Source organism: Syzygium oleosum, unplaced genomic scaffold, assembly GCF_021117445.2.
Source record: "Syzygium oleosum isolate NSW1041296 unplaced genomic scaffold, Sole_v2.1 Sole_v2.10, whole genome shotgun sequence".
Lineage (NCBI taxonomy): Eukaryota > Viridiplantae > Streptophyta > Magnoliopsida > Myrtales > Myrtaceae > Syzygium > Syzygium oleosum.
In genome coordinates this window covers 11,539,225-11,804,774 of record NW_026607494.1, presented here as the reverse complement: position 1 = coordinate 11,804,774, position 265,550 = coordinate 11,539,225, and the positions used below count along the sequence as shown (strand labels likewise).

Below are 265,550 nucleotides of genomic sequence, written 5' to 3'. Positions count from 1 at the left end.
ATCCTACCACTTCATATCACGGATGATAAGAATGAAAAATGAAATGAGAGGGAGTAATGAACGACACATTGCAGAGATTGTGCCGAACAAATTGAATTGCACAGTTCATAGGAGTTGGTGAGGTTGGTAAAGAGGGGGAAAGAGGGGGGCTCTCTTTGGGTGGGCGGTCCAAAGTAATTGCAGCCTCCGCAATATATATACCCAAAAGTGACTTACAAAATGGAAGTATCAAAAAATTGTTGTGACAAACTTTAGCCGGGGCATTTGGATAAGTGGGGTCGTAGTCGACACCGATAACGGTTTGCCACACTGGCTAGTATCAAACGCAGTTATCAGTTACCGAACCGAACCGAACCATTAAGGGTGCATTCTTGAACCGAACCAAATTTCGCTTGAACCGATTATGAACCGAACCGAAAAATCAGTTCGGTTCGGTTTCTTTTTTTTTTTGCTTTTTATTCACGGCTCGGTTTCTTCTGTTCCCAGAGCTTGGCCGAGCCGGCGATTCCAAACACGATGTGCCAGGAGCTCCGTCCTTTGCTCCGATTCTGCGAGGGCCGTGCTGTTGCAGAGCTCAATCTATCAATTAGAGCTGGAAAATTTCTCACAGAAGAGAGAGAGAGGAGGAACGAGAGGGTTTCTTCTTCAGGAGTTCAAGAATGGCACCGATTTTGCAGAGCTCAACCTTGGGTCGAGAAATAGTAGAAATTCCCTTCCTTTTCCTTCTCCCCTTTCGTGGGTTTCATGTTTCACTTTCGTTGAAGTTCTGTTGCTGCTTGATCAAAATACCATATGTGTTTTTTTTTCTTTCGGTCTCTTGTAATCACCAATCAAACGAAGCAAGTGAAGGACGTGGCTCACCAGGACGAGGTGATAAAGATGAGCAAGCAAAAGAAAATGGAGGATTCGAGTGACAGCCGAGGAAGAAGAGAGTTTTAGAAATAGAAATAGAGTGAGAAGGAGACGATAAAAGAGATGCGTTAGAGAGAGAAATGACGGTCCATTCTGATTTTAGTTTTAGCCCTTTTAGCTTTAGGGTAAACGAAAGGTTATTTTCAGTTCGGTTCGGAGTTCGGTTCGATCCAAACCGAATCGAAATAAACCGAATTGAAAAAAAATAATGGTTAGCTGTGATTATCCGAACCGAAAACCGAACTGAATCGAAATGCACAAAATTTTCGGTTCGATTCGTATCTCGGTTCGGTTCTGACACCCATACTATTTGCTAATATATTCGAGGTATGGGGTGAGATCCAGTTTAAAGTAGGTAAAGCCGAAACGGCGACATGAGATATTTTTCAAAAACGAATACCGAGCTACAGAACAACAATAGTTGCAATTGCCATTGCGGCGAGGACGACAACCGCTTGGCCTTCATCCTCGAGCCATTAACTTGGTCATGGTCTCGAGCATCGAGTCAAGGGGAGGAAGGGAGGGAGTCCCACTGCCGAGTGAAAATGACAGCTCGAACTAGTATCTTAAATTCTATCTAGATTTATTGATTACGAATAGGATAAGTATCCGGTTTTTTTTTTATCCAGATTACCAAACGTAACCTATGCGCTACGTGGTTAGCGATCAATAGGTCGGTCAAAATGACAACACCATGTAATTTCTCCTATAGAGTTTGTTGAGAATTAAATGAGGCGAAAAGGGCTTGTGCCGCCACAATTACTACTGCTACCGTACCACGAGTTTCGTTTCCATTTTCTTTTTCCTTTTCTTTTTTTTAATAAATTCTGTTTTTTCTTTTTTTTTCTTAAAGGGAGCAGCAGTGCAATTGGGGGGGGGGGAGGAGGAATATATGCCGGGCAACTGCAAGGTTGTGCAGAGAGGTGAGGCTGCTTTCGAAGCACGTGAAAAAGGGATGGCAGTGTCGTAAATTGGCGCGTCCAGAGAGGGTAGTTCCGGGCTTGGCCCAGGGTTAAAGTCCAAAAAAAAATAAAAACGAAAGGGAGAGTTCGCACGTGCGGCCGCTAAATCTGCTTCGTGAGCTCTCTCGACCGATCCAGGCTTCGCTGCTGCCGCTGCTACAAATGTTTCCCGCTAAAACGACTCCCCGATTTCAAATGTCGCTGCGTTTTGCTCTCCTTTTTTCTTACGAGAGAATCCCCCATCCCCCTAATTTTTGTAGGGTTTTTCTTGTTTTAATTTCTTTGGGCTGATTTGTGATGGAAAAGAAAATACTTTGCACATATCTTTTTTTGGACGGAAATTATAGAAGACCTTACACCACATGCAAGGTCATACAAAGCAGATGGGTTGGTTAAATGGCTATATACTTTGTTTGAAACCGACGAATCCCTTATTCAAATCACATCTCTCTTTCAGATTAACCCTGACGGTGACGCCCACTACATTGTAAATGGAACCTCAACCTTGTTCGATATTCCCGGACAAGACTTATTTCGTATATCCAAGAAGATCAGTTGAGTTAAAAGGCCAAGCAAGATTACTCATTTATATGTATATATAATCCGAACAGATTTTCAGTTTCTTTCTTGCATCCATTGCGAAACCCAAGCAACATAACCGCGCTTAGCTACAACAAAACCCAACTATACATATGTTGAATTGAACCTTTGCCAAACTTATGTAAGCTCGACTCGATTTTGATTGCAACCCGTCAGATTTAACACATCTTTTAGACCCAAAACGGTGATAATGTGAGCTCCCTCCCTCCACTCTTTTGATTTGATCAGCTATTAAAAGAACCCAAGAATGGATAAATGTTGGGGGGACGGGGCGAGGGGAGTGGGTATAAGGGGGAAACAAACGAACCGTTATCTAACCAAATGTGGTCATTGACCCTAGATTCCAAGCAACATAATCTGCCCTTCAATGTTATACTCACGTCATTGTTAAGTATAGCAATTTTCATCATCTACTGAAAAGGGAAACTACTAAGGTTTCGAGATTCCATAAAGTGCCAAAGTTTCATTCCGGGAAAAGAAAAAAGGTCGTCTCAACTCAAGCAAGTGGGGAATAAACATGTTGGCAGAGAAAGTGAAAGTCACAGTCCATTCTGTAAAAATGACCTGGAATTTGGAATGACTTGGGATGGCTCCCAAAGCCCACCGTCCAAAAGACTGATTTTTCAGGGTCAGTTTGTTACCGAAGAATCTTTTCCATGAAGATGATGGTGAATACACCAGTTCCTGTAGATGATTCATATCATAAAGCAATACTAGCTCAGACTCGAGTGAATCTAAAATCGTGACATGTTATGAATGAAAAGGCGTTGTTTGGTCTGTCATCTGGATAGATGATCATGGGAGCGTACATTGACACCCACATTATTACCGCTATAGATGGTATTGCCTCACATATCTATAAACTATTCAATAACTTCTAATTATAAACAGTAGGTCCCGGCAATCTTCCCGCATTTGAAAGGTGTCCACCCTTACAAGGATTAGAGCTATAACGATGTTGGGATTTTGGCATCCAAATCCCATAGAATTGAATGAGAAGTGTGTGGATGAAAGTGTCCAACATAGGATAGAAGAGGTGATGGGAGATGGTTTATTTTGAGGAGCCTCTTAAATGGGTTTAGGCCCCAAGGGGTACCCCACTTTTGTGGAAGAGAGAGGACCTACGCCACCGTCTGTTCAGCTCGGCTCCATTCTTTATCAATTTTTTATTTTTTCCGAATAGACACGTTTTGTTAGAAATTAATTAATTTATTTAGTTTTTGGACAAACAAACATGTCTGTTCGTGAGGTTCGGTTCGCCCGAACGAAAACCGTTTCGGTTCGAGTGAGCCTTCGCGACTGTTCACGAACCGAACGGGAACCGCAAGCGAGTCTTCATTACTCGCAACTCTTCATTTTCGCCATTTATATAACCGAACAGTTTAGTTCGGTCGTGTGACCCTTCGTGGCACTTATATTCCCGCGAGACATTTTCCCGACGCACTCTAGACATTTTCATTTTTTCTCATTCTTCATCATTGTCATTTTGTGCGATTATTCTGCGAAGTTACGTTCGAAGATTTCCTTTGAAGAAGTACCGCTTCATAGGAAAGGCGATCCATTCTATCCTAGGAGGCAATTGTTCAACAACCTTTAGGTACCGGTAGAGGGGACAAATTGTCTTAAGGACACAACGTCAATTCGTTGGGCTCGGATCAATCGTCAAATTCGGATCACTCATTTCAGGTTTGTCGAACAACTTTACTTTATTTTGCACATACAAACACACGTATGCTTACAACAGTTTGTGCAAAATGGAAACTCAAAATCTACTTGATGGCTAAACTATAGCGACTTACTGGAAAATTCTTGGGCCGAAAAACAAAGAACAAAACTTAATGGAAGATTCTCCTTGAACATTGCCAAAGCATTCTTGTCATCTCATCTGTTGACATAGTACTGACGGGGTACACCTTTCATTTTCTGGCGAATATCTCTAAAGAGCGCAAATTCAAGATCATCCAGGTGGGCTGTCAACTTCTGCCACTTTCGTATCCAAAGTCATTGTTGGAACAGCATTCACTCAACACATTAAATAGAAACCGTGAGTATCCTCTACCTCCACCTTGATGAGTAACCAGTTAGCTTGTACTTTGGAGGTGAAGCCTTGGCTGCAAGATTAACCATGAAAACATGAACCCTTTTGCAAAGTCCATTTAGCATCATTGATTGAGCTTCCCGCCTCATCAGCAAACCTCGAGTTCAAGATATATGATTAGTTGTCCCTTTTTCTACCTGGCAAGTTGGGATTTAGAGACATCTCTATTTCTTCGAGTGACCTTCCTTTTGTTTCTACTATGAAATAATAAGCAAATATCGCAGATAACAAGGAAACGCCACCGAAGCCACCATAGACTGAATTAACCCCATAAGTCTCAGTAAGTTCAAGGAAGAAGAGACCAACCAAGAAGTTGCAAACCTATCGGAAACCAAAGTTGTGCCATCAGATAAAGCAGGAGAATGAAGGCATGCAAGAATGGTGAATGAAGAATCAGAACTTTAATTATTCCCTTTTCAGGGAAATCACAAGATGCATACCCAATGAACAGAAAAGCTGAATCCCATGATCTTCCCACGCATTCTTGTGCTGCTTAGTTCTGGTATGATGATACCGGTTACAGGCCCAGCACCAATGGCAAAAGCAAATATGTACCTGAGTCAAAGTGGAAGATCCGCTGGCTTCACACATGAATTGCATACAAGACAGTGCCCAACAGGATTTTGACATAAAGGCATTAATATTTCATTGTTGCATTGGAGGAGAACCATATACTTACATAAGGGTCCCTAGAATTGATAGAGAGTGGCTGAGATCTTCATCTAGCGGAAAACTGACAGCATAGACTACCAGAAACATCGCCGCTGCCTGTTTAATGATTTACAAGCCAATGTCAATACACCTGATGCGTCCTAAACTCATTTACATAACTCAGGAGAGTTAAAATGCAAGTATTAGAACAAGTGAAACTTATGTGTTCCTGTACGACAAAAAAAATAAAATCCTATTCCACTCCTTTCTCACCATTCCTATGTAGCTTCCAACTAAAAGTCTTTTTCTCCCCTGCTTGTCCATCATGTACAGTGCACAGAGAGCACCTGTAAAAATTGGGTAAGCATTTTACCACATTAAGAGTTGCATTAACAGGCCCATGAAAAGTAAAAGTAGATATCAGGTTCAAAACCTGCAAAATTCGTCAATCCAACTAACAAACTTGCTAAAGCGCCACTTGTGATACCAACATCTTGGAAAGTCAAGGATGAGAAGTAAAGAACTCCATTTATGCCAGCAAATTGTTGTAGTACGAAAAGGGCACCTCCAATACATGCAACTGCAACCAAAAGATGAGAGCAGTTTCAATGACATAATCATCTGGAATTTCTGCTGCCAACCTTACTTCCCCCCGAATCATATATCCACATCTTGTTTTGCACCTGAGACTGATCGAAAAACTGAAAATTCTCCACATGATCTCGCAAGTTTATGCTCTTAACAACCATAATTCAATAAAAAAGAAAAAAACAAACTTTCACATGTGAGACAAGAATATTGGAAAAGCTCATTAAATATAATGGAAATCACATCTACTAGTTTGAAAAATTCCGTAAGATCGATTTGAACGCAGACAAACACAGAATTCCTACTTAATAACAACCCGTTCATTTCCGGGAGGAGTAACTAATTATGGCTTGGGATTCCCATAATCCTCAAGCCACCTTCTAAGATATGCCAACAATCTGATATTAGGTGTTTTAAATAGTCCTCATGTGCCAAAACAAATAACTGTAAGTTTCACATCACTTTCAGATAACACTACCAATAAAGATATCCAGAGTCGTTTAAATCCAAAAGGCACCTTGACACAACCTCTTAAATGTGGCTCCTCAAGGAGTTCCAACCATTTGCTGTCTACTTCACTTCCATCACTCTTAATAACAGACTGAAATTCTTCAATTGCTTTATCAACCTCAGATGCACCCCATAGATTAGAAATAACTTCTCTAGCATCGCCCACTTTCCCCACCTATGCACATATTTGAATACAAATGTTGTGAGAAAAAAATCAAACATCACACAAATATACGGATCAGAACAAAACCGGCATCTTACTTTGCAAAGCCAACGGGGGCTATCAACAGCAAACTGCATACCAAGTGTAATTATAAAACCAGGGACACTGGCAATATACAGCATTGTCCTCCACCTGAGCATATGAATTTCAGAAGAGTAACATTTATCAGTAACTATCCACTGAGATCAAAACCCCTGTATTATCTTTAAAGATGGATGACAGCAATACGACAGAAGAGGACAAGATGGCTATCTGTTAATTCACCATTTAACATTTTCAATAAATCATTAACGTTTCCAAATATGACTTTTTTCCTCATTCACTGTGCCAAGCCCCTCCTCCCATTTCATGATGCATCAAATGTAACAGAAAGAGAAATGTGAAAACAAGTAAAAAGCTGTGGAATCTATTATGGGTTCGAGATCCAAAAAATCACAAATGCCAATCACATCACCCCACCCCCCCCAAAAAAAAATGAAGAAAAGAAGAAGAAGAAGAAGAACAGATACCAATGCGGATCATCTGCCGATGGAATTCCCAGACACAATGAAGCAATGATTCCAAGGCAGGTACCTATTTGACACATTGTTCCAAGGGAACCCCTATATTTCGTAGGAGCAACCTACAAAACGAGCATTTACTTTCAGGAAAAGAATGATGCTACAACACGACAATGCACAGATTTGATAATATATGGAATGGGAGACTGTTCTTTCATGTGTCGATCAAAATGCACAAGAAAAGGAAATTAGCATTCTCCTAGAAGCTTGACCTGAAAGGCAGCATTGACTCCAGTTAACTAACTCCTTAACACAAAGTTTTCTCACTAAGATGAAGAAAATTGCCATCCAGGTAAATCAAAGTCCAGTCCTCACAGGACAAATAAAATTGCAAGAATACCCGTATAGTGAAACCAGTGGAAACTTTAAGCACATTATGTGCCCTAAAACTCACTGAAAAAATCTTATTATCTGCACTCCACTACAACTCTGACCAATCATTTTACCAGCCAGAACTTCTGAGAATTAACACTGCAAATTTGAGATTGTTTCTAAGCTTAAAATTATGCTTCGGTCACAACTCCTATTAAAAACAAATAAGCAAATTATCTATTCCATTCAATACGAAGGACAAAAAGGTACCTCTGAAATATAAATTGGAACAAGAACAGTATTCACGCCAATACCGAGGCCTACCAAAAATCTCCCCAAAAGTATTTCATCCAATGAGTTGGCATGTGCACTGTAACAAAAGCTGCAGAGTCAGATCCTCACAAATGAATGAAACCCCTTGGTCGGGTTTCCTCTTCCTTCTACTTTTTTTTTATGTATGTGTGCGTTACTTGCGAGGGAGGGGCATCTATGCCTAGTATGATGAGTAATATCATACAAGGTGTCCAACAACACTTCTACTTAAGTTGAGAATCATTTCTGTGAGTGAAGTGGGTCAGAAAACTGGAGGAAGCTTTATCTATGGTTTGCCCAAAAGAATAGTTGATCATTGGCATCTACCAAAACTGCTAACCAGTGGTTATTACATTAAAGAAATGAAGATACGATGCATCACTGTACAACTGGAATGTACACAATCGGCAGCTTGTGGTCAGCATATTTTGGAACAGTCCATGACGAGTAAACGATAACATGATGCAAACATGAGAAACAATGAAAGATTTGAAGCAGCTGTTTATAGAGATATTATTCCTCAACCTCTACCTCCAACTAGAGTACTTTTTGCAATAAAAACAGGTAAAAGTATTAACAACGAGATTCAGTAGTTGCATCATGAAACGACAATATCAAAGTTCCTCTTCAAGAGTGAGTAGATTGAGAAAGCCAGACTGAGCCTCTCTAACACGTTGCCTTACAGTAATAAATTAATAACTGCCGAACCAAATAGTTAATTGAATTTGTCATTGCTGAAATCAATTCTTATGAGATTTCATCTGGTTAACAAAAATACATTACTGTTGGTATTTGCAAAGTTGTTCAACACTGCATAATTTTTTTTTCTGAAAGTGAGAACCAAAGCCTGCCTAACAATGTGAGGCCAGATTATAAGACAGATATGTAACTATTATCTGGTTGAAGGAGTATGCTGAAATTTTTCTCAGCATATCATTTCAGCTGATGGAGCACTCATTTATTGTCATAGCTACAGGAGTACACTAAAGGATTACCTCACGATTGCACCAAGAATGAGTGGTACCGTATCTATTTGGAATGTGCGCCGACAACCGAGCCTATCTACCAGTGAACCACAGCTTATACTTCCGATAAAAGCACCGGCTATAAATATGCTTACTACAAGTCCCTCAAGGATTGAGTTGCCTTCAAAACCAAGCTCCTTTGCGATGGAGACTACGGGTCCATTCATTACGCTGCAGAGAAGACACTGAAACATTGTGAAGATGGAACACCAAATAGATGATCATAACGGTATTAACCATTAAGAAGAGTTCAGCGTACAGATGCTATAATTGCTCGATTGAGGATTCTCTAGACAGCACCTATAACCATTCTCAACATCAAAACTACAAAAAATGTAGGCGTCTCAAATAGTCATTTCATTATTGCTTGTGCTGAAAGACATCATGCATTCCCTATATAATCTCAAAATATCAGCATGATTAGACAACTGTAATTTATATGGACAACCCCGCCAAGCATCCCTCAAAATAACTCACCAACATACTGACAAAGAAATAGCCGCGGGGGGATTCAGTCCTCAAAGATTAAAGTGACCACCTTCCTTTGCACTTACATATAAGGAAGTTCATCGCTTGACTTCAAGTTTCAGCTTTCACAGCTGAATCTCCAAATGAATATAGTTCATTCTCCTCACTGCGTCAACTCCAATTTTAACAGCAAACTGGCTCCCTAATGCCTGATCTTAAGCTGGGGATCAGGCTTTCTATTGAGTAACTAAATTTTCCGCGTGCGATTGCAGTGGAACCATAAATTAGCCTCAGTTGCATATCTGCTCATGTTCCACAAATGCAGTTTGCATTTCAGCAGCAATTTCCATGCATTGTCACAGTAAAGCCAGAGCTTGCTAAAATAAAAACAACAAATTAAACATATATAGCATCACGATGAAAATGAGATGTTAACACTGCCAAGCTTGTCACTAGTAGAACCAGAATAGGCAGGTCTCAGAAAAGTTCTTCTTAAGCCTTTGTTCTCAGTGATGACAGTCAAAATCAAATGAGTATACTAGATTATCAACCCCACAGAATATAAATTTAAACAGAAAGCAACAACAAAACAGACTTTCCAAATGAACCTCTTCCCGCAAATCTGACATTACAAGACTGCTTAAACCATAAGACTTCTGAAGTAATCAACTATGTCCAGTACACAACATGATTTTAGGATCATGTTCCCAAATTCCTTTTGCTCATTGCCTCAGACAAATAAGAGGAAGACAGAACAACAGAGACTCACCCAATGTGGTAACCGAACAGGAAATTGGACATGGAAGCAATCAGCACGTGAGGAAAAGCGGGAAGCCATCCCAAATCGAGGCCTCCGCCGCTATCGCCGCTCGAAGACGGCGAATCCTCACTCCCTGCTTCAGGCGGAACATCTGAACTACTTAACAAAAAAAAAGGAGAAACGGGTAAACAGCAACGTTCACTAGAAGTAGTATATCGAGCACAGGGACCTGGTTCGTTCGTTCTCAACTCCGGCAGTTGCTTGTTCGCCGCCGGAGGCACCTTGAACTGCCTCCGGCGGAGCCGGAGGTCGAGGCTGAAGGAGCGATCGTCGCGGAGACGAGAGGAGCGGATTCTCCGGTGAGGAAGAGACGGAGGCGCGAACGGAACCGCGCGGCCGGAGGGGTGGTTCAGAAGAGTCGCGGCTGCAGCTGCGGCCATCGGAGCGGAGGAGAGAGAGAGAGAGAGAGCGGGAGATTGCCGTAGATGAAACTGCGAGAGCGAAATAGGGACAGGAATCTCGCGATGAAAATGATCATGATCTCTGATCATCGGCGGCTAGCGAACTGCGGAAACGCCGGGGCACTTGCCACGTCGGGTCGGGGGACCCGTTTCCCCGGCCCGGTTGACGAATCCGATCCGGATAGGACCGTACTTTTTAGATTGAGATGACGTCGCATATACTTTTGACACAATGATCGATATGATCAATAATCTCTAGACTTTTAGTATATATTTAATATAATTTTTAAATTATATTAAAATATTTAATATCGTCATTTTATTCTTTCAAGTTCAAAGATAATATTGAATATTTTCATATAATTTATGAATTATATTGAATATGTATAAAAAATTTAGAGACTGCATCGAACAAATTCAAAATTTGAAAATCGCACTGAATAAATTAAAAGTTCGAGGATTATTGGGTCAAAATTTATAGACCATTTGTGCCATTTTCCACTTTTGATTTAACACGACATTACGCGATATAGCAACTGCCTCAATTTCTTTGTTCAGCAACAAAGATTCACTCTCAATTAGCATCATTTTCCTATATCTTACTATGTATGTGTTATATTTACTTTATGGATACTCGAACGAACAAAGACTAAATATTCTATCATCTAACAATACGTTAGATAACAACTGAAAATACGAGAGGTTCCGTAATCATCATGCAAACATTCTAGCAATATCCAGTCAACTAACTTTAGTTGGCGTTCTCGACATGGATATTTGTACCGTCGAAGGAGTTTTGTGAAGGAGATGACTTCCAAGTCGAACTGAAAAATATTTATCACTCAAATGCGAGGCAAAATAAAAAATAATATATTTAACGCGGTGGATAAAGTTAATGGAAATAACATATGAGTTGTTCCTTGACAAAATAAAGAGTGCAATACATCGCCATTCAATTAAAACAAAAAAAAATCATGACAAAAAAATTGAAAAAAAAAAAAAAAAACAGTCAAATCTGTGGAGCGACTTCGGATAAGTGTGGGGCCTGCCTACTTCCCAGATCATCGATAGCTGTCATTTTGACTGGCGAAAGTTTGGGCCCGTGTTAACAATCAATTGCACTCCACGGCCCAATACCAAGTCGGCCCAAAATCGTTGCCGCTTTCCTTTCAACTCTACAGAGAAAAATAGAGCAAAAGCCCAAAAATGTAAAAAAAAAAAAAATTCAAAGAAGGAAAAAAAAAACCTATTTTGAAGAGAACAAGGGTCCCGAGGTACTAGAAAAATTCTTGGATGCACCGAGCGCAGCGTAGTGAGCCGAAAGCACTGCAGCTTCGAGATCCCGCGAGCCCGGGTATGGTGCCCACCCGATCTAACTCCAAGAAGTTCGATTGCAACCGCGCCGATTACACAATAGGTCCATCGTAAGTACGTCGTGTATCGCTTTCACGTATCGATAACAATTATTACCTTGTGATTTCTGTTTCTTTTCTTTGCTTTCCTCCTTAAAATTTCGAGGAGTCCATATAATAATTACTTGCTACAAGAACATGGGCCCTCGCGAGCTCAATTATTACGGCCGATTCTTGTCTGCTGGGAAGAATCTCTATGGGGGGGTACGGAGCATTTGGTCCATGTCCAAAGGGGCTGGCCACTTCAATCGAAAGCAGCTGGTTTCGTGTCTCGCCAAAGTCATTTCGAATTCAAATGCAGCGATGCAAAACTTCGCTTTCAATCACGACAATTGTCTCCCTTCGGAATCTTTACTGTCATATTTTACATATTTTACCCACAAAAGGAAAATAAAATAAAGAAAATAAAATCCAGCAACGCAGATGGAAGATGAAATGGCTTATATTGACAAATTGCCACCAAATCAAAACGCAAATCCGTGTAATTTTCCGAAGAGTCGGTCTAGCATACATACTAAGGCCCCTTTCTTTTATAACGATCCACATTATGCTTTACCGAGATATAAGAGACCCATGATCTCAAAGTATAGTTATGGCTATAAATGAAGGCTTCGCATCGTTTTCCATGATATTATAGTTTTGAGTCATGCTCGAGCGAAATTATGGTCGGTTTTTGACTATCAAACGCGGGGAGACTTCACGAATTCAAACGTACCAACACGACCGCGTTGACGGGCTCTTATCTTTACAGGTGAATTGTGTAGTCGAGACCGAACGTGGGAAAATAGTAATGCTTCGAAGCAAAGCAGTGGCCGTGCTCATCGCCCACCCTCTTCACCCAAAAAAGAAAATCGCAGAACGCGAACTTCACCCCGTTCCTATGCCCATGGAGCGGATGGGACTTCGCATGTGAAAAGACAACGGTAATTGGACCGGAGGAAAAGAAACGGTTCGAATCGGTCCGTGTACTCTTTTACTCGGCTCAGAGATTCCACAGTCGAACCGGAGTGTCGGCCAGGAAACACGCCAGCTCCACCGCAACTTCGGGGTCGAGCATTGTCGAGGGAAAAAAAACCAATCGCGTCGACACGTCAGCCCCATTTCGGGCCTGGCTCATGATCTGCCCCCCCCCGCAGATCGAAGTTTAGGTGAGGGTCTCACGAGCGCGGGAAGCGTGCTCGGACACGTGGAAGTACCAGGTGGCACCGACAGAATTGCCTCGCGCCCACAACCGCTCGAGCTCCAGGACACTCTGCGCTGCGCCGCGCCGCACCGCACCGGCGTGATTTGAGCCTGCTTTTGCTTCAAGAGGAGATTTGAGCACTTGAACGATGATGATGGCCCCCCCCGCAGCGGCGACTCACCGTACACGTAAGCAGAGTTGCAATGCTTAACTACCCGTGATGGATTGGCCAGTTTGATCAACAACGGAAGTCAGATTATTTACACCCAGTCAATTTTCATTTCGTCGGACCAAAAAAATAAAGTTTCATTTCGAGTGAGATCATCGCTCCGTCCGTCACCGTATGGTGGGTGAAGTTACTTTATTTCCGGGATTTTATAAGGAGGACATTCTTTGCGTAGATCTGAATTGACCGGGATCAAGTCGATCTCCACAAGAAAAAATTCCCTGTATTAAGTACATCTTTATGAAGGATAAAACGGGCCATATTCCGAATACTAATCAGACTTAAAAAGCCTGTGTATAAGCAGCGGGAATTCTTCTATCTGATTTGTTTGATAGAAACTTTGATATCCCCGAATTGACTCGTTCGAGTCATCGTCCGTTTTGATCGGTCCTATACCGAACCTTACCGTTTTGTTCGTTGGCATATAGGTAGGTACTTTCACCCATCCTAATAATGCTCTGGCTAGAGCATGGTTAATTTTGGAATTCCAAAGCAAAGTATGTTGTTACGTCAAAAAGGCGTCTTTGTAAGTTAATTTTAATTTTCACATAGATATCTCATGCACGCTTTCCCTATGCAATTTTATTCATTCCTGTCCCTTCGTCATCCTAAAAGTTTGCCCGAAGCCGCTCCTTGTCTGAGTCTTCTAGCTTCCGCTCCGGCGACCACTCCTGACCCTCATCGGACCGGGTCTTGCGGAAACACCACAACAAGTTGTCGTAGTCGACAATGCACGATTTTTCCTTATTTGGTGTGCAATGCGATTTATTCATGTTTTATTCGCCATCCTAAAAGCTTGCCCAGAATCGCTCTTTGTCTGAGCCCTTTGATCCCAACGATCATTCCTTGCTCTCGTCGGACTGGGTGGTTACGGAAATGCAGCTACAAGTTGTCGTAGCCTACAACAAGGCAATGACGAGACCAAGCGTTTATCACGGCCGAACTTGATGGACGGCCGATTTCTTACCGGAGTCAACGGTCGGAGCCCTCCAAAACTCCACCCGTTCTTCCTTCTCAACGACCGTTACGGGCCCACTCAAATGTCCTCATTCCGCACCAAAACAAGACAAACGGCAATAAAGAAACATCCCCAGAATTTACGCTCCGCAAAGGGCAGAGAGTGAAACGGGCAAAATGCAAGAAAAAAAAAAAGGGGGGAAAAAATCAGCACATGATCAACTGTGACTGTTCACTGTTCTGTCTCTCTAAAGCTCTCGTTTTGATTTCAAAGCCATACGTTTTCAAACAACCCAACAAAGAGAGAGAGAGAGAGAGAGCTAACAACCTCGTTCGCTCTCTCTCCCACTTTCCCTTTACTCTTCCCCCTTCTCTCTCCCTGCGTCAGAGAGAGAGAAGAGAAGGGCAATGGAAGCTCACCGACATCCGCAACAATGTCGGCATTGCGTCCACCATCTCCTCCTCCTCCTCATCCTCTGCGCCTCCGCGTCCGGCGCCTTCGACTACTCCGACGCCCTCGCCAAGAGCCTCCTCTACTTCGAGTCCCAGCGCTCCGGCCGCCTCCCCCACGGCCAGCGGGTCGCGTGGCGCGACCACTCCGGCCTCACCGACGGCCTCGAGCAAGGAGTGAGTGGCACCCTCTCTCCCGACCCCCGCGTCGTAATGCCGCGAGCCCGCAGCGTTAAACCCCGAGTTCCGGGTCCAATGCGTTTGCGTTTTTTCGCCTGGTTCCTTTTTTCGCAGGTGGACCTGGTGGGAGGGTACTACGACGCCGGCGACCACGTGAAGTTCGGGCTCCCGATGGCGTTCACGGTGACGATGCTGTCGTGGAGCGTCGTCGAGTACCGCGACGAGATCGACGCCGCCGGCGAGCTGGAGCACGCGATGGAAGCGATCAAGTGGGGCACGGACTATTTCGTCAAGGCGCACACGAGCCCCAACGTCCTATGGGCCGAGGTCAGTCAACTGAAATCACTAATTAATTCTAATCAATATTTGGCTATTAATTAATTAATCAGGGGGAATGTTTTGGGGGGTCAAAATGCTTTAAAAATTCGATGTCAACTTAATCAATTTCGAGCGTACTTGTCGTGTTTGGTACGATTACGCAGGTAGGGGACGGGGATACGGACCATTACTGTTGGCAGCGGCCGGAGGACATGACGACGTCCCGGCAAGCGTACAGGGTGGACGAGAGCAGCCCCGGGTCGGATCTCGCCGGGGAGACGGCGGCGGCGATGGCGGCGGCGTCCATCGTGTTCCGGAGGTCAAACCCGCATTACGCCCACCTCCTGCTGCACCACGCCCAACAGGTAGAATAGCAAAATTTTTTTTGGCAAAAGTTAATGTTTAGTCCCCCACGCAATTGGCGCGTCCCTCGGTTTAACAATTGATTGGCAGCGAAGCGCGCATTCATAGGCGGCAGAAGTCTAGGTATGGTGGTCGTCTCATGATGCGTCTAATGTCAAAGATTGTCGGTACGAAGCTCACTGCATGAAACTAGTGCCCGTCGCATTCGAATGATGTCGTGCTGATTTCGCTTTGACCGAGCTGCACATAAATGGTCTCAAGTTAGGCGGATGACTTAGATACTCAATGATGTTGTCCTTTTTACTTTCCAATCTATCTTTGGGGCCATGCAAGACCGACGGTCCAAATAATTTTCATATGAGACGACTTTAGCCCGAGATCCGAAATTATAACCCTCGGCTCGATGTCGAATTAGACTCGATGGTGATTTCGGGTTTTACGTTCGTTTGGGCAGCTGTTCGAGTTCGGGGACAGGTACAGAGGGAAGTACGATGGGAGCGTCGGGGTGGTGAAGAGCTACTACGCGTCGGTGAGCGGGTACAAGGATGAGCTGTTGTGGGCTGCGCTGTGGCTGCACAGGGCCACCGACGGGGAGGATTATCTCAAGTACGCGACCGACAAGGCGGGGTGCTTCGGTGGGATCGGCTGGGCCATGTCCGAGTTCAGCTGGGACGTCAAGTATGCCGGTCTCCAATTACTCGCTTCCCAGGTAAAAGGACTCCCTCAAACTTTTGCTTGGCCCCTTCTTCTTTCCCGTCACTTTCGCCTAAACGCAAAGAGAGAGCGAAAGGAGCATAAATTGACAAAGGCAGAGCTTGATTTCCCCGTAATTAAAAGAGGTACTTGAGCTTTAAATGGAGATGGGTTTGGTCCCTGTCACATTGTGGGTTCATGCACTGGTGAGCCAGTAGATATGTTGGAAAGTTCGAAAGTAATTGAAACTTTTAAACTATATAATTATTGACGGATGAATTCACGTGCTCTTTTTTTTTTTTTTAAGGAAAATGACACCGATGGTCTTTGAACTTTGATCGGATAAGCAAGCAATGTTATCCCTAAATTTTTAATTTGTTCAATATGGTCTCTGAACTTTGGATACGTGCTCAAACTAATCCTTGAACTATATGAAAATATTCAATAGTGTCCTTCAACTTAAATAAATGGAATGATAACATTGGATATTTTCATATAATCTAGGGACTAGTTTGAATATTTACCAAAAATTCAAGACCACATTGAATAGATTAAAAGTTCAGGGATGACATTACACATTGGGCTAAAATTCAGAGATCATATTGAACAAATTAAAAGTTTAGGGACCACATTGCATATTAGATCGAAGTTCAGAGACCATTTGTGTCATTATTTCTTTTTTTAATAATTTTTTAAAATTTGAATAAAAAATTCTAAAAAAATTGTCACCTCTAAACTTTTTGATATTCTTTCCATTATGTGAAACTCCAATTCAAACTAATAAATTTGGCCCCACGCACTATTCTAGTTTTAGCAATCGAATCGGGATACAACTCGCGCTAGGATTTTTATCAATCAATTGTCGCAAGCGGGTCGGGGCCGACAAAAAGAAAGAAAAAAACAATTCGCCCGGGTAATATATAGTGAGTGAGTGCACATTTCTATAAGAGCTTTGATTTGAAATTCTTTCCCCCTAGCAAATCTTCTTAGGATCATGCTTTTCCCCGTGCTTTCAAAGACGAAATCATGCACCGCTAGTGCTCCAAAGCAGCTTTCGCTTTTCCGAAAGCTTTTCCTAGATGGAGTGAAGCCCTAGTTAAGGCATAAATCAGGGACGGGGGAGGCTTTGCTCATAAAGGAAGAGGAACAGATGTCTATTCTCATCTCTCTTCTGTTCGGAGCATAAGATCACGTGCCCCGGAGTGGGCCAATTTGCCATTACGGAGTGAAGCTCATGTCGTCCACTGAGCAAAATCGCAAAGATTCACGGTACACGAGAAGCTGTCGAGCTTCGCGAGTCATTAAATCGAGCGAGCTGAAAATCATGGCTCGTCTGATTGGTCTGTCGGGGGGGTTTCTGAGTGGGACTCGACCTGTGCGAGTTTCTGCGAGCGAGGTGTGTGCGACTGACCCACTCGCCAAACCGCTCACGTTTCTCTCATTTATTGAGTCGGTCCACGTGTATTCTTGCCACGATACTGTGTCGTGGAGATGCAATGTGAAAAGGAAGTGAAAAAGATTGCTTAGCCCGCAAAAGGACGTCGTAGGAGAAAGACAGCGGCGCTTTCATCTCCGTTAATCCTGGGAAATTTGCGGGCTTAGATGTTGTCGAGTGATAGGAGAAGACAACTTTTTCGTGTCGTGTTCAATGAGGACGACTAGGCTAGCGCATGGCGGGACTGGGTCGAAACGACATTATTTGCTTTGAATAATTGGGCTCGCCATTATTTTTTGGTTCGGAAGCTTCGGACTTCGGCTGGCTTCATAATGCATGAGAAGAGCAAAGCGAAGGCGCCAGTTGAATGCATCTCTTATTAGCATCTCCAATTTGCAATTGGGTAGTCCGAGGCTAGCTAGTCTCCTTTTGCGGGCATCCGGGCGATTCCGAGGGATCGAGGGCATTAGCATCGCCTACATGCAGGGAATGTCTTGTATCGACCGAGATCCGTTGGATGATGCGGGTCCTTGTCGAACTCACTAGACGAGTGATCGAGATTCATCCGTTATTCAGATCTAGATATGAATTTTCGTAAGTATAAGGCGCATATTGTGTGCACGGTAGTCTTGGTGATCCGACCTATCACATTGGTGTAGCTGGTCAGCCAATACTTGCTATTTTGGACCTGCGGCTATTTAAGGCTGGAGGTCCTCCATATCCCATCTAGGATCTTGAATAGGCTGCTTTCTACTGCATGGATCACATGGAATCACGTGCCGGAACCACAATCATGCATGCAGATAATACATTCATTTTGATTCGAACTCTTTGCGTTATTGCAGCTCCTAATGGAAGGCAAACACAAGGACCGAGCTCACATTCTCGAGCGGTACCGCTCGAAAGCCGAGCACTACCTCTGCTCGTGCCTCGACAAGAACAACGGCTCGAACGTCGAGCGGACCCCGGCGGGTTTGCTCTACGTCCGGCAGTGGAACAACATGCAGTACGTCTCGTCCGCCGCGTTCCTCCTCACGGTTTACTCGGACATCCTCAGCGGCGCGAACCGAAAGCTCCACTGCCCTCAAGGGACCCTCGCTCCCGAGGAGATCCTCAGTTTCGCCAAGGCCCAGGTCGACTACATCTTGGGCTCGAACCCGCTCAACATGAGCTACCTGGTGGGCTTTGGCCCGAAGTACCCGACAAGGGTCCACCACAGAGGGGCCTCGATCGTGTCCTATAGGGAGAGCAAGGGGTTCATCGGGTGCACCCAGGGGTACGACAACTGGTACAGCAGCCCCGGCCCGAACCCAAACGTGCTCGTCGGGGCACTCGTCGGAGGGCCCGATTGCCAGGACAATTTCAGGGACGAGAGGGGGAACTACATGCAGACCGAGGCGTGCACTTACAATACCGCCCCGCTGGTTGGAGTTTTCGCAAGGCTGTTGAGATTGCAGGAACGAGAGGCCGATCCAAGTGGGAAAGTATCTCTGCTTGCTTCATATAAGAAGAAGTGATACATATAGCTTCTGAAGAATTAAGAGAGTATCTGGTTTCTCTGCAGTGCTCTGTTCTTTTTGTGTGGCTCGGGACGAAGGTCTTCAAGCCCGTCAAGCCCATATAGTAATCAGCCTGGGCTTAAATGTCAAAGGGTCTTCTTTTGCTTTTGAACCAAAATCTTGAAAGTCAAGCATGCATGCATGCATGCATACGGACTAGGCCTCATCTTATACAAGGGGATCGGTTCTAGGGTGGATCCGAACCGACCGTGTGAGCCACGATTTCAGGCGGGTTTCCAATTCTACTCAGGAACTGACTTTGGGGTAACCATCCAAATTTTTGTAATAATAAAGAGTTGCACCAATTCGATACAAAACATTCCTTGGTCACATTGAAGACTATGCTTCCAATCTTGATGCTTGCAAAAGTATTTTTTTTTTTTCCCTTCAAGGGCATTTAAAATGGGTTCAACTCAGTTCCAGCCTTGAAACTGGGAACCAGACCGGTTCTGTTTAGAACAAAACTTGCAACCGAATCGATTTGGTTGGTTCCATTCAGTTTCCGGGTTGAAACGAAGTTGGTGCTCACAATTTATACAGTGTAGTAAATTTTTCATTTGCCAATAACTCAAAATGTCACTTTCTTATTCTAGAAAGAAAAGCCTGCCACTTTCAAATTATTCTTTGCATTATCTCCCACATTTTTTTTGACTAGAATAATCTGCAGAAAACGAGACAATATATTTTCGCATCACATGAATTTACCACTTAAAGAGCACCTTCCTTTCCGAATATCATGTATGTAGTAATAAGTACACTAGAAGTGCTATAATTTATGTACGACGCTCACTTGAGTGCCATTATTTTTTTTCGCTAACTTAAGTGCCACAAAATTTAAAAATTGATTAATTAAGTGCCATTAGCGATTTGCCTAGTTGGAAAATCCAACATGGCATTAATTTATAATATATCATTTGACGTGGCGTGTCGGCAAACTGAAGTCAGCAATGTAGAAGGTAAACGACGTTTGCTTACTCATCTAATTGAAGAACCCTAGCCTTACTTCAAAAAAAAAATGGGGGCAAAATTCAATTTTGATCTTCGAGAACCCTGACTGAACCCAAACCCTAATTCTTGGGCAAATCATCTCATCAAATCCGCAACGGGGAGCAGAAACAGGAGAATCAGCTCACGATTTTATCAACAAAGCCAAGATGAAAGCCAATATTTTTGCTATTATGAGCTGCGAAGTCCAACAAGAACAACTTGGACGAGAAGGGTTCAAGCCGCCGGCGAAAGAGAATGATGCACAGAGCGAGCAAGAGCTCACTTAACAGACAGAGAGTGAATGTGTGAGTAGAGGAGAAGACAAAGCCCTAATAGAAAGAGAGAGCGCTCAATTTTCTTTGTCCTACGATTTTTCGGAGACGGAGCATTGAGAGAGAGAGGGAAAGAGAGAGGAAAAACCGCGGTCGTTTGAGATGAGGGAAACATTGAAGACATTGTCGTTTATGTGGGGGAAGCATTTAGAGAGAGAGAGAAACGACGACGTTTATTTGTACTACCGCATGTTGGACTTTAATTAATTTTTAAAAATTCCATATTAGAATGGAAAATTAAGTAAAATCCACGTATGACGATTTATCGAAAATAGCACTCAAGTGAACGATTTTACACCGATGTGACACTTAAATTAGCAAACAAAAAGTAACGACGCTCAAGTGAGCACCGTATACGAATCATGACACTTCCAGTATTCTTATTCCCATGTGTACTAGAATTAGTTAGAATAAGTACTTTCTTTAGTCAACAAAAATCCAAAACATATGGTTCAATAAAGAAACCCTAGGTAAACTCATAATAGTTCTCTCTAGCGAATTGACATATAACCGAGAATCCTCTTCTGACACACAAAAAAGAAAAATACTGAGAATCCTCCTTTTCACGAAAGTGATTATCTTTTCCCCAAATGGAGTATAAAGTTTCCGATTCTTTCCTCATGACATCAATACTATTCAAAGCCTTGCTTAGGGAGAATTACCAAAAAAATCTTAAATAATATTATAATTGTGTCAATTTAGTCCTAAATATTTTTTTGGTCAATTGAGTCCTAAATCTTTTGGTTTTGTACCAATTCAATTCATCCGGTCAATTTTGACCAGAAACTGATGACGTGTACATTTTTAATAATAATTTAATATTTTTTGAATTTACTTTTTATTTACTTTTATTGTTCTTCCTTTATTTTTTTTTCCCAAACTCCCAACTGTGGGCTTGCGAAGGCATGGTGGCCCTCATTAGATCTAGCCAATCGAGGCACGCAAGGGCGCTGCGACCCTCGCCGGCCTCACTGGGTGTTAGTCAAGTGGTCACATGGTAGCTCGATCATATTGAAGACTATCCTTTCAATCTTAATGGTTGCAAAAGTAATTTTTTTTCCCCTTCAAAAGAGGCTTTAAAACCGGTTCAACTCGGCTCCAGCCTTGAAACTGGGAACCAAATCGGTTCTGTTTAGAACAAAACCTGCAACCGAATCGACTCCATTCAATTTCCGAGTTGAAACAAAATCGGTGCTCACCCCTAATTTATACAGCGTAGCACATTTTTCATCTCCCAATAACTCAAAATGTCGTTTTCTTATTCCAGAGAGAAAAGCCTGCCACTTTCAAACTGTTGTCCGCGGTATCTCCCACTTTTTTTTTTGACGAGAACATAATCTCCATCCAGAAAACGAGGCAATATATTTTCGCATCACATGGATTTTACCACTTAAAAGAGCATCTTCCTTTCCGAATGACATGTATGCTAGAATTAGTTGAGAATCAAGACTTTCTTTAGTCAACAAAAATCCAAAACATATGGTTCAATGGAAAACCCCCAGGCAAACCCATGATAGTTCTCACTAGCGAATCGACATATACAATTGAGAATCCCCTTTCTCACGAAAGTGGTTATCTTTTCCCTAGATGGAGTATAAAGTTTATGATTCTTTCCCCCATGACATCAATACTATTCAAAGCCTTGCTTGCACAACAGCCTCGTGTACCTCGTATAGGCGAGATTGTTTGATCAGCCCTAAACCTAGCTATTATACCTATATCAATTCAGTCTTGAACTTTTCAATATCGCAAATTTAGTCCTAAAATTTTGCATGCAATTTCAACGTAGTCCTTCCGACCAATTCTCACGACGTGGTGGTGTGCAGCGTAGGACGGTCGACGATGAAAAATTGATCGGAAGGATTACATTGGAATTTCGCGCCAAAGTTGAGGACCAAATTGACAAAATCGAAAAATTTAGGACTGAATTTACATTTGTACGATATGTTTAGCACTGACCGGGTAAGTTTTCCGTCCTGTATGTATTTGTCCTCTCGTGCACCTAACTATTTAAAATTCTCGATTCCGATTTTTCTTACGGTCTCTTTCAATTAATCATTCTACATTTGAACACGCATGAACTTTTTCTTATCCCACGTTCGACCCGGTTGTCTTGAACATCATTTGCTTGTGGCAAGTGAGGAACCCTGTGGACACGTTTCATAACCTAATTCCAAATAGACTAAGCATCTAAGCCGATAAATCCTTAACAAGCCTTCCGCTTAGTCCATGATTCAAGCTGGATGGCCAACAAGAAAACCTTGGGAGCCTTGCCTCATTCGAAAAGACAATGCAAAACCATGACATCCACGTTGACAGCAAAGCTTGGGAATTGCCGCCATGCCGCTCCCCGAAACTGAAAAACCAATCCATCCTATTAAATTAGACCAGTCAAACGGGTGAGTCGGATCGGGTCGAAATTGATCCGATCCAAATTGACCCATTTTTATGCAATACAAGTTTGGTGACCCATACTTGACCCAATCCATATCTAATACGTATTCGACCTTACTCATATTGCTAAAATACTTTTTTGCTTAATTAAATCTGTGAAAATTCATACCCAAACTGAGGTGAAAGCATGAAGTGAGCGATGGTAATATCGTGAGAGAGTGAAGCTATCATAGAGGTGGGTTGGATTTATGTAAATTGTGAACTCATTTAACATTCATATTAAATTCATTTACGATCCATAGAGTTGGGTCCAAACTCATTTATGACTTATTTACTGAATATAACTAACAATTATAACAACTCAGCCTATTAAATATGAGTTAATAAATGGTTTCGTGACCCAGTTTGACATGTTTACTTGTAATGCATCGTATCATATGCATTTTCTCCATGATTTTTACACAAAACACAGCTACGCACATGAACACGGCTCGTGCGTAGAAATCTCTACAAGACGAGAGAAAATAAGAAAGAAAACGACGTACGTCACGACAGAAAAGTTGCTCGGCGCCTAACAAAAAATACCAAATCGAAACCAAGGTGAACAATTTTGGTTCTGTCTAGCAAGGAAAAAGAACGAAGGGGACACCTTTGTGTTGCATCAACAGCCCTAGAAGCATCGGATCCCCAGCTGATCTTTTAGTGAAAAAAGCAAGGACCTTTTCTTTCTTCAATTCAATTGAAAAGCCCCTTCGCCAATGAAGCCGTTCCGCATATGATCAATACACGTTCGGGTCCAACAGCGTTGCGATTCATTGGAATTTTGCTTTCAGAAAAGGAGCCAAAAAAAGAGGACAGTTAGGTCCAAAATTCGTGCATCTTCCCTTCTCTCCGGAGGATACAACTTGTCTTTTGGATGCACCCGTGGCTCCATTGGGATTTGGAACAACCTACGGAAGAACAAGAAGTAAACCAATATCATCTCCGATTCGTTCATCGTTTGGCATTCTTTTGATTCTTCGGCTTTATCGAAACACGCCTTTTTTTGAGAATGCCACACCCTTAGGTCTTCGGGGATGTGAACGAAAAATAAATGAAGCCGAGACGTACTTTGCAATCATGCCGACACAAAGCACCTTGTAAGGCTCCAAGGCTCCGTTTGTTACTAGAAAACGAATGATTTAGAAAATATTTTCTAAAAAATGATCTCTTATATTACTTACAAAAATGAATGAACGAAAAATATTTTCACCGTTCACGAAAATATTCAGACATAAATTATTGTCGAAGATATTTTTCATTGGCTAATTATTTCAAGCGATTCGAGTGATTCTTTGAAGGAAAATATTTTCCAAACTATTCATTTTCCACGAAATAAACGAAACCTAAATAAGAGGATTGATGATACCGCGTTTCTATTTCTTCTAACCCTCTTCCAATTAATCATCTGATATCAGTCCCCTGTCTGCCGTTGACCAATCCTTTCACTTTAGCTCGAACATGAGAGGAGTTTAGGGTTTTACTTTGCTTAAATCGGAGATGATCCTCACGCACGTTCTAGCTCATCCAGTCGATGATTAATTTGATTCTTCGGTTGGAAAAATTCGTAGCACGTTGGAAATACTCGCGCTTTCGACTTGATCATTGCATGAAAAACGAGAGTTATAAGACATAAATCTTTGGTCGGTTTCTAGAAGTTAAAGCTCTTAGAATAATCAATTCCGCACATTTTTCCTATATCCTTTTCCAGACGTGTTTCTCAAGCATTTTCAACTTTAGTTCGAAGTTGAAACCCAAAGTCAACTGAAACAACAAAATGGCAACAGTTGAAAGAGACAACACAGCATGAGAACAACATTAGGAGTTGTCTGCCGCTTCTGATTAACCTTTGGCATCCCTGATCCGGAAGATATTTAGAAATCTTTTAGGAATATTTAGGATATTTTCTCTGATTTTCTTTATCTTTTTAGATTATGCATATCAGATTTGATTTCATTTGATTTTCTCTATCTAAGCCTATAAATAGGCTTTCTATGTACTCCTTTCAATATATCGAAATATATACAATTTCTCACATTTCTTTCTTCCGCAATTCTTATATTTAACTCCTGAAAAACACGACAATTCCCTGAAAAGCACTTAGTTCGTGTTAGATTTTGATGCGACCATTATTAATTGTTTCAAAAGCTTAATTTGTTACATGAAGACGCGATTTAATATTTAAATATTTTATCACTTCCCCTCACGCTTAGTATGATATCTTTCCTTAGTACTAACGTGGACATAATTAACTGGTGAGGCAAATGTGATCTTGAAAGATTTGAACTCGCGACTTCTCGTGATAGAATGTCCAATCCAAAAATCTGAACCGTTAGATATAAATGTGATTTAATATTTAAATATTTTATCAATTGACATATTCTCATCGACAGTTCAATGATTTCAATTTTTTGGACACCTTTAGACGACACGTTCTAGATCGTCCCTCAATAATATTCTGGCACCGACGTTGAATCCCACGGAAAGAGGGCTGGCCGAAGATGACCAAGACAGACCGAAAGCAGCACAGCATGATGGTCCGTGAGTTGATGTGATTACCAGGGGCAAGTCGATCCAAAATGAGCCAAAGATTCCCATGTCGTCTCTCCTGTCGGCAAGGCGTCCATTCTCCCAAGTTGCACATTCACGTTTTCCCTCCTCCTTTCTTACGACCCCGTTTCCCGTTTTGGCAGAATGGCACAACCGTTTTGCGTTTTAGAAGGTCCATCGTCAACAGGTCAGTGCAGAAATGTCGAGCATTTGAAAGCTCAAGCGCACGATGAGCAGTCACAACAAGGAGGTGGTCATCCGACTCATCTCCTAGGACAATTCTACCTAAAACGATAAGGCTTGCTGGCCAACCGAGCAATCATTCGAGCAAGAACGTCATTTCCTTACCTAAATGACTGGTAGGCTTAAAAGTTGCGTGACTGTGAGCGAGTTCTGCCGAAGTCCCTAGCTCCATACGTGAAGATCCACCCTCTCTCGCTTTCTTCGTCCTCAAACCGGGGTCATTTCCTAATCCATGGCTGCGCTTATCTTGAAGAGTTTGATGAGCTGACAAGTTGATCGAGACTTAACCTTTTGAGAATAATGCGATGTCAATCTCGGTTTTTATCTTCGGTATAATCTCGAGACCCACGGGCAAAGAATTGGTTTTTCACGAGCCTATTAGCTTGACGACGAATGTTATGCCTTTGATCAGGTTGAAATGGTTCATGTAACACGGTTCGTAAATACCACTTGCAAAAGACATCGAAGCCCGACTCCGGCTTATGACCAGAAGTTTTATGAATCAAGGGATTGAGTTTCATCAAACACCCTTGCCAGCTCTACCAAGAGTTTCAAATCCGAATAGAGAAACCTCAATCATGTAACGACCCACATCATAAGGTCCCACCCCAAATGAAGGCATTACCCTTTCCACAAGAGTAGTCCTACACGACAGAAGCAAAGGCCATCCAAGCTCTGAACACCTCACTTTTCTCTGACAGGTGTTATGAATCAGAAGAAGACAGAAGCTTATTTTGGGATCGAAGGGAGTCACTTTCCCAACGTCCTGAACACATACTGATACAGTGCTCCAAAGCTGCAAGCAACGATGGCCACCCTACACAAGATATTGATAATATCCAAAGCCATCTTTATTTTCTTTTGGCTCAAATGATCCAAGAACTGTAGAACACACTCATTCACCACATTGGACACCTCGGCAAATTTCGGACCACTGAATATGCTTAGGTGGCCCACTTTTTCCAAGTTTCTCTCTCCGGAGTCCTGCGTCTCTATAACTTTGCCACGGTTCCAGAGCCCCATCACCTCCTCTTTTATAACCTCATTCCCCAAGCAAACTTTGATCAACTCTCCCTCTCTCTCTCTCTCTCTCTCTCTCTCTCTCTCTCTCTCTCTCTCAAGCATGGTAATGCTGCCTCCTCAACACTTCAGATTAAACTTACTCATCAGTCATCACGCTGCAAGTGTTTCTCATTTGTTTCCCTCCCTTTTCCTCTATTTAAGGTTTTGGTTGCGAGCAAAGGGGGTGGTGCCGATGAAGGGGAAGTAGTCAATTTTCGAGGGAAGCTGGCGGACAAGACGAAGACCGGAGGATGGCTCGCTGCCGGTCTAATCTTAGGTAATTAGTTTATTGTCACGGCTCTCCATAGCCCCGTCTAATTGTGTAAAAGCTTTCTAATACTATATGTACCTAAAGATAGGTGGTCTTGAGTAGTCAAACATTTATACTCAGCCTTCTTGACCATCTAAAAATCCAAAAAATTTGAAGACTGGCACCAATATTCCATGGATGCAGGAATAGAACTAGCGTTCTCGACCATCTAAAAATCCAAAAAAATTGAAGACCAGTACTAATGTTCCATGAATGTGTTTGGTGAATGCAGGAACAGAACTTTCAGAAAGAATTTGTGTAATGGGAATAGCAATGAACTTGGTTACATACTTGGTCGGTGATTTGCATCTACCTTCGGCGGCATCCGCCAACATAGTCACCAACTTCTTGGGCACTCTCAACCTTCTTGGTCTTCTTGGTGGCTTCTTGGCTGATGCTAAGCTGGGACGCTACTTGACAGTTTCCATATTTGCCTCCATAACTGCCGTGGTAAGTACTAAGAGCCAACTCATTCAGCTCCATATCTGAGCAAGCTCTTGTGACATATCCACATGCTAAGGCTGTCCATGGTGGTCCTCCCTTTTACACTGTACTATTTTCCCCGAAAAGAGAAAAAAGATTGGCAGGCTTTCTAGGAACCCGTCAGCATGCAGACACGCGTTAGATTGTACTTCCTTGTTTCACCTCCTTGGCCGCACGAGGGCCATATCATTAAAGAAAAAAGATGGACACGCAATCTCTCGATCATCTACCTTGAGTCTTTGAGATTAAGCGTTAGAAGGATTAACTTAGGCTTATCACATCCAGCTTTGCCGCTTAAGCTACTATACTTGTGAAGTTCAGAGTAAAAAAAGAGATTATGCGCTGAGATTTTACAGAAAATGTTGAGAGAAAGAAGCAGCAAAAAGAACTTGTAAAGAAAAATTTCTGAATCAACTAGAGTGTCCGATTGTGTTACATGATCAAAGATAAGAGCCTGCTCTTTGTCCCAGGATCAGCCTGTTCTGTGTCCCTAAAGATAGCTAACCGAAGCAGACTGGTCAAGAATAAACTAAAAATTAGAAACACCAAGTTCTTTCAATCTCTTCTAATGGCCTGTGCTAGATGAATTTCGTGATACCGGCGCAGAAATTTAACGGCAACTTGAATAAATTCAAGAGGAATCTCAACGGACTAGACATGTTTGCCTCAGAATCATTACCCTATCTCCGAGAATAGAGTATGTAACACTACTTTAAACAATTGATGAGGCTTTCTATTGCCTTTTCGCAGGGTGTGACTATGTTAACTCTGGCCACCTCCATAAGTGGCATGAGACCGCCTTCATGCAGTGACTACAGACAGCAACATCATCAGTGCATTGAGGCTAGTGGCAAGCAACTTGCTCTGCTCTATGCTGCGCTCTACACTATTGCGCTGGGCGGCGGCGGCATAAAGTCTAATGTCTCTGGTTTTGGGTCTGATCAGTTTGATGTCTCAGATCCCAAGGAAGAGAAGGCCATGATCTTTTTCTTCAACAGATTCTATTTCGGAATCAGCATTGGATCATTATTTGCCGTAATAGTGCTTGTGTACATACAAGACAATGTCGGAAGAGGATGGGGATACGGTATATCAGCAGGGACAATGGTAATTGCAGTCACCATATTGCTAAGCGGGACACCGTTTTATCGGTTCAGGAAGCCACAAGGAAGCCCTTTAACTGTCATTTGGAGGGTGTTTTTGTTGGCTTGGAAGAGAAGGACTTACACTTATCCTTCTCACCCAAGCCTTCTAAATCAGTTCCAGAATGCCAAGGTCCCACACACAGAGAAATTCAGGTACTTAATATTATAGAGCATCGACAGAATTCACGCATTTAACAATACTATAGAGACTTTTTCTTCCTATTCAATAAGCTAATAAGTAATAGTACATCACATGTCCAATGAATTCAGAGCTTGAGGTCAAAATTATCAGAGTACAAAAAATCATCTATGTGTTTGAGACATAATGTGTTCATAAAATCAATAGTATATCAAAAGAGGTTCATGTTTAGAATATAGGGAATCAATTCAAGAAGGGGATGAAAAAAGCAACAGCATGTGTTGCCAGCAGATTTTGCTTTTGTGCTATGAAGTATAGTGCACTTCTCAGTGTCACCGAGATGTTATAGCTCTGCTGCTCTATAAGCAGTAGTGTCTCAAATTTTTCAAAGAGATGATGGAACTTGTCATTAAAATTTTCCAATGTCCTTTAGGTGCCTTGATAAGGCGGCGATCCTAGATGAGAATGCTGGTACTAAGGAAAGCATGAACAACCCGTGGATAGTTTCTAATGTGACAGAAGTCGAAGAGGTAAAGCTAGTACTGAAGCTAATGCCAATATGGTCCACCTGCATCCTTTTCTGGACAATCTATTCCCAGATGACTACCTTCACAATTGAGCAAGCTACGATTATGCACAGAAATATTGGTTCTTTTGTCATCCCTTCTGGAACTTACTCTGCATTCCTCTTCATAACGATTCTCCTCTTTACTTCTCTCAATGAGAGGTTTTTTGTCCCCATGGCTCGAAGGCTCACCCGCACAACGCAAGGAATCACAAGTCTGCAGAGAATTGGGATGGGACTTATTCTGTCAATAGTTGCAATGGCAGCGGCAGCTATCATTGAAAAGGAGAGGAGGAACATCGCCGTTCAAGAAAGCAAAAAGATTAGTGCTTTTTGGTTAGTCCCACAGTTCTTCTTTGTGGGTGCCGGGGAAGCTTTTGTCTATGTCGGCCAACTCGAGTTTTTCATTAGAGAAGCACCAGACAGGATGAAGTCCATGAGCACAGGGCTTTTCTTAAGTGCCATTTCGATGGGATTCTTCCTGAGCAGCTTGTTGGTGTCTCTTGTAGACAAAGTAACAAATAATGGCTGGCTCAAAAGCGATTTGAATCAAGGGAAGTTAAACAACTTCTACTGGATGCTCGCAGTCTTAGCAGTGCTAAATTTCCTGGTTTTTCTGGTCTTCTCGACGAGGCACCAGTACAAAGTCCAGAATTATGCCAGAGACGATGACAACGACGATGAAGAGGAACTCAAGACTTCAAATGAGATGAAAGCCGACAGGAAGGAAAATGGGCTAATTGCTGAAGAGAAAGGAGAACTTCAGTTTGTGTGATCTTAGGGGCTCACAGGAATCGTTTTGCCCATTATACTTCACTTTCTTGAACTTGGAGGAATATCAAGAATTAGAGGGTTTAATCTGCTTGTCTTAGTAGAAGCATAGCTCAGGTCATCATGTAAAGATTATGCATCAGGAAATGTCCTGTAAATACCGCCTATCTCGGTTTTCAAGCATTTAAAATTAACAAACTTTGCTGCGGCGTGGATCTCTTGAATTTGATCGCATCAATAGCCAAAGATCTAAAGTTTTACACTAGAACACAAATTTCGGTCGATATCTTGAATCTCCATGACAGTGCTTCCGTTCTCTCATAGGAATGCTAGTCAAGCTTTGTATAAGAAAGTCACCGATTAGTGCACCAAAAGCCACATCAGAAGTGTGGAGCTAGAAGAAAGTCACAAAGCTTTGTATATATCTGTATTTTATCTATTTTGCTAATTATATCAGTTAGATACACATAGCTATATGTTCATAGAAGTTCATATACCGATTTCGATTTTTGCATATAAGGGATAGACGAGCCACAGTATTGCGATCCCCGCGAATTTGATTGCTCTAATCTTTTTCTCTTTGCCGTAGTTTGAAAGTCTTTAAATGCTGTACACTTTCTGGGAAAATCATGCAGCAGAGGAGACTTGAATGCATGAAGAAGGGTCATCCTTCAGCAGTTGCAGTTTGGCATAACTCTGAAATTGTCCCCTTTTAGCTTGGTTTTCTTCTTGGTGCCTCAAAACCGTTGCTCCACCCTGGCGTTCCATTTGTTGGAAAACGAACGAAAAAGAGAATTTGTGTGCCGACAAATCCATAAAAATGTCGGTACGAAAAGAGACCGCTAAATTGCTTATCCGACCATTCATTATTAAGTTACCAAATATCAAATTACCGACGTTTATTTGATTGTTCACAAAAAAGCCAACGGCTAAGATCAATCACAACGCGTTTGTTGAAACTACCAAGTTTATATTGAATAAATTACCCAACTTTTCAAATTACCGACTCTTCTCTTCTCGAAGCCGCTCACTAATTTTCATTTGACCGGTTTTTAGGTACGGACTTTTTTTAATAACTTGTCCGGTTCGTTGGGACCCACCGTTGATGGGAAACTTAACGGCATCATTTTGACAAGACGGGAGGGCGTGAAGGGTCATACCAATAAAGGCAGGCAATCCCCAAGCTGTAAAGCCAAAAAAAAAGTTTCTTGGAGAAATTTTATAATTGAATCACTTGCGCGATTGGTCAAATAAAAGTGCAAAAGCATCATGAGAATAAAGATATTTCTCACAAAAAAAACCAACTTTTTAAATTCCAAGAAAAGATCTAACCGAGGCAACGTTAGCTTCAACTAACAATCCTAGGAGCACAACTTGGCGTGCTCCCCCCAATCGAAACGTCCCTTTCCTTAAAGTCAATGCCGCAAATAGAATTTTCTAACACAACGCCAAGACATTTCAACGCTAAAACCAACACCAACACCCCCCCAAACCTTCTTGATCTTTGCTTCTTGAATACGCTTGTGCTCTGCATGTTTGTCTGATCTCTGCTGCAGGCGGTATCATGTCCTCGGCCGCCTCGTCCAATGGCCGCGCCGCCCCCGAAGAGGCGGTGCTCGGCCGCTGCGCCGCCCTGTACGGAGAAGTTCAGAGGAGCCGCCTCCACCGCTCCCTCCCACTCCCTTCCGTCCTCGGAAGATCCTTCCACGTCGTCGATGGCCCCCCGAGTTCCGCCGCTGGAGACCCAGGTGTGTGTACATGAATTGTGTACGTGTATGTGCGTGTATGCATCGTGCATGCTTGTGTATGACTGCTGAGAGTACTCTGTTTATGAACGAAATTTATGTTCATCGGACATATATTAGTAGAGTTTACTGGAGAGTGGTGGATGTGTTCGATCGAAAGGAGAAATCGAATATTCTTTTGGTAGACTCGTTACGTGGATGATGCGGCGATCGCATCGCATAAAATGATATGGCTAATTTTGATACCGGTTCTTCAAATGCGATCAGCTTGTTTCTAGCAGACTGGTGTAGATAAACATTTCTCGTTTGCAAGTGATCGCATGTAGCGTGCCTTAACAAGAAATATATCTCTATGCCTATGTCTGTGACAATACATAAAACGGTACACATTTGCTCGGATCAAAAGTACAAGAGCAAGACACCTCGAGAAAAGATGAAAAATTTCTTGGCAAGTTGTGTAAAGCTCGATCTTTTAGTATGCACAGGTTAATATAGTTGCAGTAAGAGGTATGATCAATTATTTCTGTAGCTAGTGGTGTGAAAGAGAATGAATTGTTTCTGTAGCAAGTTCCCTTAGTCGTCTTAATACACTCCATCAATCATAGCTTAAAGCCTGATCAGAGGCGTGCTGTCAGAAAATGCAAAGGCACTGTATGGTTTTTGGAACTGTGCTTGTCAAACCAGTTACTACATTGACTACAGTAGTGGATGCTTGCTCTCACTGCAGATGAGATAGCAAAACTTTTCCCTAATCTATTCGGGCAGCCATCGGCGAAGCTTGTGCCATCCCCTTCATCCACAGGTGCGACAAAGGATCAAAAAGCCTTGAAGATTGGAGTGGTTCTCTCCGGAGGACAGGCTCCGGGTGGACACAATGTGATTTCTGGAATTTTCGGTACAACTCATCCGGCAAAGCTTTTACTTTCATCTCGAAATTACTTGGATTGGTAATGATTGTGCTCTGCTTTTCTTTTCCTTTTTCGGGTCACTTAGATTACTTGCAGGAGCACACTAGTGGAAGTAAATTGTATGGATTCCGAGGCGGTCCAGCCGGGATTATGAAGTGCAAATATGTCGAGTTGTCGAGTGAATTTATTTATCCTTACAGAAACCAGGTAAAATGACATCTTTATCATTTTTTTTCCAAGTTGTTGATCGGGCAATGTGTACCAGACTATTAGCTCCAGGGTAAAAGCTGACAGAATTTGATCTCTCTGGACAGGGTGGCTTTGACATGCTTTGTAGTGGTAGAGACAAGATTGAGACTCCGGAGCAGGTTTTTTGCTAATTCCGCTCATTGATTTACCATATACAAACATATGAAAGTTAAGTGACCATAGATTGCCGACTTTTCTTTCGGATCTAGAGTAGTTAACTGGGAACTGCATTGGACTTTTGACTTTTCAGATTAAGCAAGCTGAAGAAACAGCGAAGAAGCTTGATTTGGATGGACTTTTGGTCATTGGAGGGGACGATTCCAACACAAACGCGTGCCTCCTTGCCGAGAACTTCAGGTAGGACTAGGATTCTGATTAATCTGTATGCAGTGACTATTGGGTCCGTAAACTTTGGATTTGAAGAGATTGTTCTGTAGCATAATCATTTTTCTCTTCCTTATCACAATCATGTGAGGACCCTTCAAAATTTTGTATCTTCATTTTTGTCAGAGAGAAAAACATGAAAACAAGAGTTATCGGATGCCCGAAGACCATAGATGGTGATCTGAAATGCAAGGAGGTTCCCACAAGTTTTGGATTTGACACAGCATGCAAGGTGATTATACTTGAATGACATTTTTGTCAGTACCATTTGTCATCTTTGCGTGACCAAACATATTCACATTAGTTGGAAATCCCATAGCAAATTAGAGTTTACATCTGGTCCTCGCTACTTTCTTCTCTAATTCATGCACAGTTGCAATAGGTACTATGACTGATGAGTTGTCCTCGTTTTGGCAGCGCAGATATATGCAGAACTTATAGGGAATGTGATGGTAGATTGTCGCTCGAGCGGGAAATACTACCACTGTAAGTAGCCTACTCATTTCAAATTCAGTACCACATGTCATAAAGGATTTGTATTGTCAAAGTTCGCAGTCGTACCAAATGATGAAATTGTAAGGCTTAGGGACATTGCAAGGTTATAATTGCCAACGGGGAGCTCATCACTCTGATGACCGTATAGTCCATTTTTACAGCTAGAGACTAGAGAGGAACCTGCCTTTAATTTGGAAGCAGTGAATGTTGATACAGAATTTGTATGTTCCTTTACATTGGCATATGTATGTGCTCTCTGCAGTTGTGAGGTTAATGGGCCGTGCGGCGTCTCACATTACGTTGGAGTGTGCTTTGCAGACTCATCCAAACATCACCATTGTCGGGGAAGAGGTACCTCTTTATTCGGTTAATTCCAAGCGGCACTGAACTGGGTAACTGTACTTGGGTAGGGTTTAAATTTTGGTGCACTAATCTTGATCATTTCACATAAGCATGAGCAATTTTGGAACATAGTGCATTAGCATGTATAACTGCTTTAACACTGCATAGGCAATATCTTTTGTTGGATAGAAGCATTATAAAGAGTGTAGGTAAAACTGGCGATCCATATTCGCCTCCTTGTCACGATGCTTCTATTGAAAATGAACATCTTTCTGTATTTTGTATTTTTCACGAACCGTGACCTAGTACTTTGGTCAATTTTTCCGTAATAAATGGCCAATATTTCACTGATCTAGTAGTTCTAATTTTCAGGTGGCTGCCAAGAAGCTGACACTGAAGAACGTCACGGATTATATTACCGATATAATCTGCAAACGCTCTGAGATTGGTTACAACTACGGAGTCGTACTTATACCAGAAGGCCTAATAGATTTTATTCCTGAAGTATGCTTCCAATCTATGTCCGCTTAAGGCGCCGCACTTTCTCTTTCTTTGCTCGTGTCTGTATCCCATATCATCGTGTGACCTTTATTAGGTGAATCTTCAGTCCACCTTATTGTCATCACCATATAACAGTTTGTTTGTTTCTGGTTAATTTCCAGGTTCAACAGCTTATTTCAGAGCTTAATGAGATACTAGCTCATGACGTCGTCGATGAACGGGGGATATGGAAAAAGAAACTCCAATGCCAATCTAAGGAACTTTTCGAGCTTTTACCCCAGGAAATTCAGAAACAATTGCTGCTGGAAAGAGATCCACATGGAAATGTTCAGGTGATCATTTTATTGCCATTGGATGCTTGCTCCCTGACAGTTAACACGATCAACGTTTACCTGACAATTTCGTGTCTCTACATATCCTTTGATTCGCATTTAGGTTGCAAAAATAGAGACAGAAAGGATGCTTATTGAGATGGTGGAAACTGAACTAGAGAAAAGGAGAAAGGAGGGTTCCTATGGTGGGAAATTCATTGGGCAGTCCCACTTTTTCGGGTAACCAGACATACTTCCTCAATTCATTCAAGCTCCGGTCTTTACCTTCAAACGTCATTTTGTTCAGTACATTTTGTGATTTACACAAACTTGAATGCGATAGTTGGTCTTAACTCTCTAGCTACGAGGGAAGATGCGGTTTGCCGACTGATTTCGACGCCAACTACTGTTATGCTCTGGGTCATGCTGCTGGAGCCCTCCTGCATTCAGGGAAGACGGGATTGATATGCTCGGTTCGTATTTCTGTGCCTGCTATTAATATCTAGTTTTTGAGTCTACTTATTCCCCAATCATAAGCATGAATACTTTTGAAGAACTGCACTAATGAGTCATCTACTCAAACTAAAATTGCAGGTGGCCAACTTGAGCGCTCCAGTCGATGAGTGGACAGTTGGTGGAACAGCATTGACCTCTCTAATGGGCGTAGAGCGAAGACACGGTATACGTTTGCTACATTCTCTCTGTCGAGCTTCAATATTCCGGGAAATCAATGTGCTAAGCAGGGACAGCACAGATTAGAGCACAAGCTTACGACATTAGATTGAACATATCAGAAACTTCTAGGGTATGGTTTGCTGCGCAATTATGATCTAAGCACTATTTGTCTTCCAGGGAAGTTCAAGCCTGTCATTAAGAAGGCATTGGTGGAGCTTGAAGGTAAAGCCGCTAGCGGTTTCAATTTTAACAGTTCACTTTTTCAGCGAATGTCTAGTAATCTGCAGTACGCGGCTACAAAACATTAATGCAATCGTCCTGCTACGAAATGCAGGCGCGCCATTTAAGAAATTCGCGTCCTTGCGTGATGGGTGGGCCTTGAAGAATCGATATGTCAATCCGGGTACGTTGAAATGTGGCCATCCAAATTATATGTAGCCAGACTCGTTGAGGGACTGCAGATATGAATGGCGAATCGATTTCTCTTTGGTCTCACTTGAGTAAACTGTGAATTTTGTGGAATTCATGCCATCTCAGAACCAATAAACGTAACCTTAGCAGGTCGAAAATAGAATCTTTTCGCCACACAACTCGAAACTTTCAGTCCCCTCACCTGTAAAACTGTCTTCCTTTCTTCTTTTTTCCACAATCCAGGTCCTATCCAATTCGTTGGACCAACAGCAAAAGCTGTGAATCACACATTGATGCTGGAGCTTGGAATGGAGAACTAGGAGGGGTCACTGATTTTTGGCTAACACGGACCGACTCCAGTGGCCAAGTAATAACAACTCAAAGAGGAAGCAAGCCTACCCCATTTTCACCTACTTCATAAGAGACCTCTCCAGATGGAGAAGCCAGAGGAATTGTTTAAGAGTGACATTGAACTCATGCACAATACTCCATTTTCAATTTTCCACCACAGGGTTGTGCTTGATCCTTCATATGTACAATGCTGAATCGAGGCTGACAAACAGCGATGTGCGAGTTATATCGATGTTTTTATACAAACTCTTCGTTATATTATTGGACAGAAAACGACGATCTCGTCGTTTCTCGCCCAAGAGTAAACTCTAGTATGTAAATGTTCCATAGTTATCGAACGGGTCTCGAAATTATTCAACGTACATTGCATTAATTAGCTTTCATGAAAGATGGTCTTGACTTTGTTATGTTGCATCCCCATTAATCAACTTTTTTTTTAAAGCCTGGCTTTGACTTTCGGCACCGTCCAGAAGTATCGCCATATGGTTCTTCTCCCTCTTCTTTAACCCCGACGGAGACGCATTGAAGAAGCATCGCTGCCTAGTCAGGCTCTTCTGCAGGTCGTCAAAAGATACGGAAATGGTTGGTGATCGATGACGTGGCACCCACCCTGTGTTCAAGAAAAGAAGAAAGAAACTCTCTCTCTCTGAGCTGAAGCTCACTTTCTTCTTCGTCTTCTTCTTCTTCTTCTTCAGTGGCTGGCTAGGGTTTCTGGGTTTCCTTTCTCCGCCCTAAAACCTCGCCGCCTGAATCCCGCAGCTTCGTCGGCGTCTTCTCCGGCGCGTTCCGTCGCCGAAAGTCCCTTCCTTTCCTGCGAAATTCGCGACTTCCCGCGCCAAGCTCGAGTTTTTCCTTTTGTTGGCCGAGCTCGTTCATGGCCAAGACGAAACCCGGAAGGAAGGACCTCGACTCGTACACCATCAAGGGCACCCACAAAGTCGTCCGACGTAAGGCATCTCCTTCTCTGTCGCCCTCGCTATTGCTTGTCTTCCCTCCTCTTTAATTGCTTCTTACGAGGAACAGATTGCGCAAATTCATTGCGAATGTAAGACCCTTTGTCTTGATTTGAGTCGGTCTGGTAGCTTTAGTGTGTCCCAGATAGCTATGCGGTATGCTCCGTCTCTGTTGAGGTGGCCATGGTTTGGGTGAGGGGAAAAGTTGAGTTTTTGTTTGCTTTTGTCGCCGTTTCCGCAGCTGGTGATAGCGTGCTGATGCGCCCGTCGGAGTCCGATAAGCCCCCTTATGTGGCGCGGGTGGAGAAAATCGAAGCCGATCATCGGAACAATGTTAAGGTTCACGTGCGGTGGTATTATCGACCGGAGGAGTCGGCGGGAGGGCGCAGGCAGTTCCACGGGGCGAAGGAGCTCTTTCTTTCCGATCACTATGATGTGCAGAGCGCGCACACCATAGAAGGGAAGTGCGTCGTGCACACGTTCAAGAACTACACGAAGCTCGAGAATGTTGAGGCTGAGGATTACTTCTATAGGTTCGAGTACAAGGCCGCAACTGGTGGGTTCACGCCAGACGGGGTGGCCGTGTAAGTTCTGTTATTTGATTGGATCATGTCAACTCTCGATGGGATTAGTGCTTCTTGGAGATGTCTCTTCTTACTTCTTGGTGTTTTTTATGCTTTTGTACTCGGCATTACTGGGGTTCCAATTTGAATGGTTGTTCTCGGTTTCTCATATTTCAGGTATTGCAAGTGCGAAATGCCTTATAATCCCGATGACCTAATGGTTCAATGTGAGGAATGCAAGGACTGGTAAAATCTGAAGCAGCTGCTATTCTCTTTAATGGAATTCATAAGTTGTTGCAATCCATGCTGATGGAAGTTTATTTGGGTTTGACCAGATATGAGTCTGTCATTCATATTTCAAAATTATCGGAACTACATATACATTGAGTTGCATGCTATTAGTTTCCAAAGCACATTAGCACATTTTAATATGCTGGTTGTTCCTATCCTTTCGTATGGTCCTTCTTTCCTTGAGGGTCAATCCTTTGTCCTCACTGTGTTTGTTTGGAAGAATTTGATCCCCCCTCTTTCTGTTGGTCGAAAATTGATCCACTTTTATGGTTATCTTTTATTGCAGGTTTCATCCTTCGTGTATGGGGATGACAATTGAAGATGCAAAGACGTTGGATCGGTTCTTGTGTTCTGACTGCTCACCTGATGATCATGCCAACCGATCCTTAAATCACTTTCCTGTATCACCATCTATTGAAACTAAGGTCTCCCCCTCCCCCTTCCCCTTCTCGCGTCATGCACAGGCAAGTGCACGTGAGAATGATGTATGATGAATTTTGATGCCATTTCAAGTGCCATGTGACTATTCATGCTTACAGATTTAGGAATTTTCAGCATTGTGCATAGTTCCTCATCCATGAATTAGGCATGCAATTCTCATCAGGATAATGTCTGATTCCCATAAACTGAGATATTTGCACTCATAAAAGAAGATAATGTTGACTCTTAATAGAGGACGCGTAATTCTGGTACTTCAAACTATCGGATGGAAGTACTGAACTAGTTTATGCTGAAATCTCTCAACCCTCTTGTAATGTTGGAAGCCTTCAGAATTCCCTGTATTTCCCATCTTGACTGTTCAAACCATGAGCTTTGAAAATTGGCTAACTTACAATTACATTCTCAAATATAGGTTACCGTTTCCAAAGTCGCTTATGTTCTTTAGTATGGTCGTGCTAGTTTCACAATGACACATATGATGGACTTATAAACTTATATATTAAGATCGTGAATCATGATGAGATTTATCAATGCATCGACAGTGATGCGAGTCCTTGTTGCAAGCTGAGCTACTTTCTGGGGTTTTTTCTTATGCTAAATGATTCTGCAATTAGCGTTACCAGGAACCTTTTTTCCTTTTCACTTGGTCGTTTTTTGTATGATGTTGCCCTTGTTGTGTCGGTAAGATATATTTCTTTTCCCCTTTTATTTACATCTTGTTCGTTTAATTATGGCAGGTGGAGCCTAAGCGACGGAAGAGATGACAAATTGACCACGTTGTGAACGGTTAATGGACACCTAGTTTCTTGTCAACAAGCTTCAGTGGTGTTTGTTATGAAACTGTACAGTGCAGAGAAGAAGACCGTGCTCGCACAAAGTTGAGCCTTTTCATGGTGTCAGATATCTCCGTGTGTGCTAGACTTAGGATGTGTCCGTTTCATGTTTTGCCTCTACGTGTGGCCTGAAAAACGGGTTCATCCTTCTTTAGAGCCAATATGTATTTATGCTGAAGTCGGATGACTCTTGATTATCTTATGTTAGATTCAGTTTGTTTTTCCTGGGCCAAAGAGTCAGTTGTATTCGCTGTGCTCATTTAGGTTTCTTTTGCTCGAACAAGGTTATAACGGGGCGAAAGGGGAATAGTGATAGTTATCATAAGAAGTTTGCCTGGAGGCGATTGATACTGGTCTGATGGTGGTCAACGGTTATCTCGATAGATAAGAAGCACTCAAAACTCCCCTGCTTTTCGTCTCTTTAATCGGGGATGGTCCTCTTATATTTTGTACTTCTGAAGTCGCTTTGCCTGCCCAGACACTTACAGGAAAGCTAACAAGCTACTTCACTTGACTAGCAGCAATTACTCGCCACCCATGACCTATTTCCCTTTGACTTTGAAGCATTCTCTTACTATAATTTGCTCTGTTCTTGTTTCTCAGAAGGGCATGTCTGAAACTTGATCGTGTTTTTCCTCTTTAGCAGCTCTGCGATAGTAATTGACGAGCCATGGAATTTCTGATGTGTGTGATCTATTTTACTTGCATGAGTAGCAAAATCTGATGAAAATGAAAAAGATTGGGTTCTTCATGTTTTATGCTGATCAATGCCTGCATGCTGGAGCAACAGATAGATGTGTCAACTCCGAACCGTTATGTTACGTTTTGAACCTCCCAAAAATTATCAGGCGCATAATTACGCATCCCCTTTTCTGATGTGGTATAAAATCTCCAAAGCTCTTATCACTATAAGAACCAGCACCCTGAATTAGAATAACATGGGTGTGCACAATAAGCCAACTGGTAACAAACGTTTTAGACCTTATTCGCTCAAAAACCCAAGCACTAACTAAAACTGATCCTTCAACCAAAAAAAAAAAAAAAAACTAAAACCGATCCATCATGCCATAGGACTTCCGAGTTGCAACCTACCAAGAACAGACAGTAAATTGAAAGCAGTCGTGCCGGATAGAAGGACCAGTTTGTCAGTAGAAGCCATGAGATAGCACTAATCATCACCATATGCTCGGAAACTATACCGCTCTTGGTACGGTCCATTGAAGTAGAGGTCAGCCTCAAACCACTTTGGATAACGAACGAGGTCACCCGCCAAGAATTGCATGTAATGTTGGCTCCCCTCGGGCACGACCCTGACTTCCCCTTCCTCCACGTACACCAGCTGATCCACTTGCCAGTCCCAAGGCAAGCGGCACTTGCCTGTTTTCCACACTGACCATCTCGAAACGCCGAGCTCCTTGAGCCGCTCCTTCGACACTTTCCTCTCCACCCTCACATTGTACAGTTCCTCCAGAGGTTTCTCTATCCGCATTGCCCTTATCCCACGACCTCTCCTGAGGGCCTGACAACATTTCTCGCGGTCTCTGGTGCTTGCTCTCTGAAAGGAAGAGCCGAAAGCCGAAGTCATGGTGATGCTCGCCATTTGTATATATGGAAAATCTCTCCTTATGAAGCTCACCTGACAGAAAGTGAGGTCATGTAGATGTAATATTGATAAATGACATAAAGCAAAGCTTGTAAATGTAGCTTCTTATCCAGCAATGGTGTATGGTACACAAGTTCAGGCACAAAATCCGCAAACAACCACAAAAGAACAATACAAAACTCTGTGCTGTTCATCAAAGTTATCAGAAACCGGAACGCCCCAGATGAAGCATTCCATCACGATGTTCGCATTTCGCATTTCATTCTCATGTTTCGATGGCATCAGATTTAAGCCCCATATCTATCCGGAAACTTCGGCGCATTCCTCTTAACTTCCGCGAAAATCAGCTGTCACATAAATTCATCAAACACGAGAGAATCGCGTCAACAAGGAATCACGAGCTCGGCCAGATTACCTCAGATTGGACACAAAAAGGGCGAGAGAGATTCACCGCCAGATTCAAGCAGACATTTTCACAAACAACTGGAAGGCATCCCAAGTTCTCGCCACTTTACCAAAAAAACAGCTCAAGAAACGATCTTTACAGTCACCAGACATGAGCTTCTTCTCTATTCAACACATTTCAAAGCCTAAGAAGACAAAAATCAATCAATCCCATGTTCTTGATTTTTTTCCTTTTACCTGTCTGAACAATCTTCAAAGGAGATCCTGAGCCTGGCTTCAATTTGGCCGGAGCTAAGCTTAAGGTGCGAAAAACCCTGGACGAAGCAAGAGAGGGTTTACGACATTTCCTTATCCAAATCCAATCATCCTCACTCCGCAATAAACCAGATTTGGGCCGAACTCACATCTCATGGGCCGTTTCATTGTCGGCCCAAATCTCACTTCTGGCTTGCAAATGCTAATTTTGAGCCGAGGATCCTCAAAACTTTCAATTTAGGTAGGGAGTCCTTTTAACTTGTATGAGTTGTGTCGATCAAATCATTTAGTCATAAACTCGATTAGTTACGCTAACCTGACGTTTGATGTGACGATTCTTACATGAAGACCGAAAGCAAATAGAAATTTATAAAGACCGGGTTTGACGGAATAAATCGCTTTATGCTTATGTTGCAAGCTGACGTTGTACCACTGATCCATCTGGCTATCTGTGAATTGTGTATTGATTTTCAATCGGCTTTACCTTTGAACCTCAAAAGAAAATCTCATGTCAAATTGATTAACTTCTTTGCGTGTATGTCATGTGGTCATGAGATATGACCGCAACGCAAAATAAATTCCCGTTAAATTGTGATTGCCTAAGGGTGCGTTTGGGAAGTGAGTCCCAAAGTGTTTTGGTCCTTAGGCAAACTGTTACAGTGCTTGGAAAACAGTCACCAAGGGTCGACGAATGACAATAGGGATGATCAGTTCCCGAATGAGTTGGTCTCTGACCTAGAACTGGGAACCAGCCTAAAGTATAGCTATCTCCAATTAAATTTCCTTTTCTTCTTTAAGTGATTTATTGATTTGTTTAGAAAAATTCAAAAAAAAAAAAGATATCTCGCATGCTTCTTTCTTTGATTCGTCGTGGAACTTTGCAAAAACATTTCCCTAGGCAAGTGTGCAGAGAGGGAACTGAAACACGCTTTAGGGAAATGTTTTTGTGGGTGTGCATTTTGCTTTTGTTATTAAAACACCCTCACCTCTTTCTTTACTCTCTCTCATCTGCATCGAGCACTTAATGTTTCCTCCATTGACTAGCCTCTTTCATATCTCTCTCTCTCTCTCTCTCTCTCTCTCTCTCTCTCTCTCTCAGTTTCCACACAATGAGCTCTACTTTCGTCTAGCTTCGCTGTGGTGGTGGCTGCACGAGAGAGGGGGAAAAAGTATCAAAAAAATCATAAACTTATTACATTAGTACAAATTCAGTTCTAAACTTTTCGATTGGACCAATTTAGTCATAAATCTTTTTCACATTGATACCAATTCAGTCCATCCGACCAATTTAGGCCGAAAATTGCTGATGTGGACACCGACCGTCCTACGTGGCACGACCAGGGCTGACGTTGGCATTTTAAAATAACTTTTCGAATTTTTTATTTTTTTCTTCTCTTTCTATTTTTATTTCCTTTTTTTCTTCTTTCCTTCCTCTTCCCTCCGCTAGTCGCCAATCTCCACGGTGACCAATGGAAGCCGCTGGCGATCGGTGGGGGCGAGGGCCGGGATGCCCTTGTCGGCCATATGGGGGCCCGGCCCTCGCCATATTCGGCAAGGGGATCCTCACCCAGCCCTCGGCAGAGGCCGAGAGCCCCTCGCCGTCACCAGAGGCCGGCCAGGGGCCTCACTGGCCTCTGGCGACGGTGAGGGTGTTTGGGCGAGGGGGCCCTCGTCCAGCGCACATCAAAGGCTTGCGAAGGCCGGCGAGGGGTGGCCTCATCCAGCCCTTACAGGCCCTCGCCAAGGGCCGGCCTCCCCTGTGGTCGGCGAGGGCGTCCCCGCCCTCGCCCTCGTTGGCCTATGCCGGTCACCGTGGAGACTAGTGACTGACGAAGGGAAGAGGAAGGAAAGAAAAAAAGAAAAGAAAGAAAAGAGAAAATAAAAAGAAAAGGGAAAATAAAAGAAAAAATTAATAAAAAATTGAAAAATTATTTAAAAAAATATCCACGTCAGTATCGGTCGTGCCACGTAGGACGGTCAGCGTCAACGTTAGCGATTTCCGGCCTAAATTGGCCAGACGGACTGAATTGGTATCAATGTGAAAAAGTTTATGACTAAATTGATACAAATGTAATAGGTTTATGACTTTTTTAATATTTTTCCCGGAGAGAGGGAGGTGAGAGACTAAGGTCTAAATATGAGAGAGAGAGAGAGAGAGAGAGAGAGAGAGCCCTACTATTACTTTCGGGTTGCCTCTAGGCCAATTCCTTCGGCTCGGTCCGCAGGTTTGATTCTGCATAAGAAATAGGGAACTAGACAGGTCATTTCCAGTTCATGTGGAAACCATTCAGAACCAGCTTGTTCGATCCATTTCCCTATTCAACCCCCAACATTGCGGGTTGGTTAGGCCAAATTTGGAGATTCGATGCAAGAATTGGAGAATCAAGTGTCACCGACAATCGTGCGATGCCGGCCGACAATCGCATGATGCTCGTGCTCAATTTCAGGCCCTAATTGATGGAGTTAAGTGAGCCCTAGTCAAGTGTAGCCAAATTCGAGACTTGAGGCTCATTGTCCTCAACATATGTGACATGCTTGAGGTCGCACGACCTTGGCAGCCGATTGCCTGGGGTCCCGCGACTTCGGTGACGCTTGGCCTAGGGTTGCATGACCTCCGTGATGGCCGTGGGCGGGCCTTCCCACTTAGCTTGCGTTAAGTCACTGTCGTAATTTTTGCTTTTTCTTTCTTTTCAAAACAAAGTCCTTCATGTAATAGTGTCTACCAAACACTATTTGCATTTCATGAAAGCCCTTAGCCTAAATGTATTTGCATTTCATCAAAACCCCTTAACCCAAAGTCCTTTAAATATATACAAAGACATTTTTCAAAACTATCCTAAATGCACCCTAAGTGTAGCTATCCAATTACCTTTGGAAGTAGGGACGAACGGTTCTAAAATGTGTTAGTCTCCTGCCTAGAACGTGGAACGGACCCTATATGTCCTAGTTTGAAAAAAGTGGGACCGAGAATAGAATTGGCTGGTTCCCAATGTTCTCGGTTCCACTAGGGAATCGGCCACTTTTTTTTTTTCAAGTTAAAATTTAAAAGTTTATTATAAAGTATAAATCATCCATTTTCCAAACAAGAATATTGATCTTGACCAAATGATTATCGAAGCGTTTATTCATAGTGCATAACATAGTTTAAATCTTGACGAATGCAAGACTGTTTTATTCCTAACAAAATGGTGTGGAACCGGTTCTTTCCTTGTAGAATTGGCGGTTCCGGCCTTGAAAAGGGAACCGAGCCGGCTCTCCCTTGAACCGGCTCGAAAACGGAATCGGAGCTGATGTCGACCCCTCATTGGAAGGTCACCACGTGAGTGACCTTAAGCACGCGTGACAAGTATTGGCCGTGGAATTGATGACACCGGGACGTACTTTCAACTACGAAATCATTGGTTCAACTCCGTTGAACTACTACATGCGCACGCACTTGCGGGTGTTTGTGGGCTTTACATGTACGTTCACTTTGATGCACCACCATGTAATGGTCCTAGGAAGTGGTTGCGTCTGAAATCCGTTTAACATTAAGTCATATCTAACCAAACCGCATTCTAGAACTTGGGCATGCTCACCTCGAGTTTGTTCTTCTCACAAAAATAAAGTACGTATCTCAATACCCAGTGACATCGTGATTGATGCAACGTGCCACATAATTCATAATATAATTCTATACGATATTTTCTTTGAATGTTATACTGTCCTCTTCGTCGTTGTTTTCTCTACCATTATGGCAAGAGAAGGGCTTCAAGCTTGGGACGTAGGTTTGCTTCATAACGAGCCTCCTAATTTTGAGAAGGATACAAATCTATTTTTTAGCTTACACTTAAGGGAAAGATACTTTTATGTGATCATATGAGCTCCCAATTAGGTGTCACGCTAACTAAACATGTTATAGTTGAATTAACAAAATTGTATACTAAAGTTTCGAGCTTAATTTTCCATCACAATAAGTTAATCGCGTCATAATTTTATTTGTTAAGAGCATTAAAGAATTTCCTATATTAGGACATCGATCACATATTTAAGCTTAATGTCTTGCATGTGTTTTATGCCTCGCAATGATGAAGTACTATGATTTACTCGTTTTCGAGCTGATTAAAACCCAAAGGAGACCTTAGTATAAAGCAACAAGTTTGCCACTCATTAATAAAATCTTTTTTTTTTAATTTTCCAATGTCTGAAAAATGACTGCTGACTACATAATTGATTAGTGATTCGAAATATGACTTGTAACTGAAAAAAGAAAAGAAAAGAAAAAGATAAGAGAAACGCCTTTCACCGCCATTGGGTCTCTTCTTTCATTTTCCAGGCATTTACTTAGTGGGGGATCTCTTGAGCTAATCGGACCCAATCAGAGGCAAACATACATTCTCAATAATGAAACTTATTAATTGCATGGCGATGGGTAGTTGCATGAATTCAAAGTGTATTTACACGAAGTTGCAGGCATTCACTCTGCCCTCCTCGTCCTCTTCCCAGCTAACATCGCTGCAAACTTAGCCTAATAAAAGCAATGATGATAGCGACATCTCACGATAATACACCGCAAACGATGATGTCAATATATCTCCCAATGAAACAAGAAAGGAAGACGAAAAGAAAAAAGGAGCACCCTAGATTTTCTCAGCAAACTAGCATGTAGAAAAGTGAGTTTTGGCAGCTTCAGTGCATCTCGAGATGGTGAGTTCTTTCACTTCCGGATCTTGGATGCCCAAGAGTTGTCTATCTTGAACTAGGGTTCCTCGCCAGTAGCAAAAATCTTAAGTAATTCAAACAGTGATGAACTATGCTTCAAATAATAGATACAGATACAGATAAATCTCTTCACCGCTTTCTGTACAGAAATCTCTATAATTGAATGTAACAGGTGTCTATCTCAAGATCTGTGTAGCCAGTTCAGAGGATAAGGACACAAACCACAAACTGGGGTTCTCTCTGTAAAACCCCAAGTGTAAATTAATGTATACATATAGACAGTGGTATATGGAAGAGACCTCTTGGCTTTGAAGCTTTGGAAGCTATCTCTTGTTGTGAAGAGGGTTCGGTCCGGTCGGCACCTTCCGCTTCTCCGAACTCAAATCCGGGCTCGCTTGGCCTGCGAACGGAGAGACCGCACCTGCTTCGAGAGGACGAAGATCGTGAACAGGTAGTCGGTTCGAGGTAGAAGGAGCCGAGGACGACGATGAGAGGCTCGCCATCCTTGTCGCCGTCGACGTCGACCACCGGGCAGAGAAAACGAGATCCGGAGCACAGAAAAGTAGGAGGAGAGTGAAGAGAAGACAGAGGCTAAAGCGATTCATATCTGCAGACTCGCGCACAGATCAGAAAAGAATTATGCGGTGTCTGTGCGTTGGACAGAGATTGACAAGGCTTTGCTTTTAGGCTTGTTTTGGTTTTTTAGCTCGGTTTATATACGACAGCTGAAATTGACCGTGTTCGGTATTGCCCGCGTCTATCTACCAACTTTGGTCTAAAGGTGTACACGTACAAGTCTAGAAGCTCATGACAAATGTGAAGAAACGAAGACCACGTCGCACGGGGCATCTAGTCGATTATTCTATGTATAAACATGATTGACCGAATCAATTGTGATAAAAAAGTTGCGTTCGCAGCGGTATTTTGTAAGCAGGGTTTGCTGAATAAATCTTATTTTTCATCCTTGCGCTAGGGTTTTTGGGTTGGCTGATTAGACCCATTATGTAACTGATTAGACCATGCTTTGGTCATGATAAAACCCAATAAATTCAGTCTTTTTGTAGATTAAATACATGACTATTCCTCTCGAAATGATGGCGGCAAGCCGTGCATTGATAGGTCATAAAAGTCAAGGACTGAAATATAATAGTGACGACGGGGAATGACCGAGTTCGATCGGCCTGATGTGAAAACTCGGGAGGGGAAGTTGATGATGGGTTTTTACAGCTGGGCCGACTTTAGTTTAAATTAATATTGTTGGAAATATAATGTACCTAATCAAAGTTGAACTATACAAACATAAAAATTCTGGGGAGAAGATAAAAAACAGCTAGGCTAAGGAAAGAGCATGGTACGTGCTTCTCTTTTTCCCAAACAAAGCGGGTCAAAAGCAAGATAGGGCACACAAAGTCTACCGTATTGATCATAAGAAGTATAGGCTCGACCATGTAAGTCCAAATTCGCACCTGCATAAATTATTCGTCTTTGACCGAATCAGAAAGATGGATTTTGTCTAATTCATCGTTTCAAAATATAGTCGAGACACGAGGTGATTGATGGTAGCGCCACTAAAGTTGAAAGCGGGCTAATCAATTGATGAGCACATTAATCGAGCCATTATACTGTCGATTTGGGTAAAATAAATTGCATTTTAAGTCCATGCATTTAGGAGTAAGTTCTAATCGAGCCCTTATACTATAAATTTGAGGGACGATAGAGAGACCGAATCTCCATTCGAACGTCCAAGAATCGACAGAAATGCTAAGGAGACGCAACTTCGGTTTCCATTGACACGGCCCTCCATGTGAAACTTCTACTTTAATTTGACAGATCTTCTTGGACTAAAAATTCTTCACCTTTTTTCTTAGAACATGATTATTTTGACAAACCTTTGCGAGCTGTGATGGTACTACGGAGAAGAAGCTACCATGGAGGGTGAAAACAGGCAATGGGCAAGAAAAGTAAGGTTTAAATAATCACAAGCTAGCTGTCTAATCAGATGAAAAAAAACAAAGGCCTCATCGATCCCCAGGCGACCATAAAAAAATTTATTCAATAAATCCGTTTTCCGACCCACCAAAAAAAGAAAAAGATTTACAGGGGTCAGCCGTTGACTTTTCGTGCTCGTACGGAATGCTTAGAGCCAACCAAGGTGATGATTTTCCGTTTTCGTCTTTTTATATTAGCTGCTTTTATTTGCTTTTTTTTATGTTACGTGGAATCAGAAAAGGTGAACTTCAACTCGAGGGGTCATCTCACGTGCTGCACTGTTTATAATTCTTTTGCCCCACTCCCACGTTATGTAATTAAGAATTTATTATTTTATTTGTACCTAACATCTAATTTGATAGATGCGATGGAATTTAGAAAAGTGATTAATACCACGAAAAATCTGAAAATTATTACACCCATGATAAATTTACTCTAAATTAATTTTTTGATTACTAAAATCCCGAAACTGATTTATCTGTGATAAATTTACCTTTCGTTAGTTTCCGTTAAAATTTATTGTCAATTTGCTGAGTTGGATGACACATGACAATTGACAGCTGTATCGATTTAGGGCTTTACCTTTTGTTTGTCACAGGTATACGGTTTGAGATTTTTCGTAATATTAATCAATTAACGGAGGATAAATTTGTCACATATATATCAGTTTTCGGGTTTTTGGTGGTCAAAAAATTCATTTGGGGTAAATTTGCCAAATGTGTACCAGTTTAGGGTTTTTTGTGATAAAAAAAATTAGTTTGGGTAAATTTGTCATAAGTGTACCAGTTTGAAGTTTTGCATGGTATTAACCCTTTAGAAAACTAATTATGTATATTATTTATGAAAATCCTCCACTTAATGATGTGCTATCTCAATGGAAATCACAAGATGAAATGGATCAAAACATATTGGAGCATAATTACAACCCCACCTATTTTTTTTATTTAATTTACAGAAGTCTTGTAAAGCACGATCAACGCACGATCACGACATACGGAAGGTAAGTGGGGTTTGACCATTGGGGTCAGTGATTTGCCACGACAAGATCCTCAAAATTCTTCAATGTGACATCAACGTCGATATTCTTTTGCCCCTTTTGTGTCGCCCGCCATGCTAGCAGATTCACATTCAAATCGATCTTTCCCCTCTTTTCTCTTCCTAGTGTAGCCATCCCTTCATTTCACACGCACGACGTGAATTCCCGTTGGGCATAATGACAGACTTTGAAATCGGTTAACAACGATTCCGACTTTAATCTCGCATTTCGATGATAGGAGGATGGCTAGGAGCAAGAGTTTGCAATTTAGAGAAATTAAACTATAATTGAAATGAGAAGAGCTGACTTATTCAATATATATTGCTCGAATTGGATCCTTTTGATTTAAAAATTCGAAAATGGACTACACTTACGAAGTTGTTCCAATTTATTAATTGGCAGATCCTGGGCCCGATAAATGAATCGATACTTTTTACTCGAGTTACATCACATACTGTTTACACTACAACCCAAGAAAAAATGAGGGTTTTAGTCAAAGAGAACAAAGGATGTTGAGCGAGTACCTTCATTCTTATATAATAAAAAGGGTGGGTGTAAGAATCCATACCTGATTATGTTCTTCAAGTCGCATGTTACTTAAGAGACATTTTTCAAAACTCGGATGGTCTAACGAGATTTTTCGCGATGAAACAATATAGGAAATTTCATTAAATAGAAGTGAGGCAACTTTCGTTGCACTGTGATTGGCCATCACGAACCGATTCATCATGTAACAAGGCATGTGGCATCTCGATAGTAGTAGATACTGCTCAGTCAAGATTTGATTTTTTTCTTTTTAATCTTTTGGAATCCTTGTATTAAATTTTGTTGTGGGTTTAAAAGGTGATCACGGGTCTCACAATCTTGGTGGTAATCCTTATTGTCTGCGATGTGAGTCTTTAGTGGAAACAACTTTACATGTTTTGTGGAATTGTCCAGTTTTTTGGAACATATGGGTTGACCTCATCCACAACATTGTCTTGAAGAGTTTTTCTCAATGAACTTATCTGAATGGTTGAAATCCAACACGGGAGAGGCAACTCCCACTATGATTGGAGTACTAGTTTTGATGAGTATATGGGATTTTTGGCTATGGCGAAACAAGTCACTTTTTCAAGAAAGTTTTGTTGTTCCTTCCAACCCTATACAAATAATCCAATCACACACAAAGGAAATCATAGCTTCGCCCACGATCAACTTATCTAAATGTGGATCACGTTTAGAGGTAATCATGGACTTGCAGGAGTCGGAGAAGGATTACTCCAAAATGAATGGGGTGACTGGTTTGGTAGTTTTACCTCATTTCTTATACTATGTTTGTCTTCACAAGCAGAGAACTATGGGCGCTATGGTTGGGACTTACCATTGCAAATCAACAAGGTTTTCATAAGCTCATCATTGAGATGGATTAACAAATCATCACCGAACTTATTAACCAAAAGAGTATAGAAGATAACACTAGATCGACACTACTTAAAGATATCAAGAGACTCATGGACTCTCATTTTGAGTTCAAAATACATCATATTTTTCTGGAAGGCAATAAGCCTGTTGATAGACTTGCCAATATTAATGTAGCGAAGCAATTGGGTTCTACGTTCTACTTGGAGCCTCTCAGAGAATCATCTCACGTTTTGTTTAGTAATAAAGTTGGGATTGAAGACTTTGGACTTTAATTTACTTAGTTTGTACCTTGTGTTAACCCGAAAAAAAGAAAAAAAGAAAAGAAAAGAAAAGAAAAGGTGAGGGTCGGATGGGCTCAACCAAGTCTCCCCTCATTTTGGGCGGATTCAGTTACCCTCCAAGACCCGATTGAGGGCCATGGGTATGGCAAGCTCCATACAAATACAAATAGGCCCGATAACATCTAATCGGACTTAGATCTAATCGTGGACTAGGAAGCCCCGTAATCATCCGAAGCAATGGGGGCACCAAGATAAAATCGGATGGCTTGGGACTAATTAAGACATCTAATTTCAAAGCTCAACCCGACTCGATTGAGCCAAAGCAAGGTTTAATCAGCCCAAGACACAGCGGGCATGTTTGGATGTACTTTTTACTTTTTTGTTTATTCATGCTTAATCTAAATTTTGTGACAAAAAATTCCTCGTATCCGGAGCTTCCGAAACTTTCACAATATAAAAATTTAAGAAAATGACACAAAGAGTTCCTGAACTTTAACTCAATATGCAATTTAGTCCCTGAACTTTTAATTTGTTTAATGTAATCCATGAACTTTCAATTTGTTCAATGTGATCCATAAACTTTTGGTACATATTAAATATAGTCATTAATTCAAGTGCATGGACTATATTGTACATTTTAATATAGTTTATGGACTAAATTGAACATATATCAAAAATTCTGGACCACATTGAATAAATTAAAAGTTCATGGACCACATTAAACATTAGGCTAAAGTTCAGGGACTACATTAAACAAATTAAAAGTTCAAGGATCAAATTGCACATTGAACCAAAGTTCAGGGACTGTTTGTGTCATTGTCCCTATAAATATTGGCACGTAAATTTACACATAATATTTTATATAAATTTACACATGCTTAATCGAAATACGCAGATCAGTATTCGTACGGGTGAAGATCCTCTGCTCTGAATTCGTTTTCAAGTTTCCCGAAAATCTCTTTTCATCCAGATATGAAGTCTAAAAATTTGATCCAGCCCAAAACATACTGAGCGGGTTTGGATAGATTTTTTTTTAAAATTTTTTTTTACATAATCTAAAATTCATCCGCAACACCCGAAACTTCGCAACATATAAATATTGACACGTCAATTACAAAAAGAAACAAACAGAGAAGAGAGAAGAAAGATCTTGCAATTCCTCTGTGCTTCTTTATTATATATGAAATGGTTGTTGTCGCGTGTGAAGTTGACATGAAACTTTCTGACGAAGAAGACGACGACCCTTTCCGTGTTAGAAAAAGACGTAACGTAGTTATCACAGTCAATCACGGGCGAACAATCCGGCCGGTCAACTTGAAAAATATGATCTCCCTCCACATTTCAAAGCCAAAAAGACAATCGTATAGAAAGTGCACCGTCTTCCTTAAAAGATAGTCCGATATGTTTTTTCGTTTTTCGGGTCTTACTCATTTTCTTCTATGTATATGTATATGTATATGTATATGTATATGCGTGGTGCTCTCGGGGATTGAATTCCTAACCTGCTACTTTCCGGCCCACCCCCCACCCCCAATCTCCTTACCGGGGGCTGCATGCCTATTGGCAGGTAATCCCGTATTGAATGGCGGTCCTTTCTCTCTTTTGGGAAGTCTCTTTACACGACTGGACTTTTTCATTTCCATGTGGAATTGGACCTTCGATGGAAAAAAAAGACATTCGCGAAAATTACGCTATACATCTCTTTGAATCAATATTGCGCAGCACGACCTACGTGGTATATCTCTTCTACATGAAAATCGTAGATTAAGCTCCTCCCTTGTTTCTTTCTTCTTCTCTCTTTTTTTTCCTCTTTTCCCTATTCTCCAAATAGTCCTCAATTTAAGAATGAATGAACATTGCCCACTTGCTCCGACCCCAAAAAAAAAAAAAGAGAACATTGCCCACTTGCCAGTATTAGTACATCTAAATGGCATCACATGCATGAACATTGCCATCCAACCGTTTGTCAGCATAAGGGAGTTGGCATCATTTATTGCTTCTTCGCTATAAACTAAACCGCGTAATCGTCAATAAGAATCACGAATCAGTCAAAGAACTATACACGAGTAAAGATAGCTAATCGATCCCACGACCCATCCACAGCTACGTGGAAAGTAATTAACGTAGTCTAATCACCAGCAAAAAAACGCCCGCAAGTTTGAATTTGGCCAGACAGAAACGTTCGAAAGAAGATCAATACCGAAAGTACTAAAACCGACTTAAAATAATATTTACTGTCCGAAAGAACATGATTTGGGAAACACGTTTTTCTTTTCATAATTCATGTTACGAATTAGATAGTCTCATTACTTTTGAAGGGCTGATTCAAAAAAAAAAGCACAAACTTTACCTTGAGTGATAATTCAGGCTCAAATTTTTTTTTTGCCTCGATAAAAAGCACCAACTTTTACTTTAGTCCCATGATGTGAAATTTTCAAATTGTTCGGATCAGATTTGAGATTTAAGTGAAAGTTGATAATTTTTTATGAGACAAAATAAAGTTCGGAGCCATAATTGTTGCTCAATTCTGACCGAAACATTTGAAATTAGGCCTACTTTTGAAAGAATTAAAGAGTTGCTTGCGTTTCTGAAAGATTTGACTTTTAACTATTGCTTAATATCAATCGCGTTGCTCGAGCACTTCGAATTTTATAGATCTGATTTTTTCAGAATCATCCACAACACTCAAATATCGACACGTAAATTCACAATTATATATTTATAATTTCGGGAACTTTTTGCTTTTACTTAAACGTAAACGAACAGGATTAGGGGAAGTTCTAGGAAATTATCCCCGAGTTAAAAAAAAATAAATCGCAAGAACAGACTTTTTCTTTGGCCCGGTCAAGGTTAGTTGCTAAGACGTGAGATTTAATAACATAATAACCAGAGGAAAAAAAAATAAAAGTTTAGGATATTTACCAATAACGAACTAATAAAGTGCAAAAAAAATTCAAGCATTAAAAAAAACGCCGACGTGGTTAAATCAACCGATCACGGTTTCCTCGTAAAAACACGACTTTTCCCAAAAAAGTCAACTTTCGTGCTCTCTACTCTTTATATATGTTCGCAACAAATTCCGGGAAAGCTCGCACGCCAACGATCCCCTTCGTATAACCTGCACGCGTCGGCGCAGTCCCTTTCCACCGTTTCGAATTCCGGAGTTTGTTGATGAATCGATCTCGCTCGCCCGCCATGGAAGAACAAGAAGAAGTAGAATCGCTTTCTGATCACGAGGAGGAGGAGGAAGCGCTTGTCGGTGAATTGGGAGAGCTCGACATAGGCCGGAGAGAAGGCGATCCCGAACCCGAGTCGGCCCACGTCGAGAGCCGACCGAGCCTGGACGAGGTGGAGGGGATCTTGCGGTACGAGTTCGGCGACAAGAGGCTGCTCGAGGAAGCCCTCACCCATTATTCGTTCGCCGACAAGACGTTCTGCTACGAGAGGCTGGAGTACGTCGGCGACTCGGTGCTCAATCTCCTGTTCGCCAAGGAGCAGTACTTCCGGTACCCGGACTTGCCGCCCGGGTCGCTGACCCGGCTCCGGGCCGCCAACGTGGACACCGAGAAGCTCGCGCGCGTCGCGATCAAGCACGGGTTACATCGCTATCTGCGTCATAGGAAGCCTGTTTTCGAGGAACAAGTAAGTTGCACATCTTTCGATCTTTTCCGAACTGTGTTCCTTCAGATCATTCCTAATCATGATGATTAATGTTATGGGGATTACGAAATATCCTAAAAAGGGAGAATAATCAGCATAATTAGGCAATAAAATCCCGTAATCTCGACCGAATCTCAAACGAATTTTTTCCTATTAGGCACATCACCGGGTTTCCGTTCTCTATTGATTGTATTAAATAGCTGAAAACGTGGTCAACGAACTTGACGAGAAGCCAAGTCAATGCTTAATGCGCAGTTTAATCTATGTGAAATCTGTGTATGGATAGATGACTCATCCTTTTCTTGTTTTCCACGTATGTTTCTTCTGTCGATATGTTGAATCAAAATCATATTTGTCAATATAATTCTACGGATGTGTCCCAGATTCAAGAATTCAAAAGAGCGATTCTAGATTATCCCATAGCACGCGAGTGGTGTAATTGACGTGCCCAAGGCTCTAACCTTTTGTTTTACGCGTATATATGTTTCCTTTTGTTGATATGTTGAATCAAAACCATATGTCAATTAAATTCTATGGATGTGTCCCAGATTCAAGAATTCAAAAGAGCGATTCTAGATTATCCAGTGCATTCAAGTGGGCTAATCGACGTGCCCAAGGCTCTAGCCGATATTGTTGAATCAACCATCGGTGCCGTCTTCGTTGATTGCAATTTCTCACTGGACACTGTGTGGAAGGTATGAATGCAAATTCTAATCTCGTATCACACTTTCATGCTCTCATTCTCAAGCTTTGTCGAAAAAACTTCGCTCAATTTACTTGCTTCTAATATCTTGAGCTTATGATAACAATCGGAATTAGTGTACATAAGAATTCGTACCAGAAATTGATCATGGCTGTGGGCGGGTTAGGCCCGAATGTTTTTACGCGAGTGGGGCGGGCCGGGCTTGTGCTATTCTATAGCTTTTCTAAAGTAGTGTTTGTCGGTCTTATTTTACTTATTTAATTTTAGACTTATACATGATTATTTGCTTCTTTATACTTTTTACTGATCTACTATTTTTCAACTTTATATAAATAAGTTCGAAATATCTACATTTGGCCTGTGTGGGCGGGATTTGCATGCCCGTGTTTTCTATGGACGGGTCATTACTTTTGAGCTTAGGTCTGGTAAGACCATATAAAGTTGGAACTGAATTGGTTTGATTGGGCTTGCTTAGGCCCACCCAATCTTTTCTCGTCTATTATAAAAAATGCTCATGCTATTTCCACCCGCTTATTAACTCCTAACATCCCCCATCACATTGAATTGACTACATTATCCTTTACAAGTCTCACTCTTAATTTAAGATGATTCATACCTTTTTTGTCTTCTTTTTCTTTTGTTTCAATTTGACTAGAGACAAAACTACCCATGATCCTCTCAAATGACATATATTAAGGTTAAATGTGGTTCCTACTATTGATTTAAGATTATTTCTTGCCTTTTTTCCTTTTCTTTCTCCATTTGGAACAAAATTGGTGTCCCTCTTTTTTTAAAATAGTTTATTTAGTGGATAGCTTACTAATAATTATGTTCATGAGTTATATATTCTCTTTTTTTGCACTAGGAAACTATTTAAAAAAAAAAATTTAAGCACAAGTAAGAGTAACAAAAACCATCTATCAGTTTGAGTAGACATTTCATTTAGTTATAACTTTGATTTGTGTCATTGCGTTGTAGTTTGCGTATTTTGACTGCTTTACTTTCATTTTACTAAGTGAATCTAATAGTCCAATTTTTAATTATTTTTGATGCCATCATTGCATGATATTTAATAGATACCTTCAGAAAAAATTAAAAATATGACAAAGTTAAGTACATCAAAAACTCTAGACATCCATTATTATCATGGAAATGTAAAAAAATATGCTCCCTAAAACAGCTAATTATACGTGGTATAATTTGATAAGATTATGGCAATTATAATGGCATTAGAAGACAACCCATTCAAACCATTTGCAAACACATTTTTTTTTGTCAATTCTAAATGCATCATAATTTTCATAGAACTATCAATGAAAATAAAATTATGCTCAAAATACAAATGTACTAAAAAATAACAAGTTGCATGTGCAACTTAACAAAAGATATTATCTCTTCAACTGCTTGGGTCCCCTAGAAAAGGTTACTCTCTCTAAAAAAAATATTTTACTTGATTAGACAATAATTTTTTATAATTACATCGATAAGAGAGTCATTATTCACTTGAAATAATATATATCAAATAATAATTTTCAATGTTATAGTGCAAGAAGCTCCAATGAACTTGTTGACATGATTGATTGATGTTCTCCGTTCGCAGTTTCATCAACAATAAATATATTTAAGCAATTTGGGTCCTCGTCAATATTATCTTCCATAGTGACTACACTACAAAAACAATACAATGATGATAAGTAAATTGTGTAATTCATTCATCAACCACAATATTCAATATTTGAGTAAATTCTTGTAAATTTGTATCGAAAATCGAAGTCAAAAAATTGACCATTATGACGATTAATAATTGGCAGAATAAGTTTAAAAGCAAACAAACATGAAGGACGTTAAAATGTAATGGTTGTGGAAGAAGAGGCTAGAGTGAAAATAAAGTTGTTCGAAAGGAACGTGAGTAGTTTTGTCTTTTAATAAATTTGAAACAAAAGAAAAAGAAAAAAAAAGGTAACAAAAAAATCTTATATCAAGAGTGGAACCCTTAAGAAATATTGTAGTCAAATCAACATGATAAGGGAAAGTAATGAACTAATAAGGGGATGTAAATAGTGCAAGCTTATAAAAAAAATTAAAATTCAATTTTCTTTTTGTTAATCCATGTTTTCTGTGATTTAAGATTTGCTACTTGTGAAGCCCAAGAAAATGTTGCTAAGCAATTTGATGTTGTCTGCATATGTGGTAGGTATTTAAAAGCTTGTTGGAGCCAATAATTAGTCCTTCAGCGCTCAAACTGCATCCAGTCACCGAGCTATACGAATTGTGCCAGAAGAAGAGCTTGAAGTTGAGATTTGTGGATTTGTGGAGTGAAAGCTCAAGTTTCATTGTATTCGTGAACGATCAGCTTGTGGGAAGAGGCACGTACAAAGCCAAGAAGGACATTGCGCTCAATAGAGCAGCCAAAGATGCTGTAGAGAACATTGGAAGATTCCTTGGCGAGGGAGAAAAAACCTATGAAGATGATAGTGATTTGAAAAAACTAAAAAGATGTAATGAATTGTGATGATAAAAGCAATCTATTTGAACTCGATAGATCTCATTTTATTTCTTTTCGCGACCATAAAACATGCAATGGGTGAACGGCCAGGATCTTCCTTATTTACATAAAATATTGTCTCGAATACCCTTTCGCCCTGTGTGCTAGGTAGAGGTGGCAGAATGGGTCTAGAACCATATTTAATGGTGTATGTTATAAATGGGTTGTCTCAAGTTTTAAAAACAGCTTCAGTTGATCATAAATGGTTTTTTTTAAGGGTCATAAATAGGTTGATATATAACCCATTTCAAACTCATATGAAAAATAGAAATCTTTTCACCCGTATCTAGTAGTAAATAAAACACCGTGGAGTTGGAGATGTCAAGATAGTATTTATAATCTTTATAATTTTTTTTTGTTTTAATTTTTTTATGAAGTCCGGCAAGGGTCTAGGCCCTCGCTGACAGTGGGCGAGGGTTGCGGCCCTTGCCCAGACGGCCATTGTGCGAGGGCCGCGACCCTCACCTGCTGTTGGCGCCTCACCTGCTGTTGGCGAGGGCTTCACAGCCCTCACTAGATCTGGGCGACCCCTCGCTAGACTTAAAAGAAAAAAAAAAGAAAAAGAAAAAGAAAAAGAAAAGGATATAAAAATTTAGAAATACTTTTTAAAACTATAAGAAATTGTCCACTGGATTGTATTGCATGGTAGTACTCTAGTAATATAATTTTTTTAAAAATTTATAAGAAGCAAATTTTCCTAGATTTGGTTAAATATGGAAGTGTTTTAGCAATATAAGTTGGGTTAAGTATATGTCACTAAATTTATACTGCATGTTAATGGGTTAAAACAGTCTAAACGGGTCAATTTGAGTTGGACCGTTATCGACCTGACCCGTCCCGATCCACCCGTTTAACGGATCTAGTGCTAGGGATGGTGAGCTAACCATTACCTGTTGTCACCTATAGGCTAGCCGCTATGGGTATTTAGGGACTGTTTTGAGTTAGTTGAATTTATTTAACATTTGACTACGACAAGTTAGGGGTATGCAAAAGAACCGGGATCCGCACGGACCGCCCGGGACTGCCCGGAATGGGACCGGAACCAGTTCGGTTCCCGGTTCCAATTTTTTGGAATCGGTGGGTACCGGTCCGGTTCCCGGTTCCCGGTGTGGAACCGCCCACCCGCCCACCCGGACTGAACCGGTAATATAATAATAATATATTTATTTTTTAATTTTTAATTAAAAAATATGACCAAAAAAATAAAAAAATAAAAAGAAAATAGGAGAGTTGTTGTTTTGTTTGCTTGCTGACTATTGTGAACTTGTGGCAAATTCCCACGTGTGATACATAATATAGACTACGGATGTATTTGATGTGAAGCTTGTGAAGTTGTGAACTTTGTGATGAATCTTGTTGTGATGTGTAATTGAACTTTGTGGGAAATCATGTTGTCATTGTTTCTGAGGGTTTTAGGCTCATTCAATTTGTTAGCTTAAATGAGAGCCTCTTGACTCTTGAGGCTTGAGCAGGTTTTGTAGAAGTTTGGAAAGTTATAGAGGGTAGTTCTGCATCAGACCATTTTAGATGGAAGTGCATGACTTCTGCATCAGACTAGTGAAACCAAATGCCAAAGTAGGGGTGTTCTGTGTACACTGAAGATACATCACACATGTGCATTAAGGTAAGTCAAAGTAGCATGTGGTGAACACAACCCACCAATGGGTAAGAATTAGACTAGTCCATTTTTTGATTTGTCCAAGAAAACTTAGTGGGACTGGTTCCATGGACCCACCCGGGAACCGGACCGGACCGGCGGTTCGGTTCTCGGGTGAGTCCATAGAACCAACGGGCTGTTCTCGGTTCCAATTTTTTGGAACCGATCCTTAGCTGGCGGTCCATGGTTCCGGGGTGGGAACCGCTCACCCGGACCATGCTCACCCCTACGACAAGTTATAGACTAGCTTTTATTCCTCGGAGTATATACTATAAATCAGGCATAATAACTAAGAACCTTGTGTCATCTCCAAGGAAAAGATGCATGTGACAGGAGAAACGAACTAGAATATCTGTTAGCTTGTAATTTAATCGGATTCAACACAGATAGTTACAAAAAATGGAAATGCAAACAATCTCAAATGAACTAGAAAGGACCCTTTTACAATACATTGTCTTCCAAACTTCCAACCCTAATAAACCATCAAATCTAGATTGGATTGCATTGAACTTGCACCAATTACCCTTAATCAGGTTGTGTACTTGACCATGATGTAAAAGGTTTTTTTTGGATATATAACATAGATTAGATATATGCAAAATTTAAAAGGGCCTAATGAACTGGGCATGACATACTAGAGCAGATGTTATACTTGAAACCTCAAATCAATCAACATAGCAGGAAGCCTACCAGCTCTATTGTAAACTACTAGATATATGATGTGCGAAGATAATAGGGGTTCGCCACAATTTGTTAATTTCTTCAACTGACTGGAATTCCATAGCTATGGAAATTCAAATACATATCTGTACCGGTTCATTTCATGCCTAACTTCCTAGAGTAAGCTCCTTTGTGCTCAATTGGACTCTAGTTGAATGGGATAATTGTTCAAAAAGTCCTAATCGTATTTTACGATGACCAATTTAGTCATAAATCTCTCAAATGTGCCAATTTAATCCTAAACTTTTTGACGATTTGCCAATTTAGTCCTAAACCATTCAATTGTGTCAATTTAATCATAAATATTTTGAAAATTTACCAATATAGTTCAAAACCTATTATTTATATAATTGGTCAAAAGGATTATATTAGCAAATCGTAAAAAAGTTTATGATTAAATTGGTAAATCGTCAAAATGTTTAAGACTAAATGAATACCGTACAATTGGTTTTTGACTTTTTGGACAAGTTTTCCCTGCAACCTACAAGATGGATGGTGGTGTGGGTATAACTGTCTAGCAACTAAAAATAATGCATCTCGACCAACCAAATCAATAATGAAAAATCAAGGAAAGCATGGAAAACAAAGGGGAAATCAAAATATCACATGCATATTTTCGTGAAAAGATATTACATAGCCCAAACTGGAATCCCATTGTTCCATTTCGCCAAGTTATGAGATTTACGCTGCAAAAATCCAATAATACCGGCGCATCTTATTAGGCATAGCTCACACAATGCACGTTTAAAACATAATTTGGTTCCTTGAATAGGGAGGGTGGACCAGCATAGTGAGCCACATATTGCCGAGTTAGGAAGGTTCGCAAATGGGACTTGTAGAGATTGTAACACGATAACTCTTAAACTGTGGCCATGAGTAATTTTAGAGACTCAAACGTCAAAATTTTAGCCTTTCTCTTTACATACATTTTCCTCAATGCGAGAACAATACAATTGTCCTAATCTCTCGGCAAGGGAAAAATAACTGCTTGCGACAACTCTGGTTAATTTTTCGACCAAACTACCATGTTCAGTCTATGAACTATATTTATTTTTATTGCAATTGTCCTTTTGTTTTATTTTCCTTTGAAAATATGCGAAACATTTGAATATGCCAACTTATACATGTATGTACAAATTTGCGTGTATCCGTAGGATCGAAAAGCACAAGTTTGATGAGAAAGAGATATAAGTTGTGTTAGAGAGTCCCACATCAAAAAATTGATTTCACTTTGTCTCCCGCTTGAAGCTCTCTGTTTTCTTATGAGAGAACGCCGCGGTTGTGCCAACAGGCTAGGCCGTCACCCGCCGCCCTATTCTTTCATTTCTCTCCCCTTTATCTTCTCATCTCTTAGACCAATGCATTGCCACCTTTGCAACATATGCTCATCAATTCCTTTGGCTCTCGAACCTATTCTCTCAGCTCACGATTGTCTCGCACGACTAATGCCATCCGCTTCTGTTTCTCTCACCCATGCCGTCGCCTCCAACTCCGTTAGCACAAGGTGTAATCACAACATGAGCATGCGCTTTGCACGACATGACAACGAGCTTTATGAATGTCATCAACTAATTTCATAATCAGTATTCTTTCACCTACGTACTCTAATCCTGAAATAGTACTAATCAGTTGACGTCATTATCAGGGTTGGTCTTCATAGTAAGCGATTGGTTTGAATTTTGAATTTTGATAAATTAATTTGGAGTACCATGTTATGAAAGAGTAATCATATCATTGTACACAAGAGAGGATCTGCATTGATTTTTTATAACTTTAAAGTTGAGTTATGAGCAAGAAAGAATGCTAATAGGAATGAATTAGTGAGGGGTGGGGAAAATTGTCCAAAAAATCTTAAATCTATTGTACGACGGCCAATTCATTTCTAAATCTTTTAATTTTGCCAATTCGGTCCTAAACATATTGACGATTTGCCAATTTAGTCATTTCGATCAATTTAGCCTAGAAAATGACTACGTGGATACCTAGTCCAGAGACTAGATTGAACAGGTATCAAAAGCTCATGAACCACATTGAACAAATTGAAAGTTTAGGGACGGCATTGCACATTGGGTTAAAGTTCAGAAATCACATTAAACAAATTAAAAGTTTTGAAACTACATTGTACATTGGGCATGGACTTTTATCTCATTTTCCCATTTTCAAAATGCCTTTTGCGTAAGCTTCACACTGAAAATACACCACACTCTTACAAGCTTTTCTCTAAGCTAAACTCTCTCTGTCTCTCTCTCTATGCTCCACTCACTAAACAAACTCTTACTAATATTTACATGTATGCATCACCGCCTCTTGAAGTCCGACTGACTTCAATGTGAAAGGGAAGATTGCCGACTGACAGAGAGCGGCAAGCCAGTTTGGCTTTCCCTTATCATTTCAAAGTCTAAAATGTGGGCCCCCTTGTCTATTTCATGTGGCTAAAAGAAGTCCTACTTTGACCCAAACTCTTCATTGGCGGTTCAAAGAAGCCAACTTAGAAATTTTTCTCTTCAACCAAAATCAACTTTTATCATTTCTAACAACGGGGCACCAAGATAAAATAGGATGGTTTCGGACTAGACACCTAATTTCAAACCTCCATTTGACTTGATCTAGCTTGAGTAAGGTCTATTCTAGCCCAAAATATAGTAGGCACGCCTAGATAGACTTTTACTTTTTTATCTTCTTTTTCGCTTAATCTAAATTTTGCGACAAAAAATTTCTCAGGAATCCAAATCTACTCACACGTCAAGAACACACTCATTTCCGATCGAAACTTATCAGAAATGGCCGACGAAAACATGCAGAGAAGAGAGAAGAAAGAAACTACACCACACCCAGATCTTCTTGCTCCTTTGTGAATCTGTGCGGGTCACTGTTCCTTCCTCTTGATGTGTTTATATGTATAAATGGATGCTGTCGTGTGTCTCGTGTGAGAAGTGGATGGGAATGGCGTTTTTACCTGAACTCGGCAGCGTCGCCGTCGCGGGGGCCATCGACGAAGCTTCTGATGCAGACTACAAGCCTTTCAGTATTCAAAAAGGTGTAATGTAGCGTCACTGTCAATCACGAGCAAAGTGCGAACTGTCGATAACGGGCCAACTGCAATGGAAATCGTGAAAAAAAAAAAAGTGCATCGTCTTCCTTGAAAGATAGTCCGACATTGGATGGCGGTGCCTTTCTCTCTTTTTGGAAGTCTCTTGGCTCGACCGGACTTCTTCCTTCCAGTGTCGAATCGGACCTTCGATGGAAAAAAAAAAACATTCGTGAAAATTACGTGATACGTGATGCATCTCTTCTACGTGGAAATTACGTGATACGTGGCAAGAAAAAAATTTAGCCAGAAAAAAAAGCAAATTAATACCAAAAGTACTAAACCCGACTTAAAATTTATTTACCGTCCGAAAGAACATAAGTGGATAGAAGATTTTTGTTTCCATATTTCATGCTACGAATAAGGTAATCTTGTTACTTTTGAAAGTATTTAAACAGCTGCTTAGTTTTCGAAAGCCTGTTCGGATTGACTTTTAATTATTGCTTAACATCAATCATGTTGCTCGACCACTTCGATTTTTATAATTCTGATTTTTTCAGAAACTTTCACAACAACACGTATATATATATACACTTAAAATTTTCTGAATTTGAATAGTATTTTATATTTTAAAGGAAAATTTTTGCATTTATTTAAATGTAAAAAAAAAGGGGATCGGGGAAAGTTCTAGGATATGGTTTCTCGAGTAAAAAAATAAATGCGAGGATAAACTTTTTTTTGTGCCCATTTAAGAATGGATGCTAAGACATGATATTTAATAACATAATAAGCAGAGGAGAAATAAATTTGAAGGAGATTTACCAATAACCCCTTAAAGAGGAAAAATTTCAAGCATCAAAAATATATTACTGACGTGATTAAATTAGCGGATTATAATTTCCTTATAAATCAAAAAATGAGCCAATAAAAGTCAACCTTCTTGCTCTCTACTCTTCACATATATGTTCGCAACAATTCTCGAAAAGTTCCTCCACCAATAACCGCTTCATATGAAATTTTGATTTTGTTCGCCATGGAAGCTTCAAAAGAAGAGAAATCGCTTTCTGATCATGAGGTGGATGAACAAGAGGAAGCCCGTATCATTGAAATGGGAGAGCTCGACATACACTGGGGAGAAGGCGATTCCGAACCCGAGCCGACTCATGTCGAGAGCAGACCGAGCCTTGACGATGTCGAGGAGATCTTGGGATACAAGTTCAATGCCAAAAGATTGCTCGAGGAAGCCCTTACTCATCATTCGTTTGCTGACAAGTCATTTTGCTGCGAAAGGCTGGAGTACGTCGGCGATTCGGTGCTCAATTTGTTGTTCGCCAAGGAACAGTACTTCCGATACCCGGACTTGCCGCCCGGGTCACTGACCCGGCTCCGAGCCGCCAACGTGGACACCGAGAAGCTTGCACGCGTGGCGATCAAGCACGGGTTGCATCGCTATCTGCGTCATAGGATGCCTGTTTTTGAAGATCAAGTAAGTTGCTAATCATCATAATGATTATGGGGATTACGAAATATCCTAAAAAGGGAGATATAATCAACGTAATTAGGCACTAATCCTGTGATCTTGACCGAATCTGAAACGATTTATATCCTATCAAGCACGTCAACTCGTTCTAATCTCTATTCATTATATTAAATAGCTTAAAATGTGGTCATCGAACGCGATGAGAAACGTACCAAGTCAATACTAGACATTATTCGAGACTCAATGAGTCTAATTTATGTGAAATTTGCCTATGGATAGATTTTACATGTATGTTTCCTTTTGTTGATACATTGAACCAAAACCTATGTGTCAATTAAATTCTGTGGATGTGTCCCAGATTCAAGCATTCGAAAGAGCGATTCTAGATTACCCAGTACATTCCAATGGCCTAATCGACGTGCCCAAGGCTTTGGCCAATGTTGTGGAATCGACCATCGGTGCCGTCTTCATCGATTGCAATTTCTCACTGGACACTGTGTGGAAGGTATATGAATACAAATTCTAATCTCTCGTATCACTTTCATGCTCTCGTTCACAAGCTTTGTCCAAAAAAACTTATTCATTTGCTTTAAAGTTCTGATATCTGGAGCTTATGATAACAATAGGAATTAGTGTACATAAGAACCCGCACTAAAATTGATCACGGTCATGGGCGGGTTAGGCCCGAATTTTTTTATGCGAGTGGGCGGGCCGGGCTTGTGCTATTCGAGAGCTTATTGGAAGTAAAATTTGTCGTTCTTATTTTACTTATTTAATTTTAGACTTATACATGATTATTTTACTTTATGTATTTTTTTACTGATATACTATTTTTCAACTTAATATAAATAAGTTCGAAAATATCTACATTTGACCCGTGTGGGCGAGGTTGGCAAGCCGGTGTTTTCTATGGACGACCATGGACGTTCGACCTTGGGCCTGGTAGGACCACATAAATTTGGGGATGAATGGGTCTGATCCGGCTCGCTTAGGCCCACCCAATCTTTGCTCATCTAATATAAATTTTTTTTTTTAATATTCATTTTTATTTTGTTAATCCAAGCTGTTTTTTGTGTTTTAAGAGTTACTATTTGTGAAGCCCATGAAAATGTTGCTAACCAATCTGGTGCTGCCTGCATATGTGGTAGGTATTTCAAAGCTTGTTGGAGCCAATAATTAGTCCTTCGGCTCTCAAAGTGCATCCAGTCACCGAGCTATACGAACTGTGCCAGAAGAAGGGTTTGAAGTTGAGATTTGTGGATCTGTGGAGTGAAAGCTCAAGTTTCATTGTATTCGCAAACGATCAGCTCGTGGGAAGAGGCATGTACAAAGCCAAGAAGGACATTGCGCTAAACAGAGCAGCCAAAGATGCTTTAGAGAACATTGGAAGATTCCTTGGCGAGGGAGAGAATACCCATGAAGATGACAGTGGTTTAAATAAACTAAAAGATGCACTGAATCATGATGATAAAAACGAATTTACGTGAAGTTGATAGATCTCACTTCATTTCTTTTCGCTACAATAAAACAGACAACGGCCAGGATCATCCTTGTTTACTGGTCCTTATTTACATAAATTATTGTCTTGAATACTCTATAGGAGGGTGTGCTAGGGACGGTGAACTAACCGTTGCCTTGTCACCTATAGGCTAGCCGCTATTGGGACATGGAGCGTGTTTTGAGTCAGCTCAATTGCTTTAACGTATGAGTAAAACATGTTACTTACATACTAGCTAGTTTTTCATTCTTCAGAATACATACCATCAATTGGGCAAAGGAGCTAAGAACCTTATGTAATCTCCCAGGAAAAGATGCATGTGACAGGAGAAACGAATTAGAAGATCTAAGATCCTTCCATTCCGTATTTTTAGCTCATAATTTAATCGGATTCAACAAAGATAGAACCAAATGGAATTGCAAACAATCTCAAATTAAACTAGAAAGGACCCCTTTACGGCATTCTGTCTTCCTAACTCCCAACCCTACTAAACCATCAAATTTAGATTGGATTGCATTTAACTTGCACCAATTACCCAAAATTTGTGTACTCGAAGAGATAACATACAATAGATATACCTGAAATTTTCAAAGAGCCTAATGAAAAAATTTGTTTGACGATCGGGCAAAACATGCAAGGGCAAATGTTGTACTTGATACCTCAAATCAATGAACATAGGAGGGCAGCTTATTAGCTCTATTGTAAACTACTAGATATATGATGCGCGAAGATAATAGGGTTTCACCACAATCTGTTAATTTCTTCGATTGACTCGAATTCCTTAGCTATGAAAATTCAGATACTTTGAAGTTGGGTTGGCACCAAGAAAGATTGCTAATAGGAATGAATTAGAGAGGTTGAGTGTAATCAATAGCAAATCAGTTCAAATAGCTCTTGACGCCAAATATAGTCTACTCAAATAAATAATTTGGAGGTAATTATTGTGAGAAGGGTCGCATGGCTATTGAACGAGATTTTGTCATATGGAAAATTTAAAATCAACCGACGGTATTTCACCAAGTGGGCACTTAGTCGACATCAAAACCCATTTGGAAGAAAAAATTTAATTAGATATAGTACACTAAGCTTTCCTTACTAGCCGAATGAGTCATAATTTTTTAAAATTCTATAAAATATTTGAGAAAAATTATTATAATTATAATCAGGCCACTAATTCAGAGTCAACCCTATAGAGATTCGAGTAGACTCCATGTATTCTCACCTACGGTTAGTAGTATTTTAATCAAACCATTGAACTTTCGTTTCAATTTTATGGTCACCTAAGTTTAGGAGTATTTTGACATTATGAGCTTACAGTTACAATGTATACCGAGTAGATTTGAGCCTTTGATCCGAGCTCTCATGCAATGCAATTAATATGTAAATTCGTCCCATGATAATGTGGTCGCTTTGGCTTATCTATGACTCACCTTATAAGATGAATCTTGTCTAACCACATGAAAGATACATGAGTAATGGGGGAAAAGTGTCAGAAAAGTCCTAAACTTTTTGCATTGGTGCCAATTGAGTTATAAACCTTTTTTTAGTACCAATTAAGTCCTAAATCTTTTGTTTTTGTGCCAATTCAGTCATTCTGGCTAATTTTAACCAGATTTTGCTGACGTGGACGCTGGCCGGCCTATGTGGTACGGCTGGCGCTGACGTGAACAAATTTAAATAATTTTTTAATTTTCTTTCTTTATCTTTTTTTTTCCTCGTCTCCCTTCTTACTCGCTGGATGGCCACGAGGGCAGCCTCGCCGGCCATGAGCGACGCTTGCCCTCGCCAGCGACGGCGAAGGTGAGCCTCGCCATGGCTGGGCGAGGGCGGTTAGCCATGGGTGAGGCTCGCCTTTGCTGTCGTTGGTGAGGGTGAGCGTCGCCCATGGCCAGCCGCCCTTGCCAAAGACTGGGCGAGGCCCAACCTCGCCGGATCTAGCGAGGTCAAGCCTCTCCCATGGCCGGCCGCCCTCGCTAGTGGCTAGGCGAGGCTCAACCTCGCTGGATCTGGCGAGGTCGAGCCTCGCCCAGCCATGGCGAGGCTTGCCTTCGCCGTTGCTGGTGAGGGCCAGCGTCGCCTGTGGCCGACCGCCCTCACTAGTGGCTGGGCGAGGCTCCACCTCTCTGGATCTAGGGAGGTCAAGCCTCGCCCAACCATGGCGAGGGTGAGCCTTGCTGGTGGCCAGCCTCTGGCCGGTCGCCGGAGTAAGGAGGGAGAAAAGGAAAAAGAAAGAAAATCAATAAAAAAAATTCAAAAAATATTAAATATATTATTAAAAATTGTCCACGTCAGCATCGGCCGTGCCACGTAGACCGGCCGACGTTCACATCAGCAAAATCCGATCAAAATTAGCCGGAAGAACTGAATTGTCACAATATCAAAAGGTTTAGGACTAAATTGGCACAAATACAAAAGGTTTAGGACTTTTCTGACACTTTTCCCTCAGTAATGGGGATTACAAAATATGCTAAAATATAGGTAAATAATCACGGCACGTCAATTCAATACTTAACATACCTATTCGAGACTTTGTAGCAGTTTAATCTATGCAAAATGTGGTGTATGAATTGATGAGTTCACTTTTTGTTCAACATTTATCTATCTTTTCGTGATATATTATATCAAAAACCACATGTCGTTACTTAAATTCTATGGACGGTTCCAGATTCACGAGCAATTCTACATTATCCATTGCATTCATGTGGTCAAATTGACGTACGCAAGGCTCTAAACGATATCGTTTAATCAACTATCATGCTATCTTCATTGATTGTAATTTCTAATTGGAAGGTATAAACACGAGTTTGCAATCTCATAGAAATTTCATGCTATCATTCTCAAGCTTCGTCGAAACAATTTCGCTCGTGTAATCTGCTTCTAATATCTCGAGTTATGATAACAATTGGATTTAATGTATTTGAACACAAGTGCTAAATTTGATCATGGCCGTCGGCTAGGCCCAAATCTTTTACGCAAGTGGCCGTTCTTTTGCTATTTTAGAACTTTTTTGAAATAGAGTTTGTCAATATTATTTTATTTATTTAATTTTAGGCATGTACGTGATCATTTTGGTTTTCGTCCAATTTACAGATCTAATATTTTTCATCTTTATATAAATAATTTGAGAATATTTATATATGGCTGATGCGGGCGGGGTTGGTGTGCCCATGTTTTTTTATGGACGAGCCTAAACGTTACAGCTTGGGCTTGGGTAGGACCAAATAAAGTCGGAGCGAAATGGGTCGGGTAAAGCCCGCTTAGGCCCACTTTGTGTGTGTATGTCTGAAGACTTGCTACTTATGAAGCCTATGGACATGTTGCTGACCAATTTGATTTTGTCTGCTGCATATGCGGTAGGTATTTAAAACCTCATTGGAGTCGATAACAAGTTCTCCGGCCCTTCAAACTGCATCCAGTCGCCGAGCTATTTGAACTGTGCCAAAAGAAGAGTTTGAAATTAAGCTTTGGGGATCCATGTACTGACAGCTCGAGTTTCATTGAATTTGTAAGCGATAGCTTGGGGGAAGAGGCGAGTACAAACCCAAGAAAGACATTGCACTGAACAGAGTAGCCAAAGTATCTTTGGAAAACATTGGAAGATTACCGTGTGATAGAGAGAGTACCTACCAGAATGATAGTAACCTGAAAAAACTAAGAGGAGATAGTGAATTACGAAGATAGAAAGAATTTATGTAAAGTCATCTGACATTACTTAAGCATTGTGGAGAAGGTTCTTTGATTTCATTCCATTTCTTTTAGCTGATAAAGAAGAAACAACAGATGATGGACAGAATAGTCCCTAAAAGCATAAATTACCGTCACTAATACCCTTTAGTGACGGTGTGCTAATTGTCGCCCATGGCCTATAAGCTAGCTGCGTATATTGGTATTTACGGATCATTTTGGGTCAGGACGGGCCGTCCCTCAGATTACCAGTGACAGTCGAGCAGCCGTTGCTAAAATCTAGCTATTTGGGACGGTCATCCGTCCTAAACGAGCCTACACAATGTGAAGAAACAAGATTCTAAGAATCTCTTCAATGATGATGTATTAATAAACTGATCCAACTCCTTCTGCAAGGCATTCGAACTCCGCAGCCACAATATACATAGGCCCAACTCTACTACATTGAATAATTCTATGCCTTCCTCGATGAGAACCGATCACAAAAGTGACGATTCAACGTCCCAAGTGGTAAGTATCGCATCACTTGAAACACATATCAATGAATTGGCAAGTCAAAGCTGGTGGAGCACTAACTAAATCCCAGCGAGAGAGAATATAAAATCGACCTAAAGTTCTAATTTAAATAGTAGCATACCTCAAAAGATATCGACACCCTTTGACAACGACCAAATTCTTCGGTTAGAAAAAAATTGATTTGATATATGGTAAGCCATGAAGTAAACTTCATGCCAATACCAACAGGACAAAGAGAGGGAGAACAAGGCGCTAAAATCATGCCAACCCAGTAACTATGGAACTCGTAAAAATCATTAAAAACTATCACTAGAAGGAAACACTCTGGCAGGATCTCGCATCTATACAAACTCACCATAGTAATAGGAATAAAGAGGAATTGGATGGCCTCAATCAGTACCTCCTACCAGGTCCACCGCGGCCGAAAGCCTGGGCAGGCATCATAACCTGTGGCTCAACCTCGACGAGCCCAGGAATGTCGGACATGCCGAGAGAAGCGAGCATGTCGAGAGTCTCCTTGTCGACCTTGATCTCGTTGGTCTTGATGGCTGATTCGTCGGGCACAAAGTCCATGCGCCGCTCACGCTCTTCCTCCTGCAGCTTCAACGAGATCCCACGGACGGGTCCCTTCTGAATGCGCTTCATCAGGTGGGTGGAGAACCCCGCGATCTTGTTCCGGAGCCTCTTCGACGGGATGATGGCAACTTCCTCCAGGATCTTCTTGTTCGTGTGGAAATCCAGAGTCATGCGGGAGTAGTACCTCTCGATAACCTGGCGAGAGGACTTCTTCACAGTCTTGGTGCGGACACGACCCATGATGGCTTACCTGTTCCGACGTAAATAAGTGAATAACAAAAGAACACAGAACAGCCATTACCATATCTCAGTTGCAAGTTGCAACTACTCGTCAGATTACAGCATTAAGAGAATAAAAAAATATAGCACATCAAATTTCTACTGCATGGACAATATTAGCCAACTAGAAAACTAAGCATTCAAATCCTAATTGCTAAAAGGCACTCCTCAGATAATTACAATCCAAACCCAAAACAAGATCCAATACCAGGACCAGACTGAACTAAAAAGAACATGAAAAACGTCACAGAACTCAGAAACCTCCGACCCCATGAAAACTACTAAAACAACAATAGCTTCACGTGTAAAAAAACTACTTCGAAGCGCAATCGAGCCAGTGATTGCAAGAAACAGAAACTAGCAGAACACAGTAAACCCTAACCAACCATCTTTAATCACAGCAGATTGCAGTGGAATGACAAAGGATCCACGACCTTACTATTGCTAGATTATGGTCAGGCTCAGCTGTTCAGAGGAGATGAAGACTGAGGACGAAGATGGAACGGATCCTAAGGAGCACTCCGCGACTGCCACAAGGAATGAGCTTTGCTGACGTGTTTATAAAAATGAGGGAGGAAGCTAGGGTTTCCCTCTATTGGGGTGGCTGTCATCAGATGCGGGCGGTCTTAAGATAGGCTCGTTTCTAACAAATGGGGTTCTACCAAGTCTATCCGGATTTCCCCCTTGGCTTCCTTCAGAGGACATAATGTTCGCCTCCTCTTAGAAAAGATGTGCTCTTTCTTTTAAAAATTTCGAGGATGAAAAAAGTTTTCTAATTTTTCTAAATTATGAAAAACTAATCGTATGGTTTATTCATTTCAAAATATATCAAGCATAAAATGCACAAAAAGTGAAAATAAGACCTCTCATATGCTTAGTGGGTTGACTACTGGCTAAACAACGGTTGGATATAACCGATTCATGTTGCAAACGGGCTGGGCGATTAGGGAACTTTTTGGGCTCGGCTCTTTTGGGCCCAGTCTATAGGCCTGGCCCTACAGAAGAAAAATAGTATTCATTCCCATCCGTATTTGCATATGATATGACTGAAACTGAAGCAACAGCTTCCTCCATTCCAATTTGTATTCAGATTTGTCGAAATGGCTCCAAAACTTATTAATAACCCACAAACATTTAAATGGGTCATACTAAATTTCTCGGGCTTGTATAATGAGTTTACAAAATAAAGAGGTCAAAACAAATGGGTTGTGAATCGGTTCATCCCTCCTAGAACTTTTTGGCAGGCCCTTGGTCATCTCCTTCGCCACCTTTAGTGCTAGGCTCATCAGTGCCCTCACCGCCTTGATCACCGCTATCCTCGTGGAGCTCATCACCTCGTCTATCAACACGTCGAACTCCGTCTTCTCCTCTGCCGCCGCCCCCTCCCGCCTCTCCCCCGCTCCCGGCACCATGGCCACCGCCACTGGGTGAATGAGGTCCAACTTTCTCTTGCAAGTAGTCCATGAGGACGTGGGCCTCTGCGAGGGTGAGGCTAGAGATCCTGTTGCCGAGCTTCCTGATCTTCTCAAGGCCTCGATGGTGGCGACGGGGCGGGCGGTAGTGGCGCGGTGCGTCAGGTGAGTGATTGGGCAGGGCTTGAAGGGGAATTGGAGGGCGGATGGCTGCGTTTTAAGTGGGTGAGTGGAGGAGAGGGGTTGGATAAGAGGATGGAGAGCGGGAGGTGAGTGTAGAGAGACCCGTGGTTGCCATTCTCGCTAGAGAGAGAGCGAAGAGGGAGAGGAGGAAGGAGTAGAAGAAGGTGATAGACTTTGACTGGGAGAGGAATATGAAGGAGAGGAGTGAGAGGAGATAGGGGTGAGCATGGTTTCAGAGTAGAAACTAGAATATGAGAATTTAACTGGTGAGAATTTGTAAGTTTCAGGTTTCAAGGTATGCATGATAGGTTTCAGGTTCCAAGTTCCAAAAATTAGGGAACCTGTTTCGACTGGTAGGTTTTAGGTTTTAGGTATGTGAAACCTGAAACCTGGAAACTTAAACAATTTTTTTTTATATTTTTTCTTGGTCTATGTCTTCGCGTGATCTTGCGGTGTTTTATGACATTAGATAATAAATGTATAATCTGGAATCACTAGTCTGAGATTTCATTTTATGACTTAATAGTGTTTCATATTCTTTGTATCTCTAAATATAAGTTGTGATCAGTGGATCATAGCAGCAAGTTATGGTTATTAAATATGACGATTCACTACAATTGTTCAATTAATAATACATGTGGAATCTGAGTAGTCCCTGGAACCCCGGAACCTGTGACATGATAGGTTCCAAATTCTAAGATATGTAAGGTAGGGTTTACTGCCCAAAAAGTGAGGAGTCTATTCCCATGGGTATGTTCCAGGTATCAGGTGGAACCTGTACGAACCTGGAACCGCTCACCTCTAAGAGGAGGCACATTAGAGTTGAGTAGCAACGGGCTTTGTTTTTTACATTTTCTTTACTTTTGATGAGTTTATTATTATGATTATCGACTTCATTACTTTATATTTGTGTACTTGTGTATAGGTATTAGAACTGTATAATTGGTAATTAAAATTGAAAAACATCACATCAACTAATGTATTATTAAATGGGCGCTAACCATTATATTAAGATTTCGTTTATATTTAACCTAAAACTAAAGCTTGAATAACTTCATGATTTGTGGATGGCCCGGGTCGGACTTTCACCACTATCTTCATGCCCCCGTCCATGACCCGACTCCCAAGCTTCCTCACTAACTTGATGATCCGGTCCATGGAGTAATCCATTCTTCAAAGGCAATAATATAAGGAGAGAAAATGCTAAAAATGAATCCCGAGACGGGGTTGGTTATGGGTCGGGTATAGGTTGAAAAGTTTGTAAACGGGTCAAAATGGGTTAAATTGGTCAATTTAAGTCGGACCAATTATGTCCCAGTCTAAAGCCGACTCAATCCACCCTCTTGGCAAGCCTATTTGTATTTGCATAGAACAATAAATACCGGTATTCATTATAAGCTAGTGGTTTGATTTTTGAAACTTGACAAATTCTGATTAACTTGTAGTACCGTGTTATTAAGAGTAATCGTATCACTGTCATGTCAGCAGTTTGTCGGAAAATTACCTACTATTTTGTTTATAAAAAATGCATCTACTGCAAAAAAGAAAAAAGAAATAAAAAAAGAAGAAGAAAATTTATTGCATTGCACAATTGAGATACCATTATACCGGTCACAATATCTTTCCTTTGCAGCTCATGGCTTATAAGAGTGAAACTCTAGTGTTATCGATATGAGAAGCAGTTGTGCTCGATTTAACAAAGAAGAATAAGGGTCACTTTGCAAACAAACTTTTATGTGGAGGAAGTACGTGGACATTCCAAAAAAGATTAGTTGACCAAGATTTATTTGAATGATCAATTAACAGACATTACATAATTAAATGAGCCGCCGAAAGATGATTGCCATAAGATTAAACTTAACCATGTGATCTAACATTGGCCCAAAAGCAGAAGATTCCCTCCCTTTCAAGCTCGAGGGAGCTTCATGGTGCCTAAAGAAACATGATCTGTCAAATTCAATTGACAGATCACGCAATGTCCCAAATTATAGACACGTGGAATTAGAATCCTTGTCTAGCTACAAAGACAAACTGGTTCGATCCGAATTTCGGACATCCTTTTCCTCGCAAGGATTCTTCAAGAGAATTTTGAGCGAGTCAACTTCCTTTCGCCGCAGGGGACATAATCCGGCATGTTTTGACTTAACGAAGGAAAAAAAAAATAGAAACGGACGTTATGCTATACTTATAGTATATTATAAACACGAAAATCGATCATTATGTTAGAGATATTTATGTTATTTCCTATGCTGGAGATAACTATGATATTCCTGTTGATTATTCGCATCTCTCAAGATTGTCTGTATATATAATTTTGATTGTGCATATCTAGATATTGATTACCTTAAATAATCATTTAATAAAGCCTAAAAATAGACTCGTGTACTCTATATAGATATATATATATATATATATATATATATATATATCAAAATATACCCGAATTTCACATTCGTCTCTTCCCCATATTATTTTCTCAACTCATTGTTTTTTTTTTTTTACATTATGGTTAGGATGACATTTTTACAGTAAATATTTTCAGCTGTCAAAACCATACAGTAAAGGTAGGTCCAATTTATACAAATGAGGATTTTATCCGAAATAATTTTACATCATATTTTGTAAGACGGGCAACGAACTAATTATTAATGTATAATTATATGTATTATGGGGTATTTATGTAATTATGTTTATATGTGTACCCTTTCTGTAATTAGTCACTCCTATAAATACATATCATACAACCCTAATTAGGGTTGAGCCACCATAAAAAGGGTACACATATAAACATAATTACATAAATACCCCATAATACATATAATTATACATTAATACTAATATCGTTAAATCGGTTTTTTCCATATCAAAACAAAGAGACTGTTTTGTGTATTTCCCGTTGAGATTGAGTATGCTTTTCTTTCATTTGAAGTAGTCAATTGACATCTCAAGTAATTTGTGCTTACTGAACTCAATCCAGATTGCAATCACAACATGTCATTAATCAAGGGAAATTGTTCAAAAAGTCCTAAACATATTGTACCTTGGCCAATTCAGTCATAAACCCATTAATTTTGTCAATTTAGTTTTAAATCTTTTTACGTTTTGTCAATTGAGTCCATCTGGCCAATCTTAGCTGAAAATCGCTGATATGGACATTGGCTATCTTACATGGCATAGCCGACGCTAATGTGTACAATTTTTATAATCTTTTTAAAAAAAATTCTGAATTTTTTTTTCTTCTCTTTTTCCTTTCTTTATTTTTCTTTATTTTTGCTTCCAAGCATGGCAAGTGTCACCGGCCAACCTTCGCTGGTCATAGGAGACAGCTGGTTGACCCTGACTGATCGCGGCTCTCGCCCAGCCACGTCAGCGCCGACTGTTTAACGTGGCACTACTGGCATTCATATCAGCGATTTCCGGTTAAAATTAGCCAAATTGACTTAATTGGCAAAACGCGAAAAGGTTTATGACTCAATTAACAAAATTGAAAGGTTCGGGATTGATTTAACCAAAGTGCAATAGATTTAGGACTTTTTGGACAATGTCTCGTATTAGTCAACTTGCATCAATTACTTGGGCTTCTCACGGTGACGCACCATTCCAATCACATAAAAAGTTATTATGCAAACTCGATCAATGAATGATGCGACAAATAGAACCAATAACAGTGCATGATGTTGAACAGGAAATTGTGGTTTTTTTAGCTAGATCTAGTTCGATACTCAAACTTGTTTATGTGTGCAATCGGCTCCACCTAATAAATAAAACTTAAATGGTATAATATCCTCAAATCGCTAATCAATTCAACAAAATTTTTACCGGATGAGGACATCACAAGTGACATTATTTTTTGTATCGCATTAACTTGAGTGCCATATTGACAAAAAACAAATTTTGAGTGTCATGACTATTTTTTAGTGCCGTAACTTTTTAACAACTTTCACTCGAGTGCTGAAAATCTTAAAGGGGACACTTATAAGGAACGTTTGTTAAAAAATTTATGACACACAAGTAATCATCGAAAAATTACTCGTCAGTGTCGTCACCGTCGTTGTCCGGTCCCGACTTTCGGACAACAATGTCGTCCCCGTCAGCGAAGGCCAAAAGTCAATCCCATGCAAAAGCGAAAAAGAGTGTCCGAAGGCAAAGCATCTGGGCACATTTGTCAAAGGAACCTCGCCGACGGCCCCACCTGTACGATTCAGTTCATCCAAGAAAGTAGCCGTTAACGATTTTAGCCCCTCGTCCTCTCCTCCTCGCCTCCCTCTCTCGTCTCCTTCCCCTGTTGTTTCCCACCGTTTCTCACATGGCCTCCATTGCCGACAAACCACCCACCCATTATCCAGCTCCCCTCTCTCTCTCTGTATCTCTCTCTCTCTCTAGAGGGGCATCATTAAAAGCAATTCCCCTCCCCCCCACCACATCAAAAACCGTTCTTGCCCATTAATTTATTACTCTGCAGATTGAATGCGGTGATATAAAATTATTAAGCAAATCGATGACTAGCCCTCCCAAAAGATGGAAATATAATAATGAAACTGCAAAAAGCAGCCAATGCGAGATGTAATGCGACTGTGGGTTACCGAAGAACACCAACGTATAATGCCACTTCCCCCTTCTCTCATTCGTTTCGTCTTCCACCCGGTAGCCTAGATTTGCGCTCTCTCTCTCTCTCTCTCGCTGCTCTTTTTGTTCTTCTTTACATTATCAACAAGGTACCCATCTCATCTCTCTGCTCTAGCTACGCACCTGACGACCGACCCTGCTCTGTGGATCAATCTTTTTTTGGTTGCTGCCGCCTCATACCTCAATCGGGTGCGTTTCTTGCTGTTCCTGCTGGGTTTTGAGCTCCGGACCGTATGTGGGTGTCAGGGTGGTCGGAGAGTGGATGTCGACTGTCGAGCCCGGGTCTCCGTTTGTTTAGGATAAACGAAAGAGAAAGCCGGTTAGAGGTCTAAATCAAGTTCTCGTGGTTTGCTTTTTTGTTTCTTAGGCAAGTGGAATTATGTGCCGTTGTGGGTTTGGAATGTATCGGGTGGCTGTAAGATTTTCTTTGGCCTGGTCGCTTCTCTGATTCTGCAAATTTCGGCAGTTTTTAGGCGACCCAAACGGAGGAATAGTTCTTTAAGCCGCGCATTATGTTGCAGTAGAGTCTCTGCGTGTCTTACCAGCCAATTAGCAATGCCAAGGAGACATTTTTCCGCGTGAAAGTTACTACAATTCCATGATGAAACTTATGTTCTTCTTGCTGTCATTTTGTGGACGGTTCCGTTCTTGAGGATTATTTCCTTTCTGTTCGTAGCATTTGCAAAGGTTCTTCGGCGTCCATCCAATTTGCCCATCTTTTTAGTATACAATGCTTTTATGTGTTTAGTGCGCTTTTGGCCTCCAAATCTCTCACTAAGATGTCCAAGCTTGATTTTTAAGTCGATGATGCAACTGCACACACTTCAACCTTTGAGAATCAGCTGCATCATCTGCATACCAATTGCAATTCATCGTGATGGAGGAACATTTCCGCTTAGTAGAGAATGGCCTCAATACTCTGCCGGCAATTCTTCACAGATTCCTTTCTTCTTCTTTTTTCAATCTTGTAAATTTATCTAATCGATGCCAATGGTTCACCATTTGTATTTACATTTTCCTTTTCTCTTTCAGGGAATTACCTTACATTCTTTACTTTGAAGTGCACCTATGGCTTCGCTTAGTGATATTGGACTTGCCTGTGCTATCAACATCCTCAGTGCATTTGCTTTCTTCATAGTATTTGCTGTCCTCCGGATTCAACCTTTCAATGATAGGGTCTACTTCCCGAAATGGTACTTGAAGGGTTTAAGGTGCAGCCCAATACGCACGGATGCCTTTGTGAGCAAATTTGTGAACTTGGATTTCAGATCGTATCTGAGATTCCTAAACTGGATGCCTGAGGCATTACGGATGCCAGAACCTGAGCTAATTGATCATGCTGGACTGGATTCCGCTGTTTACCTGAGGATCTACCTCATTGGGTATGCTTGTGTGGATCCCTTATGTGCCTTGTGTAGTTGTCCTCTGCGATACTTTAATTCTATGATTAAGAGTGACAGTTTCTTTGAGATATCAGTCGATTGTTTCACATGCAAGCTAACTGTTGAAGAATTAGAATAGGAGTTTTGCATCCATGTCAACTTGTTTGACATCATCGATATTTGCATCTTTTTGAAATCAATTTTGCATTGCCATACGTGGCATGAGCTTTTAGATCCACTGCTGTTATCTATGGCATTTGCAGGTAACTTTTCAAATATTGTTTAGCTACTTGTTTTTTTAGCACAGTAGAAGATAATTTTCTAATTTAGCAGACAATGTATTTGGAGGGTCATTTTGTGGATTTAATATTCCGCATGAATTTCTTGTTGTTTGTTGATCCAAGCTGATTATAGCATTTTGGTGGCAATTATCTTGCATCTATGAAAATTTGGAAACAACTGAGTGAAAACAACTGAAAACGTCAACTATGATGCTTTCTAGTTTTCAGAAACAGTTTGGAAACGATCCTGAAAATGATCCTCCAAACAAGCTACTAGAGTTTTCTGTTTGAAATTAAAAAAAAAAAGAAAAAAAAAGCCGTCTTCATAGGATCCTTATTTTTTTTGTCCTTTTACACTGACTTTATTCTTTTCCCGTTGCAGGCTGAAAATTTTTGTTCCCATAACCATTCTTGCATTTTCTGTCATGGTTCCTGTCAATTGGACCAATGGCAGCCTGGAGCGTTCTAAATTCTCCCACAGTAACATAGACAAGCTTTCTATCTCAAATGTACCAAATGGCTCACCCAGGTATGCCGTGCTTTCTGATGCTCACTTTCTTGTTTTAGTTACTTCGAAGACCTGTCAATTATTAGCTTGAGCTCTTCACATCGCTGATATACATCTCTCTCTTCTTAAAATAGATTCTGGACCCACTTGGTCATGGCTTATGCTTTCACTTTCTGGACGTGCTATGTCTTGAAAAGGGAGTATGAGATTGTTGCATTGATGAGACTGCACTTTGTTGCTTCAGAACATAGGCGGCCAGATCAATTCACGGTCAGATAACTATTGTGCTTATTATAAGCATGATTTTTGGGGAATACTTACTTACATGTTGCTTCAGTTCGTCTCCTTGTTATCTCACACATAGAGACTCCTAGGTTTTGGGCGCATATTTGCCTACTCATGGTGATTGTGTACATCTGGTTTTGATTTTGCATATGGATGTGTTTTCATGCAGGTACTTGTTAGGAATGTGCCACCTGACCCTGATGAATCAGTTTCTGAGCTTGTGGAACATTTTTTTTTGGTCAACCATCCAGATCACTATCTCACACATCAGGTTTGATCATACTGAAAAAGCACTTTTGGCCATATATGATTCTATCAGACTTCGTTCTTATTGTCCATGAAATCTTTGTATGGAGGGCATGCTGATTTTTGGGCACTGGTCTACTGAAGTTTTGTCACTTTTGTGTGTGAAACTTTTTTACTTCTCCATCAGGCCAACTTTATAATTGAATTCCGTTATGTGCGTGAAGATTGATTTCTTTCCTCTCCTTTTTGGGCTATGTTATGTAGATCGAGCATAGTCCCCCTTCTACATATAGATTTGTGCAAGACATGGAGGACATCAAGAATTATGCTCTAAGGAGCAGACCCTATTAAGTTAGTGAACCACTGGTTTTACAACTCGTGAAATATTTGAGCTGAATGCCTAGGACAGAGGAGAATCGCTGCTTGTCACACTTGGACGTCAAGTTATCAACTGATATGGTGTGCACTAGCTGACAAAATGCTATCTGTGAATGTCATAGAACCCGAATTTAAGACCATGAGGAAGTGTGCCGAGGGTGACTTCAGACTCCGTATGTCACTATTTTTCGCACAAAGGACCCAGTATCTTTCTTTGCCTTGGATTTCTTTGAGGATGTCTTGTTCATCAGTTAGAATTCTGACTTCCAAATGATTTTTCCCTTTTCATCTTTTTGGTTATTGATGATGATGATTACATGTAACCTGGATATGCTGCAACCTGCATTTGCAGTGACATTTCATTTGCCCACAGCTCAATCAATTTACAACTTTTGGTGCAGGTTGTGTACAATGCAAACAAGCTCTCAAAATTAGTTGATGAAAAGAAAAAATTGCAGAACTGGCTTGATTACTATCAACTTAAGTACACCAGAAATCAATCCCAAAGGCCTACCACAAAGGTTAGGTCATCGATAAGCTTCTTTCGAGTTGTTTTTTTTATTAAACTTCTGTCTTTGACAACTCACTGATTATGCTTGATCAACAAGAAAAATGAACTCTTTCTTTCTTTCTCTCTCTCTTTTCTGATTAGTTTTTTATGTGCAGACTGGAACTCTTGGTCTTTGCGGAAAGAGAATGGATGCAATTGATTTCTATACTTCCAAAATTGAAAAAATTTCAAGAGAAGTAAGCTGCCTTCGCTAGTTCCTGAATCCTAATGCATCTTTTGTTTTGCCGTCCGATTCAAGTTAATTTGTGAGACAATCTTTTTCTCCCAATCTATTGCCTCATAAGCATGATGCCAATGGTGACTGCATGACATTACAAAATTTTTTTGTCACCTCAAGTTTGCTGCTGATATCTTCCCCCTGCGTTGCACCCATCTGCCAAAGCATCGATGCCCATTATTTGTGCCCTAACAAGTTGCTCAATATTTCCACTTAGAACCTGTGTGTGGGTAATATTCTGTAGTATAAGCAAAGTCAATGCTACTTTATATGCCCAAGAGTATTATCATGCCACCATTTTCACATAACCTGTCCGTATCATCAGTATTTCCGGAGTTGTAGTTTCACTTGTTGTAATCTTTGCTGTAACTTTCTTATTATCTACTGCCTTTCAGATAGCCCAGGAGAAAGAGAATACTATAAGCAGCTCTAAATACGTCATGCCCGCATCTTTTGTTTCGTTCAAGACACGCTGGGGTGCGGCTGTTTGTGCACAAACCCAGCAAACCCGTAATCCAACTGTATGGTTGACAGAATGGGCTCCAGAGCCACGTGATATCTATTGGGCTAACCTAGCAATTCCATATGTCTCCCTTTCTGTAAGGAGGCTTATAATTGCGGTTGCGTTCTTCTTTCTTACATTCTTTTTCATGATTCCCATTGCTCTTGTGCAATCTCTAGCTAACATTGAGGGAATCGAGAAAGCCTTGCCCTTCTTAAAGCCCATTATCGAAGTGTGAGTCCCTGCTTGTTTCATTTTTCAACAGATGATAAATTTTGTTTTATGTGTTTGTGATTGCTTCTCTTCGTGATGATATTGATTTGTTTGTAATATTGTGACATGTCAAGAATGACTTTGCTTGCCTGGTTTCTGATCAGTCTCTTTTCTTCAATTTACTATGTTTTGTTTTTTATTCCATTTTATTAGGTTAAATACCTTAACTTTCAATATGTCATATTTTTCTAATGCGCATGCAAAAGGATCCATAGTGTTATATAGCCTTTTGATTATGAATACAATGATATTAGAATGCTGCAATTTCTCTGTTCTTCTCATCATTCTGACTTTCGCTATACCTGTATCTAATGGGTTGTTTGCTTCTGTTTTTTAAGTTACATGTGTACAAAACAATGAAAGCATCTTTTTCTTCTTGCAGGGCAGTGATAAAATCATTCATCCAGGGTTTCCTTCCTGGAATTGCTTTGAAGATATTTCTCATATTTTTACCAACAATATTAATGCTAATGTCCAAATTTGAAGGATTTATAAGCACATCTACAATGGAGAGGAGATCGGCAACAAGATATTATATATTTCAATTTATAAATGTATTTCTTGGGAGCATAATTACAGGAACTGCATTTCAACAGCTCAATAACTTTATGCACCAGTCGGCAAACGAGTAAGTTGTCCTTGTCAAACATACATGCACCTCGTCAGATTCAATATTTTTATTGTTGGGCAGATTAGATTTTTAGGCTTGTTTATACTACTGGTAGATATGTTGCTAATCTCATAATTTGGCAATGAGTACATTCCTGGTAGGAATATACTAATTCTGGTAGGAACAAATTGCTAATCCCATTATGGGCCACTTTGTCCGTAATTCAGAACATAAAAATGATGTTGCTTTGTGCAGGATTCCTAAGACAATCGGCGTCTCAATTCCGATGAAGGCCACTTTCTTCATAACTTACATAATGGTTGACGGTTGGGCTGGAGTAGCAGCAGAGATACTAAGATTGAAAGCCTTAATAATGTACCACTTGAAAAACTCGTTTCTGGTCAAGACTGAAAAGGACAGGGAGGAGGCAATGGACCCGGGAACTCTTGGTTTCAACACAGGCGAACCTCAAATTCAACTCTATTTTTTGCTTGGCCTCGTGTATGCTGTGGTGTCTCCAGTCCTTCTGCCTTTTATATTAGTCTTCTTCGGATTGGCCTATGTTGTGTATCGCCACCAGGTAACTCAATGTGTGATCAGAACTAATATTGTATATAAGACTATCTTGGGGTAAAGTGGAGGAACTAATGAGGCTATCCGATGTTTGGAACGGATTTCTGCTCGCCTATTTAGTGTGAATAAATTAGTTCCGAATGAAGACAAAGAAAAGCCAAGTTCTGTTTCCTTTTTAAAATTCCAGATTTTTCATATTTGAAATTTCAGGTATTTATGACATCGTTAATCGTTATTGCAAAGACAACTGTCTTACAAATTTATTGCGCCATATTGCAGTTATGTTGTCATATGTAGCTTCCTATGCATAGAGAGGCAAAGCAGAAGAGTGTCTCTTAGTACATTCACTTGAATTTCTAATCATTGATGAGTGGATGTGGTATACCTCTTTCTTCGTACTGATTATTTCTTGTTTCTGTGAATCTGTAGATCATAAATGTGTACAATCAAGAATATGAGAGTGCTGCAGCTTTCTGGCCGGATGTTCATGGGCGCATTATAGTTGCATTGATCGTTTCACAACTGCTTCTAATGGGGTTATTAAGTACAAAGGAAGCTGCTCAATCGACTCCTCTTCTGATTACCCTCCCAGTGTTAACCATATGGTTCCACCTGTTCTGCAAAGGTCGCTATGAGCCCGCTTTCCTAAGATACCCATTGCAGGTTTGTCGAATTCGAATACATAACATATTTTCATTACGTGCAATTGATTGCATTGTTTTGGTGGACTGCATCTTCAGATTTACTGTGTCTTTTCCTATTATTGTACTAGTTTTTTCGTCTCTCTAGATAATAGATATCATTTGCCAGGACCGTTTCTGGTTTTGAGAGTTTTCTTCGCGCAAGGCTTCTGGCTTTAGGCGCTCAAATTTAGAAATTCCTTCAACCTATTCTTTGGTAAAATGATTGCTGTTTAATTCAACTTTTTCACCCAGAGACAAAAACAACAAAAGAAGCATGTCATGTGCACACCAATTTGGCCAACATTCTCTTTCACTTCCCAGGCTCTAAGGACCAGCATATTTCCTAGTGTCTCTCTTTCACTCTCTAGCCTAAGCTCGCACGTACGACATGACTTCGATATAACGTGCTTTCGCATTCATCTTCTCCATTTTTGTTTTGGGGTTTCAGGAAGCAATGATGAAAGATACACTGGAGAAGGCAAGGGAGCCGAACTTGAACTTGAAGGGTTTCCTACAAACTGCTTATGTTCATCCGGTTTTCAAAGGCGGAGATGACAGCGACAGCGATTCAGCAACTGACGAGATTGCCGAGGAACCCGCGCTCGTCCCAACAAAACGGCACTCTCGACGGAGTACGCCTTTGCCTAGCAAACATAGCGGCTCATTATCATAGGTTGCTTTCCCCTGATGCCTCCTGTGAGTTCTGGTTGTACATTGAGGTGGTCATGAAGGTTTCGGAGTTAACGGTCGGATATGTGAATATTATAGAACAGGTGCAGATTAGGTACATAAGGTAGATAAGCAAAATGAGGAGAAGCGAAAGGTATGGCCAGAGGTGATCCATTAGTTATTAGATCAAAAGTTCATTCACAGATTCAATTCTCTTACGTGACTGTCATGGTTGGCTTCCTTTCGTCTCAGAATCCGAATAAAGGAGTTAAGAACGGGAGTCGATCCGCGCAAATGCTGGCAGACCCGACGTAATCTTTTGTAATCACCCGTTTCAAGACTCGTGCTCGGCTTTACTAACTGATGATCGTCGAAACTCGAAACTCTAGGCACTACCCGTTTCGGCTCGACATAAAATATAAAAAAATGGCGCCCTCGGTGTAAATTTTGGACTTCTTCTATCAAACGTTCTCATGTCGGCTCGAGGCATGGAGACTATCACTGGCCTATCTATCCATTATCGGCCGACGGCCACGAACCAGCCATACCAATCAGAAACACACCATCCAGAGTCTCCACGAACTTGATGAAATGTTTCCTCGGCATTTCCCTTTGCTTCCACTGGGAAACTCACGACCTACAAGCGACTTGCCCGGAGAGCCGCTCGTTCTCACCTTTGAATGGCAGAATCATCATTGTAGCCTTCCTTCAATCACAGAAAAGAGATTTGGTACATTGTCTTTGCAAGCCAAAATCCCCAAAAGTTCTTTACTTTTCCTCGTCGCCCTCCTATTGGGTGTTACACGTGAAATGGACAATGACAAATGATCTATGAATTTTGACCTAACGTGCGATATAACTCTTGAAATTTAAATTTGTTTAATATGATTTATGAATTCTAGCCGGATGTGCAATGTCGCCCTTAAATTTTTAATTTATTTAATATAATTTCTGAATTTTTTATACATAATTTATTTAATTCCCGAACTGTACAAAAATGTACTATATTAATCATTGAACAAATTTAAATTTCGAGAATCACGTTACAAATTAAATCGCATTAAATCACGGTTCAAGAACCATCCGTTGGCCTTTACCCACGCCAAAAGCTAGTTCCATCCAAAGTCAAAGGTGGTCGTCAGTTGTTGTTGCTAATTTTTTTTTTCTTTTTTTCTATAGAACTCGTGTTGACCGTTGATTTTCAAGATTGGACGGAGCTTCCCTCCTCGCTGACGCGGCACGGCGGGCCCACACGTGCTCCTTCGTATGTGGGGCCCCTCATGTTGCTGTCTCTCTCTCTCTCTCCTCGATTTGTAGGTTGCAGTTGCGTCGTCCAGGTCCAGCTGGAATCTAGAGAGAGAGAGAGAGAGAGAGAGAGAGAGAGAGGGGTGTTCCTTCGGGCGATTGACCGGAGCGCTGTCTTCCCCACCTTCGAACCCGCGCCGGCGAAGCTCGCTCTGCCCGTCCATACCGGGAGATCGGAATTCGGCGGTGGTCGCGTGACGAAGGAAGAAGAGGAAGAGGAAGAGGAAGAGAGCGCACGGGGAGAGATCGATGGACGAGGTGGTCACGGCGGCGGACGCGACCTCGACGTCGTCGGCGGCCACGTCGGGCGGGGAGCCGTCGTCGCTCCTCCCCTACAACCTCCCCCTCATCTCCGCCTTCCTCGCCTTCGCCCTCGCTCAGTTCCTCAAGCTCTTCACCACCTGGTCCTCTCTCTCTCCCTCTCTCTCTCTCTATCGATCGATCGATCTGTAATGGTTTTGCGCGATTCGTTGTTCTTGATTTACTTGTCCTCCTCTTTTGGGTTTGCTTATAAACGATCGAGCACATACGTTGAGCGATAAAGATGTGTTTTTTGGGATCGTTGAAGGATATGGCGTGTTGGGTTGTGTTGAATGTGCCGGATTTCGCGATTAATTTGCTGCAATTTGATGGTTGTTTAGCGGAATCTACTCTCTGATATTGTCGATCGGCTCTTCAGCAGTTCATTTTCGAAACATAGAAAGATTTGCATCGTCGTCAATTATTTAAGTGGTAGTGTCTGGTTATGTATACTTGCGTCAATGGGTACGTTTGTTTTCCCTTTCTTAAGTTTCCACAAGAGAAATCCAACTTGTTGGAACGTCGCCATTTGCAGCGTTGGCAATAGACAACATAGTGCCTATGTGGTTTTTGGTGTTCGGGAATCATTTTGACTAGGATCTCAACAATCTGTGATCTTGTAAAGCCTATATCAGAATTACCCTTTAGCCATTCATTGATATAGAAGTGGCATATGTTAGGATATCTCTCATTTGTCTCTCAGTTTCTATTGCATGTCTCAGCGTGTTAGTTTATATGACCCTGTCTTTAGAAGATTGGTTGTATCTTTTAGTTTGTGCCAAATGCCCTTTTTCACATGTTTTCCTTTTTCCTGTATCTGTTCGGAATTGCTGAAAGAACTTCGGTCCTGCATCATCTGATTAAATGTGAACATTTTCGAATTTGACCTCTAGAAAACTAAGAAAAGATTAGCCCTAGTATCAAATTGAAGACAGCAATGCATTTGTATTAGTAACATTTTCTGAGTTAGAGTTATACGTATTTCCGTTTCCTACTATAGTTTGTTGTTGTCTATTAAAGAAAAAGTTATTTTACCTGGGAATTTTCTGATGATATTCTTGATGAAAAAAATGATGGCGGTATTCTAGATGTTTGTGAGCGTCTTGAATTGTATGAACAGTTCTTCATACATGCAACGAGTGTCTTGGTGCATTGAAGTTGCTCACTCTGTTAATTGCATCTCTCTTAGAAGCTCAGGTTCAAGGAAAGGAGATGGGACTCCAAAAGAATGCTGGGCTCTGGTGGAATGCCATCATCACACTCTGCAACTGTCACTGCTCTAGCAGTGGCTATAGGTCTGCAAGAAGGAACTGGGGGATCTGCATTTGCAATTGCAGTTGTCTTGGCTTTGGTTGTATGTCCTCTAAAACCTCATGTTTCGTTTTATGGCACTCGCACGCCTTCTTGTTTATGGTAAACATGTGTTTTTTCATAAATTGTCACCTTTGTACTTTATATGTAGGTGATGTATGATGCCTCAGGCGTCAGACGTCATGCTGGTAGACAAGCCGAAGTATGTCTCCTGTCACAATAATGTATCATTTGTTGCTTTAGCATGTGTAGCAGCATATTCGGAGTAACGATAGATTGACGATTTGTTATTTGTGATTGTTTCTGACTGCAGTTGTTAAATCAAATCGTTTGTGAGTTTCCTCCAGAACACCCGTTATCCAGTGTTAGACCTCTACGTGAGCTACTTGGGCATACACCACTTCAGGTATGTTGCACTTCTACTGCATCTCTTGTAACACTGTAAGCAGCAATCTACTGTTTTCCAATTGCTTGAATCCCCCTTCCTCCCCCTCCCTCTGTCTCCCTTTTACCTTCTTCTAAAGGAAAATGATAAAAGATCATGTTTCATTCATAAGGATTGAAAAGCAATTGTACTTTTCTAAGTCTGAGAATTCTTCTCTTCTGTGGTTCTACAGAGGCCTTGAGTTGAAATACTGCTAAAATACACCTTATCCTTATTTCAGTCCTCTGCTTCAGCAGAGATTAAAGACCTCTTCAATGTTTAGAAAACAATTCGTGTAGTAATATCTATTGTTCTGGTCCAAAAAAAGGAGCCATAATATTTGAATTTTTCTATTAAGTTCCTCTGCGCTGGATCTGGGGCAAGCCATTATTCGGCATCTGATCTTCATTGCATTTGGCTTGGCGCAGGTTGTTGCTGGTGCTATTTTGGGATGCGTTGTCGGATACCTGATGAGAAATACTAACTAGGAAAGGGTTGACATTATAGATTCTTTGTACCACCATTCATAGGACGATCCCAGAGGGAGGCTAAGGAAGATGTCTTTGAAGCTTATTTGAAATGTATTATTAAGTTGGTGGCAGAATAGTGGTTGCATACGCATGTCTGCTTGTAAGATACATTACTTCTACCTATCAAAGAACCGTTTTTCCAACTTCCTGCTGATTGTCATGATACTGATCAGGAAAGATTTTTCTGTCTCTTTAGTAAATGAATTCGAGGAAAGGCTCGAATTTGAACAGTGAGTGGAACAAATGAAATTTCAGTAATTATGACGAAGTTGATTCAGGTTGTTAAAAGGATTCATATTGTACGTCAGTGTGGTTAGAGAATGACAAAGCTGGCATCTTGTTAGTAAAATTATTCTTTCACCGAGATGTTAGAAGAAAAATCGGCGAATGTCCAGTCACGAATTTGAGTTCAAATGTCTGCATTCTTATATATGATAGTAGTCAATTCCAGGTAAGGAATAAGCGCATGGCAGGCCTTAGTTTTGTGAAAGACATACGGGCACAGACACTCACCAATCTGAAGAGACTCCAAACAATTATTTGCTCTTTTTTCTCCTACACGTCTTTTTCGCTCATATATTGCTCAAGCAAGAAAAGCAGGACCAAAACTATTCTCTGCTATATTTTCTGAGACAGAAATGTCCGCCGATGTTGTGAGCTTTCTACTTTCAACTGCATAGAAAGCGCTTTTACCTCAACGAAAATGAGAATCAGCACTGCGAGCAAGACAGGGACTTGTGAGACGTGAACTCACTTAGAAACTCATGATTGCATGAGCCAAACCATGTTTCACAATCATTACGTTCATCACTCATCAATGATGTGATTTCAGAGCGCAATCTCAACGTAAGGGCAATCTTAACTTCCCTCCATCAGTTTCATCTCTCCCTTTATATTCTCCCCTCTCTCTCCATCTCAGTTACTTTCAATTCCTGCATGTTCCTCCCCCAGCATTACATGAGAACCGAAAACGGAGAGCCATGGGCAAGAAGAGAGCTTCTTTGCCCATATGCCATTTATCGGTGCTTCGCTCGAAGCTGGTTTTCTCTATATTTCTCGTGTTCTGCTTCTTCGCCCTCGTGAGGCTTAACCAGCCGGGATCGGGATCGGGATCGAGCACCAACAAATCGAGAATTGAGGAAAAACCAAAACCTGAGACTACCACTAACCCGAAAGTTGCTTTTCTGTTTCTTGCTCGTAAGAACATTCCTCTGGACTTCATGTGGGGTGCTTTCTTCCAGGTTTATCATTCGCTCATATGATTCAATAGCTAGCATGAAGTTCTTACATCTATATGTGCTTTTTCTGATGTTGGTGTGTTGGATTTTTTTTTGTAGGAGGCTAATGTGAAGAATTTCTCAATTTATATTCATTCAGAACCTGGGTTTGTGTTCAATGAGTCCACTTCTATGTCCCCTTTCTTTTACGGATGCCAGTTAAACAACAGTATTAAGGTAACTCATTCATAGTAATTATGTCGGACACGAAATGTTTGATTTGTTGCTAGCTTTTGTGTAACTGTCTTCTGATTAATTGAGATCAAGGAAGCAACTCAGACTAAGAATGCAGTTATATTTCGCGGGAAAGTAATTAACGAATCAGATAGGCCGCGTTTCACCAATCAAAATCGAGATGATTAATATAGAAACAAACATCCGATTCTATTTTTTCGATACCTGGTCACTTTAATGAAAAGAATTTGATCCATGTCTTCTCGTCGATGGCGTATCCGATGTATGCAGTACTTCAAAGGCACGTTAGGATTTGAGATAAGCTTTTTCCTTTTGCGTACCGAATAGCTGACCTAGTTTGGCAAAAACCAGATGAATTAGCTGCCCTGCTGGGGTTGACTCGGATTTTATTTATATGTCCTGCATTTAATTCGACGCGCAAACTTTGTTTTGTAAAAAAACTGCTGCTGCAGGTAGCCTGGGGAGAATCAAGCATGATAGAAGCAGAGAGGTTATTGCTTAAAGTAGCTCTTCGCGACCCTGCTAATCGGAGATTTGTTCTCCTTTCTGATAGGTTTGCCCCCTCAAAGCAAAGTCTAAATAAGTTCTTCAGCCCATGTTACATTACCCTTTTCTTGATATGGAATGACAAACTCAACTAAGCACTTGAAACTTGTTTGCTTTTACTTGGTTGGAAAGTTCGTAGTTAAATACGGATTCTTACTTGTAACAGTATTTGGTGTATCTGACAGCTGCTTGCCACTGTACAAATTCCGTGACATTTATGAGCATCTGATTTCTTCTCAGAAGAGTTATGTGGAAAGGTAGATAAAGAGAGGAAAGAGTCCGTAATATTCCAGTGAATTTCTTTTTTTCAGTAAGAAATGTCCTTTCTGGTATTACACGATGACAAGTTTATAGGGAATACGAGCCTAAGTCCTCTGTTTTCCATGTTATAGCTATTTTGATTTTGAGGATGATCGATATGATCCGAAAATGTTGCAAGCCATACCAAAGGACAAATGGCGAAAAGGATCTCAGGTCTTCCCATCTTCCAATTTTCTTTCCTCAATTTTGCCTTCATTAATGAGTGCAGTAAGTAACCCTAAAGGATTGTGGTTAGCATAATGACAATTAGCAGAAGACCTAAAACCAGAAGACTTTATTGAATCTTCTGAACTGGGTCATTGTATGATATAGTTATGCCGTTGATCTCAGTGGTTCACTTTAATCAGAAGACATGCACAAATTGTTGCAGATGACAATGTTGTTTTCCCCATCATCAAGAAATCTTGCAAGGTAGGCAAAAGAATTCGCTACATTATGTCCGTCTTTCTCCTCCTGTTCATTTGGTTAGGTTCTTTCTCAAATGTGATAATAGCATTCTCCATGATTATTGTTTTTGAGATTTATCTTGTTCATCTGCAATAAGAACATTGAGTGAAATGGGTGAACCAAGAAATTCCTTTTTATTGTCCTCTACTCCTTCATTAAAATGCAATAAAAGCATGGGTAAGTTAATTGTGCAGAAGAAGTTCGTAACTACTAAGTCATAATCTCTCTTATCTTTCAGAGACAGTCAAATGCAAGTGCGAGCGCGATAAGACAGATGCTTGTAAGTCGAGGCTTGCTCTTTATTATTGAATGGCTAGAATAGCTTCCCATCCAAAAACATTACTATGGAGGCTCCACCTTATGCCCAGATAAGGAATATGTTTTTGCTTACTATATTGAACATATATGCAGGATCTTCATAAGCTGCAGGATTGTATCCCGGACGAACATTATCTGCAGACATTGCTTGCAGTGAGTGACCCGATTCTTTATGTTTCTGTTCTGGATACAATTGACATGTCGCTAATGTGAAAAACAATTGAACAGTCGTGCTTCCTGCTCTATTATCTAGTTATAGACAAAAACAACATTTCCCACCACTGGCGACAACGATGGTGGCCTAATGATAAGGGTCAGCATTTCCAGAAACGCCAGGTCATGAGGTCGAAAACTGCTTACGGAGCAGCACATGTATCAAGTATTGTGCAGATGGGTTTTGGACCTCTCGCATCCTGGTGGGGCTGCAACAAAGGCTTGTTGATCACAAATCTTTAGATCACAGGCGGTGCTGAGTACATGCAACTAAAATTGAACATTCCGTAGTGGGTGCTAGACTCTTATGATAATGTCCAGAGGAGATAACCAAGTTGCTCACCCCTCCTAATCCTTTCAATTTGCACGAACAGAAAAATATTTTATCCGTTCTAGTTTCTTTGGTTTGCCCGCTCCCTAGAAATGGTTCACTAGGGAATGCCCGGCCAATACAATTGCATTCAAATTCCACTGCTCTTTTAGTTTTATCTGTGACAGTGAAGCTTTACTATTGCTCAGTTGCTTCTGTGCTTCTTTTGAAGATGAGCGGGCTCGAGAATGAATTCTCCCGAAGATCATTGACCTACGCTCAGTGGAATCAATCACCTACACAAAAGGATGAACAGTGGCACCCTGTCACTTTCGATTACACAGATGCAAGCCCTCGAAGTATCAAAGAAATAAAGGTAAGTGATGCTGCTTGTTTTGGAGATCTGAACTTTAAGACATCAGTCTCTGGATGTGTCACATATTCGATAAACCGTTGTTGTACAAGCATACATCAGAATTCTGCAGCATTATGACATCGAATCATTCAATACACGTAGACTGCACACATTGGATCGACGACAAGCACATAACTCAATAGTTTAAGAAGAGCTGTACTTTTACAACCCTTTCTAAATTTCAGGATGGGCGTCCCTCGACGTGTGGAATTCTTGAGCCATTGATATAGCTCGAAACTTTTGCCAGTTTGAATTGTTTCCATAAGTTAAACTTTCTCAAGTCTATTTATGGCCACGCAGGAGATTGAGGCAATCCACTATGAATCCGAGAATCAGACCGAATGGTGTCAGGTCAATCGTGCACCCGCCCCATGTTTTCTATTTGCAAGGAAGTTCACGTGCGGAGCAGCCGTTCGCCTTCTGTCCGAGGGACTACTGGGTCCGTTCGATCCCGTTCCGTTTTTAAACGCTACCAGGGGATTCTTTCCAGCCAAACACACAGATACACACGCAAGACAGAGCCTTCCAAATTGGAGGGACATATTCACATACAGTACCCTCGACTCGAAGTCAAAATCGCGTCGAACATTCTTTACAACTCCTTAATTTTTCTCCGTTTCAGGAAATTCTCAGCAAGACCTGTATCATCAATATCCTTTGAAAGTTGCATTCTACTTGGTACGTAATTGCTCATCTGCAATCTGCATGGTTTGGAAAAACTCCGACTGCCTCTGTCTGTCTTACATCATTTCACGCTCATTGCTCTTCCCTAGCTTTCTTGCCATGTTGCAGCCATTGCATGAGTTGATGATGTCCGAACGTACATTAGCAAAAGTTGCGAGGAGGCACCATCTTCCCTTACAAAAGTTCCCCAAAGTAGCTGCTCATTGGCTCCACCCTCGTGTAGAAAAGACTGCTAGAACAAATATGTGCGTGCGCGTTTTCGACATGGTCGACGACTCCGAAAGAACAAGCTTCTTTTCCCCTTTCTTTTACTCTCTTTCCCGTGAGAATTTGTACTTTGTCGACGTATACATAATCAATCTCGAATCTTTGTGCAAGTTCGAATCTTTCGAATAATTTAGCGGTCTCATGAAATCATCGCTCCGCGAAACTCTCCATAATCATTGTTTTAGGGACTGGTACTTGTAGGACTCTCTTCCTACGAAATTTTGGGCATGACCCCAACTTGTCGATTGAGTGAGCCGACATAAGATTGATTACTTAGGACAATATCTGCCTTAATAGTGACAAAGCATGTACTTATGCATCCGGGGGTTGAACTCGTCGATGGCGTGTAACACGCGTGGGGGTGTCGGAAGTACTGACAGAACGGGCGAAATCATCGTCCCGTGACGTCCCTCTTGTCCATCTCCGATCGGTCCAATCACGGGGCCACTCATTATCGTTCGGTCCCCCAAGCTTGGCTCGGAGGTGCGTGTCAGTACGAAAGGCCTTTGCGCCATCCCATGCATATAATGGAGCATGAGTCTATTTTCACCGTCCATCGTGTTTGGTCCTGTGTGGCTGGACCAAGGACAACTCAATTTTGGACTTTTCGATATTTTTAATTTAATTTTAAATCTTTTAATAATTTATCAAGATAATCTTTTCGATCGATTTGATGAAGTGGACATCAACCGTCCTACGAGGCACGTTCGGTATTGACGTGGATAATATTTGCAATTTTTTTTAAAATTCTAAAGTTTCTCTTTTTTCCCTTTTTTCTTTCTTTTTTTTCCTCTAGCAACCTTGTCGACCGAAAATATGAAGGAAAAAAATAAAAGAAAAGAGAAGAAAGAAAAGAGAGGAAAAATAAGAAAAATTTTAGAAAATTTAGCAGGGTTAATATCACGAAAAACTCCAAGCTAGTATACCTCTGACAAATTTACCAAAAACTAATTTTTTTATTATTAAAAACCTTAAACTTGTACACTTGTGACAAATATACTCCAAAATAATTTTTTGACTACAAAAAACCCCAAAGTGGTACATTTGTGACAGATTTACCCTCCATTAGTTTCCGTTAAATTGGATTAATACTGCGAAAAATCACAAACTAAAACCCCAAACTGGTACACCGGTCAACTGCCACGTGTCATCCAACTCAGTAATTTAACGGTAAAATTTAAAAGAAACTAATGGAAGATAAATTTGTCACAGGTGTATCAGTTTGAGATTCTTTGTGATATTAACCCAATTTAAAAAGAAAATTGAAAAAACCATTCATGTCATCACTGGCCGTCAAACATGCTATATAAGATAGCCTTAATGACCGAAGCACCACTTCAGCAATTTTCGGCGAAAAATGATCGGAATGACTACATTGTCAAATCATTAAAAGATTTAGAAATAAATTGACCAAATTAAAAAGTTTATGACGCAATTGACTTGTATACAACATGTTTAAGACTTTTTTTTTTGTGATTATCTCGTGTGGCCCAAAAAATTAATGATTGAGATTGTATTGGTCCATCATGTTTGGCTTCTCTTTAGTGGAATAAAATTGGACAGATGAGAAGATACGAGCTCAAGTCGGTTAAGGAAAACAATTGATTCGGTATGTTTCTTTGTTTCGTATAGAGTCATTGTAAATTTGATTTTGTGTATGTGGGGTGAATGTATATCGTTGTCCAGATTTCTTAAAAGCGAACTCAGCTTACTTTCAAGTAGGATTTATAGTATTCTTTTTTTTCATCTGGTTCTATAATATTTCTATTTTACAAGCCACTATGTGTGTTATGTGCTGTGCGCGGGTTTCGAAACCCCGTCCTCTCACTCACACGTCTTCACCTCTAGCTCTCTTGGGACCTCTTCCCAAGTGGAAAGGTTAGCCACCGGGACGACTCCCATGTTGATTAAACCTTGCAATAAGTAATTATCTGTACAATACTTATGAAATTGTCATTTGTATTGGACAGGATAGGCCGGCTTGTGAAATTCATTCAACCAGAAAGAGAAAATTATGAACCAATGAAAAGGAATTTGTATGAACTCGACCCAGTGTTTTCCTTCTGCAATCTCTACCACTTAAAAGGGTCTATTATTGTATTGCAAGTTTCACATGGATCGACAAAATATGCGCTAATGATTTTCTACCCCGCACAGTATATATGAATCAATGGCCGAGATACATCGAGGTATCAATTGGAATACCATGCGGGTATTCATTTGGGGGCCACCTCTTTTGTGTTCGTAACTTCGCTCATAATAGATCCAAAAAAGAAAAAAAACAGAGGAGGAGGCAAAATTCACGTGATGCCACGTGCACGCGAGGGGGCCCACCAAGTCACTTCTTCTTTCGAAACGATATACGCACATCACTTCCACAAGGGAGGAGGAAAAGTCGTCCGTGGCGATGATGTGTGCATGTGGTGAAAAGGGTTTTGTCCCACCTAGTGCAGGAAGGGGTTGGAAACGAGATACATGCAACGCCCTTTTGAAAGCTGCGGAGATGATGGGGGCGGCTTGTTACGTCAAAGCAGCGTCTTCTTGCTGAGATATTTGTGGCCTCCTGGTGATGGCACTACCGACCAGGCGAAGCTATAATGGAGAAAATCAAAGCACAACCGCTCGACCACACGTCGTGGCGAGAAGAGGAGACTGGCGACATGTGCATTTTCCTGTTGCCCTTCCACTCTTTCCATGTGTTCCTTAATTGAGTGGTGGACGTGTCGGTTTGAAAGTTGGATTCGCAGGGCCTAATCGATATTTCCTCAGCTGAAAAAACTTGTTAATCGAGTGTGATACTGATGCGACATCTCTCCACGAGCTCGAGGAGACCAAACTGACTTTGTCTTGGGCATCCTATGTTTTGAGAAACCTAGTAAGGCATCATCACATCTGTACCAACTTCACACAAGATCCGGTTGATTCTTTTTCTTACTATTCTATCTCTCCTCTAGCAGGTTTTTACACCCAAACATATTGTGATTTGGCATGTAAGGACCGCAACTTGTTGGGAAAATTACCAAAATAATCATAAACTTATTGCAATTGTGCCGATTCAGTCCTAAACCTTTTACATTTGTACCAATTCAGTCCATCCGAACACTTTTGGCCGGTCAACGCTGATGTGGCAATTTTTTAAATATTTTTTTTACTTTTTTTCTCTCTTTTTTTTCTATTTTCTTCCCTAGCCGGTCCGGCGACCGACAACCGGCCAGAGGTTGAGGCCGGCGAGGTCGAGCCAGATATGGGCGGCCTTGCCGTCGCTGGGCGAGGTCTAGCTTGCCCATGGGCAAGCTAGACCTCGCCCAGCGACGGCAAGGGTGGATCTGGCAAGACCTTGCTGTTACTAGCCGAGGTTGAGCTTGCCCGACCATGGCGAGGCTTAACCTCGCCCATGGCCGGCAAGTTCAACTCAACAGCCTTAGCCTCTTGCTGGTCGCCGTTCGCCGGATCGACCAGGGAAGAAGATAGAAAAAAAAAACAGAGAGAGAGAAAAAAAGTAAAAAAAAAAATCGAAAAAAAATAAACTTTTTTTTTAAATTGCCGCGTTAGCGTCGGCTGGACGGTTGGCACTGGCCGGTGTCCACGTCAGCGCCGGCCAAAAGTGGTTGGATGGACTGAATCGGCACAAATGTAAAAGGTTTAGGACTGAATTGATACAATTGCCATATGTTTAGGAATGTTTTGGTAATTTTCCCCAACTTGTTTACACAACAAATTACCTTGACCCCGCTTAATTATCTTAACCACTTACGAAGACACCACTTTGCACATAAGATCTATTTGGATTGGATCGATCATACCATAAGGATTGATAGCTCCGTTGGCTTAAGATGCACGCTTGCTCGACCGGGCAATGTCTGTCTTTCTATCATGGTTGAACTTAGTGAATCGTGCTCTTGTCTCTCGTCGTGGATGACATGGGCTAGAGCTTGAATTTGCAACATGCTTCCTTTGGATAAATTTCTCTTTAACCTCCATTTCGGTTTTTTTGTTGGTTCGATCCCCAGTTCCATTGAAACCCTAGTTATGCAACTCAAATGCAATCCATCCTTTGATCTCAATTCCATTGAAATCCTAGTTATACTACTCAAATGTTGAAGATAAAATTTGCGATTTTCCATCCATTGCAAACCATCCTTTTCCATTGAAACCCTAGTTATACAACTCAAATGCTGCAAATTAAATTTGCGATTTTCCATCCAATGCAAATCATCCTTCGAACCTATCAAAACCCTAGTTATGCAACTCGAATGTTGCGGATAAAATTTGCGGTTTTCCATCCATTGCAAACCATCCTGTGCATATAAAAAAGCATTATCCATGCCATTTCCCCTCATCCTCGAGATCTAATGGAATTGAATTGGCCAATCAATTTGACCAAGCAACGAGCCCCACACAGCCTCTTTTTCGCCATCCCCCACGGGGTCCCTTCCATTCATTTGTCTTTTCTAGGTTCAGTGACTCTAAAAATCTTCACGGCACTATAGTAGATTTTCAGTGTATGAAGAGACGGGCGGTGGACCAAAAAGAAATTCCAACGTTTCAAATCTTTGCCAACGTACAAGGACCTCACCTCACCCAATATATATAACACATACTTGACATTCTTTGCTCACCCAGCTCAGATCATCCTTTATACATCATCACCACCTAAGAACCCACACCCAAAATAGATCACTAAACACAAACACAAACCATTACCGCCGGGACGATGGCGAGAGTTGTGATGAGCAACATATCGTCGGCCATGTCGTCCTCCTCTCCGCCGTCGCCGACCTCGTCGTCCCTGTCGCCAGCGCTGTCTGCACCGCCGCCGACTGCCCTCCCGGTGCGCACGATCCCGGGCAGTTACGGGTGGCCGCTCCTTGGCCCGATATCGGACCGCCTGGACTACTTCTGGTTCCAAGGCCCGGAGACGTTCTTTAGGAAGAGGATCGAGAAGTACAAGAGCACCGTGTTCCGTGCAAATGTGCCTCCGTCGTTCCCCTTCTTCGCGAACGTGAACCCTAACGTCGTAGTCGTCCTCGACTGCGAGTCCTTCTCGCACCTGTTCGACATGGAGATCGTGGAGAAGAGCAACGTCCTCGTCGGGGACTTCATGCCGAGCGTCAAGTACACCGGGAACATCCGGGTCTGCGCTTATCTCGACACTTCCGAGCCTCAACACGCTCAGGTACGGCCCCGCCCCTACTTAACGACCGGTCCTTCGAGTCGAAAAACGAAATTATATTCACATGAAAAGCTCTTCATCCGCTTGCCAGAACTGATGAAGTTTTGATGCTTGCATTTATGCCTTTTGCTTGTCAACAACATCTTTCTCATACTCAAGCTTATACCTTCTCATATGAACATATCCACTTATTTTCACCTAATTACTACTAATGTCCAAAAATAGGCGACATGTAATCTTCTTCGGATTGGCTAAGTTCACAAAATTCACTAGCACCATACGAACGAGGTCGATCGAAGTCGAAATCAAACGCTAAATATCAATTATTTGGGGGAGCTGTACAATCAAATAACAATTTTACCTCTAAAATGACATGGGAGAAAAGTTCAACAATTTTCGTCCTTGTTAGCAATTATTATCTGTAAATTAAGACCACTTCATAAATGATATCGGAGTTTATAGGGGAAAATAAATTTGTAGGGTGCGGGGTGCGGCGGAATCTCGCTTTTCGGGAGGTAAAAGTGTAATCAAACCCAAAAATTTTAAATAAGCTTTTCACTTTTTCCTAATTAACTCTACTTTTTTTGGGGGGGTTATGACTTTAGCTAAATTAGCAGAGTCGCCATGCTTCTTGAAATTCTCTTTATTTTCTCAAATATTGAAGACAGATATTCATTTACCTCCGTTCCAAAACTGAAACTGCGAAAATATCAAAATCTTACAGGGGTAATTCAGGGATTTCATTTTCCACATGCCACACCCTAGACAAAACCCTAGGGAAAACTCTTTTCTTCTTCTTTTTTTTTTCCCTTCTTGGTGGGCCCGAGGAAAACCTTTGCGGAATTGATTGATTTTCCATTTATAGGACACGCATTATTGTCTTTTGGTACCGAACCCTGTTCTGGACAAGGACAGCCAGGAGCTGATCTTGAACCGTCGGTTTCCCGTGTGGGGCCGACGTTGGGACCATCGGATTCGCCGTCGATGGTCCCCGCCCGTTCTCGTACACCTTTCATGGAGAAAAAAGATCTGTGGCTTGGCTCGCTCCCATCACGCATTGGAATCTAGTACAAGTCCCCTTCCATATATATCTCCCGAGATTTTTTCTAGGGCTATTATTATTGATGTGATTGCATAAAAAATAGAAAAATAAAAACAAAGTATCTTGTTCTTAAGATTATCGTGTGTGCGTAAATTCAAAATTATGTGAATGTCGTGCTTGAGAATGTCCGCATAAGTTATCTTCCTTGAGGACCGACTCTAAGAGCGACACGTGGGAATTTGACTTGCAAGGGATTGATCATTCGGAAAATTACGGAAAAAAGGCCTAAAATTATTATACTGACGTTAATTCAGTAATAAATAGTTTGATTTGGCTAATTCAGTTATAAATCTTTTAGCGATACGCCAGTGTAGTTCTTTCGACCAATTCGGCTCGCAATTGTTGATGTCGATGTCGATGTCGACGCCGGTTTTTTTTTGCGTTTTCTTTAAAAAAATTATAATTTTCCTTTCTTTTCTTTTCGTTCTCGGCCACTGGGTGAGATCATGCTCCTCCCGGACTTCATTAGAAAAAAAAAAGGAAAAGAAAGAAAAGATATGAAAAAAATAACATTAAAAAAATTAAGAAAATTTTAAAATAATTGTCTACGTCAACGATTGTTGGTCAAAATTGACTGGAAAGACTAGATTGAAATATCATTAAAAGATTTAGGATTAAATTAGTCAAATTGAAAAGTTTATAATCGAATTGTATAATAAGTTTCGTAATTTTTTGGTAATCATCCCGTGCATCATTTCCCTACAAAGAGTACTTTTCTTGCACTCTCAACTCATTGTGCTACCAAGTAAGATTTGTATTTTGCCTCATTATATAACATGAGTTATGTTAAAAAAAAACATAATTTTTCTTACGAGTTTTCATGTTGCAAATTAGTAATTACGAAAATTTCTAACATTTATATTTGCAACTCATCTTATTGAGTATTTCCCTGAAATTTTATTATTATTGCCTCTCAATATTACAATAATGCTGTTAATTACGGATAAAATATCATCAGTAAATTTTCTTAACTTTCATCCCATTTTGAAAAAATTCACGCGCACGCCATGCACGAGTATGCTACTAGAATGCGAGAAACTAGATATGCCGTTTGTAAATGTTCTTAGGTTGAAATGGGGGAATGTAAGATATGAGAAGAAGAGAGAATATGCATAAGGAAAAGTCAGAATGGCATGAGAAAAAATTCTTTAAAAAGTCAAAAAATGAAAGATTGAAAACAATATTTTCATGGAGTATAGAAATTCTAAAATATCTATAGATTTCAATCGAAGATGGCATATATTATTTCCTATTTATAGATGACTTATTTTTGGGTAAAAACCCTAAACTATTATCTATTGTGACTATGACACCAAAAGTCCTAAACTTGTACATGTGTGATATATTTATTTTCATTAAAAGTTTCATTAATGAGAACCGTTAAAAATCTATCTACACAGACACTAGAAAGCAAATTGTGCTGACATGGCACCCACCAGTCTCAAGTGAATTAAAAACGACGTTGTTTTAGCTGAAAAATCATCTGACGGAACCCTGATGGAGGTTGTGGTTTTTTATGTTACAAGAAAATGTTTAGGATAAACGTGTTATATTTGGCATAAAAATTTAGAGTAAATATGTCACGGTGGGCATAATTTTGGATTTTTTGTGACTTTTTCCCTTCTTTGTTTTCTTCTCATTTTGAGTTTGGATAATGTGATTATTATCTTCAATTTTGTGATGATATTTGCAGGTGAAGAACTTTGTGTTGGACATACTCAAGAGGAGCTCCAAAGTATGGGGGAGCGAAGTGATCTCGAACTTGGACACCATGTGGGACACCATCGAGTCCAACCTCGCCAAGGACGGCAAAGCCAGCGTCTTCTTCCCCCTCCAAAAGTTCCTCTTCAACTTCCTCTCCAAGTCCATCGTCGGCGCCGACCCGGCCGCCTCGCCGGAGGTGGCTGAGTCCGGGTATGCCATGCTCGACCGGTGGCTTGCTGTCCAGCTTCTCCCCACCATCAACATCGGTATGGACGGGGGCGAAAGAGCACGTGCTTTGTTCTTGAAAAGAAAAGTAAAAGATAAATACGTCGAAAATTTGAAGATGCGACTTAAATAAACTTAAAACTTTCGTAGAGTAAGAAGGAATTAACCAACTAGAAAAATGAAAACTTTAGAGAGTGTTGGAGATGTAATTAGAAAACTAATGGTAATGTTCGACCCTTGGTAATTTGCAGGCATACTGCAACCTCTGGAGGAGATTTTTCTGCATTCTTGGGCGTACCCTTTTGCGCTCGTGAGCGGGGGCTACAACAAGCTCTACCAGTTCATCGAGAAGGAAGGCCGAGAAGCCGTCGAAAGGGCAAAGGCCGAGTTCGGATTGACCCACCAGGAGGCCATCCACAACTTGCTGTTCATCCTCGGCTTCAACGCGTTCGGCGGCTTCTCCATCTTCCTCCCCACGCTGCTGAACACCATACTGAGCGACACGACCGGGCTGCAGGACCGGCTGAGGAAGGAGGTCCGGGAGAAGGGAGGGCCGACGCTGGGGTTCGACTCGGTGAAGGAGATGGAGCTGGTGAAGTCGGTCGTGTACGAGACGCTGCGGCTCAACCCGCCCGTCCCGCTCCAGTACGCTCGAGCCAGGAAGGACTTCCAGCTCAAGTCGCACGACTCGGTCTTTGATGTCAAGAAAGGTGAGCAACTTCCAGGCCACTTAACCATGTTTTCCACATTTGCACCATCTTTTCTCGAACCTGAAAACGACATGCAACGTTTAAATTTCACGTCGAGCATAGTCTCTCGCGACCACATTCGCATTTCATGTTCATCGTCACTCGTTTTTTCTTTCAGGCGAGCTGCTATGCGGGTACCAGAAGCTGGTGATGAGAGACCCAAAAGTGTTCGACGAACCGGAGAGTTTCAAATCGGACCGGTTCGTCCAGAACGGCGAGCTGCTGAATTACTTGTACTGGTCCAACGGGCCGCAGACCGGGTCGCCGACCGAGTCGAACAAGCAGTGCGCGGCCAAGGACTACGTCACCCTCACCGCGTGCCTCTTCGTCGCCTACATGTTCCGACGGTACGATTCCGTCAGCGGCAGCTCGAGCTCGATCACGGCGGTCGAGAAGGCCAGATGAGTCGACCTGCGTTTGTATTGCACGGGGCAACTCGGGCTTTGTTGGGCTTGAGGCCCAGCCCATATATTTATACACAGCGATGACCTCTTCATAAAGCGGGTCTCAATCTCGAGCCCACGCCTTCAAAATTCAATCCAGCCCAAATGATGTATGAATTATTTAACAAGAACAAAGTGATGGTTTACTAAATTGCAATTGTGCCTAGTTAATCGATCCAGCCCGTGTTGAAAACATATTTCCTCACGAAGGACCACCTAAGAAGAGCAGGTAGGTCTTCAGCAGATTACTACAGAAAATCAGATTTTTCATATGACACCAATTATATGACCAGGGATAAGATTATCGTTTTAAACACAATCAATAGGCCCAATCTAACTGCTCGAGGCACAGAGAATCGTCAGCAGTTCGCGTTGACGGCATTAACAGAATCGGAGAAAAAGAACTTAACTTAGCTTAACCCTCAATCTCGGGAAGTAGGATCCAGATAAATTATGTCTTCATTCATAGGATAGATGGTTCACCAATAGATTGAGGGGTAAGTAATTCAACTCAGGATTCGGCACGTATTTCTTTTGTATCTCACTGGTGGTTTTAAAAAACTTCGCGAATTAATTAAGTTAAAATAGAAAAACTTGCATTGATTTTAAGGATAATCAGGCTTGAAGTGATGACTTCCACGCATAAAGATTCGACTAGGGCACAAGAACAATTGGCAGGATTCTATTTCTTGCCTCTTTGAGGCCTTTCTAGGATAAACTTTCCGTTCCTATTAGTATCAATGATACAAGTCGGATCCTAAATATAGAAATATAATAAGGCACACCCTTCTCTATCAAAGGAAATCATATTCTCACGATACAAAACATAAAGTAAAGAATTTACCAAATTTGTTGCCACAATTAGGGTAGTTAAATCAACTCTCACACGAGTTCCGAGGATTCATTCATCAGACCGTAGACTAGAGTTACTTTAAATTCTGTAATATTTTGTTCATTAATTACCCCAGATTCATTGAACTCTATGAGATCTAATCCCCCGTTTTTCCTACTAGTTCAGTGGTAAATCGGACAGCCTTTTATATATTGATATCGAAAAATTGAAAAACCAAATGTAAATCCTAGCAGGATAGGGAGGACGTATTCGACGAAAGTCGTATGTACAGCTCCATCCCCGTACTTGCCACATACGTGGGTTCAGTCCTCTTTTTTTTTCTCTCCACTCAGACTAATCCGCCTACTCGGCTTCTACGTTTTAGCTGTCCACTCTTAGGTTGACATGTGGGCCGGATCGTTTTGGGCCCCCAAAGTATACGCGTGCACGATTGATTGATGGGCTCGATAATCACTCCTTCGGTGTTTTCTCTTCTTTTTGCTTCTTTCGCTCTTTTTCTGCCTGAGATCGGCAAAAAAACAAGGGTTAATATCATAAAAAAATTCAAATTAGTACATCTGTGATAAATTTATCTGAAATTAATTTTTTAATCACAAAAATCCCTAAGCTGGTATACTTATAACAATTTTAATGTCAATTAGTTTCTGTTAAATTTTACTATCAAATTTCTAAGTTGGATGACATATGGTAGTTGACAGGTGTATCGGTTTTGGATTTTACCCTCCGTTTGTTACAGGTGTACCAGTTTGTGATTTTTCGAGGTATTAATCCAATTTAACGGAGGGTAAATTTGTTATAGGTGTATAAATTTGAGATTTTTTATAGTTAAAAAGTTTGTTTAGGATAAATTTATTATAAGTGTATCGGTTTATGATTTTTAGCAGTTAAAAAATTAATTTGAAATAAATTTATAATAAGCGTGGCATTCTGAAGTTTTTCGTGCTGTCGTCCTAAAAAATAAATGGAAAAAAACCGAAACTCTGTCAGACAGTGTGTCATCTTCTTCACTTCACAGCATTTCCCCCGATATCGCCACCTGCAACTGCACCCCCGCCGCATGATCTGAATCAATGTCGCTCGACGTCCCTCGCGACGCCGTCAAGCGGCTCCAGATGGCGCTCCGGGAGGAAGCGAAGATCCCCTCCTACGACCCCGACGACCCTTCGATCCCGCCGCTCCGCTCCTACGAGGAATCGATCTCCGGGCTCGATCCGTGCCCGCCGCACCTGCGCTGCAAGCATTGCGGGGGGAGGCTCCTCAGCGGCGTCGGCTCCGCGTTCTGCGTCTTCTGCGGGAAGGAGCAGCTCGGCGGCGTCCCCCCCGACCCGGTCAATTTCAGGTCCACGCGCGGTTACCGTTGGCTGCTCGATGCGCTGCAGCTGGATGGATCGGTGAGGCTTCTGCATCATCTCGATTGTCGGTTTAATGTTGAGTGCAGCAGCTCTGGATTGTGCGTGAATTTGGGGAAGTTTGGCGTGATTAGGGATTAGATTGACTTGTTTAGATTTTGCTTGTTCGAAGGTATATTTGCTGCTCTTTTCCTGGATGGTAAATGTTTGGCCTAGTGATTCAGTTGGCAAGCTGCAGCATTCAGCAATTTTGTTTTTTGATAATTAAGATCGAAACATCAAACCGTAGGAGAGTCACTTCCCGTTACAGACTCAGTTAAGGTCTTAATCTCAATTCAAGATGTCTAGCAAAAACATCAAGCCTAAAATTTCAGTTCCCCTGATGCTAAACTAATACAACTAAAGCATTATGGCGCAATGAAACGGACAAAGTAGAGACAAATCATTCTCCTAACCAATTCCAGGAATCGATATGCCCCCAAGAAGCACCCGAATTTTTACCAGCTCGGGCCAAAGCAGCTTCTTTCTCCTCCAGCAAACCAGCAACCTTAAGCCTAATCACAGACAAGATAACCTTGAAAACCTTTTCAGCTCAAGGAACTCCACCATTGTGAAACTTAGCCATTCTTTGCCTCCTCAAGAAATGAATGGCCCCATGCCATGCCATCGTTATGAACACTTTTGTCAGAGACCTCCTCCCCTTTGGTGTCTGCAATACCCACATAAACTCAGCATCCCAATCTCCAACTAATCTTCTTATGGCACATAGCTGCAAAAGCCTACTCCATCCTTCAGAGGAGAAAAAAAAATTCAAAAAACAAAAAAAATTTCAAAAAACAAATGACTCCTTGATTCAGGCTTCAATCCACAGAGGACACAAAAATCATTTACATTCTGCCATTTGCCCAATCTATCATAAGTCTGCAACTTGTTAAGAATATCAAGCCAAAAATAGAGCAAAATCTTAGCATATTTGGATTAAACCAAATTAGCCTATGCCGAGTCACCTTAGCCTGCTTCTCCCTAGTTAAGCTCCAAGCATTGACCTTAGTGAAATCCACCAAATATAGAGCCGAAGAGACCACTCTATCTGGTTGAGAACAAGGCATTAAAGTTCCACACAGCTCAGCGTGAATTTCAACCAGATCATTTGATCTAGCAGAGGCCAAAACCAATCAATTCCTCTTATGACAGCGAGACCTTAGCACTCCTATCCAAAGCAGAGTTATAGATAACCCTACTAGGATAAATCTCAGCCAAATTGCTTTTAGGATGCCAATTGTCATGCCAAAGAGAGCATAAGTTCATAATTCTGTATTTATGTTTTATTTTGCATGTGGAGTCTTCTGATGAGCATTAAAGATTCGGGTTTAAGATTTGGCTCACTAAGCATTTGAACTATTGGTTATAACTTTTCACGGTTCTTTTTATTGGCTCTGGCTCTAATTCTATAGGATCCTGTCATGCATATTTTGTCGTCAGAGAACTATAACGCATTTACTTAAGCACAGTCTTTGCAGGGCTGAACCGTAGATGGTTCTTTTTGCACGAGCTTTGTGGTTTTGGGCATCTGTTCTGTCATTCTTTAGGTTTTCAGTGATTTTCCTATTGGTTTTTTTGACTGTTTATGATATTGGTTTAATTGGTTGAGAGCTGTAATTTTAAACTATAGACAAGAAAACATCTGTTTCACACTCTGGTTTTATTTCTGATTATTATTGTTAATAAGTATATGCCATGATTAGTGTGTAAATTGGCTTCCAGGAGACTGTCGAACCATTTTCTGAAGGAAATGAGTCGAACAGAGGGCGGAGTATGCCAAAAGATTCAATTCCCCTGTCCGATCTGCTAAATTTAGAGATCAGATGGTCCTCTAAGCCAGAGAAACCTGGAACAATTATTACCAATGAGTCAGGCCTCGCAAAAACTTCTCTGAATCTGGCTGGGCTTGACATTGACAACTTTTTTGGGGAAGTGGAGACGAAAATCACTCCAAATGAATCTGAAGAGCAGCTTGGAGCAAGCAAGCAGAGTGAAAATGCAGAAAGCATTGCTTTCCATAGTCCTGAGAATCTAAGTTTGTTTGAGAATGTGCAGTCTTCCACTGAACCTGTCCAGTCTCCTGAACATGGGAACTACAACACAATGTCTTCATGGGAGCCAGAGTTTCAATCCGCTGATTCTGAAGCTTTTACTAAGGATTCCAGACCGCTGGACCCTTTTGCGAATTCTACAGTTGATCTTTCTACCCATATGGATTCTGTCTTTGGATCTGGAATAGAATTGAGAAGCACTGATGCTAAAGATGGTGCACCATCTTCCTCCAAAATGGACGACTGGTTTGAAGATGATCCGAGGAGTTATTCGGTGTTCGAGTCAACTGGCCATAATGAGGGTTTTAAAACAAATGATAATGTGGATACGAGTAAGGTCAATGACACTGCAGAGAGTTCTTCAACAAGTGTTGCTTGGGTTCAGGATAATCAATGGCCAAGTGGTGGCAACATTGATCGTCATGTTGAAAGAGTTGATGAGAACGTTGATTCTAATGATGCTTTGAATGATTTTACAAGCTCCACTAATCCAGCAGATATCAATACTTGGAAACCAAATAATGACCTTGTGATGCATTCTGAGCAATCTTCAGATATGAACATTTTCAAGTCGGGGAGCAACTCAGAGGATATGGATTTTGGCAATCTTTTGCAACCTGATCCCTTCTTTGGATCATTTGGCATTGCAAATGTTTCAGTCAATGAGAACTTGAAGTCTGAAGCTTCCGGCTTAGATAGGTATCCTTGGCTGCTTCTTTTTTTGCATTCATGAGCACATCCTTGCATGTGCATCTGTGGGTATGGTTGTGGCCTCGTGTGCATTCACTGTTGACATCGCTGTTTTAGCTTTCTATATTTACCTCACTTTAATTCTTCCGCTTCTGTCATCCTTACTGTAGTGATTGCTGAATTCAGGAATATATTTACATTTGATGAGTCACAGGCACAATATTGCTTGGGACTAGGGATGGTACCAGCGTGGGTTAGGGATGGAATCATTTTACTTTATCTTGCCCAGCGAAATAAGATGCTACCATTGATGCATCCCCACGTTGTGGGTTCTTCTACAAAATTCTATTCCTGCCTGACCAGGGATCATCCTTTTTATCTTATATCTTCGAGCAAAGTTTCTAGACAAAATGAACTCAATTTTACGATATTAGAACCTAGAGATATATCAAATAGTTGCAAACTGTGAGTTGTAGATAATTAATCATTAAATGCGAAAAAGATATTTCATTTACGTTTGAGCATTGTCTGCACGTTGGGACATAATAACTTTTCCCTCTTTCTTATGTGTAGACAATAATACTATTTTTGCATGTTAAATATGACATGACTAGATTATTTTCTTGTTTCATTTTTGTTACTATTACAATCTTTGCGAGCCAAATGTTTGTCTCAGATGTTTGTTGCTGTTAAGTTTGAATTAAGTCAGTCTCAGTTCACTCTGATATCTACTTTCTTTAAATAATAAAAGATATATATAAAAGGAGAAAAGCTATTTTATAGGTATGAAGTTCAACTATAGGGCACCAAGGGGGGTGCAAACCCATATACAAAAAGAGCCCAAAAAAGTAAAGCCATATACAAAACAGCTCTCAAAATCAAAGAGAGCTCAAATACATGATAAATAATTGACTATATCAATCAAGGCATTTACGCACATATGCAGATTTCCACTATACCTAATGGGAAAAGAGCTATATTCTGTACTAAAAGAAGAAGAAAAAAGAAGTAAGTCTAGGACAATTACCTTAGAAGTGACAATTCATCAGAAGAATGTGGATAGAATTGCTCCATAGCAGCTTGTAGTCCTACTATCGATGTGCTATTAATAATAGATTCAAGAAGTAAAAGAAGAGGAAGGCGACAGTAAAGTAAGAAACTCTCTCTCAATAATGATAACTTGAAAAGAAGCGGAAGAGTTCTGACAATCCTAGAATTGAGTGTTCAGTTTACCTTTGATTTTTTTTCAGTTTAGATATTAAAATATTGACTTTGAGAACTTATTTAGTGAAGCAAAGAGAGAAATCACTCCAGCTGGATCTGAAGGGCGGTCAGGAGCAAACAAGCAGAGTCGAAGTGCAGATGGCAATGCCTTTCAAGGTCTGGATGATATGAGTTTCCTTGAGAACGTGCAGCTTTCTGCTAGAACTGTCCAGTCCTCCGAATACGAGAATGACAACTCAATGGCTGCCTGGGACGCAGAGTTTCAATCTGCAGATTCTGAAAGTCATGCTAAGAAATCTAGATCATCAGACCCTTTTGCAGGTTCTGTAGTTGATTTTTCTGGCCATATGGATGCTGTGTTTGGACCTGGAAAACAATATGCAGGTGCAGATGCTAAGGATGGTCCACCTTCTTCCTCCAAAATAGACGACTTGTTTCAGGATAATATGAGCAATTCTGGTTTTAGGTCAGATAGCTACTACCAGGGATCTAAAACAAATGATAAAGTTGAAGACACTAGGTCCATGGGTGCCCCAAACATTTCTTCAATGAATATTGATTGGGTTCAGGATAATCAGTGGCTCACAGGTGGCAGCATTTCACGTCACGGTGAATCTGCTGAGGAGAATGATGGTTCTCTCAATGTCTGGGATGATTTTGCAAACTCAACTAGTCCGGCTTATAACAATTTGTGGAAAGCAAATAATGACCTCGGACTGCCTCCGCAGCAATCTTCTGAAATAAAGTTGTTCAGCTCTGAGAGTGATTCACAACAGATGGATTCTTGCAATGCCTTGAAACCTGATGTCTTTTCGGGATTGTTTAGCAATTCTAATGATCCAGTCCATGAGAAAGCGCATTCAAATTTTTCTGCTTTAGAGAGGAACCGGTAATGGCTTTTTTGTTGAAAGTGTGAGCTTAACCATGCATTTGCATGTCATGTGCATGTGGGGGCATGTGTCACCTGCATATGTGCACCCATTTCTTGTGGTGACTCATTTTGCTTCCACAAAGAATTTGCTTCACTATAGTCAAGCCAGTATATCACTTTCACACGGATTCTTAAATAAAGAATTTATGTTTACATGTCATCTATCACCTGTCTTTTGCATGGCATCATCTGTTTTAGATTGCCACTTGGTTATGATTGTGATTCTGGTCGAAGCTAGTGCAAATCTTTTCCATTAAAGTAGCACGTAAATAGCATTGCTTTTTGCTGTAGGGACAAGTTGTTGTGGGTTCCCTTATGTGTAGATTCTGCTGTGAATTTATAATTGTGGTGTGGAGTAGGATAAGTAGCCATTGCCCTTCGATGATTATGTATTTTTCCAATTCCTGAAGTGTCTTTCGCATGTTCTAAGTTCTTGGATTGTCATTTCCGTTTCTTCACAATGAAGCTTTCTTCCTAACATGTTTCCCCTTTAATCCATTTTGAATATTTTCTCATATGATATTTGCCATTGTAAAAATTAGCAGAGTACCTTTATATATTATCAGAGTTGAAATCTTCTTGGTGATCGTTGTTCAATGTTGGAATTTTGGCTTTCTCCAAGCTCAAATGTTGTAGTAATTATCTTGAAACATGGTGGATGTAGATGTTCTAATTTGTCTCTTTGCCTTTTACATATTTAGGCTGGACGATTTGGATTCTAATTATAGAAGCGAAGAAGGTGGTGCCAAAGGTGAAGGTATGAATCTAAATGTGAGAAAGAGTGAGGACGCCAACATGCTAATGTCTCAGATGAATGATCTCTCGTTTATGCTTGATAGCAAGCTATCAATTCCCCCAAGGTCAGAAAGGTCCAATTCTTCTCAAGATCGAGATTAGTCTCTGAAATCCTTTTCATTTGTTTTTGTATTGTAGTTCATATCTTTTAGGCATGTCCATCTCTTTTCCCCTCCAATTTTTGGTAGACCTTAGGGCTGTGAAAATCAGTTTTCCTTTGAGTCAATTGTGATTGTGAAGTCCACAAGATTGCTTAAGATTAAATGATAAATTCCATTACAGAATTTTACCTCTGTTTAGCTGGATCATATGTGAATTTTGTGAGAAATAAGTATTTATCATTTCTCTGCCCTAATGCCTGGACACAACAATGAGCTCTTGTCTACTCGCCATGCATTTTAAGACATTGCTATCTTTGTGATTTAAACTGTGATAAGCATAACGCTTTTTCTGTTATTGTTATTTATGCTTGTAGCTCTTCACCATGCTTCATTATGTAGTTGGAAAGAGGGAAATTTGTGCCATTTTAACCCTCTGGACCTGAGATGTAGCATTCACTCTATCATAGAGTTCACTGTGTAGCTATTCTAGGATCTTCAAGATAGAATGGAAGAGATGAGGCTCAAAGGCTTCATGTTTAATTAAATCTTAGTAAAAGGGTACATACACGGCACTTTATATGAAGCATAAGATACCCTAACAAAACCCTAACTTCCTTATTTATGATTATCTACTAACTACTGAGTTATATTTATAGATATATTTCAGTACATGGAACGTGAAAATTTGCTGCTCTGTGAGAATTTCATAAAAACGATGAGAATATCTTGTCTTCTATTGGAAACAAAAAGCATGATTAATTGTACAATCATGCTTTCGATTTTGCAAATACAAAATTCAACAATTCAAAGCCCTTATCAATTTGTGGATGTAAATCTAAAGAAGTAAACTACAACGGTTGCTAGGATAGCTCCCTTCATTATAGTAGTCGAGGGAATCCCATATTTTCCTTTCCCAAATAGGCCCCTAAAAAAGGGCCAGAAACACAGAACTGCCCACACTGTACAGACCACCTCTCCTAAGCCAGAGCAGCTACTTCCGGATGCTTGTGGGCGCAGCCCTAACAACATTGTAAGTAATGCTGTCAGCTGCACCAGCAGAAGAGCAATGCCTGGTACAAAAATTGGGGACTCATCAAAGGTGAATCTTCCAAGTTCGGCACTGGTACTCTCACTGGATGCGGACTGGTCTTTCTTGGTTACTTCAAATACCGTCTCTGATAGCCCTAAGAGCTTGAGTACGACACTTAAGATTCCAAATGACCAAGCACATGTAGATGTTATCCGCTGTATTCTGTGGTTATTCCACCATGCACGTATGGACAAGCCAATGATGAAGTACTCATATAAACAATATAGGTTGTAGATGACAAAAATGGCTGTTGGAATTATGATAGCTGGTTCTTGTCCCTGCATTACACAAGATAATAAGATAACGAGGTAGATTCTTGAAAATAGAGGGGTGATACTTGTTTTACATTCTTCTTACCTTGGGCAAGAAGTGGGAATTGGTCATGATACAATAAGCTGGTAGGAGAGCATATAGAAACTCAGGTATGGACCTCAGTGCCCAAATTAGGATCCACAGGTATGCCAAACACTGCCTGAAATGGAGATGCATAAATAGGGTGCCATATATTGGACTCCTTTTGCTCACTACAATTTCGAGCAGGCCCGTGGCCCATCTCTTTTGCTGGGTCATTGAGGCAGGCCCACCAGATGGTGCGCAGCCTAGAAAAGCCGGTGGGTTTGGTGAACAGTAGAGTGATCTCCAACCCTTGGTATGGATGGCCATTCCTGTAAGGATGTCTTCTGTCGTTGATCCGTACATCCAACCAACCTTGAAGAAGACACAAGCACAACATTTCTCATGCCCAAAAATTAAATTTATACCATCTTTCTCATTGTCACAAAAATGCTTAAAAAAAGAACACTTAGTACCATAAATCATGTGCCTAGTGATCCGTGTTTGTGGAAAAATCATAGATCTTCAGGCCAATGACAATGAAATTTAAGGGTGGTTGTAGCAGAGCAACTTTAGAGTTCTGAGCCATGATTAGATTAATCTTTACATAAAACTAGATGTATGGACATTTAAATGTGTGAAATGAATGTGGACACACTCTGACCTTTTTCCCCCAGTCAGTATTGTATTCATAGGTGCAACTAGCGACTTGACAGGCTGCTTCAAGAGAGTTCGAAAGATCTTTGGGATGATCTGAATTGCCTTGTAGAGCATGAGCAGCAGAGTTGATGAATTGTTTTGAACTTCCAAAACCGTTTAGTAATTCTTCCTGGGTTAATTCTCCTGTAAAAATCAAATTGGCAAATGGGAAAATATGGTTTATTATGACTAGGCACATAGTCCCATCAACGGGCAATTGGTGACCAAACATACGCACATACCATTAGAGGAAAAACTTTTCATTTTGGTCTTCATGTCATCTGGCCATAACCCATAGATTACTTTCCGACGATGAAAGCATCCTGTTCCCCCATAGAAAGGCCCTTGAATTCCCACTATCCCTCGTCCCACATACTAACATCAACAATATTATAGGTACACGTACTGATCAGTAAAGAAGTTGCAATTTGGCTCAAAATAGGACTTATTTTATAGTAAAATTGAACGTACTTCTTGTAAGACCACCAATTGATTTCCAAATGGGTCGTCCTTTACTCCATCATAGAAGTACTGTGGACATTGAACAAATGCGCAGTCTCTCTCGTGTTTTGTGCCGAGAAGGAGACACAAAGCATGAAGAACAATCTGTGGATTGTTGGCGTACATGTCGCAATCGACATTTAGCATGAATGGCGCATTTGTCATGAGTCCTGAAACTCTGGTCTGTTCATCCATCAAAGAGACATGAGAGTAAAAGAATAATAAGATTGTTTTCATGTTGAAAGTTAACCACACTCGGGCCTTGATGGAAAGTCTTGCTCACCAGGACATTCATGGCTCCTGCCTTGTAATGATGTGGGTGCTTTGGTCTCTTTTCACGTGATATGTAGATCAGGTGTGGCAATGCATCTGGATGACCTCCTTTGTTTTTCAGTATAATCTTTGTTACAATCACAACAAAAACAGTGAGTGTAAGATAATTTTGATATTTTGGAGGATCACGCACTCAATGTCATTAGAAGAATCTTATGTTAGATAGATCTGCGGATTTTGTCATTTTAGTAATGGAATATCGAGTATAGGCGCCAATCATGAATGGACAAATTCATGATAACTGCCTTTGGAGTCTCGGTAACCTTTTCTTTTTCCCTTACTGAATAACTTGATCATGCTATAGATAAAGGGCGGCCTTGGCAGTGGAAATTGCCGAAAAAGAAATGAACATAATCAATTTTACAGCAAGCAAGTTTGATCCCAACTCAAGGACCTGACATATATGAGCCTTTAACGGGGGAGGCATGGTGTAAAAAATGAGAGAGACATAAGCTTTTTACGGTGCAATCTCAAATTCTTTCAAATTTTGAGAAGTATTAGAATTTATGGTGAATCTCTTTACAAAAAATTGGGAAAATTACCAAAAAAGTCCTAAACCTTTTGCAATTATGCCAATTTAGTCCTAAACCTTTTTTTTTTGGCCATTTTAGTCCTAAACCTTTTGCAATTGTGCCAATTTAGTCCATCCGACTACTTTTGGCCGGCCGGCGCTGACGTGGATACCGGCTGGCTGACGTGGCATTATTTTAATATTTTTTTTCCTTCCCTTCTTCCCCCTGGTCAGACCGGCCAGGGGGAGCCTCGCCGACCATGGCGAGGCCGAACTCACTGGCCATGGGCGAGGTCAACCTTGCCCGGCGACGGCAAGGCCTCGCCGTCTCTGAGCGAGCTCGACCTCGCCCATGGCCAGCGAGGTCGACCTCGCCATGGCTGGGCGAGGTTGAGCTCGCCCAGCGACGGCGAGGCCTTGCCAGATCTGGGCAAGGCCTCGCCGTCGCTGGGCGAGGTCGACCTCGCCCATGGCCGACGAGGTCACCTAGCCGGCGAGCCTCCCCCTGGCCGGTCTGACCAGGGGGAAGAAGGAAAGAAAAAAAAAAGAGAAAGCAAAAAAAATATTAAAATAATGCCACGTCAGCTGGCCGTCGCCCACATCAGTGCCGACCGGCTAAAAGTGGCTGGATGGACTGAATTGGCACAATTGTAAAAGGTTTAAGACCGAAATAGCAAAAGAAAAAGGTTTAGGACTGAATTGGTACAATTGCAAAAGATTTAGGACTTTTTTGGTAATTTTCCCCAAAAAATTGGATCCTAAATTTTCAATTTCCTTGTGACATATTTAATTGCAATTCAATTGAAAGAACGAGAGGTAATTATTGGATTACAAAGCATTTGGATCCTAAATTTTCAATTTACTTGTGACGTATCGATGTTGATTTGGTCTGCCATATTTATCATAGAACCATTTTATCCAAAACTGGATAAGGATATCCTCTCAAAAATTTCACTGTACCTTAATAATAGTGGGGTGATTTCTAGGTCCTGTGTTGGAGAAAGCTGCAAACTCCCCTGTAAACTCAAATGGGAATGAGTCTTGGGTTGCATCATCTATCTTCCTGATCAGCTTCTCGTACTCATCCTGTCAAAGAACAAGACAAACTTGAGTAATGACACATCCATTTCTTGTACATGCCCAATCCTCTCTCTCTCTCTCTCATCCACTAACCTACAGAGAATCACCGATCATTGTGACCATCTCCAACACATAAACACTAGACTCCTAAGATTGAGCATCACCTTCATTGTGTCCCGTGCTTGTTGGAATTCCAATGAGCAGTCTTCACCAGACAATGTCGTCGCGTCGCTGGCGAAGTACCGGAATGGGGCTCGCAATTGAATATTGTACTTCTTACAAAACGGGACCCAGAGCTTTGCGAACTTGGCAGCCTCCATTAGAGAGTAGAAGGTCAACGGCGAGCAGCCATCATCGGAGACATAGCACGCCAGCTTATGAGCCGGATAGTCCACAGCCATTAAAGAGAGGACCGTGTTCACGGTGATGATGGGTGGCTCTAGCTGCGGATCTGCCGTTGTGACAAAGACATCCACCGGAGGAAAGTCGTTTACCCTATTTGAAGGAGATGTGAAAAACAAAAACAGTAATAAGGAACTAAACCTAAATAAGATAACTCGGTTGGACAGAACCAACTTTTAGAACGTTCATAAGCCGAAATCCACAAAGAACATACGTGAATATTGTACGATACTGGTACTTCAGTCGGAAGATGTCCAAAACTGAACTGAATGGAATTGTTACTTCTCAAAATTCATATCAGCAAGTTAGGTAGAAGTTATTTGTCCTATGAAAGCGCAGAAGTTGGAAATGAAAGGAAAGGGGACCAATGTTATCAGAAAATAGGTTCTTTGTGACGATATTACCGTCACTAGAATCTCGGTAAAGAAAAACATCCGGAGTAGTCGAGATGATAAAAAGAAAGAAAAATCGAGCTATACCAGTAGCTGTAGCGCTAAGCTGTTTGGCATCGAGAGCTCATGACAGAAGCAATTCGATGATCCTGAAATAGTTGAGGTTTCAAAGTAAAGTAAAGCAAGCCATTTGAAAAAGATAGCTCTTGCTCTATTGTTATACCTTTGCAAGATACGTTGAGGAAAAGTTTTGTAGCTCACGGGGCTCCATTTGGTGCTGACAACGAGAACCCACACAAACGTGAACCACGACTCGCACACGAGCGCGACCTGCCATTCAAATCCGCGGTCCTCGAGGTGCACAAGCCGATATGCGAGAAGAGAGACGAGGAGGAACAAGATGAAGATCTCGACTGCCCTCTTCGCATCGCTTTTCAGGCTAAATTTCTCATATAGAGGAGTGGAAGTGGATTGAATGGCCATTGGAGAAGGCTTGCGTCTGTGCACACACCAGTTCTTGTTTCTGCCGTTTCTATTCGCTGGTCTTGTGCGTACAAAAGGTGGCCATAGCTCAAATGGTGGTGGCGACTTATATAGAGAGAGGTTGAACTTGTGCCTAGGGTACATGAACGATAGGTGATGATAGAGTACTCATATCTACCATGTCTGTGCGGATCGACAAGTAATTAAATGACGGATAAGATTGTCTGGTATACATGTGTTGCGAACAATTGCAATGCTAGCTAAGCATGAAAAACCAACAAGGTCCACAAAATCGGTATGCTAACATGGACTATATTCACTACTCAATAATAATAATAATAATGTTGTATTACTTAATACTAGACCTATCAAACGGGTGGGTTGGATCGGGTTTGGGTTGGGTAAAAAATGGTTCGACCTAAATAGATCCTTTTAATCCGTTTTGACCTATTTTCATGTAATGCAAATCTAATGACCTATACCCGACCCAACCCATAATACTAAAACACTTCAATATTTAACTCAATCAAAGAAAACTCGTACCTAAATTGAAATGAGAGCGCTAGATTAAGTGAGCGCTAGATTGAATGAGGGCGAGAGAGATGAGTTGAGCTTAAATAAATCGTAAATCTATTTATGACCCATTTAGCACCCATTATATCCATTTATGATTCATTTACTAATATATGAGTTTATGACTCATTTTGACAGGTCTACTTAATACCCTAATTTTATAAAGCGGTCATTATGTACCTCGCAGTATTCTTACTCGTAAAGGGGTTGCTTCTGTTCTTCTTTTCTTTTGTTGTTTTCAATATGCCAAGAGAGATTGGTAGTCCACATCCTAACTGCACGTCTTTTTGTCATCGTGCGACAATCTAGGGCGTGGCCCTACAGAAGAGGAATGGGATAGGTACAATCTCGTGGTGTATATGGCCCCATTCGGACCTTAATGAATTTCCGTTTTATTTGACATTTATGCCTACAGAGTTTGTGTCTTTGACGATGCAAAAGTAAATTCCACAAGTAGTGACAACTCATAGCAAATATATGCACTTCATAAACATGGACGGCTTTAAGCTAGCAATTACTTCAAAAACTGTAAATAGTACAAATACTCTGCTAAAGACGCTTCAAAATAAAATTTCCTTCACGTGGATTTTCCATGCATTTTGATTTTTGATGAATAAATCATTGATCAAATTATGCGAATTCGGCTAATTATCCGATAGTTTTAGCTCCTCTAGTTTTCTAATCATCTTATGCGATGGAAGAGAGGGGGCAAATTGAACTTTCTAATTTCCCAAGAAGGTCATTATCGCAAATTCCAACCCCAAACGAAAATCTGCTCGTATTTCTGCTTGCTTGAGCACCAACGACGTACCCAATCCAGAAGCCCCACAAAGAATGGTTGGTGGTGGCCTAGTCAGTGACATTGAACTAGAAGGAATGTGCCTAGTGGAGCTACAAGCCAAATCTTGTCATGTGTCCATGGACAATCATTGAACTGAGTTGAAAAGTTTCTCACTCTTTATTTTCCGGCTACGAAAATAATTGTGCTATTCGAGGATCTTCGGATCTAGATCTTGAGCGAGGAACACAAACACATATATCACTTGAGTAATTATTTTGAATTCGAGTTACAAAAGTTTCGAAGGTTTTGAGTTTACGTGTTTTCGGCACATTTGAGTTGTTATGTAATGAATTTCATTTTCAATGTCTATGATCACGTGGGTCGCGATATGCATTGTAAAAGCGCAATCATCAAAGAATAGTTGTTAAACTATGTATTGATATTCAAAGAGGTAACTTTTTTTCAAAAGCTTACCAAGGGATTACTAATAGAAAAGAGCTTCATTATTCTCAACATTGTTTTATGGTGAAGGAAGATCATTTTGACTAGATAGATAAATTATGGACCCAAGAAATGCCTCACTAATTATATCTAGAAAAGGCTCGAGTCAAGACCCGAACAGACAACTCAAATACGAAGTCGTTTACGCTTAATGATACGAGGATTTGGATTAACAAAGTAAGTCTATTAAACCACACATATAACTCCATTCCTACCATCGCCAAGCCAAAAGAGTCTTATCGCTAGACTTGAAATGGCTTTGTTCGATGTGTGCGTGAACTCGTGAAAATGAAATAACTTAATATCGGAACGAGATAAACCCTAAACTCTTTTAACTCGTGCGCCCTCTTTTTCTTTTACATCCATTTCGTGCTTTCTTCTTGTTAATCAACGATAAAAAAATTATGCACTCTAGAATTGCGATCTCTAAATTGATGTGATACTCCCGGTGTCTTGCCAAATGAAGTGGTTCAAACGGACATTTGTCTCGTTCTTCCTAATCATGCTTATGATTGCGGTCTGATTCACTTAATCACCCTAATAACACCACCAAAGATCTCAGCAAATGACCAAAATCTTCCGCAAGAAAATGCATTGTGTAAAACTATGTCCCAAAATCACGCAACTTTAACTTATTATAAACAGCACTCGGCAATGACGCATGCCATGATTTCGAAGCTAAACTACCATTCTTCATCACCACTTTGGACAAGTACAAGACGAAGAGCCGCTACAGTGAGAGAGAGAGGAAAGCTGCAAATTGGCTCAAAATAAGACTTATTTTATCGTAAAAAAACTGCACGCACTTCGAATAAGACCACCCTTTGATTTTTAAACGGGTCATCCTGTATTCTATCATAAAAGATTCGTAAACATAGAGCAAATGTGTAGTCTCTTTGATATTTTATACCGAAAAAGATACAAAGCATGAAGAATAATTTGTGAATTGTGGGCATACCTGTTGCAATCGACATTTAAAATGGATGGTGCATTGATCAAGAGGCCTAAAATTCAGGAATTTTCATCTATCAAAGAGATATAAAAGGAAAAGAATAATAAGATTGTTTTCAAGTTGAAAGCGACCATACTTAGGCTTTGATCGCAAGTCTTACAGGACATTCATGGCTCCGCTGCTTTTCTTGTGATGCGTATCGTAGATCAACTGCGCAATGCATTTGGATAATCTCTTTTGTAATTCAATATTATCTTTGTTAAAATCACAATAAAAACAGTCCGTCCGTAGGTCTCGAAGTCTTATAATTTCGATTTTTTTGAAGATCACTTGCACTCGATACCCCTATCAGAATCTTATGTTGGATAGATCTGCGGATTTTGTCATTTTCGTAACGTACAAGCAGATCATCACGAGGCCTGACTTCGGTGATTTTGAATTCGACTTCGATTGATTTGACCACATGGCCAACTGTGTGAGCAAATTTACTGCTTGAGTCTGAGTACTTTGGAATTCAATAGGAGTTGGGACACAGGAGCTATAGTATCGATTATAGGTGCCAATCATGACTGGAGAAACTCATGACAACTGCTGTATTGATTTGCCAGTCAAGGCTACAGCAATAGTATCGTCGATGGAGAAGTTCTGTTTCGTGTAAATAGTGCCGATTAGAGATTTATGGTCGATGGAGAACGATTAGAGATTTGGCGGTTAATCTACTTATGCTATGCACGTACGGCCCAAAATGAGTAAAAAAAACTCTTTCTAAAAAATATCATTGTTAAAATGCACGTGTGAATTATGTTATAAAAGTCTCACATTAAAAAATTGATGTAACGTGAAGCAGTTAATATATCTTAGTTGATCAATAATTCATTAGCTTAAGCTTATGATTGAAGATGGATCCAACTGGATATGTTGACGAGCTTGGACTTAAACTCCCTCTTGACGATTTCTCGAGGTGAAGATATCGGGTTTTCACTGTGTGCTCCCAACAAATGATATCAGAGTGAGTGTTAGATTGATGGGCCTTCCAATTTGTTTCGGTGTTTGGTGAATATTTCAAAGAAAGAACATGGACATTGTGGTGTAGCAACGCGGTTCCGATGGTAGTCTTCATGGTTCGGTCAGGAGATAGACACTAAGGATGAAGGTAGGTGTTGGAGATTTAACTAGGGCTTCTGCTGTGTGCTCTCAACAATCATAACGTAAGAAAAAATATCTTCATTGACAACAAGCTTAGTATAGAAAGAATGTCCAAACCATCTCTATCGTAGTTAACAAAACGTGAGTGTACCTTATTTATTGTGACTTGCATTGTATAGCTTATGCTATCTATCATGATAAATTAGGTGTATAGCAGATGGTGTCTTTGGCCATATTTGGCGATAAAACGATAATATAGGGCAGGGCCAAATAGAAAAGGAGTTGTACTAGTACCATCTCTTGGACCCTTGCCATTCGGATGCGTTTTATTTAACCTTTATGTATGTTTTTTGATGATGTAAAAGTTAAGTCCACAAGCAGTAATAACTGATAGCGAATATATTTATTATAAACACACTAATAGAAGTGTCAGATTGGTTCGAATGCCCATTTAATTTATTAACCCACATATGATGAATTAGGTCATATATGAGTTAGCTAGATATTGCTAATTGGGTTGATATAGGTTTGAGTAATGATTCCAATAAAATGTGGATTTTTAATGGGTCTAAAGTCCAACCCACCCGCAGTCCCTTTTCACTTGTCCTTAGGTTTTCGGTGGAGCAACTTATTTTCTAGTTTTATCTTCTACTTACGATCTTCTTCTTCTTTTTTTCAAAATTTAAAAAATAGTAAAAACTTTATGATCTTTCAAGCTTTAGAAAACTATGAAATTTAGTATATGATTTTATGTGTCAATATTTATTGACTTATTAATTTTAAGAATATCGGATACTTCATTAAGAAACTCGAAAAATTTGCAATAAAGAAAAAGTCTTAAACAAGTCAAGCATCTTATTTGGAACCTTATAAAACTACTAAAATTTTTATCATTTACGCTACACGCATAGCATAAAAGTTCTTATTTTTATATATCTATGTGTTTTAGTAATGTGGGTCGGGTCGGGTCGGGGATGAGTCATTGAATTGTATTGCATATTAATGGACCAAAACAAGTTAAATGGATTGGACAATTTTCGACCTGATCCACCCTTTTGACAGCCCTATGCACCGGTATGTCTACTTCAAGTCCTTTACTTACTTTCGAAGGTAGATAAGTTCGGGACCAAGACATTTCGTGGAATAAATCCTCGTGAATTTTTCATGTATTTTGATTTTCAATAAATGACATCAATTGAATTACGGGGATTCTACGAATTATCTGATAGTTAGCTATTCCAAGGGCAAAATGAACTTTCTAATTTTCTAAACAAGGGCATGATCGCAACTAAATCGAGGCTAAATCAACATTTTCCATTCCAACCCCAAAAAATTGCTCTAATTTTTGCTTGCGTAAGCACGAACGACGTACCAAATTCAGAAACCCGAAAACGAATGTCTGGTAGTGGATTGAACAGTGATATTGCACCAGAAGGAATGTGCCTAGTGGACCACCAACGAGCCAAATAATAACAAGACCATTGACAATCATCGAATACACTTGAAATGGCTTTGTTCAATGTGTGCGCAAAATGAAATAACATAATATCGGAACGAGATAAATCCTATTCTTTTAAATCACGCGCCCTCGTTATTTTTCACGTCTGTCTCGTGTTTTACTCGTATCAATTGAGGATAAAAAAGTTTATAAGTTCTAAAATTGCGATCTAGAATTTGATACGGTACAACCAGCGTATTGCCAATGAGGAAAACCTAAAACAAACGAGGAAAAAGAAAAGTGCTGTTATTTTAAGTAATCGATTACATAAAAAATTGAAAAGTTCATAATCAATGTCGCAAATGAAGCGGTTCAAACTCCCGACTTTGGTCTCGTTCTTCCTAATCATTGCTTATGAATTACGATCGCTATCATCTTGACTTAAGTAACCTTATAACACCGCCAAGATCGCACAATGTCCACAATCTTCCACAAGAAAATGCATGCATTGTTTACAAATATCTCCAAAAGAACCATCCAACTATAACTTATTATAAACAGCAATCGTGACGCGATGACGCATGCCATGATTTCGGAGCTAAACTACCATTCTTCGCCACCAAGTTGGAGAAGTACAAAACGAATAGCCTTCTTAGAGAGAGAGAGAGAGAGAGAGAGAGAGAGAGAGAGAGAGAGAGAGAGAGAGAGAGACTATTATTTTGCTTGATTAAGGAAGAACTCATCGAAACTTGTGGAATCCTTCATCATCGAGATGAAAGGAAAGTGTTTGTCGGGGCTCTTGATGGACATCTATGGTGGCGACCACTTGAAGTGGTCATACATTGTCAGTCACATCTTTGCCCCATCTCCTCTACAAATACAGCCAAGAATTTATTTCTTATTTTTTGTTATCATTGCTGTCGATTCTGGGGGAAGCAAAGATCCATGATAACCAGTCCAGTCCAATGAGAAAAAAACAGACAACACACGTACGAACGCTGTGGAAACTACTTTCATTTCTTGCGCGGGTGCTTAATTGCACAACCATGACAAATGTTGTCTCCAATAAAAAAAAAACGAGACAATCTTATCTCCTATTATGAAGCAAAGGCATTGTACAGCCATGCTTTTGATATTGCAGATATAAAATTCAATAGCATGCATCCATTATCAACTTATGGATGTAAATCTACATGAGTAAACGACAATAGTTGTCAGGATAGATCCCTTCATTATAGTAGTCACGGGGATCCCATATTTTCCTTTCCCAAATATCCCCCTAAAAAATGGCCAAAAACACAACACCACCCACACAGTGCATGCCACCTCTCCTAAGCCAAAGCCGTTGTTTTTGGATGCTTGTGGGCGCAACCCTGGCAACATTGTAAGTATTGCTGTCAAGTGAACCAGCAGGAGAGCAGTGCCCGGTATAAAAACTGGGGACTCATCAAAGGTAAACCTCCCAAGTTCGGCACTGGTACCATCACTAGATGCAGACTGTTCTTTCTTGGTTACTTCAAATACCGTCTCCGATAGCCCTAGGAGCTTGAGTACTACACTTAAGAGTCCAAATGACCACGCACATGCAGATGTTATCCACTGCATTCTATGGTTATTCCACCATTCACGTATTGACAACTCAGTAATGAAGTACTCGTATAAACAATATAGGTTGTAGATGACAAAAATGGTAGCTGGAATTAGGATAGCTGGTTCTTGTCCCTGCGATTACACAAGATAGGAAGATAAGGAGGCGAATTTTTTGAGAACAGAGGAATGATATTTGTTTATAGTTTCTTCTTACCTTGGGCAAAAAGTGAGAGTTGGTCATGATACAATAAGCTGGTAGGAGAGCATATAAGAACTCAGGTATGGATCTGAGTGCCCGAATTAGGAGCCACAAGTATGCCAAACATTGCCTGAAATGGAGATGCCCGAATAGCGTGCCATATATTGGACTCTTTTTGCTTACTAGAACTTCGAGCAAGCCTGTGGCCCATCTCTTTTGCTGGGTCATCGAGGCAGGTCCACCAGATGGTGCGCAGCCTAGAAAAGCAGGTGGATTTGGTGAACAGTAGAGTGATCTCCAACCCTTGGTATGAATGGCCAATCCTGTAAGGATATCTTCTGTCGTCGATCCATACATCCAACCGATCTGCAAGAGAATACGTGCACAACATTTTATCACATTGACAAATTAATTTTTACCATTTTTCTCATTGTCACAAAAATGCTGAAAGACAAAGAACTTAGTACCATTAATTGTGTCTCTAGCAATTCGTATTCGCGAAGAAATCATAGATTTTTGGGTTAATGCGAGTGAACTTATGGGGGTCGTTGCAGTGCAACTTTAAAGTTGAGAACAATTAGTGCACTAATCTATGAAAACACAGATCTAGATGTGCAAAGTGCGAAATCAATGTAGACGCATACTGACCTTTTTACCCCAGTCAGTATTGTATTCATAGGCGCAACTAGCGACTTGACCAGCTGCTTCAAGAGAGCTCGAAAGATCTTTCGGATGATCTAAATTGCCGTGTAGAGCATGAGTAGCAGAATTGATGAACTGTTTTGAACCTCCAAATCCATTTAGTGATTTTTCCTCGGTTAATTCTCCTGTAAAAATCAAATTGGCAAATGAAAGAATATGGTTTATTATGACTAGGCACATAGTCCGTGAACGAACAATTGGCGATCAAACAAAAGCATATACCATTAGAGGTAAGACCTCTATCTTTAGTCTTCATGTCATCTGGCCATGATCCATAGATTACTTTTCTACGATGAAAGCATCCTGTTCCCGCATAGAAAGGTCCTTGAATTCCCACTATCCCTCGTCCCAAATACTAACATCAAAAGTATTATAGGTACAGAGACTAATTAGTAGATAAGCCGCAAATCGGCTCAAAATAAGACTTATTTTGTAGTAGAATTGCACGTACTTCGAATAAGACCACCATTTGATTTCCAAACGGATCATCCTTTAGTCCATCATAGAAGATCTGTGGACATTGAACAAATGCGCAGTCTTTCTCATGTTTTGTACCAAGAAGGAGACACAAAGCATGAAGAACAATTTGTGGATTGTGGGCGTACATGTCGCAATCGACATTTAGCATGAATGGTGCATTCGTCATGAGTCCTGAAACTCTAGTCTGTTCAACCATCAAAGAGACATCAGAGAAAGAGAAAAGTGAGATCGTTTTCATGTTGAAAGCAACCACACATTGATGGAAACTCTTACGCACCAAGACATTCATGGCTCCTGCTTTGTAATGATGTGGGTGCTTTGGCCGCTTTTCTCGTGATATGTAGATCAGATCCGGCAATTCATCTGGATGACGTTCTTTGTTTTCCAGTAAGATCTTTGTCAAAATCACAATAAAAACAGTGAGGCTCATAATAAAAATAGTGAACCCCTTTACAATTTAATAGTGACGTGTTGATGTTAACTTGGTCTGACATATTAATCATAGAATAATTAATCCAAATCTAGACAAAGATTTTTTCTCAGGAATTTCACGGTACCTTAATAATACTGGAATGATTACTACGTTCTGCGTTAGAGAAAGCTGCAAACTCCCCGGTAAAATCAAATAAGACTGAGCCTTGGGACGCATCTTCTATCTTCCTGCTCAGCTTCTCGTACTCATCCTGTCAAAAAACAAGACAAATTTCAGTATTTCCACTTCCTTATCTTGTGCATACCCAATCCTCTCTCTCTCTCTCTCTCTCTCTCTCTCTCTCTCTCTCTCTCTCTCTCTCTCTCTCTCTCTCTCTCTCATATATTGCACTTCCTTAAAACGAATCACCGATTATTGTCACCGTCTCCAACACATGAACACTAGACTCGAAAGATTTAGCATTACCTTCATGGTGTGCCATGCTTGTTGGAATTCCAATGAGCACTCTTCACTGGACAATGTCTTCGCGTTGCCAGCGAAGTAACGGAATGGTGCTCGCAATTGAATGTTGTACTTCTTACAAAACGGAACCCAGAGCTTTGCGAACTTGGCAGCTTCCATTAGAGAGTAGAAGGTCAATGGCGAGCAGCCATCATCGGAGACATAGCACGCTAGCTTATGAGCCGGATAGTCTAATGCCATTAAAGAGAGGACCGTGTTCACGGTGATGATGGGTGGCTCTAGCTGCGGATCTGCTGTCGTGACAAAGACGTCCACCGGAGGAAGCTCTGTTACCCTATATGAAGAAAAATGTTAAAAAAAAACTGCAATTAAGGAACTAAACTCAAAAAGTATAACTTGGTTGGACACAACCAACTTATAGAACGCTGATAACCCGAACTCCACGAGGAACATACGTTAATATTGTACAACACAGGTATTTCAATCAGAACATATCTTTTAAAACTGAACAAAATCGAATTGTAACTTTCCAAGATTCATTTCAGCACGTTAGATTCAAGTTATGATCTCCTATGAAAGCGCTAAACTTGGAACAGAAAGGAAAGAAAAAAATATCTTCCGAAATTAGTCTTCGCAACGATAATACCGTCACTAGAAACTCAGAAAGAAAACCATGCTAAGTAGTGTTCAAAACGAGGGAGAGAAAGAGATAGCGAGCTGTGCTAGAAGCTGTATCGCTAAGGAGTTTGGGATTGAGAGCTCGCGACAGGAACAATACGATGATGCTGAAATAGGTGAAGATTTAAAGTAAATGAAAGCCATGTGAAAAACCTAGCTCTTGTTCTATTGTTATACCTTTGCAAGATACGTTCAGGGTAAGTTTTGTAGCTCACGGGGCTCCATTTGGTGCTGATGACGAGAACCCACACGAACGTGAACCACGACTCGCACAGAAGAGCGATCTGCCATTCAAGTCCGTGGTCCTTGATGTGCAAAAGCCGATACGCGAGAAGAGAGACGAGAAGGAACAAGATGAGGATCTCGACGGCCCTCTTCAAACGTTTTTTTAGGCTTATCTTTTCATATAGAGGGGCGGAAGAAGATTGGATGGCCATTGGAGAAGGCTTGTGTGCGTGCGTAGACACAACAGCTCCTGTTTGCTGTTCTTATGCGGTAGTTTTGTCACTTTCGTTTGCAAAGAAGGTGGCCATAATTCAAATGGTGGTGGCGACTTAAATAGAGAGAGGGTTGAACTTGTGCTTGTGGTCCAAGAAACGAACTTGTGCTTATGGCTCCATGACTTCAGGTATTATCTACCCCACATCAACGATGAGGCATATATGTGTTGCAAACAATTGTGATGCTCTGGCTAAGCATGAAAAATCACAAAATACTAGGTAATAAATAGGGCTTCAATTGACACTTCGGGTATCATGCTAAGTATTTTCAATCTAAGAATTTAACCAATTAGGTGGCAAAAATATACATGTAACATGATAATAAATGTCATATACAACAAGTGTACGGGAAAATTGTTAAAAAAGTCATAAACCTATTATTTAACCGCCAATTCAATTATAAACTTTCCAATATGGCTAATGTAGTCTTAAACCTTTTGACAAATTTTCAATGTAATCCTTCCCGCCAATTTAGGCTAGAAATCACTGTCATAGCAATCAAGTTAGCACCGGCCATCCCACGTGACACGACTAGTGATTTGACGAGTCCGACGAGGTTCAAAACGATGTCGTTTGGAGAAAATTTTATATTTATTCTTTTCTTTTCTTTTTTCTTCATCGGATTTCCGGCCAACAGGGGCCGCGGGAGCCATAGGTGAGGGTGTCAACCCTTGCCAAGATCCAGGGGAGGGCCGCCCTCGCCGATTGAAAATCTAATGAAGGAAAAAAATAAAAAGAAAACGAAGAAAAAAGAAAAGAATGAAATAAGTTAAAAAGAAATTCTCAAAATGACAACAATTTGAGTCCCATTGGACACATCAAATCGCCAATCGTGCCATGTATGATAGCCGGCGTCCATGTCTATAATATCTGACAGATTGACTGAAAATCATCAAAAGGCTTAGGAATATAGTGGCCAAATCTGAAAGTTTAAGATTTTATTAACAGCCATATAATAGGTTTTGGAATTTCCAAAGAAATTCCCCACGAGTTTATTTGCTTGCGTTGTAGTAATGCTAGGGTCCACTTATGCTAAGGAGATGGACTATATCAACACTCAATAGTAATACATCACGTTGCTCAACCCACTAGCTGTATAAAGCGGTCATGATGTCCTCATAAATACTCTTGCTCGTTGATGGTTTACTTCTTTCGCTTTTCTTCTCTCATTTTTTGGTTTCTTCGTACAAAAAAGAGAGATTGGTAGTTCAAAGCATGTAGTTGGACTTTTTGTCATCGTGGGTATTGTCCCATTTGTAGGAATGTGTGGCAATTGTTTGATTTTTAGCTAGTGATCAGAAATCGTGAGGTGCTTCTCAGAACCATCGGAAAAAGGAGGATTCTCGACGTCACTTCGTATCCTAAGTACATATTCGCATGTTTTGGGCGTATGTTTGTTCTTTGTCCGTCCCCAAAAGGCTTTGATTTTCCAGAAAATTCAGGGACGGTCAGTCAAAGATTTGGAAGAACTTGCCAGTCAAGGCTTAAGCAATCATGCACCACTTGATAGAGAATATATACATGTATATGTGTGCGCATGTCTGTATTGTTAGATGCTGATTGTGGACGGAGAAGTTCCGTTCCGTGTAAATAGTGCCGATAGAGATTTGGCTCCTATCAAATTCCACTGAGCTTGCATGCCCGCAAAGAAGAAAACTCGTTCTGTGAAAAGTCGTAACGTAAGAAAAGATCTTCGTCGACGACAAACTTGATATAAAACAAGCTTGTGATTTGAGAATTAGTTCATGAATTTGTGAAATTGCGTAAGCAAGTGGGGTTTGATCGAATCCAACCTGTGTATGCTCAACTATATATAATTTGGTGATGGATACGTCCAAGCCATCAATTTCTCTCTATCGCTATTGATAAGGTTAACACTTGTTTGTATCCTATGACTTGGATTGTATAGTTTATGTTATTAATCACGATAAACTAGGGTTAGCACATGGTGTCTTTGGCCCCATTGGGTGATGAATTTATAGCGTAAAGGATGGCCAAACGGAGAAGGAGAAGGACAAGTACAATCTCTCCACCCTATCTGGACACTTGCAATTCGGACCTCGTCGACGTTTGCATGAACTCGAGAAAAATGAAATAACAGAATATCGGAACTATATAAACCCTAAAATCTTTAACTCGTGCACCCTCATTTCTTTTATGTTCATTTCGTGGTATGTTCTTGTTAATTAAGGATAAAAGAAAAGTCCTGTGCATTCTTGAATTGCGATCTACAATTTGATAGGGTACTCCCGGTGTCTTGCCAATAATAAAATTCGTACTCCCTATTTTAATACCTTACAAATGAGGAAAAATAAGAGTTTGAGAAAGGGACTGCTATTATTTGAGTAATCAATGACGTAATGATCAAAGAATCATAATCAATGATGGATGTGAAGTGGTTCAAACTCCGGACATTAGTCTCCTTCTACCTAATCATACTTATGATTGCTATCTTATTGACTTAATCACCCTAATAAGTAATGATATAACACCACCAAGATCCACAAATGACCCTAATCTTCCTCTAGAAAATGCATTGTTTACAAATATCTCCCAAGGTATTACCCGACTTTTAACACTTGTGACGCAAGGACGCATGCCATGATTACAAAGCTAAACTGCCATTCTTCGCCACCACATTGGAATAGTACAGGAGAGAGAGAGAGAGAGAGACTTGTGACGCAAGGACGCATGCCATGATTACAAAGCTAAACTACCATTCTTCGCCACCACATTGGAATAGTACAGGAGAGAGTGTGTGTGTTGCGGAAGCCAAGCGATCGAACAATAAAATTGACAGAATAAGAAAATAAATCGGACACCAGATTTACGTGGTTCGATCGTAGTGACCTACGTCCACGGGGAGAGCAGCACGGAATTCCACTATAGATCAAGCGATACAACGGAGATTACAACCACACTCGAATCACTCAAACACTCTAAGTGTTTCCCAAGCCCCAATTACACTTAATAACTCACGCAGTGTTTAGCCCCAATTACTCACGAAATAATCTCTCAATCTCACGAAAGAATTATACACAAATTTTATCATAAAATTTACGCTTGAACACTAATTCTTCTTGGATGTAATTCACGAACGAAATCAACTGCCAAGCACTCGCAAGCAGCGGCGCTTCAAGAAGTCTTCGCTCTTGCTCTGGACATAGGCTTCACGAAAACCACTCTGCTTTCTTCAACTTCTCCTTTCCAAGGTGCCCACGATAGAATATAATATATGTGCCCAAGAGTTGACCGAGTCATGGTCTGAATCAAAAGCCACGTCGGACTTTCTTGTTCACGCCGTAGACTCCAACATCAATTAGGAAAGAATATTTGTTTCCTCCGGCACATATTTGGAAAGTAAATTTCCAATATTTCCTTTTTGCTCAATTTCGGACATCCGCAAAATATCAATTCAAAATAGTCAGATTTTTGCTTCGGGCTCAAACTCGAGACATATTTTAACAATCTCCACCTTGGCTCGACGTTTGAGTCAAGTCACAATTGCTTTGATAGAATCCGAATTTCGCTACTACTCTCCCATAACCCCAATGGGCTCAACCGCCACAGACGTCTTTCAAGTCCAAGCCTCGCTTGAACTTCGCCATAGCCGTGGACCTCATCAGAATACCAACTCCACATGCACCTTTAACCGCTCCACAAGGATTTTCCGACACAACCTCCTTAATCGCAGATAAAGCAAAACCATCGTTGCATCCATATCTATCGGGAAATTGAATACGCACCTTGTCAATTTCAACAGTTACAGCAACTGTTGGCTCAATAGGCTCCACCTCGCTACAAGCACTATCCGTGTCGATTATTTCGCTAGTACCCACTATCTCAGGAGTTTCTGGTTGCAACTTCACCTCAAGCTGAATACCGTCCAGATCCGTATAAACACTGCTATTAACACTCATAGCCAGAAGTACTAGAGACTCGTCAAATGTAACTTCTCTGCTGAAAACAGGTGAATTTAATTCCGGGCACCGCAACCGATAGCCCCGCTCACCTTGTGCATAACCTAGGAACATGCACTTTCTTGTCCTTCCATCGAGCTTACCATCACTAACTCGAACATAACATGGACAACCAAACATTCTAAGAACAGAATAATCAGCAACGTTACCTGATCACACTTCTTCGGGAGTCCGACATTCAATTGCAGTCGATGGAGATCTATTCTTCAGGTGCTCGCCGTACTAAGCGCATCCGCCAGGAATCTCCTAGCCATACCAGCACTAAAGAGCATTTTATGAGCCGTCTCTAGTAATGTTCTGCTCATCAACTCTGCAACCTGTTGTGGTTCAATGGCACTAGTGCGGTGTTTCACTATGCCTTCCTTCATGCAGAATTCATTTAATAGCTCCGAGCAAAACTCCATACTACTGTCAGTCCGCACCTGCTTGATCGTTTTACCAGTCTCCTTTTCGATCAAAGCTTTCAACTGTCTGATCCTGACATTAGCATCAAACTTGTACCTTAGCACAAACACCCAAGTCTTCCTCGAGTAGTCATCAACAACTGTTAGCATAAATCTGGCACTCTTCCTCGAAGGAAATCGCGACAACCTGCGAACATCCAAGTAAATTAATTCTGCAATATCCGTGGTTTCTTTGACAACCGTACTAAACTGCACTTTCCGCCGTTGATTTAAATCACAGCACCTGCATACATTCAGTTCGTTAGCTACATAACCACATAGCAAATTCCTTTCACTTAGACCCTTCAGGCTTCTCTCACTAATGTGCCCCAAACGCATATGCCACAATTCAGACTCTCGAACAGATGTATCCGACGTCTCCGCAGCGAATTCCGTCACTGTCTCACCTTGAAGTTCATACAGGCCACTATGCTTGATTCCTTTCATTATCACCAAGGCACCTCGAACAACTTTCAGAACTCCACATTCTGAAGAATACCGACACCCAGCTGAATCCAGGGCACTCAAGATTTTTGCTTCGGGCTTAAACTCGAGACATATTTTAACAGAGAGAGAGAGAGAGAGGGTTTAATTTGCTTAATTAAGTAAAACCTAATCGAATCTTTTGGACTTCTCCATCTTCAATTTGGAATATAAGGGGAGACAAGAAAAGGATGAAAGGAAAGTGTGGACATCTGTAGTGGCGACGATGTGAAGTGACCATGTATTCTCAGTCACATCTTTTGCCCTACCTCCCCTATAAATACAACCAAGAATTTATTGCTATCGATTATTCGGGAAGGAAAGACGGATGATTACTGTCCGATCCAAATGAGAAGAAAAGAGACAACATAAGTACAAACGTGGTGAAAATCGCTTTCATTTCTTGCGTGGGAGTTATTTGTACAACCATGAGAATTACCTGGTCTCGCATGAGAAAGAAAAGGCACGATTAATTGTACAACCATGCTTTTGATTTTGCAAATACAAAATTCAACAATTTGCAGCCCCTATGAACCTGTGGATGTGAATCTACATATGTAAGCGAGAACGGTTGCTAGGATAGCCCCTTTCATTATAGTAGTAGAGGGAATCCCATATTTTCCTTTTCCATGTAGCCCTCTAAAAAATGGCCAGAAACACAGCACCAACCACATAGTGCATACCACCTCTCCTATGCCAAAGCCGTTGTTATCGGATGCTTGTGGGCGCAACCACAGCAACATTGTAAATACTGCTGTCAAGTGCACCAGCTGAAGAGCAGTGCTTGGTACAAAAACTGGGGACTCATCAAAGGTGAATCTCCCAAGTTCAGCACTAATATCATCACGAGATGCGGACTGGTCCTTCTTCGTTACTTCAAATACCGTCTCCGATAGCCCAAAGAGCTTGAGTACGACACTTAAGACTCCAAATGACCACTCACATGCAGATGTTACGCGCTGCATTCTGTGATTATTCCACCATGCACGCATTGACAAGCCAATGACAAAGTATTCGTATAAACAGTATAGGTTGTAGATGATGAAAATGGCAGCTAGAATTAGGATAGCTGGTTCTTGTCCCTACAATTACCCAAAATAAGAAGATAATGAAGCGGATTCTTGAGAAGAAAAGAGTGATATCAATTTAAGTTTCTTCTTACCTTGGGCAAGAAGTGGGAGTTGGTCATGATACAATAAGCTGGTAGGAGAGCATAAAAGAACTCGAGTATGGATCTCAGTGCCCAAATTAGGATCCATACGTATGCCAAACATTGCCTGAAACGGAGCTACATGAATAGGGTGCCATATATTGGACTCTTTTTGCTTACCAGAACTTCGAGCAGGCCCGTGGCCCATGTCTTTGGCTGGGTCATCGAGGCAGGCCCACCAGATGGGGCGTAGCCTAGAAAAGCGGGTGGATTTGGTGAACATTATAGTGATCTCCAACCCTTGGCATGGATGACCAATCCCGTAAAGATATCTTCTGTCATCGATCGGTACATCCAACCGATCTGCAAGAAAACATATGCACAACATTTTATCATGCTGACAAATTAACTTTTGCCATCTTCTCATTGTCACAAAAATGCTTATGATAGAGCACTTAGTACCATGAATTGTGTGGCTAGAGATTCGTGTTCGTGGAAAAATTATAGATCTTCAGGTTAATGCTAGTGATCTTAGGGTGGTTGTAGCAGTGCAACTTTGAGTTGAGAACAATTAGTGGATTAATCGTGGAAAATATAACTGGATGTATGTATATCTTGATAGTGTTAATGTGCGAAATTAATGTAGACACGTACTGACCTTTTTACCCCTGTCAGTTTTGTATTCATAGGTGCAATTAGCGACTTGACGGGCTTCTGCAAGAGAGCTCAAAATATCTTTGGGGTGATCTGAATTGCCTCGCAGAGCATGGTTAGCATAATTGATGAATTGCTTTGAACTTCCAAATCCGTTTAGTGATTTTTCCTTGATTAATTCTCCTGTAAAAATCGAATTGGCAAATGAAGGAATATGGTTTATTATGACTAGGCAAATAGTCCATGAACGAGCAATTAACGATCAAACAAAAGCACGTACCATTTGACGTAAGACTGCTATTTTCAATCTTCATGTGATCTGGCCACGAGCCATAGATTACTTTCCGACAATGAAAACATCCTGTTCCCCCATAGAAAGGCCCTTGAATTCCCACTATCCCTCGTGCCATATACTGAAATCAACGGTATCATAGGTACATATATTAATTGTTAGAACATGTTGTATAGTTTTGTAGGTTTTTCTTTACATCTCTTCTTTCTCTTTGGTCCCACATAGGAAGAATGCTAGGCTCCTTTACTCCTCTAAGCCTATATAAAGGCTTCTCATGTACATTGTTTCATACACCATTATAAGAGAATAAATACCATTCTCTTTTAATCTTTCTTTCTTATCATGGTATCAGAGCCAAGATCATTATCTTGAAGAGTATGCTCTGCGGTTGCCATCAATTGGATCTTCCGCATCAGAAATTAAGATAATGAGCTCATTATCTTTTAAAGTATGCTCTGCGGTTGCCATAAATTGGATCTTCCGCATCAGAAATTAAGATAATGAGTTTAGGGCTTTTGGGCCATCATCCTTGCTCATTCTAATCCGTGCTTCTTCTTTCTCGATCCTTTCGATCACCTCAATCCATATTTCTAGCTTTGCTAGTGATTTCTTTTTTTGTCGTCATGGGTGATTCTAGTGACCGTATTGATGTCAAACTCAATGGTTCAAACTATTCTCTTTGGAAACCATTGGTAATGGCAGCACTTGTTTACCGCGACTTGTTTGAGCATGTTGAGGGACTTTGTCCTTGTCCTGGTGCTCTTAAAAGTGAATCATCTGATGAAGTTGCGAAACGTGCCGCTGAAATTCGAGTATGGAATGTTGCTGATCGGAAGGCATGGCCTATCATTTTTGGTTCCATTGATCCTGCTCTTCGCCCACAATTTTCTAATGTTGTTGAGGCGAAAAGTTTATGGGATCAGCTTGCCGAGATGTTTACCCAGACAAGGGACATTCGAGTTTATCAGTTGGAGCAAGAAGTTTACAGTGCTACGCAAGGGTCTTGCTCTATTTGAGATTTCTACAATTACATGCACTCATTTTGGAGTCAACTGGATATTCTTGCTCCTATTCTCTGCCCATCATGCCTAAACTGTACTCGGTGTCCATCTACTCGACTTCAGACTCAAGATAGGCACCATCTACATTCTTTTCTTATGAAGCTCGGCTCTCCTTATGAAGGTGTTCGCAGCCAACTTCTTCACCGCTCTCCAAGACCATCCGTCCTTGACGCTGTCAAGGAATTACAGTCTGAGGAAACTCGTCTTGGTCTTCTTTCCTCCTCGGCAGTTTCTGATTCAGCTGCTATTTTGGCTGCTCCACCACGTGTTCCGCCTACAGTTTGGCTGCTCCACCACGTCCTTCGCCTACTCGTGGTCCTCGCCGCCTTTCATGTACGTATTGTCATCGTCCTGGTCATGACGAGTCACATTGTTGGAAGAAGAGGAATGCTTCACGCCTTTCTGCATCACCACGAGTCACTACCGCATCTCCAATCTCTCAACCTATTACTCTGGTTTCTCCCTCTACGGATGACCGTATTGCTGCTCTTGAGGCCCAACTTGCCCGTTTGAGTCCTTCTCTGCCTAGGTCTTTTCCCGATTCTGGTACTTCTACAACTCTCTCATCTGCTGGAAGCACCGCTGCAGCTACTCCACCTTCAGGTGATATTTCTACTACTTAGGTACTTGACTCAGGAGTTGCTAGACATATGTCTACTTCCGCTATTTTTCTCACTAAGCTCTCTGAGCTCAAGCAACCAGCACATTTCTTTACTGCTAATGGTTCTCCTCTACTAGCTACCCGACAGGGTACTCTTACCGTCTTTGAAGATTTCAATGTCCCTGATGTGTTACATGTTCCCTCTTTAGCTCTCAATTTATTATCTGTTGGACAACTCACCGATGCTAGATGTACTGTAAGCTTTACAAATAGCTCTTGCTTTGTGCATGATCGTTTGAGTGGCAAGATGATTGGCAGGGGCAGTAGACGGGATGGACTTTATATTATGCAACATCTCCATCTTCCAACTTCCTCTCTTCCTCATCCTATGTTGGCTACCCTCGATCTTGTTCGGTGGCATCAGCGTCTTGGACATATTCCGTCTTCTCGTCTCACCGTCCTTCACCAACAAGGTGCTTTGGGTCCTATTTCTTCTGGTAGTCTTCCTCCATATTCTATCTGCCCTTTGGCCAAGCAATCTGCTAAGCCTTTTCCTGTTAGTAACTCTAGAACTAGTGCGATCTTCGATCTTGTTCATTCTGATGTTTAGGGTCCTGCCCCGCTCTCTTCCAAGAGTGGTTTCAAATATTATGTATCTTTTATTGATGATTATTCTCGTTATACATGGGTCTATCTTATGCGTCAACGTAGTGATTTCTTTAGCATCTATCAGTCTTTTACTTCCATGGTTTCCACACAATTTAATACAAAAATCAAAGTTTTTCGTTCAGATTCAGGGGGAGAATATCTCTCTGGTGTCTTTCGTTCCCTCTTAGCTAGTGATGGTACATTTCCTCAGTTATCTTGTCCTAGGGTTCCAGCTCAAAATGGAGTTGCTGAACGCAAGCACCGTCATATTCTAGAGACCACTCGAGCTCTCTTACTTGGCACATCCGTTCCCACTGAGTTCTGGGCTGAGGCTCTTCTCACGGCTGTTCATCTAATTAATCGCCTACCCTCATCTGTTCTCCATCAAGACACCCCGTTTCAGCGTCTCTACTCTCGACCTCCTAGCTATAATCATCTTCGAGTTTTTGGATGTGCTTGTTTTGTCATTCTTCCACTCACTGAACGTACAAAGCTTATCGCCCGCTCTATCCCATGTGCATTCTTGGGTTACAGCACTGAGCACAAAGGTTATCGTTGTTATGACCCAAATGCGCGACGTGTATGTATTTCTCGTGATGTTACGTTTCATGAACACATCCCTTTCTTTTCAACAAACACTACACCTCATGTTTCGTCTCCTGTTCCATTTATGGATTTTCCTATTGATCCTCTACCTGATCCTTCTAGTCCCTCTTCTACATCGAATCTAGATATATTGCCACCTTCTCCATCTTCACCTATCCCTTGTGCTGCACCTCCTGCTGTATCTGCCCTCGACGATTCTGCACAACTAGAGCCACGCCGTAATCCTCCTCGAGATCGGCGTCCACCTGCCCGGTATGTTGCTGCTACTTCTTATTCTACTGAGTTTGAATCCTTTTTAGCTACTGTTCATGCTGTACAAGAACCTAATAGTTATCGCGAGGCAGTTCAGCATGTAGAATGGCGCCAGGCTATGTCTGAGGAACTCTCGGCTTTGGAGAGTACTGGTACTTGGGAGCTTGTGCCTCTTCCTCCAGGTCGCTCCCTCGTATCTTGCCGATGGATATATAAGATTAAGACTGGTTCTGATGGCAGTATTGAGCGTTACAAAGCTCGTCTGGTTGCTCGAGGTTTCTCGCAAGAGTATGGTATCGACTATGAGGAGACCTTTGCTCCCGTAGCAAAGATGACATCTGTCCCTGCTTTATTAGCTGTTGCTTCAATTCGCAGTTGGCCTCTCTTTCAGCTTGATGTGAAGAATGCTTTTCTTCACGGTGATCTTCAGGAAGATATCTTTATGCAACCTCCGCCTGGTCTTGCTCATACCTCTGGACAGGTTTGCCGCTTGCAACGGGCTCTTTATAGTCTCAAACAGGCCCCTCGTGCTTGGTTTGAGAAGTTCAGTGATGCTATTCAGTCTGCTAGTTTCATTCAAAGTGAGGCTGATCATGCTATGTTTATTCATACCTCTTCTTCAGGCTGCACTATTCTTCTTCTTTATGTTGATGATATGGTCATCACCAGAGATGATCGTGACCATATTGAGCATACCAAGCGGCACCTTCAGCAACATTTTGCCATGAAAGATCTAGGACCGCTGCGCTATTTTCTTGGGCTTGAGATTGCTCGCAGTTCACGTGGTATTCTCATTTCTCAGCAGAAATATACCGCTGATATTCTGTCTAGGGCTGCTCTATCAGATTCACGTACTGCTGCCACTCCTATTGAGCTAAATCAAAAGTTTTGCCCAGACGATGGAGAACCTCTTTCTGATGTCACCCGCTATCGGACCTTGGTTGGTAGTCTTATTTATCTTACTATCTCCCGACCCGACATCGCCTATGCTGTTCATGTTGTCAGTCAGTTTATTGCTGCTCGTCGAACAACTCATTATGCGGCTGTTCTAAGGATTCTACGCTATCTTCGAGGCACTTTATCACGTTCCTTATTTCTACCATCCTCTTCTGCTCTCAAGTTGCGTGCCTATTCTGATACTGATTGGGCTTCCAATGTCACTGATCGCAAATCTATCACTGGTTATTGCATTTTTCTTGGCGATTCACTTATTTCTTGGCGTTCCAAGAAACAACATATTGTCTCACGCTCCTCTACAGAGTCCGAGTATCGTGTTATGGCCGACACTAATGTTGAGATTGTTTGGCTTCGCCGCTTACTTGCTGATATGGGAGTTTCACTTCTGGATCCTACTCCTCTGCATTGTGACAACAAGAGTGCAATTCATATCGGTGCAAATCCAGTCTTTCATGAGCGTACCAAACATATTGAGATCGATTGTCATCTGACTCGTCATCATCTCCAAGCTCGCACTATTTCACTTTCTTTTGTTGGAACTGAGAATCAACTTGCCGATTGTTTTACGAAGGCTCTTACATCACAACGATTTAAATTTCTTCTTTCCAAACTCTCGTTATTTGATCCACCTTGAGTTTGAGGGGGGTGTTAGAACATGTTGTATAGTTTTGTAGGTTTTCCTTTACATCTCTTCTTTCTCTTTGGTCCCACATAAGAAGAATGCTAGGCTCCTTTACTCCTCTAAGCCTATATAAAGGCTTCTCATGTACATTGTTTCATACACCATTATAAGAGAATAAATACCATTCTCTTTTAATCTTTCTTTCTTATCATTAATGAGTAGATTAGATGCAAATTAGCTCCAAATAAGACTTATTGTGCAGTAAAATGGCACGTACTTCAAATAAGACCACCATTTGATTTCCAAACGGATCATCCTTTAGTCCATCATAGAAGATCTGTGGACATTGAACAAATGCGCAGTCTCTCTCGTGTTTTGTACCGAGAAGGAGACACAAAGCATGAAGAACAATTTGTGGATTATTGGCGTACATGTTGCAATCGACATTTAGCATGAATGATGCATTCGTCATGAATCCTGAAACTCTGATCTGTTCATCCATCAAAGAGACATAAGACGAAAAGATGAGTGAGATTGTTTTCATGTCAAAAGCGACCAGACTTGAGCCTTGATGGTAAGTCTTACGCCCCAAGACATTTATGGCTCCTGCCTTGTAATGATGTGGGTGCTTTGGCCGCTTTTCTCGTGATATGTAGATCAGATCCGGCAATTCATCTCGATGACCTTCTTTGTTTTCTAGTATAATCTTTGTCAAAATCACAATAAAAGCAAGCCACAGAATAAAAACAGTAACCTCCTTTTCAAATTTTCTATCCAAACCTAGATACAGATATCCTCTCAGAAATTCACCATACCTTAATAATACTTGGATGATTACTACGTTCTGTGTTAGAGAAAACTGCAAACTCCCCAGTAAAATCAGATGGGACTGAGCCTTGGGACGCGTCTTCTATCTTCCTGCTCAGCTTCTCGTACTCATCCTGTGAAAGAACAAGACAAATTTGAGTATTTCCAATTCCACATCTTATACAGACCGAATCCTCTCTCTCTCTCTCTCTCTCTCTCTCTCTCTCTCTCTCTCTCTCTCTCATCTATTGCACTTCCCTAAAAATAATCACCGATTATTGTCACCGTCTCCAACACATGAACACTAGACTCCAAAGATTTAGCATTACCTTCATGGTGTGCCATGCTTGTTGGAATTCCAATAAGCAGTCTTCACCAGACAATTGCGTCACGTCGCTGGCTAAGTACCGGAATGGGGCTCGCAATTGAATGTTGTACTTCTTGCAAAACTGGACCCAGACCTCTGCAAACTTGGCAGCTTCCATTAGAGAGTAGAAGGTCAACAGCGAGCAGGCATCATCGGAGACATAGCACGAAAGCTTATGAGCCGGATAGTCTACCGCCATTAAAGAGAGGACCGCATTCACGGTGATGATAGGTGGCTCTAGCTGCGGATCCGCTGTCATGACAAAGACGTCCACCGGAGGGAGCTCGTTTGCCCTATGTGAAGGAAATGTGAAAATGAAAACAGCAATAAGGAACTTATAAGAAGTTCATAACCCAAAATTCACGAGGAACATACGTGAATATCACATGATACAGGTACTTCAGTTGGAACTCATCTTCCGAAACTGAACCGAATGCAATATTTACTTTCCAAAATTCATTTCAGCAAGTTTAGTACAAGTTATTATGTCCAATATAAGCGCTAAAGTTGGAAACGAAAGAAAAGAGGATAAATGTTTTTAGAAAACTAGTTCCTCGCGCTAGTAATACCATTGTTAGAAACTCGGAAAAGAAAACCATCCTGAGTATTCAAGACAATGGAAAGAACGAAAAAGCAAGCTGAACTAGTCTTTGTAGCGCTAAGGAGTTGGGAATCGAGGGCTCGAGACATAAGCAATACGTGATGCTGAAAAGGCTAACGGTTCAAAGTAAAAGCAAGCCATGCGAAAAAGCCAGCTCTTGTTCTATTGATATACCTTTGCAAGATACGCTGAGGGTAAGTTTTGTATCTCACGGTGCTCCATTTGGTGCTGACGACGAGAACCCACACGAACGTGAACCACGACTCGCACACTAGCGCGACATGCCATTCGAGTCCGTGGTCCTTGATATGCGCAAGCCGATACACGAGAAGAGAGGCGAGAAGGAACAAGATGAAGACCTCGACCGCCCTCTTCGCCCTGTTTTTCAGGCTTATTTTCTCGTATAGAGGAGCGGGAGTGGATTGGATGGCCATCGGAGAAGGCTTATGAGCGTGCGTGCAAACCCCTGCTCTTGTTTTTTGCTGTTTTATTCAGTGGTTTTGTGCGCTCAAATGGTGGTGGCGACTTATATAGAAAGAGAGGTTGAACCCACGTCGTCAAGTGCTTATGGTTCCATATACAACAAGTTCACTTGCCCCCATTAGAGTAATGCTAGGGTCCATAAGATTGGCATACTAAAAGACACGGACTATATTCAACACTCAATAATTGCATATGGCATTACTTAAAACCATAGTTTTATAAAGTGGTCGTGACTTACGTCCTCGTATTCTTACTCGCCAAAGGGTTGCTTCTTTAGCTTTTTTTCTTCTATTCTGCGTTTTTAACATGCAAAGAGAGATTGGTAGTCCAAAGCCTTTGTTGGACTTTTGTCAGCGCGCGTATGTCCTATTTTTGGGGTTGAGTAGCATGGTAGTCCGAAGGACTTTTGCTATTGTGTGTATGTCCTACTTTTGGAATTGTGCGTATGTCGACGGAGAAACTATGTTTCGTGTAACCAATGCCGATAGAGGTTTGGCTCCTATCGACTAATGCTATGCATGCATGCCCACCAAGAAAGTAAAAATCTCTATGAAAAGTCATAACACGAGAAAAAATTTATCATCGACAGCAACCTTAATATAGGAAAAAAAGTGATTTGGGAAGAGTTTGTGAATGCTGAAATTGCCTAAGAAGTGGGGTTTGATAGGATCCAAAGGCACAAGCGTCACACCTGTGTATGCTTAAGTATATGTAATTGGTGATGGTACGTCCAAACCATCATTTTCTCTCTATCACGATTGATGAATTTAACAAAACATCGTTGTACCTTACTATTTATGACTTGCATATTTATGTTATCCATCATGATAAATTGAGTTTAACTTATGGTGTCTTTGGCCCCATTTGGCATTTGGTGATGAATTGATAATATGGGGCATGACCAAACAGGAAAGGACTAGGACAAGCACAATCTCCCGACCATATTTGGACCCGTGCCATTCGGACCTTGTCGAAATCCCGTTTAATCTAATCCTTCTGTCTATCGAGCTTATGTTCTCGGCGATACAAAAGTCGTTGTAAACATATTAATATTCCTACTTCGATGTTAAAAATATATATGAATGAAATCCTCCACTTGCTTAGGCACGAACTTTCGAACGTGGCACTCCCGGTGTCCTGGCAACAAAAACGTCCCTACCCCAAAAGGGGAAAAACCTTAAACAAATGACGAAAAACAAAAGAGTGTGTGAGTGAGAGAGAGAGAGGGACTGTGCAAATTGCTTGAGTAATCGATTACGTAATGAATCTAATGATCAAAGAATCTTCTTCCTAATCATGCTTATGATCGCCGTCTTATTGACTTAATCACACCCTAATAAGGCCACCAAGATCGGACAATGAACCTAATCTTCCACGAGAAAAATACTGTTGACACCTAAATTTTGGCAACCCAGTCAGTGGTTCGTTGCATAAAAAATTAGGGATCGTTCCCGGTCCCTATACAAAAAATTAGTTAAATTGCATATAGATTAGGAGCATTTGAATTAGTATTTAGGGTCATATAGTTGCATTTGCATTGGACCGTAGCGGATGGACTTGAGTAAATGATTATGAGCTTAACCGGACAAAGCCCGCGGTAATGAAAATTTGACCTAGCCCATCAATTATCATTACCAAAATTCATTGGGGTATTTGTCGAGTTTGGAGATTGATTTGTCTTGGGGAGTAATTAAAGAAAGGAAATTGCAGTCATGCAAGATTTGTTCGAGGATGTGCTAAGCAAGATTGTGGCCGAGTATATTTTATGTCAATGTTCAAAAGGTATGTGTGGTCAATAATTCTGGACATATCAAAAGCATGTATTAGATAAAAATGGCTGCCAAATTGAAAAAAAGAAGGATTCGGTCAACAAGAGGAGAGAATATTTGATTGAAAGAAAAAAGCAAGGAAAATATACAGTCGTCCCGCAAGGAGTCAGTGAGTGAAGAAGTATAAATTCTCTGGACGTTTACATGCAGAGAAGGAGGACACACAATTAAGAATACTCGGCCACAGTTGAAAGAAAGAAGGGATTGCAGAAATTTTCTTCGGGTTGACTCACGTCTTCACACCTTCACCATCATCATCCACTAACCACTTCAACATCCATCACCCATGAAGAGGTTGCCACTTCTGCACAACAGGACAAGAACCATTGGATCAACAGGGACACGTTGACGACAAAGGGTCCACAATACGAAGAGTACATCCAGAGAAGTCAGTCTCTCCGCGGTGGCCGATTGTGTCTCTTGGCATCCGACTTCCACACCTTCTCTTGTCACGCCTCCACCTCACTCTCTCGAGTCACGCGGCCGCTGCTCAACACTCTCGGTGACCAGACCAGCCAACGAGCGCCCAGCGATTCCAGACAAGTCCCTTCGATTCCGAAGAACGTTGAAGCCTCCTCACTGCACTTCCAGCTCACAGCCGTGCTTGCAAATCTGTTGTTATGCTGAATCTCCTTTTGCAGGTCGCTCAGCATATTCCGAACAGCTCCGTGGAGAAAGTTGATGCGTTATTGTCCCTAGTGCTGCGATCAATAAGTTTTTTTTTTTTTTGGTGCTTGCATGCTATCGTCGAGCCTCCTTGTTTCATCATGCCGAATCCTTAGCATCGCTCCCACGAGCATCCTTGCCGCGAGCACACTGCCGATCACTGAGCTCAAGCCGTCCCGTCAAGTTGGAATTTGGAAACGCTATCCAGGTGATATCGCGAATTAGGTAAGAATTTTCATTAATTCGATTTTCATATATTTTGTTGCCTAATGGGTGAAGTTGCAATCTTGTTTGGACCTTTGAATAATCTTACCATATTCATGAAAATTCCATGGTAGCCTTTAAATTAAGAATTATTTCTTAATTTCATATCGTGTTATGATCGCCAATCCGATCTCCCGCCCGAGATATGATTCGCGATCGTACGGAAAATCGTTAATCCGATCTCCCACCTGTAATACGATTTGCGATTGTGTGGAAAAATTGGCCAATCCGATCTCATGCCCATGATACGATTCGTCAATTTATCGTTTCTAAATTTAAATGGATACGGATAATATTTCTTATGATTGGGTGTCGTGTTCATTGCTATTTCTTTTCGTCTTTTGTTTGTATTGCATTGATTGTCTTTCCATTAAAAAAAATACAAAAAGATTAGATAGGATCAAGGTAAGTTTTTTTTTTAATAGATTGCATGCTTTTATAGGGTTTATCTAGTTAAGATAATATTCCAATTTAAATTAGGATTTGACCTAGTTTATTTCCTAAAATGAATTGGATAATATCTTGCACTAGATAATAAATTTTCATTATTTTCTAATTCCGAATTTTATGAAAAAATACCAAAAATAAATATGTGCTTGCCATGCTAGAGTAGTTGCATATTAATTAATTCTTGTCATTAGAAATCTCATGTCTAGGTTCATTTGCATGCCATATTAGAGATAGTGCATTTAATTATTGTTAGAATTAGGACATTTAAATAAATCGTATGTCGCATGTCATGCTAGACGTATAATGCATCGAATAAGGTTTAGTTTTCGTTAAATCAGAGAAAACCCTAAAAAAGATTTGAGTGAAATTGCGTGTTAATTAGAAATCATATTAGAATTGTCAATGTGATTTTCTAACTAACATTGCAGATGCTTTCGCTACTTTGAGGTAAGTCCCTATCTTGTAATTTATTTATTGCTTTGCATTATTGAGTGTTTTATTATTGATTGCGCACCCGCATGATCATCTCGTATGTTAGTAGATAAATTTAAAATCAATCCAAGCTGCCTGCAAATATTTTTTTTTTTTTGAAATAAAAGAGAATAGGTATCGAAAGGGCATTAGAGCAATCTAGTGTAATCAAGTCCCCGAATCCATAATCTCTGGTTCGTAGGAGTAAAGTAATTCTCCCGATATTTTACTTGGGTTTCTAATCGACCCACCAAAAAATAGATTAGTGGCAACTCCTTATTGAAATGATTTACATGTTAAGAACTTAAATGATTTGAACCTAAGTCAAGAATTGATATGAGCTTGGGAGAGCCCGAGTTAGGCATAGGCTTAATAATCCATTAGCCGAACCCCTAGGTGGTGCACCGCAGGAGGTTAGGTCGCGACAAATACATTTTGTTTTTGTACAAATATCTCCACAAAAATCATTACTCTTGACTTAATATAAACCACGGTCGTCACTCGTCATGCCCTGATTTTCGAAAGCTAAACCTATCTTTCTTCGCCCACCACGTTGGAAAAGTACAAGACGAAGAGCCGCCCATTTTTTACGAGAGAGAACGAAAGGTTGGATGATTACTATCTACTTATCTAGTACCCACTAGTCCGGTCCAAATGAGAAGAAAGAGTAGAGACCACCAACGTATGAACATTTCTTGCGTGTGAGTTAATGAGCAAGATTTAGATAACCCTCTTTTCTATTAGATGAAATAAGTGACTCCGTTCTTACTTAGCAAAATTAAGGGACTTTTTTTTCCCGACTTAATCGAATCTCTTTAAGTCGAGACTAATCATAAATATCATAGGCGCTCAATAGTTCGCTGATGGGCCAAGGGATAGGTAATCCAACTCGGCTTCGTCAAAGTGCTTCTTCAGGAGTTAAACTGCCATTCGTGTCCATATTTCGGAGAAAAAAAAAGTATCGATTGTCAAATAGATTGGGATCGAGGCGGGTCTATGAAATGTAAAGTCGATGCATCTGCACGACAAAGGCTCGGCTCCAAGTCGTTTTGAGAACAGCGGAATAGTCGTTTTGATGTGTCTTCTTCCAGAAATATAAAAAAAAGAGGCCCCGTTCATTATTATTCATTGTTAATAAACTCAATCGACGAAAGTCGTGCGCACGCAACCGCAATACCAAACCAAATACGACGAGCAGTGAGGTCCCGAGCTTAAGCCTCTGGTCTTATAATGCCATAATGATGCCTTTCATCGATCTGGGCCCACGTTAATGCTCCCAGCTGGGCTACTTTCCGGCCCAGAAACCCGGAAGTCTCTATTATGGGCTCAATTTGGCCCAAGAAGTCGCGAAGAAAGGCCCACCGCCGATCGCCGGATCGACAAAAAGCGACGCCTCGCCCGCCGCCGTTGAACGGTCGCTCGCTCGGTCCCTCCCCTGCCACCCGCTCCCGGGGAAGTATGCTGGCAGCTGCACTGTCATCGTCCTCTTCCAGAATCTTCTCCAGAACCATCGCGAAGTCCACCACCTCCTCCCTCTTCTCCTCCCCGCGCTCCGCTCCTCGCCTCGCGACCCGCTCGATGGCCGACTCCGCCGCCGCTTCCGCCGCGTCCGCCGCTCCTTTCACCAAAGTCCGCATCCAAAGAGAGGACACCGTGAGCCCCCGTCTCGATGATCACGTTTTCTTGGCGTCCCACGCCCTAATCTGCATTTTCCCTTTCTGGGTTTCGATGTGGCCGTAGGATAAATGGCTCGGCGTTTTGTTTTGGTGTTTTACAGCGATGCAGCGACGCGGGCTGTCGTGTTGGGATTCTGGGTTTTTTGTGGGCATGCGTCAGTTGAGTGTAGGGTTAGTGCTGGTGCGGCTTTTGTGTGGCTGAGAGAGGACACTATCGAATTCAGAAACTTTGAACGCTCTGTGTGGAGATTTGGTGAATGGCAAATGCATCCTTTGACTAATCTTTCTGTCCAATCAGTGGCTGTCCGATGCGAATGAGTTGTGGTCAGTGCCAGTGATAATTAGTGTAACTTTCCAGAGTGAAGTGTGTTGCGAGTCGTTTGTTGCCGTAGGTGTTAAAATGTTTTCCAGGAGCCCTTTTTTTTCCCTTTAATCTCTCAGATATAATATTTGGTAAATCTGTGGTTTTGAGCTCTGTATCTTTCCCCTCACCTGTCCAGCTGAAAGTGTAAAACAAGCAGGAGCAATGAGGCATCTTTACTTGGTAGTTATTTGTTCCCAAAGAGACTTGACAATCTGAGATGCATACGTAAGCTTTGTTGGAAACGTGTGTGTGGATTTCATTAGTCCGAGTACAGTTGGCTCGATGCGAGCTTGTAACTTGTATTATGGGCTTCGAAACCTGATATCTTTAGTTGTGACCGAAATGGGTGTGGATCATTAACCATGGAACCTTTCTAAGCACTAGAAAATCAAGCAATCACCTTTCTGATTGATTTGTTTGTTTTGTTGATTAGGCCTTTGACGCATATGTGGTTGGAAAAGACAATGCCCCCGGGATCGTGGTGTTGCAGGAGTGGTGGGGTGTTGATTTTGAGATCAAGAACCATGCTCTGAAAATTTCCCAAATGGATCCTGGGTTTAAGGCTCTCATCCCAGAGTAATTATCTTTGTGCCTGTGGAACTGTAGTTGTTGTCATAAAATGAGAGCGGATAAAAATTTTATCGATTTGCTTGAGTTTAACTCTGGGTATGCTGACGTTGTTGCAGTCTTTATCGAGGAAAGGTTGGTCTAGATGTTGCAGAAGCACAGCATCTTATGGATGGTCTTGACTGGGCGGGTGCTGTAAAGGATATCGGCGCCTCAGTTAACTGGCTTAAGGCTAATGGATCTAAGAAGGTGTGGACTTTCTCTGAGTTGTATTATTGGATTTTCTATTTATTCATGTGCCATTTTCACCTCTTGCAATTATCATGGGTCTTCTTAGATAACCGTCAGTACAAGCTCTGGCAGACCTTTGATATAGTTGCATAATTGTCTAGACCCCTATTTATGTTAATTATGTGGATTTTAAAAAATACATAAGGAAGCTCGCGCATGTGACCTATATCAAAGCAGTTGGATGCCTATTGTACCATCCTTGAGATTTTGACACCATCTGAGCATGATTGTCTCATCTTCTATCGGCCAACATCCTTTCATTAGTTGTAATACAGGTTGTAAAGGGGCATGTCTCATGCACAGTATTTTGCAGCTATGGTAATCATTTACATTCTTGAGATCGTCAGTAACTGCAGCTTCTGTTGTTGTTGTTGTCATTAAGTATCCAAAGTATGAATTGAATTACTCACAATATTGGTATATGATTCAGCTACACTTAGCTTGGTAAAAATCTCTGGTTAAGGCTAGGTTTGACTTGACTTGGTCCAACCTTGGTCATTGTAAAAAGTTTTGATTGCATTTCCCCTTCATCATTTGAATTTATTTACCCCTTTGTCTGATGCAAAGTGGTGGTGAATATATCTGGCTTGGCCTTGTTTTGTGAGTGATCAAATCCCTTCTTTTCGTGAGCTTCAATTTGAGCGAGTTGATCCTTCTGATCAATCTTCTGCTTCTGACTTGCTATGTTCCTATTTTTTGCTCATGTTCCTAAGGAACTCAATTTTGCATAGCTTTTTAGTTCAAATGTGACATGCATTTTAAATTTATGATTCGTCATATCAAGTTAACTGAACATAAGTGTTATAAAAAGCTTTGTTTCAGCAAGATTTGAGGAAGGAACTATATGAGCAATTTATGTCATTACAATATCAACTCGCTATGATGATCCGTTAGGCATATGTATGTTCCTATGAATTTTGCGAGTAGCATATAGTTTCATCATGGTACCAATTGAAAAAACTTTTTCTCCTTGAGCAATAATCATTTTCCAATTGAATCCTTAATTGAAGAATAAATGATTCTCTTTGCATTAGGTTGGTGTGACTGGTTTCTGCATGGGAGGTGCTCTTTCCATTGCAAGTTCTGTTCTGGTCCCTGAAGTTGACTGCGTGGTTGCCTTCTATGGTGTGCCTTCTTCCGAGCTCGCTGATCCCGCTAAGGCTAAGGCTCCTGTGCAGGCTCATTTTGGGGAGCTTGATAATTTTGTTGGCTTTTCAGATGTGGCGGTATGTTTCATTGCGGTTGTAACACCTGCTTGTTGTGATCAATGCTCTTGGTGCTAAATCATGCTTTGCTCAATGACTAGTTGAACAAAGCTCCAAGTAATTCATAACTATTTTAGTTTTGCATTTATATTAGATGAAGATCCTCATGCATAAACATGATACTTGAGGAATCTTGTGTTTTTTTGCTTAAATAAATCCCTGGAGCACATTCAACTTCTACTTTGCTGCTTTCGGGATATGCTTGGTTTTTTTTTTCAGATCCCTGTATGTGAGTCATTTGGCATCGTGACCTTATGCCCTGACCTTACTATTTGCTAACAGCTTCTTGTACCTTCTTCCTGGATATGCTTTTGAGGCATGCGTCCCTTTCTTCCTTGCTTTAACACAATGGTGATTGAGTGACTGGCCAACAAAAAAGAAATGTAGTGAAGATAAGTATGGGCAAGGTCTTCTATTTTGTGTAAGGACAATAATCTTTTGCCATGAAATGAGTAAAGCACAGACAAGGGCTCTTGGAAAGTTTTCCCTGCTCATGTGGGACTGTTTTTGGCTTTAACAGAGTATTGAAACCCTCTCTTTAGTAAAGCGTTAAGTTAGCAGATCGATACTAGTGTAACACTCAAGCACCATTTTTGCTCTGGAGACGGTCTTGTCTGCTGCTTGTCATGAAGGTTTTCAATCCACAATGTTCAATGCAAGATTTAATTTAAATAGCACGAGCAGTTAGTGTTTGCTTTCTGAGTTCTTCTGATAAGATGACTGTTCCTCTTTGGAGTATACCATTTCTCTTACAGCAGATGGATTTGCCAGTTATCCTAACTTCACGTCACATGCAAGAGGTAGATAATACATTTTGCTTATTCTTCTTTCCAGGCTGCCAAGGCTTTAGAGGAGAAGCTGAAAGCTTCTGGAGTCCCTCACGAGGTACACATTTATCCGGGCAACGCACACGCTTTTATGAACAGGTCTCCTGATGGTGTTAAGCGGAGGAAGAATATGGGAATGGAGGATGACAATGAAGCTTCAGCCGAGCTTGCATGGTCTCGCTTCAAGTCGTGGATGTCCCGCTACCTTCTTCCGTAGACGACTTATCTTACGTGTGTATGTGTGCGTGCGTGCGGTATGTTCATATTTCCAAGATGCTGCTTTAGATGATGCGTCAAGGTGTCAATAGTGAGTACGTGGGACCGTCTAAATAAGTGGTGTTCGTATCTTCTAATCCACTGTAGGCTCTGTAATACGAGTCTACGTCGTCTGCGTTTGTTACCAATTTCATCTATACTGGAGGATCAATCTGACATAGATGGTTTGAAATATGAAGTTTGAACCTGCACTCTCAGTTTGATGGTTCAAAATCTGTTGTGTTCTTTTCCCACATTGGAATGTTATGATCATGAAAACTCCGGTTGTGATCCAATCACTTTTCAATTTCATATCTGAGGTTCAAGAGCTAATTGGACATTTCCCCCTCTTTTAGACCGAAGTCTGAAATGACCCTGATCATAATCTATTATATACATTCGTCCCAAACGGACGGATGGACCATCTAGTACGCATTGGTCAAAAGACAACAAGTCTTTCTGGAAGAAATTGAAAGGGAAGGGCGTCTTTTATCAAGAGGCATCTTCTTCTCTGTCCATGAACTTCTCCGTGTGGACTCTCGAGCGTTCAGGTTTCCATCCTTTCCGATTAATCTACGTTTGACAAATCTTTGGTTCGACGACAGCGTCAATTCAGACGCTCGGAAGTAGAAATTAAGGACAAAGTACCAGGAAGTCCCACGAAATTGACCGAGGCTGCAATGGACCCAACTCTTGTCCAATGAATGGAACGTTCTGGGGTTTGGCAGAATAGCGTAGTTTGGACGGATGGGGGGGCGAGAAATTCCAGAGCAACATCGCTTTTGCCTTAACGATACGGATGTCTCGAGAGGGTGGAAGTCTCGAGAGGTTAATGTTTTTGGGATAGCATAATGCCTGAACGACGACCGACCGAACAAACACTAGCCTCGTCTTCTCGCAGTCGCCTTTGTCATATTCAACCACTCTTGTCTTTCTCGAAGTTTCGGGGCGCATGTCGTTTTCTAACCATTTTATGAAAGTCTCGGTCATTCAACATAAATGTAGTTGAACGATACATGTTTCAAACTTGTGTGAGAGACGAGAGAGACAAACGGGTGGGTGCGAAGATGTCGAACAGATTCCATTGGAGAATTTCTTAGCGGTGATCGAACACCGGTCAATTCCGAAGCGCTTGGGTAGAGTCGAGCTCGCAGTCCTCTCGGTAAATACGTTTCACGTCTGAATTGTATTCTTGTGTCACGTCCAGAATTGTCGCCGTTACATTGAACCCGGTTTTAATTGATTACTTGGCGTCCTCTTTCGTTTTCTAGCTAGATACCTTCAAACTTTAGATGAACTCTTTAGTTTTCGCTATGAATTCTGCAACCTCGCTTAAAATTTGGAGACAACTTTGAATAAATTCTTTATATTTCCCAACAATAATTTACCCCGTTAATCTTTTAACTGATGGACAACGAAGACATATGGTTACTACTCGTGGGGAAAGTCAAGGTTTTTTGCTGGGACTGTAGGTAAAATATTCGTATTAAACAAGACACATACTAACTTCTCGGAAAATGTTAAGCAAGCTTTGAGAAGTCTTCTCTTGGAGTCTTGCTTGACCATCTAAGGATCTAATGAGTGAGTCACTATAAAACAACATGATTGTTATATATATATGCTGAAATTAGTGACTTGGTAATTCAAAAACGTAAACTATCTAAAAACTACGACGTGTGCATTTTTTTTGCTTTTTTTTATCTCGACACGATCAGAATTGTTAATTCATGTAATGCCTGGGTTAATATATGTGGGTATATATTTATAAGTTTGATATAATGATTAAATTTCACGATATCGAGAGGAGTCGACAAGAGTCAGATTCACTACTTGGTGCGAGGAGCATTTGCTTGCAATCCATGGGGAAAAGTACTCAAATCTCATGGGTAGGTATAAGACTAAACTAAATTTCCACTAAAGGACAAAACCCACAAAATGAGGAAGAAAAAGAATTGTTAGTGACTCAAGTTCACATGCATGTTTGGTCGACAATGAATGATGAGGGGCTACTTACCTTTTTATCTTATCAACATGGACACATAATTAGAGAGGTCGCGAGATATTATTATCGGAAACAGGTTCCGCCTCAATGTATTTTGTGTATGTGGCCTCTTGTTTATCGAATTTCACGCATCGTTCCTAAATCGGCTTACATGCGAGAGAGGATATTAAAGTATATTGCATCTCTTGTCAAGGTTTATATGCTCTTCATATATGTGCGATCTCTATCTAGCTATTGATTTAGGCTTTTGGACAGGGGGAGAATGCATGTCTATGCACATTATAATCATGTATCTAATCGAAGTGAGACTATACTTGACACTCGGGATGAGTTCTAGAGAGAAGTGTCGGCATCTCCTGAACAAGAATTCAGGTCTTTTCAATCTCGATCCAATGGAAGTGGCTCCGAATCTTGACCGAGATCAGCTTCATAAAAGCTCTATGTTATCAGTTTCCTTTGTTGACTATCTTCATGAAGAGCAATAATGAAGCCATTAGAAAAGTTCCTTTTTTATAACCAGATGATGTTGAAAACGAGGCCTTACCTTCAGGATCAAATCACACACGTCGGTCCCCCATTTGCAGCATGAAAATCATATCTATGTGAAAGGCATCTTCTTATTCTTATCTCTATCGATTCTAGTTTGCCTTTTTATTCTTCACCTAACATCTTCATCTTCCAACCGTCCCCCAGTGTACTTACGAAAAGTCTGGTCTGCTTCTGGTTTGTGGGTGGGGGGATTGTCCGAAAAGTCTTAAATTTATTGCACTTTTATTACTTTAGTACTAAATCTTTTAATTTTGCCAATTGAGTCATAAACATTTTCACTTCTTATCAATTAAGTCCATCAGGTCAATTTTGACCAAAAATCGCTGACATGGAGATCGGGTAGCCACGTGGTACTGATGTAGAAATTTTTAAATATATTTTAATAATTTTCTGAAATTTTATGATTTTTTTCTTTTTTTTCTGTTTCTCTGTTTTTTATTTTTGGCGTTAGGACCGACGAGGGCCGGCTGACCCTCACCACCTCTAGGTGAGGGCGTCGTGCCAGGGCGAGGGCCACGACGCCCTCACCGGCCAAAGCAAGTGTGTGCAAGCCCTAGCCCAAATCCGGCGAGGGCCGCAACGCCATCACCAGATTTGGCTATGCAAGGGCTTGGCGGCCCTTGCCGAGGCGCTTGGCGGCCAAATCCGGAGAGGGCATTGCGGCCCTCGACGATCATAACTCCAAAACCAAAAAAAAAAATAAAAAGGAAAAGGAAAAATAGAAAAATAAAAAATTCAGAAATTATTAAAATATTATTTAAAAATGTTCACGTTAGCGATTTCCAACTAAAATTAACTGAATGGACTCAATTGATAAGAAGTGAAAAGGTTTAGGACTCAATTGGTAAGGTTAAAAGATTTATGACTGAATTGGTAAAAATGAAATAGGTTTTGGACTTTTTAAACAATTTTTCCTCTGGTGGATGTCTTTTAGGGTCTTCATCTTCTCTTTTTTCCTTGTACAATATTGTCCGGCTTTAATTTTTGTCGGTCCATTTATTTAATACTCACCACTTTGAACTTTCTCAAGGTTTGTTTAAGGTTTGGGGGATTTGATTCGTGGGAGAGCATATGTCACCATAATCTCAGTTGTTTCTCTAACCCTAATAATTTAATTGCAGCACAGCTTTTACTGTATACTTTTAAGTATTACAATCAGTAATTGATACATCTGAAAATGCTTTTTTTTTTCTTTTGTTAGATGATCACGAGTAAAAATAGAATGAATTCTTCGGAGGGCGTTCCATTATGTAACCACGTAAATCAATTGAGATGATCTTAGCATTATATTTAACGCATTTATCTAGCCCTTAGCTCAACTCAGCTTTATATTTAGAGCACATGTGTTGATTAGCTAGGGACTCACGACTGTTTATTATAAACTAATTATAAGAGTAATCAAAACAAGTAAGTATATTCATATTCCCCAAAAAAAAAAAAACAAGTCTGTATATCATTCTTAATCGGGTATACTTGTTGGTCATTTATGCAGAGATTAAGGATTTACCAAGAACTTCTTTGCATGACTTGGCTCTAATAGATTATAAATTCTTTAAGCTGATAGGTGGAGGGAGAGCACATGAATATAAAGAGCATTTAGGACAAATTGAGACACATTTGCGGAAAAGTCCAGCCCAAAAGCTTAAATTGATAAGTGAAAAGAGACCACATGAATATAAAGAGCATTTATATGGGACGAAACCTCAATATGCATAATGAAAAATATTAGCGAGACAAAGAAAAATTCAAAAGAAGATTGCTTCTTCAAAAATTCCATATATATTTGGTATACCCGAGAGAAGTTAATATTTATGGAAAGCTTGCGACAAATTAGTTGACCTAGAAAACGAAGAAAATAAATAAATAAGCAGCAGACATCAATGAATGTACGAGTGGGAATGGTCATATACGGTCAATACCAAGATCTATACGGCAAGTATGCATGTGCATTGACGGGCGTTAAGCTACATTTGTCCAGATCAATACGAAAAGTATGCTCCTGCTCTTAATTTCTTGGTAGTAATCTATTTCAACTATCATTCCAAATACCCAGTAACCTGCGTTTCTCCCACTTGCATCGTGTTTGTTTCGACAAAAGAAAAAAAAGAAGTTAAAAAAACAAAGAATGTGCGGCCTACATGTAACCACGTTCTTCTATGTACGTAGCCCCACTTTTTGCAATAGGCTCGTGAAAAGAAGTATGAGCTTCTTGAACATTCAATATGTAATTTAAACGTTCAATAACAGAGAGAGAGAGAGAGAGAGAGAGAGAGATTAGCGTGTTAGGGTTTTATAGTTTAGGTAGAGACATTGAAAGAGAGATGGGACGTGATAGATAACACGAATTTTCTCCGAGCAACAGGTCAAGTCGTACTAGAAAAGTACACATGAAAGCTGACGTCCTATCCATAATTTAGTAAGATCACGTTTTAGTCCTTTGGTTGCTTTCGTGTACACACCCCCAACCTCCGTAGTTGGAGCCTTATAAGTTTCAATTTGGTCTCCTTTGTCACCTTTCTTTCTCTGTGTCCTGGGCCCTCCATGCTTGCCATGGAGTGCACATGCTCTTCCTCTTTTTGCCCTAGTGAAATTTTTAACAAAATGTCTGGATGAAATCATGGATATACAGAATCCATACCGCCCCAATGTTGGTCCCGCACGAAGTTATATAAAATGACAGGTAAAATGAAAAATTTCACTTCTACATGCTAAAACGGCTACACAATTCCATGGCTTAAGAAAGTTTGCTGTAACACGCCCAATTCTGAAATGATTAGCTATAAGCTTTGTGTTCTAGATACCTTACCAAAAAAAAACTGTGTTCTAGATGGTGTTAAATGGCATCTTATGTCCCTTTTAAAACGTGAGTCTCGAGATAAAGATGATTGATCATTGTTCACATCATGAATAAATGCTTGACCCGCCTCTTAGTCAATATAATTATCATTCTTTTATTATATAAAGAGCATGTGGGACTCAATCACCAAAGGTTTTGTTTTTTCATTATATATGACATTTAACTTCTCTAGTTGACTTAATAGATCGCTTCTATTTTCGAACCTCTTTCAGATTAAGGGTACCGATTTCAAAGATGGTAAACTAAGTAAATTCGAGGTTTTTAAACTTTGAAGAGTATGCGTTATATAATGCTCGATATATAAGAGAGCTCTGATGATTGACGAAAGGGGAGAGCTCTTCGCTTATAAAAAAAAACTACTTATTATTTCTCAAGTGTTCAATAGAGTAATCTGACTTTTTAATTTGGATCCGGTAGATTTCGTATTCAAACCATGATTTTTCCCCTCGAAGTAACTTCAGGGGCTGAAGTCGAGCCTTACCGGATGCACCCCAACAGAGCTGTTTGCACACAATTTCGAAGAATTAATCGAATTGAAAAGTCCGAATATCCTGCGTTGTTTATAGGGGAAGAGTGCTATGAAATAATAACCAGAAAAACTACAGAATTTGTTGAGTCTGAACTATGAAGATACCAACTATATCCGATGCTATTGGGTCTAGGGAGACAACATGATGCCTCCTCAAGTAAAACTATGCACAGCCAAAGCGTTCATCACAAGTCATGTGATTCACGTCCAAAACCCAACACCCCTTTTTGACTGACTCGTCAAATGCCATGCCATGCCATACCCCTTAGCTTTGCCTTGCTCGCTTTCCCTTTCTAGCTTTGACCCCACTCTCTGATTAATTATAAGCATCCAGCTCATTTTCTCTTTTCTAGTGATTGATTCATTGCATATTTTTCAGGTGTTCTCGTGACGTTTCCGTCCATGTAAATTAATCGATGAATGACTTGATGTTATGAATCTTTTTCATTTTCTCTCGAGATGCCGATACTTTGAGCATAGCGATGATTGCCGCAAGTGGACGCCGGTGAATTTGGCAATTTAATTATCAGGAGGGCAACTTTCAAGTTTGAAGAGTTTGTTTATTGTCCAGTGAATTCAGTCCTAGCAAAAAGACCCGAGTTATGCGGAGGAAGAATCTGGGAATGGAGGATGAAGATGAAGCTGCAGTCGAGCTTGCGTGGTCTCACTTCAAGTCATGGATGTCCAGCTACCAGCATCCGTAGATGACTTATCTGTCATGTGTATGTGTGCATGTGGTATGTTCATTTAACCACGATGCTGCTTTAGATGCGTCATGGTGTCAATAGTGAGTATTCGAGGCTGTCTAGATAAGCGGTGTCGACTGGAGGCTGTGTATACGAGTCTGCATCGTCTGTGTTTGTACCTATTTTATCTAGTGGAGGATCAATATCACACATAAATGGTTTGAAATATGAAGTTTAACCCTGCTGTTGTAATATTAACTAATGCGGAAGCTAACCCGGATCTTGTAAATCAAGTCTAATGCAAAATTACTAGAGAAATAACGAGAAACATAAAAGACACCCGAGATTTACGTAGTTCGATCCGACTTATCAATATCTACGTTCACGAAGAGAGCCAGCAGCAAATAATCTACTAATAATTAGATAATTCAAGTTACAATGCGCCTAGATTAAATCCAAACCCCAAATATTTACAAATAAATCACTCAAATGGATAAAATAAACTCACAGCACAAACTCCACGCGTGTAGCTCTCGTCCACGGCCAAGCAACGAGCTCCGCACTCTTTGGTTCCTCCTTTCGCTCTTCGTGCGGGCTCCCCATGGAAGTCCCTGTGCAGCCATTAAACTGGCTTCTGGAGGCAACAGTTCGAAGAAGGAATCCACTTGCGGTCAATGTTCTGCTTCTCGGTTAAAGACCCCCAGAACTCACTGTGGCGGCTCTCTTTCACTCAAAGGGGTAACCTAGGGCTAAAAACTAGAGGGGCCTATATTTTATTTTATTTTATATCTTTTCTTTTGACCCCATAAGTATATAAATTATAAAATATAATAAATGTGTCCATAACTTTTGTCTGTTATGCGAGAGGTCTTTCTTTTGTGCGCCCAAATAGAAGGGATATATGTGAATCTCTATTTTGTCTTGTAGTATCCATCTTTAATATTTATCCAACCGGTCAGGTTTCATAATAGCTCAAATTCGAGACATAATTCAACACCCACACTCCCAATTTGATGGTTCAAAATTCGTTCTCTGTGTTCTTTTGCCACGTCGGAATGCTATGATTCATGAAAACTATGGCTGTGATCCGATCGTTTCGTGACCGGTAATTTCAATTTCATACCTGAGGTTCGAGAACTAATTAGACATTTTCCCCCCGTTAAGGCCGAAGTCTGAACCAACCCTGATCATAATCTATCATGCTGGTTCGCCCTAACGGAGTTAACCGGTTCTAATGTCATTGTCACATCATGGTGCTGTCACAATGCTTAAATAACGGGTAGACCATCAAAGTACGCATCGGTCAAACGAAAACGAGTCTTTCTCTGGAGGAATTTGAAAGGGAAGGGCTTCACCATCAAAGGCATCTTCTTCTTCTCTGTCTATGAACTTCTCGCGGTGTGAACTCTTGAGGGTTCCTGCTTCCATCCTTTTCTTGATTTACCTACCCTTTGAAAAGTCTTTGATTCAATGAGAGCGTACTTTCGGACGATTGACAGTACAAATCAGGAACAAATACCAGGGAAGTCCCATGAGATTGACCGCGTCGTGTGGATTCAACTCCTGTCAAATGAATGGAACGTTCTGGGGTTTGGCAGAATAGCGTAGTTTAGACGGATGAGGGCGAGAAAATTCCTGAGGAACATTACTTTGCCTTGACATGGAAGTCGTGTGAGGTTAATAATGTTTTGGATAATATAATACCTGAACGATGACCGGATGCTAGCCTTGTCTTCTCACAGTCGCCTTTGTCATTTCAACCACCCTCGTCTTTCTCCAAATGTCGGTGCTCTCCTTGTTTATTTTTGAACCGTTTTGAAAGTCCCATTCAACCTAAATCTAGTTGAATGATGCATGTTTCGTGCTTGAGAAGTTGAGAATAAAGGACCCTACCAAGAGTCCACAGCCGGCTCCTAGGTCAGTTCATGTTGATGTTTGAAAAACATATTGCTTATTATGGGACTAAACTTCTAGTCTCCATTTCTTTTTTCAACAATTTCACTCAGGTCGGATTAATCACGCGTGATACAATAGTAAGTTCGGGTGAGTTTTTCCTTAATGGAGAAGGCTGAGATTTATCGTTGGAGTTACAACGAGGGGCTAGGGAGATTAATGGGTGGGTGTGAAACCGTTGAAGAATGGACTCTATTGGAGAAGTTAAGTGGAAATCGAATGCCGGTCAGTTTCAATCGGCAAAGTCAAGCTCGCATCCATCTCTGTAAATCCATATCACCTTTGAACTGTATATTCATGTCACGTTAGGAATTGTCAATGTTAGATTGAACCCAATTTAATCAATGACGAGGCATTCTCTTTCATTTTCCAGCTAAGTACCTTCAAACTCTGAATAAATTCTATATGCTTTTCTTTTCTAGCCACGAAGTCTATATTTCAAAAAAAAAAAAATTTGGGCCAAAACCATCGTCGCATACTTAAATTGGAAAATTGGACTTTAGCGTGTGAAAGCAAATTCTATGTTTTAACCAAAAAAAGAAGAAGCAAATTCTATGTTTTCAAAATCCAAACATGCACGTTACATGAGTTCTCTCCCAGAAATGTTCACCAAGCCTTGAGAAGTCTTCTGTTGATGTCTTGCTTGACTTTCTCAGGATCCAATATGACTTAATGTGCTTATAGTAAGTCGCTATTACTAGCTACCATTAAGTTATTGCTTTATGATGACAAACGGTACTTGTACAAAATGTACTAGGGCTGATGCTCCTTGCAAATCTGTCATAATGTCTGAATAATCTTATTTTATTCTTTCTCAGTTTAGTATAATGACTGGACAAGAGTCAGATTTCACCGCTTGGCGTGAGGAGCAATGTTTGAAACCACGGGGAAAAAGGTACTCAAATCACATGGTAGGTGAAGACTGAACTGAACTTTCCATGGAAGGACAAAACCCAGAAAATTAGAAAGGAAAAAGAATCAGCAGTTGAATCGAGTTTAACGTGCATGTTTGGTCGACAATGAATGATGAAGGCAAACTTCACCCTTTTATCTCATCAACACGGACGCAAACAAGAGATCTTTTTCCATCTCGATCCATCATCGGGAGCGGCTCTGAATCTAGAGCAAAATCAGCTTCTTAAAAGCTTGTCTGTTGGTTTCATTGCTTGTTGGACTCTCTTCACGAAGAGCAGTAATGAAGTCATTGAAGAAGTTCATTTCTTTAATCATAACCGCTGAAAACGAGGCCTAAAGCTTGAGGGTCGAATCACAGCCGTCGGTCCCTCATCTGCAACGTGAAAATCAAATCTGGGTGAACAGTATCTTCTCCTCCTTTTCTCTATTATTTCTATATTTTTCCTCCTATTCTTAGCTTTGTCTTCATCTTCCAACGGTCTACAGTGTATAATAAAGAAGTCTAAGTCTGCTTCTGAGTGTATATCTCTAGGGTTTTCTTTTATTTTCTTTTCCTTGTATAATATTGTTTGGCTTTACTCTTGTCAGTCCATTTAATGCTCAACACTTCGAACTTTCTCAAGGTTTGGTTTAGGGTCTAGGGGATTTGATTCGTGGGAGAGCATGTGTCACCACAACCTCAGTTGTTTCTCTAACCCTAATATTTTAATTGCAGTACAGCTTTTGCTGTATTCATGTCAGTACGAAAACCAGTAAATGAAACATGGGTCTCCAATGAATAGATAACTCGCTGAATATAACCGAAGACCCTCAAAAGGTACAATAAAAATGATATTTAGCTAAATAACCACGAGTAATAGAATGAATATTTCGTAGGGTGTTCCAAAATGTAATTACGCAAATCAATTGAAATGATTGAAGCATTATTAAGTTTCGAATTGAATTGCGTTTTATCTATCTCCTAGCTCAACTCAATTTTGTACTTAAGGTGCATGTTGATTAGCTTGGGCTCCCCACTGTTTAACTAATTATAAGAATAATCAAAACAAGTCTATGTATCTTCCTTAATCGGGTATACATGTTGGTCATTTATACAGAGATTAAGGGTTTACCAAGAACTTTCGTCGCATGACTCGGTTCCAATAGATCATAAATTCTTTCGTGAACATCAAGGAAACCCAATTTCAATTTGCAAAATCACAGATATTAGTGAGAATTAATTTTTGAAGAAAGAAAAATTGCCTTGTCGCTGGAAAATTTTTCCCACTAATGGTGCTTCTTATATTAACAAAAAAAAAATCAAATAAGAATACGAGTGGGAATGGGTGTTTATATGGTCAATGCACAGTAGTTATACGGCAAGTTTGCATGTGCATTGACGCGTGTTAAGCTGTATATGTCTAGATCAATACGAAAAGTATGCTCCTTCTCTTAATATCTTGTAGTGATCGATTTCAACCATTTTTCAAACCCCCAGTAACCTGCGTTTCTCTCCTCTTGAGTTGCTGTGGCAGACAAGCGGCCTCCATGCAACCACGTTCTTTCATGGACATTAGGCTCACTTTCTGCAACACACTCGTGAAAAGAAACATGAGCTTTTTGAACGTTCAATATACAATTCAACGTTCAATGTGAGTGCGTGAGAGAGAGAGAGAGAGAGAGAGAGAGAGAGAGAGAGAGAGAGAGAGATTAGGGTTTACAGATTACGTGGAGACAGAGAAAGGGGGATTGGGATGTGACAGAGAACATGAATTTTGTCCAAGCAACAGATCAAGTTGTACTAGAGAAAGCACCGCACATGAAAGAAAGATCATGTCCTATCCACAGTTTAATAAGATCACGTTTTAGTTCTTGGCCGCTTTTCGCGTACACACCACAACTTTTTCGGCTATTTTATTTCCTTTTTAGTCGGTAGCCTTTTTAAGTTCGATTTGGTCTTCCCTCCTTTGTCGCCTATCTTCTCTCGTCCCGGGCCCTCCCGTGCTTGCCATAGAGTGTGCATGCTCTTCCCTTTTTGTCCTAGATAATTATGGAAATGTCTGTATGAAATCAGAACAGATGACAGGTAAATGAAAAACTTCACTTCTAGAGGCTAAAGTTGCTGCACAACTCCATGGCTTAAGACAGTTCTGCTGTAACACTCCCTATCCGGAAATGATCAATTATAAACTTGGTTTTCTAGATGATGTTATCAGGCATCTTATATCTCTTTTAGAATGGAAGCCTCGAGATAAGATGATTGATCATGTCCACATCATGAATAAATGCTTGACACACCTCTTAGTCAATATATAAGAGGAAGTGGGACTCAATTAACGAAATGTTTTTTTTTTTTGGTTTACTATATATGACATTCAATTTCTCTTATTGACTTATCTTATGTGTGTTGAATCCAAAATTGGTAAACTAAGTTTCAAGTTCTTTAAATATAAAGATTATGTGTCGTCTAATGCTCAAGATATAAGAGAGCGCTGATAATTGACGAAATAATAAAGCTCTTCGCTGATAAAAATAGGATATTGTATTATCTCTTAAAGGTTCAATATAATAACCAAACACTTCATTTGAACCCCGAAAGATTTCATATTCAAACAATGATGTTTTTCCCTCAACGTAACCTCGGGTGGCCGTGACTGTCATCCTATGAGTGGAGCCTCATTCGATGCATGTTGACGGAGCTGTTCGCACGCATTCGTAGGAAATTAATCGAGTCGAAGAGTTTGAATATACTGTATTGTTCAAGGGGGGGGGCAATGCTATGGAATATCAACTAGAAAAGTCACAAGATCTGTTGTAAGTTTGAACTATGAGCCTTTAGATCTCATTGGGATTAGACTTTGGAGGGACAACATGATGCCTCCCCAAGCAAAAAGACTATGCACAGCCGAAGCGTTCATCACAAGTCATGTGATTCACGTCCAAAACCCAACACCCCTTTTTGACCGACTCGTCAAACAATGCGGCCCACCATACCCTTCCCTTACCATTCCCCCCCCAGCTTGCCTTGCCTTGCCTTGCCTGCTCTTTCACTTCCTAGCTTGGACCCCACTCTCTAAATCGATCGGCAACAACACAGCTCATCCTCTCTTTCCTCGTGATTGATCCGTTGAGAAACTTTCGGGTCGTTCATATTCTCATCCATCCAAATTAATCGATGTGCGCTTAATATTACGAATTTTTTGCGTTTATCTTCTCTCGGAATGCCAATACTTCGAATGTAGCGATGATTGCCATCAGTGAACCGCAACGTCGTGCATCAAGAACACCTCCTATGTCTCGATGCGTAAGTCAATAGGGATGGTTCCTTCCCCAAATAATAAAGAAGAAGAAGGGAGTCTCTGTACTCTGCCCGCTGGATTTGGCAACTTAATTATGACAAGGGCAACTTTCAACGTTGAAAGAGTCCATTTATGGACCAATGAATCTAGTCCTATAGAAGAGATCCGAATAATGAGTAATAGTAACTAGAGATCTCGATGTTCGCTTTTATGCTCAAGGATAATGTGAATCACGTGGGCCGCTGTAAATCTTTTGGACCCCCAAACCAAGATATATAAAAGATAAATTACGGATTCGAACCCGTGACCCGATATCGAAAACATCAAATATGTACAAGATTACAGACACAAATGATCTTACTCCAATCTTGCCCATCGATGATTACACGGATTATCACCCATGTATTTCTACAAAGTTGATTTGGTTTTAACAAAAATCCCCCCCGGTCATTCAACCCCGAAATTTCTCATCAAGTCGACACGAGACCGTCCTTTCGCCCTTCTAGATTTCGCTCGCCACTAGATGGTTTTGGGTCACGAGATCAGATCGGGGAGGGGGGGGGGGCGATTATTCCGTGGTCGTCATGTTTCTCCTTTTTGAACTATTCTTTTTCCTCCCAACAAGAGAAACCAAGAGAATGAATCCCAACAAATTGTCCAAAAGATCAACCGCCAAGAGGAAAAATCCAGACCAAAAGAGGGGGAAGGGGGGGCGGGGGGAGGAAGCGTGTGGGCGAAAAGAAACGAACAACGTCGGGTCAGCAATTCCGGTCCAAAGGACGGTTTTGCCCACCCCCCCGGAAACCCCCCATGCGATTCGGTCCACGTGAGGGCTGAGGGGCGGGGGGGGAGGGAGAGACCGAGTCAAGTCAACCCGCTACTCTCGGTCCGAAGCGGGGCCCCCCCCCAGCCCCGGTCCCAGGTGTCGCGCGGTCAAAGCCCGTTCAAAGGCCCCCCCCGGGGCCCACCACCACCACCAGCACCACCACCATCGCAACCGTTGACCCGGACTGGAGATCCGACGGTGCCGGGCCTATCGGGGCGGTGAATTTTTCGGCAACGCGTCATTTAGGCAATTTTCTTCTTCTTCTTCTTTTGTTTTTGTTTTTTTTGTTTTTAAAGGAATAATTAATTTCCCCCCTCGCGCTCGCACGCTCTGATTAATTTGGCCCCCCAAAAGGAAAAAAAACAAAAAAAAAGTGATGATCAAAAACTTGTTTCCCCCCGAAGAGGTGGGGGCCCCCACCCCCGCGGCCCCTCGCGTCGGGCCCACGTCAAGTGTGGGGTCCCGCTCCACTTGTCAGTCGCCGCTTCCCTCCATCTTCTTCTTCTTTTTAAATATTTTTCTTTTCTTTTATTTTGTATTTTCCGTTGGTTTTTTCAGAAGATATGTCGAAATTTTAAAAAAAATCATAAAAAAGATAACGCGCGAATTTAACGTGCTAATTTCCGGTAAATACCAATTCATGGCCGGTTTTATTTTGTTTGATCTCATTTTATTCATTTTGGTCAAATATCAAGCTATGGTGTTCACCGACCTCAGGAACTTGCGCCCGTCCGGACACCCATCAAGGCTTTCACACTTTCCATTAGAATCGCTCGTCCACATCTGACCATTACTTCGTCACTTTCGACCCAAATAAATTATCACCAAAATAAGAAAATTAGAAGAAAGGGTATAAGAAAAAAAGTGAAAAAGAGGCAGATGACCAAAAAAACAAACTTGCGTTCGGCTAAACACTGTTTGGTCGTCTCTTCCAAGCCAAAGTCTCTCTCGTCAAAACTCTCTCCCTTTTATATAGCCGAGTCCATTGCACCGTTTCAAAGACTTCACTCTCTCTCTCTCTCTCTCTCCTCCATCTCTGCTATAACTCTTCTTGATTTATGGCCAAGGGAGGTGGACTCTCCATTGATTCAGATCCAGTCGGCTTCTTCCTCCACCACCACCCTCCCACTGTCATCAACTCCTTCCCCGAACACCACCATCACAGCAAGCTCAGGCTGCTTCCCGCGGCAACCATGGATCACCACCACGTTCACCACGCCGCCGCGGTCAACGTGCCCGCCGCGACTCCCACCACTATCCAGTTCCCCCTCAACCTCATCGCTCGCCGGGACTCTTCGCCGCCGACGCAGCCGGCGGGGGTGCAGGGGGCGGGAGCCGGTGAGAGGCGGGCGGTCATCGACGAGATGGACTTCTTCTCCATCAAGAGCGCCGGCGAGACCGCCTCCAAGAACGTCGTCTCGTCGTCCGATGACGGTGATGCTCGGAAGGACTTGACCGGTGGACCTTCCAATCTTGATTTCAATGTCAACGTAAGTTACCCAGATGGAAATTCTCATCTTGTAGCATGAATCAGGATATTTGACTGCAAAGTTGCTGAGTTTTCTTGCTTCTTCTGTGTTTTTTTTTTCTTTTTCCATAGACTGGTCTGAATCTTCTGACGACGAATACCAGCAGTGATCAATCCATGGTGGATGATGGGATATCGCCGAACTCGGAAGATAAAAGAGCTAAGAATGAGGTGAGGATTAAGTGATATTGTTGATTAAACACGCGATCTTTTGTTCTTTTTAGTTTCTTTTCTGGATTGATGCAAGATATAATTTACTGTGCCATTGGTTTTAATTCAGCTGGCGGTTCTTCAAGCCGAGGTTGAGCGGATGAACAATGAAAATCAACGGTTGAGGGACATGCTAAGTCAAGTCACCACCAATTACAGTGCTCTACAGATGCATCTGATTGCAGTGACGCAGGATCAGAAACCCGAAAACTCCGACGGAAATCGGAAATCAGACGACAAGAAAGAAAGCGGCAGGCTGATGGTGCCAAGGCAGTTCATGGATCTCGGTCTCGCCGCGGCGAATAACTCGGACTCGCCGTCTTCATCAGAAGGAGGGACTCGTGATCGGACCGGATCGCCGGTGAATAACAGCAGAGAGCCTGCCGAAGTCGGCATCGGGTTGGATCCAGATAAGAAGGAATCCGCGAGCGGGAGGCAGAAGAGAGAAGAGAGTCCAGATCAAGAATGGCTTCCCAACAAGGTTCCTAGATCGATCAGCCCGCCGAAGAGCGTCGATCAGACAGAGGCCACGATGAGGAAGGCGCGTGTCTCGGTCAGGGCTCGTTCCGAGGCTTCCATGGTAAGCGATTTTTCTATCATCAAATTGAGCTGTGATAAGTACTGTTTGATCAATTTCGGTTGAATCCGCTAACGATTATTCCGAATTTCGCAGATCACTGATGGATGCCAATGGCGAAAGTACGGGCAGAAGATGGCGAAAGGGAATCCGTGCCCACGAGCCTACTATCGATGCACCATGGCTGCCGGTTGCCCGGTCCGAAAACAAGTATGTGTAATTCTTTTTTATGTAAATATGCCGTAAGTTAATTGAGAGTTGAGTCGTGCCTTCATCATTTCCTCTTTTTACATGTTTTTTTTTTTTCTGAATCAACAATTTTCCTTTTACTAGAATCTTTCTGTTTAGGTGTTATTGGAGAAGGAAACTGTATTGCAGATATAGGCAGATCATAGTAGGCTTAAGTTCTCAGACGAGTTCAATTAGCACTCAAATTTCTTGCTAAAGTTCTCTTCTTTTATGACCCTTCGTTTGGTATCCATTGAGTTTGTGCTTAGTGCTTACTCTCCGATTTCTCGTTAGGTACAAAGATGTGCAGAGGATCGATCCGTGCTCATCACCACATACGAGGGCAATCACAACCACCCCTTACCTCCCACCGCGATGGCAATGGCCTCGACAACCTCCTCAGCGGCTCGGATGTTGCTGTCCGGGTCGATGCCAAGTGGCGACGGGCTAATGAACACTAATTTCCTGACTAGAACACTCCTTCCATGCTCTTCCAGCATGGCAACTATATCAGCTTCAGCCCCATTCCCTACTGTTACCCTGGACTTAACTCAAAACCCCAACACGCTGCAGTCTCAGGCCGCGCCGGGGCAATTCCAGGTCCCATTACCGAACCCCGGCTCGAGCTTACCCAACCCTTCGCCCGCTTTGCTGCCTCAGATCTTTGGCCAGGCTCTGTACAATCAGTCCAAGTTCTCTGGCCTTCAAATGTCTCAAGATGCCAAGGCATGCCGATCGGAAGGCCAACCCCAATTGCCACAGCCACCAGGTCAAGGCCAGCCGAATAGCATCTTCACCGACACGCTAAGCGCCGCCAGTGCCGCCATCGCGAACAACCCAAATTTCACCGCTGCCCTAGCCGCAGCCATCTCCTCCATAATGGGCGGCTCGAACCCGAGCGGGAGCAGCGGCGTATCGAGCCTCGTGCCATCCGGCGCGAACAACCGAAGCAACAGCAGCAGCAATAACAGTAGCAATGACAACAAAATCAGCAGCTGAAGTCTTCCAAGCAATCAAATAAAGAAGTGAAGAAAGCTCCAACATTTTCTTCTCTCCTAGAGAGGAAGTTCTTTCATTCTCTTTGTTTTTCAATTATGGCTACTACAACTACTTTTTTCATTGGCCTTTTTGTTTTGGGGGGTGTGGAGGATAAAAGAAACTTAAGGTATACATGGTCTTTTTTTTAGGGTTTTCTTGGGGTGGAAGGGAAAATGGGAAGTGAACATAGCATGACTATTCTTTCTTTATTTTCAATAATTTGTGGGTCATCAAATTCAGGTGCATGTCACTATATAACGCCAAAGAAAGGAGAAAAAAAAGAATAAGAAGAGCATAGGGATGAGTACAAAATACAGAAGAATGAAAGTTTAGTTCTTATTTCTTTGCTTTAATTGTGCTTTTGTATGTATACGGAAATCAATGGAAGGCGCCTCTTTTGTTATATTCTCATTGTCACAATATGATAATGTCGTTTGTACTTTTCTTTCTAGATGAAGCCAAAGCAATAGAAGAAGACAAAGAAAAGTGATAGGAATTGGAGGACAATTTTGGACTCATCCTCTCTTTTTGTTGTTACTTGAATCAAGTGGTAGTCACGAGGGGAGTCAAGAATATCGCCCAAAAAAAATTAGAAGAAAATTATTAAAGAAAGGTGGTTTTTCCAAGACTAGGAAGGGAGAGTGTTGAGAGTTAGAAATTAGTGCAAGTGGGCTTTAGTTTTTAAAGGTATAATGACATTGCAAGTCTATGCACCTTTGTCCTTTTCAAAATCTGAGTTTTACAACTTTTTATTATTCAACCAGGTATCTTGATTTTTCAAACGCGAGACCTGCGTTCTCCAGCAGAAAATAAACGTGAGACCTACGTTAGAATTGTGGATGGAAAATGCCAAATTGGACATTAATGCCGATTGATTGCCATTGATGTCCACATTGGTCTCCAACATGGCCTCTTGAGTGATCCTATGTCGACATAGACATATTGGATTGCCAAGATGGTCCAAATCAATACTCTCTCTCTCTCTCGGTTTCGTATGATAGCTAAATGGAAATGACATAAAAAGCTAGCCATGTCAACAATTGACTTTAACTTGTACTAGGTAAGGAACTATTTTCCCAAAATCACATAACATGGAAAATTATTAAATGGAGATCTCATATTAAACCAAATTTGAAAAGTTGAGGTACTTAATTGAGAGAAAAGAGAGTTGTTAAACAAACAAAAAATTGAGGGACCTGTCGCGACCGAACTCTCGAGCCATTTTTTAAACAACATGCAAAAAAGGGGGGCTCGCCTGGTATGTGCTAAGTCTAGGTTCGGGACTTAACTCGGGCTCTCCCAAGCCCATACCATATCGCGACTTAGGGTTTAAGTTTTTAACATGCAAGTTGTTTATATCAAGGAGTCGCCACTAATCGATTTGGGGTGGGTCGATTAGAAACCCAAATAGGGTGATGGGAGAATCACCCTATTCCTACGAACCAGAGATTAAATGAGTTCGGGGACTTGATTACACTAGTTGGATAACTAATTCCCTTTCGGTACCATTTTACCCTGTTCATTTATGAAAATATTTGTCAGGCAATTTGGATTGATTTTAGGACCTTTCTCCTAACATGTGAGGTGATCAAGCGAGTGCATAATCAGAAACGATTAGCAGTCAGGAACACAACAATGCATGCAGCCTAAGGTTCTAACCTTAACTAAGTCAGATGACATTCAAAACACAACTCATGCGATTGTATTAAAAAAACATGCATAATAATACAGCGATAATAAAAATAACATACAAAATATTACCGCGCAATCTCAGGCTTGTCTAATTTAAACAAGACAAAAATATGCACAATAATACTACAATAAATTAAACATTTAGAATATATCACACAATAATTTTTAAAAAAAGATTTTTTTTATTAAAAATTTTTGAAATTTTTTTTTTCGAAATATATATAGCACAGAAGAAAAAAAAACAAAATTTTTTTTAATTAATTTTTTTTTTTAAAAAATATTAATATTAATATAATATTAAACCGGGTCGGGTTGCGGATCCGGGCCGGGTCGGAACCGACCCGGGTCAACGGATCCGACCCGGGCGTTGACCCGGGTCGGAACTGTTATCCGGGTCGGTCGGAACCGACTCGAGTCAACGGATCCGACCGGGGCGTTGACCCGGGTCGGATCTGTTGATTCGGGTCGAATCCGACCCGAACAAATAGACCCGCGGGGAGGGGGGGCGCCGGAGAGGCCAAAATTGGCCGTCCGCCGGCTGACCCAGGCCAGCGCCGCCCCCAAATCGCCCGACTAGAACCGCCTGTGGGCTGTGCCACTCACCTGAGCCGCCGTCGGACCACCGTTCGCCGGCCGGCGATGAAACAAAAACCAGCCTGGTTGAGGCATTTTGTCGAACACTGGGCGTGCGCGGTGGAAATCAACCGATTTCGACCTCCTCCGGCGGCACGGTTAGCTCCGACGGCTGCGGCTGACGTTCGACTGCGAGTGGGGTCCGGGACCGGCGACGGCATGGGCCGGGAATCGCGCGACTCGGCCGACGCGAGTCCCGGCCGGACCGCGTGCAAAAAATAGGGGAGGACAGAGGTGATCGGGACCCGGGGATGCTCACCGGTCGATGGCGCAGCTGGGCGGCTTTCTGGCTATTCCGTGGGCGACGGCGATGCTGCTAGTTGTTCTTCCTGCTCCGGTGTGGCCTCGGTTTGCTCTCTCTCTCTCTCTCTCTGTTCTCTCTCTTGTCTCTCGGCTCACGCTCTCTCTCCAGCTGCTCTGTTTCTCTCTCTCCCTGGCCGACCGGGACTCTCTCTCTCTGTGTTGCCGCCGTCGGCTCGGCGACGGGGATGGATGGCTGAGGCGCGGTGGCCGCCGGATGAGCTCTCCGTCTCTCTGTCTCGCTCAATCTCTTTCTTTCTCTCCCGGCTTCTCTCTGTTCTGTTTCTTTTTTTTTAAAACGGTCGACCGGGACTCTCTCTCTCTCTCTGGCTTTTTATAGGCGGCGACGGTGAGCCTGTGCCTCCCCGCGTCGGCGTGACGATGGTCTGCACCGGCCTACCTGCCCCGCGACTTTCGCGGCCATAGCAGGCCGGTACAGAGCACAGCAGAAGGGGGGCAGAGAGGAACAGGGAACCGAGAGGGAGGAGGGGATAAGGGAGAGGGGAAATGGGGAGGATGGGACTGGCCATTAATGCCAGTCCCGTCGGCGTGCTCATCCGGCCCTCCTCTGGCCAGACAGCGACGGCGAGAAGCGGCGCCGCCATGCGTCACGCTTCCGTCGCGAACAGGGGAGAGCAGGGGCGAGGAGAGCGACCGGCGCAGGGGGAAGAGAAGGAAAGGAAGCTGGGCCGGGTTGGGCCCAGCCGCGGGGGGGGGGGGGGGAAAGAAAGAAAGAAAAAAAAGAAGCGGGCTGGGCCCGCGGGAAAGGGGAGAAGAAAAAAGAAAAGGGAGCGGGCCGGGGCCCGCGCGGGGGGGGGGGGGAAAGAGGAAAAAAAAGAAGCGGGCTGGGTCGGCCCGGCCCCGACTGGGCCCGACTCGATTTTTTTGTTTTTTGTTTTTAATGCTCTAATAGGTCCTAATAATGCAAAATGTGCCTAATTTCTATATGCAATGCATTTAAATTGAAATATTTTTATTTTAGGAATTAAAGAAATTAATTCCTAAATTTTGTGCAATTAATTTTGGGCAAATTAAAAATAGGTGTCAACAGGACCTCCTTCCCAATTTATATACCTAGTCCCCATATTTATTGTTTTTATTCCCTTTTAATAGATTCTTTTACTGTGATATAATGTATTGTTTTTTTAACTTGTTCTTTTCATTTTCCATCAGTTAATTTTTTTTAATTTTGTTGTGCTAATTCCAACACATGAGTAAGTTCTAACATATAAAGACATGATTTCACATATATCCCATCAATTTATGGTTTATATCTTTCATTTTAGTCAACATTTCCTTGAAACATTTTGTCATCACTTATAATTTAATTTCGATTTAATATTTTTAAAATGTCCCATATTTTTGTATAATTATATTATATATACACACACACACTATATACTATATAGAAGTAGAATAAATGACACAGATGGTATCAATGCTTATTTATGTAGGCGAACTGAACAAGATTATCCCAATTATGTAACTAATTAAATTTAAATAAAAGAAAGAGTTATTGATAAGTATGTGTTCACCAATTGGAGAGTTAACATATCAACCCAATTAACATCATATTTTTTCTTTGTTATTTTAATTTATTGCTTTCCATGTGGTATCCTCTTTATACTCAATTATAATTATTGTTATAAAGGAAATGATACAAAAAATTACCAATAAGAAAATAAAAATGATCGATGAATGACTCGTTTAATTTACGACGCATGGTATATATGAAGTAAAGTTCTCGAAAGCCATATCATAACGCGAGAAGATTGTCGATAATTTAGTAATAACTAATGAATCCGAATAATGTGATTTTTAAATCACGAGCAAACTTCTCTTCTTCTTTTTTTCAAAACAATCATTTTAAACGCCTTCATTATTGCTCGATAAAATTGAAATTTTTTTTTCCAAGGGCTTGTGATTTTTGTTGACGACACGCCAAGAAAAGAGAAGGTGGGACTGCCGTTGCTTTTGTCTGATCTCAGTCCGAAGGAAAACTCAATCATGATTCATTTGATATCGATACTGTAACAGTATCACGAGGAAGTTATTCTTCACGAAATCTCCTAGTTCCAGCTCGGACGGCTTGCCTCGAACAAGTTGGAAGATGGGGTCCAGTCCGATACCGGAAGGCGAAAATCCACGAGAAAAAGAAAATGTGAAAAGAAATGGATGAAAATGTTAGAAAGGAAAGGGGAATGGGTTGGAGAAAAAAACATCATCAACCGGGCTAAATGAGATTGTTGCCCCCCTCCCCCACCAAATCACCAACATGGGAAAGGGTATAATGGGCCCTTATTGGGCTTTGACCCGGCCCACGGCCCACGGCGACCGTGATTCCAAAATTCAAACCGTTGCCTTCCCCGTCCCCTAGCGTGGACTGGTAGTTGTAGTGGTCATCAAGCCGAAACGCCTACTCCCCTGCCCCGAGCCTACAGCGTTCCTACCCCGTGCAGCCACTCATCCGAGGCCACGTGTCCCACTCAACCCCTACCTATTCCCAGCCGTCCGATGAACCCCCCGCAATCCCAATCGACGCTGGCCATGCTAGAGCGCACCCAAAGCTCGCGATGAACAGTGTTCTCTATCGCCCCACCCTCACTCTCTTCGCCTTGCTTTTGTGGCTGCGTTAAAAGCTGGTTTCTTCGGTGCTTCCCTTCATTCTGTTCTCTTCGCTTTTCGTTCTTCTCATCTGCTGACTTGCGTCGATCCTCACAGGTTTGCTTCGAATTCCTTCTCTCTTAATCGCGTTCGATTGTCTTCGGATCACGAACTCGATCTGATGCACGGGCGATCATCGATCGATCGATCATTTCGCGTCGGTGCGTGTTTGACTCCGAATTTCGTAGTTCGCGGCCCAATCTGCGAGGAATAAGGCCTCCGTAGCGTCGTTTTCGGTAGGTTAGACGAAGAGCTAGACGTCCGGTTCGCGATTTGGCTCGGGAGGTCGACAGCTTTCTGCTGTGTCTCTGATTCTCGTGAAGAAGAAGTCGTTGTTCTTCGTCTTCGTGGGACGGCGGACAATGTCGTGCGTAGTGTCTGTTTCGTTTGATGTTCGGTTTTTTTGTCTAACGTGGTTGATTTCGAGTATGGCGTGGTGTTTCTGTGATTGATGCTGCCGAAACCTCGGGGCTAGAGCGTTCGACGGCTGTTTGCCGGGTCAATTTTTGCATTTTTGTTGCATCGTTAGCTTTATATCTGTTTCTGCTGCTTTGGTTGGATCAAAGCGCTTTTCTTCTGGGGGAGGATTGCGCTTCCATTGTTTTTTCTTTAATTGAAGAAAATACTAGAAGCTTCAGATTGTTGAGGTTTTTCGGTCCTTGTCAAATTTGTCAGGTGAATATAATTTTCCATACCTGAAAAAGAATTTGAAAAAACCGAACTCCTCTTTTCCGGTGGAATGAAAGTTAACAGCAATACGATAGATTGCTTTATAGAGTGATTCTGATTCCTGAGTGTTACGGTCCCCCTCGATTACATTTCATTCTGAAAGGGGGATTGTGCCATTTTTTTTTTCCTTTGTGTGTGAATGTTGGGAGAATGTTTTAATGCCTGCCTTCAAATAATCCTGACGGTGGGTTAGCCTTTATGCAGTTGCAAGATGACAATCAAATCCAGAGCCACGGTGGTTACGGTCTTCCTTTTCCTGCTTTTATCACCTATGCTCATCTCCTCATCTAATGATGGGATGGTCAGAATTGGACTTAAAAAGAGAAAGTTGGATCAAGTGAACCGCATTGCTGAACAAGGTAATTCAAAGGAAGGGGGAACACTGAGAAGTCCTCTAAGAAAGTACTATCTCCATAACAATCTTGGAGATACTGAGGATATTGATATTGTCTCGCTGAAAAACTATATGGATGCTCAATATTTTGGTGAGATTGGAGTTGGAACTCCTTCCCAGAAGTTCACAGTGATTTTTGACACGGGGAGTTCGAATCTTTGGGTACCCTCATCAAAGTGTTACCTTTCGGTCAGTCTGTGTAGTGTTCTGTCTCAATTTGGTGCCACCTGGTTCACCTAATGAAATTCTTTGCGACATTGACTAAAGATTTCTCCTTCTGGTTCAGGTTGCTTGCTATTTCCACTCAAAGTTCAAGTCCAGCGATTCAAGTACCTACAAAAAGAATGGTATGGAAAGTCCCTTTATGCTCCCGTTCAAACTTACAGTGTTGTAACAACATTTTTCGTCATCTCTTCCCCCTGCAATTCTTTATTTTGTCATGCAACTGCACTAGTCTTGACATATTTGAAATTATAAATAACCAATCTCTGAATTGGACATTACTGACTGTGGTGGAAACCTGGGCACTGCTTGCAGTTAAAGACCATATACTGACTAGAAGTTCTTACTAGATTTTTTTATCATGTTTTGATACCGGGTGAAGTTTAAGATTTGAGAACTTCCTTAAGGAATTATCTATCGTTGCACTTGATAAAATAAAGCAAGGATCATAAACAATTCTACGGTCATCTCACTCTCCTCTTTAACTGTGGGGATGAACATGTCTGCATTCTTTCTTCTTCTTTGGACTCAGGGAAGTCTGCCGAAATCCATTATGGCACTGGGGCCATTTCGGGATTTTTTAGCCGAGACCATGTCAAAGTTGGTGATCTTGTTGTTAAGGATCAGGTATGAATACGTACAATTTATCTAATTTTTGGTCCATGAGACAACAGACTTACCTTGGGCAGTTGCATTGGCTTTCAGGATTTTATTGAAGCTACCAGAGAGCCAAGCATCACATTCTTGGCTGCAAAGTTTGATGGTATACTTGGACTTGGGTTTAAAGAGATCTCAGTGGGTGATGCTACTCCTGTCTGGTAAGTCAGTGCATGCCCACAATCAACTAGTGGATGCCTTCTCAACACCTTCAGGAGTATATATCGTTACAAACCAATGTCCTTTCATTTAAATTATTCCTTTCCTTTGTACCTGTATTGAATTTCTAAATTAGAGGATATGTGCAGGTATAATATGGTCAATCAAGGGCTTATCAAGGAGCCGGTATTTTCATTTTGGTTAAATCGCAACATTGAAGGGGAAGAAGGAGGTGAAATTGTGTTTGGTGGGGTTGATTCTAGTCATTATAAGGGACAGCATACATATGTTCCCGTGACTCAGAAAGGCTATTGGCAGGTTGGATACCAAGACCTAATAGTTTCTTTTCCATATTTTGAGCATTATGTTTAAGCCTCTGTTTAATTGGTTCTTCTCAATTGACAGTTTGAGATGGCCGATGTCCTCATTGGAAATGAAACTACTGGTAAGTGTTTATGCATCTTGTTATTATGAGTTTCTCGATCATTTATCATTTTTTCCTCCTCCTTATGGCATTAAGTGATTGCAAACTCTCTTTTCAGGATTTTGTGCTAGTGGTTGTTCGGCCATTGCGGATTCTGGGACCTCCTTGTTGGCAGGCCCTACTGTAAGTTTCATAAGCAGTGAGAAATTGCCATTGTTCATTCTACTGACAAATCCTTTGACATGCTGAACATTGTACATGTGCCTGAGTGGCAGATTCACTATACTTAACTAGTATCATATTCTTTCTTATTCGATTTAATATTTGTGAATGAACTTGTTTAGTTTAGTGTTTGAAAGGAATGAAATAGGTAGTCATTTGTTATTTCTTGTTTTATTGCTTTCGCTTTGTTACTTTTATATCTGAGGAAGAAATTTATTTAGTTCTCTAATGTGAGAGGAATACAATTAGGAACTCATGTTCCATTTTTGTGTTCACTAGCTTCTTTTATTTGAGATAAGTATGCAGAAATTTTCCAAGAGCTTTGAATGATACATGGCCTAAGGTTACTTTTGTTGATTGAACATGATACTGGCAAATGGGTTTCGTCATCTGTTCTGTTGCTGTAAAATCTCCTTGGACCCTGCTAATCTGTTGTGGAAAGTGAACTACTAAGGTGATGATAAGACAGGGCATCTCTATTTAATCTCTGATTCAGTGGGCAATGGTTGGTAAGCTTGTCAATACTTTGTTTTGGTGCTGTGCTGGATCTGTTTGACATTTCATCCCAGGGTTGTCTTGTGTCTTGTTACCCTAGATGCTTCCACTTGGCACCATCATATAAGTAAGACTCACTCATACTCCTAGCTCAATTGTTAGGAGCAAATCAATCTTAATGTTGCCTTTAAATTTGAGGATAACAATTAGTGACGTTATCTTCTACCTTGAACATGGTGTGGTTCCACAGGAGTAATTATTGCATTCTATGGCCTTTCTTACCTTGTTGCTTTGTGTTCCTGCTTTTTTTGTTTTTTTATAACAAAAACTTGTAAGTGATTACTTACCTTACCCAAAAAAAAAAAACTTGTAAGTGACAATGTGATGTATAATGAGACTTTCAGACTGTCATAACCCAAATCAACCATGCAATTGGAGCCTCTGGAGTAGTCAGCCAGGAATGCAAGACAATTGTTGGACAATATGGAAAGACGATACTAGAAATGCTCATGACAGAGGTACTTATATAATCAAATTCTAGGTTATATGATATTGTTTGTATTAAGTTTGGGCTTATTTTTCTTTGCTCGATGCTCTTTGTTTCTTCTTGCTTTTGCCATCTTTGCAGGCAAAACCGCAAAAAATATGTTCTCAAATTGGTTTCTGTACCTTTGATGGGACCCATGGGGTCAGGTTAGTCAAAATCTGCATTGGTGCAAAACTAATAGGTACCATGTTAATTTCATTTTATCAACTGGTGCTTAACTAAGCTCGTTCAAACAGAATGGGTATTGAGAGTGTGGTGGATGAGGCCAAGGACAAGTCAAGTGGTGGTTTACATGATGCAATGTGTACTGCTTGTGAGATGGCTGTTGTATGGATGCAAAATCAGCTCACGCGTAATCAGACAGAAGATCAAATCCTGAATTATGTTAATGAGGTAAATTAATCATTTTTTCTGTCTCTTTTGGATTTTAGCCTTGCTCCAACTTATTCCGTTGTTGGAATTTCAGCTTTGCGACCGAATTCCTAGTCCGATGGGAGAATCCGCGGTTGATTGTAACAGTCTTTCTTCCATGCCGAGAGTTTCGTTCACCATTGGCGGTAAAGTGTTTGACCTTGCCCCGGAGCAGGTATGATATTCTACCAAGTTTTGAAGCATCAACTCCATAGTCAGCAAATAACTATGTTCTGATAAGGACATGAAAGTTTGGTTGCCAGAGCTTTATCTTCTTACCAATGTTAGTTATAATTTGTTGCGTTCTGTTAACATCTTATCCCACACCACTTGAATACATGGTTTCCGTGAGCTTTATACGCTTGTAGTCTCCCTTTATCTAATGGCTTGAACTATTTTGATGGATTCTCTATTATGGTTCAAAAAACAAACCAAGTGGCTTTGGAAGATGGGTGTCTTTGTCTTGTTAAGATGTGTACTACCTCTTACCCTCCCGGTAGTCACTCAGGTCCCACTTTTGGGCTAACACGGGAAGTCAAGAGGAAAAGGTTGGCTAAAATTGGGGACTGTTTATCAGTGTTGGTTTACCAAAGTACAAGCAGTTACCTATATTTTTTTTTTGGTCAAATGCACTTGCCTGTATTATCTGCAGCTGATTTTAACTCTAAATTATATATCAACTATCGACGTCAAACTTTGGCACGATTTCTCCTGGATACTGAATGATACAATCTTTTCTCTTAATAGAGTTTATATACAATCATGCAACTTTGTAGCCTTGGTGGAGTATAGGAAGGCTTTCTAGGTCGGAGTGGATTATACTTTTGCAGTATATGGTCTATCATGTGATGTGATGTTCTGGTCTTTCGCTACTTGCTTAACGGATGATGACCCCGCTTTTTCCTTGTTAAACTTTCATCAACTGTTTTCTCTCTGATTGCTAATAATTTGTGGATCTCATGGCTCAGTATGTTCTTAAAGTTGGGGAGGGAGGTGCATCTCAGTGCATCAGTGGATTTACTGCTTTGGACGTGGCTCCGCCCCGTGGACCTCTCTGGTAATTTTATTATATCTCGCACATTAGTTTCCTTATCAGTTTTTTTTCCCGTAGGTTATTGGAAGTTAGACATTTACTTTTCACTATCTGAAACTAGCTCCACTTTGATAAGACTGTCTGCTGGTGATTAGTTTTTCTGAGAATGGGGGTGGCCTCTTGCTTATGTAAATGCAGGATCTTGGGAGATATTTTCATGGGCAAGTACCACACGGTGTTCGACTACGGTAACCAGCGAGTGGGATTCGCTGAAGCAGCTTAGCTTCTGTGATTGTTACCTTGCTGTTGTGACATGAATCACGTTGGTACACACTATCCATAGACACTCATCTGGACTTGTTATTGTAAATATCGTGGTGCAATATGCTTCTAAATTTAAACAAGACGCATGAGCCCTGGATATTTGTCATCTGATTATCGTGTAAAACTTAAGGAGCGTGAGGTAATACTGAAGTTCACATTCTGTATACAAAGTCATGCTGATATCCGTGCGGTAACCAAATGAAGCACTCTCTTCTGAGAACTTAGGTTTATATGCAGAACTGGAGAATGCTACTATCACATGGTCTAGAATACTTGGAACTAGAACATACAGAGTCAATTCAAATTCACCCGGCGTTGATTCATCGTGCGCCATGCAGTCTTAAGATTAAGATACGTAAGTTGTGTAATGAAAGAGGAAAAAAAATGGGGAAGGATCATTTGCGCTTTGAACATTTGAAGGGCGCGGACGGATCTTGAATCTTCTTAGCAAGAATCACGCATGAGGGGAAAACCAGAATGAGAATCTGAGCACTTTAGTTCTATCTCCCTTTATTCGGTAACCTTCTTGCTAGTCTTTGAGAGCGGAACGATGGAATTACGTGCCAAGTTCATGTGCATAGAGTTCAAATGTATTTTAGTGGTGCGACTATTTCATTGAAAATCTATTGATAAAGGAAAATATTTTCCATGAAAATTATTTTGAAGGTAAATAATTGGCTTTTATTTATTTGGTATTTTAGGGAAAATGATTTCCTTCTCACAAGAAGGGAAGTGGTTTTCTCCCCATCTAAATTGATTAATTTTTTGTCGTCCAAACACCGGAAAGTCGATACACAATTATTTGGAAACCGTTTTCCTTCGAACAAACAACAAACCCTAAAATGTACATCATGTTATCTTGAGAGCCGCTGCATTCAATGGTCAATATTCGTTGATGCACATGTACTCAAATTGCTTCTCTAATTCTGTCCTATTTGTCGACTAGGGGTAGAGACGGTAGAGCACATCTTTCTACTCTGTCCTTGGACACGGTTTGTCTGGGCTGACCCTTGCATGAACATTCAGATTAACAACCAGGAAATCTCAAAATTCGAAGTATGGTTGCTCGATTTATGTGAGAAAGGCACTTATTTACTCGACTTACCCTTAGTGGCGACAGTCCTTTGGAGTATCTGGAAATCCCGCAACAAATTCGTGTTTCGAGGTAAAACTCCAGACGCTCAGCAAACAGTGGAGTTAGCCATATTTATGCAAGCAAACTTCAAGAAGTGGAATACCCATTCGCAAGAATCCGGGAAGAAGCGCAACTTTATCGGCTCGAAGACATGGGTGCCGCCGGCGGAGAAAAAGCTAAAATTCAATGTTGACGGATCCTTTGTCGAAGGCTCGGTGGATGGCGCCATAGCTGGAATTTGCAGAGATCACTCGGGAAATATCGTTGCTGGTTTTGCTAAATCGGTGAAAGTTTCTTCAGCTGCACAGGCGGAAACCTTAGCCGTTTATGAAGCTACTCTGTACTTAGCGTCGAGAGAAGACTTGGCTTTGAGGGTCACTATTGAGTCTGATCGGGTAGATCTAGTTGAAGCATTGATAAGTGGTTTAGCAGATTACTTCAACTGGGAGAAGCGTCATCTTATCACAGATTGTCTCAAGCTTATTAAGGCCCATCCAACTATTTGCATAGCTCATTGTCTGAGGGAGTCCAATTTGGCTGCTGATTGGGCTGCGAAATCCCAAAGGCTTGGTTCTCTTCCACGTAACTGGCTTGTAGTCCCTCCGCAGGCCCTTTGGGCCATCCTTTGTCTTGACTTTCCCAATTTGGGTTGTTATGGCCCATCTTAGCAATATAATATTACCTCTTTTCAGACCAAAAAAAAAATTGCTTCTCTAATTATTAGTCGGAAAGAACGATAAAAATCAGCCCCGAAGCGCTTTATGAGTCTTGAAGAGAAAGATACCGACGTGCGCCGAGCATGCTGAAGCCAACAACTAGGGACAGAAAAAAGGGAGAGGGAACCTTTTCTTTAATATGAATTGGGCCAATGAGCGGATGCATTACCAACATAGGCTAGGCTGCGATCTCTAAGAAGAATCACCTCAACAACAATGCCAATGGAATGTCAAAAGCACACCATTTTAAAAGGTCTAGTCATTACGATGCCGGCTTAACAACCTTAATCATGGAAAAGCAAACTCTTCTTCACGATGAAAGGCGTCGCTAGTCAATGGTTCTTGATCATAGGCGATTACGGGACCAATCCGAGTTGATGGTATAATCTAATCTCGAGGGGAAATGGGCAGATCTGATCATTTCGATGTCGGACAGTTTTTGGGTTCGAAAAGCTTGGTTCTTGCCTTGTTGAATGCGATCCGATTTTGGGTCATTGCGTTCTCTAAACCCGAAAATGGGCAGGGTCGGTTTTCGAGCGGTTTGGTTCATTCTTAGGCTCTAAACACACATTGTAGTGTCTAATAAAATCTAATCCACGTTCTCTTTCGTAATATTATCTCAAATGGTGGGCAAATTATGGATCAACTATTTTTTTTTTGAATTTTTTATTTTTTTTTCTTTTTACGCCTCTAGCCAACGAGGTCGTTGACCACAGGCCTAGTCTGGGCAAGGGCATGGCGGCCTCGTTGACCACAAGTGAGGGTGTTGAGGGCCAATGCCCTCACATGTGGCCGGCGATGGCGCGGAGGCCCTTGCCCGTGTCCGGCGATGGCGCTGAGGCCCTTGCCCGTGGCCAGCAAGGACCGCAATGCTCTCACCTGCCCTCGCTAGTGGCAAGCAATGGTTAGCCGGCGAGGTTGCCTGCCAAAGGTGTAAAAAGAAAAGAAAAAAGGAAAAGTAATAGTTTCGGAAAAAAAAACTGTCCATGTCGGACGGCCAGCATCTACGTCAACGATTTTCGCCAAAATTAACTTAATTGGTAAAACATGAAAATATTTAAGACTTAATTGGCAAATTATAAGGTTTAGGACTAAATTGATAAAAGTACTTTTGTGACTTTTTGGATAATTTTCCTCCTTGAAAACTACCAGCAAAGAGAATCGCTGTCTAAGAGTATAGAAAAATAGGAAAATCATATTCTTGCAATTGGAAATACGATTGTACATGCAAAATGACTCAAACGAATGTGAATGAGGAACTCGCGACGTAGTTACGATGTTTAGCTAATTAAGATCAGAAAGACAATTTCACACACATATATCAACAACTCATCTTCATCAAATTTTTAGCAAAAAAAAAAAAAAAAAACTCATCTTCATCAAATACCGACCCTTCGGCCAACATGTTAGCTCGAGATCACATTCCACATCTTGTGGAGTTAGGAAGTTTTGAGTACAAACTTCAACTTATTAGGACAAGATCTTTGGCTTGCACACATCATCCTCCGCATTGCATCATCATGGGATATCTTCACAAGAAACCAAAACCATAATCCGAACACCCTAATTCGACAAAAAATCATACGATCAAAGGCCAACGATCGTGGATCCATGGAAAGATGTCATGACAGGGAATGACTTAAGATAGTGGTGATACTCAACGGCACGCAAGATTCTGAACACGAATAATGGGGATGGAAAAGCAAAGAACTAGCTTCCGAAGGTCACCTAACACGAGCATTTAAGTACAACTTGTTCATTTGATTAGAGATGAAAAGCATATTCTTTATTGATTGCATTAGAGCTAAGGCAAATGAATGGTGGAGCCACCGATCATTTTTGGGCTCAGATTAGTAGATAAGTGCATTAATCTCGAAGCATACAATTATATGGTTGAGCCACCAAATTGGTCCTTCAAGAGAGGGGAGTGCACCTAATTCCACTCGCACCAAACTCTCTCAAAAACGTCGTCATTCCCAAAGTCCCCCACAAAATCACTTGAAAAACCGTGATTCTATTAGCTTCGGACACGTTCACACGTGCCGCTGGTTCGTGGATGGTCCGCCCTCCTTCCCAATTAATACGCAAAGGCATGATTATGGAGAGAAGACATCGAAGCAAAAGATGAGATCCACACGTGACTCGCGTTGGCCATAAGCTAAAATGGGCTTTTCTAATCATTGATTATCGTGGAAATCACGCATCAAATCACCATCCCTTGTCTAATCAAGCGACGTTCCTATCTGACCAACTAACCTTAACTAAAATTGATTGACGTTAGAAGGATGGGTTAATCGAAATCGGGTTGGACAATTACCCCATTGGGCTACGTGGAGAAGAGCGTAAAAGGGTCTAAAGTTGAAAACTATCATGGGATATCATTTGCTTTTCTAATTTCTGTCTCGTTCGTGTCGTTTAACCAAGAAGGATTAGGGTTTAGAAGTGTCTCCAGTTGATTTGCTGTGGAAAGGGAAGAATTCAAATGATCGAAAAGAAAGAATTACTACGAAAGCTGCAACTATGCCCAATAATTTGCGCTAGTTTCACTCTGGATAGTTGGCTCATTAGGATCATGACAGTGAATTATAAAATAACAAGAACCATGTAATTAATTCTTAATCCGTGCATCCACCATGTTTTCACGACTTCTTTTCTAGAATTGGTCCAGATCCAAATTTGCAAGGCATAGATGATTTTATACACGGAAGTTCAAGAAAAAATAAACACATATTTCATTTTTAGAGTATTCTTCAAGACAACTAACGCTATATACGAAGGTGGACATAAAATATTTTCGTCCATTGTGTGCACAGAAGAACGAAAAAGAAGGGGTTAACATCATTAGGTGAGACATCATAGATTTAGGTCTCTCTCTCTCTCTCTCTCTCTCTCTCTCTCTCTCTCTCTCTCTCTCTCTCTTCCTAATGTCTTGAAAAATCCAAGTGGACACAGACTTGCTTGGTACAACATAAGAGAAATACTATGAAACCCCTCGTGTAAGTGATGAATCGCTAACATATGGGCAAGTTAACAACCTCAAGATCATGCAATAATCTCTTGGAAGATGACCCAGATCAAAGCTACGGCTCAGCTCACCAAGTAATTAAGGCTATGAGAGACCAACCCTCGTGTACCAGCTGCTTGCTTCAAGCATAGAATATGAAGGGGCTAAGTGGTTTTTAGCTTGGTGAGGACGGCTCGCTTTTTGGAGTTTGCAAGAATTCGATGGCGCTTTTCTTTGTAGGGTGTTTCTTAGGGTTTTGATGCCGACCCTCTTTTAGCTCTGTCCTCGAGACCAAGACACAGGCTCTAGGTTTTCGATTCTGGCAAGTTGGTGTCCGCCGGTGAATTGGGTTTTTTTCGTTCACGAGGCAATATAATATAAGGACCAAGGAAATTGAGTGTGGCTTTGGCGTAGCGAGCCATGTCGTGCACGGAGCCATGTTAGAATTTGGGATAACGTCTGCTTTACCCTCGGAATCCCCAAGTATTGGGGGTGTTCTCAAGCAAGAACGAAGCGTAGCATGCAAGAGATAGGGAGTAGTAGTAGTAGTAGTAGTAACGCATTTTGCCTCTTGCTTGGGCACGATTTCATGGACTTTTCGAAAGCTGATTCGGGATATTACTTACTTGATGTACTGATCTTTTTAATCACGTGATCAGTAAAAACTCGAAGATAAGGATATCCGGAATGGGGACTAAAAGGCAGGAGGGCGATGATCCCCAACAATGTCATCGCGCGACTTTCTTATACCTTTCATGTATATAATGAATGGTGCAATCAAGAATCAAAATATCTCATATTTTCCGGAGTCGAGGACACTTGCACATCGCAACTTTTACTTTGAATAGGAAGAATTTCACGCGATGAGCACGCTTACCTACATAATGTGATTACTTGATGTCATTCTAACAAATAGTTGGCATGCTACGTGGACAGATGCAATTCCGTTATGTGACATAGCAACTTCGTGGGGCATTAGAAAATTGCACGCTTTTTAGCTTTCGCTTTGGTGAAAGTAACAACCAAGATGATGGTAACTATTATGGTAGCTTCACTTCGAGTTCACACTCGCAATCAGCCCATCGTAATGATTGCGCAAGTGATTGCACAAAATTTACAAACACACACACACACACGTTTTATATTACATCATATTTACATCATATTATATTATATCATATCATATTATGTTATATTAACTTTCTAGAAGAAGTTAGCGGGTAATGGATGCTGTGACTTTATGGGAATTAGGCTGATTCATTCAGATCTCCAGTTTGGTGCCCATAACAAACTTGATGTCTGCCTTTGGCTGAACGAGTTTGATATAGGGATTGGGAATTAGGTCAAACGAACTGACTCAATCTACACGTGAAGAAAAAAGATGGTTTCGTTTGACAGCATAAGCGACACGAGGCTAATTTAGGTCGAGAAATTCTGCACACCCTCGTTGCTTCAAATGCAGAGTTGACAAATGGTGGATGAAATTGATTTCGAATGGTTGGATCTTTTCCAACTTATCAACTTGCAATGTGAAACCAGATAGTTGTCTTTCTTAATGGTTGACCGAAACATACGAAAGACCGACTAAACACCTTGTCCATAGTCGAAAGTTTCTGTGTTTCTCAACAGTAGATAGTTAGAAACCTTAATGAGGTCAAGATTCACAGTTGTATTGCTAGACTGACGGAGGAATAGGGCCGAATGCACGAGGCGAAGTGAATTTGCTGACCCTACAACAAAGCCTCGAGACACTTCCCACTTGGAATTTGGTGGGGGGCGAGCGGGTGACGGCCTCACGGTGAAGTCGATTCTGTCCATTTACACATGCTTTGGTGTCGATTTTAATGTGCTTCCAAATGTGTGTATTACCAATTTCTTGTCATTAACTAGATCCACGATCCATACGAGACTTGACAGCATCTCGATATTATAGGATTCCCATAATGAATGACGATTGCATAAGCAAGGCATACCGATTGGATCGACCGAGAATCTAAGCACCTTTTCTCCAGACACACGATGGTCCAAATGCAAAGCTCCAAAACCTTTGTCCCTAATGACATTGACATCTGCTAAAATGCCCATTACTTGCACTTCCAATTCTCCCCCAAAGACTCCAGTCTTAGTCTTGACAAGGTATACACGGTTGGCCAAGCTAAAACACCCAAATTCAACCCCCACTCTCTACTCCCAACAAAAGCCTGCCCTTTGACTCAACCAATTCCTCCTTTTTTGGTGGTTCAACCCACTCCATAATCAATCCCACCCCCCAATTCACATCAAATTTCAAAATCAAACCCTAAAAATCTGAGACCCCCCTCCTCTTGCCCAAGAAGAAGGAGAAAAGTCCACTTGCAAAAAAAAAATCCAGAGGAAAAGAATCCAAGTTGGGTGGATTATCCATCCAAAGCTAACCCCCCCCCTGTCCAATCCCAAACCTCCCCCACCCTTTTTCACTAACAATCTCTCCAACGGTCCCCCCTCAATTTACCTTAAAACCCTCGACCTTGTGTACGTGCCGCTACCGTCCAAGCTGGCAAGGACCAGCCAAATGTCGACACGTGGCCAGCCCCCCCACGTTTAAGGCATTGTCAACCCCCACAGCACAGCACAGAGCATAAGCAGAGCAAATTCCACATAACTGGACTGACCTTCGAAAATTTCCCACCTTTTCTCTTTCCCTTTTCGATTCCCCCTATATAAACCCCAACGCTCACCGAGCAACACACTTCCATCCCACACACCCAACCAAACAAAGCAAGAGAGAAGAAAGCAAGCAAAAGCTCCCCCCCTTTAAGGCCCCCCTCGCAGCAAAATGGACTGGACCAGGGGCCGCGCCGTCGGCCGCGGGGCCTCCGCCACCGTGTCGGTCGCCACCTGCCTCCGGTCCGGCGACGTCTTCGCCGTGAAGTCGGCCGAGCTGGTTCGGTCCAAGTTCTTGCAACGAGAGCAGAGGACTCTGTCCTCTCTGAGCTCTCCGAGGATAGTCAGCTACAGGGGGTGCGAAGTCACGAGCGAAGGCAGCAAGATCATGTTCAATCTCCTCATGGAGTACTTGCCGCGAGGAAGCCTTGCCGATCAGATCAGAAGCCATGGGGGCAAGCTGGAGGAGCCGGCGATCCGTGTCTACGCGCGCCAAATTCTGGAGGGACTGGACTACTTGCACTCTCGGGGCATTGCGCATTGCGACGTCAAGAGCTCCAACGTCCTGATTGGCAACGACGGCGGCGCAAAGATCGCCGACCTCGGGTGCGCGAGGCGGGTCGTTGGCCCCTCGGGGAACCCGGCGGCGGAGATCGGTGGCACGCCGATGTTCATGGCTCCGGAGGCGGCGCGGGGGGAGGAGCAGGGGCTCGCCGGCGACACGTGGGCGGTCGGGTGCACGGTCATCGAGATGGCCACCGGGAAGCTACCGTGGCAGGCCGACGACGCCGACCCGGTGTCGGTGCTCTACAGGATCGCGTGTTCCGGGGAGTCACCGGCGATTCCGGGTTGGCTCTCCGCGGAAGCAAGGGATTTCGTGAGCAAGTGTCTAAGGAGAGACCCGAGGGAGAGGTGGACGGTGGGTCAACTTCTCGAGCACCCATTCCTCGAGACTCACAAACTGGGCCCAACTCAAGCCGCACAGATCAATACCAAGTCGCCCACGAGCGTTCTTGATCAAGAATTCTGGGACGCGATGGACGAGACAGAAACAGAGTCGGAAGCCGGGACGACCGGAGGAGACGGGGTGGAATCGGCCCTCGACAGGATCGGGACGCTGTCGTCTCGGGACGGACGACGACCCGGTTGGCCGTGCGGCGAGCGCGACGAGGGTTGGATCACCGTCAGATTGGGGAGAGCCCGTGGGTCAGACGCGGCTGCTTGTTGTTCATCATCTTCTCGGTGCTCTTCGTGGGTGAGTGACGAGACGGGCGCGAGTGCTGTCGGTGGCGAGAGGTGGGTGGTGGTGGGTCTTCCGGGTGGCAATGCGGGTGGTGAGATGGGTGGAAACTCATGTGATCGGGGTGAGGAACGCGTTGTGATTAGGAGCAGCCTCGATTTCGAGAGGCACGAGTGTAGTAGATTTCCTGAATCGATGTCCAGATTTTCATGAAAAATTTCTCTCTCTCTCTCTCTCTCTCTCTCTCTCTCTCTCTCTCTCTCTTTCTCTCTCTCTCTCTCGCTTTTGCTTCTTTGGGTGGTGAACTGACTTTGAGCTTGGGTCGATTCCAATTCCAATGGCGGACGTGAAAAGCGCTTGCGCATGTCCTGTCCGCTAGTACTTTGCGTACTCTCAAGAGCTGAAGGGTCATGGAATTTCAAGATCCCCTCGGCTCTGTTTTTTCCAGTGGATCCCACCGAGGTGTTTGTATGCTCCGAATCAGGCCCGGTTTCGATATGCCGAGTTGCGAGCGGTTCGTTGCGAGGACCGCGAAACGTGCCTAAACTGTATAAAAACCTTAGAGCTAAGTATTGGTTCCGATATTCAGATCGACTCTCGTTGCTACGTGAACTCGCCCTTGAGCTAAGCTCAGGTTAGTGATCAAATGTCCTCGGTGTTCATATAGGGTTTTGAACTCGGGTGGCGTTTACGGGATGAAGACGAGTCGCATGGCGTCGAAACTTCCTTTGACTATGCTGTGGATAGGTCATGTCCATGAATAAGCATTCTAGGTGGACTGTGTCCTATGATTCTCGCTCTTTTAATTGGGTCGTCCGGCCCTCTCAAACCCTTTGAGATTTGTTATGTTCCGAAACTTCACTTTTGCCTCAATGAAATGAAAAAAAAAACCCGTTACCAACCAACCAAAAAACTACGTCGGTAATAGCATACATTCGTAGAGAAATGTCCCTAGTGCTGGTGAATCTTTTCGTTCCAATTATCAAAAGAAGGGAGGGACAATTGGCTGCTGATTGATGCCGATTTGGTGTTTTGACTCCCAACTTTGTATGAATTTTGGTGGAGGCACCCCCGATTTTGCCCGATCAAGACCCGTGCTTCGCTTCGAGGTCAATTCTGCAATTCGGTGAGGTCTCAAATTGTCCAGCCAAGTTTTATTGCTCCCTCCATAAAACATCAATAAATTATCAGCTGCTACTGCTTAGGATGGCCTATCCCCATGCCAATTGCTAGCTGTAGAGGTTGGTGGAAGTAGGGGTGTCCAAAAAGCCCGCGCCGGCCCGGCCCGGCCCGCGCCGACCCGGCCCGACCCTAAATTTTGGGGGTATTTTGGGATTGGGTCATAGTCTTCTTCTAATAGGGCTTTTAGATGTGGGTATTATTAGAGTTGGGGTAGGGTCAGGCCCGACCCATTGACACCTTAGACCCACCCACAAATCTCTCTCTTTCCCCTTCTCTCTCCTCTCTCACGATGAAACCCTAGATCTAAGCCAACAGAAGGACTGTTCTTAATCGCCTGAGCAAAGAGGCGCCATGGCTTCGAAGCTCAGAGAAGTCACGACGGCGCTAGCAATCGCGGCCACCAGGCGCCCCCTCACCACGCCGCTCCAATCTCGGTCGTTTGTCGCTGCCGCCGCCTCGTGGCCGGCGACGATGGGACATCCGCGTCCCCCTAGCTCCGGCAGCTACGCGAGCATGCCGGAGGCCGTGGGCACTACGTGATTGGACGAAGTCCCCGCTAGCCGTGAACTGAGCTCCAAGACCAAACGGCGGCCGTGCGCGGCTCGGGCTAATGGACGGCGGCTTCACGGGCAATGGGGGCTTCGGGGCCTCCGGAGCGACGGCCTCGTATGTGCACCTCACCGGCAGAGGAGGCAGTGGCGGTGGCGTAGGCGGCTGAGCTGGAGATTTCGCCGCTGGTGGAGGCGGAGGAGACGTTGGGGACGGAGGCGTGCGGACAAAGAACGTGTCCACCGGGATCACTTTGACATCATCCTCATCAATGGCACTTCGCCATCTCCGAAGGGGGTTTACTTGCTGCTGACCTCAAAATCGTCTAAGAATAAATTAAACCCGGCCCGGCCCAACCCGACCCGACCCTCTCTTGGGTGTGCACGGTGAACAGGGTCTCGGGTGGGTCTGGGCGGGTCAAGCACGACCCTATAAGTTTCGGATCGGGTCGGGTATCAAGAAAGCCCGACCCGACCCGACCCGACCCATTGACACCCCTAGGTGGAAGGTTGAAGAATATGTGTCCAACCACAAACCGACACCTTAATTTGGTAGCCTCCTCCTTGTTCCGAGTAATTGAATAGATCAGTTCGGGCTCATACCGCTCAGGTCCGAGTCGAACGGGGTCCGAGCCATAAATTGAATTAATTTAACTGGGTCGGCGCATGATCTACACTTGATCTTGGTCGACCAACATGCTTCGACATACAAGCGATGATGGGTTCGTTTCGATGGACCGTTTGCTCACCGAATGCCGGAATAATTTTTTCCCATGGAAGAAATGAAGGAAGCTCGAAATGCTTGGTGCTTCGTATTGGTGCGTAATTATCGGGAAGTACTTCAAAATTTTCTCCATGGAATATAAGGAGTGTTCGGTTGAGGAGGGAAATATAAGTGAGAGCACTCGTATTTTGGGCTGAACAAGGAAACATAGGAGCGATGCATAACAATCCCTAAGCAGTCCTTCACGACTAACAAGTCCAAGGGCTTGACTAGTTGGCCCGGCCCAATTCGACATGAATGAATCATTCATGAAAGTTTTTTGTCAAAAGCGAAAGAAAGAAAGCAAGAAAGCAGTGGTGTACGATAGACTCTTCAACTTATATATTTGTCAGGACGAGTTCCTTTTGGAGAGGGGGACTAAATCGGTGCAACTTATCGACTTCTCGAATAGTGCTATAAAAATCGATACTGAATGTCCCCCCTATAATTGTACATGCTCCCATAACAATAACATATTTCAGTTCAGGCATTTGTTCATATAATCTCACTAAAGAATGAGCCATCTTCATTGTTACTGTGCCCGCTATTAAAATGAGGTATGCCTGTCTAGGACACGATCTCGGTACCAGTCCATAACAATCAAAAGAATGACTCTAGTTATCGAATGATTGAACAATTAGGAGCAATTTACTTACGATACTTAGTTGACATTCATAAAAAGTATCTAATGAATTATAAATTCGATACATTCTGTTTAGCATATGCAGACAATCACTTCTTTACAAACCTCGTGTGGGGCTAATAGTTTTCATTTCACATCTTGAGGAAAACCATTTTCTCTCCACTTAGCCTTATCCCCCTTTAGGTGTATTTTAGTGATACGTTTTATACGTACTAGAAGATCATTGCCGCATTTTGCTCAAAGGATTGAAGGGAGATAGTGCATCAAGCTGTTTGCAAGGGCCAACTTGATCCTCTTCCCCAAGGATCCTAGATGAGGGAACCCTAAGAGAGAGGAAGAAGTGTAAAAACTAGAATTGTTGAAACTAGCATATTGGAAGATCAATAGACCAAAATAACCATGAGTAGCTACGATATTTCAAGTTTCTTCCTCTTGAACCGAATCTTTAACCTTGATTAGCAAATTCATTTTCTGTGGTTTCCCTAATTAAACTAGAGGTTAGCAAGGAACCATGCATAACACTAGAAAGAGGAGGACTTAATGATTATTCGTTCGCCGAAACAAGAAGTCAAAATTTCGGTAGATAGGGACCCCATAAAAACTTCTTTTGAGGAATGGGCCAAACCTGGTCATTTCTCAAGGACAATAGCTAAGGGCCTTGATTCTACCACTTGAATCTATAAATAATTAATATATACGTGTTCTCTTTAATGTAAGACATAAAGTAGTGACGTCTAGAAACTTTAAATTGAGATATTAATAAATTCGCTAGGTTGAACAAAAAATGGTTTTTGCATCAATTCAAAGGCCGGAAAAGGTTGTAGAAGATTAAAAAGGTCCGTTGCCCGTCTCATGGCTATGTACCATGCATAACACTAAATAGGGAGCTGCCGAATACAATAGCTACACCTAACATGTGAAATGGATGCATAAAGATGTTGTGCTCTGCTTGGAATACAATTATGAAGTTGAAAGTATAAGAATTCCTAGAGGCATACGATCATAAAAACTTCCTTGACCAATTGGTTAGATCAAGAAAATAGCAAAAGCAGCCACAACAAGAGCTGAACAACAATCCAAGGGCGCATACCGAGATAGTTGGTCCCAAGGGATGGAGTAAGCTAGGTTAGCCAAAAGATGGTCATCGGTTCAAGTATTCAAGGTGCCCCTGCTTTTTCAAGGTAAGAAGGGGTAGAAAAAATGCCTTGAGCCAATGTTCGAGTACTAGGCTCTATGGCGCTAAAATAACCCATGCTATACTCCTACGAAAAGCTCAAATGACCTTCAACAGAAGGGTACCTCATTCTCTTGAAGCTCCTTTTCATCATAAATGATCTGCTTGCCCCGAAATCAGCTAGCCTAATGGGGAAATCCCAATGAATTGTGCCTTTCGATACAATCAAATAGAAAACTCTAAGGGTGCCATATTCTAAGAGCCCAAACTATGTGATTGAATAAGTCATCATCTATCTATTGTGGGTCTTCGTAGCTCTCGTTTGACACCAAATAAAGCAAATTTTGGTTTTCGTTTCCCTTGTGATGGACCTAGAAGAGGGGGAACACATCAAGTATCCACTTGGGATCATGTCTTCTTAGGCCTATTTTGGATGTACAATGCAATTTCGTAATCATATTTCATTTCAGTTGGAAATTGTAGTCGGATGTTTGGGGTAGTATAAGTGATCAAGAAGTGTTAACTCATATCACAGGAGGAAACTTTGCGCAAAGTTCCATCACTATTAATGGGTGGCCCTAGGAAATGGCATTTAGGACATTAATCCCGAGAAAAAGAGAATGCATATAAGATACGCCGACTAATGAGCTGTCCAATATGCCGGCAATGACCGCCGGCAGCAAATAAACTAAGATCGACCAAAAGGCTTATGTCATAGTTTCTGTGTAACTAATATTAGAAATTTCATCATTTAATTAATTACTTCAACAACATAAAAAAATAAAGAAGGGTTTTCCATCGGAACTAATATGGATCACGTTTCATTTAGCTTATATACACAGGGCCCGCCATAGAATGTTCCGGCAAAGCCTTACATATTGTCAAAATAATATTAATGGTCAATCAATATTCCAAGTCGTACTGCGTTGTCTAGAAAAAAAAAAAAAGGGGTCAAGGCGTTGGGCTCGAGACGTCGTCGTTTGGCGGATCGGCTGGTAAGTGCGCCTTGGTGTTGGCGGCGGTGACGACCATGAGCGAGAGAGGGACAATGACGGAGAGCAAGGACAGGATGAGCGTAAGCGCGTGGGCGAACCCGCCCTTCACCTCCCGCGCGTACTCCACCGACGCCAAGGCTAGTGCCGTCAGTGGGAACGAGTACGCCCACCATGCCACATTGTACTTCCTCATCGACTTCTTGAACAGGGTCGGCCTCGTCACCTGCATGATAAACCCACAAGTTTTTTTTAACATATGTTGATTCTCGATTTATGATTAATTGCGTAGTATAAGTGAAAATGATGTTGATACCTAACTTTGCTAAGTTAGGGGAGGGACAAAAAAAGTAGAGAAGATAGTAGGGCATCCAAATTAGTTGAAAGTAGGCGCGAAAAGGACCAAATATTTAATTAGATCGAGCTTTGCCTAATCTAAATTTTTAAATGCTTGGCCAATTTCCCACCGAGACTAATGAAAAGATGCTTGACGATGCAAGTGAATATTTGCTTGGGCCCCTTAACATTAGTGGAGTGACAAACATGTGATTAGTCTTGGTAAAAAGCCAAATCAAAGCTCGACTTTTTGTCCCTTAACAAGTGTGTTTTGGGCCCCTTTTTTTAAGGGAAACTGTTTTCCAAAAATTATTTCCTGACTTTCTGATATTTGGATTATGAAAAAATGATCAATCTATGGATAACATTATTCATGGATCGAAAACAACAATGCGACAAAATGACATCTATTTCTAGCAAGAAAAAAATCACTCTCTAAACACCAAACAAATCAAAACTAAATAATTCTTTGAAAATAATCTTCGTGAAAAATATTTTTTTCATCATGAAGTTTTCAATGAAATAAACACGCCCTCTCTCCTTTTACGAGTGTTCTAATAGTAAGACCTCTCTTCTTTTACGAGTGTTCTAATATTAAGATTTGTCACGTGGTTTTTAAATGGATTTCTACTGTATACGTAACTATGTAAGCTTTACACGGACTACGTACGAGGGAAGACCATCCACCCAGAAAAAATATAAATGGCCAAGATCTGTTGGAGGCAACCGACAAGAAGATCCATTAGTCAGCCTTATTGTAGTTAAAATTTCAAGGTTTGTGGCATCAATATGACAAGATGATGCAAGAACCATTAGTTCTGTTTTCTCACAACCAGTGATTGATATTCATTCCGTACTGTGACCGACCATCTGTAGACATAGCTAAAGGAGGTGATTGAATTACCAGGGACATGAAGAGGAAGAGTGACAGAAAGAAGAGCATCTTGGCTGAATCGTCGAAGCTTCCGGAGATGGAATCCCAAGCGACGCTCGCCATGCTCGGGGTCGCGACAAACAAGAAGAAAACCGGCCGTAGTTTCACCGGCAGGCCCTTGTTCCCCGCGAGCCTTTGATAGAGCGTGACGAATATTACGAGATAATGTGTCATCCCTAACGAGAACATGAATATCGCGCTCTCCCTCCACCCCATTTGGGCTGCCGCCCTTGCCCCTACCAAGTTCCCGATCACCGACAGTTGACATGTCGGGTTCGCCACCGTCGATAGGAACCTCTTACCCTCCGTGAACCATTGCCCGTATATCTTAATGTCGAGCGCCACCACCGGTACTACAAAGATCCACCAAAGGGCATGGTACGGCGAGGTTTTCTGGGCAATGAAGGGGCATGATTGGAGGAGGAGGAGCCATGAAATCCATGGCGTGAACAAGTAGTTCACGCCTACGTGGTGCAAGAACTCGGACTTCACCATCTCGAAGTGAAATAGGCACCTTAGGACGTATGCAAAGGATAGTAGCGCCAACGTGAGCAAGGCCAACGACCAGAGCAGCGTGAAGGCGGTGGAGGGTACTACATGGAAGATGCGGCGGATGGTGCTGTGGGTGTCGGCTATCGGCTCGCCCAAGGACCTCCAAAGCAAGGCCTGGCTACACAAAGACAGACTTATCCTGAAGTAACCCGCATGGATTTTGGAAAGGAATGGCTTTAGAGAGCGCTCGATCATCTCTAAGGGGAACAAACAATGCCGTCTAGGCGACATTTGATTCGTGATGACGGACACCTCGAGCGCGAGCTCGATGATGTGGGAATGAGCAACTACAGACAATGGAATTCGATTTGAAAGCCAAACAATAAACGATGATATTCAGCTGATCAGCCAAGTCACACACGCCGCTGTTTATTGACATGTGCCGTGCTCGCCCTTCCATGCTTATATAGGGGGCAATATATCGACTTGAGAAGAGAAAAGATTAGGCACATATCGTGCTTCGAAAAGTTAATGAAGACAAAAGATGCTGATATCGGTATAAAGTCGAAGTGAATGTTCCATTGTGAACGGGGCATTTAGAGAGGCGGCTGATTTATACGTATTTGGGAGCCATTTTGGACTCAAATTTTTTCTTTTGTTGACGAACCATGACTTGGCTGTTTTGCACTTTCGAACCCTTTACAGCTAGCTGGTGAGGATAAGGGACCCCATCCATACACAGTGCAGCTTCTTTGAACTAGTTGAGCTTAAACATTCTACTTCATAGCTCATCGGAGATTGAATGGTGTTCTATGGAGCAAGCAAGAACTCCTAGAAAGTAGAGTGAGCACAGCAGATGGGTACGGCAGCAAAGAAAATGAAAGGGATACTACACAAACAGTTCTGAACTTTGACTCAATGTGCAATTTGGTCCATAAACTTTTAATTTGTTTAATGTAATTCATGAACTTTAGGCTGATGTTCAATGTAGTCCTTGAACTTTTATTTTGTTCAATGTTATCCCTGAACTTTTGGTACATGTTGAATTCAGTCCCTGAACTATATGAAAATATTCAATATAGTCCCTGAACTTGAATTAATGAAAAGGACTGCATTGAATATTTTCATATAGTTCAGAGACTGAATTAAATATGTTCCAAAAGTTCAGAGATGACTTTAAATAAATTAAAAATTCAAGACCACATTGTATATTGGATTAAATTTCATGAATTATATTGAATAAATTAAAAGTTTAGGGATCAAATTACTTATTAAGTCAAAATTTATGATTGTTTATGTCATTTTGCCAAAACGAAGACCTAGGTCAGCGATTTTTCTTTGCGCGTGCTCCAACTTGGGCATGAAAAGGGAACTATGAAAGCAGATGTAAGCCACTTGTCGCCTGTTCTTTTCGGGATTATCTCAGCCCTATCCAACGTAGGGATGCGCATGATGCGAGTGGAATTTGGATCCCACCAACACCAAAGAACAGTGAAAAGGACCGACAAAGAGAACATTTAGGCAAGTTCACTGTATTTGCTAGGGTAAAACCTTGAGGCTGCGTTTTGAAAAATGGTCCTAGGTTTATCCCCCAAAGAAAGCAACGTGGATGTCCAAGTACGTCTATTTTTTTTTCCCTAAAATAGGGTTTATCAGATTGGCAAGACGAAAGGGTTATGATCACACCGAGATTCTTTTTTGTTAAATAAATTCAATGAACGTACCAGTGATTTCTATCGAAATATCTATCTCGAAGCGATTGGTTTTTGGACTATCCTTGTTTACTTGTTCTTTTGATGTATTTGTCATCATGATTGTCCTATGTTCAGCTTATTCTATTTGGAAATCGCATGCAACTTGAGTATGTATGCCAATAAAGGCCGCTCTTGGGATGTGACTTAACGTGTTCGAACACGAACACATACATATCGGATTAAATCCTATCAAGGTGTATCGACCATAAGAAGTAGATCAAAACGAGGATTCATTTCGATTAGCTAATCCAAAATCTCAAAAAGTTTGATTACCACCAAAGCATTGGATAATCCATTGTACTATGGCTCTCCCCTCAGTTCGATCTCTCTTTTTCTGCTATATTTTGACCAGGTCACTAGTTCCTATACGATAAATATTCATTTTTGGAAGATTCTGATAATCCGGAAAGATCCTAAATCATTGGCCGAAACTCAAACCCTAATCAAGTCTTCCAAGATCTCCAAACTACATGTGCATCTCCATTTTGTCCTCAACCTTAGTAAATCTTGGACTCCGATTCTGCTCCAATCGCGTTCGGGCAATGATCATGGAACGTAGTTGCGCATTAAAACCATAGCTGGAGAAGATAGTGACAACCCCTTTTGCACTTTTACACATGTAACGACACAACAGAAGGAAAAAAAGAAGGTTATTGTGTAATCTTTTTAAGGAAAAAGAGCAGAAAAGAAGGGTCAGAATATTCTTGCAGTTTATACATCGTGCTTTTATGTACTGGATTTAGTCTTTCCACGTAATCAACTTCGGAACTGGATCATCATCCACTAAGTAATCTTATGCAAAGGCAAAGCGCACTGTTGTGTGAGATTAAGATTAGTACATCACGTATGCTTAGTGATCGCATGTGATACCAGTTCGATATACACAAAGTATAAAACCACGTGAGTTTATATCGTCACCTTAGAAGAAAAAATAATTAATGTGCTAATGGACAAGTATTTCTGGAACCGACCCTTTTCTGAATGGCGGGCAAAACTTGGATGGATAAAATCGGCCAAGGGAATTTAAATTTGGATCTTCATGTTATGGCTAACGTGTAAAGTTTTATCATCAGAAAGTGTGCCCAAGATGAACTTCGTCATGTATACGTGTAAACCTAAAAAGTTTGATTCTGCCCTAGGGAAAAACCATAGGAATATATGAGAGATGAATAGAGACTAGCATGTATAAGCAAAAAATTTTACATAGCTCGTCCCTATAATTATAGTGAGAAAGATGATCGATCATGGGTGGCCATTGCGACCCATGAACTGGCCCGGGCATGCCCACCAAATCCCGAATGGCGACGCGTATGTGGAAAGTAGAGTCTGATTAAGGCCGTTGAAGCCCGAAAAATGGCCGATATGGCTTTTCTGCAACAGGTTCGGTCCAACAACTATAGGCCATCTCAACAGATGAAATATTGTCCAGTTAGCTATCATTTTTTTGTGTTTTTCTATTTTTTTAGCACCACATGAGTAGCGACATTATCATAATCGTGTAAGGACTCGGTCGCAAAATTTGACCTTGAAAATTTGCACGAAAAAGAAGAATTGAGGACCAAACCACGCAAATTGAAAAATCTAGAGGATAAAAATCGGGTGCATACTGCATAGAATAGAGTACCAATACAGTCATACCTTTTGATTTTTATAGGAAGTACTTTCCCTAGCAAGCCGTCACTTATCTCATGTATGAAGAGATTATGCCGAATCCAAAGTCGCCGAACATGATGCACCAAGAAAAAGTGGCTTTTCTTGCTTGAATATGACTGTTTCCCGCAACAGATGAAAAGCTTTGGACTTGTCATGTCTAACGTGGAAGCATGCACAAAAGAAACAATTTAAGTTCAAAACAAATTGCAGAGATAGAGACCTGAACACAACGGATTTACAAGGTTTAGTGGTATGCCTACTCCTTGGGAGAGAGATCAATGAAATAGTTCCATTATAATCGGCAAAGAACGTATCAAAATTGCTCAATCATATTCACTCGTAAGTATTTCCTAAATTAAGCCCAAACCCACAAGAATCGATCACAAAAACAAGAGTTTTCTCACACATTTGAGCTCTTTGCATCATTCGCAAGTTTTACCACATATTAAGCACACTCCTTATGCATACCAGACCAAGCATTGTCAACACAGACTTTATCTTCAAATAAGAAAAATCGGTGTTGTGGAAAATTATTTCCCTTTTTGCATCATAGAGGATCCCATTGGCAAGAGTCCTACTTGGACTTTCCTGATATGACCCGAGTTTCTTTGCAATTCAATTATGGGTTGAATTTCAAATCAATCAGGATCAATTTCGAGCCATGATCAACAAGACTCATTCGCAACCCAATGCTAAGTGCTACCAAAAGATGATTTTATATCTTAACCCATGATATAAAATGATAATGAGACACAACGTTGAATCTCATGGAAAGAAACTACAAATTTTGGAAGCATTCTTTAACCAATGACCAAATTTAATTCATCATGTCCTTCCAGAATGGTAGGCTCTTCTTGTCATCGTTCATACACTTTGGAGCTTATTTAGCTCTATATAGGGATCAGCTATGAAAAACGCATCCCTTGAACTACTTGGTTTGTCGATGCATGTAAAAACAAAGACACATGCGCAACGAGATCAAAACTTAAAATGGAAATAAGAATGATCGTGGGCATAAAGTGGTCTCACGTTTTCGACAAGTTTCTAGATTTTCAGATTAATTAAACATTAGATTTGACGGATGCGTTGTCCATGTTGATGGGGGTGTATCGCTAATCGAATCAGAACGATCACGCGGAGAATAGAAGAAAACTAAATGATGCACGAGTTTACCCAGGTTCACCCCCGAATAGGGCTACGTCTTGCAAAGGGATTCCACTATGATTTTTTAGGGTTTACAACCACAACCACTCGTTACAATGATCTCTCATACGAATACAATATATATAGGACTTAAATGGGTCCAAAGCCCGAGCCTATCAAAATCCCTTTGATCCCACAACAAACGGGCCAGCAAACCCGATGTTGTTTCAGGGGTGCTGCCCCCGAGCTCCCGCCCGCTCACCGGCGAGCGGGGCCGCCGTCCGCTCACCGGGGAGCGGAACCCCCGCCCGCTGTCCGGTCAGCGGGACCCCCGTGTCGGGAGCGTTGCCCCCGAACCCCCGCATTCCGTGCGCAGGGGTCACATCTTGTCGGATCATATTTCGGTTTCCCTAAGTTCATGTGGGCGTGCCCTGTATGAGAAATAAGGGTCCCCGAAGTATTCGCCAACTCCAACACATGTTTGGAGGAGATCAGCTTAGCTCTTGATGCATGAGCTTGGCATGGAGTGTGAGAAAAAGTTAATGAGCGAATAGATCTAATTGTCTTCGTTATTAATCTTTCATTTAAAGTCTTGATCTTGACCGAACGAGCATGACTAACAGAGCTTATAACTGTATATAATTGAGCCACCCCTTATGCTATAACATCAATACGCAAGGAAGTTCTTTTTTTTTTCCCCTTTTTCAGCCAATTTGACGATAATAGGGGAAGAAGTTACTTAATCCTAAATCGACAAGTTTCTATTGTCGCACTGAACTTGGATTAACGTTTTTGTTGCCTGATAATAATTCCAATAAGTGATTGAAAGTTAATACATTCGGCACTTAATAAGACTAATCCCATTTGATAACCACAATACTTTTAACTTAAATGATTCGATTATGTCAAAAAATCACTTAATTATCTAAGTAAAATTGAGGTTACTTAATTCCTTATTCAATTAGAGTAGACATTTAGAAAGGAATTAAAATCTCGTCTATTGCATTTCTAGAAGCCTAAAACCTACCAATATTATTCGTCAGTTCATATTTGCTAAGAAGTAAATATTCAGTCTTGGCAATATTAAACTATTATCAAACAACATCATATTTTTTTTCATTTTTCAGCACTTACTATTCGGTTTTATCAAACGGGCCCTTAATTTCAGTTCTTTTTCGAAGGACAAAAGAAAGTGCTTCTTTAATAAAAAGGAAAATATGTGCTGAATATTTAAGCACAGTTGATAATCATAAGCGTTGAAAATATAAATAAAATGTCATTTGATTAATGGATAGCTGAACAATTAATTTCTTACCAATACATTTGGCAAAATTCTAGTAGCCATCAATTATTTCCTCTGTCGAGTGAATTAAGTAATTTCTCGCACTTACTCGTCACTTTAAGTGAATATTTCTACTTCATTGAATCTTTAAAGTAAGTGCTGCATTAGGTTGCAAAGACTCTTGGGGTTGGCAAAGTATAATTGAAGGGAAGGAGCTAGTGAAGAGAGGAGCTGCATGGCTTGTGGCCAATGGAGAATTTGTTTTGGAATGGTGAGATAATTGGGTATCCCCAAGTCACGACCTAATGCTTCACCCAACTTGGATGCAGACATTAATTCTGTTTTACAGGTGGAAGCCATTATTGATCAGGATTCCAAAAGATGGAGTTTGGAACCAATTAGGCATCAAGTGGAAAAGGAGCAACTGGATTGAATTCAAAAGAATCATAGTTAAACTGGAGCAAAGCAAGGACAGACTAAGATGGCCCTGGGAGAGAGATGGAAATCTTACAGTCAAAACTTTGACTGCTTATCATTGTGCAAGACAACTTGAAAAAAAGAGGTATGGTTAAATTATAAGCCTCCTGTTCTCATGCAATTGAGGATTAGGTGTGGAAAGTAATTTGGAAAGCCCAATGCCCACCTAAAGTGCAGCATCATTTGTGGAAAGTGTGTTCTGGGGCCATTCCTGCCAAGAAGAAGTTATTCCTAGGGAAGATTAATCAGGATCTTTGTTGTCCTTTCTATGGAGAAAATAACACTATAGAGCATTTGTTGTTAACATGTGCTAGATGTAGAACTATTTGGTTTGAATCGGGATTTATAAAGAGCAGATTACCACTTTTGATGTGTGGCTAAAGGAGATGACTGAAGGATCTCGTTCAGATGCCAGTTTAAACCTAGAGGTTGTGACTAGAATAGCCTTCTGTTGTTAACAAATTTGGAAAGAATAGAAATGAGACGGCTTTTTTAACCAGGCCTCCCCAATTGATATTGCGCTGAAGGAGTTTGATGTGAACAGACGATACTGTCAATTGGCTGAAGCAGAAATTGGAATAGTGGCTAGGAATTCCGATTTAGAGCTTGCTGGGGCAGCATCTGCATTGAAATGAGACTGACTTGTTGTGTATTATGAGTCAACACAGGCGGGGTAAAAGGTCCTGGAAGTTGGAGCCCGTCCTAGTAGCCATTTCTAAGGAATTAGAGCATTTTCAAGAAGTTTCTTTTCTACTGTTCCTAGAAAGCTTAACATGTGTAACCATTGGGTAGCTTCACGCTATAGTAACGAAGATGGAGCCGATCAATTGGCATCTTGTACTCCCATCTCCTCTGAAGTCGTTGCTAGTTTCTGAAGGGGGGAAACATTCTCCATGAATTTGTACTTACGACTTTCTCTGTGATGAATATGTGGAAAGCACATATGGTCGTCCGGATGAGCAGCTTGGACTGCACCGGGACACAGTTGATCTGTGTCCTTAGAAAGGGACTATGTTTATATAATTGAAATACTTGGTGATAGATTCCGAGTTTGAAGATGTGGATCGAAAACTCGTCACATCGCATTTCACTATGAGGTAGAATTGGAGATTCACCTTTCCATTTCCATTCTCTTATTACTAATTCTTTTCCTATGTTTAAATAATAGCGAGATTTGCAGATTTTATACAGGATCTCTGTTTATTCAATTTAGTTTATATACATTTGCTTTCTTCAATTTAGTCCCTGATTAAATATTTGGCTTTCAATTTCATCCCTTTGATGCCAAGTAGACAGGGTACTTTATCTTACTTTAACAGATGGGAAAAACATAGAGGGTTATTCTATAAATCCTCGGGATAACATCTAGATTTTGGCAATGTAGACGATACAAGCTCTTTTTTAACCTGAACTAATGATGCATCCATCAGAACACAAATAGAGAGGAAAAACATGACGAGTTGCTTTCTTTAGTGATAAACGGTGACGTTCCATCCTATGATGGCATTAGAGTTCAACTAATGGAGGAACAGAGTTCCTAGAAATGTGTATCCCCTAGCAAACTAGAATTTCCCGGTGCCGGGCACCACGGACACTTCCCTATATTTGTTGTAAAACCCATTGGAACCCTGTATTTCTAGTGAGCTCCTATTGAACTCCTGGTTCGTGAACACAATGACATCAAACAGGTGCAAATGTAAAACAGTGTGATTTCGCGAAACAAAGGGCACAATGGGTAGCTCAGTTGGTTAGGGCGTACTTGGGATTGTGTGGTTAGGCGCACTGATTCCAGGTTCGATTCCCCAGCTGAGTACTTGTGATTTAAGTGGGGGGCCATGGCGGTGGGTTGCTGTGCTAGTCTCCTCCGAGGAATAGCCGAGGTGCGCGCAAGCTGGCCGGACACCTCGATTAAAATAAAAAAAAAAAAAACAAGTCGAGCTACTCATAAGTCGCTCCCCTCGAATAAGCGCTTCACGAATATAACTGGATTGTTGAAATTCAACATGAATTAGGTTATCATGTTAGGTACTTTTCTTTAAGGTTCATATCAATTAAATAAGGTAAGGTTATTTCTTTAAATCTAGTGAGATACTTTCACTAATGTACCCGTAATCTAACCGGTTGCCCATATTGCTTACTTAAATTTGTGGCCAGAATTGCTCCGTCAATTTCAAGAATGACGGCATCCGACATGCGAGGACATTTTTTTATTTGTGTAAAATTGAAATATGTTTTTATTATAAATAATTGGTAAAATTCTTAATTCATGTTATATATTAATGTAAAATATAGGGGACTCGACAACAGCTAGAAAATTCCTAATTATCGTTGTTCTATGACACACGGAATTTGTATATGTACTTAACAATATTATTAGAGTACATTTTATAGGAACTATTATAGAAAATGTTAGAATTTTCAATAATTGCTCATTTGCAGTTTCGAAACTCATTAGAACTAATTTCAATAAAACTAATTTCTCATTTGTTGAACAAAAGTCATGGTATATGAGGCAAACATAAATCCTAATTTGAAGCAAAATAAATGGACGTTGGAAGCAAAACACTCTTTATGAGGAAAATGATCAATCCCTTACAATTAGAGGCCTATACATCACTTTTAGCCTACTCGCAAAGGGGAGTATTAAAGCATTCGAAATAAATCATATTTTGGGCTAAAAAGTTTAAGCTTTTAAAATAAGTGCGTTGCAATTTAACGAAACATCATGACGATACATGCGACATGCTGTCTCAGTTGAATGGATGAGCGGGTCATTTCGTCCGTTTCACCTCTTGGAAATCAAATCTTTAGTTTTGAACATGTAGAAGCTCACCTCTCACAAGATTGCTTGTCTAGACCGGCCAAGGACGACTTTGCCCGGACCAGTCCAATTTGCGGCATACTCAAGTCGCGACATCCTAGGCGCTCACTCACATGTGTCGCAGGTAAAGAAAATAATTCTCCCCTTCACTCCTCCCGAAAAGCCTGTTTGTGCCGCGCGATTTGGTGTTCATACTGCTAGAAGAAGAATCCTTTCACATCCTATTAAGCAAGATTAAGAAGTCAGTCCGTTGTTTGAATATATGCACAAATGGCTTGGTCTTCAAAACACTCGTCACGTTCATTCAAGTTCCGCCGTCATCCTTGTAGAGTATACTCCATTTTCCCATCCGTCCCGGCTGAGCCCAACCACAGTGCCTTTGCTTTCGTTTTTTGTATTTTGAGATGGCGGCAGTCGCCCGTTTCGACGACTCGTCATGGCCGCCGGGATATTGACCTCACCGTTGAGGCTTGCCGCGATGGACCAGCTGTGCCGTCAGATCTATAGGCGTGGCTCTCGATTTGGAAGGTTGAAACCGTCTATGGCAATTCTGGTGTTTTCTTCCTTTTTTATGGGTTTTTTTTTTCTAAAAAATATTCAACTTCTTTTCTCCCAAACAAATATCAGATTTTATAGATTTATTTTTTGTTTTTCCACTTATCTTTGAAGCCTCAAATTGTACTTCGGATCTTTTATATTTCCAAATCAACCCATTAATGTATATTTTTTCTTTGATTTTTTTTAATATTATTTAATGAAATCCTAATCTAAATGATTTATCCTATAGTTCTAAATTTATTTATTTTTTGAAAATTAAATTTAGGGTGAGAAATATGAATTCTATGTTATTGTTGTCAAATGATACAATTAGTACCAATAATCTCTATCTTATTTTATATGCATTTCATTATTGTGGTGTATAGAGAAGATGTCATGCACACCAAGCCCCCACTAATAATGCTATTCACGGATATATGAAGTCATCAATTCTAAATATTATTTTGTCGATAGGCTCTTTCTTTGGCAGAATTGATTTTTCTTGATCGAATTAATTTTTTCATACTAAATATTTTAAAACTAAGATAAAAGAAATTAAGTCTGATAACGACATTAGTTTTTCTTGATCAAATCGTTGATAAACAGTTAACTTCCTTTAAAAAATTAGTTTATTTGATTGTTTCTCGACTCATAAAAGTTTCTTTTCTTCATGCGAACACAGCTTTCTAACTTTATAAACAATCATTCATCTTTCATTGTAATCAAATCAATATTCGAGAGTTTCTTTGACTGAACTAGGTGTGTTTTTTAATCACCAAATTTGTGTTCTCAAATTAAGTCACAATTAATCAACTAACACTTTATGAGTTAATTAATGGTAGAGTAGATGGAAGTGTGAAGCCATGAGACGAGAGCCATAAAAGTGATAGTAGATTACTTTCTCGCAATTGAATCAATCTAACCAAAGCTTCTACTCTTTTTTCCAGGCCCATTTTCATGTTCTATTAGCATAGCTAAACCCAAATAGGATGACTTAGCTATGCTCTTATATTAACGATCAAGGTCTTATACAAGAGAAAATGAAGAAACTGTAATGTCTTCTGACGAAATTCATTTGATTGAAATTATCTACCAATTCGACATAGATTCCAAATTATTCATCGAATAATATGATGAAAAAATTAAATTTTCCCCCGAATCAGACAACAACTTCTTGATCTTGATCATCCTCCATCTGAAAATAGGTACGGAGTTTTTTCCCAAAGCATGCAGTTTTCTGGATGTAAACGATGATATATATGCAGATGGATTAAATTCCCAATGCTCTTGAGGTATTAAAATTTCTATCCTAATATTCCAAAAATCATCTCTGCACATGCTTGAACGTTCGTGGAATCGAGTCATCAGCTATGAAATTCATGTTCATTGTCCTTTGCCCCATTTGTGATTTTCCCCTGTCCCTATTTTAATTTTAATTATTTTTGCTCGATTTCTACATTTTTACTTCTTACGGAAGAGAAGAAAGAAGGGCTTCAATCGGGTCAAGCAATTAGGTTGGGCGGTGAAAAAGGCCCATGGGCCACCACCATATTCATGCAAGAGCCCACATGAGCTTTGCTCACGCAGACACTCCTTGCCGATTGAATGATGCCACGTGGCTAGCCCCAAGCCGACCGCACGGGAAAGAGACGTTTGTCCCATATGACAATATTGCATGGTGCAATGAATCAATAAAGAGGGAGAGTTTTGAAATTAAAATTTAAAAGTCGAATATAGAACGCATATTATGCGAACAATGTGATTAGTTGGTTAGCCATGTTGGTTGTGTGATTGACATAAAATTTCACAAAGATACATGCGTCGTGCGAGATAGATGCTCTGTAAATTGAATGGCTGAGTGGCTCATTTCAGCCACTTCACTGCTCTAGAATAAGATTATTAATTTTAAACATGTAAATTGAATGGATGAGTGGCTCATTTCAACTGTTTCACGGCTTTGGAATAAGATTGTTAATTTTAAACATGTAAAAGCTCGCGATTTTGAGAAATTGCTCGTCTAGAGTAACCATGAACGATTTACCCTAGACCAGTTCGATTTGCAGCACTCTCGAATGGCGACATCCTAGGCATTCACTCACATGTCCCATGTGTAAAGAGAATAATTTTCATCACCTATTCTCTAAGTTGACCGTTTGGCAAAGAAAACGAAAAAAAAAATTTAGAAATTTCTCTTCACTCCTCACAAAAATTCGAATTCTAGCCCAACTTGTTACACCCCCTTTCATTTCCTCCACATCTCTCAAATAATAAGGAACTTCTGCGTAGCGAAACCGGAATGAACTTTATGGGTATTTGAAGATCAAGCATTTTGTGCATATATAAGACTAACGAACCGCTTCTTAATCTTGCTTAGAGGGATGTGAAAGGATTATGCTTGCACTCTAATTCAATATCTGCAACTAATTAAGTAACATCGCATGATTTGACTAATCGTAGAGTAAATGGAAGTACGAAGTTGTTTCATTGAGATGATAATCGTAAAAGTAATAGTAGATCACGCAATCACAATTCAATCTATCTAATCAAAGCTTCTTCTCTTTTCTAGGTCCATATCCGTGTTCCATTAGCATAGCAAATTTGGAAGAGGATGACTCAGCGTCAGGTAAAGTAAGGCCCATTTGCCTCTATTCTCTTGTGTAACCAATTGTGATCTTATATAATAGAAAAAGAGAAAATTCTACTCTCTGGACGAAATTCGTTCATCTAATCATACGACGAAGAAATTAAACTTGTTTCCCGAACCAAACAAATTCTTGAAGTGAAAATTTCGACTGCTTCTTGATATTTTGATCCCCTTCCCCAGATTGCAAAATGGGTACAAGCTTCTTTCCAAAATATACAGCTTTTTAGGATGGAAGTGATGATATCTGTACAATGAATTATTCGTACTGCTCTTGAAGTATTGAGAATTCCTACGTCAATGTTCCCACGACAAACACGAGCCAATTGAAAAGGTTCGTACGCTTGAATATTCATGCATGGAAGTCATAAACTATGAAATTCATGTTAAATGTGTGTTTGTCCCATTTGTGATTTCCCCCCTATTCTCATTTTAATTCCAATTTTTATGGGCTCGATTTCTCTATTTTAACTCTTACGGAAGAGAAAGAAAGAAGGGGTTCAATGGGGTTAGGCAATTAGGATGGGGTACGCTTCCTTATTCTCATTCTCGATGTGATTGGGGAGGAGGTAGTTTGTGCCCCAGGACTATAATCAGCCGTTAACGGGGGAGAGTTTAGAAATTTAAAAGAAAATCGGATAGTAAATGCATACTATTACAAGCAATTTGTTTGGTTGATTAACTATGTGGGTGGTGTGATCGTTACATAAAATAGTTTGTCGTGATTGGAGCTCACATGCTCATAAAAACTAGTCTGTTTCGATATGCACTATCGAGCTTTTGATGAAGCTAAGTAGCATTCGAGCGACATGTAAATTAATAAGAAAATGATACAAATAGTCCTTAAATTTTGGTATAATCAAGTAAAAACTCTCAAACACATGTTTTTTTTTAAGATAATTATAATTTTGCATGAATATTACTTGGTGTTATAAAGCTGATAATTTATTGGAAAAAAAAAATAATTTGGCGGTAGCGAAACGAAAATGTCAGTTAATTTTTAAATTCTTGCATACATCACGGGTGCGCATTGCGCATTGACGTGTACATTAGCACGACTCTATCGTTACCGGTTAACAATCCTCCCACTCTCGTTTTTTCCCGCCTCAACTTCACTGCTTCTCTTCTTCTTCTTCGTCCTCTTCTTCTTCACGCGACTCCGAGAGGCTGAGCAAAAAGCTTCGCTTCTCTCTCCACGAAGCCTCTGTCAATCGCCATTTCTGATCGGATCTCACCTTCTCCTTGGATCGCTAAAGCCCTGCGCTTGCTGAGCCTTCGGATTCATTTTCGGCAATCGCGCTTCCTCGAGCGATTCGGCTCCTGGTCAGGTGTATATCTGAGTTCGTCCTTCCTTCGCTCGGAATCAGGTAATCAGTCAATGTCTCTGATTTCTTCTTCGGTTCATGATGGTGAGGTGAATCAGTTTGCGAGTGAGCTTGCATTGGAAACACGAAAGTTTGACAATCGGTGAAGTTTGCAGTTGCTTTGTCAATCTGAAAAACAGAGAGATGGTGGCATCATCCATGACGAGGAAGGGCAACGTAGTGTATATAAGCATCTGATTTGGTTTTCGTTAGAGATTTAGCCTAGTTTTGGCTCGATGTAGACCATTCGAATTTATCAAGTTTGATCTGTTACTATTAGTGGTCCTTTGCAGAACCCATTGGCACTTTCTTAGATAATTGAGTGTCAAGGGCAAAAATAATAGCCAACCTTAAAACTGAAATGAATTCCTCTCATCAGACAATGCTGCGAAGGAGGTTTATCCAGGCATTGGCAGCCATTTGCCGCTCACCCCAATAGCCCCATTCCACGTTCACTCCACGGCAGCTCCTTCGCGGCGTACTCCTCCCATGTAGACATGGCCACATTTCGGAACCGGACCGGCCGGTTCCGGTTCAGAACCGGCGGTTCCGGTTCGTGGCCATGTGTGAACCGGAACCGGCCGGTTCCGGTTCGTAATTTAAAAATTTTAAAAATAAATTATGAAATAAAAAAATAATGAATTATAAAATTATGAAATAATGAATTATTCAATGTAAATTGTAATCAAAATGTAAATTGTAGGTGTGATTGTTGACACCTAATTTTGCCCAACTCGTTAAATTAATGCTTAAATGGTAAATCGGTCAAATTAGTGTGAAAGAGAGATAAAATTAAAAATATACATATAAAATAAAATATATCGGACCGGTTCAACTTGGCCGATTAGCCCTAGCCCGACCCTTTGTCTTTTAATTTTAGCTTGGGCCCAGCCCTTTTTGTTTGTTCCTCTTTCGACTGGGCCTCTCCTTTTCCCTCTCTCTTCAGCCCACTTTCGGACCATCCCCTCCTCTTTATTTTCGGCCCAACCCCCCTTTGCAGCCCAGCTGCATTGTCTTTTTTTAGGCCCAGCCTCCTTCTCTTCTGTTTGTCTCCCTCACGATCGTGAGAAAGACGAACAAAAGGGGGACCACAGGAAGGCGCAGGTACGAGGAGAGAATGGAACGTCGCGCTGCAGAGGGAACGTCGCGCGCAGCAGCAGCGTCCATCGTCGCGCGATACCCAGTGTCAGGCACGTACAGTGGTCTCAAAGGAGTCCCCGATTCGGGAATAAAGAGGCGAGAAGAAGAAGAGAACAAGAGAGGACCGGGAGAACGAAACAGGGAAGGGGGTCTAAGAAGAGAGCGCTTCGGTTCCTCCCTCGGTGAGGATCGCCGGCAAATCTCTTCCCCCCTTCCTACGAGCCGACCACCGTCGCCGGACATCCATCATCTCCGGCCATCGCGTTCTGCCTTGGTCCGTCACGAACAAAGAACAGAAAATCAGGGGCGGGATCGGGAGTTTCTGGGGGAAAACCTGAGTATAGAGTGCCCCCGTCCGCCTTGAGAAGGCCTCGAGGTGCCGCTGACAAGTCTCCAGCCGTCGCGTCGCCGCCGCCTAGTCACGAACAGGTGGGTCTTCCACTTCCCCTGTTTTGCTTTTCCTCCCCTGCCTCCCGGGTGCCGGGCACACCGAGCCTATTCGGTGGTCGCCCGGCCCCGTCGACCGAGGCAAACATTTTTTTTTTGACGCCCAGTGAGGATGGTATAGACGTGGTATGTCGAAAATCGACCATAAATTTTGTCCAAATCAGATCTGCAAATCCACTTTTCGGCTGCACCATACCTGTTTGATCAAATGTCCGAACCAAGTTGCTTAAGCTTTATGATGTCGAACCTGGTTGTATATCTTTTCGGCGTTCTGGTGCAAACCGAGATGAGTATGAGGAGAGGTGTGGCCGTTTAGAGCTTTATGTGGCATGTTTGAGTCAGAAATCACCTTGGATCTCGACCTTAAGCCCTCGTCCAAACTCGCCTACAACGTGTTTGATAAAATGCTTAAACAAGCATCGAGACTGTTGTTACCAAAACCCGTTCTTATCATCTTCATTCTATGCGTTGTTTATGTCGAGTCGACGCTCCGACACTGACTTAATGTTTTCTCTTTTGGTTGTATGTCACTACGTTCACCACCGAGCCTACCGTATGTATGTCTTTCCCGTCGGAGATGTCTCCTGTACCAGCTGAGTTCAAGGTCCTACACCATTCCGAATTAGGCCATCGCTCGTCCCATTGGGGTGCCTTGGGGTCTGCTTGGATAGAGCTCATCAGGTCCCATGTTGAAGTTTTGTTCCTTTTCTTCTCTGTGTAGGCTGAAAGTTCTTCACCGGAATTAGTCCGGTGGGGCACAAAAAAAAAAAAAAAAACGCCGGCCGTGTCGGTCGGAGCGGCGAAGGGGAGTAGCTCGGCGATGATCTAGGCTCCGGGGCCTGAAAGGATGTTGTTTTGGTGAAAGCATGAAGAGGCAAGCCTTCGGTGAAGAGCATATGAAGGAGAAGGGGAGTTCTGGGAAAAGCACGAAGGGGATGAAGAAAAAAAAAATAGAAAAAAGAAAAAGAAACAAAAAAAAAAAAGAGAAAAGAAAAGGAAAAGAGAGAAAAAGAAAAAAAAAAAAAAAAAAAGAGAATATAAAATCAAAATTTTGAAAACTCGGGCGGGTCGGTAACCCGGGTCGGGAATCCGGGTCGGATCGGGAGACCCGGTCCGGTTTTATTTATTAATAAAATTTTTCAAAAATTCAAAAATTCAAAAAATATATATTAAAAAATTTAAAAAATTAAAAATTCCAAAAAAATTAAAAAATGTTTAAAAATCCCAAAAAATTAATTAAATAAATAAAATATTAAAAAATTCATGAAATTAAAAAAAAATTAAAAAAACTCAAAAAAATTCGAAAAATTCAAAAAAAAAAATCGGAAAATTATGAAGTGTTCAGGAATCAGTTTTGGGCTTAATTTCACTAGATTTTAGGTTAAAAAACTCTAAAAAAAATGAAAAAATGAGAAAAAACCTTAAAAAATTTCCAAAAATCGAATAAGCCATTAGGGCTTTACCTTAGGGCTTTTGATTGCATTTTCTTTTTAGAGACGATGCTAGGTCGTTGGTTGTTAATTTTCTTCATGATTGTCTAGTTGCGCACTTTTAATACATTGATTGTTATTTCTATTTTTAGAACAGTTAGGTCGAATATTAGCTTTTTCGATAGGCTGCCCGGTACGTTAATTTGCGAACATTCAAGTTTAGGTATCGAAAGGGCATTAGTTAAATTGCTAGTGTAATCAAGTCCCCGAATTTTGGAATCTCTGGTTTTCGCACGTATCGAAACGACACTCCCGCGTCTCGATCAGGGTTTCTAGCTAACCCTTGATCATGGCTAGTGACGACTCTAATCGAATGCTTAAATTAGATAATTCTCGTCGCGCAAGGTATGAGGCTTGGGAGTGCCTCGGTCATTGGATTAATGAACCATTTGGTTCACCATTCAAACGAACCAATTGTTGTTTATATCCATCGACAAATACCTCTTGGCCTAAACCCGATCGGGACGGGGTAGGTCGCGACAGTGATCGGTTCCCGGTCCCTTAATTTTAGAACTAGGAACCGGACCGGCAAATTATAGAAAGGATCGTAGCCACAAAAGGCATACAACTTCACATGCTCATGGCTTGGCTTAGGTTTTATACACAACCCCTTTGATGGTCTCTTCATTCCCATTTGATGTGGGACTCTTGGCATTTACATGAAGACAAGCCAAGAGTCTCACATTGAAGGTGTTCAAGGCAAGCCGAGAGTCCCACATCGAATGGGAACGAAGAGGTATTAGAATCATTGTGTATAAAACCCAAGCCAAGCCTTGTAATTAGAGTTCAATACACCCAAGCCAAGCATTGTAATTAGAGATCAATGCACTTACAATGCATGGCAATTAGAGTTCAAATTGTGTTATAAAAAAATTAAATAATGAATTTTTTTTTAAAAAATTCATTATTATTTAAAAAAAATAATTTGGAACCGACGGTTCCGGGCCCGATTCCAAAATTGTTGGAACCGGAACCGGGCCCGTAGGCCATGGGCCGGTTCTGGTTCGGGTTCTGGGCTCGGTTCCAAATTATTTTTAAAAAAAATAATAATGAGATTTTAAAAAAAAAATTCATTATTTAATTTTTTTTAATAAATAATTTGAACTCTAATTGCCATGCATTGTAAGTGCATTGATCTCTAATTACAATGCTTGGCTTGGGTGTATTGAACTCTAATTACAATGCTTGGCTTGGGTTTTATACACAATGATTCTAATGCCTCTTTGTTCTCATTCGATGTGGGACTATTGGCTTGCCTTGAACACCTTCAATGTGAGACTCTTGACTTGTCTTCATGCAAATGCCAAGAGTCCCACATCGAATGGGAATGAAGAGACCATCAAAGGGGTTGTGTATAAAACCCAAGCCAAGCCATAAGCATGTGAAGTTGTATACCTTTTGTGGCTACGATCCTTTGCTATTTAAGAGCAAAGGATTTCATTGGACCGCCTAGAATCGGACCGGACCAATGGTCCGGTTTTATGATTTGCCGGTCCGGTTCCTAGTTCTAAAATTAAGGGACCGGTCTTACCGGTTCGGTTCCCGATTCCGAGCAAAACCGGACCGAACCGTGAACCAATCACCCCTACAATTTACATTTTGATTATAATTTATATTGAATAATTCATATTTCATAATTTTATCATTCATAATTTTTTTATTTCATAATTTATTTTTAAAATTTTTAAATTACGAACCGGAATCGCTAGGGGCGGTTCCGGTTCCGGTTCACACATGGCCACGAATTGGAACTGGCCGGTTCCGAACCGTGGCTATGTCTACTCCCATGTACCCGACCCTCCCCATGTGCCCGACCCTCCTCATAAGATGTCGTCCTTGCCGCATATATGTGGTGGGTCACACATAATACCAAGGTGAGTGTTGTGATTTAAATTTGTTAAGGTATCATGTGTGCAGTCTAATATTTGTGCCTGTCTTTGTTGCAGAATGCGAGGGACAACGTGAGAGCCGTTATCAATTCCCGCAAACCACAGGTTTGGTGCATTTTTTTTTTTATGATTCGTGTTTTATGATTAAGCTCAAGAACTTTCACTGTAGGTAGTTTTCGTGGAGCTTTGCGAGAGTCGAAGACGACTTCTTAAGCATCCCCTAAGTGAATTTCGCGTTGCCTTTGAAGAAGCCGAGAAGCATGGCAATGACTTAAAGCTGGGGGATCTCCCAATTGAGGTATGGCTTTCTTTTGTGTTTTGTTCCAAGTATTTAATTTTGTTCCAAATATGTGTTCTGTTCCAAGTTTTGTGTTTTGTTCCAAGTATTTTGTTCTGTTCCAAGTATCTTTTGTGTTTTGTTCCAAGTATTTTGTTCTGTTCCAAGTATCTTTTGTGTTCTGTTCCGAGCAAGCTGTTCTAAGTATTGTGTTTTGTTCCAAGTAAATGCAGTTCTGTTTCAAGTATTGTGTTCTGTTCCAAGTAAATGCAATGCAGCATGTATTCGCTTGCACAGGAAACTGAGCGTAAGATATACAGAATTTTGACGATTGGGGAAAAAGAATTCTTAGGTCGTTTACTACGTCGTGATCTTGTAGAGGTAAGATCACGACGTAGTAAACGACCTAAGAATTCTTTTTCCCCAATCGTCAAAATTCTGTATATCTTACGCTCAGTTTCCTGTGCAAGCGAATACATGCTGCATTGCATTTACTTGGAACAGAACACAATACTTGAAACAGAACTGCATTTACTTGGAACAAAACACAATACTTAGAACAGCTTGCTCGGAACAGAACACAAAAGATACTTGGAACAGAACAAAATACTTGGAACAAAACACAAAAGATACTTGGAACAGAACAAAATACTTGGAACAAAACACAAAACTTGGAACATAACACATATTTGGAACAAAATTAAATACTTGGAACAAAACACAAAAGAAAGCCATACCTCAATTGGGAGATCCCCCAGCTTTAAGTCACTGCCATGCTTCTCGGCTTCTTCAGAGGCAACGCGAAATTCACTTAGGGGATGCTTAAGAAGTCGTCTTCGACTCTCGCAAAGCTCCACGAAAACTACCTACAGTGAAAGTTCTTGAGCTTAATCATAAAACATGAATCATAAAAAAAAATGCACCAAACCTGTGGTTTGCGGGAATTGATAACGGCTCTCACGTTGTCCCTCGCATTCTGCAACAAAGACAGGCACAAATATTAGACTGCACACATGATACCTTAACAAATTTAAATCACAACACTCACCTTGGTATTATGTGTGACCCACCACATATATGCGGCAAGGACGACATCTTATGAGGAGGGTCGGGCACATGGGGAGGGTCGGGCACATGGGAGTAGACATGGCCACGGTTCGGAACCGGCCAGTTTCGGTTCGTGGCCGTGTGTGAACCGGAACCGCCCCTAGCGGTTCCGGTTCGTAATTTAAAAATTTTAAAAATAAATTATGAAATAAAAAAATTATGAATGATAAAATTATGAAATATGAATTATTCAATATAAATTATAATCAAAATGTAAATTGTAGGGGTGATTGGTTCGCGGTTCGGTCCGGTTCTGCTCGGAATCGGGAACCGAACCGGTAAGACCGGTCCCTTAATTTTAGAACCAGGAACCGGACCGGCAAATCATAAAACCGAGAACCGGACCATTGGTCCGGTCCGATTCTAGGCGATCCAATGGAATCCTTTGCTCTTAAATAGCAAAGGATCGTAGCCACAAAATGTATACAACTTCACATGCTTATGGCTTGGCTTGGGTTTTATACACAACCCCTTTGATGGTCTCTTCATTCCTATTCGATGTGGGACTCTTGGCATTTGCATGAAGACAAGTCAAGAGTCTCACATTGAAGGTGTTCAAGGCAAGCCAAGAGTCCCACATCGAATGGAAACAAAAAGGCATTAGAATCATTGTGTATAAAACCCAAGCCAAGCCTTGTAATTAGAGTTCAATACACCCAAGCCAAGCATTGTAATTAGAGATCAATGCACTTACAATGCATGGCAATTAGAGTTCAAATTGTGTTATAAAAAAAAATTAAATAATGAATTTTTTTTTAAATCTCATTATTATTATTTTTTTTAAAATAATTTGGAACCGGGCCCGGAACCCTTATAAGCATATTGTGTACTATATGGCGATTCTCCACAGCTCAGACAAGATAATACTCCACGAACGAAATTTGTAAGTATTTTCTATTTTTCAAGGTTCCGTGGAAAAAATAGGCTAATCATGGATAATACTTTTTTTTAGGTACATGGCATCAGGACTTCAAGAAAAGGCCCGTGACCATTCTACCATTGTGGCCGTTGTCGGCAGTGATCATCTTGAGGGCCGCCAAGAAATTTGGAGCAAGCTTAATGGTCAAGCAGAAGCAGAAGAAGCAGAGAGCAGGAAAATTAGACTTAAGGTAAGTTTAACTTACATTATTTTGTCGGCTTTCAATGACAATAAGAAGAGGTTTTAGTGGCCACCTCACTGCCTTAAGGAGAAATACACTTGAGAGATCTGCATAATTAACCCTAGACACATTTTTGATCTCACAATATTAATTCTTAATGGAATTGGAGACTAAACCCAAATTTCGCCGAGGTTGAGTTTACTTTTTACCTCTTTCATCCTTTCTGTGGCCTTTAAAATGCACTGTGCAAACTGTTGTTTCGCTGTATTATTTTGTCTAGAGAAAAGACGGCCACGCCTCGATCTCGGGCAAGTCAGTGCTAGACGTGGCGGCGAGAGATGGCGAGTTGAGGGTGTTCGTCGTTGCAGGGGAGGTTTCGGGGGACACCATCGCTTCTCGCCTCATGGCCTCTCTCAAGACTGTGTCTCCTTTTCCAGTTCGTTTCGCCGGCGTCGGAGGGTAATGATGTTGTATTTCTGGCACTTGTGTGTTCTTTTGGGTGAATTTGAAACTGGGTCAGTGTTTGATTGATGCTAAGTGCTTTCTGCACATATATTGCTGCTCTTGAGTTCAGCGTTGTTTTCATGTGGTAAGACAAAAGTTACCATTTGAATTACAGGTAAAAAAAATGGTTCTTGTTGAAATTTGCGTGAATGAGGAACCTCTGGTGATGAATATGCGTTAACTCAACTTTGTTTCCTGGATTGAGCTAAAAAAGGTCATCGTCAGGAAGATTGTTTTTGCGTTAGACTGAAAAAAGTCATGCATACATTGAAAGGTGAGAGCATAAAATGTCGGTTTATTGGTTTTCCTTACCGAAGGACTTTGTCTCCGTGCTATCTCAGGTCGATGATGTATAAGCAGGGGTTGAAAAGCCTGTTTCCTATGGAGGATATTTCAGTGATGGGTATCTGGGAGCTAATGTCTCATTTGGGTAAAATCAGAGTGAGTATTGAGCAATGCCAATGTCATGTTTGTGCATTTCAAGAAGCATATAGAAATTTTCCTGCTGTTTTTTGTTTACACTTTTGGTGGTTTATATGATGCTTGTTTTAGTTGTCCATGATTACTGGAGTTCATTCTCATTGGAGTGTTCTTGGAAATCACCAGATATATAGACAGGAGATCTCCTCCGTTTCTGCTTTTGTCTCCTTTGGGATACAGAATCAATCTCTTGCACAATGAGAGGACTTTACATTCAGGAGCCAAACGCACAGAAGAAAGAGGAGTACCAAAAATTGGCGAGTACAATGATTATATAGTTCTAGATACTTGATTGACTTCAATCAATCAACCCTGGATCGGGTGCAATGCACCGGGTGCATGACTAATCCTTGTATTCTTTGATATGATGATGATATCGTATGATGCGAATGAATTGAGTTGTTAACAACTTGCACTTTCGGGTCTACCACATGGAGACTCAGGTTGAAAATGCAAAATCGACATGGAGACTCAGGTTGAAAATGCGAAATCGTTGCAACTTGTTCGGAGCGTCGACATGATTAATGAGGAATGCCTAGGAGAATCTGACCAGAGGCAGGGAAGCCTGCAGACCTTAATGCGTGAACACATTCAATCCGTGTATTATTGTCAAAGAGGAAACAACCATCAGTAATTGTCATGTCAAAGAGGAAACAACCGCCAGGAATTCCCGAACCTTTTCCAGTGGCATGAAAGCAGGCCAACCCCAGTTCGTTCAGGAGCTACTCAAACATACAGTACAAGCTGCAAAGTACCAAAGACAAGGCAAGAGTGCAGAAAATTACAGTTTGGAAACATGAGAGATTTCAGCAGTTTCTAACCATACGGCGGACTATATAAAAAACGAATTCGCTACTTATTAACAGGTGCAATTTATTTAGTGGTGTACTGTGGTTAGAAAAGAGCTCATCGTGCGATTGAGATTGAGAATTGCTCTGGACTTTCTGTTTTCGCTACTAATTACGATGGCCTTGAGGTGTAGCGCTCATCCACTCATGAGAACAAACACTTACCTCCCCGCTGATAAAGTACAACGTTGTTTCGGCCTTTTAACCGAAAGGTGAATCTCGTTATCACTTTCTGACCACATGCCCATTTGTCAGGATCAACTAAAAGGAGAAACATTGAAAGGCTTTGGCCCCTTCTAACCAAGTTACCCCTCGGGCATAGCCACACCTTCTTGGGGAAGAAAATGAAAATAGTAGCTTTAGATAGGAAAAATTTTATATCCGCAAAAGCAAGAGTTATCATTGAAAGGAAGTTTTTAAATAGAAGCTACCATTTGTGGTCTCCAACAGTGAACACAGAATCGCAGTGGCTGCCCTGCAACGAGGCATTGCCGGCTCGGCAAGGAACGACGTGGATAAGGGAGGGAGGGAGGGATGCGTTGGGAGAGGGAGAACAGAGATGGCGATGGAGGGTGCGTGAAGATGGAGGAGGTTCATAGGAACTCGGCCGCAAGAAGCGGGTAATTGGCACGGTTGCGCTCGGGGATTACTCCCAGGATGCTAAAGCTGCTTTCACAGCTTTCAAGGTCGATTCCTTCGACTTCTATGAAACCAACTATGGAGTCTGGATGTAGGTGACCGCATTTTGGCAGAGAAGGTAAGGCTCTCCTTTCAATTAGTCTCTTTTGTTTGCCTATTTAATCTAGGCTTGTTGGTAGTGTGGTGAGGACTGAAATTTCGCGGCACTGGACCAGATTAGAGTGGTAGCAACGTGAAGCATATAATTTTAATGTAATACAGCGAGCATTGTTTGTACGGCTTTTAGTCCTGGAGGAATTTTGGAGATGATAATCGTGTAGGGTAACCAACGGCAGAAAGCTTGTTTGAATAAGAATTCATCCAAGATTGTACGTTATGACCAGGCTCTTTAGTTTGTTTCTTCCAAGTTGGATTTATAAACTTGTGGTAACTGAATATTAAATTCCTCATATTATGATTTTTTATTATCTATGCATTTAACACGGACTGTATCTCATTCGGTTTGCAACTTGCGTCCACTTGGATAGGATTTGTATATGTGGATCTGTTTTGTGTCGGGACCTAATGCATTTAGTGATACTGACCTGATTTGTTTTGTTGGTGTTTGCTGTCTGTTGGCACCGGGTTTCATACTTTTTCAGAGAGCCAGAGGTTTCGGATATCGGGTTTCTTTAAGGAGCTTTGGAAATTGGGTTTAACCAAAGTGCGATTTCTCTGCAAAATTTGCACATTCCTTATTGGTTTTTTGGCTATTTTGTGGCATTCAGGAAGTTGGCTTCAGTTCGGCCGATGTATTCATAAAGAGAATTGTTGCCAAGGCTGGGGACTATGTCGAAGTGTAAGTCTTTATCTTCAATCCTGCACCTTTTATTCTGAGTTAATTTTTTGCATGCACCGTCCTCTCCACTCCCATACATGTAATAACTACTTTTTTCTTTGTACTAATTTTCAATGGACAGCGGTTCTTATTGTAGTTTCATGATGGTAAACTATAGGCGAACGGCGCTGCTCAAGATGAAGATTTCATCTTACGGCCACTTTCTTATTAGACGGAACCAACGGCAATGCCAATTTGAGGTCGTACCAACTTAATTTGCTAATGCCATCACACGACCGGCATTTTGATCGAGTTTTCTGACTGTTTCTCATCAATTGGAGCTTGTTCCTGAAGGTTATGCATTTGTAATGGGAGACAACACAAACAACAGTTTTTTGAGTCCCATAACCGGTGAGTTTTCTGTCTTCAATTAGTTAATTTCTACCGGTTCTGGTGTAAAGTGATAATCGAGCATATTGCATTGGGGGAGGAAAGATACTTGTGCAACTTTTGTATGCACCTTCTATTAGTTAATTATTAGTCAGAATGTTAGGGGCTTGGTTCTGTTTAGTTTTCGTAGTCGAGCAGAGTGACCCTCATTTTGGTTGTGTATACTATATATGCGTATTTGATTGTGATCGCTTGATTTGAATTCTGACCTGTGAAGTTTTGATAGTTGCAGGGTCTGCTTCCTATCAAGAACATTGTAGGCAGATCAGTGTTCCCCGCACTGGCCTCCTTCCCGGGTCTCGTTCACTAGATATGATCCTCAATCTGCAAAAGAAGCTGCTGCTCTTTCCTGACACAGCCTCATGCTCGCTGGAAGGGGGCAATCGATTTTGACACCTTATCTAATTTTGATGGTGATTTTTACAATTATTCCCCGCTCGTTCTGGCTCATTGTTGAGCATTTGTGAATATATATTTGAATCTTCCTTCGACCTTGCCCAGGCAGCTTGCTTTTGCCTGTTTTTGATGGGCTATCTCATCCATCTTGTGAAAGTGAGGCAAAAATTAGTGAAATTATATGAAGTGAAAAGTACGGGAATGGTGGGACTTTAGTGAAGCTAAATTCAGTGACTTAGGTTTGCGTTTGTTTCGGGAAAAGTGTTTTTCGGGAATACGTTTTCCGAACTTTCGCCCGTTTGATTTACCAAAAATGATTAATCAACCGAAAACACTTTCCGGTTTAGAAGAATATTCATGTATAAAATTAGGAAAGTGAATTCCCTAATCTAAGAAGGTGAAAACACTTTTCGGAATTGCTTCCCTTTACTTTTTTAATATTTTATTCTTTTCTTTCTTTTTTTCTTTTTTCCTTTTTCTTTTTTATTTTTAAAAATAAAAATATTTAAAAATTCGAAAAAAAAAATCTTGCCTAAGATAAAATCGTGGGATTGAAATCATTTTCCAAATGAGATCCAAACACCAGAAAATGTTTTTGATCACATATCACCAAACAAAAGGAAAACTAACTATTTTCCTAGAAAATGATTTTTTAGAAAATATTTTCCAAAAACGTTACATTTTCCGTGAAACAAATGCACCATTGCGTATTGAAAGCCAAACCAGCACACGCTCATGGGCAAGGGCTCTGAGGAATCCACCTTGTTGTGGTGGATTGCCACCGACTTGCACTGGGTCTCCACCACTCCAGCCACTACCATGGAAATGGCCGAGAGCACTAGCCCTACCGCGATTCACTGTAGATGTCGGATTCCGGTGCGGATACTGGTGAATTTCCTGCAAATGGGGACAAAGACGCGGTCGGGACTATTATGAACATGAAGAGCAGGGGGATCACCGGGACGGAGATGCCTGGGACACATGAATCCCCAGATGTGGGGATTCAAGGTTGTGCCTTGTTGGATTGTAAAGGTTTGGAGCTGAGCCAGGCCTGTGTTTATGAATACCCTGCTGTGAACAATTGGAAGCATGCGGAGCAGGATCTTCGTTTCTTTGACTTGTGTCACCATGCACAGGCTCTAGGGTTTAGCACTTGATCCACTACCGGGACTCGGAGCAACCGCCGCTCGATCCAAGAATCTGCAAAATTGCTTTGTTGAACGCTGAGCTTACTTGCACCAAGTAACTACAAGTTGCAACTTGAAAAAAATAATGTTCATGAGGTCGCTTGAGTAAATGCAACTAGTATGTGCCGGAATTGGTCTGTCCAGGGAAGAATTTCATCATTTTCCCCTGGTTCTGTCATGCCCTTCGTGCAATTCATCTGTCGTCACTGGGATCGGGAGACCTTTCTTCTTGATGGCACCTACAAGTACCCAAAATCAATAAAAACACACTAAATCACCACTCTGAACTTGCAGAGAGGATTCATGCTTACTCATTATGCACATAACCACCATTCGATACTCAAAACTGTACATCTAGACCCTGCAGTAGTACTTTCTATATATGCTGTGTCGTCTCCACTGATGGCAATTTACTAATAGAGACATCGGACATGTAGAGAGACTTCCCCGTGCACACAAACACCACGGGCGAACAGAACAGCGACGCTGCAGACACCGAAAGCCCAGTCCCGATGAAACTGATGCCGATAATGGCCCCGATGGTGAGGCGGAACAGGAACTAGTTGATGCCGCTGGATAGCTGGGTTGCCTCCTTTGGGGCCTTCTCATCGAACTGGTCGGCCCCGACCAAAGGCAGAGCGGCCTTGACCCCACTCGTCCCGGACACGACCGGGTACAGGCCCGTGTAGAGAATCGCAGCCTAGGTGCTGTCTGCAGCGAGGCTTTGGCTCGTTTGGTCCGGTGGGATGCCTTTGCAAGGACTCGGCCTCAGCTGGTGGAAGTGTGCTTGTACTGCTAGGAGGGCATATCCCTGTTTATAAAAGCAGTCACCATAATGAACATCGTTCATTTGTTCCTACTTCTGATCACCTATGTTCATTACTCAATGCCTTTGAATATCACTATGATGAACCACTCTGGATGGGTTGGTTTTAGTTGCAATTCATACAAAACCCAAATTCAAGTTTAGATAACAGAAGATATGCTTGACACTGCAATCTATCGCCCTTAGCATGTCAGCGCGTATTAGGTAGACATCATAGTATTTCTTAACAATATCCTCAAGTGCTAAATCAAGAGCACAGTTTCCTTGGATATAAAACAGATGTTAAACTTGGCCCAGCAAGCTAATTGTACTACAATTATTATGCAAAAGTTATTGGTCAGACACTAGCAGCCGAATCCGCTAACCAAAATTAATCATGACAAACCAATCGGTCTATGAGCCGACCTTATTTATCCCAAGTTCTAGCATATACCATATGTGTTATGGAGTCGTGATTGGCTCGGTCTATGAATGAGTATAATATTGTTCTCGCTTGTTCAAGAGGACAAATAGCCAAGCTAAGTCCCTCCAAAACTACACTCAAATAGAACCCTTTGGAATAACAAAAAGTGAAAAGTTAGATTATGTCTGTTGAATGTGCAATTTATTGCTTGGAAAATCCCATATCCAAGTGTCCGTTACTCATGTCAACCATAGAGAACAAAGCTAGGTACTTAAAAAGATATCGATAAGTTAATTAGGACAAGGAGCCGATCACAACATAACATGGGTCTTCCACCATTAATTAAGTAGCATATTCACTACTTATCAGAGGACCCGGTCCGTATATACTCACCACGTTTGATATGAACGCCATGTTCTGTAGTCCTTCCGTAGCTGCACCAAGTAGTTGGAAATATTGCTTGAGAATGAGGATGTGTGTTTGTAAATTACCATATAGAAAGAGAGCGGCCCCGTTGCCTCCTCGTCTCGCTTCTTTCTGCGGATGGGACTTGATATCCCTGTACTTTCCTATTAGGACAGAACAAAAAGCACATTATAGAAGAAAATCCTCGGTGTTTGGTCCATAGTTGACGCTAAGCTTGCAAATCGTCCATTATGCAAAATCTTGTTCTCCAAATATCGGATTTTCCGAGTAAGCCATGGATTAGGGCTTTATGCTTTTGCAACTATTGTTAAGGTATGCCTATCCCTCTGCATTTGAGTCTTCATACATTTATCATACGAACCATGCTAATGCACCTTCTTTCGTGTCGGAGGCAAGAAAATTCGCCGACAGTGTGATTTCAAACAAGCTAGTCAATCGTAAGTCAAAGAAATCTCGCGGCCTATGCTACAGCTCACATAATAGAAGACTCTGCACATTGCTCTGCAAGAAAAAATTGTCCAAAAAGTCTTAAACCTATTGTACTTTTGCCAATTCATTCCTAAATCTTTCCACGTTTTGCCAATTGAGTCCTAAACATTTTCATGTTTTGCCAATTGAGTCCATCCAGTCAATTTTGGCCGAAAATCGTTGACATGGACAAATTTTAATTTTGACCGGATTGACTCAATTGACAAAACGTGAAGATATTTAGGACTCAATTGACAAAACGTGGAAAGGTTTATGACTGAATTGGCAAAAGTGCAATAGATTTAACACTTTTTTGACAACTTTCTCCAAGGAAGATACTAGAAATGCGCCCGCGGTCCGCTGCTAGACTTCATTAGTATATATATTCATAGGCTACCATACCATAATGACAAATAATATCTCTAAACATAAATTAGTCGAGCTCTTTTATAGTTGAATTAGAAGAATATATCATTGCAAGTCACTTTAGAAAGTCTAAAATGACAAATTGGATGATTAAATTAACGAAAATGACCCAAAGTTTTTCTCAATATTTGTCCCATAATCATAAAAATACTAGTTGATATTGACGAAAAGTATATTGTTTGAGGAAACAATAGTAAAAGATAAGCTAAGGAACATGATACCTTTTATATTGAGATGAAATATTCACTTTTTTCTAATGTGTGCTTAATGTTCTTTAGTCAAAATAAGAGCTTACTTAATTTATTTATAGTACAACTTTCTTGACAAATAAAAATACCCAATCATCTTCTTATAACCTACTTTATCAAAATGAGAAAGATACCATTTTTATTCTTATTATAAGTTTGCATGATACCGAGTCGAATATTCACTTTTTCTAATGGGTATGGTACTGACAAATATAGAAAAATTATAATTTTTTAGATCTAAATTCTATATGAATTGGGATATCCTACTATTGTTAAGATAAGTGCTAAGAGAAAAGGGTTTTCATATAACCATAAAAAATTTCACGATAATAGAGTTTCACTTAATTCACTAAGAACTTTACAAGATGCACTATTGCGCTTATATGTTGATTATTATAATTATGCGCTTAAAGCTTGCGTAGTCCATACTGATGCGCCATAGCTATTAGAATAAGTAATTGATAAAACTGACTAAGCTTACGAAACATGCACTTAAAATAAGAAAACGAAACATGGAAAATAAAATCATGAATGATCATTGCATGAAATCGAAAATGGCAACACACTCCATTTCCAAAACCACCAACGCTATCTTCTCCTTACCTATGCACAACGAAAAATCGCGCCTTGATGGTCGCCAAAATCTGCACCCCCAAATATCATCCTCCGTCGAGCCCCACTCCTATCCATCTTCCTCTTCGCAGCCCAAAACTCCAAACTTCAACCTCACAAATGAATCCTTCCACAATTCACCCTCATCCTGCCACCGAAGGTTGTAACATTCCGACCAGAAGAGGAAAATCAACGCCTCGATTGCGACCACGAACGTTTTGCGCTTATTGGATGGCCTCGGCGTGACTGTTTCACCCTATATCTACGTTTGGTTGATAAAAAAGTGCACGGCAAATAGTGACTCTGCCGGAGCACTTGAGCTCCATAAACACATTAGGCGTAGTGGGTTGAGACCCAAAACTAAATAAGAAATATAGATTTCCACGGTGGACATCTACAAATATTCAACTTTCAGATTTTCCTTTAATTTATCTTAAATCGGATTTCATTCACAGATATAAACTCAAGACATATTTTAACAGTTGGGAATTTTTGAAAGCTCCAAGAGAATTCATACTGGTCTTCTTCAATCGTGCACGGTCCTTAGTGTATGGAAACCTCGGAACGGGGACTCTCTCTTCGGACCTAGAGATTTTCTCTTGCTATGAGGAGAAAAGAATGGACCCCCAGCTGGGTTTTTTTTTTTTTTTCAGGGTTTCGAGGATCAAGGAAGGAGAGAGAGAGAGTGTGTGTGGATCAGAAAATCCCAAGAAGTGAAGCAAGACAGAGAATGTGTGCTATAATGATATCTTTATGGGTCTTGTACTTTAATGGGTCGTCGTCGAGTGGATGTGTATGTGCATGGTTGCTTGTGGGAAATGTGTAGGTTTGCTCAAACAGCAGCACGGACCTTTAGATTTGTTTTGTTTTGTTTTGTGTTTTCCCTTTCGAAGGTGTTGATGTTGCTGCTTGTGAATATTCTCTCCCACTTCGGTTGATTTATCCATGAGAATGGTAAAAGCATGGATTTGCAAGGCTTAGAAGATCGAAGTTTTGGTAAAGCCATTGTTTTTATTATTTAGATAGCATTAAACTTCTCATATTGCTCATACTCGAGCATTAAATTTCAACAAGCCATTATCGAAATTTCGACAAAGGCACTTAGACATGCCCTGATATGCACTTGTGTCCATATTGATTCTCATTACCTATGCACAACTAAGATGCAATATCGAATAAGAAGCTTGGCATTGAATTAATCTAGTAACACTTAAATCTAAAGTTTCACAACATAACTCGGTATGGAGTAACACATGAAAGTCCAAACATCGGAAAGATTTTAGATCACATGAAACTCATTTAGCCATTGTCTTTTGACTGTAGAAAATAGTTCAACTCCCTTGATTCGCTTCCTCCTCCTATGCCCTAGAAATGTGAACTCGCGGCAAAGATGGACTTGCAAGCTCGAAAGTGCAAGTGTCGTCTTCCTTGACCTGATTGTCGCGGATAAAAGCGGGCCGGTTAGTTAACGAACAACTCGACTAAATTACGCTTATTCGTTGATAAAACAATACCTACTCACCAATGAAAAGCTTGCCCATAGCAGACACCCATTGTTGTCCACTATGCGCAGCTCGCGTGCTGAATTTGTTCGCGTTATAACTTCTTACCCCGAATTCAGTTTCAAGTTAAGTTACAGTCATTATAAAGCCCGTTCGATAAACTAGAAAATCCTAAGCTTCACCAACTCAAAAGATGGCTGAAGATGGGCGAAAACCATCATCGAAATCAGAAATTCGTCACGGTCCAATAGCGCGCGCAGAACTTCAAAAATTGACTCCAATCAAACCGTAACTCTAAATCGATTTCTGTCAGATCCCACGAATCCACAACATCCTAAATTTCATTTCCCCATAATTTTACATCTTAACAAACCCTAGATTGAACATAGAAATTCAGAGTTGACATATATCCGAATTTTATGCTGTAACTTGGACGATTTATCCGATTAGATGAATGACAAGTTCGAATACTTACCCGGCATTGCAAAACAGAGTTGATTAGGCTTTTCGGGATGTCCAGATCAGCTACGCGCAAAGATTTTTTCATCTTTCCTTTTTTTTTTTTCTGTTTCTTTCTTCATGGACAGAGTTTCCGTGTGTGCAAATCACCTTCCGGATCCCATTGCTCGAGCAGTCGACATGTTGGGCTACATCAAAAAGACCACGAAACTCTGCTTTTATTGGTTAAGCTCATCACTTGTCGATAGTAACCAAAGTTTGGCCATTTTTTTTGTGTAAACAAATGTATACTACCACTAAAGGCTAAATGTACAGAGAAATAACCGATAAAAACGAGCTACTACTTTCTTTCTTTTTGTTGGCACAACACTTCTAGTTACGACTCTCCAAAAGTTAATCGCACTCCAAAGAGAAAAAGACTAAAAAAGAACAACCCGGTCTAATCGAAAAGAAGCTAAGTGTACGTTCGTTTTTTATGGGCTCTCTTACTTTAGGAACCTGTGCAAAGAGAGCCATGGCTTCCGGATTTTGGCTCTCTCGCGACAGACCTACCACCGCAAGGCCCGACCCCCAGGCGTTAGGTCATGGAGGCCGCCAGAGCCAGCCACAACGAAGCCAAAACAATAAGACAGAGACTAGAACCAAACAAGAAGACCAAAGGAACGAATATGGCCCAAAGGACTGGTCCATGTGGCGTTGTTCGCATAAACATAATTATGGCAAAGAAGAATAAGCGACGTACCATTCCGTCGGAGCTGTGCTTGACCATGCAAAACTTGAAGGACATAGGTCGTTCCACTACATCCTCCATGATTGTTGTAGTGTTCTTGGACATTGAACTTTGTGTGCCTTAGACCGTTAACTACCGTTCAGTGAGCACGGGATGGACAGGGGCAACTCTCTGCAAAATTGAGTTCTTAAACTTTGAGCTCTGTGTGCCTTAGACTGTTAACGAACGACTCGACTAAACTATGTTTATTTGTTGAAACGATACCTACTCATCAACGAAAAACTCGCCCACAGCGGACATCCATTGCCATCTGCTATGTGCAGCTCACGAGCTGAATTTGTTCGCGTAATAACTTCTTCCACCAAATTCGGTTTCAAGTAAACTTACAGTCATTATAAAACTCATTCGATTGACTAGAAATTCCTAAGCTTCACCGACTCAAAAGACGGCCGAAGATGGGGGAAAACCATCACCGAAATCAGAAATTCGTCACTGGTCCAACAGCGCACACAAAACTTTAAAAATTGACTCCAAATCGATTTCCGTCAAATCCCACGATTCCACAACACCCTAAAATTTATTTTCCACATAATTTTACATCTTAACAAACCCTAGATTGCAACTAGCAATTTAGAGTAGACATATATCCGAATTTTATGCCCTAACTTAGACGATTTGTCCGATTAGATGAATGATAGGTTCGAATACTTACCCCGCATTGCAAAACGGCGTTGATTTGGCTTTTTGGGGTGTCCGGATTGGCTAGGCGCGAAGATTTTTTCCTCTTGTTTTTTCTTCATAGACGAGCCCTTTTCTTTCTTCTTGTTTTTGTCGCCACTTGACGAGTTTTGTTTTCTTTTTTTACCTTCCAACGCACAAATATGTTGAAGAAGGAAAATAAGCTGGCTTAAGAACATGGGCCGGGCTGGGCCTATATTTAGCAATTGCTCTCTCTAAAGTGTAGAGAGAGTAAGTGGCACCACATCCTCTGTTTTGTCTCTTCTGGTGATTCTCTTCAACCAATGAATGAGATTGAAAGTAAAATAAAAAAACCCAAAAAGAAGGTGCGTTGTTCCTTGAGCCAAATACCAGCTCCCACGCTTGGTGATGTCATTTCTACGGATCATCGACACCGACCACTGCTTCCCTCCATGGTCGCGCAGCACGGCATTCACATACTCTTTGTGCCACCGAATATGATGTTCGGAGAACCAACTAGGAATAGGCTACCCACAACAATGAAAAGTAATTTCCTTCTATCAATACAATCGACAAGTCGGACAGGAAATGCGTCTGAATGGATCCTAGCAAAAGAGAAAGATTATAGGGTTGAACTTACGAATATGGCTTTCTTGACGTGTTACACTTTGACGGTTATCTGAAATGAAAAGTGATCGGTACCGGATGATCCTCTCGCTCCATCTGTGTCACTCTCTAAGAAGATCATTAATAAGAATTTTAGTATGCAAAAGGCATGGCATAAAGAAAAGGTATCTAAACCAGCGATTTTATTCACTAATCTAAGTGGTGAGTTTTTTATTTTACCCTATTTGATCGGCATGACTCAGTTAGATCTGATCAACTCGGTAATGACTCGATGAGAATTCCAGGCATGAAAAGAAGCCTCCCTCGGGCTCACGGTCGGGTCAAACACTTGCACCTTGAAACCAGCTTCCCCGTCGTACCGGAAGACCAAGAAGTCACCAGTTTGTATGGAGTGATCCTCCATGAACTTGGGCCACCCTCCATCGAAATAAAGCGCACCCTCTTCTTTGATCATGCCGATTGTCCAAGAATAGCCACCCGGGCCAGTTAGTAAAATGGCTCGAGGCCTTTGGCCTTTTCTATCACTTCTAGTACTACGGGGAAGTTGGTAACCATTTGTAACCTATGTTTGTAACCTCCATTAATAATCGTTGACTGCAGGCTTTAAATAACCACATCATACTCTTTGGAAAGCCTTCGACAAATCAATCAAAATATTATCTTTCAATTATCTTTACTTGTTGATCAAAAAAAAATTATCTTTACTTTCCTGTAATGCACTTTATTTTTCCTTAGCTGTAGCTTTCCGATTCGTGTCGTCGATTAAATTCCAACGTGTATCTATATCCCGAGTGTTACGTCGTCGATTGAATTCCAGTATTACATCTTTGCACGTTCTCAAGCTTTGTCGTCGATTAACTTTCAATACGATTTGTACATATAGTTCGGTTCGAAGTAAAGCTATTGATTTCTTGTCTACCTAGATATTTCCTAATCGGAATCACCACAGAACCCGTCTCTTCTCGTTAAAAGCCGAAGAATAACTTTCGGTGAATTATATTTTGCTAAGGGAGCGATTTCGGCGAAACAACTTTCCTTTTCTTTTAAGAAAAGGTACCTTGGTTCGTCTCATGAATTAGTTTATCATATGTATAAGCAGTGCATAGATGAGTTCATTATCTTCGTCGTTTTATAGTTTTTAATCATGAATTATATTTCGTTAATGTTATCATGGGCGGTGTTACCATGTGATAAAGTTTCATGTTTGAGGTTCTGGGTAACTTTTTTGATTCCCCCAGAAAATCCACCAGCCTTTCAAAATCACATCAAAAGCCAGAGGCCTCGAGCCATTTCGCTAATCGGCTTGGGTGGCGATTCCTGGACGGTCGGCCTGATCAAAGAAGAGGGTGCGTTTTATTCGGTGGAGGGTGGCCCAAGTTCATGAAGGATCACTCTGTACTAGGGGTGTAAACGGTTCGGTTCGGTTTTCTTGAAAAACCGAACCGAACCGAACCGTTAAGGGTGCCTCCTTGAACCGAACCAAATAGGAACCGAACCGAATTGGAACCGAACCGATAAGTCGATTTGGTTCGGTTTAGTTCGGTTTGGTTCGGTTTACTTTTCGGTTTCTTCTTCTTTTATTTTTTTTCGCACTTCTTCCCTACCCCCTCCTCGTCTTCTTCTTCCGCTCTCTCTTCCCTTCTCTGCGAGACTGCTTCTTCTTTCTTCTTCCCGTCAAGAAGCAGGTCAATTGATGACCCACCACCAAAAGGCCCCACCAGATCACCACCGGAGTCGGCCATGGACACTCGCCGGAGACCGAACTTCCGGCGACTGTACCCGCTCTAACAACAAAAAAGCGAGGACCGGGACTCGGACGACCCGTTTGGTTAATGGCGGCCATCACAAACACCTCGGAGCCGCCGTCGCCGGCCCAGGTGGACTCGATCTCGATGTCGGCATCGGCCGACGAGCTGACGGTCGAGGCCGTGAACAAGCGCTACAAGGGGCTTGTCATGCTACGGCCAAAGGCCGTCAAGGGGAAGGGCGCGTGGTACTGGGCGCACCTCGAGCCCATGCTCGTCCACAACGCCGACACTGGCCTCGCCAAGGCCGTGAAGCTCCGGCACTCCCTCTACGAGGCCGTCTTCTCCGCCTCCAACCCGTCGCGGACCGCCTCCGAGCACCTCAAGCGCGGCACCTGGCCCAACTTCAAGAAGCCGGAGAGAAAAATGTCTTTCGTCACTTTTTGGGAGATGATAATGATGCGAGCCTGCGAGGGAAGAGGAAGAGAGAGAATAAAGCAGGAAAGAGAGAGAGAGAGAGAGGAGAGCAGTGAGAGTGTGAAGACAGAGGAAGAGAGAGAATAAAGTAAAAAAGTGAGAGAGAGAGAAAAGTCAGTGAGAGGTGAGCAAGATCTGCAGAATGAACAAGTGAGATTGAGGAGAGAGAGCGCGAAGGGAAGAAAACCACATTAAAAAACCGAAATCCGAACCGATTTGAACCGAACTGAACCGAACCGTTGTGTTAACCAAATTCATTTATTTATTATCCGAACCGAAACCGAACTGAACCGAAAATGCATGAATTTTCGGTTCGGTTCGGTTCGGTTCGTATCTCGGTTCGGTTTTTCGGTTCGGTTCTGACACCCCTACTCTGTACAAGCTGGTGACTTATTGGTCTTCCAGTTCGACGGGGAAGCTAGTTTCAAGGTGCGAGTGTTTAACCTGACTTTGAGCCCGATGGAGGCTTCTTTTCATGCCTAGAATTCTCATCGAGTCACTACCGAGTTGATTAGATCTAACGGGGTCATGCCGATTGTTGACACCTGCATTTTTGTCGGTAATCCGAGCACTCCTTCTTATAAAAGTGCAAAAAAAATATAAAATAGTAAAAACAAAAAAAATATATAAATAAATAAAAGGATAAATAAAAAAATTTAGCAAATGAAATTAGTAGATAAATTAGAAAAATAATCGTGCAAAAAGGGGTTTTCTAGTTCTTGGCCCAATTTACATAGCTTACGAAGCTTATTTAGTTTAGCCCATAGACATTTCTTTAGGGTTTTATCCCCTCAGCCATTCATAGGGTTTTAGTCCTAGGCATTCCTTTAAGCTTATTTAGGATGTGTTTGATCGTCTGGATTTCTAGTCATGATAGAATTTGATAAGATAGGATTTGAAATCCAATGGATTTGCTGTATCCTATCTAATGTTTAGTGAATCACGGAAATAAAGCTAGATATTTTCACATCTTTTTTTTTTTGGTAAGGGAAATATTTTCACATCTTATCATGTTCATTATTTGCGAAGAATGTCATATTAGTGTAAATGAACCCAAGAATTGCATAAACGGAGATTATAAAAATCTCTCTCATGACACTCTTACCTATTTCATTTTTATTTGCTTATTTTTTATTATTTTTGCCTCTCTTTTTTAATTATTTTGTTTTTTATTTCTTTTTTCCCCTTCCATCATTCTCTAATAATTTTTTATTAAATAGTAAGCTATACTAATATACCTAAAATATATAATAAATATAAATAAATTAGTATTGATTTATTTATGAAATTTATATCACAAGATATAAATAAATTCTGAATATATAAATAAAAAACGAAATTATTGTTATTTTTTTGTTATTTTGAATTTTTTATATTAAAATTCATATATTATTTATATTCAAATATTATTTTAATTTTATTAATTTAACAATTTTTTTATTCAACAAAATTAACTTTTATTTTATGAATATTAGAAATCCTATCCACCGTTATCCCACCTCAACCATGGGATAATTTTATCTGGGCTATATCCCTCATATATTCAACTTTATCATATCTTGGACAGATACCAAATACGGGATAGGATAAAATTTATCCTATTCCGAATTTATCCGGGTTATATCCCTCATATATTCAACTTTATCCTATTTTGGTCGTCCAGATTTCTAGTCATGATATGACTGGATAGGTTAGGATAAAAAATCCTGGGATTTTGTCATATCATATCTATTGTTTGGTGAACTACGGGTTTTAAGTCGGATATTTTTATATCTTATTATGTCCATTGTTTGGTAAAAACCGGATATCAATATAAAGATATATATGCCACTTCATAGTGCCCATGAAATAATATGGTTGTTATCATCATAATCTATTCTTTGTGCATGACAAAAAAAAAACTATTCTTTGTGGCAAAATATGACAAAAATTGCACTTCTTTTTGTCGATATGTTTATGAGAGCAGTAAAAGAAGAAATTCATCTCATGTGCCTTTTCAAAATCTAATTGGCCAATAGAAATAATGCTAAAGCCTTCCAACGTGAAGGAAGTGTGCTCCAATTCAGCTGCTTAGTGATGGCACAACGTGAAGGAGAACTTCATCCCATATTTCACTCACCGCAAATTCTTGCTTGTAGCTTTGTTTACGCAAAAATATCAGGGAATGTGCCCCAATCCAGTTGCTTAGTGAGGAACAAGCGTGTGAATCAAACACTAAATTAACATCTCACTTGAGTAGAAGCACGGAAAGATGAAAATAAATCTCAAAATGACCCAACATTTTCTGTGAATCAAACACTAAATTAACATCAACTTTCTTGTTCTGAACGACATAACATCACAGAATCAAGAAGAAAACATGTAATAAATCTTCCTGATTCATCAAATCCTCTCCTAGTTTTGCCCATCTTCCCACGGGCCGGTCCCGGCGCCAGAGAGGCAGCTCGCCCCCGGAGAGGCAGTTGGGCACCATGAAGAGGCAGCCCGTCGCCAGAGAGGCGATTGGGCTCGGCGGAAAGGCGGCTAGGTGCGGAGGAGAGGCGGTAATTATGGGAAAAACTAGTTCTCTCGTGTGTTGCTCTCTTGAGAAATCCTATCCGGCTCTATCCCACCTCCCCTAGGATTATTTTATCCTAGCTCTATCCCTCTTTATCCGATCCTGGACAGCTACCAAACACAATCTCCATCTTCCACATTTGAGTATCTTTTTGAATATCTTGCTTTTTATTTGCCAAAAATTCGGTGACGCAATCGCAAATTGAATCACGAGATCAATCCTCCTTAACTTGCGCTCCACGACAAATCATATAAGAATCTGCTGATCTCTAGGAGCTCTTCTCTCTTCTTCCTCTCTCTCTTTATCTATATAAGAATCTGCTCTTACCTTCTTCTTCTTCATCCTGAGTCATCGTGTCCTCATTTTGCTAATTCATCATCGCGATGTTGCGAAAACCTTTCCATGGATGGAGAGTGAAGCAAGAAATCCAGAAGTTGACGGCCATTCGCACCCCTTCACCTCGCCAATCGCCAGGCTCGCCCACTCGCCCCACTCCACTCCCCCTCTCTTTCTCTACTGCCAGAACCTCCAAGCCACCACATTTCCTCTCTCTACAAGCTCGATGGGCGATGTACTACTCTCGTGTCCCCAATCCCAAGGCATGTTTTTCTGCAATCTGTTTCCAGTTTTGATGGCTATAACTTATGAGGTGTCTGGTTTAGACCAAATTTTATGTCAGCATTAATCTATTTGCTTTATCGTTTTGCATCGATTTTAACTGGACTCAACATATATCCTTCTGGACATCACTTCTGTGGTCTATACCGGACGTGAGTTTCTCCTATCATATGAAGGAGCGGTTATACCGGGTGATCGCCCAATCTAAGGTGTTCGCCCAATCTAGGGTGTTTTGTTGCTGTTCTAAGTGATGTTCTGAGTGATGGGAGCGTGTACGATACTGGTTTTAACGATTGATACTCAGAAATCAATGTGAGAGATAGCTTATTTAGGTTGTAATTCATTCTCCATGCATTTATTTCCAAGGAAATGTAGCATAATATTCTTTTGAGCGTCAACCGTATCGATTTCCTAACCGTGTCGATTCCTACATTAGAGGAGGCATAAGAATCCAAAAGTCATTTTAACTCACATATATCCTTCTGGATCTCACTTTTGTTATTCATTAGCTTGAGGTTTCCCCCAGACGTAAGTTTCGCTTAGCAGATGAAGAAGCAATGAAGTATGACCTCAAGGTTATAGAGGATGATCGCCTACAACAAGTATTGCCTTCTTTTCTCTTTCTTCTCTAAGGTGTTTGGTTGCTGTTCTAAGTGATGGCTGTAGAGTGTACTTTCTGGTTTATCGGCTTCAACAGAGGCTTATTATGTAATAGTTAGGGGTGTAATTCATTTTCGATGCATTTATTTCAAAGGAAATGGAGCACAGTCGATTTCCTACTGGCTAAGAATCCAAAAGTCAATTTAACTCACATATATCTCTGGATCTTAGGTTGCTAATAAGCTTGACGTCACTGCCCGATATGAGTTTCATATAGCAGATGGAGAAGAGCAAGATTACCAACCAGAAGTATTGCCTTCTTTTCCCTTCTTTCTCTAAGGTGTTCTGGTGCTGTTTTAAGTGATGGCGGTTGAGAGCATAGTTGGGGTACAATTCATTCTCCATGCATTTTTTTCCAAGGAAATGCAGAACAATATCCTTTTGAGCAGCAGAGCCAACCATGTTGATTTCAATCCATAAGTCTTGCATTTTTAGTAGTTGATCGACTTTTATTTTGAATTGCAGTTTTTAGATGCTACTGATATACAAAGCATTATTTATCTATTTACTTTAGTTTACTTTAGATCGTGCTCTTTAAATTCCATTGCTTCTCTCTTCTCTAGGTTCTCGTATCGATAGGTATATCACCCTGGGAAAGGGCAAAGCTGATGGCTTCAAGACTTTTGTATGAAGTGGTAAGATTTATTGCATTAGATCTCATTGAAAATTTTGCGAGTGCTTCTTGCATGTGGTATAATGGACCATCAGAGAGAAGTCATTACGTGGTATTTCTGGTTTTCTGCATTAGCAGACGTCTCAGGACGAGGTGGACCGTTTTCATCAAGAAATGAGCAAGGAAGTGGAGACACTTCTTCATGAGCGAGATCAGTGAGTATTCTCTTTGAGGATGACACCAGAGTCAAGACTATGTTGCTTTCCATTTTTCATTTTGCAGTTTTAGTTACTTTAACATCCAGTTGTACGAGTACGCTACCTGAGGAAGTCTCCATACGTGTTTGTGCTCCGGACGAAACAGAGGTCTCAAGTGAGTGTTGTGAAGGTTCGAGTTCTAAATTTTGGATTTGGAATGAATTCTGACGATTGTTTGGGAGAGGAAAATGAAGGGAAATGGAAATGAGACTTGGAAAATTGAGTTCTTGCATTTGGGCTTGATGATCTGTTTGGTTGCCCACAAAATGTGACAGTGAAAGAGAATCGGATTCATCCACCCTAATTTGTCATGGCATAATCTGTGCACATTTAATGTTTGTGCCATAAATGTAATGATATGGCTTTGGTTGCAGGAATCATGAAGAGAAATAGAAAGAAAATTCGTGATGACTTACGTGCTACCACAGGTGTTTTTCTATTCATGCTAATTGAGAATGGATCATGTTGTCGGGGTTTCACATTGTGCATTGTTTTATGCTTTAGAACGACCTTGTGTTCCTTGATTGGGGTTCCTGTTTGAGTGCAGGTGGTATCTGTGCAGCACCCTAGTAATCCGCTTGAACGACTGACGCTGCACCGGAATTATAAGGTGTCTTATATGAATGTTTATCGTAGTCTTTGGGCTTGTTTCTTTACAAATTTATTCTCACAAATCTGCATGGGAGGCTTCATTTGTAACAGCCCGAATTTCGATGTAATTTCCCGGATCAATGAAACTGATATTATTTCGCATTTCATTTTAGTAAGTCTCACTCAGAGCTGATCACTCTCGGGATACTAACTAATAGGGTATGGCTAACTAGAAGATGGTACGTGGACCGGGGACCCTATCGCAAAAGGGATACCGATCACGAGAGACGCTGAAGAAATATTTTGGGCCAACGTGGGCCGATCTTAGGAAAGAGTAATGGATTGGGTTTGGCCAAGGCCAACGATGTACGATTGGGACGCAGGTGATTCTGCAAGACCAAAAGTGCACGTAGTCAACCAGTCCGGAACTTGAACCTAATGATTGTGACCTCTGGAACTAATGATAATTTCTCATTCTCTCAATGATCGAGACCATCACGATACGAATAGCCTTAGGTCGATACGCGTAACCTCTAAACAGCCACCCGTTAGTGAGAGACCCTGAAATTTGAAAGTTTAGCGAGTTTTGTTCACGGAATTGGGCCCGGATTTCGATATCGATTTTCGAAGGCTTAAGAGACTATTTTTGGGAATCTGACGTTATATTACGCTGGCCACACACGTTGGAGTTAGTATGAGTAAAAATTGAAATTTCGGTCCGGGGGTGAAAAATTACGATTTTACCCCTCGGGACGCCAGCGTTGCTTTTCGAGGCCAAATGAGATTATTTTTCGAGGCCAATGCCATTTTGGAGTGGCCACGCATACCAGGAGTCGTTTTGAACAAAAACTGGAATTTCGACAAAAATTGAAAAAATAATATTATTTTATTCCCGGAACTTTGACGTGGATTTTCGAGGGCTTAAAAAGTGAATTTCGCGATTCCGACGCCATATTAGGTTGGCCACGCATATATGGAACGCGTATGTGCGAAAATTGGAATTTCGCTCCGGGACCGGAAAAATGACGGTTTTGCCCCTAGGCCATTTTTGGTTCCGAATTTTGGGAAATTTTTAAGGAAATTAATTAAATTTGGACTTATCTTAATTATGGCAGCAAAGGACCAAAGTGCCCATGGATTATTGGATAAGATTTAATGTGAACCATTGGATGAGGGGTAAAATGGTCACATTGGCTTGATTTTTGACACTTGGCACCCCTAGTCTAGATGTTTGACCAAGATAAACTCTCTCTCTCTCTCCTCTCACCCTCATTCTGGCCAGAACAGCTTCCTCTCCTCCGTAGCTCACTCCCCCTCTCTTTTTTTTTTCTCTCTTGATTTTGCCTTGCCGGAGCTTGCCGCCGGCCACCGGAGCACGCCGCCGACCGCCGCGCCTCACCGTCGACCCCCTTGATCCCCCGCCTCAGTTCAGCCTCGCTTCCATCCATTTCTCTCTCCCTTTCCCCCTCTTTTTCTCTCTTTTTCTCTCTTTCCGTTCTGTGAACAGTACCGCCGGAGCTTCGCCGGAGCTCCGATCGCCGTTCCGTCGACACCCGGCCGTTCAGCATGTCCATACGTCGCCGTTCAGCCCAGTCCGTACAGCGACCGTACGGTTACTGTTCACCGTCCCCCCGTAAGATCACTGTTCATCTCGACCGTACGGCCGTCGCGGCCGTCACTGGCACCTCGCCGGCCACCCGTTCCCGCCTGTCCCCGTACAATGTCCGTACGGCCGTACTGTTCACGCCGTCCGTACGGGGTTACTGTTCACCGTCCATACACCGTCACCGGGAATTCGCCGCCGGTTGCACTGTTCACTAGTGATCGGCCGCCATTCCCCGTCGTCGTGACCCTTGATTAGGTGAGTAAAATTCCTAAATTCGGATTAGGACTGATAGTGCGTTTTTCCTAGACTGGTTTAGGTATTATCGGTGCATTTTGGACTGGTTTAGATAATAGCAGTGTGTATTTCAGACTGGGTTGAGAATTGATTGGTAGAAATTATTATCGGAAAAATTTAGTGGATTAATGAGAATCGTTGGGGAGGATAATGGGGTTTAATGACCAATTTAGGAGCTCGTTGGTGAAATTGCGGGGTGTACCCGGGTTGACTGATTGTACGTCAATTGTGCTTAATTGTGGTTGATTTCGTACTGCTATGTCGTATGTTGTGTGGCTAATTTTGTGGAGTGCGATTGGCCATTGTTTGGTTACAATGTATTGCTGATTTGTGAATCGCACGTTAGGCCCCACGGTATTAATTGGGTCAATTAAGCACGTGTTGTGACATTGGGTGTCCGAATTATGTTAGTGCTCGTGGTGCATTGCATTGCATAACATGGACACGCATTGCGTATGCCAAGAGTGAGGCATGTGATGAAATTGTGCGAGCATGCGTGTCTGCCATGAGCATGTGATCACCTAAAATACCCTGAAGCGTTATACACTGGGTTCAGATAATAATGAGCTGTGTGATCACCTAAGGACCTTCGGGTCGATACCGTCCTCATACACTTTGAAGCAGGACGATGCCCGGTACGTCCGGAAGGCGACCATCCTCATGTACTTTGAAGCAGGCTCTGGTTCGCAAGGAGAACAGTGTTGCGCCTCATGCACTTTGAAGCAGGCTAGAGACACTGGGCCAGATCGGTTGCTGCGCCTCATGCACTTTGAAGCAGGCTAGACGCACCGGGCCGTGAAAAATTGATGACTCGAGTCATAATAATAATTAATTGGGTAAGTGTGCCAGAGTGGGCCGATGGGCCGAAGAAATGCGCATGTCATGTCAATGACATTTGCATGCATAAACATGCATTGAATAGCATGCGAGTGTGTGAGACTCGGTGTATGAGCATGTGATTGGCGTACGTGTGATAATGTGTGCCACGTATGTCTCGTGATTATTACATATTGAACTGTCTAACCTACAGGGTCAGAGAATTGTGTGATTATGGTTGTGTTATGATTTATAATGTTTGTTTCCGGTCAGGAAATTGCATGCTAGCCTAGCCTAGGTTTAGGGGTTGAACTCATTGAGATTCGTCTCACAGTTGTGTAAACCGAAACATTTCAGACCCCCGGCCGTGAGGATGGAGAGGCCACCGCCTTTTTTTGGGATCCCATTGCAGATCCAGCAATATACCAGTACCTACCCCTCGGGAAACGGGGAGGCTTTTGTGAGATATCGATCCGAAGTGATTGTGAATATAGGCGAGTATTATTATCAGAAGCAGGAGTACGTGGCATGGTGCCACCGGGATGCCGTTGGAAATGAGGGAGAGCCCCTCAGGACCTTTGATATCCCGGTCAATAGTATTGGATTGATACAGCCGATTATAGCGGGTGGTGAGGTGATCAATCCAGAGGCCACGCCCGAATGGATGAGGCAGGAGGAGGAGATGGACGAGGAGCCCGAGGTAATAGCAAAGGACCCTGAACCGATGGAGAAGGATCAGAATGGCGAACCCGAGGCCATGGAGCAGGACGGAGAGGAGGACGGAGAGGTGGCAGAGCTGGGGTCGGATCAGGAAGGGATTGAACTTTACCTTGACCCAGAGTTGGAGCTAGACTCCGAGGACGAGCGAGCTCAAGCTATGGATTCGGAGGAGTCAGGGCCTAGCGAGGACGCCTCCGAGGAGTTATCAGATGACCCCACCGAGTCGTCCGATCCTGACTGGGAGCCTTAGGGCCGCCCAGTGTCCTTAGCTAGCAATGAGGGCCGCTACTTTTTGAACTATCGCCCTCTCCCCTAGTTTAGTCTTACCTCCCTAGCCGCTTATCCCTTTTTTGACCAGGTGGCTGCTAATCTTGTGTAGTTTTTATGTGTTCCTGTAAATGTTGTACAAATGGTTTTTAATAGTGGAACAATTGTGTAATTATTTTCTATGATGGTATTTAATGTATGGCTATCCTCGGCTCATATTATAGTTGTCTGGGTTTGTTTATTTTATACTTCCGCTTGTGCTTGAACTCTGTATGGGCGTGGGTCGGCGTCGCTTCCTGGGACGTAGCCAACTTATCGACCGCAGGTGGGATGCTCACGCTTCGTGGGGTACGGGGCGTGACATCATTGGGTCAGTGTTCCTTCCCCAAGCAAAAAGTTTGGTGACACTCACAAGCATTGACGAAATAGTGGATGATGATAGCTTTTAATAGTTTGTGTGATACTTGTTTTGTTTTGACTCTAGAACTGCCTTCACAATATCTTACTTTTTTATCCCATAGATTTTCTAGCTTAATCTTGTAATTCTAATTCACATCTTGTTGGTTTTCCTTCTGAAGAAGAACCAGAATATCGAGCATTATACTCGAGGAGAAGAGTATTGTGACATATATTTTGCGGCAAATTTTTGTCATGGAAGTGAATGTCTTCAGTGTACATTAATGCTCTTTTGATCAGTATCATTAAATACAAATCTAAAGGATCAATTTGATTTCATCTCCATCTATGGGTGGTTTCTAGTGGTCAATCCAACCGGTATCCTTTACGACGAGTCATGTGCCAAGGCATTTTTTTTTTGGCAATTTGTTTCCAGTTTTGATTGCTATAACTTATGAGGTGTCTGGTTTAGACCAACTTTTATGTCAGCATTAGTCTGTTTGCTACATCCTTTATGTGGTGTCTAGTTTAGAACAACTTTTATGTCAGCATTAGTGTGTTTGCTATATCCTTTTGGATCTCACTTCTGTTATTTATTAGGTTGTTAATAAGCTTGAGGTCTCTCCCGGACAGGGGTCTCGTGTAGCATTTAAAGAAGCAATGAAGTATGGTGGCAAGGTAATAACGGGTGGTCGCCTAGAACTAGTATTGCCTTCTTTTCCCTTCCTTCTCTAAGGTGTTCAGTTGCTGTTCTAAGTGATGGCTGTAGAGAGAGTATATCGGCTACAACGATTTGATACTCATAAATCAATGTGAGAGATGCTTATTATGTGATAGTTAGGGAGTAACTCATTCTCCATGCATTTATTTCCAAGGAAATGTAGCACAATATCCTTTTGAGCAGCAGAGCATAGCCACTTCATTCTAAAGGCCAACCATGTCAATTTCCTATACTAGAGGAGGGCTAAGAGTCCAAAAGTCAATTTAACTCACATATATCCTTCTGGATCTCACTTCTGTTATTTATTAGCTTGCTAATAAGCTTGAGGTCTATCTCGGATGTGAGTTTCGTGTAGCATATGAAGATGCAATGAAGTATGGAAGCAAGGTTATACTGGGTGATTTTTTTATATATATATTGGGTGATTGCCTACTACAAATTGCCTTCTTTTCCCTTCCTTCTCTAAGGTGTTCTTTTCTTCTAAGTGATGGCTGTTAAGAGTTTCTAGTTTATCGGCTTCAATGATTGATACTCAGAAATCAATGTGAGAGGTGCTTATTATTTTATAGTTAGGGGTGTATTTCATTCTCCATGCATTTATTTCCAAGGAAATCTAGCACAATATCCTTTTGAGCAGCAGAGACCACTTCACTCACAAGACCAACCATGTCGATTTCCTACACTGGAGGATGGCTTAGAATCCAAAAGTCAATTCAACTCACTTATGTTGTTGCTAGTAGTTGATGGACTTTTATGGACACTGTGAATCTTCATGGATGATTACCATATTTGACTTCTATATGGATTATCCTTAGTCACGATCTTGAATTGCAGTTTTTAGATGCTCCAGATATACTAAACATTATTTATCGGTTTACTTTAGTTCGTGCTCTTCAAATTCCATTGCTTCTCTCTTCTCTAGCATGACTTTGCTCTATGACTGCCACAGGTTACCCTCCTAAGGACGTGGGTAATGCAACCCTGGGAAAAGATAATGTTAATTGTTGCATCATTTTTGTGTTTCAAGGTAAGATTTATTGCGTTAGATCTCAATGAAAATGTTGCGAGTGCTTCTTGCATGTGGTATAGTGGACCGTCAGAGAGAAGTCATTCCACGTTGCATTGTGTCGGTTAGTTTTAACAATTGATGGTTTATAAATGCTAAATCGTGTCTTGATCTTTTCTTTTTTTGCCTGTGATGTTTATGTTAACTTGTGTTGTTGCTTTTGTTAGGAATTGTTACTTCTGGAAGTTCCTTCGAAAAAGCTGGCCATTTCTACCGTCAGAATTCTCTCGGCTTTGTGTGTCGCGGTTTCTGGGGTGACCATCCTGTCTGGTATCTACTTTGGATGGAAGATCTGTTGGATAACCATTGGGGACTGATTTACATGTGACAACATAATTTACATGGATGCAGCACAATGGAAATTGCGTATAATCAATATTATTTAGTGATTTTTATCCATGGCACATGTAATTTTCGTAACAAGTTGTAAAGCTTCTGGTACTCAAGGTAGATTGTTGCATGTCACACCTGAGTAGGACACGTCAATAGATTCTTTTAAGTTGGTTTGCAGTACTAGTTTTCTCATCTAGAAGTCAAAGGTTGCGTTTTTGTATTTGATGCTTGTGCTGCTGCAGATTTGATTGAATGAGATGGGGAAAGATTAGGAAGGTAGAATGTTATGGGAGAATTCTCGTTGAAGTTTCAAATTAGAGCAAGTGGTATTCAAAGGAGGATTGCCAAGATTAGGGATAGTGACTAGACTTGCTCAATGGACGATGTGTCTCAGTAGTGGGTGCATATTGCGGCATGGTGGATCGATACTAGTAGATCGATTGTGGCTTGTCAGCTTGTTAGGACCTCTTAAGCTCACCGGGTCAAAAGCTAAGCAAGCAATATCAATCTTAGGTCGTTCATCCTTAAAACCTATATACAAAGAAAAGTACACACTCTTTCATTGATGGGCAGGCCTGTATGGTTGTTAGACTACCCAGCTTGTTCGACAATTGCATCTCCCAAGAAAACCAACTCCTAGTTAGGTTTGCTCCAACTTAGAACGGCCTACTTCAAACGGTGACTTATTTAAAAAATGTGAATCAAAACGCCCCTAACGTCAAATCCAATATTCGATAAATTTAAATTTTGAAGTTTGATAAACATTGGAGACCATGTCCATTTGATTTAGCATCCATTGTAATTCTTGATGTGATTGACATTCCTATTTTGAACTTGTAATGTGATCTACCTTCATCCGCTCAAAACTAATCAATATGCCATGGTAATCTACCAAGATGATAATTTGCAATGCCTTAGGCTTTGTTTGTTTTATGAAAAATAAATGATTTCAAAAAATATTTTCTAAAGAATTCATTTTTCGCGAAACAAAATGTATCATTTAGTTCTCTCACAAACGCGGCTAAAATGTCCAAGATTTACAGCTTCCTAGTACCCAGATACAATTGCACATGAAACCTCCTCTTGGTCGTAACGCATAAGACGAGCGCATCGGCTAAAGTGTTCTCAAGCCCTTAGATTACATTTCACCATTAAGGCTAAAAAAGAAAAGCTTGCGACTTTGATTGTGCCATCTCATGTGATCATCGAATTTCTAATTTTGAAAATGCTTCGACTATTGTTTCTCTCAAATGGGAACTTCCGCTTGCAAACGTAGCTTGTCACAATCCTTGGGGCAGTATAGTAGAACCATTCTGTTCCAAATCATGGCAAAATTCTTAACGTTGCTCAGTGGAAGAAGAAGTCGTTTATTGAAAAAAATGGGCTCAAGGAGTGTGATTCACTGCCCCCATCGACACCCTCTGCGAGTGCCTTCACCTCATCACTGCATCTCTATCCCACCCAAAAGAATCGATCTTGTCTTCGAAAAGAATAGACTTTGAAGAAATCGCCGTTGAAAAATTGATACTTCAAGAATTACAAGGGCTTCAGTGTGTGTAACAATCAGATTATTGATGATGAGTCTCGCCGAAATCCACTAAGATAAATATTGATTCAACATCACAAGCCCATCTCAACACCAGAAGCAAAATCACAATAGAATACGACTTATGCCAAAATGCGATAATGAAGGAATCGATTCAATTATGTCATGGAGAGTGGAGAGAGTACAGCCAAGGGTTAGCCTTCAACTACTAGGGTAAGAAGAATGAGGAGTTTGTAATATCTAAAATTTTCTATGATCATCAATCGCAACAGCTCGCACAAGGTGAAAAATATGATGAATAGAAATTTTCTTGCTCTCACTTGCATCAATTTTTTAGTGTTATTATTACAATTAAACTCTCACGATGATTTAAGTGCCCCAGGATGACGAAGAGTAGTTCTTCTTCTATCCCATACACTTATATCCCTTGCTAGCTCAATTGAGCCAGCAATTTCATTTCGTACGAACCCAGTTGGTGATAATCCCTCACACCGGGGCAAGGCAAAAGTCACCACACTTTGAGCATCATGGTCCAAAGTGCCAAATGAAGATAAAGACTCCAAGAACCTAATAATATTGTTCTATTCAAACTTATCTAGGCCAATCCTGAAAACACCGAAAGAACGGCAAAAAATGCTTAAAGCTAGGGGCAACAAAAAGTAGTGTGTCTGGTAAAAGCAAAGGCCAATGCCCATGAAAAAAAAACGAAAAGAAGAAGAAGAAGAAAAACGATGAAAAAAAAACAGGAGCGAAGGAATTTATATCCCCAAGCGAATTTGCAATTGTCGGACAAAAGTCCAAGAAGCCAAAGCACGGGATTACCCAGGGAGTTTTCCAAGAGGATCCTGACGGTGGGGAAGAAGACTGGTAATAATGCCAAGATGATCACCAATTCTCACCCTTACACATATTTTGAGCCCACCAATCATTCGTTCCTCAACATGTGAACCAAGCCTACGTTACGTCCCTCATGAAGTCTTCTCTGACTAGGGCACTTGAATTAACATGGAATTTCAAATGTTTATAAACATCGCTCGAAGAAGTGCGAGCAAGACTACTTCTATCTCGTTTTGTAGGGTTCTTGACTTGTAAATCTGGAGATGATTGCATAATATTTTCTTTCATGGCCTTGACTCGGACAGTTTTCTTTGTTAAGCCATTAACCAAGCCTGCATTACGATCCTGGTAAAGATCTCTCATATTGGTAAAATCGTACCGCTTGCGAGAAAACTCAGACCCTTGTTGATGTGACAATGGTCAGATTGAGTGTTTTCAATATTCCTGCATTAATGATTGGGACAAAATAATCCTTTTCAGTGAGAGCGAGTGAAAAGTCCTTTCCGACTGAAGGTCCCTCGTTCAACATCTCAAGAAGTCTACCTTGCGAGCGAAAATTGTCTTAATTGATAATTATCCTCGGTGGATATTTGCTGATGTAAATATGGCAAAATCATCATGCGTGAGATTTAACTAAGTTTTCTACAGCTCTGGTCAGATTCGAAATGCGCATTCTGGAATAGCTTAGCTTGTCTATATCCTTGATGAATGCATGCATATTTGCGCTAATCGTCTGTGACAGGTAAAATATCCTCAAAGACTCAAAGAGCGCCTGACCTTTGGAGCGTCTCCAAAGATGTCCCAAAAAACTCTCCTGTTCCCTAGGTGGAGTTGACACAGTATGCTTTTGCAGCTCAGAGTTTTAATCCCCAGTGATATGACACAAAAATTCGGACACTGGAGAAGCCCCCTTTACCATCTCAAGAGAGGTGTCTCGAAAAAAAAAGGGTCGGTTATTCAGCAGATGTTGCATCAAACCTCCGGGTAAGAAACCCTAGGTATTTTATCAGAATTCTTTTCAAACCACCCGGAAGGTAAACCAGGTGTTTCTTTGAAAAAGAAAAACATTTCTCATTGTGTGATTTATAGTCAAGATATTTCATACGATATGCATTCTAGAATAGCCTTAATTGTCTATTTCTCCGATGAATGCATATGTTTTTTGCACAAAAACTTATCTGACAGGAGACATACCCTTAAGAGGCAGGAACGTGCCCAGGTAAGTATTTTCTACCCATGTCCGGTTCCAAAAATCTATGTACCTACGATTGTTATGGTACCCCTCGAACATTGAGTTGACCCCTCTATTCACCAACTGAACATTGGACTGATCCCTCTGTTTATCATGTACCTACGACTATTATGGTACCTCTTCTGAGCATGGGATTGACCCCCTCTGTTCATATCAAGCCTTTTCAGGTACTCCTGATAAGATTCAAGTACTTTGACAGGCAAACCCCGTTAGGGCGACCGGAGATAGGTTTGGGTCCTAGACAAACGAAATCCAGTCAAGGCGATCGAAGAGAGGTTCGGGTCCTAGACAAACAATTTCCCTCGTCAGGGCGACCAAAGACAGGTTCGAGTCCTAGACGATTGAAATACAGTCGAGGCTACCGAAGACAGGTTCAAGTCCTCGATAAATAATACCAACTATCTGGAATTACGTTACCCTTCGGCAAGGTAAGTAGCCCCAGGTATGTTTTTAGTTGCTTTAGCATGCATCATCTTATATTGCATCATAAAATTGGGATTCATGGTCCCGCCAAAAATAGCATCCGTAGAACATGCACAGGCTAAATTTAGATGTCATTTTAACTTTGAATGCAACCTCTGCAAGCTCAATCTCTGCGAGCTCACCTTCAAAGAGGAGCAACTGTTGACATCTATTTTAATTTGCCCAAAATTAATTGCACAAAATTTAGGAGTTAATTTTCTTTAATTCCTAAAACAAAAATATTTCTATTTAATTGCATTACATCTAGATATTGAGCATGATAATGGTAATTACACTAATTAGAGTTTCTAAACAAAATTAAAAAAAAAAAAAGAAAAAAAAAGAAAATTTTAATTTAAAAAAAATCTGGGTTGGGCCGGGTGGGGGCCAAGTCGACCTGGCCCTTTTTCTTTTTCCTTTTTCCCCCGCGCAGCCCAGCCCACTTTTCTTTTTTTTTCTTCTCCCCCCTCCCCCCCGGCCCAAGCTGGGCCCGGCCCGGCCCAGCTCCCTTTCTCTTCCTTCTCCCCCCACCGACCTCTCCCCTGTTCTCCTCTGTTCCTGGTCGTCGACTCGACGAACGGGCCGAGCTTCCTCCGCCGTCCCCATCAGGCCAGAAGAGGGCCAAAGGAACACGCCAACAGGACTGGCATTGATGGCCAGTCCCGTCCACCCCGAAAACTCGGCCTCCTCTCTCTCTTCTTCCTCTCTTCTCCCTTGAGTCAGAACAGCCTCTTTGCACCGGCCTAAACGGCCACAAAAGTCTCGAGTAGACATAGGCCGGTACAGACCATTAGGAGGGGAGATGGGAGGGCATGCGTAAGCAGCCGTCGTCGGCTATATAAGCCGGGCAGAGAGAGAGAGGCGGATCGGCCGTTTTGAACAAAAAACAGAGAAAAAGAGAACAAGATATAGAGAGAGAATCAGAGAGAAAAGGAGAAGTTTGAGAGTTTACAGGGACTGAGAAGGACGTCGGCCAGCCTCCTTGTTGCCCGCAAATCAGCCGGAGACCTCCCAGACACGCCGCCAACCGGTGAGCTTCCCTCGGCCCCCGACTGCCTCTGTTTTGCCCTATTTTTGTGTTTGGTTTGGCCGGGACTCGCGCCGGCCTTTTCGCACGAATCCCGGCCCATACCATCATTCCTCACAACCCGTGTGTCGTCCCCAAAGGTAAGGACTGGTCGTCGGAGGTGTCGCGACCTAACAAAAATCGGGTTTTCGATCTTAGGCTAATGGATTACTAGATCAATTAAATTAACTAACCTAGCTCGAGTTCTCCCAAACTCTACCAAATCGCAACTTAGGTCCAATTATGAGCATGCAAATATTTTCAATGGGAATCGCCACTAATCATTTAAGGTAGGTTGATTAGAAACCTAAATAAAATAGCGGGAGTACTATTTTATTTCTACGAACCAGAAATTATGGATTCGGGGACTTGGTTACGCTAGATTCCCTAACGCCCTTTCGGTACCAATTTCAAGAAAAATACTCAATTTGACAATTTTGATAAATCCTGGCTTAGAGTTCAAAGGTGCAGAAATTTCTTTTTTTTATTTTCTTTTATTTAAATGAAAGCTAACCTATATGTAATGACGTGCAAAAATTGACATGTGATTAATGCAACCTAACATGCAAACTATATGTCATGCGACAACGTGACCTATTTCTAATGACGAGCATATTATTTTTTGTATTTTTTCTTTAATGAAATTCGGAATTAAAAATTCGAAATTAAAATCAAGTAAAAAAAATATAACCGCTAAATTTTTCGAATTAAGTTTCGATCTGAAGTCTGACAGACCGATCCTAAAATTCGAAATACCCGCTATGGAAATAACTCTATCTAAAGCCTGATAGATAGATTTATTTCCACGTGTGCGGTTGCGGATTAGGAAATTTTCCTAATCGATCACATCTTGAAAAAATTTAGATATCTCAAATATCTTGGATATATTCAAAAGATTTTGAAAATTCTAAATTTTATCCAAATTTGAAAAGTAATAGATATCCAAGATTTCAAACAAGGAAATAAAATCCTAATTGAAATAATGCTTATTATCCAAATATGCAAAATTAGATATCAATAAGCACAAATTAGGCAACCAAATATTCGAACCAAATCGGGATAAGATAATTACCTGATTTGCAGATTTCTTTCCAAATTTGAATTTGCAGCGGATCGGGATTGCGGATCAGGATGGTGACCGGCGGTACGTCGGGAGCGGCGAATGTGGTGGCGGCAAGGACTGACCTTGCGATTGCTCACAATGGCTGAGGAGTGCAACTCGATGATCTCAGTGCAGCAATATGTTGGTGAGGGGAATCGCCAATGATAGACTGACTAATTGGCAGCAACTTCAACGAAACTTCCAAGTGAAAATAATGCCCAGGGAATGAGCAACAACGACTGGGAAACCTGCAGGTATCAAAGAAACCAATCGTAGAGTAATAAGTGATCTCCGAGGAACACTAGAGATATCGTAGTGCAGGGACTAGCTCGTTTGATCGTCGACTATGCAGGTCCGGCAACGAAGGTTCGTTGGTGCTGATCGCGTGGGCTAGCTGAACACCGTTGGCGACGTACTTGCGACACGTAATGGTTGGGCGTGACTATAGCAGACGGCAAAGTGAAGGAGTCACGGAGCGATGAGCTGGGGCGTGATGCCTTCGACCACGAGTCGTCCCTTGTGTGCAGAACGTGTCTTCTTGTGTTGACTGTGTAGTCTTTTGACCCAGAGAGAGACTTGAGAGTGTTGTCTCAGTAAAATTCTTTTTCCCCTTTCTTTTGGACGAATGGCAGTAATGGAGGCGTAAACGGCAGCGGTGAACACAGCGTAAGTGCGGGCAGTGCAGGAGCAGCGGCGGGGCGACGAGGCGGCTGTTGCGCACGTATGGGGCCGAGTCTTTCTCTCTCCCTCAAATCTCACGTGTGTTTCTCGCTCTCTCTGAAAATTCTGATCTCTGGAAATTATGAGAGCCTCCCTGATTATGACGCATAGCCATGTATTTATATCGCAACCCTAGGTTAATTAGCCGGGCTTTCTAGTCCTAATGGGCTTAGGCTTGGGCTTAGGCTTTAATTTTCATTTAATTCCAAATTGGCTGAATTAATTCGGGCTTTTATTCAATTAACTTGATGGGCTAATTTAAGCTCAAATTAAGACAACCAAGCCCTTCTGACTTGTAATTTTCGGCCCTTGCCTTCCGAGTGAGCCGAGTCTCGTTCGATGTCCGAGCTCAATTTACATGACGAATTCTAAGCTCGCTTGCCACCGCCAATCCGATGCGGAATGTAATTAATCTATATGAACCTAAACTATATGCTGTGCAATTTTAATATTTTTGTTTAGGGGTTAAAATTTAATCCTTAATTTTCTATGCAATTAACCACTAAATGATGCGCCGAAATTTAGGTGTCAACAGGAGGACGCCCAGGTCCCGGAAAAGGTCGAAATGTCCTTATTTTAGTCACATCCGCCAACTATTTGTCAAAATGTCTCAAAGAGACTGGTTGGTGTTTGAGCATCGCCAGAGAGTAAGGGACCGAACGGTGACTGAGCCGACTCAAGTAGGTGTCGTGAAGATCATTAGAGTCCAAAGGAGGCTGAATCGTGGTATGGGTACGTCGGCCAAGCTCCGATTGGCGTCCGGGTTGACAAACTCCGATCGGGTCTTGGCCAGCAACTGCTCCGACCGGCTCTCCAGTGACCAGGTGCTGGGCTCTCTTCAGCTTGGTGTCCTGAAGAGAGTGGTGCCACTAGCCGGACGAAATAGCCGGAAAATCACCGGATTTTGTCCAGTCAATGGCCTCCCGGCGTCTAAGACGTGAGGGCCGGCCGAACTGGCTGGCTCATTAACTCAGGTCGATCAGACCCGAACCGGATCCGATTACCCAATCCGAATCAGTCGATTCTGGTCGGTTTCATGGATCTAGGTCGGTCCCGATCGGATCCGAATCCAATGATCTGACCCGAATCAACCGATCCGACCCGGGTCAATGCCCCAGGTCGGATCCATTGACTCGGGTCGATTTCGACCAACCCGGATATGCCGACCTGACCCGGTTTTAATATTATAATATTATTTTATTTAAAAAAATTTATATAAAAAAATTTAAAAAAAATTTCTTTCGAATTTTTTTATTTTTCTTTTAAAATTAGGGTATAACTTAGATATAGTATTGTTGATTATTTTTCTAAATTATGTGATATATCTGAATGTTTTAAATTATTGTTGTATTATTTTGCATGTTGTTTTTAGTTAGAATAATTGCATAAATTGTTATGTTTTGAATGTTGTCCGCCTTAGTTAGGGCTAGAACCTTAGGCTGCATATCTGTCTTGACTGCTAATTATTTATAATTGTGCACTCACTTGATCACCTTACATGTTAGGAGAAAGGTCCTAAAATCAATCTAAATTGCCTAACAAATATTTTCAGAAATGAACAAGGTAAAAAGGTACCGAAAGGGCATTAGTTATCCAACTAGTGTAACTAAGTCTCCGAACTCATTTAATCTCCAGTTCGTAGGAATAGGGTGATTCTCTCATCACTTTATTTGGGTTTCTAATGGACCCACCTCAAACTGATTAGTGGCGACTCCTAGATAAAAATCACTTGCAGGTTAAAAACCTAAACCCTAAGTCGCGATATGGTATGGGCTTAGGAGAGCCCGAGTTAAGTCCCGAACCTAAACTTAGCGCGTACCAGGCGAGACCCCCTTTTTGATATGTCAAAAGCTCGGAGGTCGGTCGTGGTAGATCCTCCATAGCCCGAAATTGTTTTGACCATTGAAGGGTGCCACTTCGAACTTGATAGATGCCATCTCAAACAAAAGACCGAAATTCCTTTGCTCTGATACCAGTTTGTTCCGGAACAACACCAAGAGATGCACAAATCAAAGCACAAATAGCAAGGATGAAAGCAAAATCGAACCGCACGAGACACAAGATATGCGTGGAAAACCCAAAACGGGAAAAACCATGAGGAGAGAGAGGGGTTTCACTATCTTCAACAACAATTACAATCGAAAGGCTTAAAAAACCACTTGGTGAGCTACAAGATCTAATGATCAAACAAGAAGATAGAAAGAACAAAGAAAATAGATAATGTGGAGGCTAGAATTAGAGATGCATTGCGCAAGACATCCCTTTTATAGTCACCCTTCAAAAAACCCCTAAAATAAATATGCTTGATCCAAAATACCCTTGTCATCAATTTGAAAGTCAGAACTTAACACATAGAATTGGATTCTTGTTTTTAATCTACTCTTGCCTATCGCAGAAAAGAAATTGTCAATTCACAGTTTTCTGTTCTGACCCATCTTTTTTCTAAAGATTACGCTGATTAGCTTGGAATGATGAGTGAGCTATGTATTGACACATCTGTACGCTTCTCTGCTGCTCTGGTGCTACGTGATGTTGCAATAGTAGTGTTGTGATTAGAGACAATTACTTAATTAGCTTCAGTATTATAAAATTATTTTGAGTGGAGAATATGACAATGAAGCTTGCAAAATTGCAAAAGAGCTCGTTGCCAATGTCGCTTACATTGTGTGTGTTCTCTGGAATTTGCTCAAATATGATTGAGAAAATTGTCCGACCATAATTGTGTCTCTCATAGAGCATGTATAATATATCGTTCTGTTGATCTCTTTGCCTTATTTGTCTGTCAAGTACATGTCATACACATTGCTAAAAGTTGCCATAGAATATAGTTTAGTCATCGGCGCCATCTTGGCGGTATCAGGAAGCATTGGAAGCAGCCTATTGCGGTTAGTTTTTATAATTGATGGTTTATACATATTAAATTGTGTTAAGGTCTTTTATTTGTCTGAAATTCGAAGTTTAAGTTGACTTGTTTTGTTGTTTTGTGTCCGGTAAAGGATCTTTTAGAAGTTTCACCAAAAAAACCTGTCCATCAAAACACTCGTCTTTTGGCGTCGCTGTTGTTGAAGACGCAATCCTATCCGGTATCTACTTCGGATGGAAGATACTAGGCAGGATTACACCTCCAGCAACAACTTCACTGAAAGACTGATGGTAGAAACGGCAAGCTTTTCCGGTGGAACTTCTAGAAGATCCTTTACCGGACACAAAGCAATAAAACAGGTCGACTTAAACTTTGGATTTCAGATAAATAAAAGATCTTGACACGAATTAACATGTATAAACTATTGATTATTAAAACTAACCGCAACATGCTGCTTCCAAATCTTATTAATACCACTAAGATGGGTCATGCCCACAACTGCGATGACTGAACTATGTTTTCCGGCAACTTTTAACAGTTTGTATGCCATGTACCTAACAGACAAATAAGGCATAGAGATCAATAAAACGATATATTACATGCATTATGAGAGACACAATTATCGCCGGATGATTTTCTCAAACATATTCGAGCAAATTTTTGAGAATTTATGCAACGATTCGGGAGAGAAACTAAGTATGAAGAACTCATGTTCGTGATAGCTTGAGCCAGATGAACAGTTGCAAGCAGGATGATGTATTTTGGTAAAGGCTGGTCATGATGCTAAGTATCGAGCCGAGAATGGGTGGCCTATCATTTAAAGTTACAATAGCTAACAACGTCATAAAAATCTTCTAAAATCCAAATCATTGGCATCTACTTAAAGTTAAAATAGAGCTTGTGCTTCCACGCGGCAGTAAGACGGGCAATTGAATGTGAAAGTAATTAAAACTGCAATATGAAAAAATGGCAAGCAACACAGTCTTGACTCTGGTGTCATCTTCAACGGAGGGTAGATCTATTCCACGAAATGCTGAAACATTAAGAGAATACCCACTGATCTCGCTCAATCACAATTGTCTCCATTAGGGCGGGAAATACTTTGCTCATTTTTTATCAATGCTGTCCACATAGTTTCGAGGCTTCCGCTAATGCAGAAAACCAAAAATATCACCAACGTGGAATGACTTCTCTCTAAGGGTCCACTATACCACACGCAAAAAGCACTTGTAATATTTTTAATCAGATGTAACGCAATAAATCTTACCTTTGCATACAAAAGTAATGCAACAATAAACTTTGTCTTAGGCCAAAGTGGCATTTTTGCCCAAGTCTTTCGGAAGTTAACCTGTGGCAGTCATAGAGCAAAGTAATGCTAAAGAAGAGAGAAGCAATGGAATTTAAAGAGCACGAATTAAAGTAAACTGATAAATAATGCTTTGTATATCTGGAGCATCTAAAAACTGCAATTCAAGATCGCGACTAAGGGTAATCCAGATAGAAGTCAAATATCTACGACCATGCGCGGCTTCTTCTTCACTTAGTCACCTAGGGCGCGTTTGGTAACGTTTCTATTTCTGGGAACAATTTCTTTTCAGAAATAGTTTTTTCTATTTCTATTTCCTGGAAGAGTTTATGAGCAAAATAATGCGTTTGGTAACTGCACAAAATTTATATTCCTATAATTGAAAAAGAACAGAAATGCGTTTGGTAACTGCACAAAATTTCTATTCCCAATTTTGTGCATTCAAATCTATATCTTTTATTTAACTATAAGCACAAGTTATAAGTGAAAAAAATCAATAAGCATGGTTTATTGGTTTGTCTAATCGTTTTTAGCGGTTTAAAACCCCTTTTAATCCCTAAACTAAGGAATCTTCAAAAATACCACTTGGGCACCTCAAAAATGTAAATTTCACTCAAAGTGGGTGGCCACGGGTATTCTAAGCCATTATGTAAATTTTTTTATATTTTTTTGGGGTAAAATTTATTAAAATTTTTTACTTTCCCTAAATCTGTTTCTTTTTATTTTTCCGAAATTTTTTTATGAAATTTTTTTAATTTTTTCAATTTCGGAATTTTGCAAATATTTAAGGGTTTTCTGAGTTTTTCTGAGAATTTTTCTGATTTATATGAATTTTGGGAATTTTTAATTTTCTAATTTTTTATGGGATTTTTCTGAAATTTTTCTAATTTTTATGAATTTTCGGAATTTTTTAATTTATTCTAAGCCATTATGTGAATTTTTTATTTTTTATTTTTTTTGGGGAAAATTTTATTAAAACTTTTTACTTTCCCGAAATCTGTCTCTTTTTATTTTCCAGAAAGCTTTTTATGAATTTTTTTAAATTTTTTCAATTTCGGAATTTTGCAAATTTTTATGGATTTTCTGAGTTTTTCTGATTTTTATGGATTTTCTGAGAATTTTTCTGATTTTTATGAATTTTTGGAATTTTTATAATTTTTTAAATTTTTTATTATTTCTGCCGAGAATGGACCGGACCGGTGCTTTGAGACGGTTTGCAGACGACGGAGGATGGAGGAGGAGCTGAGGTTACGGCTTGAGGACTGAACCTTTCTATTTCTATTTTTATTTATAGAAATAAAGAAGTAGATTTTTTCTACTTCTTATTTCTGCTCCAAATCTATTTTTTGGCCACTTTTCTATTCCAGGAAATAAAAAAATAAAATGCGTTACCAAACGGATTTCTGTTCTTTTTTTGTTCCAGGGAATAGAAGAACAGAAAAATAGAGAAACAGAAGTGTTACCAAACGCGCCCCTAGAGCCCAAAACAAAGCACTTTCGGGTTAAATCAAAATGAAACACGTTTAATCTAGTGAGTTTTGCTAAAGGAGACGGATTTGTATTGAAGCGAAATGGAAAGAATATCTGGTTTGGACATTGGGATTGTTTTGGGTTTTCTAGGGTTTGTTGTTGTCTCAACTCAAGCTCAACTTGAGATGGGTTATTATTCTCCGAGCTGCCCAGAAGTTGTAAGTATTGTGAGAGAGTTTGTCGAAGATGACATCCGCAATGCTCCTTCTTTAGCAGCTGCTCTACTAAGTATGCACTTTCATGATTGCTTCATTAGGGTTTGGTTTCTTTCTCCTTCGACTCTTGTCTCCCATGAATGCAACATAATATCTTATAGCAAGCGTGAAAAGTTTGCACGGAAGTAACGATCAACAATGATTTTTGGACGGGAGCTAACAGGAGCGTACTTGGGACTACAGTTAAATTTGGTGATTTTTTTAGATTAAAAAAAAAGTTTGGGGCAAACTTGAGATTGGACCAAAACTTTGAGATTTTTTTTAAGACAAAAAAAGGTATGGGCAAAAGTAAGGGAAAAGTGCCAAAAAAGTCGTAAACCTTTTGTATTAGTGCCAATTTAGTCCTAAACCTTTTTTTGGTGCCAATTCAGTCCTAAACCTTTTGCATTTGTGTCAATTTTGTCCTAAACCTTTTTTTGGTGCCAATTCAGTCCTAAACCTTTTGCATTTGTGCCAATTTAGTCCTAAACCTTTTTTTGGTGTTAATTCAGTCCTAAACCTTTTGTTTTTATGCCAATTCCATTGGCACCACGTCGGCAAATTCTGGTCAAAATTGGCCGGAAGGACTAAATTGGCACAAAAACAAAAAGTTTAGGACTGAATTGGCACCAAAAAAAGGTTTAGGACTAAATTGGCACCAATGCAAAAGGTTTAGGACTGAATTGGCACCAAAAAAAGGTTTAGGACTAAATTGGCACTAATGCAAAAGGTTTATGACTTTTTTGGCACTTTTCCCGCAAAAGTAACACTGAACCTAAAGTTGAGATTTTTTTTATTTGATAAAAAGAAGTTCGGAACAATATCGGCAATTGGATTTAAATGTTAGGGAATTAGGCTCGAGAAAATTCAAGGATGATTAAAGTGGGGATGACCCCTCAAATTATTTAATTTTTTTTTAAAGAAAGTCGTGCTCAGGATTCGAATTCGTCGATAATAGATAGAATTCGATGCAAATCTCTCTTCCTTTCATATTGGCCCCTCGCCGACTGTCTTCCTTTGGAAGAACATATATCTCCCGCCCTCTTGTAGATATGCTAGCACAAACACAATCCCCATCTTCCACACGAGTATCTTTTTGAATATCTTGCTTTTTATTTGCCAAAAATTCGGTGACGCAATCGCAAATTGAATCACGAGATCAATCCTCCTTAACTTGCGCTCCACGACAAATCTTATAAGAATCTGCTGATCTCTAGGAGCTCTTCTCTCTTCTACCTCTCTCTCTCTCTCTCTCTCTAAGAATCTGCTCTTACCTCCTTCTTGATCCTGAGTCATCGTGTCCTCATTTTGCTAATTCATCATCGCAATGTTGCGAAAACCTTTCCATGGATGGAGAGTGAAGCAAGAAATCCAGAAGTTGACGGCCATTCGCACCCCTTCACCTCGCCAATCGCCAGGCTCGCCCACTCACCCCACTCCACTCCCCCTCTCTTTCTCTACTGCCAGAACCTTCCACCCACGCCTCACTTTCGTTTTCCCCTCCAAGCCACCACATTTCCTCTCTCTACAAGCTCGATGGGCGACGTACTACTCTCGTGCCCCAAATCCCAAGGCATGTTTTTCTGCAATCTGTTTCCAGTTTTGATGGCTATAACTTATGAGGTGTCTGGTTTAGACCAAATTTTATGTCAGCATTAATCTATTTGCTATATCGTTTTGCATCTATTTTAACTGGACTCAACATATATCCTTCTGGACATCACTTCTGTGGTCTATACCGGACGTGAGTTTCTCCTAGCATATGAAGGAGCGGTTATACCGGGTGATCGCCCAATCTAAGGTGTTTTGTTGCTCATCTAAGTGATGAGAGCGTCTACGATACTGGCTTCAATATGAGAGATGCTTATTATGTTATTATGTAATAGTTAGGGTGTAATTCATTCTCCATGCATTTATTTCAAGGAAATGCAGCACAATATCCTTTTGAGCAGTAGAGCATAACCACTAACCGTATCGATTTCCTACATTAGAGGAGGCCTAAGAATCCAAAAGTCAATTTAACTCACATATATCCTTCTGGATCTCACTTCTGTTATTCATTAGCTTGAGGTTTCTCCCGCATGTGAGTTTCACGTAGAAGACAAAGAAGCAATGAAGTATGGCGGCAAGGTTATAGAGGGTGATCGCCCAGAACAAGTATTGCCTTCTCTTCCCTTCTTCTCTAAGGTGTTCGGTTGCAAGTGATGGCTGTACAGAGTACTTTCTGGTTATCTTATTATCTAATAAACAGGTGTTATTCTCCATGCATTTATTTCAAGGAAATGCAACACAACATCCTTTTTGAGCAGTTGAGACAACTGGTCAACCATGTCAATTTCCTACGCTAGATGATTAAGTATCCAAAAGTCAATTTAACTCATATATATCCTCCGGATCTCACTTATGTTATTAATTAGCTTGCTAGTAAGCTTGAGCTCTCTCCCGGACGTGAGTTTCGTGTAGCAGATGGAGAAGAGCATGATTACCGACCAAAAGTATTGCTTTCTTTTCACTTCTTTAAGTGTTCTGTTGCTCTGTTGCTGTTTTGCCTTCTTTTCCCTTCTTTCTCTAAGGTGTTCTGTTGCTGTACTAAGTGATGGCTGGAGAGACGATGCTGGCTTCAACAATTGCTTATTATGTAATGGTTGGGGGTGTAATTCATTCTCCATATATTTTTGGAATGCAGAGCAATATCCTTTTGAGCAGCAGAGACCACTTCATTCTGATGGCCAATCATGTAGCTAGAGGATAGCTAAGAATCCAAAAGTCAATTCAACTCACTTATTTTGTTGCATTTTTAGTAGTTGATCGACTTTTATGGACATTGTGAATCTTCATAGATGATTGCCATATTTGACTTCTATCTGGATTACCCTTAGTTGCGATCTTGAATTGTAGTTTTTAGATGCTCCAGTTATACAAAGCATTATTTATCTGTTTACTTTAGTTCGTGCTCTTTAAATTTCATTGCCTCTCTCTTCTCTAGGAAACTATCTGTTTGGTAAGAATGTCACTCTGGGAAAGGACAAAGCTGGAGGCTTCAACACTTGTGTATGAAGTGGTAAGATTTATTGCATTAGATCTCATTGAAAATATTGCGAGTGCTTCTTGCATGTGGTATAATGGACCATCAGAGAGAAGTCATTACGTGTTTTCTGCATTAGCAGACGTCTCAGGACGAGGTGGACCGTTTTTATCAAGAAATGAGCAAGGAAGTGGAGACACTTCTTCATGAGCGAGATCAGTGAGTATTCTCTTTATTTTTCAAGGTTTCGTTGAATAGATCTGTCCTCTGTTGAGGATGACACCAGAGTCCAGACTATGTTGCTTTCCATTTTTCATTTTGCAGTTTTAGTTACTTTAACGTCCGGTTGTAGGAGGACGCTACCCGAGGAACTCTCCAAGAGCGTGGTGGTCACGTGTGTGACCGATGGAGGCATGTGTGACGTGTTCGTGCTCCGGACGAAACAGAGGTCTCAAGTGAGTGTTGTGAAGGTTCGAGTTCTAAATTTTGGATTTGGAATGAATTTTGACGATGGTTTGGGAGAGGAAAATGAAGGGAAATGGAAATGAGACTTGGAAAATTGAGTTCTTGCATTTGGGCTTGATGATCTGTTTGGTTGCCCACAAAATGTGGCAGTGAAAGAGAATCGGATTCATCCACCCTAATTTGTCAGGCCATAATCTGTGCAAATTTAATGTTTGTGCCGTAAATGTAATAATATGGCTTTGGTTGCAGGAATCATGCAGAGAAATAGAAGTAAAATCCGTGACGACTTACGTGCAACCACAGGTCTTTTTCTATTCGTGCTAATTGAGGATGGATCATGTTGTCGGGGTTTCGCATTGTGCATTGTTTTATGCGTCAGAACGACCTTGTGTTCCTTGATTGGGGTTCCTGTTTGGGTGCAGGTGACATCTGACCAGTACCCTGGTAATCTGCTTGAACGACTGAGGCTAAAGCGGGATTATAAGGTGTCTTATATGAATGTTTATCGTAGTCTTTGGGCTTGTTTCTTTACAAATTTATTCTCACAAACCTGCATGGGTGGCTTCATTGGGTCAGTTTTCCTTCCGCAAGCAAAAAGTTTAGTGACACTCACAAGCATTGACCAATTAGTGGATGATGATAGCTTTTAATAGGTTGTGTGACACTTGTTTTGTTTTTGACACTAGAACTGCCTTCACAATATCTTACTTTTTTTTCCCATAGATTTTCTAGCTTAATCCTGTTATTCTAATTAACATCTTGTTGGTTTTCCTTCTGAAGAAGAACCAGAATATCGAGCATTATACTCGAGGAGAAGAGTATTTTGACATATATTTTGTGGCAATTTTTTGTCATGGAAGTGAATGTCTTCAGTGTACATTAAATGCTCTCTTGGTTAGTATCATTAAATACAAATCTAAAGGATCAATTTGATTTCATCTCCATCTATGGGTGGTTTCTAGTGGTCAATCCAACAGGTATCCTTTACGACCAGTCATGTGCCAAGGCATGTTTTTTTGCAATTTGTTTCAAGTTTTGATTGCTATAACTTATGAGGTGTCTGGTTTAGACAAACTTTTATGTCAGCATTAGCCTGTTTGCTATCCTTTATGTGGTGTCTGGTTTAGAACAACTTTTATGTCAGCATTAGTGTGGTGGCTATATCCTTTTGCATCTCTTTTAACTGGACTCAACATATATCCTTTTGGATTTTACTTCTGTTATTTATTAGGTTGTTAATAAGCTTGAGGTCTCTCCCGGACAGGAGTCTCGTGTAGCATTTAAAGAAGCAATGAAGTATGGTGGCAAGGTAATACCGGGTGGTTGCCTAGAACTAGTATTGCCTTCTTTTCCCTTCCTTCTCTAAGGCGTTCAGTTGCTGTTCTAAGTGATGGCTGTAGAGAGCGTATATCGGCTACAACGATTGATACTCATAAATCAATGTGAGAGATGCCTATTATGTGATAGTTAGGGAGTAACTCATTCTCCATGCATTTATTTCCAAGGAAATGTAGCACTGTATCCTTTTGAGCAGCAGAGCATAACCACTTCATTCTATCTAAAGGCCAACCATGCCAATTGCCTACACTAGAGGAGGGCTAAGAATCCAAAAGTCAATTTAACTCACATATATCCTTCTGGATCTCACTTCTGTTATTTATTAGCTTGCTAATAAGCTTGAGGTCTATCTCGGATGTGAGTTTCGTGTAGCATATGAAGATGCAATGAAGTATGGAAGCAAGGTTATACTGGGTGATTTTTTTATATATATTGGGTGATTGCCCACTACAAATTGCCTTCTTTTCCCTTCCTTCTCTAAGGTGTTCTTTTCTTCTAAGTGATGGCTGTAAAGAGCGTCTATGATTCTTTCTAGTTTATCAGCTTCAATGATTGATACTTAGAAATCAATGCGAGAGGTGCTTATTATCTTATAGTTAGGGGTGTATTTCATTCTCCATGCATTTATTTCCAAGGAAATGTAGCACAATATCCTTTTTTGCAGCAGAGACCACTTCATTCAAAAGGCGGCCAACCATGTCGATTTCCTACACTAGAGGATGGCTTAGAATCCAAAAGTCAATTCAACTTACTTATGTTGTTGCTAGTAGTTGATGGACTTTTATGGACATTGTGGATCTTCATGGATGATTTCTATATTTGACTTCTATCTGGATTACCCTTAGTCGCGTTCTTGAATTGCAGTTTTTAGATGCTTCAGATATACTAAGCATTATTTATCGGTTTACGTGCTCTTTAAATTCCATTGCTTCTCTCTTCTCTAGCATGACTTTGCTCTATGACAGTCACAGGTTACCCTCCTTAGGACGTGGGTAATACAACCCTGGGAAAAGATAATGATAATTGTTGCATCACTTTTGCTTTTAAAGGTAAGATTTATTGCGTTCGATCTCATTGAAAATGTTGCGAGTGCTTCTTGCATGTGGTATTGTGGACCATCAGAGAGAAGTCAATCCACTTTGCATCTGTCGGTTAGTTTTGACAATTGATGGTTTATAAATGCTAAATCGTGTCATGATCTTTTCTTTTTTTGCATTTGATGTTTATGTTAACTTGTGTTGTTGCTTTTGTTAGGAAATGGATTTTGTGGAAGGTCCTTCGAAAGAGCCGGCCATTTCTACCGTCAGAATGCTCTCGGCTTTGTGTGTCGCGTTTCCTGGGGTGGCCATCCTATCCGGTATCTACTTTGGATGGAAGATCTGTTGGATAACCTTTGGGAACTGATTTACATGTGACAACATAATTTACATGGATGCAGCACAATGGAAATTGCGTATAATCAACCTTATTTAGTGATTTTTATCAATGGCAAATGTAATTTTAGTAACAAGTTGTAAAGCTTCTGGTACTCAAGTAGATTGTTACATGTCACACCTGAGCAAGACGCGTCAATAGATTCTTATAAGTTGGTTGCGTACTTGTTTTCTCATCTAGAAGTCGAAGGTTGCATTTCTGTATTTGATGCTTGTGATGCTACAGAATTGATTGAATGAGACGGGGAAAGATTAGGAAGGTAGAATATTGTGGGAGAATTTTCGTTGAAGTTTCAAATTAGAGCAAGTGGTATTCAAAGGAGGATTGCCATGATAAGGGATAGTGACTAGACTTGCTCAATGGACGATGTGTCTTAGTAGTGGGTGCATAATGCGGCATGGCGGATCAATACTTGTAGATCAATTGTGGCTTGTCAGCTTGTTAGGATCTCTTAAGCTCACCGGGTCAAAAGCTAAGCAAGCAATTTCATTCTTGGGTCGCTCATCCTTAAAACCTATATACGAAGAAAAGTACATACTCTTTCATTGATGGGCAGGCCTGAAAAGTGGTTGTTAGACTACACATCTGGTTCGACAATGCATCTCCCAAGAAAACCAACTCCTTGTTGGGTTTGCTCCAACTTAGAACGGCCTACTTCAAATGTTGACTTATTTAAGAAATGCGAATCAAAACGCCCCTAACGTCAAATACAATATTCGATAAATTTAAATTTCGAAGTTTGATAAACATCGGAGACCATGTCCATCTGATTTAGTTTCGTAGTAATTCTTGATGTGACTGATATTCCTATTTTGAACTTGTAATGTGATCTACCTTCATCCGCTCAAAACTAATCGATATGCCATGGTAATTTGCCAAGATGATAATTTGCAGCGTCTTAGGCTCTGTTTAGTTTATGAAAAATGAATGATTTTAAAAAATATTTTTCAAATTATTCATTTTTCGCGAAACAAAACGTATCCTTTAGTTCTCTCGTAAACGCGGCTAAAATGTCCAAGATTTACAGCTTCCTAGTCCCCAGATACAATTGCACATGAAACCTCCTCTCGGTCGTAACGCGTAGAAGAGCACTTCGGCGGCTAAAGTGTTCTCGAGCCCTTACATTACATTTCACCATTAAGGCAAAAAAAGAAAAGCTTGCGACTTTGATTGTGCCATCTCAAGTGATCATCGAATTTCTATTTTTGAAATTGCTTCGACTATTGTTTCTCTCAAATGGGAACTTCCGCTTGCAAACGTAGCTTGTCACCATCCTTGGGGCAGTTTAGTAGAACCATTCTGTCCCAAATCAGGGCAAAATTCTTAACAAGATTATAGACACTCGAAACAAGATTTGTGAGCAAACTACTCCAACATACACTAGTAGCAAGAATGTCCCCGGCCTTTCAGGAACAAGAACATGAGAAAGGACAATAAGATTTTCTTCTCTTTTTTTTTGTCGAAGAAAGGACAATGAGATTCAAATATCTGTAATTTGAATTCCACAAAGAGTGGCAAAATTGGGAATGTATGAGGCGTTTCCAGGATCAAGTGGCACTGCAAACACAAAATCTCCTCTTCTTCTTCTTCTTCTTTTTTTGTTAAGTTTTCAAACCCAATAATTGAACACAAACGAGAAGGAAAAAAGAGACGAGGGATTATGTTTGCTCAGTGGAAGGAGAAGTCGTTTATTGAAAGAAATGGGCCCACGGAGTGTGATTCACTGCCCCCATCGACACCCTCTGTGAGTGCCTTCACCTCATCATCGCATCTCTATCCCACCCAAAAGAATCGATCTTGTTTTCGAAAAGGATAGACTTTGAAGAAATCCCTATTGAAAAATTGATATTTCAAGAATTACAAGGGCTTCAGTTTGTGTAACAATCAGATCATTGACGATGAGTCTCGCCGAAATCCGCTAAGATAAATATTGATTCAACATCACAAGCCCATCTCAACACCAGAAGCAAACTCACAACAGAATACGACTTACGCCAAAATGCAATAATGAAGGAATCGATTCAATTATGTCATCGAGAGTGGAGAGAATGCTCAGACAGCCAACGGTTGTTGACACCTAAATTTTGCCAAGTCCATTTAAAATTTTATCGCATAAAAAATTAGGATTTAAATTTTACCCCTAAACCAAAATATTTTCATTAAATTGCATGGCATATAGACATTAAGCACATTTGCATTAATAGGGCCTAGTAGAACATATTCAAAAAAAAAAAAAATCCGGGCCAAGCCAGTCGGCCCGTTCCTTTTCTTTCCCTTTTTATTTTCGCACAGCCCATCTTTTTTTTCTCCCCTTTTTTTTCATTTTCGAGCAGGCCAGCCTTTTTCTCCCAGGCCCGGCCCACATGCTATTCATCTTCCCCCTAGCGTGGTCAACACTTCTGAAGCATACGGGGGGAATAGAACAGAACGCAGAAGCCAGAGGGCAGTGGCAGGGAGCCGGGGACCGCCCGGCATGATCCACGGGTCGGGGCCAGGTCGGCAGTGCGGACTGGCGATGGCAGGGGCCATGCACGTCTCCTGGCCAGCTCCGCGTCGCTGGCCAGCTTTAAGAGGGGCGGAGAAGGAGTCCGAGAGCGTCGAAGAGTGAGATCCGAGGTTGGACGGCCTCCCATCGGTGACTGCCACGCCTTATTAGTGGCTGGCGAAGCTCCGACACGCCCTATTTCTCGCGGTAGGTCTCGGTCCCGAGCTTTTGTCAGGTTTTCATTGGCGCGATTTCGGCGTCAATTTCCTAAGGATTTAGGCTCGGAGGCGTGCGAGGCGACCGGACATAGTCCGATCTATCACGCTTGCCCCCGTTTGCAGCCGCTGAGCCAGATAGGGAGTACCGCAACGGCAGCCCCCTTCCCCTGTCTCTGCTTCTATTCTCGGGTTCACTAGCCGAAGCTCACGGCCGCCAAGCTCGCGCGAGTTTGGGCCCGTGACGCCTCGTGCTTGCTCCTGCTCTCCGTGCGTCTAGTGTCAACGATTTCGATCCATTTTGAGCCTTGATCGAACCTAAAATCTCTCTTTTTCGTTGCGCTCTCCAACTGTTTGATGTTATGCATGAGTGAGATCCGGTTTCCTTTCCTTGGTGTATGATGCGTTCCGGAGACTTGGCCGTCTCTCTCTTTACTTGTGGTGTCTCGGATGTGTCGCCAAGCATGGGGTGGAAGCTCAGTCGTCGGCTGGTGGCTCGGGTGACAGAGAAAGCTCGCGGTTCGACCGTTGTCCGGGCGTGATCGCGAGAAGGGGAGGCCAGTCAATCCCTCACCGGGACTAGGCTGGTTCACTACTGGCCAGCCCTTCGCCGAGCCTCGGATGGTCCCGGCCGGTCGCCGGTCGCAAGGCTGTGACCCGGACGAAGGACGCTCGCCATCCTCGTCGAGGTGGCGACGCGGACCGTGGCGGTCGAGCATGGGCTCGGCTACCGGATCGGAAACCCTGGCCGCGGAGGCCAAGGCCCAGCAGGGCGGTGGCTAGACAAGATCCTGGCCATGAGAACGGAGTGGCCGCTCCAAATAGGAGCGGCGATCGACATTCGGGCGAGCGGGTCGCAAGTTGGGTAGGTTTTTCGCGAGTCAGGTTGGCGACCGCGAACCGGGTAGGGGAAATGGGTCGAAATCGGGTAGGGTTTTATTTAGTGTTTAGGCTGGTATGTTTAGGGTTTTTGGGTTTTAATTCTTGTTGGGCTTTTGTTTTTTTTTAAAACAAAAAAATTTCGGACTGGGCCCTTTTTTCTTGTTTTAATCGACCGGATTAGGCTCAACAAATTAGCCTAGTCCGATGGTGGACCCGGGCCGGCGCGCCCGGGTTTGTCCCAACCTAGGTCCGTTTGTTACATTATTTTTAATATTATATTATTATTTTAATATTTAAAAATCAAAAAAAAATTTGAAAATCAAAAAGATATTATTTGGGCTTTGGAATTGGCTTTTCTTGCCATTTTGTATGATTAGTGTCATGTATGATTGCACCTAGCTTGATTCACACACTTTGAATTGCGCATTTAATTTAAACTCGCATATTGTCGATTTTGCACGATAGGTTCAGGTGTTGATTGTTGCTTTCCTTAGCTTGGTTAGAAATGGAATTTTGATACTCCCAATTAATGTGAACACGTTAGGCGGTAATTGAATAAGGTTAGGTACCGAAATGGCACTAGTTTTTCTATTAGTGTAACCAAGTTCCCTTACCCATTGAATCTCTGGTTTGTAGAAGTGAAGCATTTCTCCCATGCTTTACTTGGGTGTCTAATCGACCCATCACAAACCGATTATTGACGACTCCTAGATGAAATTGATTTGCACGTTAACAACCTAAA

At 41.2% G+C, this 265,550-nt stretch overlaps 22 protein-coding genes, 4 non-coding genes and 4 pseudogenes across 41 annotated transcripts; 17 read left to right on the top strand and 13 right to left on the bottom strand.

The window, feature by feature from the left end:
- Positions 1 to 4,298: 4,298 nt before the first annotated feature.
- On the bottom strand, positions 4,299 to 10,485 carry LOC115680018 (probable plastidic glucose transporter 1). Of its 4 annotated transcripts, none has more exons than XM_056315492.1 (13): positions 10,211 to 10,484; positions 9,991 to 10,114; positions 8,724 to 8,924; positions 7,687 to 7,786; positions 7,054 to 7,166; positions 6,583 to 6,676; positions 6,340 to 6,496; positions 5,657 to 5,803; positions 5,497 to 5,570; positions 5,252 to 5,340; positions 5,013 to 5,127; positions 4,710 to 4,893; positions 4,299 to 4,585 (listed from the first exon to the last, which is right to left on the bottom strand). In XM_056315492.1, the coding sequence occupies exons 1-13, from the start codon at positions 10,419 to 10,421 to the stop codon at positions 4,530 to 4,532; spliced, it is 1,665 nt and encodes a 554-aa protein (XP_056171467.1). In that variant the 5' UTR covers positions 10,422 to 10,484; the 3' UTR covers positions 4,299 to 4,529. The 4 variants fall into 4 exon arrangements, 3 of the variants coding, with proteins under 3 accessions (XP_056171467.1, XP_056171468.1, XP_030459629.1); XM_056315493.1 differs by lacking the exon at positions 10,211 to 10,484 and adding an exon at positions 9,308 to 9,523; XM_030603769.2 differs by having other exon boundaries at positions 4,299 to 4,893; positions 10,211 to 10,483.
- Positions 10,486 to 14,515: 4,030 nt separating this feature from the next.
- On the top strand, positions 14,516 to 19,571 carry LOC115680036 (endoglucanase 11). Its single transcript, XM_056315030.1, has 5 exons — positions 14,516 to 14,847; positions 14,965 to 15,177; positions 15,333 to 15,533; positions 15,986 to 16,240; positions 18,505 to 19,571. The coding sequence occupies exons 1-5, from the start codon at positions 14,629 to 14,631 to the stop codon at positions 19,174 to 19,176; spliced, it is 1,560 nt and encodes a 519-aa protein (XP_056171005.1). The 5' UTR covers positions 14,516 to 14,628; the 3' UTR covers positions 19,177 to 19,571.
- A 7,086-nt stretch (positions 19,572 to 26,657) lies between these two features.
- LOC115679957 (protein NRT1/ PTR FAMILY 6.4) lies at positions 26,658 to 30,779 on the top strand. Its single transcript, XM_030603684.2, has 5 exons — positions 26,658 to 26,889; positions 26,988 to 27,102; positions 27,368 to 27,585; positions 28,369 to 28,916; positions 29,336 to 30,779. Exons 1-5 carry the CDS (start codon positions 26,704 to 26,706, stop codon positions 30,240 to 30,242), a joined length of 1,974 nt encoding a protein of 657 aa, XP_030459544.2. The 5' UTR covers positions 26,658 to 26,703; the 3' UTR covers positions 30,243 to 30,779.
- Positions 30,780 to 31,603: 824 nt separating this feature from the next.
- On the top strand, positions 31,604 to 36,998 carry LOC115679958 (pyrophosphate--fructose 6-phosphate 1-phosphotransferase subunit beta-like). Of its 2 annotated transcripts, none has more exons than XM_056315221.1 (16): positions 31,604 to 31,986; positions 32,786 to 32,878; positions 32,977 to 33,098; positions 33,206 to 33,259; positions 33,391 to 33,497; positions 33,651 to 33,756; positions 33,947 to 34,010; positions 34,282 to 34,370; positions 34,734 to 34,865; positions 35,024 to 35,194; positions 35,298 to 35,413; positions 35,535 to 35,646; positions 35,768 to 35,852; positions 36,026 to 36,070; positions 36,183 to 36,251; positions 36,503 to 36,998. In XM_056315221.1, exons 1-16 carry the CDS (start codon positions 31,803 to 31,805, stop codon positions 36,577 to 36,579), a joined length of 1,626 nt encoding a protein of 541 aa, XP_056171196.1. In that variant the 5' UTR covers positions 31,604 to 31,802; the 3' UTR covers positions 36,580 to 36,998. The 2 variants fall into 2 exon arrangements, with proteins under 2 accessions (XP_056171196.1, XP_030459545.1); XM_030603685.2 differs by having other exon boundaries at positions 31,611 to 31,986; positions 32,711 to 32,878.
- A 126-nt stretch (positions 36,999 to 37,124) lies between these two features.
- On the top strand, positions 37,125 to 39,916 carry LOC115679959 (chromatin remodeling protein EBS-like). 2 transcript variants are annotated; one of them, XM_030603688.2, is made up of 5 exons: positions 37,125 to 37,557; positions 37,805 to 38,147; positions 38,304 to 38,372; positions 38,704 to 38,842; positions 39,596 to 39,916. In XM_030603688.2, the coding sequence occupies exons 1-5, from the start codon at positions 37,485 to 37,487 to the stop codon at positions 39,620 to 39,622; spliced, it is 651 nt and encodes a 216-aa protein (XP_030459548.1). In that variant the 5' UTR covers positions 37,125 to 37,484; the 3' UTR covers positions 39,623 to 39,916. The 2 variants fall into 2 exon arrangements, with proteins under 2 accessions (XP_030459548.1, XP_056171197.1); XM_056315222.1 differs by having other exon boundaries at positions 38,704 to 38,881.
- Positions 39,917 to 40,482: 566 nt separating this feature from the next.
- On the bottom strand, positions 40,483 to 42,077 carry LOC115679960 (uncharacterized). The gene is made up of 2 exons (XM_056315223.1): positions 41,937 to 42,077; positions 40,483 to 41,327 (listed from the first exon to the last, which is right to left on the bottom strand). Exon 2 carries the CDS (start codon positions 41,289 to 41,291, stop codon positions 40,860 to 40,862), a length of 432 nt encoding a protein of 143 aa, XP_056171198.1. The 5' UTR covers positions 41,292 to 41,327; positions 41,937 to 42,077; the 3' UTR covers positions 40,483 to 40,859.
- Positions 42,078 to 54,418: 12,341 nt separating this feature from the next.
- LOC115679882 (ribonuclease 3-like protein 3) lies at positions 54,419 to 58,269 on the top strand. The gene is made up of 3 exons (XM_030603599.2): positions 54,419 to 55,007; positions 55,574 to 55,720; positions 57,923 to 58,269. Exons 1-3 carry the CDS (start codon positions 54,537 to 54,539, stop codon positions 58,238 to 58,240), a joined length of 936 nt encoding a protein of 311 aa, XP_030459459.1. The 5' UTR covers positions 54,419 to 54,536; the 3' UTR covers positions 58,241 to 58,269.
- A 6,442-nt stretch (positions 58,270 to 64,711) lies between these two features.
- LOC115679890 (ribonuclease 3-like protein 3) lies at positions 64,712 to 66,645 on the top strand. Its single transcript, XM_030603617.1, has 3 exons — positions 64,712 to 65,164; positions 65,517 to 65,663; positions 66,307 to 66,645. Exons 1-3 carry the CDS (start codon positions 64,712 to 64,714, stop codon positions 66,643 to 66,645), a joined length of 939 nt encoding a protein of 312 aa, XP_030459477.1.
- Positions 66,646 to 71,021: 4,376 nt separating this feature from the next.
- On the bottom strand, positions 71,022 to 72,291 carry LOC115679872 (40S ribosomal protein S17-4). 2 transcript variants are annotated; one of them, XM_056315237.1, is made up of 2 exons: positions 72,151 to 72,291; positions 71,022 to 71,682 (listed from the first exon to the last, which is right to left on the bottom strand). In XM_056315237.1, exon 2 carries the CDS (start codon positions 71,670 to 71,672, stop codon positions 71,250 to 71,252), a length of 423 nt encoding a protein of 140 aa, XP_056171212.1. In that variant the 5' UTR covers positions 71,673 to 71,682; positions 72,151 to 72,291; the 3' UTR covers positions 71,022 to 71,249. The 2 variants fall into 2 exon arrangements, with proteins under 2 accessions (XP_056171212.1, XP_030459446.1); XM_030603586.2 differs by having other exon boundaries at positions 72,146 to 72,290.
- Positions 72,292 to 72,859: 568 nt separating this feature from the next.
- Positions 72,860 to 73,421, bottom strand: LOC115679891 (50S ribosomal protein L12-3, chloroplastic-like; annotated as a pseudogene).
- Positions 73,422 to 77,753: 4,332 nt separating this feature from the next.
- LOC115679859 (CSC1-like protein At3g21620) lies at positions 77,754 to 85,315 on the top strand. Of its 2 annotated transcripts, none has more exons than XM_056315233.1 (12): positions 77,754 to 78,021; positions 78,965 to 79,314; positions 79,978 to 80,124; positions 80,238 to 80,373; positions 80,558 to 80,659; positions 81,414 to 81,533; positions 81,679 to 81,759; positions 82,196 to 82,536; positions 82,958 to 83,203; positions 83,441 to 83,765; positions 84,188 to 84,421; positions 84,890 to 85,315. In XM_056315233.1, exons 2-12 carry the CDS (start codon positions 79,001 to 79,003, stop codon positions 85,112 to 85,114), a joined length of 2,271 nt encoding a protein of 756 aa, XP_056171208.1. In that variant the 5' UTR covers positions 77,754 to 78,021; positions 78,965 to 79,000; the 3' UTR covers positions 85,115 to 85,315. The 2 variants fall into 2 exon arrangements, with proteins under 2 accessions (XP_056171208.1, XP_030459431.1); XM_030603571.2 differs by lacking the exon at positions 77,754 to 78,021 and adding an exon at positions 78,040 to 78,251.
- A 1,060-nt stretch (positions 85,316 to 86,375) lies between these two features.
- On the top strand, positions 86,376 to 89,123 carry LOC115680014 (uncharacterized). Of its 3 annotated transcripts, none has more exons than XM_056315236.1 (5): positions 86,376 to 86,819; positions 87,908 to 88,069; positions 88,178 to 88,228; positions 88,340 to 88,432; positions 88,879 to 89,123. In XM_056315236.1, exons 1-5 carry the CDS (start codon positions 86,391 to 86,393, stop codon positions 88,936 to 88,938), a joined length of 795 nt encoding a protein of 264 aa, XP_056171211.1. In that variant the 5' UTR covers positions 86,376 to 86,390; the 3' UTR covers positions 88,939 to 89,123. The 3 variants fall into 3 exon arrangements, with proteins under 3 accessions (XP_056171211.1, XP_056171210.1, XP_030459625.1); XM_056315235.1 differs by having other exon boundaries at positions 87,905 to 88,069; XM_030603765.2 differs by having other exon boundaries at positions 86,526 to 86,819; positions 87,913 to 88,069.
- Positions 89,124 to 89,253: 130 nt separating this feature from the next.
- LOC115680013 (glycosyltransferase BC10-like) lies at positions 89,254 to 94,108 on the top strand. The gene is made up of 10 exons (XM_030603762.2): positions 89,254 to 90,221; positions 90,318 to 90,434; positions 90,905 to 91,005; positions 91,184 to 91,255; positions 91,391 to 91,472; positions 91,650 to 91,730; positions 92,005 to 92,046; positions 92,178 to 92,237; positions 92,840 to 92,983; positions 93,323 to 94,108. The coding sequence occupies exons 1-10, from the start codon at positions 89,961 to 89,963 to the stop codon at positions 93,626 to 93,628; spliced, it is 1,266 nt and encodes a 421-aa protein (XP_030459622.1). The 5' UTR covers positions 89,254 to 89,960; the 3' UTR covers positions 93,629 to 94,108.
- A 4,378-nt stretch (positions 94,109 to 98,486) lies between these two features.
- On the top strand, positions 98,487 to 103,520 carry LOC115679990 (fatty acid hydroperoxide lyase, chloroplastic). Its single transcript, XM_030603735.2, has 4 exons — positions 98,487 to 99,149; positions 101,942 to 102,218; positions 102,429 to 102,887; positions 103,045 to 103,520. The coding sequence occupies exons 1-4, from the start codon at positions 98,688 to 98,690 to the stop codon at positions 103,329 to 103,331; spliced, it is 1,485 nt and encodes a 494-aa protein (XP_030459595.1). The 5' UTR covers positions 98,487 to 98,687; the 3' UTR covers positions 103,332 to 103,520.
- A 1,653-nt stretch (positions 103,521 to 105,173) lies between these two features.
- LOC115679986 (uncharacterized) lies at positions 105,174 to 111,597 on the top strand. Of its 2 annotated transcripts, XM_056315232.1 has the most exons (5): positions 105,174 to 105,613; positions 107,336 to 108,363; positions 109,643 to 109,734; positions 109,900 to 110,467; positions 111,211 to 111,597. In XM_056315232.1, the coding sequence occupies exons 1-5, from the start codon at positions 105,293 to 105,295 to the stop codon at positions 111,404 to 111,406; spliced, it is 2,205 nt and encodes a 734-aa protein (XP_056171207.1). In that variant the 5' UTR covers positions 105,174 to 105,292; the 3' UTR covers positions 111,407 to 111,597. The 2 variants fall into 2 exon arrangements, with proteins under 2 accessions (XP_056171207.1, XP_030459590.1); XM_030603730.2 differs by having other exon boundaries at positions 109,643 to 110,467.
- Positions 111,598 to 112,107: 510 nt separating this feature from the next.
- LOC115679987 (cellulose synthase-like protein B4) lies at positions 112,108 to 117,328 on the bottom strand. Of its 3 annotated transcripts, XM_056315230.1 has the most exons (10): positions 116,970 to 117,327; positions 116,834 to 116,895; positions 116,117 to 116,447; positions 115,833 to 115,958; positions 114,312 to 114,428; positions 113,999 to 114,211; positions 113,770 to 113,902; positions 113,493 to 113,671; positions 112,853 to 113,203; positions 112,108 to 112,773 (listed from the first exon to the last, which is right to left on the bottom strand). In XM_056315230.1, the coding sequence occupies exons 3-10, from the start codon at positions 116,351 to 116,353 to the stop codon at positions 112,222 to 112,224; spliced, it is 1,908 nt and encodes a 635-aa protein (XP_056171205.1). In that variant the 5' UTR covers positions 116,354 to 116,447; positions 116,834 to 116,895; positions 116,970 to 117,327; the 3' UTR covers positions 112,108 to 112,221. The 3 variants fall into 3 exon arrangements, with proteins under 3 accessions (XP_056171205.1, XP_030459592.1, XP_056171206.1); XM_030603732.2 differs by lacking the exon at positions 116,834 to 116,895 and having other exon boundaries at positions 116,970 to 117,328; XM_056315231.1 differs by lacking the exons at positions 116,834 to 116,895; positions 116,970 to 117,327 and adding an exon at positions 116,569 to 116,813.
- A 6,358-nt stretch (positions 117,329 to 123,686) lies between these two features.
- LOC115679988 (cellulose synthase-like protein H1) lies at positions 123,687 to 127,763 on the bottom strand. 2 transcript variants are annotated; one of them, XM_056315039.1, is made up of 9 exons: positions 127,342 to 127,763; positions 126,490 to 126,820; positions 126,149 to 126,274; positions 125,869 to 125,985; positions 125,563 to 125,775; positions 125,349 to 125,466; positions 125,058 to 125,236; positions 124,425 to 124,775; positions 123,687 to 124,342 (listed from the first exon to the last, which is right to left on the bottom strand). In XM_056315039.1, exons 1-9 carry the CDS (start codon positions 127,599 to 127,601, stop codon positions 123,791 to 123,793), a joined length of 2,247 nt encoding a protein of 748 aa, XP_056171014.1. In that variant the 5' UTR covers positions 127,602 to 127,763; the 3' UTR covers positions 123,687 to 123,790. The 2 variants fall into 2 exon arrangements, with proteins under 2 accessions (XP_056171014.1, XP_030459593.1); XM_030603733.2 differs by having other exon boundaries at positions 125,334 to 125,466; positions 127,342 to 127,760.
- Positions 127,764 to 133,097: 5,334 nt separating this feature from the next.
- LOC115679892 (cellulose synthase-like protein H1) lies at positions 133,098 to 141,622 on the bottom strand (annotated as a pseudogene).
- Positions 141,623 to 146,771: 5,149 nt separating this feature from the next.
- On the top strand, positions 146,772 to 150,830 carry LOC115679989 (uncharacterized). Its single transcript, XM_030603734.2, has 5 exons — positions 146,772 to 147,004; positions 147,825 to 147,967; positions 148,078 to 148,207; positions 149,284 to 149,475; positions 150,349 to 150,830. The coding sequence occupies exons 1-5, from the start codon at positions 146,810 to 146,812 to the stop codon at positions 150,556 to 150,558; spliced, it is 870 nt and encodes a 289-aa protein (XP_030459594.1). The 5' UTR covers positions 146,772 to 146,809; the 3' UTR covers positions 150,559 to 150,830.
- A 14,313-nt stretch (positions 150,831 to 165,143) lies between these two features.
- LOC115679926 (probable WRKY transcription factor 31) lies at positions 165,144 to 168,177 on the top strand. Its single transcript, XM_030603644.2, has 5 exons — positions 165,144 to 165,681; positions 165,792 to 165,890; positions 166,000 to 166,509; positions 166,603 to 166,716; positions 167,029 to 168,177. Exons 1-5 carry the CDS (start codon positions 165,250 to 165,252, stop codon positions 167,731 to 167,733), a joined length of 1,860 nt encoding a protein of 619 aa, XP_030459504.1. The 5' UTR covers positions 165,144 to 165,249; the 3' UTR covers positions 167,734 to 168,177.
- Positions 168,178 to 172,960: 4,783 nt separating this feature from the next.
- LOC115679927 (aspartic proteinase A1-like) lies at positions 172,961 to 178,848 on the top strand. 3 transcript variants are annotated; one of them, XM_030603646.2, is made up of 14 exons: positions 172,961 to 173,118; positions 173,995 to 174,373; positions 174,471 to 174,531; positions 174,939 to 175,033; positions 175,112 to 175,224; positions 175,372 to 175,540; positions 175,628 to 175,667; positions 175,765 to 175,829; positions 176,768 to 176,881; positions 176,992 to 177,056; positions 177,147 to 177,303; positions 177,377 to 177,496; positions 178,290 to 178,378; positions 178,553 to 178,848. In XM_030603646.2, exons 2-14 carry the CDS (start codon positions 174,002 to 174,004, stop codon positions 178,635 to 178,637), a joined length of 1,545 nt encoding a protein of 514 aa, XP_030459506.1. In that variant the 5' UTR covers positions 172,961 to 173,118; positions 173,995 to 174,001; the 3' UTR covers positions 178,638 to 178,848. The 3 variants fall into 3 exon arrangements, with proteins under 3 accessions (XP_030459506.1, XP_056171025.1, XP_056171024.1); XM_056315050.1 differs by having other exon boundaries at positions 172,973 to 173,118; positions 173,984 to 174,373; XM_056315049.1 differs by lacking the exon at positions 172,961 to 173,118 and adding an exon at positions 173,409 to 173,428.
- A 7,395-nt stretch (positions 178,849 to 186,243) lies between these two features.
- LOC115679867 (mitogen-activated protein kinase kinase kinase 18-like) lies at positions 186,244 to 187,649 on the top strand. Its single transcript, XM_030603580.2, has one exon. The coding sequence runs from the start codon at positions 186,349 to 186,351 to the stop codon at positions 187,627 to 187,629; it is 1,281 nt and encodes a 426-aa protein (XP_030459440.1). The 5' UTR covers positions 186,244 to 186,348; the 3' UTR covers positions 187,630 to 187,649.
- A 4,891-nt stretch (positions 187,650 to 192,540) lies between these two features.
- Positions 192,541 to 195,162, bottom strand: LOC115680037 (S-type anion channel SLAH1-like). Its single transcript, XM_030603784.2, has 2 exons — positions 193,959 to 195,162; positions 192,541 to 192,944 (listed from the first exon to the last, which is right to left on the bottom strand). The coding sequence occupies exons 1-2, from the start codon at positions 194,769 to 194,771 to the stop codon at positions 192,678 to 192,680; spliced, it is 1,080 nt and encodes a 359-aa protein (XP_030459644.1). The 5' UTR covers positions 194,772 to 195,162; the 3' UTR covers positions 192,541 to 192,677.
- Positions 195,163 to 217,049: 21,887 nt separating this feature from the next.
- LOC115679894 (probable thylakoidal processing peptidase 2, chloroplastic) lies at positions 217,050 to 219,693 on the top strand (annotated as a pseudogene).
- Positions 219,694 to 219,787: 94 nt separating this feature from the next.
- Positions 219,788 to 228,803, bottom strand: LOC115679895 (protein NRT1/ PTR FAMILY 4.5-like; annotated as a pseudogene).
- Positions 228,804 to 243,428: 14,625 nt separating this feature from the next.
- LOC115680070 (small nucleolar RNA Z152/R70/R12) lies at positions 243,429 to 243,537 on the bottom strand. The gene has a single exon (XR_004005584.1). It is a non-coding gene; the product is annotated as a small nucleolar RNA Z152/R70/R12 (small nucleolar RNA).
- A 91-nt stretch (positions 243,538 to 243,628) lies between these two features.
- Positions 243,629 to 243,716, bottom strand: LOC115680067 (small nucleolar RNA R11/Z151). Its single transcript, XR_004005581.1, has one exon. It is a non-coding gene; the product is annotated as a small nucleolar RNA R11/Z151 (small nucleolar RNA).
- A 12,372-nt stretch (positions 243,717 to 256,088) lies between these two features.
- On the top strand, positions 256,089 to 259,926 carry LOC130139187 (uncharacterized). Its single transcript, XM_056315617.1, has 8 exons — positions 256,089 to 256,537; positions 257,029 to 257,121; positions 257,382 to 257,459; positions 257,951 to 258,025; positions 258,132 to 258,444; positions 258,704 to 258,757; positions 258,877 to 258,939; positions 259,686 to 259,926. The coding sequence occupies exons 1-5, from the start codon at positions 256,292 to 256,294 to the stop codon at positions 258,210 to 258,212; spliced, it is 573 nt and encodes a 190-aa protein (XP_056171592.1). The 5' UTR covers positions 256,089 to 256,291; the 3' UTR covers positions 258,213 to 258,444; positions 258,704 to 258,757; positions 258,877 to 258,939; positions 259,686 to 259,926.
- Positions 259,927 to 262,889: 2,963 nt separating this feature from the next.
- Positions 262,890 to 262,998, bottom strand: LOC115680069 (small nucleolar RNA Z152/R70/R12). The gene has a single exon (XR_004005583.1). It is a non-coding gene; the product is annotated as a small nucleolar RNA Z152/R70/R12 (small nucleolar RNA).
- A 91-nt stretch (positions 262,999 to 263,089) lies between these two features.
- On the bottom strand, positions 263,090 to 263,177 carry LOC115680066 (small nucleolar RNA R11/Z151). Its single transcript, XR_004005580.1, has one exon. It is a non-coding gene; the product is annotated as a small nucleolar RNA R11/Z151 (small nucleolar RNA).
- Positions 263,178 to 265,550: the final 2,373 nt, after the last annotated feature.

Coding starts and splice junctions, on each gene's coding strand:
- LOC115680018 (XM_056315492.1), bottom strand. CDS start 10,421: ATGGCCGCAGCTGCAGCCGCGACTCTTCTGAACCACCCCTCCGGCCGC. Junction 7,167..7,686: donor TTCCAATTTATATTTCAGAG/GTACCTTTTTGT, acceptor CTCGTTTTGTAG/GTTGCTCCTACGAAATATAG. Junction 5,341..5,496: donor TTGGAAGCTACATAGGAATG/GTGAGAAAGGAG, acceptor ATCATTAAACAG/GCAGCGGCGATGTTTCTGGT.
- LOC115680036 (XM_056315030.1), top strand. CDS start 14,629: ATGGAAGCTCACCGACATCCGCAACAATGTCGGCATTGCGTCCACCAT. Junction 15,178..15,332: donor CCAACGTCCTATGGGCCGAG/GTCAGTCAACTG, acceptor ACGATTACGCAG/GTAGGGGACGGGGATACGGA. Junction 15,534..15,985: donor TGCTGCACCACGCCCAACAG/GTAGAATAGCAA, acceptor TCGTTTGGGCAG/CTGTTCGAGTTCGGGGACAG.
- LOC115679957 (XM_030603684.2), top strand. CDS start 26,704: ATGCTTAGGTGGCCCACTTTTTCCAAGTTTCTCTCTCCGGAGTCCTGC. Junction 27,103..27,367: donor CGCTGCCGGTCTAATCTTAG/GTAATTAGTTTA, acceptor TGGTGAATGCAG/GAACAGAACTTTCAGAAAGA. Junction 27,586..28,368: donor TTGCCTCCATAACTGCCGTG/GTAAGTACTAAG, acceptor GCCTTTTCGCAG/GGTGTGACTATGTTAACTCT.
- LOC115679958 (XM_030603685.2), top strand. CDS start 31,803: ATGTCCTCGGCCGCCTCGTCCAATGGCCGCGCCGCCCCCGAAGAGGCG. Junction 34,371..34,733: donor TCACCATTGTCGGGGAAGAG/GTACCTCTTTAT, acceptor TCTAATTTTCAG/GTGGCTGCCAAGAAGCTGAC. Junction 34,866..35,023: donor TAATAGATTTTATTCCTGAA/GTATGCTTCCAA, acceptor GTTAATTTCCAG/GTTCAACAGCTTATTTCAGA.
- LOC115679959 (XM_056315222.1), top strand. CDS start 37,485: ATGGCCAAGACGAAACCCGGAAGGAAGGACCTCGACTCGTACACCATC. Junction 38,373..38,703: donor TGTGAGGAATGCAAGGACTG/GTAAAATCTGAA, acceptor CTTTTATTGCAG/GTTTCATCCTTCGTGTATGG. Junction 38,882..39,595: donor CCTTCTCGCGTCATGCACAG/GCAAGTGCACGT, acceptor TAATTATGGCAG/GTGGAGCCTAAGCGACGGAA.
- LOC115679960 (XM_056315223.1), bottom strand. CDS start 41,291: ATGGCGAGCATCACCATGACTTCGGCTTTCGGCTCTTCCTTTCAGAGA.
- LOC115679882 (XM_030603599.2), top strand. CDS start 54,537: ATGAATCGATCTCGCTCGCCCGCCATGGAAGAACAAGAAGAAGTAGAA. Junction 55,008..55,573: donor AGCCTGTTTTCGAGGAACAA/GTAAGTTGCACA, acceptor GATGTGTCCCAG/ATTCAAGAATTCAAAAGAGC. Junction 55,721..57,922: donor CACTGGACACTGTGTGGAAG/GTATGAATGCAA, acceptor CATATGTGGTAG/GTATTTAAAAGCTTGTTGGA.
- LOC115679890 (XM_030603617.1), top strand. CDS start 64,712: ATGGAAGCTTCAAAAGAAGAGAAATCGCTTTCTGATCATGAGGTGGAT. Junction 65,165..65,516: donor TGCCTGTTTTTGAAGATCAA/GTAAGTTGCTAA, acceptor GATGTGTCCCAG/ATTCAAGCATTCGAAAGAGC. Junction 65,664..66,306: donor CACTGGACACTGTGTGGAAG/GTATATGAATAC, acceptor CATATGTGGTAG/GTATTTCAAAGCTTGTTGGA.
- LOC115679872 (XM_056315237.1), bottom strand. CDS start 71,672: ATGGGTCGTGTCCGCACCAAGACTGTGAAGAAGTCCTCTCGCCAGGTT.
- LOC115679859 (XM_056315233.1), top strand. CDS start 79,001: ATGGCTTCGCTTAGTGATATTGGACTTGCCTGTGCTATCAACATCCTC. Junction 82,537..82,957: donor TTAAAGCCCATTATCGAAGT/GTGAGTCCCTGC, acceptor TTCTTCTTGCAG/GGCAGTGATAAAATCATTCA. Junction 84,422..84,889: donor TCCTAAGATACCCATTGCAG/GTTTGTCGAATT, acceptor TTGGGGTTTCAG/GAAGCAATGATGAAAGATAC.
- LOC115680014 (XM_056315235.1), top strand. CDS start 86,391: ATGTTGCTGTCTCTCTCTCTCTCTCCTCGATTTGTAGGTTGCAGTTGC. Junction 86,820..87,904: donor CTCAAGCTCTTCACCACCTG/GTCCTCTCTCTC, acceptor CATCTCTCTTAG/AAGCTCAGGTTCAAGGAAAG. Junction 88,229..88,339: donor ATGCTGGTAGACAAGCCGAA/GTATGTCTCCTG, acceptor TTCTGACTGCAG/TTGTTAAATCAAATCGTTTG.
- LOC115680013 (XM_030603762.2), top strand. CDS start 89,961: ATGGGCAAGAAGAGAGCTTCTTTGCCCATATGCCATTTATCGGTGCTT. Junction 91,256..91,390: donor CAGAAGAGTTATGTGGAAAG/GTAGATAAAGAG, acceptor TCCATGTTATAG/CTATTTTGATTTTGAGGATG. Junction 92,047..92,177: donor GCGCGATAAGACAGATGCTT/GTAAGTCGAGGC, acceptor ACATATATGCAG/GATCTTCATAAGCTGCAGGA.
- LOC115679990 (XM_030603735.2), top strand. CDS start 98,688: ATGGCGAGAGTTGTGATGAGCAACATATCGTCGGCCATGTCGTCCTCC. Junction 99,150..101,941: donor CCGAGCCTCAACACGCTCAG/GTACGGCCCCGC, acceptor TGATATTTGCAG/GTGAAGAACTTTGTGTTGGA. Junction 102,888..103,044: donor GGTCTTTGATGTCAAGAAAG/GTGAGCAACTTC, acceptor TTTTTCTTTCAG/GCGAGCTGCTATGCGGGTAC.
- LOC115679986 (XM_030603730.2), top strand. CDS start 105,293: ATGTCGCTCGACGTCCCTCGCGACGCCGTCAAGCGGCTCCAGATGGCG. Junction 105,614..107,335: donor CGCTGCAGCTGGATGGATCG/GTGAGGCTTCTG, acceptor ATTGGCTTCCAG/GAGACTGTCGAACCATTTTC. Junction 110,468..111,210: donor TCTGCTTTAGAGAGGAACCG/GTAATGGCTTTT, acceptor TTACATATTTAG/GCTGGACGATTTGGATTCTA.
- LOC115679987 (XM_030603732.2), bottom strand. CDS start 117,229: ATGGCCATTCAATCCACTTCCACTCCTCTATATGAGAAATTTAGCCTG. Junction 113,903..113,998: donor AATTGGTGGTCTTACAAGAA/GTACGTTCAATT, acceptor TGTTGATGTTAG/TATGTGGGACGAGGGATAGT. Junction 113,672..113,769: donor GAAAAGTTTTTCCTCTAATG/GTATGTGCGTAT, acceptor TGATTTTTACAG/GAGAATTAACCCAGGAAGAA.
- LOC115679988 (XM_030603733.2), bottom strand. CDS start 127,601: ATGGCCATCCAATCTTCTTCCGCCCCTCTATATGAAAAGATAAGCCTA. Junction 126,275..126,489: donor AAGCATGGCACACCATGAAG/GTAATGCTAAAT, acceptor GTTTTTTGACAG/GATGAGTACGAGAAGCTGAG. Junction 124,776..125,057: donor ATACTGACTGGGGTAAAAAG/GTCAGTATGCGT, acceptor ATTCTCTTGCAG/ATCGGTTGGATGTATGGATC.
- LOC115679989 (XM_030603734.2), top strand. CDS start 146,810: ATGCTGGCAGCTGCACTGTCATCGTCCTCTTCCAGAATCTTCTCCAGA. Junction 147,968..148,077: donor TTTAAGGCTCTCATCCCAGA/GTAATTATCTTT, acceptor ACGTTGTTGCAG/TCTTTATCGAGGAAAGGTTG. Junction 149,476..150,348: donor TTGGCTTTTCAGATGTGGCG/GTATGTTTCATT, acceptor TCTTCTTTCCAG/GCTGCCAAGGCTTTAGAGGA.
- LOC115679926 (XM_030603644.2), top strand. CDS start 165,250: ATGGCCAAGGGAGGTGGACTCTCCATTGATTCAGATCCAGTCGGCTTC. Junction 165,891..165,999: donor ATAAAAGAGCTAAGAATGAG/GTGAGGATTAAG, acceptor GTTTTAATTCAG/CTGGCGGTTCTTCAAGCCGA. Junction 166,717..167,028: donor GTTGCCCGGTCCGAAAACAA/GTATGTGTAATT, acceptor ATTTCTCGTTAG/GTACAAAGATGTGCAGAGGA.
- LOC115679927 (XM_056315049.1), top strand. Junction 174,532..174,938: donor AAGTACCTACAAAAAGAATG/GTATGGAAAGTC, acceptor CTTTGGACTCAG/GGAAGTCTGCCGAAATCCAT. Junction 178,379..178,552: donor CCGCCCCGTGGACCTCTCTG/GTAATTTTATTA, acceptor ATGTAAATGCAG/GATCTTGGGAGATATTTTCA.
- LOC115679867 (XM_030603580.2), top strand. CDS start 186,349: ATGGACTGGACCAGGGGCCGCGCCGTCGGCCGCGGGGCCTCCGCCACC.
- LOC115680037 (XM_030603784.2), bottom strand. CDS start 194,771: ATGTCGCCTAGACGGCATTGTTTGTTCCCCTTAGAGATGATCGAGCGC. Junction 192,945..193,958: donor TCTTCCTCTTCATGTCCCTG/GTAATTCAATCA, acceptor TTTATCATGCAG/GTGACGAGGCCGACCCTGTT.
- LOC130139187 (XM_056315617.1), top strand. CDS start 256,292: ATGTTGCGAAAACCTTTCCATGGATGGAGAGTGAAGCAAGAAATCCAG. Junction 256,538..257,028: donor CTCGTGCCCCAAATCCCAAG/GCATGTTTTTCT, acceptor GTTATTCATTAG/CTTGAGGTTTCTCCCGCATG. Junction 257,122..257,381: donor AGGGTGATCGCCCAGAACAA/GTATTGCCTTCT, acceptor GTTATTAATTAG/CTTGCTAGTAAGCTTGAGCT.